Source organism: Schistocerca piceifrons, chromosome X, assembly GCF_021461385.2.
Source record: "Schistocerca piceifrons isolate TAMUIC-IGC-003096 chromosome X, iqSchPice1.1, whole genome shotgun sequence".
NCBI lineage: Eukaryota > Metazoa > Arthropoda > Insecta > Orthoptera > Acrididae > Schistocerca > Schistocerca piceifrons.
This window is the reverse complement of record NC_060149.1, coordinates 791,050,682-791,339,039: the sequence shown is the minus strand read 5'-3', so window position 1 is coordinate 791,339,039 and position 288,358 is coordinate 791,050,682. Positions and strand designations below refer to the sequence as shown.

General features: G+C 41.2%; 2 long non-coding RNA genes across 3 annotated transcripts; one reads left to right on the top strand and one right to left on the bottom strand.

Moving 5' to 3' along the window:
* Positions 1–95,931: 95,931 nt before the first annotated feature.
* On the bottom strand, positions 95,932–217,438 carry LOC124721593. 2 transcript variants are annotated; one of them, XR_007006353.1, is made up of 3 exons: positions 217,300–217,438; positions 216,880–216,996; positions 95,932–96,632 (listed from the first exon to the last, which is right to left on the bottom strand). It is a non-coding gene; the product is annotated as an uncharacterized LOC124721593 (long non-coding RNA). The 2 variants fall into 2 exon arrangements; XR_007006352.1 differs by lacking the exon at positions 95,932–96,632 and adding an exon at positions 203,947–205,465.
* Positions 217,439–267,835: 50,397 nt separating this feature from the next.
* LOC124721915 lies at positions 267,836–280,493 on the top strand. The gene is made up of 2 exons (XR_007006409.1): positions 267,836–268,034; positions 278,947–280,493. It is a non-coding gene; the product is annotated as an uncharacterized LOC124721915 (long non-coding RNA).
* The last annotated feature ends 7,865 nt before the right edge of the window (positions 280,494–288,358 follow it).

Below are 288,358 nucleotides of genomic sequence, written 5' to 3'. Positions count from 1 at the left end.
ATGACTCTCCTCCTATTGACAGCGGCAGCAGTGCTTGTTCGAAGCCAGGCCCTCAGCAGCCTTCGATGTGACCCCTTCTTGCTTCTCCTTTTTCTTCTCACGATGGTACTTCTTCATTGGAATATTTCTGGCATTCGCTCCAACTGCAAGGACTTAAAGTTGCTGGTACACTTGCACTGTCCACTTGTAGTAGCTCTCCAGGAAATGAAGCTACGCCCATGTGATTGTATTGACTTGGCACACTATACCTCTGTGTGTTTTGACCTACCCCCTGTGGCAGGTGTTCCGGCTCATGGAGGGGTTATGTTGCTGGTCCAGGATGATATCTACTATGATACCATCACATTGCACACCAAATTGCAGGCAGTTGCTGTCCGATTTACTCTCCCCACTTTCACATTTTCCATTTGTACTGTTTACACTCCAGTGTTGTCTGCTGTTACTAGGGCAGAAATGATGCAACTTATTGCTCAGCTACCTGCACGATTTTTGTTGACTGGAGACTTCAATGCCCACCATCCCCTTTGGGGCTCTCCAGCATCCTGCCCAAGAGGCTCCTTGTTAGCAGACCTTTTCAACCACCTCAATCTTGTCTGCCTCAATACTGGTGCCCCTACTTTCGGACACAAGTCACACCTATTCCCATTTTGACCTCTCTATATGTACTACCCAACTTGCATGTCGGTTTGAGTGGTACACTCTTTCTGATACGTATTCGAGTGACCACTTCCCTTGTGTTATCCATCTCCTGCATCATACCCCATCTCCATGCTCAACTAGTTGGAACATCTCCAAAGCAGACTGGGGGCTCTTCTCTTCCAGGGCGACATTTCAGGATCAAAACTTCACAAGCTGCGATAGTCAGGTCGCACACCTCACGGAAGTCATTTTCACTGCTGCTGAATATTCCATCTCATACTACTTCTTCTCCATGTCACGTACCAGTCCCCTGGTGGACCACAGCGTGTAGAGACACTATATGTGCTTGTCGACGTGCTTTACGCACCTTTAAATGCCACCCTACAATGGTGAATTGTATTAATTATAAACGATTACGTGTGCAGTGTCATCGTGTTGTTAAAGAAAGCAAGAAAGCCAGCTGGCTGCTTTCACAAGCACCTTCAACAGTGTTACTCCTTCTGTTTTCTGGGGTAGCCTGCGCTGGCTATCTGGCACTAAGGTCCACTCTTTCTGATACGTATTTGAGTGACCACTTCCCTTGTGTTATCCATCTCCTGCATCATACCCCATCTCCTTGCTCAACTAGTTGGAACATCTCCAAAGCCAGTTTATGGCTTGACTGTTGCGAATGACATCCTTGTGGCCCGTGAGGATGTCTCCAATGCCTTCGGCCAATTTTTCGCAGAGATTTCGAGCTCCGTTCAGTACCACCCTGCCTTCCTCCCCCGAAAACAGGCAGAGGAGGCAAGGCCACCCAACATCCACTCCTCAAATTACGAAAGTTATAATGCCTCATTCACCATGCGGGAACTCGAAAGTGCACTTGTCCGGTCACGGTCCTCCACTCCGGGGCCTGATTCTATTCATATTCAGATGCTAAAGAACCTATCTCCTGCGGGTAAAGGTTTTCTTCTTTGTACGTATAATCACATCTGGATTGAGGGTCAAGTTCCCACATGCTGGCGTGAATCTATTGTTGTGCCGATTCCTAAGCCAGGGAAGGACAAGCACTTTCATTCCAGTCATTGACCCATTTTCCTTACCAGCTGTTTCTGTAAGGTGATGGAACGAATGGTTAACTCTCATTTGGTTTGGCTGCTCAAATCTCGACGCCTACTTACCAATGTACAATGTGGATTTCGTAGGCGCCGCTCTGCTGTTGACCATCTGGTTACCTTGTTGACCTTTATTATGAATAACTTCTTGTGGAAGCGCCAGACAGTGGCTGTGTTCTTTGATTTGGAGAAGGCTTACGACACCTGTTGGAGGGCAGGCATTCTCCGCACCATGCATACATGGGGCCTTCGCGGTCACCTCCCTCTTTTCATTCGTGCATTTTTAATGGATTGAAAGTTCAGGGTACGTGTGGGTATTGTCCTGTCTGACGCCTTTTGCCAGGAGAATGGGGTGCCACAGGGCTCAGTTTTGAGTGTCGCTCTCTTCGCCATAGCGATCAATCCAATAATGGATTGCCTCCCAGGTGATGTATCAGGCTCACTTTTCGTGGACGATTTTACCATCTACTGCAGTGCGCAGCGTACATGTTTCCTGGAGTGCTGTCTTCAGCGTTGTCTTGAGCGCCTTTACTCCTGGAGTGTAGCCAATGGCTTCAGTTTTTTTGCCGAGAAGACGATCTGTATTAACTTCTGGCGCTACAAAGAGTTTCTCCCATCATCCTTACATCTCGGTCCCGTTGCTTTCCCATTCGTGGAGACAACAAAATTTTTAGGTCTTACATTTGACAGGAAACTTAGCTGGTATCCACATGTGTCATATTTGGCTGCCCGTTGTACCCGTTCCCTAAATGTCCTCCGTGTTCTCAGCGGTACATCGTGGGGAGCAGATCGAACTGTCCTACTTTGTCTATATCGGTCAATCATCCACTCAAAGCTGGATTATGGGAGCTTTGTATAATCCTCTGCATGGCCGTCCATCTTACGCCGCCTTAACTCTATACAACATCGAGGGTTACGTCTTGTGATCGGAGCATTCTATACTTGTCCCGTCGAGAGTCTTCATGCTGAAGCCGGTGAATTGCCACTAACCTACCGGCATGATATACTGCTTTGTCGGTTTGCCTGTCGACTATTATCAACACCTGAACACGCATCTTACAGTTCCTTTTTTGACGACTCTCTCGACCGTCAATACAGGTTGTATGTATCTGCCCTGCTACCCCCTGGAGTTCACTTTTGTCACCTCCTTCAGCAACTTGATTTTCCACTCCCTGCAACCTTTAGAGTGGGCGAGAGCCAAATGCCACCTTGGCTCCTGGCTCAGGTTCGTGTTCACTTTGACCTGAGATTGCTCCCAAAGGAGGTTACACCAGCTTCGGTATGCTGCTCACGGTTTGTCGAACTATGTTCGAAGTTCATTAATATGATCTTTATTTATACAGATGGCTCTAAGACCAATGACAGTGTCGGGTGTTCTTTTATTGTCGGGGCACACAGTTTCAAATACCGGCTCCATGGCCATTGTTCGGTCTTCATAGCTGAGCAATTTGCCCTCTATCAGGCTGTTCTTTACATCTGCCGCCACCCACATTCTGCTTATGTCATTGCTATGATTCCCTGAGCGCCATCCAGAGCCTCAGTGATCCGTATCCGGTTCACCCTTTCGTGCACCGGATCCAGCACTCTCTTCAGCAGCTGGCGGATGACGGTTCTCCGGTTACCTTTATGTGGGGTCCTGGCCAAGTCAGTATCCCTGGGAACAAAGCTGCAGATGCCGCGGCCCAGGCTGCGGTCCTCCAGTCTCGGACAGCTTCTTGTTGTGTGCCTTCATCTGATTTTAGCACGGTCATTTGTCAGCACATTTTATCGCTGTGGCATGCCGATTGGTCTACACTTACTGAAAACAAGCTTCTGGCCTTGAAACCTCTCCCCATGGCTTGGACAACCTCTTCACGCTCTTCTCGGCGGGAGGAGGTTGTTTTGGCCCGGTTTCGGATTGGATCAGCCACCATCATCTGCTGATGGCTGCGCCGACGCTATTCTGCCCATGTGGGCAAGTTCTGACGGTACGCCACATTTTAATGTCCTGTCCAAATTTTAATACACTGCACATTGATCTTGGCCTGCCATGTACTCTGGATGAAATTTTAGCAGATGACCCAGGAGCAGCTGCTCGCATTCTTCATTTTATCCACTTGACAAGCCTGTCTAAGGACATTTGATTATGCTGTTTTCTTTTAATCCCTTGCCTGTTAACGTGCCTTTTATAGTGATGTCCTTTTTAGTTGCTGTTTTAACATTGTGCCTCGCAGTGCATTCATAATTTAGTCTGGGCACCAAAGACCACTGTAGTTGTGCACCCTAAAACCACCAAAAAAAACCTGTAAATATTGCATTAAAATTATACCATTTCTCATAAAATGTGGCTAGTGTGCAAATAAAATGGACGAAAAAATGTTTTTGTAGTGCTCTGTATACGATAACCAGAAACAAGTGTCAAGTGATGAAATTGTCATCCACACTATGATCAACTCAAAAAAGCGATACAACTGTCTGTTTCGATTGCACATGCTCTGATGTGACATTGTCCCTGGTGGCACTATGGGCATGATGTTGTTCACAAGTCAGTATTTTGCTTTGAAGATGTCTGTCAGGTACTGTGAAAGCAACATGGTGCATTCAGTATATGTTCTATTGGGCCATAAAAAATGTAAAATCCTCTCTAATAATTTGTGAGTAAAGTATGAGGGATTTGTGAGCAATACTTGACATATCAGTGCCATGGTGCACTGGTCAAGCATACCAGCTGGCAGTTTGTCAGCTCACATTTGATTCTTGCTGCTCTGTGCTTCTTTTCCCCCTTCATAAAGATAAACTTTCAATTATAAAATTTTAAATACATTTAAACAGTTCAGTTTATATTTGTAAAATTAATATATTCAATTTGGTTAAGATTACTACACTTGTAAGTCAAAAAGTTGTATGTGGTGGTAATAAAGGGAATAGATGAGGAAATTTAGTATGAAAGTGTATGAAGAGCATTGGATTTGCGTGTGTGATGTGCACAATGTGTTGTTTGCTTTCCATATTTGTTATTCATGAACAGTGATGCATGGGGTAGAGGGGATGAAAGATCTAGGACATTCATGCATTAACATAAAAGAAACAATGGAAATCATAAACATACAGGGTGGGCAGCAATCTGTTGTTATTAACTGATAATGCTGTGATGTACAGAAACTTTTCACTGTTGTGTGACTGTAATGGGATACAATATGCCTTTGACAAGATTTCTACTTAAGATACAATATTGCACTGCTTGTTTTCTTAAGAGGTGTGATGCAGTGATCTGTGGACATACATACATGCCAGAGAGACCACTGCATTGTACTTCTGAACAACCCCCCAGGGGGTCCACAACTCTTTTGTAGATATGTGCGTGGTGAGCACGGGGCCCCGAGCTATTGCAGCCTTCCTTCTTTCCAGGGCTGCATTTCCCTCCCCTTCCTCTCCTTTCTCCTTCCACCTTGCCCTCTCCTCTCCCTCTCTTGGTGTCCTTGCTTATGTTGGCCCCCACTATCCTCCTGGTTATTTTGGTTTTGCAATTTAGCTTTGTTGCATAATCACCACCTCCTTTTGGCACGCCCTGGTCCCGCTCTGGGGTTTGACCTCCATTACTAAATGTCTCTTCCATAATGTGAGCCATTTGGGGAAGAGCACTTTACCTAGTGTCTCTGACGTGTCCCCTCCTAGTACATTCCACCTTTACTTTCACGTCATCGTCTGATGCTAGGGTGCATAGCCAGCACGGAAGCCAGCCCGTGTGGTGGGGTCGCTATGTACCCTTTTGTTTGAGCCCCCTGAACACACAGGGATCACACTTCTGATACCTGAGCTGTGACCTCCTCATGCAAGCCTCAGAGTGGTTGCTCGTCATCCTGGAGCATCGGAACTCCCGGCAGTGGCCGCCGTGCCAGACGGCCCTTGCTGTAGCTGGGTGCTGCCCGTGAGGAGAGCCCCTGATGGGAGTGGGTGGTATCACGGCAGACACTATGCAAATGAAACATATACGGGTCCAGAACTCTGGCCATTCTTCTGCAGCCGTCTCTCTACGTGGAACTGATTCTTCTAGTGCTGCTTCTCCTGCCCCCTCGGCCTTCCCTTCCATGGCTACACCCTGGGAAGAGGGTCAGGCTCGTCGGCTAGGGGCAAAGCCTTTCCCCCGCTATCTGGTTTGCATCAGGACTGATGGGGATACTTTCACCAATACCAAACCTTTATTCTTTGTGGAACACATTGAAGACAAGTTCGGCGAAGTGGACTCCCTGAGCAAGGTGCGGTCGGGTTTGTTGCTGATCAAAACTGCTTCGGCTGCCCAGTCTGCGGCCCTTCATGCCTGTACCCATCTTGGCACAATTCCTGTGTCCATTACCCCCAACCAGTGTCTAAATATGGTTAAAAGTGTGATTTTTCACAGGGACCTCTTCCTTCAAACTGATGAGGAATTTCTGGACAATCTCAGACGGCGGGGTGTTCACTTTGTTCGGCGTGTTCAGAAGGGTCCTAAGGACAATCGCATTGATACTGGTGCCTTTATCCTGGCCTTTGAAGAGGATACCCTCCCTGAGAAAGTAAAGATTAAGGTTTATTGATGTGATGTGAAGCCATACATCCCACCTCCTATGAGGTGTTTTAAGTGCTTGCGTTTTGGACACGTCTTCCCGCTGTTCGCAGGCCCCTCTCTGTGGTGACTGTGGACGTCCACTCCATGAGGGGAGTCCCTGTGTTCCCCCTCCTGTGTGTGTTAATTGTCATAGAAATCATTCTCCACATTAACCAGATTGACCAGTATATAAGAAGGAATAGAAGATACAGGAGTATAAGTCCCTTGATCGTTTAACCTACACAGAGGCTCGTAAGGAAAATACACATCTTCACACTGTGTCCATGACGTCTAGTTATGCTTTAGTTACATCTTCACCCCTTCCTCTTCCTTCCTTACCCCAGTCCCGGACCCCTCTTCTCCTCCCCCCCCCCCCCCCCACCTGTGGCTCCCACACCTTCTCCTCTGGGTGGTGCTCCCCCTCCCCAGCCGGAGAAGTGTCCCACTCCTTGAGCATCTGCTGGTCAAGGGTACCCCTCCCGGGATGCCCCTTCCCGGCACCTTCCAGGCCAAAGGTCTGCTGCCACGCAACAAGCGCGAGAACCGTGGTCTGTCGGCCCGCAGGTCACCCGATCTCTTTCTGTTCCCGATCTTGCTGCAGCTGGCTCCTTTATGCCACACAGCCCTCCTCGATCTCAAACAGAAAAGAAGAAGAAACATAAGTCCTGGGACAAACAGCTTCTGGTGTCACCAGAGGTCCCATCCCCGGATTCACAACCAGATTCTGACCTGTCGTTCATGGATGTCGCCCCCTCCTTGTCGGTGACGGGTGGTGACCCGGTGGTATGACTTACTTTAGCCTGTTCAACCCCCATTTAAATCATCATTCTGTGGTTATCCAATGGAATTGTAATACTACACTCACCTTCCGGAATTGAAATCCCTTATTTCGTCTTACTGTGCAGCTTGTGTGGTTCTACAGGAATCTCATTTTACTGACGATCACTCACCGATCCTCTGTGGGTTCAGTGTTTTCTGTCGAAATCAGGTCAGACCCTTGCGGGCCTGTGGTCGTGTTCGTACATTGGTCCATATGGACATTGTGGATCCCTCTTCAAACTACATTGGAAGCGGTTGCTGTTAGGGTCCACCTGGACTCTGAGGTCACGGTTTGCAATCTTTATCTCCCTCCTGACAGGACTCTTACACCTCACCTGCTGCCTTAACTGCCCTTCTTCAGCAACTTCCTCCTCCCTTCCTCCTTCTGGGGGATCTTGATGCTCATCATCCCTTGTGGGGCAGTGCATTTCCATCTAGACGAGGTCTTCTCTTAGATCAGTTTATTACAGACCACAACTTGTGCCTTCTTAATGATGGCTCCCCTACTCATTTCAGTGCTGGTCACGGTACCTTTGCTGCCGTTGATCTTTCTCTTTCTTCTCCCTCTCTCCTCCCTTCATTACACTGGTCACCACATGACGACCTTTGTGATAGTGACCATTTCCCATTGATTCTCTCTCTCCCTTCCCGCTCCTCGACGGACAGGTTACCTCGTTGGTCTTTCCAACATGCCAATTGGCCTCTATACACTGCACAGGTCATTTTTTCTCACTGTTTGTGAGATTGTATTGATGATGTCCTATGTGACGTGTCTGACAAAATTGTTCGCGCTGCTAGCCTTGCTGTACTGCGCTCATGTGGACCATTTTGCCACCAGCAAGTCCCATGGTGGAGTACGGCCATTGCCATTGCCATTGCCATCTGTGGTTGCCATAGAGCTTTGTAACACCTTAAGGGCCACCCATCTGTTGCCAACCTTATTACCTTTAAATGTCTTTGTGCTAAAGCCTATTTACTTAATCAAACAGAGCAAACGGATATGTTGGGAACAATTTGTTTCTTCCCTCAGTTCTACTGTCCCTATGTCATGGATGTGGGCTACACTTTGCTCTCTCCAAGGTTGTCATCGGCAGTCCACCCTCCCAGGCCTTCACCTCCCAGATCGCCTTTGTACGGACCCATTGATTCTTGCTTAACATCTTGGGACCCATTTTGCAATGGCATCAGCATCAGCCTCCTATCCGTCTGCTTTCCTTCACCGGAAACAGCGTTCCGAAGCTTCCATCTTATGTTTTACCCCTAGTCAGTCAGAATCTTACAACGAACCTTTTACTGAATGGGAATTTCTTTCCGCAGTTTCTTCTTCTCATGATACGGCCCCTGGCCTAAACTCCATTCATAACCAACTGCTTCAACATCTCTGTGCTCCACAACGGCAACACCTTCTCTGGGTGTTTAACTGTATCTTGCTCCAGGGTGACTTCCCTTCTCAGTGGAGGGATAGTATCGTGGTTCCTGTCCTTAAGCCTGGTAAGAACCCCATATTTGTTGACAGCTGTCAGCCAATTAGTCTGACTGATGTTGTTTGCAAGTTACTTGGACAGATGGTAGCCCATCGGCTCAATTGGGTCCTCGAATGTCGGGATGTATTGTCCCCTTACCAGTGTGGCTTCGGAGAGGGACGGTCTCCGATCGATCATTTCCTTCACGTGCTATCTGCAATTCGGCAGGCTTTTTCCCAGTGCCGCCATTTGGTTGCAGTATTTTTTGACCTTTGCACGGCCTATGACATGGCCTGGTGCTATCACATCTTACTTACACTTCATCAGTGGGGTCTTCGGGGCCCACTCCCAATTTTTATCTGTCAGCTCCAGTTCCATCGGTCATTCAGGGTTCGGTTTGGTACTGTTTTTAGTTCTCCACGGACCCAGGAGACGGGCATCCCACAGGGTTCTGTCTTGAATGCACTTCTTTTCCTCATTGCTATCGATGGACTTGTGGTCTCTGTCGGTCCTTTGGTTGCCCCTGCCCTGTATGTGGATGATTTCTGCATTTGGGTTAGTTCCTCTTCGATGGCCTCTGCAGAGCGGCAGCTCCAGGGAGCTATAGGGCATGCCTCTGCATGGACACTCTCACACGGGTTTCAATTCTCTCCTTTAAAATCGCGGGTGGTCCACTTCTGTCGCCATACTACGATCCACCCTGATCCAGAGCTCTATCTCACTGCACAACGATTGCCTGTGGTCCCACAGTTTCATTTCCTGGGTCTTCTTTTTGACAACAAGCTCACTTGGCTGCCTCATATCAGACTTCTGAAGGAGGATGTTTCTGTGAACTCAATGTCCTTTGATTCCTTGGGGTGCGGACTGCTCCATCCTTCTCTGCCTTTATCGGGCTTTAGTGCTGTCTCGCTTTGACTATGGTTGTCAAGTTTATGGTTCGGCTGCTCCTTCCACACTGCACGTGCTGGGTCCAGTCTACCATCGTGGTATCCGTTTGGCCACTGGTGCCTTCCCTACTAGCCCTGTTGATGGTTTCCTGGTTGAAGCTGGGATCCCCCCCCCCCCCTTCTGGTGTCTTATGCACTCGCTGTCCGTTCCTCTCCCACTCATCTTTCCTATTCTATACTGTTCCAAGACCATGGATGTTGCCCACCTGATTCCTGCCCTCGGGCTGGTTTACCGGTTGGGCTCTGCCTTGTGTCTCTTTGCCGTGATTTTCAGCTTCCTTCTTTGTCCTGTCTTCTTCACTCCCTCCCCTCCACTCCCAGCCCTTGACTTTGAATTCGGATGGATCTCTACCGAGGTCTGAAAGATTCCATCCATCCTCCCGATGATGTTTCGTTCCTTTTTCTGCCAAATTTTATGGGAGTTTCAGGATGTTTTTGTTTTTTACACTGATGGCTCTAAATCTGCTGATCATGTGGGATATACCTTCACATCCTCTGTTGGAACGGAAAATCATGTGCTGCTACCTACATGTGGGGTGTTTACTGCGGAATTGATGGCAATTTCCCAGGCCCTTACCTTTATTAAACAGTTCCAACAAACAGTCCCAACACAACCATGTTTTGTTATGTACGAACTCAATGTGTGGCCTTCTGGCTATTGGCCGGTGTTTTTCACACCATCCCTTGGTCTCTGCCATCCATGACCATCTCACTGATATTCACTGTGCTGCTTGTTCCATTGATTTCCTTTGGGTCCCTGGCCTTGTGGGTATCTCGGGTAATGGGCTCGCTGATAATTTGGTTGGGGAAGCAGTCACTTCCCCCTCATTTTCTGTAACCCTCCTGCAGCGGATTTACGGCTTCACATCAAATCCCACTTCGCACAATCATGGGTCAAACTCTTGGGAGGTTACTTCCCTGTCTAATAAACTTCGTGCGATTAAGGTGACACCAGGCCCATTGCGTTCTTCCTTTCACCTCTCCCGAAAGGACTCGACCACACTGTGTCGTATCCGCATTGGCCATACCAGGCTGACCCTTGGTTTTGTCTTTTGCATGATGAGCCACCTACACTTTGTGGTTGTGGAGCCTTCTAGTCAGTAGCCCACGTTTTGGTTGAATGCCCCCTTCTTTTGGCCCTGCGTGCCAAGTACAGACTCCCCCGCACTTTACCTTTGATGTTGGCTGACGATTCCCGGCTGGTCAACCTGGTTCTCGGTTTCCTCCAGTGTTGGGGTATCTCCCACTGTAAGCAGTGTTTGGAGATTCCCAACTCCCCTCCCTGGCCGAGATTATCTTTTCTTCCCCTTTTACTCTGTTTTTATCATTTTTTTTTAGGATTGGTTAGTCTTTTTTTCCCATACGAACTTCTACATTCTAGCAGTTACGCCTTTTAAGTCGCAGGTGGTCTTGCCTCTGCTGCTTCAGAGGTGGGATATTTCCTGCCTCTAGCATAGCGTTGGGTTCGCTCTCTTGCTGACTTACCTCATTTTGTTTTTACCATTGACAACATGACTGCCCTTTTACATTTTTTAGCCTTTTCCCTTTTATCGTTCTAGTCTTGCTGTGTCACAGTATCAGAATGGACCACATCTGAAACAAGGGACTGACGACCTTGCTGTTTGGTCCCTTCAACACCAACCAACCAACCAACCAACCAACCAACTTCTGAACAACTCAGGCACTGCAAGATCTTATTTAACTGCCAACATTGGGCAAGTGACTTTCAATTAAAATGTATCCCCTGTATGGGAATATACATAATGGATTTACTAGTGTTGGTTATAGACACATGGTTAACAACATATAGAAGGTCGAGTATGCCCATGAGGCATGCTTGGATAGCGTAATGGCAAGATGACTTGCAATAAGCAGGAAATCTGGGTTCAAGTCCCAGCCCAGCACAAATTTTCATTATCGTCTTTCCATTATATGGCTGCTTTTTGTCCATATTTCAACTACAAATTTATTTGAATATTCCTAGTTGTTGTCGTGAATGGCAGCTAGCTCTTCATGTACAAAAATGTAAGTTAATGTGGATGAGTAGGGAAAGAATATTATTCTGATACAGCATTAGTAGTGTGCCACTTGGCATAGTCAAACCATTTAAACATGTGAATGTAATGTTGCAAAGCTATATGAAATGCAATGTGAATGTGAGGATTGTGGTAGTGAAGGTGAATGATTACCAGTTTTGTGGTTACCTGTAAAGCAGATGTCATATAGGATACTATTGATCTATTCTGGAATATTGCTTGTGTATTTTGGATCTGCAATAGATCATATTAAAGGAAGACATTGAAGCAGTTCAGAGGTGTATTGCTAGATTTGTTACAAGTTGGTTTGAACAACACACAAGTATTATGGAGATTCTTCAGTGACTCAAATGGGAAGACGATGTTTTTGAGGAAAACTATTGAGAAAATTTAGAGAAATGGTATCTGACTCTGACTACAGAATGATTCTACTGCCACCAATATACTTTCCATATAAGTACCAAGAAGATAAGACACAAGAAATTAGGGCCCACACAAAGTTGGACAGTCATTTCTACCTTGCTATATTTTGAGTGTAGCAGGAAAGTGAATGACTACCACTGGTAAAGTCTACTCTCTGCCATGCACCATGTGGTCAACTGCCGAGTATCTATGTAGATGTAGATACAAATATCATACATGAGCTTAGTTCATTATGTAAAGCTAATATCACAACAATATTAAGTCAATCCTGTCATGACGGTACAGTGAAACAAAATCTGTTTATATTTGTAGTATCGTAGCACATCGGTAAAATTTTGCATGAGCCACCAGTGTTAGATTGACAGCAATTTTTGTCGTCGTCGTCATCACCACCACAATAGAACAATTATGAAAATATATATTCACATAAACAAAGATTTATCTTTTTGTAGTACAGTAATTTTTATGAAATTTGATTTTTTTTTAATCACAGGGGTTAATTGTGTTAGCACAACATATTATACTGTCAGATTTTAAAACATTTCAAATAAGATCAAAAAAGGATAAGATCATAAATTTGTGAATATACAAGGTCCAAATGGCTTATTGCACGTTACACAGCCCCCCCGAGAGTTTTGCTTGCATTCCACTGCGAGAGAAAGTCTCACAGGCATGCGCAATGTTAACAAATTTGAAAAGTATAACATGCAGTAACACAAGTGTTTATGAAATATCATCATAGGTTTCTGTGGCCTGAATAGTTGAAGGCTGGTAAAAGGAGGTGTCTGGTGTGCACTGAATTTGGAGGGTGGTGGCAGATGGTTCTTCATACTGCTGATGGTCTTGATTTTTTAGGTGTGGACACAGCTCCAATGATATTTCCAACAACATTTTTCAGTGTATCAGCTTCAGAATCCAATGTTCCCTAATCACATATGTGAAATATTTCATGAGAAAATTTCAAGATAAACAAGGCTTTCAGAATCTGCATTTCAAAAAGAAACCAGAGAAACATCAAAATGACTTCTTAACTGATTTGAAGTTTAAGTGAAGAGAATGCTTGGCAAACCCTTAGGCAAAAGCAACTACTAACTCATCTTGAAAAATAAATAAATAAATTTGAATGTGTTACAAGGTCAGATGTAATAATGCTGATGAATTTTGTATGACTACTGATTATTAAAATTAAAGAAAAATACTTAAACTAAGACAAAAACTGTAAAGTAAATATTAATGCATTAGGGGTAACAAGCCTGAAACTAACACTCAGCAATCTGTAAATTTTAACCTGGATGCAGAAAATACTAAGATAAATGATTTGTTTTCTTAGTCAATTGACTTCATAAAGTTGCTAAATTTTTTGAAAAGTTAATACTATTTTGAAAACAGTCTTTTCTGTTACTTTCATCATAACTGTAAAATACTATACCATTTACACTATTGTAGATTACTGTACCAATTTTGCTACCGAAAAATGCAATACCATATCTTAGAAGCAAGTCCTCTGTACCTTTTTGGCACTACCATGGCTACAGTACTATTTTACATTGTCAGTAGTTCATGAAATACTATGTGCAGCATAGACACTACTAAAACGTCAAGGCATTTGTTAAAGTTTTGTGTGCTACATAAGCACTACTCAGTTCCAGGATACTAGATTATGTGTATAGTAGTTCAAATATAAGTCCAGTGTGCTAACATGGCACAGCTTCAATTTGGGATACCATATGGTAAAATCTGTCACTCAACTAAAAGTTCTTTATGACAATTTAAGTTCAAGTCCAGTTGAGGGTACCATGTAGTGTGTTTAAACACACAGCCCAGTTCACTATCAATTTGGTTCAACTCGTGGGTAAGGATAATATACATCATCAATGAAATAACATATTTATCAACACTATGGTAAATGTCCATAGAACATGTCATGTAACTAACACTTAAAGCACAAAAATGAAAATGTCCTCTCCAGATCATGGTGTTGTCTGAAATTTACATACCATACCTGGTTGAATTCTCTCTTAAAACTGGATTGAATTGGACAATGTCCACAAAGGTAATACACAAAATTATATACTGTACACAGATGATATTATGTATCAAATTTTGGGAAGCAAGTGCCCACAGATGTCAATAACTCGCCCGATATCTTTTACGCATTTCGGTGATAATAGGATTTGCTTGTTTCAGAGTTTTGTGTCATAGACATTTACATAAAATTGAATGGTGCTTTCTGTTTACAAGTAGTTCAAAGACAAAGAATAGTATACATATATTACTAGTTATCAGACAGTATCTTCAAGGTATTTACAAAAATGATAGTGTTATGCAGTTTTTTTATGGTGTGTGGGTATAGTATTCAGTGGCAAAGTAGTCTTTGTACCTGTTAGTATCATTCAAGAATCACTCCCATACTCATAGTTGCTTGCATAAATAACAAAACAGCAAAGAAAATATGTAACAGCACTTAAATATTTAAAAGTCATTGTGTGGGATATGGTTGTGGTGAAACAGTTAAAAAAACGTAAAAACTAGAATTTCTGTGCAGATAAATGTTGATCATTACATGTGTCAGTAAGTCACTGTTAGGTTTTAACACTTGGTGCACATCAAGCACAAAACAAATTCATTATAAATCTCCCATCTGGGGTAAAATGTTTCAAAAACTTAATATATACCTCATCATGTTTTCAGAAAAGTAACTATATAACTCCCATCATTCATCAGATTTTCAGAAACAGTAACAGAACAGTTATATGTCCCAAATATATAGCCTGATACAATAAGTAGTTCAATTTATAAAGCCTTTTGAGTACTGAATACATCTACCCACAAGTGTTCAGATGTGTTTTCCTGGCTTATCTTGTATGATTCAGCATAAGTAAAAAGATTTCATAAGTTCAGAAAGAAACATTTCTGACTTCTCATTATCTTTCAACGGTGTAAAAGTATGTAGTGGTGCATAGGTATAGTTGTTAATTCACTAAAAATATTCTCCAGCTTACTTCCTATTTTAAAGTGTCACATTCTTCACATTAATTACCATTAAGACAATTAATCACTTTCCAGTGCACAGATTACTGACATGTCACCTAATTACAAAAGATGTCACACTTAACATAGAATCAACTTTTCTGCATAAATTTAACTGAGTATTTTCTTGCATCTGTTACTTCAAACCAGTCCCTACCTAACATCATTCTCCTCGTTACATAAGTAGTACATCAATACTTCATTAAATACATCAAATATCTCCTCATTGTATCAACATAATAACTTCACCTATTATCCACATAATATCACCTTATTACTCCACTAAATACTCAATAATAATAATAATAATAATAATAATAATAATAATAATAATAATAATAATAATAATAATAAACCCCGTGGAGGCCCGGGAAAAGAATAGGCCTCCACTATGTTCTGCCAGTCGTAAAAGGCGACGAAAAGAACAAACCACTAATAGGGATAACCCCCTTTTAGTGTGATTAGTTGGTTCAGGACAGAACTAAAGAAGCCTCGGACAAGCGCCGTCATGGTCAGGGACGACGTTTGAACCCTATGCCCACCCACAATGGTAACGACACTGCTAGCCAACTGGAAAATGATTTAAATCCAAATAGAGGTGTTTTGCAGGATATGCTTCCTGCAAACACCCTAGAAGGAAAACAAAGACAGAGGATGAGATGGTCTGATGAAGTTAACCGACACCTCATGTTCTGTTATTACCAAGCAACAAACCTAGGAACCAACACAACTGGATACAGATCACAAGTATACACAACATTTATTATCAGATACCCAGAATTAAAATTTTTAACAGAACAACAACTAGCTGATCAGATCCATGTAATAATCAAAAATAACAGGATACCCCAGTCAGAATTACAAAACACCAAACACCAAACAACAAGTACAACAAATACTGGAACAAAATATAGTGCAATCAGAAGAAGAAGAAAATACAGTAATGGACTCAAACATCCCAGAGCAAATAAACAAAGAACACGCATCAATTAAACAATCGGAGGAAAACGAAATCTTAAGACAGCCACCAGAACAAGCACAAATAGAACTCGAAGTAACACACATGTTAGATATAGAAGAAAAATTTCAGAATTTAGAATACAAAGACACAAATACAGACATTAGACCATTCTTGCATAGACCGCCAAATAACCCACAATTCGAAACAACAATAAAAACTATCAACACAATCATACACAACAAAATAAATGAAAACACAACTATGGAAGAGTTACAACTACTGGTTTATATAGGAGCACTCACTACACTAAATATACACACTAGGCAGAGATCAGAACCAACCAACACACAGAAGAAACCCACAAAACCAGCATGGCAACACAGGCTACAGATCAGAATAGAAAAACTGAGAAAAGACATCGGACAGCTAACACAATTTATAAGAAATGAAATGTCAGAAAAAAAACGAAAAAGGTTAGGTAAAATCTCACAAAAAGAAGCGATAGAGCAATTAGATGAAAAGAAGCAGAAATTACAAGCATTGGCCAAACGACTTAGAAGATACAAAAAAAGTGAAAATAGAAGGAAACAAAACCAGACATTCAACACAAACCAAAAGAAATCTTACCAGACAATAGATAACACACACTTTAAAATAGACAATCCACCAAACATAACAGACATGGAACACTTCTGGAGCAACATATGGTCAAACCCGGTACAACATAACAGGCATGCACGGTGGATACAAGCAGAAACAGATACATACAAGATGATACCACAAATGCCTAAAGTGATAATTTTGCAACATGAAGTCACCCAAGCAATTAATTCTACTCACAATTGGAAAGCCCCTGGAAAAGATAAAATAGCAAATTTCTGGCTAAAGAAGTTCACCTAAACACATTCACATCTAACTAAATTATTTAACAGTTACATTGCAGACCCATACACATTCCCTGATACACTTACACATGGAATAACTTATCTGAAACCTAAAGATCAAGCAGACACAGCAAACCCAGCTAAATATCGCCCCATAACATGCCTACCAACAATATACAAAATATTAACTTCAGCCATTACACAGAAATTAATGACACATACAACACAGAACAAAATTATAAATGAAGAACAAAAAGGCTGTTGCAAAGGAGCACGAGGATGTAAAGAGCAACTGATAATAGATGCAGAGGTGACATATCAAGCTAAAACTAAACAAAGGTCACTACGCTACGCATACATTGATTACCAAAAAGCTTTTGATAGTGTACCCCACTCATGGTTACTACAAATATTGGAAATATACAAAGTAGATCTTAATTGATACAGTTTCTAACCATAGTAATGAAAAATTGGAAAACCACACTTAATATCCAAACAAATTCAAATAATATCACATCACAGCCAATACAGATTAAGCGTGGAATATACCAAGGAGACTCATTAAGTCCTTTCTGGTTCTGCCTTGCTCTGAACCCACTATCCAACATACTAAATAATATAAATTATGAATACAATATTACTGGAACATACCCACACAAAATCACACATTTGCTATACATGGATGATCTAAAACTACTGGCAGCAACAAATCAACAACTCAACCAATTACTAAAGATAACAGAAGTATTCAGCAATGATATAAATATGGCTTTCGGAACAGACAAATGTAAGAAAAATAGCATAGTCAAGGGAAAACACACTAAACAGGAAGATTACATATTGGATAACCACAGCGACTGCATAGAAGCGATGGAAAAAACAGATGCCTATAAAATCTAGGTTACAGACAAAAAAATAGGAATAGATAATACAAATATTAAAGAAGAACTAAAAGAAAAATATAGACAAAGACTAACAAACATACTGAAAACAGAATTGACAACAAGAAACAAGACAAAAGCTATAAATACTTATGCTATACCAATATTGACCTACTCATTTGGAGTAGTGAAATGGAGTAACACAGACCTAGAAGCACTCAATACGCTTACACGATCACAATACCACAAATACAGAATACATCACACACATTCAGCAACTGAAAGATTCACATTAAGCAGAAAGGAAGGAGGAAGGGGATTTATCGACATACTAAACCTACATTATGGACAGGTAGACAATTTAAGAAAATTCTTTCTATAACAAGCAGAAACTAGCAAAACACACAAAGCAATCACTCATATAAATACATCGTCTACACCACTGCAATTTCATAACCACTTCTACAACCCTTTAGATCACATAACATCAACAGATACGAAGAAAGTAAATTGGAAAAAGAAAATACTACATGGCAATCACCCATATCATCTAACACAGCCACACATCGATCAAGACGCATCCAACACATGGCTAAGAAAAGGCAATATATACAGTGGGATGGAAGGATTCGTGATTGCAATACAGGATCAAACAATAAACACCAGATATTACAGTAAGCATATTATTAAAGATCCCAATACCACAACAGATAAATGCAGACTTTGCAAACAACAAATAGAAACAGTAGATCACATCACAAGCGGGTGTACAATACTAGCAAATACAGAATACCACAGAAGACGTGGTGACAATGTAGCAAAAATAATACATCAACAGCTTGCCTTACAACATAAACTTATAAAACAACACGTTCCCGTATGCACCACAAAAGTACTGAAGAATGATGAATACAAATTATACTGGAACAGAACCATTATAACAGATAAAACACCACCACATAACAAAAATTACCCGAAAGTTCCTAAATGCAATATATCATATACCGTACAGTTAAAAGGCAGTCACGCTTGATCAAGGTCCGCGTCACTTTCCATTTTTGACCAGACATAATGTCTGAGAAAAAGAAAGAATAATAATAATAATAATAATAATAATAATAATAATAATAATAATAATAATCTCCTACGAAAAATGACCTGCTTCATCTTGCACTATAGATGGCTGCTGGCAAGTTACTGAAAATGTGTGTTCCTGAATAATGCATGCCTTTTTGTACAAGACTAAGTGACTTTAAATCCTTGTGAAGATTATTCGTATTTCTAGTATTGATTCCATGAATTGAGCTGTTGGCTTGAAAAAGTGATACATTATTAATGACAAATTTCATTAATGAATAAATATATTAGGCAGCAATAGTTCGCTAAACAGACTTCTGCAGGATGTTCTTGAGTTCACACCACATATAACTCTTACTGCACGTTTTTGCGCCCAGAAAACTTTAGCTTGGCTTGATGAATTACCCCAAAAAATAATCTCATATGACATTATGGAATGAAAGTAAGCATAGTATGTCCGCTTTTACATTTTTATATCCCCTATGTCTGACACAATTCGAATTGCAAATAGAGATTTGTTAAGATGCTTCAGCAGTTCTGTGGTGTGCTCCTCCCAGTTGAATTTATTATCAAGCTGTAATCCCAAGAATTTAACACTGTCCACTTCTTCTGTCTGCTTATCATCATATGTTAGGCATATACTCGTGGGACACCCCTTACAAGTTCTAAACTACATGTAGTGTGTTTTTTTTTCAAGTTTAGTGACAAAGAATTGGTTAGGAACCAGTGATTAATGTCCAAAAATATTTTATTATCTGTTCTTTCTAAGACTACACTTAATTTGCTATTTATTGCTATGTTTGTATCATCAACAAATGAAACGAACTTGGCATCTGGTAATGTTACTGATGAAAGGTCATTGATATACACAAGAAAAAGTAAGGACCCTAAGATGGAACCTTGTGGGACCCCACATGTAATTAGTTCCCAGTTGGCTGATGCCTAATAGCTCAATAAACATCTCTTTCTTAATAACACCCTTTGTTTCCTGCCAGAGATATTAGATTTGAACCATTTTGCAGCATTTGCTGTTACACCATAATATTGTAATTTACTTAAAAAGATATTGTGATTTACACAGTCAAATGCCTCTGAGAGATCACAAAATATACCACTTACTTGCAATTTTTTGTCTAATGAATTAAGTACATTTTCACTGTAAGTGTAGATAGCCTTCTCAATATCAGAACCCTTTAGAAATCTGAACTGCGACTTTGACAGTATGTTATTTGTGATAAGATTCCACTGATGAATGACTGGTTACACAGGTAGCTTAATATGTTACTTAACTCAGAATCACATTCTTTAATTAACTGTGTTGATACTTCATCATACCCACCAGATGTTTTTGATTTTAAAGATTTTATGATGGACATTGTATTATATTGTGTTGTGTGGAACTGGGAACCTAGAAACAATGGAGAGGCTTTATCCCTGCCATAGCCCTCAGTGGTTTACAACCCAACAACAGGCTACAGCAGTCCACTCACCCCACTACCGCCCCACACTGAACCCAGAGTTATTGTGCTGTTCGGCCCCCAGTGGACCCCCTTCCCCAGGAATGCCTCACACCAGACGAGTGTAGCCCCAATGTTTTATGTTTTTGTGGTAGACTAAATATGGTGCACGCATACGTGGGGAGAGTTTATGCACAGAAATCACTGACATTGTGTAACTGAGGCAGAATAAGGGGAACCACCCCGCATTCACCGAGGCAGATGGAAAACTGCCTTAAAAACCATCCACAGACTGGCTGGCATACCGGACTTCGACACTAATCCATCGGGCAGATTTGTACCAGGGACTGGCATGCCTCCCCCCCCCCCCCTCCCCCCCTGAAAGCAGTGCATTAGACTGCATGGGTAATGTGGTGGGCCAAAATGGACATTACTTCTGTTGGGGTAGTGAGGGTCAAATTCATATTATGGAAGTTACTTGAAATGTCTGGTCTAAGGTATCCCATGGCAGCATCTACAGAACCTGGCAACCCCCTCTTTTCAGTAACAGTTATAAAATGTTTGTTAAAAAGTTCTGAAACATTATACACATCTGTCACCCATGTATTATTTACTCTTAATGCTATTTGCCCTGCTTCATACCTGGTTCTACAAGTCTCCCACTTCACTATATCCCATGTTGTCTTTATTTTGTTATCTGATATGACTATCTTTTCCTTGTAATATATTTGCTTTGATGTCCGTATTACAGTCTTTAATATTTTGCAGTATCTCTTGTAATGTGCTATAGCATCATCATCATCAGAACTGTTTTGGATTGACAGACACAGTTTTCTTTTTGTTTTACAAGATACCTCTATTCCTTGAGTCATCCATGACTTCTTTGTAGACTTTGCTCTAACCTTGGCTAGTTTTGGGGGAACAGTGTGTTCAAATAAGGTAAGCACTTTATTAGCAAAAGTATTATATTTTTCATTCATGTCATGAGCACTGCAAACATCACTCCAGTGAACGTCTCTGAGGAGTGTCCTAAAATAATCAATTTTTTCCTTATTGATTACCCTCTTGAGTTCAGATTTAACAGATTTTATATCCTGTTTAGTATTAACATTTAACAGAAGGAACTGCATGTCGTGCTCTGAGAGGCCATTGACTATTGGTTTTGTAATATAATTTTGTTCATTGGACTTTTCTATAAAGATATTATCAATGGCTGTTTGTGAGCAATTGGCTACCCTAGTTGGGAACTTTACAGTGGGTATTAAGTTGAATGATAGTCTTACTATCTCAGGTAAGTTCTTATTGGGAGAGTCTTCAAGAAAATCTACACTGAAGTCACCAGCAACCACTATTTCTTTGTTTTTGGTTGTTAACTGGGCCAGTACAGATTTGGTGTGGTTTATGAATGGATTAAAGTTTACCTGCAGGTGCTTGATATACATTTAATATTATGAAGGATTTGTTTGTGAAATTCTGCTTCTGTTGCACATGCTTCCATATGCCATTCTAAGAAAAATTTATGAATGTCTATGTTCTTAAATTTATGACAGTTCCTGATTACTGTGACAACTCCTCCTTTCTCCGTTTCTGCTCTACAAAAGTGAGATGCTAACCTAAACCCTGTAACACTTAAAAGTACTATACCAGTGGTCACATGATTTTCAGAGAGGCAGATTATGTCAGCTGGGTTTGAGGATTCTAATTCATCTATGCAGATAATTACTTCATTAATGTTATTTCTCAGTCCTTGAATATTTTGATGCAATAAAAATAGCTGACATTTCACATTGACAGAGTTCAAATTTGGTAGATTTGAGATTTCTGCTGATTGTTGAAAATTCTTAACCAACAGCTGTTTATGCTGATGTAACAAGCTAGAATTATGTTTTTTTTGGTTTCTTTCTCAACCTGAAGGTTTGTCTCAATCCTAACCCCTCTTAAAATTTGGTTTCTTTCTTTCCTCACTACCCTAAAAAAGGGTCTTTTCTGAACCCTATAACCACTGGTATTTTATCACTCATGATAGTGCCTCCCCCTTTTAACTTTCCTGCTATTTTCCCAGCCAGCTTACCCTTCCCCTTCCTGTTGAGGTGAAGGCCATGCCTAATATAATCCCACCTATTGAGAGAATCAACAGGAACCACACCAATGTGTGACCCTGCACCCGACATAAGCAACCGTTCCAACTTCAAATTAACTCTCTTGACAGAAGAGTTCAAATGAGGTTGTCCATGGCGCCCAAGAACAGATACAAACTCAACATTAGTATGCTTTGATGCTGATGCAATCTTTGCCAGGTCACACTCTGTACAGTACCCAGGAACTCTGTCAATACTATTACCTGGCCCACCCACTATAACCACAGTGTCTTCCTTAGTGAAATCTTTGCAAAGTGATCCTAAATCCTCTGTCACCTGCTCCAGACCAGCACTAGATTTAAAAAAATTGGTGACCTGGTATTCTGATCCTAGTTCATCCTGCAAAACTTGGGCAACACCTCTTCCATGGGAACTACCTAACAACAACACTTTCTTACTCTTTACTGATTTCCCTATATTCCTAATTTTCAATTTGATGCTGAAAGTTTGTTGTGCCCTGTCTACACCTACGACTGCTTAAGGCTCACCAGCTTCTAACTGAAGCAACAGGTCAAATCTATTTTCCACATTCACCACGAAGCTGTCAAAGTTCTAGGCCTGTTCTTCCTGTTGCCACTTCCCACCTCTTTTCGCCCTTCTCCCTCCTTAACGTGTCAAGATCTCCCGTGGTCTTGTCTAACTCAGCCTGAAGGGCGGCAATTTTCCCCTCCTGTTATAGTATTTTCCTATCTGTACTACATATCCTATGAAACCACTGACGAGTCTCATTTACTTCCCCTACTCCCACGCCACTACAGTCGCCCATATGGAAAAAACTACAGCACCCATCACACCAAAGCACCGATCTAACAATTCTATGGCAAGTCAAGCACTTTTCACTTATGATAAACGTAATAGTTTATTAAAAATAACTCAGTTAAATTACAGGTAAACACGAAAAGATGATTCCACAAATTTAGCCTATACGCAACTCTATGTAAACAGAAACAACACCGAGCGAGGTGGCGCAGTGGTTAGCACACTGGACTCGCATTCGGGAGGACGACGGTTCAATCCCGTCTCCAGCCATCCTGATTTATGTTTTCCGTGATTTCCCCAAATCGTTTCAGGCAAATGCCGGGATGGTTCCTTTGAAAGGGCACGGCCGATTTCCTTCCCCATCCTTCCCTAACCCCGAGCTTGCGCTCCGTCTCTAATGACCTCATTGTCGACGGGACGTTAAAAAAACACTAACCTAACCTAACCAGAAACAACAGTGCAAAGTTTCTGAAACAACAACTTAAACTTTATGCTACTCTCTGGAAATGTGAGTTAAATAATGAAGAGGTATGCTACAGTTAAAAAGCTGGAGATAGCAAATAACAATTAAATGAAATTCTATAGATTTTCTGCAGCAAGACGTAAACAGAAAATATGACTATAACCCGACTGTATCATCTTTCCACATTTTCTGCTACATTAAGTAAAGAAAAATGAAACCTAAAAAGGTACGCTTAAAAAGCACACTAATACACCTATTTACCATGTAATCAGTACTAAATTAAATGTTGTTATAATCTAAAATGACTTATCTTAATGAGAACACCAAAAACCCGTGCTAGTCACCTGGCTACTGGGCTACCAACCTCATAATTGGTATAGATTTTCCTCTAACAACAGAAACAGACATTACACTATTTACATGTTTTATTACCTTACTGTATGTAATAACTGCATTGCTTGCACAACTCATTACTTTATACAGTCATATTACTTCAACTTAACCCTTAAGCAGTTGCGCAGGGTGTTCAGAACACCCCAGTCATCCTTATCGATGGATTATTACATAATGGATATGAGTATAATGTCACGTTCTTTGGTACCTTTCTAGGACATAATATGAAAGCTTTCAGTACCAATAGAATCCACAATGGAAGGGCAAGTTCCAAGAAAACACGCAACAATGTGCCTTGGGGTGGTGTTGGTACCCCGCATGACTCTTTATGTTGCAGTGCTGCAAGAAAGCGCACAGTTGTGTTCCGTAGCAGCTGCTTGTATTTTGTCACTCTCTGCAGTTAAAACAGCTATGGGTTGTTATGAAATAGAACAAGAAAGAGTGTGCAAGCTTCTGGAAGAGGTCTTAGATAAAACTTTTGGAGGAGGAGAAGAGGAAGAGGAGTAAACAGACAGTTGCGAAGTTCTCTCTCATCTCAGTGACACAGAAATGGAGGATGAAGACAACATGGAACTGGAACAGCGAATAAGTGCAGCAGATAATGAAAGCAAGCATCATTTTTTTATTGGAAAGGATAAGGTTGCAAAATGGATGAAAAGTTGTCCTAGTTGTAACATAAGAATTAAAAGTGTAGACCTCATTAATCTCCCTGGTGTGAAAGCTATCGCAAAATCTGTGAAAACTGCTGTGGACTGTTTTTCGATATTTATAAGTGACATAATAATTAGAATGATTACATCATGCACAAATATTTACATACAACACATTGCATCAAATTTCACAAGAGACTGTAATGCCAAACCAACAAATGAGGAAGATCAAAATTTCTTCTGTTATTGGCTGGCCATTACAGGACAGGACACCAAATCCTGGCAGACTTATGGGACACAAATGGTTTTGGAATTTCAATATTTCATACAACAATGAGTTTACAGCACTTTCGTTTCTAATTGCATTGTTTGAGATTTAGGATATTCAAATCAGACCACATCATAGAGAACTTGATTACCTAGCTGCATTCAGAGAAGTATTTGAATTATTCATGTCAAACTGTGTCAATAATTATACGGTGTCTGAATATACAACAGTGGATGAACAACTGGTCACATTTAGAGACAAATGCAGTTTCTAACAGTATATACCAAGCAAGCCTGTGAAATACGGTTTGAAAATTTTCACCTTATGTGACGCAAGAACATGGTATACTTTGGGGATGGAAATCTATGTTGGGAAACAGCCAGAGGGTCCCTTTGCACTGTCAAACTCGCCTAAGGAGATAGTAAATAGACTTGTACGGCCTATCGAAGGTACAGGATGCAATGTGATACTAGATAACTGGTTTTGTTCCATACCACTGTCTGAAGAGCTCCTGAAAAAGAAACTTAAAGTAGATGAACTCTTAAAAAGAATAAGAGGGAGCTCCCTCCAGACTTTGTTTGCACAAGAGGTCATGAACTTGGAAACAGCCTTTTTGAATTCAGAAAGGATATCACCATAGTTTCATATGTGCCAAAGAAGGGCAAAAACATTATTCTTCTTTCATCTTTGTATCATGATTGTGCCATTGACACTAATACTGTGGAGGAAAATAAACCAGAAATTATAACGATGTACAATAAGACCAAAACAAGTGTGGACGCAATAGATGAAATGTGCGCTACTTATTTAACCTCAAGGGAAAACTAGACGCTGGCCACTTGCCCTATTTTTCCGAATGATCGACATTGCTTGCATTAACGCCTTCATCATATATGCAAATAACAACAATGAAAGTATTTTCCGAAGAATGTTTTTACGTGATGTCAGAAGGTCATCAGTAAATCCCATAGTGTGCAAGAGAGCAGCCACTCACTCCCTGCCTAAACAAGTTAAACAGAAAGCCGCAAAAATGGCAAGAATTGAAGACAGCAACAATGCACCACCTTCTGAACAAAGAATACTTAAGCCCAGGCACTGCACAGTTAAATTGCACTGTGCTCGATGTTTGAAAGTTATGTGTGTAAAGCACATGAGAAATGTGTGGGAAAAGTGTTACGATAATGCAGCCCTTGCAGCCAGTGATAGTGACTGATTTCATAAAATGTTTGTATGAGTTAACTTAACAAATGTTCATTTATAAATATAATGTCTTACACCTGTAATACAGTATGAAGAATAACAGAAATACATAATTAAACAAAATATTGTAAGAAAATGGGAATTATTGCATATGTTTCAAATAACCTAGTTTAATACTAAAGTAATATTAAATAAAATGATAATGTACTGGGAGATAACATTCTAAATAACCATTTGTGAAGTAAACATATTCATATCAGTGATATGCTGCACAACAATGTCATTATAGCCACTATTATTTGGGGTGTTAGCAACACCCCGCATGACTATTAACACTAGGAATAGCCGCGCGACCACATAAGGGTTAAGGGTCAGAAAGGTAACACTCCCTACAATCACTTCATTACTTTCAAATACACTTCACTAGGCAACTGTACTTTAACTTATTACATTATACAAACACTTTACAAGCTAGTGCAGGACACTAAATATCTCAGGTGTATTCTTCTTCTAATAGCTATATATACGCTATACTTTCTCAATATTCACCAAAATATACGTGTGGGGTGCACATGTGGGTTTTTTAGGTTAGAGAATTCCCTCCCTAGGCCCGACATGACGCCTCCTGAGACGGCGGCAAGGTAGGAGTAGGCAAAATGCAACAGGGAATAACAATATTAATGTGCTAATAGTAAACTGCAGGAGCGTCTACAGAAAGGTCCCAGAACTGCTCTCATTAATAAACGGTCACAACGCCCATATAGTACTAGAGACAGAAAGTTGGCTGAAACCAGACGTAAACAGTAATGAAATCCTAAACTGAGATTGGAATGTATACCACAGAGACAGGCTGGACAGTGAAGGGGGAGGCGTGTTTATAGTGATAAGAAGTGCAATAGTATTGAAGGAAATTGATGGAGATCTGAAATGTGAAATAATTTGGGTGAAGGTCATGATTAAAGCAGGCTCAGACATGGTAATTGGATGTGTCTATAGGCCCCCTGGCTCAGCAGCTGTTGTGGCTGAGCACCTGAAGGATAATTTGGAAAATATTTCGAGTAGATTTACCCACCATGTTATAGTTCTGGGTGGAGATTTTAATTTACCGGATATAGACTGGGAGACTCAAACATTCATAACGGGTGGCAGGAACAAAGAATCCAGTCAAAATTTTTTAAGTGCTTTATCTGAAAACTACCTTGAGCAGTTAAACAGAGAACCAACTCGTGGCGATAACATATTAGACCTTCTGGTGACAAACAGACCCGAACTATTTGAAACAGTTAACGCAGAACAGGGAATCAGCAATCATAAAGCGGTTACTGCATCAATGATTTCAGCCATAAATAGAAATATTAAAAAAGGTAGGAAGATTTTTCTATTTAGCAAAAGTGACAAAAAGCAGATTACAGAGTACCTGACGGCTCAACACAAAAGTTTTGTCTCAAATACAGATAGTGTTGAGGATCAGTGGACAAAGTTCAAAACCATTGTACAATATGCGTTAGATGAGTATGTGCCAAGCAAGATCGTAAGAGATGGAAAAGAGCCACCGTGGTACAACAACTGAGATAGAAAACTGCTGCGGAAGCAAAGGGAACTTCACAGCAAACTTAAACATAGCCAAACCCTTGCAGACAAACAAAAATTACGCGAAGCGAAATGTAGTGTGAGGAGGGCTATGCGAGAGTCGTTCAATGAATTCGAAAGTGAACTTCTATGTACTGACTTGGCAGAAAATCCTAAGAAATTTTGGTCTTATGTCAAAGCGGTAGGTGGATCAAAACAAAATGTCCAGACACTCTGTGACTGAAACAAAGGATGACATACTAAAGGCCGAAATACTAAATGTCTTTTTCCAAAGCTGTTTCACAGAGGAAGACTGCACTGTAGTTCCTTCTCTAGATTGTCACACAGATGACAAAATGGTATATATCAAAATAGACGACAGAGGGACAGAGAAACAATTAAAATCACTCAAAAGAGGAAAGGCCGCTGGACCTGATGGGATACCAGTTCGGTTTTACACAGAGTACGCGAAGGAACTTGCCCCCCTTCTTGCAGCAGTGTACCGTAGGTCTCTAGAAGAGCGTAGCGTTCCAAAGGATTGGAAAAGGGCACAGGTCATCCCCGTTTTCAAGAATGGATGTCGAACAGATGTGCAGAACTATAGACCTATATCTCTAACGTCGATCAGTTGTAGAATTTGGGAACACGTATTATGTTCGAGTATAATGACTTTCCTGGAGACTAGAAATCTACTCTGTAGGAATCAGCATGGGTTTCAAAAAAGACGGTCGTGTGAAACCCAGCTTGCACTATTCGTCCATGAGACTCAGAGGGCCATAGACACGGGTTCACAGGTAGATGCCTTGTTTCTTGACTTCCGCAAGGCATTTGATACAGTTCCCCACAGTCGTTTAATGAACAAAGTAAGAGAATATGGACTATCAGACCAATTGTGTGATTGGATTGAAGAGTTCCTAGATAACAGAACACAGCATGTCATTCTCAATGGAGAGAAGTCTTCTGAAGTAAGAGTGATTTCAGGTGTGCCGCAGGGGAGTGTCATAGGACCGTTGCTACTCACAATATACATAAATGACCTTGTGGATGACATCGGAAGTTTACTGAGACTTTTTGCAGATGATGCTGTGGTGTATCGAGAGGCTGTAACAATGGAAAATTGTACTGAAATGCAGGAGGATCTGCAGCGAATTGACGCATGGTGCAGGGAATGGCAATTGAATCTCAATGTAGACAAGTGTAATGTGCCGCAAATCTATAGAAAGATAGTTCCCTTATCATTTAGCTACAAAATAGCAGGTCAGCAACTGGAAGCAGTTAATTCCATAAATTATCTGGGAATACGCATTAGGAGTGATTTAAAATGGAATGATCATATAAAGATGATCGTCGGTAAAGCAAATGCCAGACTGAGATTCATTGGAAGAATCCTAAGGAAATGCAATCCGAAAACAAAAGAAGTAGGTTACAGTACACTTGTTCGCCCACTGCTTGAATACTGCTCAACAGTGTGGGATCCGTACCAGATAGGGTTGATAGAAGAGAGAGAGAAGATCCAATGGAGAGCAGCGCGCTTCGTTACAGGATCATTTAGTAATCGCGAAAGCGTTACGGAGATGATAGATAAACTCCAGTGGACGACTCTGCAGGAGAGATGCTCACTAGCTTGGTACGGGCTTTTGTTAAAGTTTTGAGAACATACCTTCACCGAAGAGTCAAGCAGTATATTGCTCCCTCCTACGTATATCTCGCGAAGAGACCATGAGGATAAAATCAGAGAGATTATAGCCCACACAGAAGCATACCGACAATCCTTCTTTCCATGAACAATACGAGACTGGAATACAAGGGAGAACCGATAGAGGTACTCAGGGTACCCTCCGCCACACACTGTCAGGTGGCTTGCGGAGTATGGATGTAGATGTAGATGTAGAAAAATTGTGTACACACTGTGTACTAATATCATTAATCTTGCAATTATACAACCTTTTATACTTTCATGTTTACTGGTTACTCAGGGTGCTCAAATTATTTTGATATACTTGTACATTTTGTAAAATTCCATTACCTTACCTTTTTGGTATAATCGAAAAACTTTTTTCACTATAAACAGAAAAACCTCCTTCTGATTACTTTTGTACTCAGAAAATAATCAAATAGCTGTTAACACTCTGAATTTTACATAATCAGTGTTGTATAGGTTTTATGTTACTGTTTACTGTCAAAAATGATTGTTCACCAATGTTTCTGCCAACCGAGAGGGTTTCAGTTTAATCTATCACCTCTACTATCATTATCTCTCACAATGGGAGGGGGCAAGAAGAGGTGGAGCCCCTCCACGCCCACACCGGCATGATGGCCAACACAAAAGGTCTACTGCCATCTCTGCATAAGGGTTAGTATTCACTAAAGTGAGGTGTCGCAGGATGTGGGTACTGCGATGTTTGCATACGTCTGGTTAGGATTAGCCATTAATACGCACTCATCTGGAGATAGATTGGTCGAAATCTGACGAAGGGTAGCGGTTTGAAGGGCAGAGGAAAAAAAAGTGCCAAGGCAAGAGCCAAGGGAAAAAAGCCTCTGCGAAAGTTAGGTCGGGCGGTAAGAGCAGTAGCAGTTGTCTTGCTGCCTGCGATAGGTTGTGCAAGGATAGGGTTAGTTAGTAGTGGGTATCATGCATGTCGATACCTTGACGTTGTGCGTTTGTGCTGCTTGGCGGCTGGCGCTGGGTGCTGGTACAGAGTCCTCGTTCAGCATCAGCTACCTGGAACAATTAGGTTTGTTATCGATCTTGTGTCCGATAGGTCATATACCAGAGGCACAGTGTGAGGGAATGTTGGTAGATTGTTTGTGCGTCTGTGGGCAAGTTCGTCGGTGTCCCTGCTGTGGCCTGTTGGTTGGCTCTAATAGCAGCTGGTAGTTGCCAGTCAGTGTTGCTGTTATGCAGGGGCTTGCCGACGTTTGTCGCTGTTTGCGTATGTTAGTTTACCATAGGTGGCTATGCCCTAGCTAGCAGTGTCTTTGGCCACTTGTGCTTCCACCTGTGGTTGTGATGCACAATGGGAGGGGGGGACTAGTTACTATTTGTACTCTGTCCACCTCTATTTTCAAAATTCCTATCACCATTTCTGTTCCCAGAATTTCTATTCTCGTGAAACTGTTGGTCCCCATGGTTTGGTGCTACATCCTGATAATTGCTAAAATTATTTGGATTCCTGTCCTTCCTCACCAGGGTGTTGTTGTTACGTCCTTGGTTAAAACTGTCTTTATTATTTGAATTTCTATTATAATTTTGGTTACTCCAGCTAAGACTCCTGGAATCTGTACTGTGTTGGCCAAACCTGTTATACGCCCTGTCCAACTTTTCTACATATTTCAGGAACTGGCCTACAGAATCATCTGTCCCATAGATAAACCCCCATTTGAATTATTTCTGGTAGCCTTCTCTTAAGTGCACCTATTTGAGTTAATTCATGAAAAAGGTTGGTGTAAGTAAGAATGTTTCATGATCTGGTCTTTTCAAAACGCTTTCATATCCCCATTCTGCTCCCTGTACATCGGACCATTTAAAAACTTGCTCTTTATCTGTGCCTGCTCAGTGTCAGACCAAAACTTTTTCAAGAAACACTTTTCGAATTCATCTATGGATAAATTGCTACAGTCAAATTGGTTGGCCCATGATAGGACTTCCCCTTCTAACGATCTTTTAATAAACTTAATTTTTAATTCATCACTCATACCAGGGAGAAAACTACAATGGCAATGTCATATAAAATCAACTGGATGAAAATGCTTGTCATCAGGGAAACATTTTAGTGGCATAGTAGGAAAGCTTGAGTGTCCTACATTGCAGAATTTTTTTTAGATAAGCCCCATCTTGTAACTGTTGTACTTGTTTCTTGATAATAGTGACATCACTATGTAAGTCTAACAGATTTGAGTCTGTTATCTCAGCTATCTTCTGAAATTTTTATCTACTTCTGAGGCAACACTGTTTATTTTTTCATTTAGCTTATTTACAAAATTTACAGCTTGTTTACTAGTGTCTCCAACAGCATCTTTACATCTAACTTCAACAGCACCTATCTCAGATCTGAGATCCTTGTCTACTTCCTATGGTTTTGTCTCTAATGATTGAATTTTTGATTCTGAAGCCTCTAACTTCCCCTCTACTTTTTTCACATGTTCATCTGTAGCTTTAACTTGAGAAAACACACCAACTAAGTCTTTTTTAATGTCTGAAAGTTTCACATTAAGCTCTGCTCTAATTACATAGCATTCTGAGACTATCAACTTTTCCAAGTTTTTCACTATTTTTCTCTATCGATGACAGGTTTTTTTTTCACTATTTTTCTCTATCGATGACAAGTTTTTTTTCACTATTTTCCTCTATCAATGATAGTTTGTCACTTTTTTCATTGATGACATTAATACAGTAAACATGTCTTGTAAATTTAACTGTTTGGGTTTTTCACTCAGCATTGTTTCACTATGTGCAACTGTACTTGTTTCTCACGGTCTGGACTCAAATCGAACATGCTACTGTCTAAGAATTTCGAGTCTGCATGGATTTCATTTAATTGTTTTGATTGACTATTGCCTAATGTGTCTCGAAACATGTCTTTATTGGCTATGTCCTGTTTAAAGTCATTAGTTGAAGCTGGTAGCTTCGGCATATTTATTTCATTGTTCTTATCATGATCCATTTGTTGTAAATTTGTTCATAAATTATCAATGCTAGAAAAAATGTCCACACAACATTGCACTGAGAAAGTACAAAAATAAATGTTTTAAGTGGTACTTAGCTTATTATTGTCCTGGATTGGGGAGGTGGTGTCAACTTTCGTAATAATGCTTCAACCTTTTAAAACCATGTATGTTTGTAGTGTTGTGTCATTCAAAACTTCTCAACATTTACTATGTCAAACAATATCTGGTTTAAAATCATTCCACTTTGCAACACAATTATATGCTTTTTGATCACCTGAAACATAAACACTGTCAAAAATCCAAACGTACAAATAGCCTGGTCACAAGGGCACCACTTTAATGACCTCCTTTGTTATGCACATTGGATGACTGTTAATTGTAATAATTGTTCATTGAGTAGGAAAGCTTGGATCTAGTGGTAGTTTTAAAGAAAAAAATACTAATCTTGTTTTTTAAGGATATCCTTCAATCCGTTGCTTCAATTTCTTCAGTGTGAAAGCCAGGTTCTCTTTTAGGTCTGGAAACCCTATAGGTTGATGTGTTCCTTGAAATAACATAGACAACCAACTGACTCATATGTAATTTTCATTTTTAATAGTCCTAGATGCCTTGCTGCCATCAACTACAATGTTCACTCAGTGAAATACATTCCATTTGTATGAAACTCCAGACACCTTTACATCTCTCCTTCCTTCCTTCCTTCCATCCTTCCTTCCTTCCCGCCAGACAATGTACAACCAACTGGCACCCACTTCACATCATTCCATACTACATCAGTAAAGATATAGTCATACTAGGAGCGAAAAATAGAACAATAAATTGAAAATAATTTACAGAAAATGAAATTCACTCAGCAGCACAATAGAACAATTATGATTTTTTTTTTATATATATATATATATATATATATATATATATATATATATATATATATATATATATATATATATATATATATATATATATATATATATATATATATATATAAAAACAAAAATTTATCTTTTTGTAGTATAGTAATTTTTATGAAATTTGATTTTTTTTTTAATCACTGGGGTTAATTGTGTTAGCACGACATATTATATAGTCAGAGATTAAAACAGTTCAAATAAGATTGAAAAAAGGATAAGATTGTAAATTTGAGAATATACATGGTCCAAATGGCTTACTGCACATTACAATGTGCACAACCTTCATTCATCACACTCAGTTCTCATACAATAATTATTTTTAATGTATGTCAGTGACACTGAGATATTTATGCCACTAAAAACCATTTTACTGAATGGCTTCCTACATCTGCCATGATTTTCAATTGCAATTCCCATTCTGAACAGTTACTACAGGCAAACAAGAACTTTGGTGTAACAATATTTTAGACTGAAATTTGGAAGGTTCACTTGTATATTAGATAAGGACTCAGTCACTCTGGAAACTTCTTCACTTTTGAGAGAAGCTAGTACTAATAACGTCTCATTTAATGTATTATTGCAAAGTTCAGTAGTGAGTAACTATTATGAGCTGTGGACATGCTTTTGCTGTGTTGCTCTGTATGAAATTGACAGCTTCTGTCATGGAGTTCAATTGGGAATTTTGTTTGAAGTGGGTCTGATAACAAGTCATTGCCTTCAGATATCAGATGTGCCATTTGAGGCCTTTTATTTCTGTGGTCCTGGTATTTCATCAGTTCAAGAAGTTAAACTTTGCCGGATATTTGACGAAGAAGTTGTAAATTTAAAAAAGAATAAGGTTTGCTGTGACATCCGTATTGTATCAAATATATTTCTTTCTTTTTTTAATCTGACTGTGGAAAAAGACATATGCAGGAATAATTTTAAAGGAGGCATGTGATGGGGAGATGGGAGATTGCCATGTGGCTTGAAAGCAGCTGCAGCTAACAAAAGAAGATACCACACTCTGAAAATGGCACATGACTAAAACACTGCTATTAACAGTCTCTTGATACTGCCTTTACTGATTTTGGCTTACAGTTAATTCCTGAAGAAGGAATTCATATATGTATGTATTATCATACTGTGATTCATCAGTTAAGCACTAAGAAATAACCCCTAACACAACAATAATTTGTTATAATTTTGAGACACTGAATGTATTATGTTGCACGTAAAGAACTATTATCATTACTTGTTGGGCAATATATGTCTGCTGGATTGAATGGGAATCAAAGGAAGGAGAAGAGATGATGATATGAGAAGAGCAGAGGAAGCGAAGAGCCGTGCTGCTATGGGATACTATATTAACACTTTGCCGTCTGCACATCTCGTACAGATTGATCTGCTTGGCACCGGCAGTGCTAATTCAGATTACTTGGCTTGTCACCAGCCATTCTTGACATTATCAGGAGATTATGAAATGTTAAGTGTTACTAATCTCATCATTAGTTCTCGTAAGTTCTCAACCCCGTTCCCCTACTTTCATGAAATTTCGAAGATATGCATATGTAAATAAATACAAAATTTGTGTCAAATATTTGTTCATTTAAACTTTTTGGAAAAATAATCAAATATGGCTGGTAAGCATTATCCAGTTTATTTTGCTGTCAGAAGAATGTAAAAATGATCATATTTGTCTGAATCGGCTGCGGGACATCGTTTCGCAAAATATCAGTGTGTCTATCAATGGATTCGTTAACCAATAATCATCAATCCTTGCTTTTTTTACAAATTTCCGTAAGGATAGCCAGCCCAAACCATTTTCTAAGTTTGGGTCCTGTAACGTCAACAATTTTGGCATTTTTTAATCCAGTTTTCTTCTATTGCAATTTTGACTGTAGTACTTGTTGGTTTCATTGCTGTTATATGCAAACAGATCATTCCCAATATATAATTTGACAACATCCTCGATGCTCTGTGTATCTTTGGGAAATATGTTTGGACCCACGGATCCTTCAGTTTTATTGTTGGTCCTCAGTAAATCAGTGTGACCCCTGTGCACTGCCTTCTTCATCTGATTCATCTGAATCAGTTGGCAACCGTAGCATTCGCCAAATTCTTCTTGGACATGTTTCACTATCTTCTGACAATTCTGCTTCAGTTTCACTTTTTCGATATCAAGTGTCTTCTTCTGAGTTGGCCAAGTTTTCCAGAACGTCAGACAAGACATCCGCGCATTCATCATAAATAATTGTATTGTCTCTTTTGTCTGCCATGATGAAAGGTCACAAGTACTTATAAAAACAAAAAAACTTGTTGACATGTGTAACTTATTGTTACTTAACACAACACCAACAGAATGCAAAAGATACCAAAATGTTGTCGCTGCCCACTGTGTGATACTAAGCTCACGATGCCACTGTGGTGTCGCCAGCCACTGAGCAATACCATGCATACGACACCACTGTGGTGTTGCTGGCCGTTGACCACTATTTCGTGCATGACACCACTGTGGTGTCGCTGGATGGCAGACTAAGTGCTAAAATTCTTGTGTCATTATAGCTTAGTCAGTAATTGTCAGAATACAAATCCAAGGGTCTCAGGTGGTGAAATACCCCTTTTGGAGAGGTGTGAAGGATTTTGGACAGAACAATCCTAATTTCTGGGCATAATGAAAGTTAGCATTTGTGGAAGATGTCATTTAAGTGATCCCAATCTCTCTTCTTAAAAGAAAACTGTTGTATTCTACACTTTGATACAAATTAATGATATCTTGCAGTCTGTCAGTGGTACCAGAATGGTCTTCACTTATAACTTTTGACTCGTTCATTTCTGTACCAGGTAATATTACCTCAAATTGATACATTTATCCTTCTACATCATCCTTGAAAGTCTGTATCATCCTCATGGAATCACACTGTATATACATACATTTACAGGTGCCAGTTCCTGCAACTTTGACACTCTGTGGTGTTGTTGTATGATGCTTCCAGATGCAGGTTCCTACGTAAAACTTGATCTGCTAAATCTGCTCTACAGTCTGTAGAGCATGAATTGCGATGCACCAAGTACATGTACTGTAAAAATAAGTCGTACTTCTGGTAGTCCATATGGGTACCTTCTAACAGTGTTGAAATATGCAATGCATGCTGCCATCAGGAGTATATTGTTTTCGGTGATCAACAGATCATATTTTGTTGTGCATAAAATACTTACAGTCCCCTGTCTATGCATACTCAAACTACTTATGCACGCCAAACACAATATCTGCTCACATGAAAGTGGATAAGATCTTAAATCAGAAACAGGACCTTGCTGAGCATTACTTGGACCCCTGTCAAAGAAATTAATCTTTTACATATCCACAAAAATCTGTTTCCCAGTGCCATGAAGCATCATCCGCCCATCCCAAGAAAAAGCTGAAATTTTGAAGCAGTTGTTAAATGAAGCTGAAACAATTCCTTGGAAACAAAATCCAACTGTCAGTGAGTGTAATAGAGCCTCTCATAAACAATATCTAGGCCAGTGCATTGCTTGATAAAGACTGATGGCAGGAGAATTAATATGATGCGCTACTTTGGCAAATGTTGGAACAATATTTTGATCACAACACTGCAGTAAAAATGACAATGCACATTTTAATCTTACTGTACTGCTGCAAAATTTATCCAACCTCCACAAGCAATGATAATTTCCTCCCAATAGAAATAAACAATGTGAGAACTTAGTTTCTTCTGGCATATACAGTGTTCAAATAACTTATGAGAATGCAGCTTGGTGGCGTCGTTGACAACTGCCGATACTTAAACAGGAGCATACCTTGCCATTTTCAATGCAAAACTGCAGAAAGTAAGCGATGTGTTGACACCCACTTACTTTTTATTCAATGACCAGTACTGCAAGCAGACAGATGGAGTTGCGATGGGAAGCCCGTTGTCACCCATCATTGCCAATTTGTTTATGGATTATTTCGAGGAACACACCTTGGAGTCTGTAGCTGAAACTTGCACATTTTGTCAGATACATAGATGATACTTCTGTTATTTGGCTTCATGGCAGTGAGAACTTGAATGACTTTCTAGAACACCTGAATTCAATCCAGGGAGTAGGGGGGAAAGGTGAGGGAGGGGGAGCATTGTTATTGAACTTCGCTATTTGAGCAAGTGCAGGTGGAAAACCATTTACTGTATTGGTACCCAACTTTACAGCATTCAGACTGTGCACTGCAGGATTTGCATTGTCAGTAGTGTTAGTATCATGACTTGCCATTAGTAGGAATACTGGTACAGAGACAAAGTGCTGAAACGTAAGTATCAATGTGCATTACAGCTGCAGACAGTCAATAAGGGTCTGGACATGTGAGCAGGGCTTTACTCATAGAACTTTTTTTGTTAAAACAGATTCAATAGTGTTGCTGCTCTACACAAGTCTCAGGCATTAAAAGAATATTGAAGAGGTCCTCTTTCTACACCAGTGTTGAAGAACATGATTCAGAAGTCTGAACTAAATGGCAATTTGGAAATTACTCCTGAAAAAGGCTGGTGGCCAATTGTGCCACATGTTGAAGAACGTACTGTTGCCGTGGCAGAAAAAGCTGGACACAGTAACAATCTTCAAGCTGTGCCACAACTGCCGAACATTCCATTGTCCTCTGTTCAAAAAGTGATACAAACAATTGAGATGGTACCCAGGCTGTCATGGATGCAGGTGGTCATAACACTGAGCAATATTTGTAACCTGGAACATAAACATGGCAATTTGTGTGTTGAAATTTCTCCCTACTCACTCACTTTGTGGAATATTATAATTTCTGCTCGGTATTTAATGCATGCCCAAGCCATAGAACAGATTTCTTTTAACTATTTCGTGTCTGTCTAAATTTTTCATGTGCAAAATCCAGATCTAACTTAACTTTCTGAGAATATTTCTCAAATACCACCTAATGTTCTCCCATTGCTTTAAGTGATGCAAGGGACCGATGACCATTGCAGTCTGGTCCCTTTAATCCCACAAACCAACCAACCAAGTGATGCAATAATTATTCATCAGCTGACTTGAGAGTATCTACATCTAAATTTATACTCTGCAAGCCACCCAACGGTGTGTGGCGGAGGGCACTTTACGTGCCACTGTCATTACCTCCCTTTCCTGTTCCAGTCGCATATGGTTCGCGGGAAGAACGACTGTCTGAAAGCCTCCGTGCGCGCTCTAATCTCTCTAATTTTACATTCGTGATCTCCTCGGGAGGTATAAGTAGGGGGAAGCAATATATTTGATACCTCATCCAGAAACGCACCCTCTCGAAACCTGGCGAGCAAGCTACACCGCGATGCAGAGCGCCTCTCTTGCAGAGTCTGCCACTTGAGTTTATTAAACATCTCCGTAACGCTATCACGGTTACCAAATAACCCTGTAACAAAATGCGCCGCTCTTCTTTGGATCTTCTCTATCTCCTCCGTCAGACCGATCTGGTACGGATCCCACACTGATGAGCAATACTCAAGTATAGGTCGAACGAGTGTTTTGTAAGCCACCTCCTTTGTTGATGGACTACATTTTCTAAGCACTCTCCCAATGAATCTCAACCTGGTACCCGCCTTACCAACAATTAATTTTATATGATCATTCCACTTCAAATCGTTCTGCACGCATACTCCCAGATATTTTACAGAAGTAACTGCTACCAGTGTTTGTTCCGCTATCATATAATCATACAATAAAGGATCCTTCTTTCTATGTATTCGCAATACATTACATTTGTCTATGTTAAGGGTCAGTTGCCACTCCCTGCACCAAGTGCCTATCCGCTGCAGATCTTCCTGCATTTCGCTACAATTTTCTAATGCTGCAACTTCTCTGTATACTACAGCATCATCCGCGAAAAGCCGCATGGAACTTCAGACACTATCTACTAGGTCATTTATATATATTGTGAAAAGCAATGGTCCCATAACACTCCCCTGTGGCACGCCAGAGGTTACTTTAACGTCTGTAGACGTCTCTCCATTGATAACAACATGCTGTGTTCTGTTTGCTAAAAACTCTTCAATCCAGCCACACAGCTGGTCTGATATTCCGTAGGCTCTTACTTTGTTTATCAGGCGACAGTGCGGAACTGTATCGAATGCCTTCCGGAAGTCAGGAAAAATAGCATCTACCTGGGAGCCTGTATCTAATATTTTCTGGGTTTCATGAACAAATAAAGCGAGTTGGGTCTCACACGATCGCTGTTTCCGGAATCCATGTTGATTCCTACATAGTAGATTCTGGGTTTCCAAAAACGACATGATACTCGAGTAAAAAATATGTTCTAAAATTCTACAACAGATCGACGTCAGAGATATAGGTCTATAGTTTTGCGCATCTGCTCGACGACCCTTCTTGATGACTGGGACTATCTGTGCTCTTTTCCAATCATTTGGAACCCTCCGTTCCTCTAGAGACTTGCGGTACACGGCTGTTAGAAGGGGGGCAAGTTCTTTCGCGTACTCTGTGTAGAATCGAATTGGTATCCCGTCAGGTCCAGTGGACTTTCCTCTATTGAGTGATTCCAGTTGCTTTTCTATTCCTTGGACACTTATTTCGTTGTCAGCCATTTTTTCGTTTGTGCGAGGATTTAGAGAAGGAACTGCAGTGCGGTCTTCCTCTGTGAAACAGCTTTGGAAAAAGGTGTTTAGTATTTCAGCTTTACGCGCGTCATCCTCTGTTTCAATGCCATATCATCCCGTAGTGTCTGGATATGCTGTTTCGAGCCACTTACTGATTTAACGTAAGACCAGAACTTCCTAGGATTTTCTGTCAAGTCGGTACATAGAATTTTACTTTTGAATTCACTGAACGCTTCACGCATAGCCCTCCTTACGCTAACTTTGACATCGTTTAGCTTCTGTTTGTCTGAGAGGTTTTGGCTGCGTAAGAATTCCCACTTAACTGATTACCTCATGAGGCTATGCTTAGAATGTTATTTCATTACATTTCAAGTGTAACCTCCATATGCTCCTTGCAAGACTCGTGAGAATTAGTCCGAACTGAAATTTAGTCTCCTCCTTAACCTCAGGTTCTTAGTGTGCCATTGTATAGGATAGCATTTGGATTGGAACACAAGCGCTTTGTGCAGATTAAATACTGAATAAGACGTAGATACTGCACTCAAAGTATGAAGAAACAAGCTAATATTATACAGTGTTAACATGGAAATGTGACTCTACTAAGAACCATGCACAGATTGCACAGTTCAGTGTCAAATTTTTGAGTAGTTGGAGCTAGAGTCATTTGGTAAAACATGAAAATTTTCATGGAGGTGATAGGCACTTGATTTTCTCATTGTATTTATGACATATTCAAAATAATACCTAAGTTCTAGCTCAAATCAGATCACACCTACTGAATAGTGTACGCTTACATAGTGAACGCATTATTGTGTCCAAGATAGACATGAAGCCCATGCCTACTAAAGTAGTAAAAGTTTATATGCCAACTAGCTCTGCAGATGATGAAGAAATTGATGAAATGTATGATCAGATAAAAGAAATTATTCAGTTAGTGAAGGGAGACGAAAATTAAATAGTCATGGGTTACTGGAATTCGAGAGTAGGAAAAGGGAGAGAAGGAAACATAGTGGGTGAATACGGATTGGGGGAGAGAAAGGAAAGAGGAAGCTGTCTGGTAGAATTTTGCACAGAGCATAACTTAATCATAGCTAACACTTGGTTCAAGAATCACAAAATAAGGTTGTATACATGGAAGAATCCTGGAGATACTAGAAGGTATCAGATTATACAATGGTAAGACATTTCCAGGGGAATATGTGGACTCTGACCACAATCTATTGGTTATGAGCTGTAGATTAAAACTGAAGAAACTGCAAAAAGGTGGGAATTTAAGGAGATGGGACCTGGATAAACTGACTAAACCAGAGGTTGTGCAGAGTTTCTGGGAGAGGATAAGGCAACAATTGACAGGAATGGGGGAAAGAAATACAGTAGAAGAAGAATGGGCAGCTTTGAGGAATGAAATAGTAAAGGCAGCAGAGGATCAAGTAGGTAAAAAGACGAGGGTTAGTAGAAATCCTTGGGTAACAGAAGAGATACTGAATTCAATTGATGAAAGGAGAAAATATAAAAATGCAGTAAATGAAGCAGGCAAAAAGGAATACAAACGTCTCAAAAATGAGATCGACAAGAAGTGCAAAATGGCTAAGCAGGGATGACTAGAGGACAAATGTAAGGATGTAGAGGCTTATCTCAATAGGGGTAAGATAGATACTGCCTACAGGAAAATTAAAGAGACCTTTGGAGAAAACAAAACCACTTGTGCGAATATCAAGAGCTCAGATGGAAATCCAGTTCTAAGCAAAGAAGGGAAAGCAGAAAGGTGGAAGGAGTATATAGAGGGTCTATACAAGGGCGACGTACTTGGGAACAATATTCTGGAAATGGAAGAGAATGTAGATGAAGACGAAATGGGAGATACAATACTGCGTGAAGAGTTTGACAGAGCACTGAAAGACCCGAGTCGAAACAAGGCCCTGGGAGTAGACAACATTCCTTTAGAACTACTGACGGCCTTGGGAGAACCAGTCCTGACAAAACTCTACCATCTGGTTAGCAAGATGTATGAGACAGGCGAAATAGCCTCAGACTTCAAGAAGAATATAATATTTCCAATCCCAAAGAAAGCAGGTGTTGACAGATGTGAAAATTACCGAACAATCAGTTTAATAAGCCACAGCTGCAAAATACTAATGCGAACTCTTTACGGACGAATGGAAAAACTAGTAGAAGCCAACCTTGGGGGAGATCAGTTTGGATTCCGTAGAAATATTGGAACACGTGAGGCAACACTGACCCTACGACTTATCTTAGAAAATAGAATAAGGAAAGGCAAACCTACATTTCTAGCATTTGTAGACTTGGAGAAAGCTTTTGACAATGTTGACTGGAATACTCTCTTTCAAATTCTGAAGGTGGCAGGGGTAAAACACAGGGAGCAAAAGGCTATTTACAATTTATACAGAAAGCAGATGGCAGTTATAAGAGTCGAGGGGCATGAAAGGGAAGCAGTGGTTGGGAAGGGAGTGAGACAGGGTTGTAGCCTATCCCCGATGTTATTCAATCTGTATATTGAGCAAGCAGTAAAGGAAACAAAAGAAAAATTCAGAGTAGGTATTAAAATCCATGGAGAAGAAATAAAAACTTTGAGGTTCGCCGATGACATTGTAATTCTGTCAGAGACAGCTAAGGACTTGGAACAGAAGTTGAACAGAATGGACAGTGTCTTGAAAGGAGGATATAAGATGAACATCAACAAAAGCAAAACGAGGATAATGGAATGTAGTCGAATTAAATCGTGTGATGCTGAGGGTATTAGATTAGGGAATGAGACACTTAAAGTAGTAAAGGAGTTTTGCTATTTGGGGAGCAAAATAACTGATGATGATCGAAGTAGAGAGGATATAAAATGTAGACTGGCAATGGCAAGGAAAGCGTTTCTGAAGAGGAAAAATTTGTTAACATAGAGTATAGATTTAAATGTCAGGAAGTCATTTCTGAAAGTATTTGTATGGAGTGTAGCCATGTATGGAAGTGAAACATGGGCGATAAATAGTTTGGACAAGAAGAGAATAGAAGCTTTCGAAATGTGGTGCTACAGAAGAATGCTGAAGACTAGATGGGTAGATCACATAACTAATGAGGAGGTATTGAATAGAATTGGGGAGAAGAGGAGTTTGTGGCACAACTTGACAAGAAGAAGGGACCGGTTGGTAGGACATGTTCTGAGGCATCAAGGGATCACAAATTTAGCATCGGAGGGCAGTGTGGAGGGTAAAAATCGTAGAGGGAGACCAAGAGATGAATACATTAAGCAGATTCAGAAGGACATAAGTTGCAGTAAGTACTGGGAGACGAAGAAGCTTGCACAGGGTAGAGTAGCATGGAGAGCTGCATCAAACCAGTCTCAGGACTGAAGACAACAACAACAACATAGTGTGTGACAACTACACGGCTACATGATAAAGTGCAGAGTGACTCTGGGGTACTGTTCAAATGATGTAGTATGTAATACTCCCTGAGATTATATGCGCACCACAGTATGAGATGCAACAGAGGTCCACAGAGGTGAAGAAACAATGTCGATCAGGTCTGTTCGTATTTTGGTGGATTTTGTAAATTGCTTCAGTTTTGAATGCACTAAAGTACAGCAAAGACATAGTTTATAGTCTTTGTATTCTCTTTGGTTTACTTATGTAAGTGCTGAGAAACATTACAGACTCAATTATATGCTTATTTTTTATTTATTTATTTCTTTCTTAAATCATTGCATGGAGGACATAAAGTGGGGGTTTGTTCTGTTGGCTATATAGTGGATTGAATATCTGCATTAAAAGATTGAAGTAAGAACATTTTTAATCTTATTTTGAGTTTTCCTTAACAGATTGTTTTGGTCTTATTTCATTTATGAAAGTAGCAGCTTTATGAATTCATCTACCAGGTATATTTAACTGTCCCCAAAATAACATCTAAGATTCACATGCCATTATTCAGAGTCTTGCTGGGCACATACAAGAAAAGATACAGCCACTGGTGGTGCCAGCTATTCTTGAACGTGAAGAAATAAGTGGCTTGACAAGCCAGATAGCTAGTGGAAAAAGAGGAAGAGCTGTGTTGTCATCAAGAGATTCTGAGCCATTTTTGGATGTACAGAAGTCATTGGATGCACTCTTGCAGGAACTAAATTATATCTATAAAATTATGGGGAACCATGGTGTTGACCCAGAACTTACTGTCCAGATGTTTCGGCAGGTGAGATTACAAATTTTCTAACAGTAAGTTACATGATCCTAGACTAGAAGGAAAGTGCTGTATTTTATAAATACTGAAGTCTCTAGTAGATTGCAAACCAGAAATAAAAGAAAATACCCATGACAATGTTACCATTTTAAGTGAAGTTGTGTGTTTTAATTTTCCAGATGTTCTACTTCATGTGTGCCATTTCACTGAACAACCTAATGCTACGAAAGGATTTGTGTCATTGGAGTAAAGGAATGCAGATAAGATATAATCTATCACATCTTGAACAGTGGTGTCGTGACATGGGACTACAGGTACACGCAGTGTTATCAATAGTCTATTTTTTTTCTTCCTCCCTGCAAAGAAAACATACATGATTAATGAAACACGGGGTATTCATAGGCTTTGGCTTATGGAATCACTTTCATATTGTCGAATTGACAACAATATGGATTTAGGGAAATCCATGCAGTTCCTTAAATCTTATTATGTTGTGGGAAAAATAATGTTGTTTTAGACTGTTATGTAACTAAAAATTAAAATTGGTCTGATTAGGTCACTTACTTGGGGTATTTACAGTGTTTTGCCCTGGGACACCCTCTTTTCCTGTTGCTCAACAGTGACTTGTCACTAAGTGTAGCAGATGACTCCAAAGTAACTTGCAGATAACATAAGGAATAGACTGTCATCTGGAACTGCATAATGTAGCCCCACAAATAACATATCAGAGGGAAATCTGTTGATGTGTCACATCTAACAGTGCAACTCTGTTACAATAAAAATGTACTATAAGTAATTTCTATTGAATAATTCCTTTTGTATTGGTGTTATCACAGCCATCAATAATGGTTTAATCATGTAGTGTGATACATCAGACTTCTAGGATTGAAGACAAATGTGGCAACTCTTGTGGAAGGCATGTACATTTCATCTGCAAATGCTGAATGTAGATAAAATCCTTTACAATAATAATACCAACATCTACACTTTGAATTGTATACAGGGTGGTCAATTGATCATTACTGGGCCAAATATCTCACGAAATAAGTGTCAAACGTAAAAACTTTTTGAACGAAACTTGTATAGCTTGAAAGGGCAAACCAGATGGTGCTATGGTTGGCCCGCTAGATGGCGCTGCCATAGTTCTAATGGATATCAACTGCATTTTTTTTAAAAAATAGGAACCCCCATTTTTATTACATATTCGTGTAGTACATAAAGAAATATAAATGTTTTAGTTGGACCACTTTTTTCACTTTGTGATAGATGGCGCTGTAATAGTCTCAAATATATGCCTCACAATTTTAGACAAACAGTTGCTAACAGGTAGGTTTTTTAAATTAAAATACAGAATGTAGGTACATTTGAACATTTCATTTCGGTTGTTCTAATGTGATACATGTACCTTTGTGAACTTATCATTTCTGAGAATGCATGCTGTTACAGCATGATTACCTGTAAAAACCACATTACTGCAATAATTGCTCAAAATGATGTTCGTCAACCTCAATGCATTTGGCAATACGTGTAACGACTTTCCTCTCGACAGCGAGTAGTTCGTCTTCCGTAATGTTCACACATGCATTGACAATGAGCTGACACATGTTGTCAGTGGATCACGATAGAAAATATCCTTCAACTTTCCCCACAGAAAGAAATCCAGGGACATCAGATCCGGCGAACGTGCGGGCCGTGGTATGGTGCTTTGACAACCAATCCACCTGTCATGAAATATGCTATTCAATACCACTTCAACTGCACCTGAGCTATGTGCCGGACTTCCATCATGTTGGAAGTACACCGCCATTCTGTCCTGCAGTGAAACATCTTGTAGTAACATCGGCAGAAAATTATGTAGGAAATCAGCATACATTGCACCATTTAGATTGTTATCGATAAAATGGGGGCCAATTATCCTTCCTCCCATAATGCCGCACCATACATTAACCCACCAAGGTCACTGATTTTCCACTTGCCACAGCCAACGTGGATTTTCCATTGCCCAATAGTGCATATTATGCCAGTTTACATTATAGCTGTTGGTGAATGACAGTTCATCGCTAAATAGAACGCATGCAAAAAATCTGTCAGCATCCAGTAATTTCTCTTGTGCCCAGTGGCAGCATTCTCAACACAGACATTTTTGAGATTCCCGATTCTCATGCAATTTGTCTGCTACTGATGTGCGGATTAGCTGTGACAGCAGCTGAAACACCTACTTGGACATCATCATTTGTTGCAGGTCGTGGCTGACGTTTCACATGTGGCTGAAAACTTCCTCTTTCCTTAAGTAACGTAGCAATCCGGTGAACTGTCCAGACACTTGGATGATGTCGTCCAAGATACCTAGCAGCATATATAGCACACACCCTTCGGGCATTTTTATCACAATAGCCATACATCAACATGCTATCGACCTTTCCACAATTGGTAAACAGTCCGTTTTAACATGGGTAATGTATCACAAAGCAAATATCGTCCACACTCGCGGAACATTACATTACAGCGCTATCTATCACAAAGCAAAAAAAGTGGTCCAACTGCAACATTCATATTACTTTACGTACTACACGAATATGTAATAAAAAATGCGGGTTCTTATTTTAAAAAACGCAGTTGATATTCGTTTGACCTATAGCAGCGCCATCTAGTGTGCCAACCGTAGTGCCATCTGGTTTCCCCCTTCAAGCTAGATGAGTTTCATTCTTTGTAGTTTTTTCGTTTGATGTTTATTTCGTGAGATATTTGGCCCAGTCACTATCAATGGACCACCCTGTATAATTCCTTGATGTCATATGCGATAATATTGCATAGGATACCTTCTACTCTAAATACATGACAGATACACTTAGATTAAACTAACTTCATGACTGATGTTTCATTGTATGGAGCACTAGATCTGTATTGAAATAATTTACAGAAAAACCTTCCATCTCCATAGTGAATTGTATTTTATTGTACAAAGTGTACAACTTTGCTTCCGCCGTTTTTTCCCCAACATTTGAGGCTTTAATTAAACAAATGGTTCCACATGTTTCATTCAAAGTATTTTCCATTGCTGGCCACCACTTTCTCCCATCTTTCGGGCAGTGTACAAATCCCGCATCGAAAAAATTGTTCATATTTTGAATCGATCCATGAATCGATCAAATTTGTGACTTCATCATGAGATTGGAAGTGTTGGTCAGCCAGGCCACATGCCATTGATCTAAACAGGTGATAGTCAGAGGGAGAAATGTCTGTAGAATACTGCAGGTGGGGTAGGACTGCCCATTTTAACGTTTCCACAAATGTTTTGACCTCTTCTACAATGTGGGGTCAAGCGTTGTTGCGCTGCAAAATCACTTTATTGTGCATCTTACTGTATTAGGGCCGTTTGTCTTCTAATGCTCTGCTCAAACGCATTAATTGCATTTGATAACAAGCACCTGTGATTGTTTCACTTGGTTTTAACACCTCATAGTACACGATGCCAAGGTGGTCCCACCAAATGAAAAACATGATCCTGGAGCCGTGAATATTCGGTTTGGCCATTGACGTGGAAGCATGACCAGGATTTTTTGCATTTAGGATTATTGGAATGAACCCATTTTTTGTCCCTGATCACAATGTGATGCAGAAATCCCTTCCGTTTTTGCCTTTGAAGCAACTGATCACAAACACACAAACGCCGTTAAATGTCTCTTGGTTTCAGCTCACACGGGACCCAAGTTTGTTCTTTCTGAATCATGCCCATAGCCTTAAAAAGTTTTGAAATTCCTTGATGTGTCACTCCCACTAATTGTGACAATTCTTCTTGAGTTTGAAGCGAGTCTTTACTCAGCAATGTCTCCAATTCTGCATCTTCAAAAACGTTCTCTCTTCCACAACTATGCCAGTCTATGACGTTAAAATCACCGTTCTCGAAGCACTGAAACCACTCAAGACACATTATTTCACTAATAGCATCCTTACCATACATACCTGAGAGCATTCAATGAGGCTCAGCCGCTGTTTTCTTCATATTGAAACAAAACAGTATCACCTCCCACAAATGATGAGAATTGGGCTCGTAAACTGACATTTGCCATCAAGTACAACTTCATGATGCAGACAAAAATCAACTAATGTTTGAATGAGGCTATGTTGACTGTGGTCCAAGCTAACTGCCTGATGTCTGCAATCTGTTTGTTTCAACCACTACTTACCATTGTCGCCACCTATCGGCAAACGGTGGAAGCAAAGTTGTACATTTTGTGTTGTGACTTTAAATCTTGTAGGAATGCATTTGTATAGTGATACTATTCCATAAACACTTCACATCACCCACATATCTGATCCAGTATTTAATTTTTCAGCTCTTGTTGCTTTCACAGGAAGAGTGCTTGTTCAATTTGTCTGTGAAAAATCATGTAGTGTAGGACTAATAAAAGAAATCCATAGTTATGTCATTAGATGGTCTGTAGTAAGTGTTCTCAAACAGAAAATAATTCTGTTTTACACATTTTTCAGTGGTAATTGTTGATGTGTAGCACTATGAAATTCAGCTTAGGTATGTATAAATGGTATCTCGATTTGTTTTTACACCCATCAGTGGGAGTATTCGTATACAACGAGTGATGTTGAACAAACCTATCCTACATGACAAAAAAGTGAAGCTCCAAGAAGGGGAAAAAGTAAACTTCACAGGTTGAGAAGTTATGTGATGTTACAGCAGTGGTTACAAAACTGAATCAAATTTACAAAGAACTTAATAGTATGAGTTGACTTACCAGTATGATGTTGCACCCCTCTGAAATGGATGTATGCACTAATTTGGTTGGAAAAGGCATCATAAGGACTTTGTGTCCTCTCCTGAGGCAAGTTGGCCCACAATTGTTGTAACTAGTCCTTAATATACTGCATGCCAGCATGGGATGTTAGTTGAGATCTGAGCTGGTTTCATACACATTCCATTAGGGGCAGTTCTGGGGATTTTGTTGGCCACCAGCAGACTTCAACATCATGCAGTTAGTTCATAGATACACATCATGTGTGAATGACCACTATCCTGTTGAAAAATGGTACCATAATCTTCTTGCATGAGAGGTAACACATAAAATGCCTGTGATGTACCATTGTCTTCCAGAGTTTTCTGAGTCAGTACCAGCCGTTACCTGAAATTACACCCAATGGCTTTCCACTCCATAACGCCAGGAGTAACTCCTTGTGCCTCTACAAAACCATGAAAGAATGGGACCTCTCCCAGACCGGCATTGTACTGACCAATGATGGTCATCCAGGGTAGTACAAAACTTCAGTTCATCAACAAAGACAATGTGACAACATTAATTAGCAGTTTATTCTTCCTGGCCATAGCATCACTCCAAAAAGAAGGCTGTATTGTGGTTTTAATGACCACCTCATGGGATGGTAATTCTCTGGTCAAACTGCTGCTGGTTTCTGACCAATGGTGTGGAATGACACAGAATGTAGCAGGAGTTCATTATTTGTTCTGGGAAGGCAGGTGTAAGTGAGGGGGGGTTACAGTGTGGTTAGTGCAAAATATGACAGTCCCTCTATGTGGTGGTCAGGTGCAGTTCACCGAAACATTCACAATAAGTATATGTGACCTTACACTCCCATACAGTCAAACATAGTCACTGTCACATACAAATGCCATCAAATCTGGATATTGCACAATCTGATGAGCCAGCCAATTGAAGACCCACAATGAGGCCCCTTTCAAACTCTGTCAGGTGCTGATAACACTATCTAAAAAAAAGAGTATGTGGCACCTCCATGTTCTTCACAGTGATCACTCAACATCTTACACTGTCCATGCTCCTTATATATCCTACCAGGCTTGGTAACAACACTTAACTCGAACAACAGTAATGGACTACCTGCAACTCTAATCATTACGTACTTGACAATCATGAATATGTATATGAAAGTAAATTGATATCTGACCATGGCTGTTAAGTGACTTTTTGTCAGGCAATGTAGTTAAAACCAATACTGTTTGAATTTTAGCTACAAGAGCTGTGGAATTTCTGATGCCAAATATTAGTTTAAGTTTTGTTTTCTTCTTGTGGTGTAATCTAGTTTCTTCCCTAGTAATCAACAAGAAGCAGAGAAACAGGGCACTTCTGGCTGTACTGGATGTCATTTGTATGTAACATAGGTAAACCAAAACATCTAGGAGCCATTGGATTCATATTTACAAGTGTCCAGCTGTTGGTTTCTGAGCCGAAATTTTCACATGATTTTGTAGTGTTTTGTTCCTCTTGGTTGTTAGAAGCTGCAGTTGGATCTTCATGCATATTGTGAAATTTAGAATTATTTAGGAATTTTTATTTTTTGACTTTCTTAGAGATAACATCACTGGACACAAGTTTCCTCTTGAACTTGATAACTGTATTAATTTCACCACACAAGATAGCATCACTACTGGCAGCAGCACTTTTTAATTGTGATATGGCAAACGTTCCATAGAAGAATCTCCCATTAACACAATTAAAGGTCTATTTATCACTTACAGAAAAACAGCTACTTCTACTATGACCTGTGCAGGATGGTAGCATCCAGTCACAAGCTTACAATTCCTTGGTGTGTGGTTCCATTATCCAAATCTGATATGCAAACAATATCCATAATGTAATCATTATTTTATGTTAAAGACACAATGAAATATTAAGAGCAGATCACTGTGTACAAAATCAACTGCTAACACAGTCAAGCAGATCTGTGGTAGTTAGGTTGTCAGAACATGAGAGAAGATGGACACTACGGAAGATGAGTTCAACCTTGCGCAACATATCTTAAGAGAAAATAATGCATTAAGATGTGTGCTGTGACATTTTACATGACTTTAAGAAAAAAGGGAAACGCATAGTTTAAATCAATAAACATATGATATAGAATACCAGCTTAGTTTTAAATGACAAAACACAGGCTGCGCGGGATTAGCCGAGTGGTCTAAGGCACTGCAGTCATGGACTGTGCAGCTGGTCCCGGCGGAGGTTCGAGTCCTCCCTCGGGCATGGGTGTGTGTGTTTGTCCTTAGGATAATTTAGGTTAAGTAGTGTGTAAGCTTAGGGACTGATGACTTTAGCAGTCAAGTCCCATAAGATTTCACACACATTTGAACATTTTTTGACCAAAACACAGTTTTCATTCTCATGTCAAATTAAGGTTCATCTATGCAGATGTTAGATTACAACCATAAAATCAATTTAACTATTATTTTTTATTAAATATAACAGTTGTAATACAATGACTCTGTCTCATCATTTTATGTATCTTCGTATGTGTATCAATAATACTGTTTAGATGGCACATCATTCTGTCTACAGTTGTGATGATTGGCTGTTACCTGTCTGTTGTGCTGCCAGACACAAATAAAAGTGTGGCCACAAAGAACAAAGTTTGTTTAACCACATACAAGTAAACAACACACACACAATTGGTACAATAAACAGTAGAACATAATCTGAGGATGAGCACCTGCTGTTGCTGTCCTTATATGGAGGAGATCTCCAGCAGATGCACCATGTGCCCAAGTTATGAGCAGCCTCCAGTGACCATCTCGCACAGATGCCACTGGCAGAGTATGACTGTAGTGCACTGGTAAGCTGGTAACATGGATCATATCCATATATGATGTACAGGATTATAGCACCCCTCCCCCCTTACCAAAAGGTTACTCCCCTGATGCCAGCATTGGGGCAAATGATGACACAACCATGACCTATGTGGTGGGCATTGGAGATGTTGGTGGATGTTGGTGGATATGGGAGCAGATTCTGGCCTGGAACTTGTGAGTGAAGGTGGAATTGACATGGCCCCTGACATGTGCAGTGGCCACCTCTTGCAAAGCATCATAAGTGAGGGCCAGTGAGACTGGTGTTGGTAGCATCTAGACATTTGCAGGCCTGGAGTGCCTGAAGAAATTTATGGTATGACCAGTAAAATTTCTGAAGTCACACACATTATTCCATTGTCAGTTGCAATACATTTCAATAGAACTGAACAAAGGGTGCACAGACTTCATATATTGCTGAAAGTACATTCATTAAGTCAAGGGGCATGCCTGGAATGATTTCTTGACTTAAAAGTCACTATTGTTGAATTTATGAAGGAAAAAGGAGAGCAGGAATGAAAATTTGAACATCCACAATGGAGTGCAGACTTTGCATTTGAAGTAGATTCGACTGCTCACTATTCACACTTCTTTCTGATTTTATGTGGATGCATTTGAAAAGAAAATCGTGTTATAGAAGGGATACATCATGGTAAAGACAGTCCAGTTCTGTAAGCTGACTGCCATGAAAGAAAATACAAAGTTTGAAGAATCCATTGTGGCCTTGCAAGAATTACAAAGATAGTTTTATAAAGATTTTGAGGACACTGTCAATTGTACATCAGTTTTTTTATACCCTTTGTTTCAATTGAAAGTGCCCCCAATCTTATACAGATGTAATTGATTGAACTGCCTTGTAATTCTAATTTTAATTACAAATCTTTCTGCATTAAAACTGTCGAGAACATCTATATTACTTTCACCAGGTAGAGTTTCAAAGTCATCATAATGAGATTACAAAAGTGCTACAATTTTTCAATCATCATATTTGTGTGAAAAACATTTTTTTTACTATGAAACTAAATAAGTCACAGTTATGTGGCAACGTGAGTGCAAAACTGTGAAATTGTCTGCATCTGTCCATATACGAACAGTTGCTACCAGATAAAAATTATGTCTTCAATGAGCCAAAAATAATTAAATAATACCAAAATTTTTTTTTTTTTTTGTTAGCTATGTTGTTGGTAAATGTGGAATATAAAACCACGTAGTATGCAGTGTGCTTGCACTGCTGTTTAAATGAGGTGTGTTCCGTTTTCCCCTCTTCTCCCACCTTGCGCTGAGACAGTGTATCATGGCAATACGGGAAACATGAAGGGAGGCTGAGCACTTTGGCCCTCGTGTCTGGGCATGGCCTGGGAGCTGAAATCTTGATCAACCCTGCATTATGTTATCCTGAGAGAACTCAAACCCCAAATACACAATTGATGGCTGCAGTATGTAAGGCCATGACCAAGTAGCATAAGTTGCATAAATGCTCTTCCTTGGATGCACCCATCATGACAATATCATCAGGATAGTTGATGCATGCCAGAACAGACAACATCAATTGTTCCAAAAATGCTGAAAAATCACAGGTATGCCAGCCACACCAAATGGGAGGCACTGATTTTGGTATATCCCAAAGGGCGTCCCTGTCACAAGGAGCCTCTTTGGATCCTCATCCAATGCAACCTGTAAATAGGTTTCAGATAATTTAGTTTTAGCAAATAACTAGCCTCCTATAAGTCTGGCCAACAAATCATCCTGATGGGGCAAAGGGTGAGTGTCAATAATAGTGTGAGTGTTATCGGAAACTTTGTCACTGCAGAGGCGCTACTCACCATTTGATTTTTTAGCAGACAGTGAGGATAGGCCACATATTTGTTGTAATAGGCTGTAAGACCCCAAAATCATCAGCCTATATAATTCTGATTTCATTTGTTTGTTCGAAGCTACAGGAATAGGGCACGCCTGTAAAAATGTGGCTGCATAGTAGGTTTCAAGGTAATGTGGGCTGTAAAATTAGTGGCACAACCTAAAACATAAAAAAATGTGAACTCGTAATCTGCGAATCTAACTGCTGCTAAAGGGACCTCATCAGAAGCAAGGTGCACTGCATCTGCAATAAAAAACCAGAAACATGGAAAGCATCCAGACCAAATAAATTGTTGGCACCAGCATCATCCACTACCAGAAGAGTTAAGGAATGAACCACAGATTTATACACAGTGCAAGCTGTAAATTGCCCCAAAACTGGAATACTTTGTTCAGTTGTAACTCGCCAGATGTTAAGTACACAGACACAATGCCAAACATACCAAATCAACATAGGTTCACAAGTTCAGCAATGTCAGAGCTGTATATGTGTGTCCACTTGTTGCCTGAACTCTTTGTCTATTACTCATACTTCAATAAACAGTGTGTTAAAAGTCGTAAGCATTGGAGATACACAATTAACACCTGCAGAAGAGGGCTGGGAATGACGCATGCAAAATATTATATATAGTGCATGCAGCTTCTGCACCCTCATGGACAGCGACAAATGACAACCAACCACCTCACCCATCTTTCCCACACTGTTTCATGTAGCATGTCAAGGCCATGTGCCCTAGGCACTGGGCAACTTGCCATCTACATCTACATGGTTACTATGCAATTCACACTTAAGTGCCTGGCAGAGGGTTCATCGAACCATTTTCATACTACTTTTCTACCATTCCACTCTCAAATGGCGCGTGGGAAAAAGGAATACCTAAATCTTTCTGTTCGAGCTCTGATTTCTCTTATTTTATTATGATGATCATTTCTCTCTACATAGGTGGTTGTCAACAAAATATTTTCGCATTCAGAAGAGAAAGTTGGTGATTCAACTTTCATAAATAGATCTTGCCATAAAGAAAACTGCCTTTGTTTCAGTGACTGCCACCCCAACTCACGTATCGTGTCAGGTGACACTCTCATCCCTATTACGCAATAACATGAAACAAGCTACCCTTTTCTGCACTTTTTCGATGTCCTCCATCAATGCCACCTGGTAAGGATCCCACACTGCACAGCAATATTCCAGCAGAGGATGGACAAGTGTAATGTAGGCTGTCTCTTTAGTTGGTTTGTCGCATCTTCTAAGTATTATGCCAACAAAGTGCAGTCTTTGTTTCGCCTTCCCCAAAATATTATCTATGTGGTCTTTCCAATTTAAGTTGCTCATAATTGTAATTCCTAGGTATTTAGTTGAATTGACAGCCTTTAGAATTGTGCGATTTATCATATAACCCAAGTTTGTCGGATTTCTTTTAGTACCCATGTGGATGACCTCACACTTTTCTTTGTTTAGTGCCAATTGCCAATTTTTCCACCATACAGAAATTCTCTCTAGATCATTTTGTAATTGGAATTGATCATCTGATGATTTTACTAGACAGTAAATTACAGCATCATCTGCAAACAATCTAAGGGGGCTGCTCAGATTATCACCTAGATAATTTATGTACATCAGGAACAGCAGAGGGCCTATGACACTACCTTGTGGAACACCAGATATAACTTCTGTTCTACTTGATGATTTACCGTCTATCAGTATGAACTGTGACCTTTTTGAGAGGAAATCACGAATCCAGTCACACCACTGAGACAATACTCCATATGCACGCAATTTGATTAATAGTCACTTGTTAGGAACGGTATTAAAAGCCTTCTGGAAATCTAGGAATATGGAATTGATCTGAGATCCCTTGTCAACAGCCCTCATTACTTCATGGGAATAAAGGGCTAGCTGCATTGCACAAGAATGATATTTTCTGAATCAGTGTTGGTTATGTATCAATAAGTCATTTGATTAAAGGTGATTCATAATGTTAGAGTACAGTATATGCTCCAAAATCCTACTGCAAATTGAGGTCAGTGATATGGGTCTGTAGTTCAATGGGTTACTCCTATTTCCTTTCTTGAATATTGGTGTGACCTGTGCTTATTTCCAGTCTTTAGGAACAGACCTTTCGTCAAGTGAGTGGTTGTATACAATTGCTAAGAAAAGCGCTATTGTGCCTGCATACTCTGAAAGGAACCTGAGTGGTATACTCCACCCTCCCCTCCTCCTTCCCCCAAGAACTAACTGATGTCAAACAACCAGGAACAGAAGTCGCTGTGGTGACATCACATCAAGCCTCAGTCTAATCACCAACAGCATGAGATGCCTCAAAAGATTGAGTAATATTCAACACTTCAACCAAAAATAGATTATCAGACTGTAGTCTGTGTTGATGCCCCTCCTTTCTGGAGCAATTCAAATGGTGGCTTCACAGACCATAGAATCAGCATGTGAATCCTGACAAGCATCAGTAACAAACTGATATTTGCAACTGAGGCCGTAGGACTGATGGGGTTATTTATGTCAACAATAGAACTCAACATGTGCTGCAATTACATGCATGCACTTTTGGTGATAACTGGAGAAATTACACACTAACATATTTCATCAAAGAAAGTGATGATGGCTCCTGGAGTGGGACAAGATGGAACAACAACTGGTAAATTTGAGGGGAAATCCAAGAAGTGAAAAAAGCCTTAAACATGATTGCACTGGTGACACCAAAAACAAAGTGGTGTTACCTAAGCCACTTCTCATAAGCCAATTGTCTTCAGACACAACACCATAATGGGGAAAGGGTAGTGGCTATGCTGACAACATAGAAGCCTACCTACACAGTGAGTGTGGCTAACAAATTTGTGGTACCAACTGAAAGGGCCTCCTTTTCCTAAACGAGAGATTTCAGCACTGCTTGCATGGACATGAGAACTGACAGAAAAACCAAATACACGGAGTGCAATGAAGTGAACACCACACTCAACGCCAATTGTATCATAATGTTAGACATAAACAATAGTGCGGCCCAAAGAACAATGTTTATTTATTCATGTACAAGTAAACAGCAAACATAGAAACGGGGAGAATGTTGGGAGAACAGAAGAGGCTCTCTCCTGGAACTGCAGAGTATGCAGTAGGAACATTTTGATTGCGGAACAGGAAAGGAAAAACTATGCCCTTCAGACACAGTCAGAGGGAGCAAGGAAGGAACTCATAAGGATCAAGGGAGATAGGGGGAGGAGGGTGGCTGGGAAGTGGCAGCTGGTAGGAGGATAGGAAGAAATAGAACGCGATCTGACAGTTTTATCGTCAACAGCAAAAACAGGCATCTACCACTACCAGAGTTACGTGGAGAAGAGCCCCAGGTAGAACGAGGAGCAGGAAATATGCAGCACACTTCAACCAAGGCCAAGAAACCTAGGAATGTACAAAGTGTTAGGAAGAAGAAAGTGCTGCTGCTAGTTAGTAGCCATGGGTGAGGTGTAGGCCCTCAGTTAAAGGAAAGTTTAGGGGCAGCGTACCAGGCCAACAGTATCTTCAAGCCAAATGCAGGGCTAGTTCATTTGATAGAGGACCTAGGGTCTTTATGTAAGGACTTTACAGAAGAGGACCATGTAGTGATAGTGGGTGGGATGGGAAACAGTTTGGACAGGGATGGGGCATATGACATAGGTGGTGACATGGACAAGATAGCTTCCCTGACTCATGTCACCAACGTATACTTTGTTGAGCAGGTCCTGCTTCATGATCAACCACACCTTGATGGAGCTGTGAGGTGAATCAATGTGGGGTTAAGAATGGCTCTGAGGACAGCCACCTTTGCTCATGTTTCTCTGCTGCCCATCGGGATTATCAACAGGTGGGGTTTCACTAGGCATGGCCTGCACCTAAACAGGACTAGGGAGGGAAGTTTAGTACAGCTGATTCATGAAAGTATAGGGAGTGGATCTTTGGCCACACATGGTCAAATAACTGTCGCCATAGGTAGAAAAAGTAGGTCTTTTTTAGGATAAATCCAGACACCAGGTTCCCCTCATAAAGGTTATATCAAGCAGTTTAAAAAATACTGAAACAATCACTCACAAGACGTATTTTAACACTTCGAATATCACACATACCAGATGTTGCAAAGAAAAATAAACCATTGGAAAGAGTAACATGGGGCATTTCATAGACTTCACAATTCTCCATCAAAACATGCAATCAATAAAAATTAAAATACAACTATTAGAAGTTGAGCTCCAATCTTTGAACTGCACAGTAGTTTGTATTACTGAGCACTGGTGTAGAGACACACAAATCGAATATGTAGTATTATCATTGTATGAAGGGGCAACTACTTCAAGGGGGTGGAGGATCATGCATTTATATTAGAAAAGGAATACAGTTCAAATGAAGACATGACCTCAGTACAGTAAGTGAAGACACACACTTTGAAATATCAGCTACTGAATTAACAGGGCTTGATATCACCAAGAAATTAATGCTTTTGTGTGAGTATAGATCTCCCAGTAGTAGTGTGGACATTTTTTTCAATAAATTAACAGGTCTAGATGAAGTCTCAAGTGCAAAGGTCAACATAATTCTGTGTGGTGACATTAATATCAACACTAATATCATAGATGAATCCAGTAGCACCTTCATAAACATCCTTCAAAGTTTTGGCATGTCCCTATTGGTCAATAGTGCAACAAGGGTTACTACAATGACTGCATCAGTAATTGACCATGTGGCCACAAATATGGACAAGGAAAAAATGTGATTTAGCTGTAAAAGATCTCAAACTATCAGACAATCTATGTCAAATAACAGTAGTAAAAATCAGGCATTGAATCATTCCCTAAACTCCAAGCCTACAAACAACATCTATCAAAAATCAAAATAAAAGATTTTTCAAAAGAACTAGAAAAACAAAGCTGGGATGCAGCGTACAAGGAAACCAATGTGAATATGAAATTCTCTAAATTCTCCACACTTCCAGAAGTATGCATGTCTGTATCAACATCTCACAAAAACAGATGGATAACAGCAGGTATTAAGAAGTCCTCCCAAACACTTAAACAACTCAGTTCCAAGAAAAATATTTGCAATGATCCAGAATTCTTAAATTTCTATCATAGATACAAAAAGATCTATAAGAATGTGCTGATTGCTGCAGAAAAGTCATTCAATGATAAAATAATATATAATGCAGGGAATAAAAGCAAAGCAGTCTTGGATGTTATAAAAAAAAGGAAATGGAAAGAGGCAAACAAATGTAGAATAACATACTGCAAAGGGAGCAGGATAAGGTAATAAATGATCCACAACACTTAGCAAACTATATAAATGAGCATTTTTCAAGTATTGCAGACAAGTTACAGCAAAAATTCCCAAAAACAAATATAACACCTGTAAATAATGTTTCACTTAATACAATGATGTTCCTTCCAACCACAGAGAATGAAGTCAGTAAAACAATTCAAAAACTAAAAAATAAAGTCAGCAGGCTTAGATGAGGCACCAGTGTGTGTACTGAAACAATGTATAGGGATTATACAAGGCCCCTTAACAAATATAATAAATGAATCCTTCACATCAGGGACATTTCCAGAGCAGTTAAAACAGGCAAGAGTTGTACCATTGCTTAAGAAATCTAATGCAGAAGACATAGAAAATTACCAGCCCATTTCCCTGCTGTCAGCATTCTCAAATATAATAGAAGCAATTATGAAAGACAGATTAATGAATTACCTGAATAAATACAATCTTTTAAGCGATTCGCAATTTGATTTACAAAGTGGCAAAAATACAAGTCAGCCATAGCAGAATTCACAAAAGTTGTACTTGATGCTCTTGATAAAGATGAGTATGTCACAGGCATATTTTTGGATCTTTCTAAGGTGTTTGATACAGTCAACCACAAGATTCTATTAAATAAATTAGAAGCATTAGGAATAAGAGGAGTAGCTAATGACTGGTTTCCATCATATGAAGCAGATAGGGCACAAAGAGTAGAGATAACACATACTTCAAATAGAACTAAACATTTAGTAAAACTCTTATCAGAACCAAAATACATTACTATAGTGTTCCACAAGGTAGCATATTGGGACAAATACTTTCCTGATATACATCAATGACTTTCCCACTAGTGTTACTCATGGTGAAAAAATTGTCTTCGCTGATGACAGCAATATTATAGTCACTGAGAAAACAAGAGAACTCCTTGCCAACAAAGCAAATGAAACTCTCAAGGAAGTTTATGATTGGTCAATAAGCAATAAAATGACATTTAACATGAAGAAAACTAATGCCATGAATTTCAGTTTGAAGAGGAAAAATGACCATGTTAAATTAAATGTAGATTTTACCTCTATAGACTGTGAAATAAATGCAAAATTTTTAGAACTGGCTATTGATTCTCAGTTGAAGTGGTGTGAACACACAAAGTTACTTGCAAACAGGATGTCATCAGCCCTTAGAATCCTATAATCAGTGTGTAACACGCAGTGTCATTTAGTTACATATTATTCATATGTACACTCAATTCTTAGCTATGGCATTATTTTTTGGGGAACAAATGCACAAAATATGAACACAATTTTCAAACTCCAGAAAAGAGCCATAAGAATAATAACCATAAATAGTATTCAAGCACATTGTAAAGATCTGTTCAGAACACTGGGGATTTTAACTGCTTCTTGTGAATTCATTTACCAGTCAATTGTACACATCGAAAATAACATTGGTAATTACTGCACAAACAGCTCTGTCCATGACCATGCAACAAGAGAGAGGCTCAACTTACATTTACCAAGAAAAAATAAACATAAAACTCAAAACAGTATTTTCTACCATGGAATAAAACTGTAAAATAAATTACCAAATGAGATTAAAGAAATTACAAAAATTCACTTATTTAAAAAGACAGCTAAAAAGTACCTGTTATACAATATATTTTAAACATTGAAGGATTACTTAGCTAAAACAGAGTAGGGGTTTGATAAAAAAAAGTTATACAAACAAATAAATAAATAAATGATGATGATGATGATGGATGATGGATGATGGATGATGATGATAAAACATACAACATTCCACATAACACCTTCACTTTTTTTTTCTTTCTCTTTTCCTTTCTAGAAAAACTTACCCCCAAGCTATGCATAGCGCAATACTAACATCTCTTCGTCTTTCTGCACTCAACATCTCACTCATTGTGGAGGAATGCTGATTCAGTTTTTCAGGATAGCAAATGGGAAGTTGCAGTACAGAAAATGGCCCATGTGCAGTGACTGATAGTGAGATATGACTGAACAGTGTAGCATTTCATTATTTAACAAGTTATTTATAAAAAAATGTATTCTATATCAGGAGTAAATCTAATGATTGTCTCTAACTTATTTTAAATTGTTCTAAACTTGTAAATACTTTGACATGTCCAATATCTTTGTAATAAGAGATCTATGGATGAATAAATCTGCTGCTGCTGCTGCTACTACTACTACTACTACTACTACTACTACTACTACCACTACCACCACCACCACTAACACAAATGGCAGTTATTATGACTTGAAACCTAAGTTGGTTAGCTCTTTGTGTGTTACTGTTATCAGTATCCATGGAAAGTGGTTGAAGGGCAGTGAAAGTATGAGTAGGTGACATTGTTGGACATTTGCACCCCACCAAAGAACATGGAGATTGAAAGTTTGTCTGCTCTGTAACACAGATTAAGAAAGATCCAACAACAGAGTGCAACACTGATGCAAGCACAAATGTTTCAGAGCACACCATACTTTGCACATTACTTATTTAAAAGGATCATTGATATTTACTGGTCATTTTATGAATGTAACAATCTCTAATCTTCTTTATTATATGTCATATCAATCTGGTATTAACAGTACTTAATGAGTCTTCATTTTACAGAGTCCCTCTAACAGGGATACCTGAAAAACAGTGATTACTTAATTCAGTATCCAGAAAAAATGTGTATCAAATATAATTATGAAAGGCCAGTATAGTGAGAAAAATATCAGTGGTACAGTAGCAATGTATGAATATCGGTATTATTTTGGCAGTTTATTGATATTTCTAACATATTGCTGGTCTATCACTGTCATCTGTAGCCATTCATTTCAGTGAGTAGGAATAACTGCCCCAGCCATCCCAGTTTCCCATTTGTGACTGAGTTAAGTGATTTAATAATGCAGTGTAGTGGATCTGTGTACTCCTGTAGGGAATACAGTTTTATAGGAGAAAAGCCATCATTAGTACGAACCCCACTCTACAATTGTGTTGTAGTGCAGGAATAGAGTTTTATAGGAGAAAAGCTATCATTTGTAGGAACCCCACTCTACATTTGTGTTGTAGAGTGCTCCCCTTTTTTGTGAATAATAATCAAAGATGTTTATGTGACACTAAAATCATTCATCTGTGTTTGTTTATGGAATTTCATACAGGACCAGTCCTGAATTTTTTACTCCTCACCACTGATTTCTTTGTTGACCCTTTCACTTTATCACATGTGTTCCTCCCATACCTGGCTGTACTATCAACAGAGCATTAAAATTTGAAAGGAAATGGGAATATACATAGTTTTTTACCAGTATTCCATATTCCATTAGTTTTTACATAAAATGGTACTTTCGATTATCACCAGCAGAGGTCCACTTATGACACATAACTTGATTATATCAGTGCCCACATTTGGTAAACTGAAGAGTTCAGATTTCTCTTGTAGATGTCTATTCAATTCTGCTGTTCAATACGGACCAAAACATAGTACTTGGTGTTCTCCTAATAATTTTAAATGCAGCAAAATTCAGTGTTTCAAATGGTTAATTATCACATTTGTTCCAGTATACTGATGTGCCAAGCACATTACAGCCCATAATTCAGGCTGCCCACTTGCTACAGGCTCGTAAGCTGGACGAGAATGTTCAGGATGTATGCAATATGTGTGATAAACTTTCAATGTTGCAGGTATGTATTCAAAATTAACTGTATCATTGTTTCAAATTGGTGTCAGTTATAACTGATTTATTAATTTTGCACATGATTAGATTGCCCATTGTGATAGTTCTTACATAGTAATGCATCCACTCATGTTCAAGACTGGTTTATATACCATATGAGTTAGGAAGAAACATATTTATAAAGACTTGTGAGCGACAGTTGTTTTTTCATTAAAGTAATTAGCATTTCTAGGTGCTTCATATGTATATTATACAGCAACTGATGATGTAATTCTCTGCAGCTAGAACAGGTTGTTCCAGCTTATGTGCTCGTAGTAATTTGTGGATTGCTGCAACCAGTGTTGGTGTCAGTGAGGAATTGAATTAGCCTGCACAGCAGCACCTTGTAACCTGACAACTATAAATGGTGCACATTATGTTATTGTCAACAACAAATTTCGAGTGTTACATTAACTAAAAATGCAAAAAACAAAGGAAATAAGTAATAAGGAAATCTATTAATAGTATGTAATATATTCATTGGGCTTCTGAAGTTGAGGTTTTTCCATATTAAGAGGAAATATTGAGAATCAAAGTGTCTGCAGTGTTACTGTGGAAGATTCATCATAAGCTCATAAAGAAAACTCCCTTCTTTGCTTTTTTACTCTTGCTATGGACAAAAAAAGTGATCACATCAGTATATATACCCAAACATGCACATGATCATGACCATATTTTTGTATAGGTTGTGAAACATTTTTGCTGTAAGGAAAAATCCCACTAGGACGAAGTCAGTGTACTGTGGTATCTTTCTTTCAGTGAAGTTAGAAATACTAGATTCACAGATTTTAACTTTGGCAATGGTGACAGACCATGGAATGAAACCAGGAAAGGATTGCTGAATAATTTAATTTCCATTTCCAAAATATTGAGCTCCTGCAGTCCCTTTTTAAGGACATGCTGAACTGGTTTATCTTGACTTGGTAATCAGTAAAACTAGTAATCTTAAAGAAGCTAGGTGACCCAAAAATGTTAAATTGCAGTTTCTCATTTGTGTCTCAAACATAGCTTTTCCAAGAACACTCAGATTTTGTTTTGCACGTCAACCATTTAATTCTCCATCCAGTGCAGTAACAATTTCAATTGTTCAGATGTATTTTTATGTCTGCCAGGAATGCTAGCTCTGATAAACATTTTAAATCTTTCAGATATTACTCTTCTTTCCCTATCTCGTTCGCAAAAGGAAAAGCTTGCTCACAAATGTGAAAGTAGTTAACAAGAAGTTACCAATCCAGCTAACTGTAGTGTGGTTAGGTATGTCCTCATACTTTGCATCCATATCTTTCTCCTACCATGGTTGCCATGTCCAAGTTCCAGCGAGTTGCAATTTGTTGGGAAAGAAAACTCCTTGAATTCTCTGCAATTCCTTTGGAAACAAATATTATGCATCTGCTACCACACTTATTGCTACAATAAACTTTTTTTCAGATGTAACCCTCTTGATATTGTGCTTTTAAGTCTGTTAGATCTCTGAGTACTTTGCCCTCTATCTGCTCCTAATGCAATGCATGGGGGCATGTACAAGGGTGTGCTGAAAAGGTATGCCTCCAAGTTTTTTATACATAAATTCTTAATGAATTTTAAATAAAGCACATGTTATTAACATTCTACATCTTTATTCTTCATTTCTATATATTTGCAGCCCTCTGCCATGAGAGGTCTCTGACCTGTAGCATGTAACATGGTGGAGAGTAATGTAACTATGTCAGTGGATGAGAAACAGCATGCTAAAATCAGATTCTGGGTTAGAAGAGAGTGTCCACACATGTAGCACCTGCTCCTTTAGTATGACAAAAGTAGATCACAAATTAGCACTGTGACATCTGCAACAATCATCCACCTTTGATTCACTGTCATCAATCACCCTCCATACAATTCCAACTTGGCACAACCAAATTTTCATTTTTCCAAAACTTAAAGAACATCTTCAAATATGTTACTTTGACAATGATAAAGTGGTACAAGCTGAGGTGAGGTTCTGGGTCCATCAACCAAGTCAAATATTCTGCAATGACTGAACCAAGAAATTGTCATCTCGGGGAGAAATGTGTTACCAGGATGACTATGCTGAGAATAGAGATACAGACCACTAAAAACATATGTTTTATTTAAGAATCTTAGAGTTTTCATGTAGAAAATTCAGAGGCATTGCTTTTCAGGATGTCTTAGTACAATCATGTTGTATGGTATACATATTGGCAAAATTAAATACTTCGTGACATACACAGCACTGCATGCATCCATCTATATTAGTAAATGGAATTGTCTCCTCCTGTGACAAAGACATGGGTCTTTCATGGCTAACGATATCTGCCATTGTCAGTGTCAGAACACAAATGTGTTGGCATTTGTTATGTCAGATATGGTGACATGATACTTGAAGACAGAATATAATCAGAATTTTATGCACTTGAAGTCTTAATGAGTATCAGCTGTTGTCTCTAAATTATGGCTTTTTGTAGGTACAATTAGTTCTTCCTTCTGAAATTCTTCTTTGAGGAACAGTTTTGTCTGTCTCCATTTTATCAGATACTGAAGTTAGGAAAAAGTTGACATCCTTACAAAACTTGCCATTTTAGTACATAACTCATACATAATCATTGCAAATGTAGTAGTAGCAGTAGTAGTACAGCCATTAATTGAAATGAATATTTCTTCTGTAGTTATTACTGCATTTTTTTTCTATGGTTCTAACTGCTACACATGTTTTTCAGATAATCAAAATACTCAATCTGTATACAACCATTGATGAATCTGAAGAATGTGTTCCTGTCAGCTTTATTCACAGAATACAAGCCAAGCTCCTGGAAACAAGTGAACTGCAGAAACAGGTATGGAGAAATGAGAGCAAATTGCTGCTCTTGCAATGTTCCATAACTACTGAACCTTTTAGATAAATTGTTGGACGTCTATAAACCATGTAATGTGTTGCATTTTCTACACTGACAAAGGTACCACAATTAGCCATCTTCATTTTAATTCCGCTCAGCAGTATGATGTTTTTGTAGTCCAATGAAACATTAATTAGTCCTGGAGAGCTCTTTGAGAGGAGTATTCCATTTCCTGACTGACCACCTCGATAGCTTTGACAGTGACATCTCCCACAGTTTCATCCCTGACCTATACTATTACTCACTATCTAGTATTTTGTGTGTGATATCACTGATCAGCAAGATGGTGGAATGATAAGACATCCAATCAATTCCCTAAGGATGACAGCTGAAAGTTTGTTAGCTACATAGGTTTAGACTGTTTTTTGTTTATTATATACTTAGTTGTAAATGCCATATAGCCATATTCAATCCCATCTAACTGTTTACCCTTTGCAGATGGTAAGTACCTAATAAATATTAAAGATTTAGAAAGAATGATATGATGTCTAACAGTCTCTGCAGTACCCTAGCTGTTAAATTGCTGTGCTAGTGTATCATTACCAAAAGACAAAAAAAGTTTTTCAGCACCTTCATACCTATAGATATGTATGGGTAAGAATTCTACAGGAGCAGGAAGTGGAAGAATAAGCCTTTGGGAAGAAAAAATATTTACCATGAAACAAAGCAATTAGCAAAATAAAAGCAGTCTGAAAATGCATATCCGTGTAACCAAAAACTGCTGCTGGGTAACACCGAAGACTGTATTCCTGAAGTCTGTCTCCTCTTCAGCGGCAGCCCTCCTGTGGTCCAGAGTGGTTTCTCCTTCCATAGTTAAAAACTTCCCTTCACAGGTGTTGCAGCAGGAATCTTTGAAGATCATAGGAAACGAGTCCTGTACTTTTGCCATTGAGTAGGAGGGGTATGCCACTACAATGGTTACATGATCTGCCCCCTCCCCTTTCTCTCGCCCTCCCCTTTCTCTCCCCCTCCCCCTACCTCCCCCCTTTCCCCCTCCCCCTATCTCCCCCCTTTCCCCCTCCCCCTATCTCCCCTCTTTCCCCCTCCCCCTCCCCTATCTCCCCCCTTTCCCCCTCCCCCTCCCCTATCTCCCCCCTTTCCCCCTCCCCTATCTCCCCCCTTTCCCCCTCCCCTATCTCCCCCCTTTCCCCCTCCCCTATCTCCCCCCTTTCCCCCTCCCCTATCTCCCCCCTTTCCCCCTCCCCCTATCTCCCCCCTTTCCCCCTCCCCCTATCCCCTCCCCCTCCCCTATCTCCCCCCTTTCCCCCTCGCCCTCCCCCATCTCCCCCCTTTCCCCCTCCCCCTCCCCTATCTCCCCCCTATCCCCTCCCCCTCCCCTATCTCCCCCCTATCCCCTCCCCCTCCCCTATCTCCCCCCTTTCCCCCTCCCCCTCCCCTATCTCCCCCCTTTCCCCCTCCCCCTCCCCTATCTCCCCCCTTTCCCCCTCCCCCTCCCCTATCTCCCCCCTTTCCCCCTCCCCCTCCCCTATCTCCCCCCTTTCCCCCTCCCCCTCCCCTATCTCCCCCCTTTCCCCCTCCCCCTCCCCTATCTCCCCCCTTTCCCCCTTCCCCTCCCCCTCCCCCTCCCCTATCTCCCCCCTTTCCCCCTTCCCCTCCCCCTCCCCCTCCCCTATCTCCCCCCTTTCCCCCTCCCCCTCCCCTATCTCCCCCTTTCCCCCTCCCCCTCCCCTATCTCCCCCCTTTCCCCCTCCCCCTCCCCTATCTCCCCCCTTTCCCCTCCCCCTCCCCTATCTCCCCCCTTTCCCCCTCCCCCTCCCCTATCTCCCCCCTTTCCCCCTCCCCCTCCCCTATCTCCCCCCTTTCCCCCTCCCCCTCCCCTATCTCCCCCCTTTCCCCCTTCCCCTCCCCCTCCCCCTCCCCTATCTCCCCCCTTTCCCCCTTCCCCTCCCCCTCCCCCTCCCCTATCTCCCCCCTTTCCCCCTTCCCCTCCCCCTCCCCCTCCCCTATCTCCCCCCTTTCCCCCTCCCCCTCCCCTATCTCCCCCCTTTCCCCCTCCCCCTCCCCTATCTCCCCCCTTTCCCCCTCCCCCTCCCCTATCTCCCCCCTTTCCCCCTCCCCCTCCCCTATCTCCCCCCTTTCCCCCTCCCCCTATCTCCCCCCTTTCCCCCTCCCCCTATCTCCCCCCTTTCCCCCTCCCCCTATCTCCCCCCTTTCCCTGCCCCTCCCCCTTTTCCTGCCCCTCCCCCTTTCCCTGCCCCTCCCCCTTTCCCTGCCCCTCCCCCTTTCCCTGCCCCTCCCCCTTTCCCTGCCCCTCCCCCTTTCCCTGCCCCTCCCCCTTTCCCTGCCCCTCCCCCTTTCCCTGCCCCTCCCCCTTTCCCTGCCCCTCCCCCTTTCCCTGCCCCTCCCCCTTTCCCTGCCCCTCCCCCTTTCCCTGCCCCTCCCCCTCCCCCTTTCCCTGCCCCTCCCCCTCCCCCTTTCCCTGCCCCTGCCCCTCCCCCTTTCCCTGCCCCTCACCCTCCCCCTTTCCCTGCCCCTTTCTCTCCCTCCCCCTTTCCCTGCCCCTTTCTCTCCCTCCCCCTTTCCCTGCCCCTTTCTCTCCCTCCCCCTTTCCCTGCCCCTTTCTCTCCCTCCCCCTTTCCCTCCCCCTCCTCCTTTCCCACCACCCAGGTTCCCAGAACTCCTAAAGATAGATGTTGACTGTGGATATTGTATCACAGACACAGTCCCTTTGACAGTTCAGAGATCCCCCAATGGGTCTGGGGGTTAGAATACGCCCGAGGTATCCCTGCCTGTCATAAAAGGTGACTAAAAGGAATCTCTCACTTTTTGGCCCTATGCGTTCAGGTCCGATTTTATGGTTTGACCTGCTACTTTCCAAATTCCACAGACGTGCAGGCCATATGGGGAAGGACACCTTACGTGGTGCAAGAGTTTTCCATAGTGCCCTTAGATTCGATCTCTTGAACCTCTTGTAATGGCTTTGCATCTCCACCTGCAACTCAACTATTTGGGCGAGGACACTTTACGGGGTATGTCATCTGCTTCCGTTGTCTCCTGTCATCCTTCGCCTTCATGAGAGTACTGTATTTCTCTGCACCCACTATCCAGCATGGTAGCCAGTCCGTAGTAGTGGGGCCATCATGTACCCATTTGGTAGTAGCCCCCTGACAACACAAGGATCGCACTGCTGATGCCTGAACTGTAAACTCCCCATGTTTGCCAAGAAGTAGATGTCTGTCTTCCTGCAGCATCAGGACTCCTGGCAATGGTCATCATGCCAGGTGGCCTTTGCTGTGGTTGGGTGTCGCCCGTGGGGGAGCCCCTGATCGGAGAGGGTGGCATCAGGGCAGATGACCTGCAATGAAGTGGACTAAGTCATCTCTCGCTGGTGACCATACACCGCCAGCAGTCTCTACGAAGGGCAAGATCGAGTACAATGCTGACAGATATGACACTAAATCATTTCCCTCCCTCGCTACACCATGCGAGGAACATAGGGCTACAAAAAGAAGAGACCCCCCCCCAGAGGGTCCACAACTCTTTTGTGGATACGTGCATATAGAGCACGGGACCCCGAGCTAATGTGGCCCCTCCTTCCTTTCCGGGCTGCATACCTTCCTTTTCCGCATCCTTCCCCATCCCCCATCTTTGCCCCCCCCCCCCTCCCTCCCTCACCACCACCTCTTTCCTTCCCTTTCTCCCCCTCTGGGAGTATTTTTTTGCCTACGTCCGGAGATGGATGCTCTAAAATGTAAAAGAGTCTCTCTTCTTCACTTTCTCTGCTGGCAAGTCTTTGTCCTTCCTTTGTCCTTCTCTTTTCCTTACCTCTTCTCTTTACCCTTTTCTGCACTGCGGCATTTGAGACCTCTCTTCTTTCCTTTCCCTTCCCTTTCTTTGTTTTTCCCTTTCTCTTTTTTCCTCCCTGTGCTTGTCTGAAGGCCGACCCACGCATTCCTATGCGTAGCCGGTGACAGGGTAACACATACGTACCCCCTGGTAACGGCCAGGCCCAGGGAGGGGCGATTACCCGAGCTGATACCTTCCAAAAGTGCCGATTGGTCCCTCCGTCCATTTCTCGGGAGATGTGACCTCAGGTGTGAACAATCACCTAAGGCGGGAGTGCCCTTAAAGAGGGCCCCCACAAGGAAGGAGCGTGCCATCGGAGACGCCGGTAATCGTGGGGGATACTTCCACAATGGTTTCCTCATCATCTATGTGTGCTCACAAGCGTAAGTTCTTCCATCTTTGCCACAGTTCCTTGTTGTTTCTCGGTCTGATGAAGGTCACGACTTCTCCATGGTCAACCCTTTCATTATTCAGAAAGGTGTCAATGCAATTGCAGGTCCTGTAAAGTCTTGTTCCAGATTACGAAATAGCAGCTTGTTGTTAGAAACAGCCAGTGCCCTACAGGCACAAAAATTGCTGCATACTTCACTGCTACACACCTTCCCTGTCCGGGTGGAAGCGCACCGCACTTTAAATTCATCACGTGGGGTCATTTATACACGGTCCCTCGACGGATTGTCCGACGAGGAAATTCAAAACTACCTGTCTGACCAGGGCATCACGGCTGTTCATCGAGACATGAAAAGGGTTGACGCGAACATCGTTCCAACCCGTACTGTCTTCTTGACATTTGACAGAGTTCAACTCCCATCGAACATAAAAGTGGGCTATGAGATAATTTCTGTTCGCCCTTACATCCCAAACCCTACGCGTTGCTATCGGTGTCAGCGGTTCAATCATACTAGCCAGTTCTGTTCCAATCTGGCCAAATGCATTATGTGTGGCTAGGATGCCCATGAGGGTGCTTGTCCACCTCCATCCCCTCGTTGTATCAACTGTATAGGTGACCACGCTGCTTCCTCTAGAGATTGCCCCATTTTTAAAGACGAACGGCTCATTCAGGAAATCAGAGTGAAGGAAAAGGTGTCAACCTTTGCTGCTCGGAAGTTATTCGCCACTCGAAAGCCCACTGCGCCTCACACAGGTAAATACAGCACTGTCCTTGCCTCTCCTTGGCCAACAAAGAAGGCAGCCACTCAGACTTGTGATCTCACCTTTAGTGCCATGGTCATCAGATCGGCCAGCGCAAAGATCGGCCATTCAACCTCCCCACTCTCACCTGCTCACTCTATGGCTCACCCTTCATCGGGTTCTGCTAAATCTCGAGCCCCAACATCAGACACCCGGACTTCCAAAAAAGAGCCTACTTGTGAAGATTTTTTACGTACCCCAACTTCTCAACCATTGGTTCCTCCTTCATCTCAATGTTCTGTTTCCAAAAAGGCTAATAAGCAACCCAGTTCCTCACCTTCTCCGCCACAGCGTGTCTCACCTACAGCACCGCCTGGCGGTAACCACCCTCGGCCGTCTTCTGTGTCGCCGAGGCGCACTGCTGGCGGCCGATCAACTGGCCGATCGCTGGTGGCAGGAGCTGCTCCCGAACAACCTGTGGATCAGGATCTTCTGCCTTCAGTTGAATGCCGTTCCACGCTGTCGGTCGCAAACTCTGCGCAGTCATTGAGTTGAGGGCAACCTTGGTCACATTCTTCCATTTTCTGTCCACCCTATGTCCATTATCCATTGGAATATCTGCGGGATTCGAGCCAATCGGGATGAATTGTCAATCCTCTTACGATCCTACTCGCCGGTCATCTTCTGTCTTCAGGAAACAAAGCTGCATCCCCACAACCGCTTTGTTCTCCCTCATTTTCAGTCCGTCCGATATGATCTCTCCTCTGTTGAAGGCACTCCAGCACATGGAGGACTCGTGATTCTTCTCCATGATACTCTCCAATATCACCCAGTCCACTTATACACTTCCTTCCAAGGTGTCGCTGTCCGTCTTTCCCTTTCTGGATACACCTTCTCGCTTTGTACTGTCTACATTCGTCTCCTTCATCTTCTTGGTCAGCTTCCACCCCCCTATTTGCTGGTTGGTGACTTAATGCCCACCACCTGCTTTGGGGGATCTCCGTATCCTTGTCCGCACAGCTCACTATTGATAGATGTCTTCCACCAAGCGGATCTTGTTTGCCTCAACACTGGGGATCCTACGTTTTTGTCTGCCTCCACGACAAATTTCTCTCATTTGGACCTATCGGTCGGTACTGTTCCGCTAGCTCGGCGCTTCGAATGGTTCGCTCTTGCTGATACACACTCGAGTGACCACTTTCCATGTGTCCTTCGATTGCAGCCACAACTGCCATACATGCGCCCGAGACGCTGGAAGTTTGCCCAAGCCGATTGGACACTTTTTTCGTCTCTAGCGACATTCGATGACCGTCACTTTCCTAGCGTCGGCGATGAGGTCTCACATATTACCGACGTTATTCTTACAGCTGCGGAATGTTCAATACCACGCACCTCCGAATTGCCTCGGCGCCCCCCAGTTCCTTGGTGGAACGAGGCATGCCGTGACGCAATACGTGAGCGGCGACGTGCTCTTTGCGTTTTCCGCCACCATCCTACTTTGGCCAACTGTATCCGCTATAAGCAGTTCCATGCGTGATGCCGTTGCGTCATCCGCGATAGCAAGAAGGCAAGCTGGAAATTCTTTATTAGCTCATTTAACACCTTCACTCCCTCCTCGGAAGTTTGGAGTCGGATTCGTCGGTTATCAGGCGCGCCTAGTTTCTCCCCGGTCTCTGGGCTCAATGTCGCGTGTGATACGTTAGTGGACCCCGTCGCAATTTCTAACTCCTTGGGTAAACACTTTGCTGAGATTTCGAGCTCTTCAAATTACCCGCCAGCGTTTCTCCTGAAGAAACATGCAGCGGAAGTGCAACCTCTTGCTTTCTTCTCTCAAAATCGCGAAAGCTATAATACTGTTTTCTCCATGCGGAAACTCCAACATGCACTCTCTTCTTCTCGCTCCTCCGCCCCAGGACCCGATGGTATCCACATCCAAATGTTGCTGCATTTATCACCCCATAGTCTGCGTTACCACCTTCGCCTTTATAATTGAATTTGGACCGGCAGTACTTTTCCCAGACGATGGCGGGAAGCTATCGTCATTCCTGTTCCGAAACCTGGAAAGGACAAACATCTCCCCTCTAGCTATCGCCCCATTTCTCTCACAAGTAGTGTATGTAAGGCTTTGGAGCGTATGGTGAATTGCCCTTTAGCTTGGTGGCTGGAGTCCCACAGTCTTTTAACACCTTCCCAATGCGGTTTCCGAAAGCATCGTTCTGCAGTTGACCATCTTGTTTCTCTCTCCACTTATATCATGAACAATTTTCTCCGGGAACGCCAAACAGTAGCAATATTTTTTGATCTGGAGAGAGCATACGACACCTGTTGGAGAACAGGCATCCTCCGCACACTGTTCTCTTGGGGCTTTCGAGGTCGGTTGCCCCTTTTTCTTCATGAATTTATGACAGAGCGCACATTTAGAGTGCGGGTGAACACTACTCTCTGCCGTACTTTCTCCCAAGAAAACGGGTTACCCCAGGGCTCCGTGCTAAGTGTTGTACTGTTTGCTATTGCCATAAATCCAATTATGGATTGTTTCCTTCCTGATGTCTCGGGCTCCCTCTTTGTGGACGATCTACTACAGCTCTCAACGGACCAGCCTTCTTGAACGACGTCTTCAAGGATGTCTCGATCGCCTCTACTCTTGGAGCACCGAAACCGGCTTCCGTTTTTCTCCCAGTAAGACCGTTTGTGTTAATTTTTGGCGACGTAAGGAGTTTCTTCCACCCTCCTTACATCTAGGACCTGTCAACCTTCCATTTTCGAACGTCGCTAAATTCTTGGGTCTTATGTTTGACAGAAAACTGTGCTGGTCCTCCCACGTTTCCTATCTTTCGGCTCGCTATCTGCGATCCCTCAACACCCTCCGTGTCATGAATCGTACCTCCTGGGGAGTGGACTGAGTGGTCCTTCTCCGCCTCTATCATGCCTTAGTGCACTCGAAATTGGACTATGGAAGCATAGTTTACTCCTCTGCTCGGCCGTCTATTCTTTGGTGTCTCGACTCTATCCACCACCATGGATTTCGTTTAGTGTCTGGAGCTTTTTACACCAGCCCTGTGGAAAGCCTATATGCTGAGACTGCTGAACCTCCGCTGTCCAGTCGGCGAGCTGTCCTTCTGAGTCGTTATGCTAGCCATCTGTCTTCCATGCCCGCAAATCCGGCCCATGACAATTTTTTTCGACACCTTCTTGGATTTAGGGTATGCTGACCGCCCTTCCTCCCTGCTACCACCGGGAGTCCACTTCCGTCAACTGCTCCATTCTCTTTCCTTCCACTTTCCTAAAACTTTCTTGACAACTTGGGGTACAGCACCACCTTGGCTCCGGCTCCGGCCCCGGACCTGCCTGCTCCGTGACCTTTGTCAGTTTCCCAAGGATGGTACCCCTTCACTTGCTTATCGTTGGGCATTTGCTGCTCTATGCGCACAAATGAAGGATACCACATTTATTTACACTGATGGCTCAAAAACATCGTTTGGTGTTGGGAGTGCCTATATTGTTGGCGACACCCCAAATCGATTTCGGCTTCCTGACCAGTGTTCGGTTTATACTGCGGAGCTTTACGCTGTTCTCCAGGCTGTCCAACACATCCGTCACCATCAGCAGAGACAGTATGTTATCTGCTCAAATTCTCTCAGCTATCTCCTCAGTCTCAAAGCTCTCTACCCTGTCCACTTTCTGGTCCACCGGATTCAGGACTGCCTCCACTTGCTCCACTTGAGGGGTGTCTCTGTGGCGTTCCTCTGGATCCCAGGACATGTTGGTATCTGTGGAAATGAAGTGGCCGATATAGCGGCCAAGGCTGCAGTCTCTCATCTTCGGCCAGCTATTCGCATGATTCCCTTCACCGATCTATGGATTGTTTTATGTCGTCGTGTTTCTCTTTTATGGCATGCACATTGGTCGACACTTCCCAATAATAAATTGTGGGACGTGAAAGCTCTTGCCTGTGCTTGTACCTCTTCCGCCCAAACTCGTCATTGGGAAGAGGTAATTTTAACTAGACTCTGGATAGGGCACTGTCTTTTTAGCCATTGACATCTTTTAAGCGTCGATCCTCCCCCACTGCTTTCAACTGCGGACGGTGAGACACCTTTTACTTGAGTGCCCCTATTTTACTTCGTTACGCGCCCATCCTACAGCTGTCGCGTGATATATCTTCCATTTTAGCAGGTGACACGCGATCAGCCGATCGCGTTCTCGAGTTCATTAGTACCAGTGAGATGACGTCAGTAATTTTAAGCTCATTTTGGGGACAAACAACCCTCCTCCTATAGTGGTTTTTTAAGCTTTCGTTCTGTTTTGGGTTTCCCCACTTTTTTTAGTTTTGCTCCCATTGCTGCTGGTTTCCAGTTTCGTTTTTTAGCTTTCCCTAAGTCACAGACCAGGTGCTACTGACCGTAGCAGTTTTGCGCCCTAAAACCATATCAAACAAAAAAAAAGTAAAAAGAGAGCCATCGCCTCAGTATTTAGTCTGTAGCAGAATAGACAGGGACTCTTCTCTACCTACGAAGCCTCAAATTTTTTTTAAACATCTTGAGGATAAGCCTGGGGAAGTGACAGCACTGTGCAAGAAGAGCAGTGGTGCAGTCTTGATTCAGACAGCATCCCCAGCCTAATCCTGGGCGTTACTCACTTCTGACCAGCTGCATGAAATTCGTGTTTCCATGACTCCCCATAAAAGCCTCAACATGGTCCAGGGGATTATTTTCCATCACAATCTCCTCTTGCAATCTGATGATGAGCTACGTGGCAATCTAGATTGGCGGGGTGTTCATTTGATCTAGTGTGTTTACAGGGGACCCAAAGACAACGGGGTTGTGCCTTCATCTTGGCCTTTGAGGGTGATTCATTGCCTGAAAGGTCAAGGTGATGGTTTACCACTGTGATGATAAACCATACATCCCTCCCCGTATGCGGTGCTTTAAGTGCTGGAAATTCAGGCATGTCTTCCCACTGCATTTTCAGTGCCACATGTCAAGACTGCGAACATCCACTGCAAGCAGATACTCCCTTTGCTACTCCTACCACATGTATCAACTGTGGAGAGCAGCCCTCCCCCTGCTCACCAGACTGCACAGTACTCCAAAAAAAGCGAAAAATCATGGAATACAAACCTTGGACTGGTTGACTTACTTAAGAGGCTACACTTAAATTTGATCGATTACACCCCATTTGGTTGATGTCCACATCCACATGTGTTGCTGCTACATTACAATCGCCATCACAAGTACCAGCCATACCACACTCTGTGCGCCACGAACAGGGGGCCATCCAGGCCTCCAGAATACATCTGCCCCATAGGTGGTAGGGGGAAAATCTCCTTTCGTTTCTCCCATAGAACCTACTTCGGGAGCAAGGCCCCCCCAAATGCAGGGGACATCAGTCCCCTCCTTCCAGCCAGAGAAGCAGCAGGCTCCTCCAGCTCCTCTCATGCAGAAGGGGTCCTTTGGTACCCTCTCTCCCAAGGTCTCTACTAATGACACAGGGGAATCTCACCAGTGGCTAAAGGAGCCAAAAGCTGCTGGTTGAAGAGCTTCTCGGTCTTCCTCTGTGCCTGAAGCTACTTCAGAGAAGTACTCCCAGCCAGCCCTAAAGAGAAGCAAGAAGGCAAGCAAACAAAGAAGTTTGCTAAGAAGAAGGACCCTCTGGTGACCAATTATGCACCTGCGGTTGAGGTGGATATCTCACCATCCCTTAAGGACCTGGATCTCACTGACACGTCATCCACAATAGGAATGGATACAAATACTCAATCGGTGGCAGTAGGTGACCCTGTGGCGTAACCTGCCTCCTTGCATGCTTCATGCCTTCCCAACCTCACGATATCGTCATCCTCCAGTGGAATTGCTGCAGTTTTTCCACCACCTGGCTGAGCTACGGCAACTGTTAAGCTTTACACCTGCTTTCTGCACTGCCCTCCAGGAACCTTGTTTCCCCGCAATGTGAGCCCCTGCCCTCCATGGCTGTAGGGATATTACAAGAACAGTAGTGCCTATAATAGTGTGTCAGGTAGAGTTTGTGTCTATGTCCTGAACTCAGTATGCAGTGAACGTGAGCCCCTTCAGACCCCTCTTGAAGCTGTGGCTGTCAGGAAAAGAACTACACAGGAAATAACTGTCTCCAACATATATCTTCCCCCAGATGGTGCAGTACCCCTGAACACATTGGCTGCACTGATTCATCAACTTCCTAAACCTTTCCTACTTTTGGGAGATTTTAATGGCCATATCTCCTAGTGGGGATGGCACTGTGCTTACTGGCCGAGGTAGAGATGTCGAAACTTTCCTGTTTCAACTCGACCACTGCCTCTTAAATACTGGGGCCCCCACACATTTCAGTGTGGCTCATGGCACTTACTCGGCCATTGATTTATCCCTCTGCAGCCTAGGACTTGTCCTACCTGTCCACTGGAGAGCCCACGACGACTTGTGTAGTAGTGACCACTTTCCCATCTTACTGGACGTCCAACAAGATGGGCTTTAAACAAGGCAGACTGGGAAGCTTTCACCTCTTCTGTCACCACTGAATCTCCCCCACAAGGTGCCATCGATGTGGTAGTTCAGGAGGTCACTATAATGATCGTTTCTGCGGCGGAAAACACAATCCCTTGTTCTTTAGGGTTCCCCCCCCCCTCCCCCCCTACCCCCCCCCCCCCCCCAGTGAAAGTCAATAACTTGGTGGACATCAGAAATCGCTGAGGCCATTAAAGAGTGTCGGTGAACTCTACAGCAACATAAGCAGCACCCTTCCCTAGAGCACCTAATAGCTTTTAAAACAGCTCCGTGCTCACATTTGCCACCTTATAAAAAGATGGAAACAGGCGCGTTGGGAGAGGTACGCCTCGACCATTGGGTGCCATACATCACCTTCCCAAGTTTGGATGAAGATCTGATGTGTTTGTGGATACCAGACCCTGACAGGTGTTACTGGCATTAACATCAATGGCATGTTACCTACCGACACAAACGCAATTTCCAAGCACTTTGCTGAGCATTATGCCCCAGCCTCCACATCGGATAATTATCCCCCAGCATTTTGCACCCTCAAACAGCAGATGGAAAGGAAAGCCCTCTCGTTCACTCAATGTCACTGTGAACCCTATAATGCTCCATTAACAAAGTCGGAGCTCCTCTGCATCCTTGCATGTTGCCCTGACACAGTTCCTGGGTGAGATTGGATCTGCAGTCACATGATCAAACATCTCTCGTCTGACTACAAGCTACATCTCCTTGTCATCTTCAACCAGATCTGGTGAGATGGCATCTTCTCGTCACAGTGGTGGGAGAGCACCATCATTCCAGTGCTCAAATCCAGTACAATACCACTTGATGTGGATAGGTATCGGCCCATCAGCCTCACCAATGTTCTTTGTAAGCTGTTAGAGCGTATGGTAAGTCAGCATTTGTGTTAGGTTCTGGAGTGATGTGGCCTACTGGCTCCATGCCAGGGCAGTATCCATCAGGGTCGCTCTTCCACTGATAATCTAGTTTCCCTCAAGTCTGTGATCTGAACAGCCTTTTCCAGACACCAACATCTGGTTGCCGAATTTTTTGATTTATGAAACGCTTACAACTCTACCTGGCGACATCATATCCTTGCTGCATTATATGAGTGAGGTCTCCAGGGCCCGCTCCAGATTTTTATCCTAAATTTCCTATCGTTAAGTACTGTCCGTGTCCAAGTTGGCACCTCCCATAGTTCCCCCATATCCAGGAGAATGGGATCCTGCAGGGCTCTGTATTGAGTGTATCTCTCTTTTTAGTGGCTATTAACAGTCTAGCAGCAGCTGTTGGGAGTTGGTCTCACCTTCTCTGTATGCAGACGACTTCCACATTTCATACTGCTCCTCCAGTAGTGGTGTTACGAGCGGCGCCAACAGAGAGCCATCCACAAGGTGCAGTCATGGGCTGTAGCCCACTGCTTCCAGTTTCCAGCCGCGAAGTCGTGCATCATTCACTTCTGTCGGTGTTGTACCATTCATCCAGATCTTTAACTTAATGATGATCCACTCACTGTAGAGGAGACATATAGATTCTTAAGACTGGCTTTTTGATGCCCGACTGACGTGGCTTTCTCATCTTAATCAGCTGAAATGGAAGTGCTGGCAGCACCTGAATGCCTTCTGCTGCCTGTGGAACACCAACTGGGATGCAGATCGATCTATGCTGCTGCAGCTCTATAGAGACCTTGTTCAATCCTGCCTTGAATATGGGAGTCTGGTTTATGGTTCACCGGTGCCTTCAGCATTGCGTTTACTCGACCCAGTACACCATCATGGCGGTCAACTAGCAACGGGAGCTTTTAGGATGAGTCCTGTGACCAGCTTCCTGGTGGAGGCCGGAGACCCTCCATTGAAGGTTAGGCGTGCACAGGGGTTCATTCCCACATTGGAAGCTCAGGTCAGGGCTTACAAGTGCAGTTTTCATCCGATCTCTTCTGTCTGAAGTGGAGTCCTTGCCTTTACCACCTATACTTGAGGTCTGTTCACGTACACCTCGGCCAAAGCTTTGCCTGGACCTTTCACATGGCCCTAATAAATACAAATGTTAGTGGGAGTTGCATTCACTAGTAATCCATAAGAAATATAAACTGTCTTTAACAGTGAGTGTACAAATGAGTAAAAAATACTGGGCAAACAAATGTGATTATAATATGTTAAGGATGGGCTGCAAAAGTTGACATGTAGCTATAGGAGGCCGGAGACAGCTGCTTGTCCTGTTCCAGAGGTTGCCCCTCAGTCTGCAAGATCCGGGCAGTCGCAGAGGGTGGGCTTATTGGTAGTTGGGAGCTCCAACGTCAGGTGTGTAATGGGGGCCCTTAGGGATATGGCAGCAAGAGAGGGGAAGAAAACCAATGTGCACTCCATGTGCATACCAGGGGGGAGTCATTCCAGATGTGGAAAGGGTCTTTCCAGATGCCATGAAGGGTACAGGGTGCACCCATCTGCAGGGTGTCGCTCATGTCGGCACCAATGATGTGTATCGCTATGGATCGGAGGAAAACCTCTCTGGCTTCCGGCGGCTATCTGATTTGGTGAAGACTGCCAGTCTCGCTAGCGGGATGAAAGCAGAGCTCACCATCTGCAGCATCGTCGACAGGACTGACTGCGGACCTTTGGTACAGAGCCGAGTGGAGGGTCTGAATCAGAGGCTGAGACGGTTCTGCGACCGTGTGGGCTGCAGATTCCTCGACTTGCGCCATAGGGTGGTCGGGTTTCGGGTTCCTCTGGATAGGTCAGGAGTCCACTACACGCAGCAAGCGGCTACATGGGTAGCAGGGGTTGTGTGGCGTGGACTGGGCGGTTTTTTAGGTTAGATGGCCTCGAGCAAGTACAGAATGGGCAACAGCCTCAAAGGGTGCGGGGCAAAGTCAGGACATGCGGGGACCAAGCAGCAATCGGTATTGTAATTGTAAACTGTCGAAGCTGCATTGGTAAAGTACCGGAACTTCAAGCGCTGATAGAAAGCACCGAAGCTGAAATCGTTATAGGTATAGAAAGCTGGCTGAAGCCAGAGATAAATTCAGCTGAAATTTTTACAAAGGCACAGACGGTGTTTAGAAAGGCTAGATTGCATGCAAACGGTGGTGGCGTGTTTGTCGCTGTTAGTAGTAGTTTATCCTGTAGTGTAGTAGAAGTGGATAGTTCCTGTGAAATATTATGGGTGGAGGTTACACTCAACAACCGAGCTAGGTTAATAATTGGCTCCTTTTACCGACCTCCCAACTCAGCAGCATTAGTTGCAGAACAACTGAGAGAAAATTTGGAATACATTGCACATAAATTTTCTCAGCATATTATAGTCTTAGGTGGAGATTTCAATTTACCAGATATAGACTGGGACACTCAGATGTGTAGGACGGGAGGTAGGGACAGAGCATCGAGTGACATTATACTGAGTGCTCTATCCGAAAATTACCTCAAGCAATTAAACAGAGAACCGACTCGTGGAGATAACATCTTGGACCTACTGATAACAAACAGACACGAACTTTTCGACTCTGTAAGTGCAGAACAGGGAATCAGTGATCATAAGGCCGTTGCAGCATCCCTGAATATGGAAGTTAATAGGAATATAAAAAAAAGGAGGAAGGTTTATCTGTTTAGCAAGAGTAATAGAAGGCAGATTTCAGACTACCTAACAGATCAAAACGAAAATTTCTGTTCCAACACTGACAATGTTGAGTGTTTATGGAAAAAGTTCAAGGCAATTGTGAAATGCGTTTTAGACAGGTACGTGGGGAGTAAAACTGTGAGGGACGGGAAAAAACCAACCGTGGTTCAACAATAAAGTTAGGAAGCTACTGCGAAAGCAGAGAGCTTCACTCCAAGTTTAAACGCAGCCAAAACCTCTCAGACAAACAGAAGCTAAACGATGTCAAAGTTAGCGTAAGGAGGGCTATGCGTGAAGCATTCAGTGAATTCGAAAGTAAAATTCTATGTAACGACTTGACAGAAAATCCTAGGAAGTTCTGGTCTTACGTTAAATCAGTAAGTGGCTCAAAACAGCATATCCAGACGCTCCGGGATGATGATGGCATTGAACCAGAGGATGACACGCGTAAAGCAGAAATACTAAACACCTTTCTCCAAAGCTGTTTCACAGAGGAAGACCGCACTGCAGTTCCTTCTCTAAATCCTCGCACAAACGATAAAATGGTTGAGATCGAAATAAGTGCCCAAGGAATAGAAAAGCAACTGGAATCACTCAACAGAGGAAAGTCCACTGGACCTGACGGGATACCAATTCGTTTCTACACAGAGTACGCGAAAAAACTTGCCCCCCCCCCCCCCCCCCTTCTGACAGCCGTGTACCGCAAATCTCTAGAGGAACGGAAGGTTCCAAATGATTGGAAAAGAGCACAGGTAGTCCCAGTCTTCAAGAAGGGTCGTCGAGCAGATGCGCAAAACTATAGACCTATATCTCTGACGTCGTTTTTGGAAACCCAGAATCTACTCTGTATGAATCAACATGGATTCCGGAAACAGCGATCGTGTGAGACTCAACTCGCTTTATTTGTTCATGAGACCCAGAAAATATTAGATACAGGCTCCCAGGTAGATGCTATTTTCCTTGACTTCAGGAAGGCGGTCGATACAGTTCCGCACTCTCGCCTGATAAACAAAGTAAGAGCCTACGGAATATCAGACCAGCTGTGTGGCTGGATTGAAGAGTTTTTAGCAAACAGAACACAGCATGTTGTTATCAATGGAGAGACGTCTACAGACGTTAAAGTAACCTCTGGCGTGCCACAGGGGAGTGTTATGGGACCATTGCTTTTCACAATATATATAAATGACCTAGTATATAGTGTCGGAAGTTCCATGCGGCTTTTCGCGGATGATGCTGTAGTATACAGAGAAGTTGCAGCATTAGAAAATTGTAGCGAAATGCAGGAAGATCTGCAGCGGATAGGCACTTGGTGCAGGGAGTGGCAACTGTCCCTTAACATAGACAAATATAATGTATTGCGAATACATAGAAAGAAGGATCCTTTATTGTATGATTATATGATAGCGGAACAAACACTGGTAGCAGTTACTTCTGTAAAATATCTGGAAGTACGCGTGTAGAACGATTTGTAGTGGAATGATCATATAAAATTAATTGTTGGTAAGGCGGGTACCAGGTTGAGATTCATTGGGAGAGTTCTTAGAAAATGTAGTCCATCAACAAAGGAGATGGCCTACAAAACACTCGTTCGACCTATACTTGAGTATTGCTCATCAGTGTGGGATCCGTACCAGATCGGGTTGACGGAGGAGATAGAGAAGACCCAAAGAAGAGCGGCGCGTTTCGTCACAGGGTTACTTGGTAACCGTGATAGCGTTACGGAGATGTTTAGCAAACTCAAGTGGCAGACTCTGCAAGAGAGGCGGTCTGCATCGCGGTGTAGCTTGCTCGCCAGGTTTCGAGAGGGTGTGTTTCTGGATGAGGTATCGAATATATTGCTTCCCCCCTACTTATACCTCCCGAGGAGATCACGAATGTAAAATTAGAGAGATTAGAGCGCGCACGGAGGCTTTCAGACAGTCGTTCTTCCCGCGAACCATACGCGACTGGAACAGAAAAGGGAGGTAATGACAGTGGCACGTAAAGTGCCCTCCGCCACACACCGTTGGGTGGCTTGCAGAGTATAAATGTAGATGTAGATGTAGGAGTACTAAAACAAGCAGTTTAACTTCAGCCAGGTATGTTCTGAGGAGATTTAACAAATACATTAAAAAAAGTGTGAAGGCTCTTCACCAATGCGAGGAATTAATGTACAGTGTTTCCTGTTAAGTACTATTTGGTGATTATGACATATTTGTGTTACAAAAAGCTGTAGATGTTTTGCGTTTATTCAGGACCCCAGGGCAATACTCTTTTTGAATATATTCATGAAATCATTAACATGCTGACTGATGAACTCGTTTCCACATTATTTCATTTGATTGGCAAGCATCAAGTATAAAAGTATAATTTCAGCATTCAACAATGATGAAATCAAAGTATGCATTGATTGCCAGACATAGTCAAACACACCAGGAGTTTCTTTGATTGCAACACCTGCAAAGAAAATTCTTGTGACGAGATCCATTTCAGACTACACAGGCTTACGATACTTGAGAGATTTCACGGCTCTCGCAGAAACAAACCAAGACTCAATAAATCCAGTGTCCATGGAGGCCAGGGAACTGGTCCGCCATGCCCAATCAAGTGATGCAGGAAAGACCTGTTCAAACACCTACGAATAGCCAATCCAAAATGAGCATGCACCCCATTATGCTGGAACCACATGCTGTGCCTCCTATTTACTGTAGCATTTTCAAGCAAACTGGGAAGAACCTGTCCCAGAAAAGTCTAATAATAAGTGGGATGGTAAAAGGTACTGCTCAATGAAGCACTCACTAGCCAAACCCACCCACATGTTAACTGTGAATTGATGATGTGCAATGTGGTGCCGCATGCCATTTCCTGGTGCCCACAACTGCTCATTATGGTAAATGAATATGCCATCTCCCCCCAGAAGTTTGTCACAACATACATATAGTGGGTACATGGGTGTTTTGCTATGGAAGTACACTGTTTCATGTTGTGTATTTTTTTTCATCACTATTTGCATAACCTTGTTGCTCTTACAGGCCACATTGCTGATGGACACAAAATTCATGTTCCCAGTAAGATTTCATTTTAATCCATCAAATATCAAGCTTGAAGATATAGAAGTACCAGAGGTGTTGAACCTACCAATGCTAAAGAAAGTTTAAACTTGTGACAGTAGTGTTCATCAGGAAAACAGAAATGTGCCCTACTACAAGGTTTACATAAATTTCCTTTTGGAGATCTGGGTTCTGAAGTAATAAATGTAAAAATTGTAATGAGTTGTGTATTTAATGTTAAACAGTCATCAGCATCCTATAAATTTAAACTTCTTTATTCCTTCACTTTAATATTCATTTCATTCTTAATATTTTGTTATAATGTTAATCTACCTGCTTACAGTTTTTTTGTTCATCAAAAATATTATATATAAAATATCTTTTATAATTATTTAAAATGTTTGCAGTTTGTGTACATATGGCTTTTGTTGAAATATGTGGTTAATGTTTGGCTTTCATGTGTGAGTGGGGGGAGTTGTGTGTGTTTGGCTCTGTATAATGTCCTAATTCATTGGCAACAACAAATATTTGTAGATGTAAAAACAGATATTATCATGACAACTTCTGTTTACTTGTAACACAACTGTCACTTTCCTCCTCTATCTGTGAAATAAAAGCTTCGTTCTACAAGTCAAAGGATGTGTATATACTATGTGGAGCAGTGTTTTAATCTCTCTTAATTCTCCACAATGATGGTTTATTTAAATGTCATGGCACTACTAGACTATTATTCCTTTCTGTTAAAATTTTTTCAAGAAAAATAGGGTTCAGGAGACAGAGAAATAAAAAGTTGTCATCTGACAGATCAGTAACCATGAAGAAACTGAAATAGATAACACAGTCATTTTTCTTTCAAGGATATTTATTGTTCCTTCATATTCCCTCTTTTGCCTAATACGAAAGAAAGAATAACTTCAACTGTATCTTCGGTATTCTGTTTATCTCACCACCTTCTTCCTCTTATACTGCTTCTTCGTCATCTGTTCCTCATTAACACTTAGGTAAATCTTGTATTATTAATTTCAGGATGGTTTTGTTTTTCATTTGCAGTCATTCCTCAGTGTCTGCCAACTGGGTATCTATTTTTATTTTTTATTTTTTTTAGTGGCAAGTTACTTTCAGCCACTGATGAGTGCCAAATTACTTTGTTGTAATCATAATGTGGTTTATCTGTAAAGGAACAGTACAAATATAATTAGGTGTCTGGAGGATATTATATGAAATTGGTTTCTGGCCAGTACTGCCATGTAAATGAATATCAGATCTGCTATGTGCAAGTGATTTAAAGATATGACTGGTTTTTAGTATCAATTTTGTACCAGTTACTGCATGCGTAATGGGCCTCCAGCAGGCCTTTGTTCTTATTATTTAGCTAGAGATTTCTATTCAGACTGTCATTTCACATATATAAATGATAGATATAAATTTCATGTTAAAAGGTAAATAAGGAGTTGTACCCCGATAAGGATATTTAAAAATGGATTGTCTGTTTCATTTCATATGGGTATGTCAGTATGGTCTCATTTTTTTTTTTTTTTTTTTTTTTTTGAACATTAGCTAAAATTTTCACAATATCCATATCAACCATACAAAAGAAATTACTGTGATGATGATAAAGAAATCAAGTTAACTTCTTTCAGTCTGTTCTGTGTATGTGTAAGTGATCTTTGTCAGAAATAATATAATTTTTTAAGTTGTTGGGATTCGCCATGATAATGTAATTTGACCATGTGTTACAGAGATATTGCAAGTTACTGGTTGACATGCACAGTTTAATATAGACACTGATCACCCAGAACATTATGGTCACCAACCTACTATCAATATAAACCTGTCCATCAATAGCAGTGTCACCTTGTGAGGAATGACTGCTGTGTGTGTAGAATGGGGAAGGTGCGCAGTCTATCTGAGTTTGACAGAGGGCAGTGAGGGCAGATGGTAATGGCCCGAGGCTCAGAATGAGCATATCGGAAACTCCACAACTTGTCGGGTATTTGAGAAGTGCTGTGGTGATTGCCTTCAACACATGGTGATACCACATCCAAACGTCATGGGGTTGAGGGACCGCCACTCATAACAGATGTCGGCCGTTGTAGGCTGAGCAGACTGGTAAAACAGAACAGGCAGTAAACTGTAGCAAAACAATCCTCAGTCTTCAATACTAGGCAGAGTACAAGTATGTCTGAACACACAGTGCACTGAACACACATAATGATGGGCCTCTGCAGCCAATGACCCAAGCATATGCCAATGTTAACACCACAACATCGACAACTACAACTGAAAAAAGCAAGTGACCATTGGCACTGTACATTGGTGCAGTGGCAGAGCATTGAATAGTCTAACGAATCCCGATGCCATCATCATCATGCCAATGGGTGGTGCAAATCTGTCATCTTCCAGTGGAACATCTCCTTCACACCTACACTTGGAATGGAGACAAGCTGGCAGTGGCTCCATTATGCTTTGGGGAACATTCAAGTAGACACTCACGGGTCCAGTGGAGCTTACGCTAGGCACCATGATGAATAAGGAGTATCGTACACTGGTTGCAGACCACATGTACCCCTTCATGACAATCATGTTTCCAGACAGCAGTGGCATTTTTCAAGATAATGTGATATATCACAGGGCCATGAGTGTGACAGAATGGTTCAAGGAACACAGTGGTGAGTTCCAATTGATGTGCCGGCCACCCCAACTAGCCAGATCTGAACCTGATTTAACACAGCTGGGATGCGATTGAATGTGGCATCAGAGCTCATCGCCCCCCTCCCAGGAATTTATGGAAATCGGGTGCCTTGGGTGTGCAGGTGTGTTGCCAGCTCACTAAAGTGACCTACCAAGACCTCACTGCTTACATGCCATTATGTGTCACCTCACCGCTGTTATCCATGTTAAAACAGTGGACATGCTCCCTATTAAGAGTGTGAGTGTGTGTGTGTGTGTGTGTGTGTGTGTGTGTGTGTGTGTGTGTGTGTGTGTGTGTGTGTTTTCCAAGGGTCTCATATAGACAATCACATTTGACATCAAAGAATGATTCATTGTCAATAAAATGAAAATTAATGAAGAAATAACACATCATATTATATGCACCCTTAGCAACTTCGGAAAGCCATGATAATCTGGAGGCTGTCAAACTGCTGTGATTCATGACTGACAGTAAACCTTTGATTTTAAAATGTAATTGCCTATTGAAAGGGGGGGAGGGAAAATGAACTTGCTTTGATAGTTTCTAATTCTTTTATTTTTTGCTCTTAAGCCATGTTTTTCTATTTATGACTCAATATAATGACATTACTTATATCTTCTTATTTGTGTGAAAGATAATTATGTATTGGTTTATAATCTGTACTGTGACTTTTGTCAACTGTGGGTATTATGTATCAGGCAGAAGTTTGGTGGTCTTCTTGCAAATTTAAGTAAATTATTGAAATATTACTTTCTCTGCAGTCTAATATTGATTGTTCATCAAAAATCACTTTTTCATTTTTAAAAATTTAATACTAATAGGCCCTCAGATGGCTAAAAGTAAAACAAATGAGGTTATTAGTAAATCCACCATAAATGTGATAGGCAGACCTACTCTTTGACAAGATCTGCATGCGGAGAGCTTTTCATCTTAATGACTGTTTTTTCTGTTATATATTTTGTGTAATACCTACTAGATATTTCTATATCAGTCATTGGCTTTAGCTGAAGTATAAAAGATTTCCTGGGCTAAAATGTTGGTAAAAAGGAATAGACACACGAAAAAAATTGATTTCCATCATAATTCAAGATTATGGTGTTAACTATACTATGGAAAGATGTATAATTTTACTTCTGTTGTCAGTAAATAGTGTGAAACTGAGAACATAAGATGTAGAAACAGATTGTATTGTTCCTCTGACTGAATAAAATTTTTAAATCCATAAAAAGCTATTTGAGTCACTTTTAACTGTAAATATTGCCGAGCTTATCAGCGAGAAATAATCTGTGCGCTGAACTTTAACTGTCTTTAGCAGTTCCGATGGTTAGTGAATATGAGTAACATGCTTGGCTAGGAACATGATGTACGTAAAATATTTCTTTCATGTGCAGATTCTCTTAAAACTGTACCATTGTTAAAAGAAGTTGTATAATACTCATTGTTCATGTACTTCCTCACAGCCACTACAGGACCTGGTGATGCTATATTTAGTTTAAAAAGTGTTTTATGAAAAATTTAATGTTGTTTTTGGGATTTCATTTACCGTATTTACTCGAATCTAAGCCGCACCTGAAAAATGAGACTCTAAATAAAGGAAAAAAAAATTTCCCGAATCTAAGCTGCACCTGAAATTTGAGACTCGAAATTCAAGGGAAAAGTTTTAGGCCGCACCTCCAAAGTTGGTCCATTGTAATATGAGACACAATTTAGGTCGAATGAATGACGATACAGTTACAGTAGTTTGGTTCGAATCGTAAGCTTAGCAGTTAAGCTTTACCACGTAGCCATTGCTATGCGTCAGGCGCTCCGTCCGTATTTATACGGATACCCTTCCTTTTTCACGTGCTTCGTCTGGTTTGAGTCGATTGCTTATTTTGCTTTGATCTAATAAGTGCCGTTTTCTTTGTTATAGGTGTTTGCGTCACTAAGCTGAAAATGCATTACTGCATTGTGTCATGCATTGTTTGCCGCATTCTGATAGTGCGTGTTTATGCCCTGTCGCGGCTCGCGGCATGGCTTGCTTTTGTGCGCACTACCACCGCGTACAATTAAAAAAAAAAAAAAGAGGAATCGTCTCATTAGCAAAACAATGGCAAGAGACTGCTATTTGTTGTTACTTACACTGCTGCTTTCTTTGATAATGATCAACAAGAATCAAATAATAGACTGCGTATGATAGAACATGTTCTGAACGAGAGTTACGCGAAAATTTTTCTCCGTTTGAAATTCTTTGCGGCCGCTTCTTTATTACATCAAATTCTGCACAGAAATTAGTCACCTTAGATTTAAAAATCTAGTCACTTGCCGTGCTTCATTTCTGACTATCACTATTAGACATAAGAATAATACGAATATAAACATGACACGATACGTATATTCTTCCGCGTTTGCTGTTGTCTCACTCTAGTTTCGTAGTTTATTAGGCAGGCAGGATTTAAATGAGATAGCAGCAAAAACGAAAGAACACATGGCAAAATGTTTATATTCGTATTAGTCTTACAGTGAAGAGAATACTGTATGTGATTCAAATTTCATCAGGTTCCTATTAGCAACCATCTCTTCTCACAGATAGGAATAAATTCAGAACGTAGAGTTGGCCATATTGACAAACATCCCAAACAGTCTTGCCAGTCAGATTTTCGTAGTACACTGAAATTGTGCTACATTCGAAGATGAACAGTACGGAATTTGTATTTACTTCGTTGGATATGTATGAAAATGCAGTGGTCGAAACTCACGGGGGGAGAAAAAAGCTCGTCTTCCACTTTTTTTAAATTTATTTACTGACGCAGAGGTTTTGGCGCCAGTATTTAACTTTGTGCCTACAAAGCATGCCTGCGTAGCAATACATATATTCGACGGCAGAAGTTAATTGTGGCGGCACGTACCAACATTCTTCATAACTTCCGCTTCCTTTGCACTTGATTCTAAGCTGCAGGCGGTTTTTTGGATTACGAAAACCGGAAAAAAAGTGCGGCTTAGAGTCGAGTAAATACGGTAAAACTATAAAATATCACATTACACTGACAGAAATATGTTCTTCATGAATGCTGTCCAGATCAAAGAATAGAATTAAATGGGAATAGTTACCTAACTACAGTGTCTTTAAATCAGAATTTATCATTCAGGCATTGCTGGTGCTACTGTAGTAATGACCCTCCATTTGAGGTGTGTGTAGTTACAGTGCTTATTGTAAATGATTCTCTTCCAAGATAATCCAAGAATCACATTTCCTTATTTTTATTAAAAAATTAGAATTACTATAAAGATACAGAGTTGTTTCAGATAAATCAGAAATATACTTTCAAACATCTAGTCACGATAACTTCATCCATTCTGTATCTGTAAATGACCACACTGAATAATACGAGGGTAGTCCACAAAGTTCTATTCCTATCTGCGGTAGCGCTACGATTGCTACTGCCGACATGTGCTTTGTAGTGCTTCTTTATAATGTCATCCGTAATTGAAAATGCCATCGCGTGTGAAATCAGATCTGCGATTCATTTTCTAAATGCAAAGAAAGTTAAACCAAAGGAAATTCATTGGCAAATCTTTGTGGTTTATGGACAAAATGCTATGAGTGATTCAATGGTTAGAAGGTGGGTCAGACTGTTCAATGAAGGACATGATCAAGTTCACGATGAAGAATGGAGTGAACGCCCGTCTGTGGTTACTGATGAACTGGTTCACACAATTGAAGAGAAGATTAAGCACAACCATAAGTTTACACTTAGTGCTCTTGCTATGAAAGTTCTGCAAATCTCACTATCGCTAATTCATGAAATTGTTACTGAAAAACGGAATTTTCGGAGACTTTGCTCATGTTTGGTACCCAAATTTCTTACTGAACAACACAAAAAACAACCGATGGGCAGTGCACTTCAGTTTTTGACACACTACAATGAAGAAATCGATGGTTTTCTTTCTCGGGTAGTCATGGGGGATGAAACTTGGGTAATGTAAGACAGCAATCAATGGAATGGAGGCACACTTCACCCCAACAAAGGTTAAGCCTAAGCAAATCTTGACACCTCTAAAAGTCATGTGCACCATTTTTTGGGACAGAAAAGGCATTTTGTTGATTGATTGGCCTCATGGTAAGAAATCAATGCACATGGTTACTGAGAGACCATCAAGAAATTGTGCCGAGCAATACAGAACAAGCGCCAAGGATTACTGTCAAAAGGTGTTTTTTCCCACAATAATGCCCAACCTCACAGCTCTTATGAGAATTTCACTGGGATGCATTTGATCATCCTCAGTACAGCCTGGACCTTGCTCCTAACTCTCTTCTTACACCTAAAATCTGTCCTTGGTGGTCAACACTTCAATGATAATGACAAGCTAAAAGAACATGTTACCACATAGTTGAATACACTGGTGGCAATCTTCTACGAAGAAGGCATACAAAAACTTGTGCCACAGTATGACAAGTGTCTACAAAATTTTAGAAGCTATGTAAAAAAGTAGTTTAACAGTTGTAGATTTTTTACAATAAATATTTTTTCTGTGTCTGTGCACATTTGTTTTATATAACCAAATGGAACTTGCTTTGTGGACATACCTTGTAAATTAATAACTGTGAAGATCTATAATCAAAAGTGTTGTCTATTTAATTATTTTAAGCACATAATTGAAATTTTTTATACTTAAATTATGAACTTCTATAACTGTGTTTCATAGTTCACTCCCACCTTCATAGTTTAGTGGTCAGTGTGGCTGAATGTCATTTAAGGGGCCTGGATTTGATTACCAGCAGAGTCAGCAATTTCCTCTGCTTGGGGACTGGGTATTGTTTTGTCCTCATCATTACCGGCATGCAAGTCATCAAAATGAAATCAACTAAAACGACTTGCAGCTCACAAACTCCCTGAAAGGGTACCCCTGGCAAAATATGCCATATGCACATTTCATTTTCATAGTTCAAAAGTCAGAGAAGAAGGAAGAGTAATGTTGTAAGTTGAGCATGGTCACTTGTGTTTATTTCATAGTAATGTAATGTCCTATGCAGACAGTAAAAATAAGTTGCAATATTGGCTGAGTATAATCCATTGGCTACAATCTTTGGAAAAAGCACTGTTTGATAACATTTAACACAAACTTTGCTAACTGCTTGGAAAATTAATTTGAGGCAGTAATTTAGCCTCTTGGAAAATAAAGTAGTAAGGAAGTAAGTAAGTTTATTTTTCAGGTATAGTAGTATCTCCATATTGTCCATTGCATTATGATCTCACAATTAAGTGTGCATCAGGAATATTAATGGAACATGAACATGAAAACTACAACTGAAACCACTGAAGATCACTTGATGCACTTACCAATGTCATATACACATGCATTGGTTCTTTAGCTTTGGATATGAAAGGTAAAATAACAAACAACAGGTGCGACAGTGAAATGAGAGATTTGGCAACACTGGAAGTAGGAATCACAAAACGGGAGTGATGCCACTGACCCTGATATTTATGTTCAGTGGAGATGCCGTCCATGGGCCAGTGAACAATGTGTTGTTGCCACGAAGGTGATTTACAAAAATGACAACTAAGCAGCTATGCAGTGTGTTTTTCATACTCCTTACAAACTCGCAAGTCATGCCCCTGTCCCATCAGCACATGCTATCAAAGTACAGGTACAGAACTTTGAGGGAATGGGTGACGAGGTGCAAAAGAGGGATGGAAGTGCAAAATGGATGTGTACACTAGAGAATGTTGCAAGAATGGAAGAAGCCTTCAGCCAAAATTCCAGGCATTCTGCACAAAAGCACATGCTGAAACTTGACGCAACAGATTGCAGTGTGTGGTGAATATAGCACAAAGAACTGCAAAACTACCTATACAAAATTCAGATAGTGCAAAAAAACTGATGCAAATGAGCTCCTGAAAATACTATTCTTTCACTAGAAATTTTTGGGGTTCAAGAACCACCACCCACGTCTGTGCAACAATCTGACCATGAATGATGAGGTGTCAGGCTTTGCTGACAAGCAAAACTTTAGCAACTGATCATGTGAAAATCCCGAAATGCTTCATGAAACACAACTTCAGTCATAAAGTGGTGGTGTGGTGCAGTATATTAATGTTTGGAATTGTTGGGTGCTATTTTTTCTAAGACAACTGTGCTAATGCCGGTACCATGAATACAAAACATTATGTTCACATAGTGAAACACACCCTAATGTGACAACTTCCTGATCTTCCTGTAACTTTAGAGACATTCTTTCAACAAGACCATACCTTGCAGCATTCCATTAACATGCAACAGAACATCTTTCCTGGTCATCTGATCTCCAACAGTGGGGACATTTCCTGGCCTCCAAGATCCCCTGACCTTCCAGTATGTAATTTGTTCCTTTGGGGTCATTTGAAATCTCAGATCTTCCAGTAGACCCACCAAACACCGCTCCAGGAAATGAAGGACCAAATTCAGGAGGAAATTAATTGAAGTTCCATGCCAGTCTTGCAAGATGTGAAGTCTAACTTCTTTAAGACATGAAATGTGTGGTCAGCTACATGACATCATTTCAAGTGATTGTCATCTTGAAGTGCAAACATTGTAAACTGTTATTTTATTTTTCTAGCACTGTGAATAAATTTTTATTGGTGGTGGAGGTTTCAAGATCATCAATTTCATTGCCATACATGTTAGTAAGAAAATAAGGATACGTGGCAAGTATGAGGAAAAATGTTAAGGAACTTCTGCTAAGAGATGTATAGTTCCTTAGAGGTAGAGAGGAGGGGAAGAAATAAAAAAAAATCTTAATAGTGTGTGTGACTAACATGTTGACTGCCACATGCATCACCACCAGGCCAAACCAGGCACACAGTGTTAGGGGTGAGGCTCTGCTATGACCTCATGGCAGTCATCATATTAATGGATATTCCAGTGTTTCAGTGCATACATTTTCTTTCTTAATAAGATAAGCTGTTAGTAGACAAGAGGAAGAAAGAATGAGGGAGGAAGATAAGAACAAAGTATTAAAGGAACTCGGTATACATTCTTGACAAATGCAGCATAGAGTTGTCAGTGCTTACAGACAAACAGCACTGCATGAAATAACTGCAGAAACTGTTGTGGGACATGATGAATGTATCCGTTAGGACAGCATGGTGAAATGTGGGGTTAATGGGCTATGGCAGGAGACAACCGACAGGAGTGCCTTTGCTAACAGCATGGTATAGACTGCAGTGCCTCTCCTAGGCTCATGACCATATTGATTGTACCCTAGATGACTGGAAAACTGTAGCCAGGTCAGATGAGTCCCTGTTTCAGTTGATAAGAGCTGAAGGTAGGATTCTAGTGTGGTGCAGACCCCATGAAGCCACGGACCCAAGTTTATCAATAAGGCACTGTGCAAGCAGTTTGTGACTCCATTATGGTGTGGACTGAGTTTACACAGACTGGACTGGATCCTCTGGTCCAGCTGAACCAATGGTTGACGAAATGGTTATGTTCAGCTACTTGCAGGCCATTTGCAACCATTTATGGACTTCATTTCTGTGGATGACAATTGACCATATCACCACACCACAATTGTTCATGATTGGTTTGAAGAATATTCTACACAATTTGAGCAAATGATTTGGCCACCTGGATCACTGGACAACATGAATCCCATCCAGCATTTATGGTACAAAATTAAAAGGTCAGTTTGTGCACAAAGACTTTTAGAATCCTGGATGGCTGTAGAGGCAGCATGGCTAATATTTCTGCAGGGAACTTCTAATGACTTTCTGAATCCATGCCACATAAAGTTGCTACACTACGTCAGGCAGAAGGTGGTCTGACAATATATTAGGGGGTAGCCCATGACTTCTGTCACTTCAGTGTATAAGGTGAACAGAAACTGGAAGCTCTGGAAGGCCATATTTTCATCTAAAATAAACAAAGAAATACGTTATCCTAACATTATCTCTGTAACGAGAATTTGAAATGTGTGAGGTACCAGGTATGAGACCCATTAGAAACATCACAGGTGTTAAAGTCTTAGTCCCATTTTTTCCCCGAGTTCTTTCTAGCAGATATAGTCTAACATTTCCATTAACTGTGGTGGTGCACTTTCTCAATTCGGTTGTTAGAAATCAAGGAATATGGTCTATGCCCTTGAGGTCCACACAGGAAGAAATGGCACGGTGAGTAGTCTGGGAAGAATGTACGTCTTGTGGCAGTTACCTTGAAAAATAAAAACAGGGTAAACATCTCATTTGAAATTGGTTATTCCATTTGTATATTAGCATGGGGTTAATTCATCATGCCTGTGGAAATTTTACTTAACTATTTGTGATGATTCCTTTCCACAAGCCCTCATCCCATTCAGTGGCACCCCTAAAAGTCTCAAGAAACATCTTATTAGATAATTATGATGTAGGGACATTCTCTGCATGTCATTGAGGTTGATGTTGCAGGAGACGAATGAAATTCAAATTGGCATCCGAATGCCCATCAAATTGGAACAACACTGCCATGCATATTTAAGAACTTACCTGTAGTTATGTCAGTAACACAATAATATTTTCCAGCAACATTAAAAATAGCATTAACAGTAAGCTATATCTGGCTCAGTTTAATATCTATGCAGTTAAATACTAATGCCGAAGGTCCAAAATGCATTCTTTGAGAGAATGTACTTATGTTCATTGCCCGTGAATTCATTGTCTTACGAAATTGGCCACAATATGTAACTGGGGCGTATCATTTCAAATTGCATAATGACAAAAAAAGTGGTTACCTTTAAAATGTGAAGTTGTTATGTTTGAGATGTACTTCTAGAAACGTGAAAAAGTGAAATCAATTTTGCAATTCTGTTATTCGTATTTAAGGAAAATGTGTCGGTCTTAATACGCCATGACTAAATTTAAATATAAAAATAAAAAAATTTAATAAGGCAAATACATAACTAAGTATTTATTTTTTTACTATTGTAGAATAATAGTGTTAATGATGTCCTTTTTGGTGCCATTTGTCTTTGAAAACATTTTTATTACACAATAAATATGGTCACATTAATCATTTCATATCAAACTCAGCATGTCTTTCTGGTAAATATTTTGATTTATAGAATCTTGAGAATGGCCATTCTTTTGGTTTCTGTTAATATTTGGTAAGGTCATCATGCTCCTTTCAAGCAACCACAAGCTGATGTACAAACCTCTTCCTCACTGCCCATTACAATAGGAACTGCACCAATGAAGTTCATACAGAAATCTAAATCTCCTATGCTCTTCCAGTAATCCCCAAAACGTTTAGATAGTAAGTAGAAGATTCACATCAGTCATCTTTGCTTTGCCTGTATGGTGAAATCACTGATGGTTCTCCCCCTGCACGTCCGGGGGTAAGAATAGGCCAGAGGTATTCCTGTCTGTCATAAGAGGCGATTAAAAGGAGTTTCCCACGTTTCGGCCTTTATGTGACGGTCCCCTGTAGGGTTTTGAACTCCATTCTTCAAAATTTTCCTGAAGATCAAGCCAATTGGGGAAGGGAGCCCTACATGGTGCATAATGTCCATCGTGCATTGAAATCTTTAGCCCACTTCCTCATTGTCGCATCTCAGTCCCGCTCATTCCCATCTCTTGGGCGAGGACACCTTCCTGGATGTGTTTTCCACCATACATTGTGCAGTGTCGCTTTGTGTCGACGATGACCATGGATTTCTTTGCACCTGATATCCAGCACGGTAGCCAGTCCGTTGTGGTGGGGCCGCCATGTACCGTGTTGGTTGTAGCCCCCCTGACCGCACAGGGAGCGCTCTGCTGATGCCTGCGCCATTAACTCCCCATGTATGCCAAGGGGTAGATACCCATCCCCCTGGGGCATCGGGATGCCCGACAATGGCCGTCCTGCCAGGTGGCCTTTGCTGTGGCTAGGTGGCGCCTGTGGGTAGTGCCCCTGGTCTGAGTGGGTGGCATCAGGGAGAATGACACTCGATGAAGCATAGTCCATCATCTCTTGCTGGTGGTGGTGAAACACTAGCAGTCTCTAAGCAATCACAAGATCAATTCAACGCACAGAAGTGCGACCCCAAATCGTTCCCCTCCTTGGCCACACCATGGAAAGAACATCAGGCTAAGGATGGCAGTGGAACTTATTCGCCACAGTACCTTCTATGTTTGAGAGCTGATGGGGAATCTTTCATGACAATGAAGCCTCAGTTTTTTGTGGAGCATTTGGAGTGGTGGAGGGATTGTCCAAAACAAGATGTGGGTCAGTCTTGATCAAAACAGCATCCTCAGCCCAGTCACCAACATTACTAGCTTGTGACAAGCTGGCGGATGTTTCTGTAACCATCACACCCCTTAAGAGCTTAAATATGGTCCAGGGTATCCTATTTCACAGAGACGTTCTTCTGCAGTCTGGCGATGAGCTGGGCCCCAATTTAGAGTGGCGAGGTGCACATTTCACTCCTGTAGTCGTTCTGTTGTGGTACTACTGAATTTGCGATGTGTTCCTGAAAATAAATCAAAGATATACTGAATGAGTGGAAAGAACAAACATAAGTAGAATAACATCACTGTATGTCAAATTAGAAAAGAATTAAGTATGTACTGATTAGTAACATGAATTTTGTGTGTAGAGTACACCATTCCATTGCCAATGAAGCACCTAGGAGTGAAAACTGCTGCATTTGAGCAAATATTAAGCTGTCAAATGGTGAAGCATATAATCAGCTAATATGATAACATGTTGCATTCACAATGCAAATGGGCAGCTGCAGACAGTGATGCTAGTGTTTACCAAGAGTCATTTTATAGGTGCATGTTCAAGGCCTTAAGCATTTGTGACGAAGCAAGCTGGGATCTCTTTACTTCGTCTCTTATTTTCCACCTGCTTCCTTAAATTACTTTTATTTTAATTTTTGCCTAGTTACCTTTACATGTATGAATATAATCTGCATTTCCATAAAAGAGAAATTATTGCCCTCCGTCTTAAGGAATATAGCACAAGTTCTAATTTTGTGCCTTCTTTTGTACATGTAATTAATTTCCTAATTTATTTTGACCATTCCTAGTTAAATTTTTGTTATAGGGTGAAATCAGTAATTATTTTGTGACAGATTCTATTGTTGACTTATAAACAAATGTAAATTCTGTAGTAAATATAAACATTTGGAAGAAAAACTACTCAGATTCTTAAAGTATCTATTTGGCTCTATTCAAAAACATATTAGCAAAGTCAGCCCTTAATTAATTCCAAAATAATTGCCAGGTTTGTCAAAAGTATTGTTTGTGTAACTATATTAATTTCATTATTTAAACAAATGATTCGGCCTAATCTTTGTGGTAGAAGGAACTACTAAAAAGAATGAGTTATGAGTTTCATTCAATGAGTTAAATTTTAATTGTAATTTCTGTAACTTAAACAGTGAAAATGTAAAGCTTCAGCGCCTATTATTGTGAGGGTATACAAAAAACTGATTTTTGGTGCTGAGACAGTCAGTCCATGGCCGACTTTCAGACAGGAAGTATGTATTCGGTAAATTAACAACAATCCATCAACTTAACAGTGGAATAAGTGTAACACAAATAAGCCGTGTGTTAGAACAATGAATGACAATGTCTGTTCAATTTATTTGAGAAATAGTGTCACACATATCGTATTATTCTGCAAGAACTGCCTAGTTAGGTTTTTACTGCTCATAGAAATTCAATGGCAAACTATTGCAGCAATATGCTGATGTTGCCTGCAACCTATTAATGTGGCTTTTCAACATTAACCAGCAGTTAATCAGCCATATAATTGTGTAATATTGGGCAGGTTGTGAACAGTGAAAGTAAAGAACTGTGAATCACAATTGTGCAACTGTTGGCTAAATCATTTACAGTAGTCAGTGTTGAGCTTCCACCTACTATTTTTCAGCTAGTATAACAATGCAGCACGCTGACACAGAGGACTATCAAGGAAGAAATAAAGCAGGCAAACGTCACACATTCTAACAGCTCCTTCACAAGATATACATTTACTAATGTGTCTTGACATAAATAAACCATCACAATTTCGAAAGAATAGTGATTCCGTCTACTCATTCACCATGTTCTGTACATCCCACCATGAAGGTGAACTTACAGGGCTATGGAACAAGTAAACAACCAAACATTGCTTAAGCCCTACATTACTGCTTAATAATAGTTCTGTCTCTGCCAGTTAAAAGTGTTCTAATGAATTAGAAAGAAAGCTGCTGTTACTTCAGTTCCATTAGGTAGCTGCAGACTGTCTTAACAGGAACTTAATATTTACTTAATTAATAAAGTATTTTTCAAAGAAAATAGTAACCTAAATCTGTTATTACACAGGACAGTTTACAACATACTACTTGCCATCCATCTAAAGGAGGAATCAAACCCTTGCACTAAGATAAACAGTGGAAGGAGTCATCACCAGGAATGTTTTGAATTGGCTGAGATAACCAATTACTTGCTGTATGTTAGATGGGAGCTTCTCAAATATCTTCACACCATAGGATATAATTCCTAAGTTAGATCTCTGACTTGTATTGATGGTGCAGATCACAGTTCAGCTTGAACTGATTTTTCACAGCCACACTACAGTTCTTTCTTGACACCTATATGCCCACTATAATGAATAATTTTTTTTTTTTTTTTTACCCACCAGACAGCATTCTCAGGTGCAGTATGATGCACAGGATGGGGAGAGCCAACTGTTGCCCTATCATCAGATGGTGCATGTTTGCAGCATTGTTGGAGTGGTCCAGCTGTGGCCAGCTGTGAACTGTACATACTTCTCACTACATTCAGTGTGTACATGTTTTGTTCTCAGGCCATAGCTACATGAGGCACAACAATGCTGGAAATATGCAATAAATATGTCCCATCTGATGATAAATCGCTTGTGAATTCAAAACCGGCCATGGTAAATATAAACTGAAGAATAAAATCAAAGGCGCCTGGCTGCTGCAAACCCTTACACAATTTTAAACCTGAACTGAAATTGCTTCTTCTGGCAACATCTGCCTGAAGAGAGAGATTTAACAAAAACCTTGTGGCATAAGACTACGATTGCTTGGGCTATTTAGAACTAGATGTCAATATTCCTTCACAGTAACATGAGCAGTGACAGATACCAATATGTTCATTATTATTACTTTTCAGCCAGTGAGCTAGCTGCTAATCTGTAAGTAGCTACTATGTAGACACAGAGTGTAAAACCAATGTAACCTACACCATTTTGGTACAAACAGACCAATGATCCTTGGAACATAGCATTATTTCTAGTTACACACAAACTATATCCGAAGAACAAAATCAGTCTATATAAAGGGATCTACTGCTCTGACTATGATAAAAGGTGGATTGGCAAAACAAAATCATGACTCCACCCACCTGTTTTGAACAGTAATGTCATCAACATGGTTTAAACTATTTCAAGCACATACAATACGGTGACCATGACATCACTTATTACAACTGCAAACAAACATAAATAACAAGTATTTAACTCCAACAACAGAATGAAACTGACAGGAGAACTGAACGACGGAGGTGGTTTCGGGCGCTGACAAATATACGACAGTAAGAATAATGACACTACAGCAAAACAAATATTTGCAAAAAAAATCAAGCACATGAAATCCTCAAAATTTAACACAAAAAAATTACAAAAACAAAATCTATTGGTGTTGTAAATTTCGATATCTCAAATGAGGACTACAATACCAGTAACCCATACACAACTAAAAAACTCAACACCACAATTTTCACCTACATAGCTCCAACAAAGCCCTCGATACCAGGAACTAACATACTACTCTAAAACATGGTGTTGCAAATTTCACTTCACCCTTAATCCTCAAGCAAAGGTCTTGATATCGTGAACTTGCACCCAACTCCAAAACCCGATGACACAAATTTTCCTATATAGCACCAAAAAACAAATCCCACTGTACAAAAAGCAACACACTTAAAACACTAAAATCTATTTTCCACACTTTCACTTACTCTAAAACAAAGACCACAGTACAACAAACCAAAACCATGCCCACATGACTAATATCAGAAACTTATTCTAATGATACATCAATAACCATGATACCAACCAATTGCAATCCAACACAATTACCACACACTGACAAGAAAAATCCCAAAATTTATGAAAAATTGCACCATCACTAATTTCAATATACACAAAGAAACTATAGTCAACAAACTCATACCATACATAGTGTGGTATCAATGTTCGATACCACACTTGTTAGGGATTGAAGTTATCGACCACGGTCCATATTAGTATCATCGGACCCGCAAGTTGCGACCAGTGCCGCTCCGTGGCTTGTATCAAGTTTCTAGCAAGCTCTCATCCACTCTTGCTCGGGACGTCAAGTAGTAAAGCCTTCAGCTGACACGAAGGAACCTCTAACAAGGCACTTAGTAACGTACGGCCCAAACGAGACCTCAATAGCTATCTGTTTATAATTATATGTATGCAGCCAAGAAGAATCCTGTACAACCAGTTAAGTACAATATATATTATATTTTACCAACAACTTTTAATTATTTTAGTCGTTGCAGATCCAGACCATTCAGCCAGCAAGTTATCGACGTTACTGACAAACCTGCTGTGATTTATATGTTTCTATTTAGCATTGGCCACCAGTCAACACTGGCGACGACTCGTTCGTCGTCGTCGTCATAACAATTGGCGACAAGGTTAAAGGTACAGATTTTTTGGAAAGCGGAACACTGAAAGCAGCGCTATTTATACATGTTTACAGACTGTATACCCGGCTGTGCCACCCATCCTCTCCACATGGTGTGATTGATGAGTGCATGACATTTTTTCCTACTCCCGTTCGTGATTATTTGCTTTCGTTGTGATGGCAAATCCAGAGGCAGAATTGTTACGATTACAGAATTAGCAGCCCAACGCACTACTGCACACATTGGGACCACTCGTCCAGGGACAACAACAAGCTGTGCTACAAGTACCGGCTGCACAGGAGCCGGCTGTACAGCGGGTCACAGCCCCGCCATTTCGTGCATTTGACTTCTGCGTGGAAAGATGGCAGGAGTGACATGAACAGTTTTCACACCACCTTGCGGCATATGACATCCAACGTAAAACACGGCTGCATGTGCTTTTATCTTGTGTTGGCATAGCATCGTAACACATTCTCCTCAAACTCTTCCCGAGAAGTTCTCCAGATCAGCACAGTTTCGAAGAACTTGTTCAGGAATTAACTGATTATTACAAGGAAAGTGTGAATGTTGTCACTCAGCAGTACAAATTTTTCTGCACAAAACATGTACCTCATCAGAATTACCATGAGTGGGTAGTCACTTTGCAAGGCTTTTCATGTTCTTGTGGCATATCATATTCTGACGTAATGGTACAGGACGCTATTGTGCAAAACGTGTCCAACACACGCATTAGAGAGCAAATTCTTAAATTATCCAACCCAACTTTAGAACAAGTGTTGGACATTTTGGACAGGCAGGACACATTGGATTTTGCTGCAAATTCTTTTGAATCGCCTCCCACTGTCTGTCAGGTTAGCAAGCTGGCTGCACGCGCATCACACATACATGATGCTGTACCGGCTCGGCGCGCGCCTGCCCAATTCACTTCCAGGAGACAGACACCTGTTATGCGCCGGCAGAAGCCGCCTGCTTTACGCTCATGCCCATCGTGCAAGGCCGTGTGCCATTTTTGCAACAAGAAGGGACATGTCCAGGCAGTGTGCCTCAAAAGACAAAACTCAAATGCTCCATATTACGTTTCCAGACAAAGTAGCTTCCACCGGAACGGTTTCCAAAATACGACTTCCTATCACAATGAGCTGTAAGCAATCGAAATAAATGTTGTACATTCGCCTCCAGTACCTGTGACATTGCCCGAGTGTGTGAATTTTCTTTGTGATGCCAGTGCAAGCCGACGTAAGGAGACACGTCACACACAATCTGCCTGTCAACACAAGCCAGTGCACACTGCTTCTCAGAATGCCATCTTTCGCTGATGGCAGAACAAACTTTTTGTAAACTTGAACATTCAGAATCATATGATCCCTTTTCAGTTGGACACTGGAGCTTCTGTTACACTCATAAATCATAAAACTTATGAATTGCTTGGTTCACATCCATTGAGTAACGCAAATGTTACGTTAGCTACCTACAGTGGTCAAAGTATCCAGGTTTTAGGACTGCAAACTCAAGTGATTTCTTTTCATGCACTGTGTTCACCCTCATCTGTAAACATTTCTGATCTTGATTTATTTGATGTATTCTCCTTAATTATGCATGATGACATACTAGCCATCACTAAACGTGTTCCCACCAACAGTGTTTCCGAACTATGTCAAGAGTTTGCTGACATTTTTTTCGCCAGGTTTAGGGCGCGAGACAAATTTTCAGACGCATATTGAATTGAAGGACAATGCACAGCCTAAATGTTTCCGCTCTCACACAGTGCCTCACGTGCTTTCTAGATGAAGTTGCTAAAACACTGCATGCACTTGAGGAACAAGGAGTGATTTAACCAGTGACAGCATCACTATGGGCTTCACTGTTGGTTATCTTAACAAAACCATCAGGCAAATTGCTGCCATCAATACTCAACTTGTTGTTTCAACATTTCCTTTGCCACGTCCAGAAGACGTGTTTGACAAATTGTGTCAAGGTAAATATTTTTCCAAGTTAGATTTGCAAGATACACATCTTCAAATTCCTGGGGATGACGAATCCCACAAGATTCTCGTCGTGAAAATGCATTTAGGTCTCTACAAATTTAAGAGGCTTCCGTTTGGATGAGCCTCTGCACCTGCATTATTTCAGCAGTACTTACAGACTCTTTGTGCATTGATTTCTTCAGTGTGTAATTACCTAGATGACATCGTAGCTTCTGGTTCTACACAGCATGAACATTTGCATAATTTGAGACAGTTATTTGAAGTGTTGCATGAGAATGGACTTAAACTCAATAAGGACAGGTGTACATTTTTTTCTGAACAGTTATCCTACTTAGGACATGTAATAAACTCTCAAGGCATCCATCCAAGTCCAGATCATGTAAGAGCAATATCAGAGCTACCAGCATGCAAGACAGTTAAATAATTACAATCCATCCTTGGAAAGCTCAACTATTATCATGAGTTTTTGCCTCACGCATCATCTCTCGCAACATCATTACATCGACTATGTTGAAAGAACGTTTCGTTCAACTGGTCGCCTGAATGTGAATGTGCCCTTCAGCAGCTTAAATCTGCGTTGTTATCCAGTACATAACCTCTTGGCCTCATAGTTGATGCTTCCGATTTTGGGATCGGAGCTGTTCTTGCTCACAAAATTGGTTTGCGCAATTGCCTGATCAAATTTGCTTCAAAGCTACTCTCCTCTGCACAGCGTAACTACTCACAGATCGAGAAGGAAGCTCTTGCTTTGATTTTTGGAGTCACAAAAACCCACACCGACACGTTATCCAGATTGCCAATAGCTGAAGACTTGCTGTTCGACTCTTCCGAACAGGCTTGTATGTTCACTGGTGTGCAAAATGATGATGTAGTAGGAAGTTTTCCTGCTGACTTTTGTCGTATGACCACAGCAACAGCTAACAACCTAGTATTAAGTGTTTTGCGTTATGTCACTAAGCAATGGCCTTTGTCTAAAATTTGGATCGAAGAACCATTGGTTCGTCTTTTTTTTGTGCAGACGACTTTTTGTCCAATGTGGCGTCATCTTGCTCTGCACGGAGAACGATCAGTCTCGTGTTATTGTTCCTTGTTCTTTGCAGTCGCTGTGTTACGACTTCTTCACCACGGTCATTAGGGTATTGTACAGACAAAACAGTTAGCTTGCCGTCACTGTACCTGGTTTGGTATTGTTGCTGACATACCCAAGATTTGTTGTTCTCGTTCCGTGTGTGCAGAAAACAATCCGCACCACCGCAGAAAATTTTCTCTTGGCTTAAGGCAACTTTGCCACAGAATAGCTTACATTTAGTTTTCGCTGGTCCTGTTTGGGATGCACAATGGTTGATTCTTGTTGATTCTTTTAGCAGTTTTCCATCTGTTGTTCACATGTCATCAACATCGTCTGCTACCATCAAATACTTGTCTTCTATATTTAGCATAGAAGGATTGCTATAAGTTGTCGTCACTGACAATGGACCTCAATTTGTGTCTGCAGGGTTCAAAACCTTTTGTGAAGCTAATGGTATTCAGCATTTAACTTCAGCACCATTCTCCCCTCAATCGAACAGAGCCGCTGAAAGATTCGTTCGGACATTTAAGTCGCAAATGTCTAAATTGATTGACTCTCATTCTCGTGAGGATGCTCTTTTGTTGTTTTTGTCTTTGTACCAATCGCAGCCATGCGACGGTGCTTCGCAGGTGAATCACTGCAAGGTCATTCTCACAGAACTCTGCATTTGTTGCATCCCCTGCACCATGTTTCTTGGCCATGGCAGACCCACAAATTCTTGCCAGATGATATTGTCTATTTTCGTCATTCCCACGGCAATCGCCGATGGTTGAAAGGGTGCATCCTTCGCGATCTTGGCCGTGATATGTTTGTCATATCAGGTTCATCTGGTGAGGCATGCAGGCATCAGAAGTAGATGGATCTCTTCAGCCGTGGGGCCTCTGCCACTTGCCCTATGTTTCCAGTGTCGGCGCCGTCGGGGCTGCCCCTGCAGGGCCCTCTTCCTTGCTCTCCTCACCCCTGGGTGCCAGCGCCCGTAGCTTCGCCTTTGCCACGCGATTATGCGCCAGCGCCGATACCATGTCTCACAGTGGAGTCGCCCGCAGTGCCAGCAACGCTGCGGTGACCAGATGACCATATGGACCAGGTGCCTTCAACTGTGATAGGGCACCGTGAAATTCCAGTTACAACGCCATCCAATGCCGCAGAACAGTCTGCACTTCCTGATTTCCTTCTCTGTTGCCAGTCGGGTGCCCCGACCCAATTGAGGTCGACCCTTTGGTTGCTCCCATAGTTGTAGAAGCGCAGATGCCTCATGTTGACGTGCACCCTGGAGTAGGTTTCCAGGCGTTTCCTGTCTCCCATTGGTCGGAACGGCAGGGTGTAGGTGGGCATGCCTCGCCTGCAGTCAGGCTCCCCACCTCCTCAACTACATCAACATGGCGTCCTCCACGTGGCGGTCATAAGCCATATTCAACACCCGTTCGCAGATTTGCGAGGGAGGAATGTGGTATCAACGTATGATACCACAATTGTCAGGGGTTGAAGTTATTGATTGCGGTCCATATTAGTATCATTGTACCCATGAATCATGACTAGCGCAGCTCTGCGACATGTATCAAGTTTCTAGCAAGCTCTCGTCCACTCTTGCTCGGAATGTCAAGTAGTAAAGTAGCATAGCCTTCAGCTGATAGGAAGCAACCTCTAACAAGGCACTTAGTAACGTATGGCCTAAGTGAGGCCTCAATAGCTATCTGTTTATAATTATATGTATGAAGCCAAGAAGAATCCTGAACAACCAGTTAAATACAGGGTGTTTCAAAAATGACCGGTATATTTGAAACGGCAATAAAAACTAAACGAGCAGCGATAGAAATACACCGTTTGTTGCAATATGCTTGGGACAACAGTACATTTTCAGGCGGACAAACTTTCGAAATTACAGTAGTTACAATTTTCAACAACAGATGGCGCTGCGGTCTGGGAAACTCTATAGTACGATATTTTCCACATATCCACCATGCGTAGCAATAATATGGCGTAGTCTCTGAATGAAATTACCCGAAACCTTTGACAACGTGTCTGGCGGAATGGCTTCACATGCAGATGAGATGTACTGCTTCAGCTGTTCAATTGTTTCTGGATTCTGGCGGTACACCTGGTCTTTCAAGTGTCCCCACAGAAAGAAGTCACAGGGGTTCATGTCTGGCGAATAGGGAGGCCAATCCACACCGCCTCCTGTTGTTTCGGATAGCCCAAAGCAATCACACGATCATCGAAATATTCATTCAGGAAATAAAAGACGTCGGCCGTGCGATGTGGCCGGGCACCATCTTGCATAAACCACGAGGTGTTCGCAGTGTTGTCTAAGGCAGTTTGTACCGCCACAAATTCACGAAGAATGTCCAGATAGAGTGATGCAATAATCGTTTCGGATCTGAAAAATGGGCCAATGATTCCTTTGGAAGAAATGGCGGCCCAGACCAGTACTTTTTGAGGATGCAGGGACGATGGGACTGCAACATGGGGCTTTTCGGTTCCCCATATGCGCCAGTTCTGTTTATTGACGAAGCCGTCCAGGTAAAAATAAGCTTCGTCAGTAAACCAAATGCTGCCCACATGCATATCGCCGTCATCAATCCTGTGCACTATATCATTAGCGAATGTCCCTCGTGCAGCAATGGTAGCAGCGCTTAGGGGTTGCCGCGTTTGAATTTTGTATGGATAGAGGTGTAAACTCTGGCGCATGAGACGATACGTGGACGTTGGCGTCATTTGGACCGCAGCTGCAACACGGCGAGCGGAAACCCGAGGCCGCTGTTGGATCACCTGCTGCACTAGCTGCGCGTTGCCCTCTGTGGTTGCCGTACGTGGTCGCCCTACCTTTCCAGCACGTTCATCCGTCACGTTCCCAGTCCGTTGAAATTTTTCAAACAGATCCTTTATTGTATCGCTTTTCGGTCCTTTGGTTACATTAAACCTCCGTTGAAAACTTTGTCTTGTTGCAAAAACACTGTGTTCTAGGCGTTGGAATTCCAACACCAGAAAAATCCTCTGTTCTAAGGAATAAACCATGTTGTCTACAGCACACTTGCACGTTGTTAACAGCACACGCTTACAGCAGAAAGATGACGTACAGAATGGCGCACCCACAGACTGCGTTGTCTTCTATATCTTTCACATCACTTGCAGCGCCATCTGTTGTTGAAAATTGTAACTACTGTAATTTCGAAAGTTTGTCCGCCTGAAAATGTACTGTTGTCCCAAGCATATTGCAACAAACGGTGTATTTCTATTGCTGCTCGTTTAGTTTTTATTGCCGTTTCAAATATACCGGTCATTTTTGAAACACCCTGTATATGTAATATTTTCCAACGACTTCTAATCATTGCAGATCCAGACCATGCAGCCAGCACCTTATTGACAAACCTGCTGTGATTTATATGTTTCTATTTAGCACTGGCCACCAGCCAACACTGGCGACGACTCGTTCATCGCCATCATAAAACATATAATAAAAGCAAAAATATCTCCCACTGCAACAAGTAATGACCTACTCATAAATATCTGTATCTTATTCACAATTTAAGAAAAAAGAAAAAAAATTAATATTAAATTTCTGACCATAAGAAACACATGCCACTAATATTTCCAAACATAAAAATGAATCCATCAGGCACAATGTGAAAATTCAAACTATCTCCGCAGAAATTCTTCCAATAGCAACCTGAAACATTCAATTCATGTCAAACAACTCACTAACATACATCTAGCACAAGAGAGCGCCCCCAAATACTACAACACCCCATCTACAAACACAGACAGACTCAGAAACATCAAACCTCACCATGACATTACCACCACATCACAGGTCTAAGCAGATGGGTGTAGCATCAGCACCTGACCTGGAGCAAATAATGTGACAGTACCCTCAGATAGTAAATGTGAGGCGCAAAGCAAAAAGGGACCTCTTGTCAAAAGAGTAAAATTTTCAGTACAAGCAAAAACATTCAATAATGTGTAAAATATCAATTTTCATTTTTTTTATACATTATAATAGTTTACTTCATTCTGTACACACTCATATTGATTTGAAACTTGTTTGAATGCAACAAAAGTCAATTATATCATTAAAAACAATCGATGTCAGTCTTCAGAAAAGGGACCTCTTGTCGTTATCGGGAAATAACATTGGTTCGACAAGAGGTCCCTTTTCTAAATATCGCAGCTATACATGCAGTACTTCACAAAATAGCATCTATTAAATTTTAGAAGCATTTTAAGGAGCTCACAGTAATTTCATATAAAAGAAAACTGTTTTGTGATTTCAATAATACCAAACAACACACATGGTCCTATTTTTGCGAATGCCTACAGATGTTGCCAATGTATAGTTGATAGACCTCAAAGAACAGCTGACGTTACAAATTCGTGTTTACAGCTTGCTCAGTTTAAAGTATGCAATATGTGAAGATAGAATTGTGAAAGCACTAAACAATATTGGTGTTGGTGGCGATTTATATGATAAAGTTTATGAAGTATTTCAAGATTATTTTTCTGAAAGAATGCCAAGTAGAGACGAATCAAGTGATGAACTGGAACCTCAAGGTGATGAGTCAGTTAACCTATCTGATATTTCTTTATTAGAAGACTTCCGAAGTTTAATGAAGCCTTAGGTAACAATGATAATGTTACTGATAATGTTGTTATTGAAATAGAACGAAAAGTTAATAGTGATCAAGTTGTAGATGAGAGCGATGGTGCTGAAGACTTTGACCTGATGACTGCATAAATTTAATTGACTCTTTTGATGCTGACAGAGACTATGCTCTCGTTTCAGAGTTTTTAAAAGCAGGTTGCGGGTGCAAAGAAGAATGTTGCAATTACTGTTCAGTTGATGACTATTTGGAAATGCATCATGAATGTGCTGAGATTGATCATTATGAGAACAATGTCAACACATTGGATCAAGTAATTTTAGGCCAATTGCGGTGTGTAACTTCAGATTCTTCTTTGACAGCTCGTAAACATAAAGTACAAACTGAGAGGAAACAACCGGAAGTAAATACTAAGTAAAAGGTCGGCATGTTTGTAAAAACACTTACATGTTTTCCAACAATATTAAAATTAAAAGACTAAAGCGCTCTAACAAAAATGTATAATGATACAGGATTGATTGTCAAAGCTCATGGTAATGCAAGAAAACTTCCTAAGAATGTGACTTCTTTTTCTGATTCGGAGTTTGTTGTAAGGTTTTTACACAATTATGCAGAACAATATGCCATAATTTTACCAGGCAGAAGTAGCACTCAGTATAATGCAAATTTCAAGCTTCTACCTTCAAGTGATAATAAAGCCAAAATTTTTGAAACTTATATGGCTTCCCTTACAAATGATATGCCGTTAAAACCAGTATCAAGTAGAGTGTTTTGTAATTTTTGGAAAGAGATATGCCCAAAAATAGTTGTCATGAAGCCCAAATCAGAGCTTTGTGCATTTTGCCAACAGCATTTCACATCAGGAACTGCAATGGCGTCAGTGCCTGAAGAAACTAAAATGGAAATGATTGAAAAAATGAGGTCCCATCTACAACTTGTTGCAAAAGAAAGAGTGTTTTATAAGGGAACTATCAAAAAGACTACGGAAAATTTTGAAGATGGTGATAGAAGTTGTGTACACTACAGTTTTGACATAGCCCAGTAGGTTCACATACCCAGTAACCCATTGCAGCCTGGACCTATTTAGTTCTTGGTTCCATTCAGAATAGGAATATTTGGGGTTAAGTGTGAGACTGTGAACAAACAAGCAAACTATCTACTCCCAGAAAGTGTAGGAACAACAAAAGGGATCCAATGTTGTTGCCAGTCTTTTCCACAACTACTTGAAAAACTACAGTCATGGAGAAGACAATGTTCATTCATGCTGACAATTGTGTAGGTCAGAACAAGAACAATATCTTATTAGGATATCTTGCTCGGAGAATCAGTAATAACAAAAATAAGAGAACTGTTTTGTCATTCATGCCAGTAGGTCACACAAAATTTGCATGTGACTGGGCATCTGGACTTTTAAAGAAAAGATTTAGGGTCACCTATACCTCTTCCATACAAGAGTTCGCCGACTGCATTGAGAAATCTACATCTACAACACACGTTAACTCAGCTGTTGGAAATGAAATAGGTGAAGTTGCTGTGAATACATATGACTGGCTAAATTTCTTGAAGGATGGTAATGCTAACAAAGTACCTCACATAACTAAATACAACCACTTTGAGTTCAACGTTAGTTACAAAGGTAGAGTATATTGCAAATTGGACACTGATGGAAATGAATTTGTGTATCGCATCTTCCCCAATGACAATGAACCCACTGGGTTTCCTGCTGCAGTAATTCCTCCAGGCATGACAAGACAACGAAAACAGTACCCTTTTAAAAACATCAGGATCTATTGCAAAGAGAACTACAAAGACATTATGTGTCTTGAAGTAGGCTCAGAATGTGAACCAGAAACTCAAGTCAGCGACAGTAAAGATCCTGATGAAGAACCTGAACAAACAAATATTCCAGTAAAAAAAAGAAGAGGTGAAAACGCTCTTGTTAAAGTGCCTTTAACCCCATTCAGACTTTTTTTTTATGAACAGAAAATCAAGTCATTTGGCAACTACAAAATATGGGATCTCAGTAATCTATTTTGTAGGATTTGTGACTTCCAATTTCTTGTGGTTCTAGTGCCATTAATTGCTCCAGGATCAAAATTTGATGCAAAAGATGCCATAACATAGTGTAAAAACATAAATATTATGCCAAAGAAATAAGCACGGGGCTTGCTATATTTTTCTCAACAAGGGGCAAATTTATTTGGTTCCAAATGTATTTACACTCTGATGTGATATAGGTCTCAGGGAGTAATCCACTTATTGTGAAGTGTTAATTTAAAAAACTCCAAACCACTTGACAAAGGACATTTTAAGTGTAATATATATGCAGAATTTGTTTCTTAAATGTGTAAAGTTAAGCAATGATAATAAGGGTCTAGTGCAGCAGGGGATACAACCCGTCGGCTTTGGACAATGACGTCACAAGTCGCCAGATAGCAGTTTACCATTTTCGCTTTTGCTGTTATGTTTGAGTTTAGTTTTTTTTACTGATTGCTTAATAAAGTGGATCTGTTTATTCTATCTCGTGAGATTTTTTTTTTAAAAAGCCAAAAAACACTTATCAGCCACTGAAGGGAGCTACAACACTAAGAAGAATCGCTTCGCGATTGGCGACTTGTGACGTCAATGTCCAAAGCCGACGGGTTGTATCCCCTGCTGCACTAGTCCCGATAATAAAGTGAAACTTAAAAAGCCCATATCTCAAAACACCTCTTTTATGTCAAATATTCAACCTGCCATAACTTCCTCAAATTTAGAGATAGAAATAAAAGTTTTTTACAGGTTGTTCAGAATTTAATGCTGAATGTAAAAACTACAAAAACCCAAATTCCTAAATTTTTGACAAGAGGTCCCTTTTCGCTTTCCGCCTCACAAATATTGATAAGGCAATGACTGCCAATGTCTGCCAATTGGCAAGGAAACAGGACTAAATTATCTAGAAAGAAGCTTATTTACAGTTGGAACATTTGTTCAGTGTGGGCATCTTCTTCGTACAACCCAAAAGGCCTGCTCTGCATTTAGAAATCTTTCTCACTGTACTGGCCCACAAACAAGACTGACAGCACAATTTTATTCAATCTGTCCTACAGCATATTCTTTTTAATCAGCGCAGCTTATGATTTAAAAATTGTCTATTCTAACACTGAAATTCATATACTCACACCCTAAACCATTTACTCCCCACTGGTACTTAAGATTAATAATAAACAGCGAATTTTGCAGACGCTGATTTTCTGAATGTAAGCAGAGACATTCGCATAAACCCTTACCTGCTACTTCAGTATCCTGTTTAGCAAATGCAAATTTCTCACAGTATCTGCTGTTTAGCTGCATGTCACCTTCTGCTTTTAGCAAGTTTCATCGTTAAACGCTTCAGTGACTGAGAATAAAGTTCAAGAATTTCACTACTTAACAACTCAAAATGTTTAAATGAGAGTTAACTTTCAAGCAGCCTTCCAACAACCATATAAACAGTACTAAGTTGCCTACAACATAGCTCTGTACTCTTTTAATATATGCTTACAACTATGAAACTAAATCTGCAGTTTATGACGTTCTCAGTCAACGCTGTACTTGCAGCGTAAGCACATACGACAAAGTATTAAATAAATCCTATACATTTATATTCTACGGGAAAATACGATATGCTAACCACAATCATTTTAACTGATCAACTAATTACCTCCCAGAATGTCAATGTATATTACGTTTCCGATTCTCTCTCCAACAATTTTGCAACCCATTTTGCGTTCTGCTTTTCGTATCTTATAAATCGGAACAGCACAAAGCCTATGGCTGAGTTACCACTACAGTTCCACGAAGCATATACTATCTTGACCAAAACAATAACAAACACAGATCTTCCCGCTGGCTAAAAATTTCGTCTTCAAAGTTTCTACCACAGTCTAACATAACACATTGTTTGAAAATTATTCAAATATTTGGTTTTTCGTGAAATGTAATGTAATCAGCTCATTATAATGTTTTCAGCATATTTCTGCCACTATTTGGCAGTTGCTTGACCCACTTAGAATAAGATAAAGATTAAGGTCGTACTCGTGGCAACAGGCGGCAATGACACACACAGTAGGCCTACAGAACGATAAACGAGCTGTCGATCGCTTTTGCATGTAGAGGTACATGTCTGTGCTTCTTACATGTGAATCTGTGTGTTTATATTCTTTTGACATCAACATGGTAAGCTGCAATTCTGTCCAGTGTCACAAGTGTTTCTTCACGAATGTGTTGTAGCTTGCCACTCTATTCATGGTTTTTGTCCATACTTGCGCTTATTTTAGAATCATTAATAGAAACATATATGCCTTCTGATGCTAAACAAACTCTTGGAGGCAAGAAAATAGCTCGAATAATTCGGAAATTACGTAGGAAATGGATGCAAACAAACATTATGCTTACGACGCGTCTGACGTTCACCTTACCTGCCGCTTGGAGCGCTAGTGTCGCTCCATCTGTCAAACGGCAACAACTTTTACAGCAGTAAGTGTCGCGACTGTTATGTTAGACTGTGGTTTCTACTCACAACTTCTGAGAACTATATCACTTCCCCTTGTTTCGCTGTCATTAAAGTCTTGTACGATTCACCGCCAAACACTGTACTTGTATCGCTTTATTACATATTTACAAATATTGCAAAACAAAGTAAATTGACTAATTCACCGAAAGCTAGGTCCATGGAAATACAAGTGTAATAAATTTCTTTGCAATGGTTCGACACTCGTTAACTATCGATAGTTGTGCGCGTCAATCCTGTAGCCTATAAATTGCGAATCTTCGGCGCTGCAGTTGATAGAGAAAATTGAAGTCCAGAAGAGTCAAAAGCAAAAGCCTTTGTCGTAAATTTGTTTGTAGTGTGAACGTAGAAATTGACATGTTGGTGTGGGAAACCACTTTAACTCCGCCTGCAGTTACTGTTGGAGTGAATTAAGTAGCTCTGCAGTTGCTGTTGCCGGTCCCAAGCCCGGAGAAAGGAGGAGGGTTGGCGAAGCGCAGAAGCCGTAAAAGAATCGACATAAAATAGTTGGAGAGATCCTGTAGAGCTTAGTACCATAGTCGTAATGACGACTACGATAATAATAATATTGATTAACCCACACAATTTCAACGAGCGTAACAAGCAGGAATGTTGGAGCTTCCCCAATCTCTTCAACCGAAATGCAAATACTTCTGGGCATAACCGTTTCTATTGAATAAAACTTTTCGTGGTTATAGCTATTCTTATAACAGCAAAATATAACATTCTACGAATGGATAACTTGCACACCCTCCGCGCTTATGCCAATTCCTGCTATTATCTGTCACTGTAACAGCGCCAAAAGTCTTGTCAGTACGTAAGGATAGCGTGTTTAGTTTCGAAGTTGAGACAAAGTTATTGTAGTAGTGGACACAAGGAATCGGATATTCTAACCGCTGCTTCAGTATATTTATTCCTTTATGAAATTTGTTGAAAATAATGTGTCTACAACCAATAGCTTAATATATAGTATCAATACTAGTGATAAGAACGATCTACATAAAAACCTAAAATCACGTACCTTGGTCGAAAAAGGCGCCCAATATTCAGGAATACATAGATTCAGTTAACTGCCAGCAACCATTAAACACTTTGTTTCAGATAAATTACAGCTTAAACAGAGTTTGAAAGGCGTTTTGGTAGGAAACTCATCTACTCGGTAGACGAATATCCTAACAGGGATAGTTAGACCAGCTTATGTAAAAATTTCCGTTTTGACAGCACTTAGTCACAACAGTTAAGATTAGGTATGATGATAAATTTATCAAATATTTATATCTAGGTTTCATTGTGATAGTGTATGGATTCTGTAAATATTAGCAGTTCCAGTTTATAGTAATATGTTCACATATTGTGACAATCTCCTGACAAATGATTGGGGAACTGAGTGTTGCATTCATATGTTCTATATTTTGTTATACTTTCTGACATGTTCCACACCCATGAGAGTCATGTCACTTTTGGGTCTATGTAACAAAAACTTAATCTAATCTAGAAAGAAAATATCATCTCATCAAAATAGTCAATAGAAATTGTAAATTAAATTTCATTATGGGGCTTTAAATTTCTGGTAATGGAATAAGAATATTTTTGTGTAAAGTTCACAGTCAAATAGGTTACCACATAATCCAGTACGAGTATGTATTTAGATTATGATTTATAACCCCTTTGTAATGTTTAGTTGTGTCTCAGCTACATTTTCTGACATGATAGAGAAAGAATTCAAAGTATGACTAGTAGTAAATCTGGCAAAAATTACAGTGATCCCTTAGACTGCCCTCATCTGATGAAAAGTTTAATTTATAATTGAGCTTACTGTTGATGTGCTAATGTAATGACCAACCTTGCCTTCCATTTGCCGAAACATTCACTGATTACCCCGAAAGTAACATTGTTAGTAACTTTACTAGTAGAGAATTAAAATTATAATAGAAATTTTCTCTCTCTCTCTCTCTCTCTCTCTCTCTCTCTCTCTCTCTCTCTCTCTCTCTCTCTCTCAACAGTAGCACTGTGAAATGGTTTGAGTGTTATTTAACTAACAGGAAACAAAGGGTGTTATTGTGAAATACCTGAGCATTAAGCAGTCAGTCTTCATCTGACTGGGAATTGATTACGTGTAGTGTTCCTGAAGGTTCCATCTTGGGTCTGTTGCTTTTTCTTGTGTGCATTAATGACTCCTTGCCCATTACATTGCCAGATGCTAAGTTTGTTTTGTTGCAGATGGTACAGACATTGCAATAAGTAGGAAGTCAAGTACAGATTTAGAAATGGCTGCTAATCAAGTTTTCACTTACGTTAATAAATGACTGAAAACTAATTCACTGTCGTTAAACTTTGCAAAGACACACCAGAACCTGTAAGAGATTTCCTTGTAGCATGTGTATAGCACATGAAGACATGCAGATCAAAGAGGTTGACAGTGTTAAATTTCTGGGATTATAACTCGATAATAAATTCAGTTGGGATGGGATTTGCAGTCAGAATGATGTCAGATGTAGTAAATATAATAAGAACTTGCATATATATATTTTTTTAATTTTCTTTCTGTAATGTCATATGGGATCATATTCTGGAGTAACTGACGAAGCCGAGCAAAAGTTTTTAGCAAGCAAAAGCATATAACAAGACTCATTTGTTGTGTAAATTTAAGAAAATCATGTAGAAACCTGTTCAAGGAACTTTGTATCCTAACCATTGCTTCTCAGTATATTTATTCTTAATGTAATTTGTTGCAAGTAATATATCTCAATTTCAAACCAATTGCTCAATACATAGTATCAGTACTAGGAATAAGAACAATCTACATAAAAACCTAAAATCACTTACCTTGGATCAGAAAGGGGTCCAATATCCAGGAACACACATTTTCAACAAATCACCAGCAACCATTAAAAACTTGGTTTCAGATAAAGCACAGTTTAAACAGAGTTTGAAAGACTTTATGGTATGTAACTCCTTCTACTCTACAAATAAATATCTTAACAGCGACTGTTAGACCATCTTAAGGAAAAATTTTAGTTTGCACTAATAGGTCACAACTGACAAGATTAGGTATTTTATGAATGATAAATTTATTAAATGTGCATAGCTGTTTCATCCTGACAGAGTATTAATTCTGTAAATATTAGGTGTTCTAGTTTACTGAAATGCATTTACCTATTTTGACAGTCTGCTGATAATTGTTCAGGGTAGTGATTATTATATTCAGATGTTTTATGTTTTTTTTATGTTACACTTTCTGACTTGTTTCACACCTGTGAGAATCACCTCATTTTTGGGTCTCTGGCACAAAAACTAAATCTAATGTAATCTAATCCCATTTCATTATAGTCACAGAACTTTGTAGGTAGTAGTCCTAGCGCTGTGTTGACATTGCCAAGTCTTGTAAACATTCTCTAGTCCATGTAGTAATTTTGCCGCAAGTGTCATATATCAGAGCAGACTTGATCACTTATTCTACATTATTTGCCCACAAAATTGAAATACTGAATGGGGATAAGGCATTTATTTATTTTTATCTACACCAAATCATTCACATGCAGTCAATGGTTCCGTGAATAATTTTGATAACTACTTTTACGTTGGGAATTGACAAAATGCGGTTGTGGGAGTGATGTGATCAACTAATTGAAATGTGACAAGTGCAGTGTCTCTCTAATTTCTCATGTTCTTTGATGCTTCCTGTTCTGGTTTGTTTGCTAATGTGTACACATGTGTCTTTTGTATCTGTGCACAATAAAGTGTGGTTTACACTGAGGTGAAAAACAGTCACAGAATAGCAATGTGCACGTGGTGGTAATATCATGTATACAGTGTATAAAAGGACAATGCATTAGCAGACCAGTCATTTGTATTTGAGTGATTCATGTGAAATGTTTCCAACCTGATTACAGCCATATGAGGGGAATTAACAGACTTTGAACACGGAGTGGTAGTTGCTGCTAGATGTGCGGGACTTTCCACTTCAAAAATCGTTAGGGAATTCAGTATTCTGAGATCCGCAGTGTCAAGAGTGTTTCGACAGTAACAAATTTCAAGCACAGTGCAAGCTATTGGTGGCTCCATAATTGTGTGGGCTATGTTTACATAGAATGGACTTGCTCCTCTGGTCCAACTGGACCAATCATTGAATGGAAATGTTTATGTTCAGCTACTTGGAGACCATTTGCAGCTATTCATGTTTGAAACAATGGTGGAATTTTTATAGATGACAGTGTACCTGGTCACCGGGCCACAATTGTTCGCACTCGGTTTAAATAACTTTCTGAACATTTCAAGTGTATGATTTAGGCACCAGGATCACCCAACGTGAATCGTTTCTTACATTTATGGGACATAATTGAGAGATCAGTTCATGCGCAAACTTGTGTACCAGGAACATTCGCACTTATAGAGACAGCATGGGATGATATTTCTGCAGGGGTCTTCCAACAATGTATTGCGTCCACGCCACGTCATGTTGCTACACTACTCCGGGTAAAAGCACGTCCAACATGATATCAGGAGGCAACCCATAACTTTTGACACCTCAGTGTATTACACTGTTAGTCCGTGAATGTATTTTATTTGTAGGAGATAGTGTTCTTCCATAATTTGTGAACCCAAAGAAGCAATTCTGCTCTCGTGGATAGGTTATCTGCTGCAGTTAGCATAGATAAGTACCATCAGGCATACCACACATAACCGTCTACATTCCATCAGTGGTACCGTCCAGGTCATTAAAAATGAGATACAGATTCTACATTGCCCGCCTCCTGTTTTTCAACCACTAGACTCTGTGCCACACACCGATCCACTTTGGAACATCACGGTTTCAAACACACTGGTCATGACATTGGACACAGTGATATAATCACATAACATTGCTTCACACATAATTACAGCACTGTCGTAAGACATCAAATTCAGAGTGAACATATTTCCAGTCATTTCGCGTTCACTGGTACCACATGTGAGATCAACAGAAATATCCACTCATCAGCTTTCGCAGTCCTCCCACACTGTATTTGCAAATTCAGGCCCCACTGTTTGCAACCAGTCAATTGAAAACTTAGTTGCATTAAATGTAGAGCATTTTCAAGTAACAGCAAATTAGTGACTCTTTTAAATAGTTCACTTTGGTGACCAGTAATCTTGATCAACGTGTTACTTCAGTAGTGTTGGACTTTATATTATGATGCTCCCTGCACCAAGCCTACAATGCCCTCATGATGGTGCTTATTTCACATTGCACAAAATCAATGGGTCAAAGGCTCACACAAGTCCTGTACCATGAGAGGCATGATGACATGATTCTGTCTGAATTCTGGAGACATCTGCATGGAATGATTATCAGTTTGGATGCTTTACTGTTACACATTTGTCAACAACAATTGCTACCAAAATGAGGTTAATTTTAATTGATCAGGAAGGGCAACCATTATATTAGTTACCAATAAAGCACACACCTTGCCCAAAACATATGTCACAGTGGCCACCGTGATAATTTCCAGTCACTCTGAAGGAAGAGTGACCAGCCCAACATGCTGCTGCCTCGCTACCCATGCCACATCTGCCTGAAAGTCACAGAGTGTTCTCGAGGACCTGTGAACTCCCCATGCCACTGTCAAGCGGCTAACTAAGCAGTCGTAAATGTTGCAACTATTGATCGTGACAGCTGAGCACAAACGAGCCCCATGCACATGCCCACAGTGGTTTCATAGCCATGAGACCACTCAGACAAATGTTTACTGTTCCACAGACATTTTGGTCAACTGGCAATGAAGTGCAAGAAATTATGTTTGCACCTCAATGCCGAGAGATGATTTGGCTCAGGTGCAACAGTTTGACACCCATTTACAGCACCTACTGTTTTAGAACAGTTAGCACCCTATGTCAAAAAGACAGTATAGGACTGCTCAGCCTAACGCTTCTATCGGCATGCCCCCAAAGCTGCCGACTACCGAATGACTACACGGCACTACATCACAAAGGCTGTTCATTACCAACCACAATTCAGGGCTAGTGTTATTAATCAAATGGGATCAGAGATCAGCACACTGCCACACTAAGGCCAATTTAATGGCAGTTAACAAGTCCGTCACATGTGCATATGGTCACAATATGTTTGTGGCTGACAATTGCCTCTTTGAGAACTGCAAGTGGACTTACAAATTAACCAACGTTGCTCAACCTATTTCAGGTACTGATTTCCTCACAAAGGCTGCACTGACCACCAATTTACTAAATGAATGACTGATACACTCTGTCAACAGTCATACTATTCTTGCAGGAAAGGCTCATTCATCAAAGTACACAATGTCCAATGTATATAATTTAAGTGCTAACACCTCAAATGACCATCAACATTACTGGGAGTCCTACTGCTGCAACTTGAAATTACATCTCCATACCATGAAACAAGATTATGTAACATTCAGGTGTGAAATAATCAAGTTGCATGAGGACAATATGGTGTTGAATGATACCCTATTGGAAACAGAAGGCAAACTCCAAGTGGCCCACAAAACATAAGAACAACATAGGACACCTCCGCATTGCATCTGTGCTTTGCACACAACTGCGTCCACGGAGTAACTGTTGCCCGTAAAATCACAGGGCATGGGCACACATACTATGGTTCACCATATCTCTACCAGACCTGGTCTGCAATATCGTCACAAGTCCATTGGATTGCTTGGAAATGACTACCACTGATTTCCAGTGGCTACACAATGTTACCAGGGGAAGGAACACCTCACACCCCTCCCCCTCTGTCTGCTACCAATGGCACTCCTACCAACCATCATTCTACGGTTCTGGCTGTGTCACTGACAGTCAGTTACATGTCCATCATGCCCAGCCACCCACACACAAGCTGGCTGTGAGTTCAAATTTGAACTCCCTCTCATCTTTTAGGAGGGGGGGGGGGGGGGAGGGAGCAAATGCTGTGTGGGAGTGACATAATCATCTAATAAATGTGTGACAAGTGCAGTGTGTCTTTAATTACTCATATTCTTTGTTGCTTCCTGTTCTTGTTTGTTCACTAATACTCTGTTTTTCCCTGTATGTATTTGATATGTAGTAGATGGTGGCCCTACATGGTGCCACATTGTACAGTAATTCATACTGTAGACCTATACTGAAATGTACATAATAAAATTAATAAATGCGTACATTTGGTAGACTTTGCAACTGAACATCTTATAGAAGCCTCTTTATGGACCTAGGGATTGTTACATGTATACACTCTCAGGTGGTATTTTTGGTTAACAGCAAGAGTGAATTTAGGATGAACTCAGCAATTCACAATCACATAACTAGATGAAGTAATAATTCCCATGTCAGCTATGTATCCCTTTCTAGGGTTCATAATGGAGTTTTATTTTTGCGTACAAAAGTCTATAAAAGTGGGCTGCATGCAGAAAACTGAACATTTGCAAATATTTAAAAACAAAACAAAATAATACCTCATTAGCCACTCTTTCAACAATTTATCAGAATATTTGAAGTGAAGAACGTAAATTCTGTTAAAAATTAAGCTCACTGTTTCATATAGATACTTGACAGTGGCAAAACATTGAGTTCTTTCAAAGGTGTCAAGTGATGGAAGAGAAAGGCACTTATTTCATTATTTCCTCTTTTGTGTAATAAATATATTTTTGAGAGATATGTCCCAAAATGTAATGCAGTGTGGGGGCAGGCACATTTGACTGTTTCTGTGTTGATGACTTTACTCAGTCTGTTTAATGACTTCTCTTTAAGTATTCCTACTGTCGAGTACTGTCTGTCAACATACTCCGAGGAATTTTGTAGTTGCATTTTTATGTTTGTATCAGCAGTCAGAGCTTTGAGTTGATGAGAACAGTATATTAGAATCACCAGAAGACTTTACCAATAGACCATTCTGAATGTTTAGGGACAGATCATTGCAAAGTATGATAAACAGAATTGCTCAAAGTGTGAAAATTGAGGAATTCCTTGTCTTACTACTTACTGCTTTAACCAACACTTTCACTACTTGTTTGGTGATTACAACTTTTTGGACTCTGTTCAAAAGATATGATCTGAACCAATAACTGCATTTTCCCGTAATTCTATACTACCATAATTTCTCAAATGTAATGTATGGTTGCCAAAGTTTGTGAGCTCAAGGAATAGTCTGTTGTGTGTTTTCTTTTACAAAATGCACTATAGAATTAATCAAAATGAATATAAAGCTCCATTTATCATTACCCTTTCTAAAAAGACAAACTTTTGGACGACCAATAAACAATAACTTCTTAGGAAGCTCTTCAGGCCAATAGTTGTTGCACTTGCAGCTAACCTACCGGCACTAGTTTATGTGGCCAGCTGGTACTGAAACATGGAATTTCATCTAAATTACTCTAGCATAGGTATAATTTGTTAACAATTAATGAAAATTTTGAGAATTGTTAACAATAGTCCTTTATTATGCATTAAACACAGATGATAACTTGAAATGAACTTCCAGTGGGCTATGTTTTAAAACAACTATTGAAACAAAACACTTACACCACAGTCTCTCCCTGTGAGTTTCCAATAGTTCTATTACAAAAGTCAGCGTGAAATTTTTTTGATCATCCACCTTTCCCTTTTCAGTGGCTTAGTAAACAATAAATGCATTATTCACTGAAGTATTTAGTAATCTTCTAATATGGATAAGTTATTTTGAGAAAGTAACTTCTTTTGTGATCACAATATCACCTTTAGAAGGGTAGGTCAATGACAGTAGCAGTACTTAGTTATAAATATAAGTCAGGGTTTTGAAGACAAAAGAGTCTAGAGCACTGGTACCTTGTGAGCTTAGTAAGGTATTCAATTGTACCTCATGTAAGGCCCTCCTCAGCAATGTAAAATCCTATGGTGCTGGGGGAGCTGTTGAGCGAATTCCTACATAAATAACAGACAGCAGATTGTATCAGTGCAAGGAGTAGACTCAATTGAAAAGAAGTTGAAATGGAGTGCACCATAGGAACCTGTAATGGGGTCTCTGTTGTTCCTGATTTTTGTTAGTGACATAAGCATCAATGGGCACACCTTGCAGTTTGCAGATAATAACATTTGTTCTCAAAAAGGGAGAGTGTCGCTCAGGCTTTTCAACCAGCAGAAGTCCTATTAAGCAAAGCCAAGGCCTAGTTTATTATGAACAAGATGAAAATTAGTGAATAAAAAACACAGAATGACATGGAGCCTTATTGAAACTGGAGCCCTGTGTGACACAGCAGCCAAGGGCTTTTTCATTGATTCTATGTGAGCATGGCAACAGCCCACAAAATGGTATATTCCAAACTTTCCTGGGTCCTGTATCTCCTGGGGAAATTACAAGGTATAATATCGGACAAGTAGCAACCAACAGTGTACCATGTAATGTTCCAAAGCTGCATGAGACATGGGCTGCTGTTGTGGAGGCACTCTGCAGGCTGCAAGAATATACTTTGTTTTAGCCAATCTTTATTCAACTGCCTTGCTCACATGGAGGTAAATCATGCACGCTACAGAAAGAGAAATAAATTTAATCACCACAGCACTGGCAATAGACAGTTTAGAAAGCCCTGGATGTTGATTAACAAAAACACAAAGCGCGTCCACAGGGTGGCTCTCGAACTGTTGAATGCACTACCTAAGGGTATCCTGTCATTACCAATGGAGCAATTTAGGACTAAAATTTTGTCTGAACTGTGCACTATGTTCTAGAACTGATTTCATAGTTGTATTGTCATTGTACATTAGATTATAATCGAGTTGTTCTCTTCATTATATATTTTATATTATCATAGTTTAAACTGCAGTCTTTCATTCATTTTATTGTTGTAATACTACTGTAATCTTGACACAGTCTGTCCAGCTATGGCTGGTTAACAACACAGAGCTGGTAATAAATGGACAAGATGTCAGACTGGTTTTTGAAGATAATAAGCAATATTATCCTAACCACAGGATTATTCATTAGGCTTTGTGTTATAATACTGCAAATTTCAGTAGGTGTGAGCGGGCAAGGAAAAAGTTATCTTGGGAGCAGCACAAAGCTTGTACAGTGACTGAGTACAGAAGGATTGATAAAAGAAGAAAGTTTGTCATCAATGTTTATAAAGCACATAAATTTTTTGATCAGAGGAAACACCATCTTCATTCTTAATGCATGTTATTGATTGACGTCTTTCCTTTTCACCACCCGTCTCACTGATGACTTTCCATATAGCTTTCGATTTATTACTTGAATTGAGTATAAACTGCCAGTTGTACATTCTCTTGGCTTCACAACAAACTTGTTCACTTTGAAATAGTTATTGAATAACTTGTTGTATGTAGTTTTACTGTAAGCATAGTGCAGTCTTTTGTTTGTACAAGAGGTTTGTGTCCCTGACACCAGTAATTTATTACTAGACATTTTCCATATAGTTTGCTTAGATCTAAGTTTGGTTGGAAATGCTACATCTTCATGGTTGTACAGAATACTCAAATTCTGCTACCTTACAGTCAACATCACTATCACAATGTACACCCTTCCAGTCAGCTTCATGGAGCACATGTGTGAAGGTGAATAGGCTATATTATTTTCTTCAAACTTTCCTAACGGTCTGTCAACATCTTGAAAGGTCAGGTACAGCCCAAGCCTTTGCAGCACCTGTGCTGAATGTCTATCTTCCAGCTGTTCTTTTTGCCCTCCCTTGGGAAATATGTCCGGGTAGTTTTGGGAATTCGTTCTGAAGCTTTAGTATCCTGACATCAGAACAGTCCCTCAACTGTTGTTCTTTCTTTCTTCATTCGCCATCTCCTGCCCTTCCTCTGCTTCAACATTTGAGGTTCCTCTTTGTTTCTTCTTCCTTCCTGTTTGCTCCTGAAGGCTGGCCTATATGTTTGACGTGTAACAGCTGACTGGTAATGTGTTATTCCTAGCCCCGGGTCAACAGGTAGTGTTCGCACGTAGCCCCTGCTACAGGCCAGGCGCAGGGAGGGATTACTGCCTGAGCTGTTACCTTCCCCAATTGCCAATATGTCACTCTATCAGGAGTTTGGGAGGTGTGACGTGAGGTGTGAAAAATTAAGTAAGGCAGGTGAGGCCCCCTTGGTAGGACCCCAGTTGGAAGGAAAGCACCATCGAAGGCACTGTCAATCGTGGGGGATTTTCTCACAATGAGCCAATCATCATTTCTGTCTACATCTACTAAATGTAAACAGAATGAGGCTAAAGATTCAAAGAATCTCCCAGTGGCACCTCAGTCCCTCATGGTATCAAATACTGAAGAAGGTCAGTCCTTTGCTACTGTTAATGTGTTTATTATTCAAAAAGGTTTTGCTGCAATTGCAGGTCCTGTGAAATATTGCTACCATTTATGTAATGGAACTTTGTATTTGGAGTATAATTGTGATTTTCAGGCCCAATCATGTTGAGGCTCTCTGAATACTGAATTCTTTGTATGGTGTTATTTACAGTAGATTGCTTGGAAGTCTGACCGAGGGAGAAATCCAAACTTACCTCTCTGATCAGGACATCACTGCAGTCCATCAGGTAATGAAAAAGGTTGATGCAACTTTAGTGCCTACACACACTCTTTTTCTCACGTTTGATGAAGCAGTGCTTCCACAGAAGATCAAAGTAGATTATGAAGTGATCACGATCCAACTGTACATTCCAAACTGGATGTGTTGCCACCAGTGGCAACATTACAACCAAATTCACATGTCCTGTTGAAACAAAATGAAATGAGTTATTTGTGGTAGGGTTGCTCGCGAGGACAATTGCCACCTCCTCCTCCATGCTGTATCAATTGCAACAGCGACCATGCAGCCTCCAGCGGAAGGTCCACAGCATTAGATCCAAATGGGAGGAATTATGGCTGCTCTTTGAATCATAGCATCCACTGTTTCTATGCCTCCAAGAAACAAAACTGCATCCTTGAGAGCGCTATGACCTCTCATATATATGGTCTGCTTTGACCTTCCTGCAGAAGACAGCATTCCATCTCATGGGGGAGCCATATTGCTAATCTGGGATGACATTCATAGCTGACCATCTTACTGAACACTTGGCTGCCAGCTGTTGCAGTTGACATTATCCTTCCTTGCTTAACCTTTGCTCTTTGCAGTGTATACGTCCCTCCATCATTTGGTGTCACCAGGGCAGGCTTCCTCCAGCTTATTGATCAACTGCCTCACCTCTGCTCGGTGACTTTAATGCACACCATCGCATTTGGGGCTCTTCCAGAACCTGTCAGAGAGGTGCTTTCTTGGCTGACGTCAATCAACTCAACCTCTCTATCTTAGTAATGGAGCACCAACATTCCTCTCAGACTCCACACACACACCTATTCCCATTTGGACCTCTTGTTCTCCAGTGCCCACTTTTCCTGTCATCCTGAATGGTCCATTCTCTCTGGTATGTACTAGAGTGACAATCTACCATGCACTATCTGTTTGCTGACTCCTATCCCACCTATGTGTAAAACCAATTGGAAGCTTTCTGAGGCTGACTGGAGCCTTCAGTCCTCCCTGGAGACCTTCAAAAACATTTCCCCAGTTGTGATGACCAGGCATAGTTCCTCACAAACATTATCCTTACCATCATAGAACATTCCATACCTTGCACTTCATCTCTACCATGCTGTGTACTGGTCCCCAGGAGAACTGAGGCATACTGTGATGTGAGTCACATGCGAAGACCTGTTCTCTGAATTTATAACCATCATCCTTTGATGGCAAACTGTATTTGCTGTAAACAGTTGCAAGTGCAGTGTCATTGCATTCTTCGCTATATCAAAACAGCTAGCTGGATTTCATTTACTAGTTCTTTTAACAGTTCCACTTCCTCTTCCGTCATGTGTGGGGCAACCTCCGTTGTCTGTTTTGGACTAAGGTCTATTACCTGATTTCCAGTATGACTGTAGCAGGTGATGTCATTGTGGACCTGGTAGCTATCTCCAACACCTTGGGCTGCTATTCTGTGGAGATTTTGAGCTCCACCCAATATCACCCCACCTTCCTCCCTCAGAAACGAGTGGAGGAGGCTTAGATGATACCCTCCTCCTCTCAGAAGAGTGAATGCGACAATTCTGTCTTTATCATGGGGGAAATAGATCATGTTCTCACTTCATCCTGATCTTCCACCCCAGGGCCAGATAATGTTCACATTCAGATGTTGCAGCACCTTTCTCTTGAGGGCAAGCACTTCCTCCTTCATACACACAATCACATTTGGGCAGATGGCACATTTCCCAGAGGCTGACGTGAAGTCATTATCATACCCATATCTAAGCCCAATAAGGACAAACACATTCCTTTTAGCTACCACTCCATTTCTCTCATCAGCTGTGTTTGCAAGATGATAGAATGTATGATTAATGGCTGGTTGGTATGGTGGCTCTAACCTCGCAATCTACTAACCCTCGCACAATGTGGATTTCGAGCGCATCATTTTGCTGTTGACCAGCTCGTCACTTTATCAACCCATGTCATTAACCATTTTCAGCCAAAATACCCAATGGTGGCTTTGTTTTTTGATTTGGATAAAGCCTATGACAACTGCTGAAGGGCTGGTATCCTCTGTACTCTATACACATGGGGCTTTCGATGCCGCCATCCCTGTTTCCTTCAGAAATTTTTAAAAGACCAAGTATTCAAGATATGTGTGGATACAACCTAGTCAGACATCTTCATCCAGGAGACTGGGGTGCCTCAAGGCTCCGTCCTGTGCATCGTACTCTTTGCTGTAGCCATTAACCCTATAATGGCCTGTCTGCCACCAGACATCACAGGCTCACTTTTCGTCGATGACTTTGCGATGTACTACAGTTCTCCACATACTTGTATCCTTGAGCAGCATCTTCAGCCATGTCTTGAGCATCTTTACTCGTGGAGTATTGACAATGGCTTTCGCTTTTCCACTGACAAAACAGTTTGTATGAATTTCTGGTAGTGCAATCTGTTTCTTCCACCATCTTTACATCTTGGGCTTGTTGCTTTTCCATTTGCTGAAATTATGAAATTCCTTGAACTCATGCTTGATAGAAAACTTTCTTGGTCCTCCCATGTGTCTTATCTGGCTGAACGCTGTACCCAGCCTCCTAATGTCTTACGTGTTCTAAGTGGTACTTCCGGGGGAGCAGATCATACCACCCTCCTACATTTGTACAAATCCCTTGTCTATTCGAAACTAGACTATTGGTGTTTTATTTATTCATCTGCACATCCATCAATTTTATGCCATCTTAATACAATCCACCGTCATGGGATCCATTTGGCCACTGGTGCCTTTTACACTAGCCCAGTTGAGAGGCTCTATGCAGAAGCTGCCAGGCAACTGCTGTTATACCGGTGTGATGTTCTCCTCAACAGATACGCTTGCCATTTGTCTGCTATGCCTAGCTCCCATTCCAGCAGCTTAACTTCACACTCCTTGCCAGTTTTCCAGTGGGTGTGAACCCTTCACTACCTTGGCATTGCGCGGTGGCCTGTGTTTATCTTGGGCTTTATTTGCTCCCTAAGTAAACTACTCCTGATTTGATCTATTGCAGTAAGTTTCTCGACCTCTGCACACAACGTAGTGACAGCACCTTTGTGCACAGTAATGGTTCTAAAACTGACTGTGATGTCTAGTGTGCCTTCGTCATTGACATGGACCATTTCCAGTACTGGCTTCCAGAACACCACCCAATATTTACAGCAGAGCTCTTCGCCCTCTATCAGGCTACATGCAGCTGGAGAGGCTTTTTAATTGAGTCATATTTTGATTCTTTCAGTGCCCTTCAGTACCTCTGTGTGCTGTACACAGTCCATCCCTTAGTTCAATGGGTCCAAGAAAGCTACCATTTGCTGTCTGTTGAGGGAGACACTGTGATGGTCATGCAGCCTCCTGGTCACATTGCTCTGATGGGAAATCAGGCTGCTGATGCTGCTCACCAGGTTTTAATCCTCCTGCCTCAGTCTGCTAGGTCTTCCATCCCTTTGGATGATCTCTATGTTGCCGTCTGTTGGCAGGTGGTGTCACTTTGGCATCACCACTGGTGCACTCTTCATGGCAACAAGCTCCAGGGAATTAAACATCTCCTAGCAGCTTGGCCAAAGTCATCTCAGCCCCTTTGCTGTGAGGAGATCATTTTAGCTAGGTTGCATATTGGGTATTGTCGTTTTAGCCATCGCCATTTGTTAAGTAGTGATCCCCCACCACTTTGAGCTCATTGTCGTCAACCTTTGATGGTTCACCATTTCATGACCGAATGTCCTTGTTTTAACTACTTATGTTCTCATATATGTTTGCCGTCTGATTTGTAGGGTGTTATAGTGAAGGACGCAGGGGTTGTCGACTGCGTTTTACTTTATATCCTTCATGGCAATGTGGCAAAAGACATTTAATCTTTGGTTCAGGACTTCCACTGCCTCCACAGCATATTTTGTGGGCCTTTCTACATGAGGAAGTCCTTGTTCTTAGCTCGCTTTCCATCAGTCGATTGGACTTAATGTATAATTTCTTTTAAGTTCTTTTACTTCTTGATATTCTAAGGTTATGACATGGGCACCTTAGTTGTCTTTGTGCCAGTGGGTTAGCGATGACTGGGTCTGCAGGATTACATGATTGAAGTATGTGTTGCAACGATAACTCCTATCTGTGATTCAGGAAATCTGGTGTTGGAGCGGAAGGATCCAGATGACAATGGTTAGGAAACGCTAGTACATTAATAATCAGGTAATGACCATTCATTCCTCTGGGCTGCTTGTAGGCGATCATGTCAAAATAAAATGCTCTGCAGAAATTGTGGTAGCACTGTGACAGTCAGAAGTAAGGTTCCACCTATTTTCTAACACCTCCACCCACAATCTGTACCATAGTGATCCCCTCCCAGAAGCACAACATAACCTTCAATTCCTACTCAAATCCATATGCCTATCCCAGAATCTGTTCCCTGAATCCATCTCCCTCCTCCCTCCATCAACCCCCCCCCCCCCTCCGCAAACACATATTTTACAAGCTTTCTAAAATCTATAAACCCAACAATGCTGGATGTCCAATTGTAGGTGGTTACTATGCTCCCATTGGAAGATCGCCACTCTTGTTGACCAGCACCTCCAACCAGTTGCCTGTAGCTTAGCCTCTCATATCAAACATACAAGCCACTCCATTTAGCAATTCTCAGCCATCCCCACTCCATAGCCACCTGGATCCTTATTTGTCACAGTTGATGACACCTCCCTACACACCAACATTCCTCAGGCCAATGGCCTGCCATCCAACACAACCACTCTCAATGTCCTTCTGACATCAACCCACTACCTCACTCCTTCTAAACCTTACTGATTACATCCTCCTTTGAGAGGAAGATACATTGCCAGGAAAAAAAATCACAACGCCAAAAAATAATTAATGTAGAGTATTGAAATTTCAGGAATACATTGCTCTAGGTAACATATTTAAATGATTGACATTATAGGATCACAGGTCAATGTAAGCACGAGATAAACCAATGCAAATGTGAAATGCTGGTACATTAATAATCAGTTTACCTGCCAGAATTCTGAATGCGAGCATGCAGACATGCATGCATTGTGTTGTACAACTGCTGAATGTCTCTCTGTGGGATGGAGCCGCTTGCAACTGATCAGTCAATACAAGGACGGTTAATGCTCTTTGTGGATGACACTGGAGATGTCATCTGATGGTGTCCCATAGTGCTCGATTGAATATGGATCTCATGACTGAGTAGGCCAATGCAACATTTCATCACTCTGTAGAGCTTGTGGGATTACAACAGCAGTACGTGTGCGAGCTTGATCCTGTTCAAAGATACTCCCTGTAATGCTTTTCGAGAATGGCAGCACAACAGGTTGAATCACTAGATTGACATACAAATTTACAGTCAGGATGCGTGGACTAATCCCGTGATTGCTCCTGGTGTCATACAAAATCATATTCCAGACCATAACTCCAGATGTAGGTCCTGTGTGTCTAGCACATGAACTGGTTGGTTGCAGACCCTCAACTGGCCTCCTTATAACCAACACACAGCAATCACTGGCACTGAGGTAGAACCAGCTTTTATTTCAAAACACAACAGTCGTCCATCCTGGCCTCCAATGAGCCACTTGACACCACTGAAGTCACAAATGACAGTGGTTTGGGGTCAGTGGAAGGCACACTACAGGGCATCTGTTTCAGAGCTGCCCTTGAAGCAACCAATTGGTAAAAATTCATTGTGTCACTGTGTGCTAATTGCTACTGCAGATGCAGCACAATTCGCCAGAACCTCACGCCAGACATGATGGTCTTCCCTCTCAGCAGTGTCATGTGACTGTCCAGACCCCCCATCTTCTTGTGACTGTACTTTCTCGTGACCACCCCTGCCAATGATCATCTACAGTGGTTACATTTCTGCCAAGTCTTACTGCAATATCACAGAAGGAACATACAGTTTCTCATAGCTCTATTACATGACTTCGCTCAAAGTCAGTGAGGTGCTGATAATGGCATTTTTGTTGCCTTAAAGTGGTTCTTGACTAATATCAAGTCGTTATGTTTAGTCCCAAATTCAACCAACACTATAGTTGTTACAGCATGTATTTAAAGCAAGCCTCATTTCCATCCTCATAGTGGCGCTACTACCAGCACTCTTATGCGACTAGCATGAAATATTAATAGACATCAGAAACACACATACCAACTTTCATTTGTTTTGCACAACTCCCTCTTGGTACTGCAACATTTTTTAGTCAGTGTATTTAAGCAAATCCACAGCACAGCCATGGGCACCTGCATGGCACCCTTCTATGCCAATCTGTTTACAGACCTTCTAGAGGAATCCTTCCTAGAACTCCAAAACTCCAAACACCTTGTCTGGTTCTGATTTGTTATCGATATTTTCATGATCTGGACCTAGCGTCAAGATATCCTATCTTCATTCATCCACAACCTTAACACCTTCTCTCTAATCTTCTTCATCTGGTCCTTCTCAGCCCAATGTGTCATCTTCTTGGCATTGTCCTCCACCTCATTGATGGCTTCATCCATATCCAGCTGTATGGCTGGATTGAAGAGTTGTTAGCAAACAGAACACAGCATGTTGTTCTCAATGGAGAGACGTCTACAGACATTAAAGTAACCTCTGGCATGCCACAGAGGAGTGTTATGGGACCATTGCTTTTCACAATATATATAAATGACATAGTAGATAGTGTCAGAAGTTCCTTGTGGCTTTTTGCGGGTGATGCTGTAGTATACAGAGAAGTTGCAGCATTAGAAAAATGCAGTAAAATGCAGGAAGATCTGCAGTGGATAGGCACTTGGTGCAGGGAGTGGCAACTGACCCTTAGCATAGACCAATGTAATGTATTGCGAATACATAGAAAGAAGGATCCTTTATTGTACGATTATGTGATAGCAGAACAAACGCTCATAGCAGTTACTTCTGTAAAATAACTGGGAGTAGGTGTACGGAACAATTTGGAGTGGAATGATCATATAAAATTAATTGTTGATAAGGCGGGTACCAAGTTGAGATTCGTTGGGAGAGTCCTTAGAAAATGTAGTCCATCAACAAAGGAGGTGGCTTACAAAACACTTGTTCGACCTATACTTGAGTATTGCTCATCAGTGTGGGATCCATACCAGGTCGGGTCGACAGAGGAGATAGAGAAGATCCAAAGAAGAGCGGCGTGTTTTGTCACAGTGTTATTTGGTAAGCGTGATAGTGTTACGGAGATCTTTAGCAAACTCAAGTGGCAGACACTGCAAGAGAGGCACATTGTATTGTGATGTAGCTTGCTGTCCAGGTTTTGAGAGAGTGTGTTTTTGAATGAGGTATCGAATATATTGCGTCCCCCTACTTATACCTCCCGAGGAGATCACAAATGTAAAATTGCCGAGATTTGAGCACGCACGGAGGCCTTCTGGCAGTCGTTCTTCCCGCGAACCATACGCGACTGGAACAGGAAAGGGAGGTAATGACAGTGGCACGTAAAGTGCCCTCCCCCACACACTGTTGGGTGGCTTGCGCAGTATAAATGTAGATGTAGATTTCTGTCCATGTCAAACTCACTAATCACCAACAATACCTACTTTTTGAGCACTGTCACCCTTTACACATCAAAAAATTGTTTCCATTTAGCATGGCCACTTGTGGACAGCATATCTGCTGTGACGATGATTTGTGACATATCCATAACCTGTTGATGCACTTGGCTCCATGTATCTCAAAGTCTCAAATTTCAGGGTTTTGAAATAATATGCTGAATACCAATTCTATAAAGCATAGTGCAAAATTATGTAGACCACACAATAGTTAAATTTCAACGTGAATTCTCCTACTTTATTTGCACTATAGCATTGTTGATTGTCAGTTCAAGTTTTACATATTACAGTTTAAACAGGTGAGGAGACATGCACCTCCTCCTTCGTAAATGTATCCAGATGAGAATTAATTCAACCACTAATCAGAGTCATAATGTTTATTGAATTTCATGGTGGTATAATATGCAGTGACAGAAATATGTAGTTAACAGTGCACATTAAATAACTTGCTACACAATCACCAACATGAATTATACTGTCCAGTATATAATAGTGATTGAACATTAACACTTTGAGTTTACATATGTGACATAGGTGTCATGCAGATGATGTCAAATCACAAATTTTCACATGAGATATTAGGCCTTTGATACTTAGTCTGGGAATTTCACACGAAATGATATAGCATGTTTCTGAGTGCTAGCGTGTCACAGAACTTTCTGATGCATTGACGTTGTTTGTTTGGTAGTGCACCCATGAGTCTAACTCAACTCGACATAGAGATGTTACCTGGTTGCTGACCATTCACAGACTTTCACTTTAATCGACACTAGTTGGACACAACCCAGTGATTTTGGAGGAGGGGTGGCTATTTAAAGACAGGCACAAGAACTTTATGTGATTTATGAAATTACTTAATTTTTTAAAATTTTGCTAGGTTAGATTTTACTATTTTGTGTGGACTCAAGGACTTTACTATTATCTAGCTTATGAAAAATATTTCAGGTTAATAAACCATAAAAGCATGTGGAACATCATTATGTTTTCGTAGTCTGAAATCCCATATCTACAAGTAGGGCATTTCTCCTGAAATCCATATTCTGTGATCCTCAGTTATCCAAAATCTTAATTAATGACTGAATTAATTAGTGAGAGTTGTTATGTGATTCAGAAAAAAATATATCAAAAAAAAAAAAAAAAAAAAAAATTAACATCACAGGCCAAAATCCCACTGACATTAAAGCAAAATAGATTATTGAAATTATGAGTGTCCAAACTTTTAATGTCACTTATCCCATATGTTAATTAATTTCAGATAGTTTAAAATATGGTCATGAAAAATTGGGAATGTCTGTTTTTGAATGAGTGGTAATAATACTTCCTATCCTGCCCATTAGCTCAATATGTTTTCGCATTAAGTGTTGTTGCAGGAACTTTAATTAACCACAACTTTTAATTTCTGAGTATTCTAGTCAAACTACATCATTTTAATCAGGAAGATAAATACAGACAATTGAACCACAAATTTAAATAAAATTTCACATAAATAACAAATTCACACATTCCTGTATATCTTACATATTATGTGTGTGATAGCATTAGATACAGGATGAAAAAGTGAAAGAATTTTAGTTATTCATATGAGCAGAAAACACAACAGTTGCAGTATTTTACAACTTCCTATATCTGTTCACCCTCCAACTGAATTAAACAGACACTTATGACAATTAGCTTACTGGATAATTCAGTGGTCTATAAGAGTCTTACATGTATCAAAATACATAAAAAAAGAAGCAATGTTATCATAATACTTTAAACTAATTTTCAAATCAGGTATCCTAACTAAATGTTACCTAACAGCCTTCCCTGGCCATCTTATGACATAAAATTTTACAAAATTTCAAAACATACAAGTGTGTAACTACAATATTTCAAAACACATTTATGTCAGAGAACTTCATGGGTCATAACTTATTTTTGAAATTTCCCAAATTTTTCACCATGTTAACACAGTTCATTACTCATCGTTTGCACCACCTTCACAAAAACCACACTCATGGTTTGCTGTAGGTTCTGTCTGGGATTTCTCCTTCAAATTTTCACTCACATCCGATGTATTGTATTGTATAGTATTGTATTGTATTGATCCAAAGTGGTGTTCGGCATTTACAAACACGAAAAGACAAACAAATTTTCTAAATTGGTGCACTAATAATTCCTATCTGTATATCTCCAATAAGAATGATTACTCATTAATTGGACATTTACGTGTTATAAAATAACACAGCTATCAGTATAATGTCACACAGAGAATTTACAACAAAGGTCTCCTCTGACTATGACTTAACGTTCTTGAAATGAAGATTTAGTTAGTGAAATTCATTGCATTTTTAATTCCTGTTAGAAAATGATATCAAATAGGTGGTGAACAGTACAGTATCATAGAAATGAACTTTGTAGCAATTTATATTCAACAAGTCATTAAATAAATTAGTTCTTCACTTAGCTTCATTAAAAAATTTTCAGTATTATTATCATTTTTTTTCCATGAAAGCATCACTCTGTTTCTGAATACAGTGCTGTAATGTCCAGCAGGTTCTCAACAAGTTATGTCATATTACTTAGGCATGCCATCACAACAAAAGAATATTATTCTCTTGTGTATCATTTCACTTTCCAGTTTATCAATGCTCATTATACCACTTATTTATTCTGTTTCAGACATGTTGACTGAAGAGGTACTTTTGCAAAAGAAGCTGTTACAAAGGCAGGGTCCCTAATCATTACTGTTTCATATATACTTCAAAGCACTTAATTCAGTTTGCCACTTCATATTCACTTTCTATTTCATCAATTCATTATAATATACTTCTCAATTACATAATACATGGTTACTTCATATACTTCATTCTGTTTGGCTTTATACACAAAAAATGACTCTACTGCATAATTCTCAACAGCAACCACCCATATTAATGACAAGACATTACTCTCTATCACATAGCAGAGAAAAATGTATTCAAATAATCACTTTATTTTCCTCATGTTTGAAGAGCAAGTCTATGACACACTTTGTTCTCACTAAAATTTTGTGTATGCAACAGTTATTATTACAGCAATATTCTTTATTTTGGCCTGAAAGACTTATAATATGGCACACATGCACTGAAAAGATGAACTTTCATACAGGCAACTGAACTTTATTAAATTTTACTTTGGGGCAATGACTTTCTGAATTTCATATACTTAGGAAAAGTTGGGTTAACTGATTCTCAAAGCTAATTCAACCATCACATTTATAAACAATTCAAGAGGGAAAATTGTTTTTTCATACCACAAATATGTTCCCTTAGGTGGGCTGTACTGTGTAAGCTAATATGGATGTTGTCTGTTGGCTACATTTGCAGATATAGATTAAAAAAACTGAAATCCACGGCTAAGAGTAATTTATTTTTGCATTTAACAATATCTCCTACAGTTTTACTTTTTTGAGTTAGAATAAGTGTTTATTGCGTTATGATACCCCATGAAATATGAACTGTGCATGGAGTCATTTTCCCTTCATGCTGAAGATTGTTGATAAAGTGAAGGTGGGGTTAACTGTACCAGTAAAATTTGTCGTTAAGTGGACTGGTTCAGTTAACCCCAGACAGTTGCAAAACATCTAATAAATTACATAAATGTAAGGTTTGCACATTCAAGTAAAAACCATTTTTCATGCAGTTTCATTTGCTTGCTGTCAGAAATTGCCTGGAAATTCAACTTTATGTTGACCTCTAAAGGCTCTGATTTCGTGAGTAATTTCAAATAAACACATTCTAGCGCCCAAGAAAAATACCATATATAACACAGCCCTTGTTGGTGTTGCATTTCCTGACATTTGGAAAGGCTTTCATGTTAGTAGTATCAAACGCATCAGTTCTCTCGTATTTTATGCCTACAATTTTTTATCGTCTTACATATTGGGCAGACCTTTCCCAGTCTGACAACAAATAACAAATGATTCACTGGGAGAACATGCAAGCATATCTGCAGATGACAATGTTCAGAATCTTGGACACCAGCCAGAAGATAAGCAAACAGAAATCACACATACATTATAAGTTTGGCCATGTACTAAAGATGGTACAAGTAAAAAAATGAGACACAGAAGGAAAGGGAAATGAACTGTCCTTAACAGTACAACAGTTAAACAATGGACAGAGGCAGCAGCAAAAGACAGAAGAACAAAGCTATTGCCAAATAAGCATAAATTAAATTAAGTATGCCAAATACTGGCAGAAAGGAGCAGTAGCTCTGAAGATTCTGATCACGTCCAATACACTGATTCATCTGATGCTAACTTGTACACAAGTGTTGAAAATGTTGAAACAGTGCAGAAAGGTGACTTTATTGTAATTAAGGTACAAGGTAAAACTGTCACGGTCCAGAGATATAACACTAGCAACAAAGATCCATATTGTGAGGGCTATGGTCTTTCCAGTTGTGATGTACGGATGTGAGACCTGGACCATTAGAAAGGCTGAACGGCGAAGAATTGACTCCTTCGAATTGTGGTGTTGGAGGAAACTTCTTAGAGTTCCATGCACTGGAAAGAGAACCAACAGATCAATATTGGAGCAAATTAAACCAGATTTCTCCCTGGAAGGTCTAATCTTAAAACAAAAGCTGACCTACTTTGGACACACAATGCGAAGGCATGCCTCGCTGGAAAAAACATTAATGCTGGGGAAGATTGAAGGAACTAGAAGAAGAGGACGTCAGAGGATGAGATGGATCGATGGCATCACAGAAGCAATGTGTTCCAACCTGGAAGGTCTACGGGAGAAAGTGCAAGATAGGAAAAAGTGGCGTGATTTGGTTCATGGGGTCACGAAGAGTCGGAACTGACTAAACGAATAGAGAGAGAGTGAGAAAACAGTCACAAGTAGTCACGATTATTTGCTAGAGTGATTAAAATGTATGTTGATGACTGAAGTAAAAATATATAAGACAGTTGTTTATACTACAAAATTTGCAGCTACAGAAGAAGAAGATACTTTTTTTGCGTTAAATGAAATAATTGCCAAACCACTCAATGAACTATGTCTCACTATGCAGGTAATTTGGTGTGACATCTCTAAAGCACTGACTTCTTAATAACAATGTCGGGTATTCACAAGAGCTACAGAAAAAGTTCGCTATTTACATTGTTCAGAGTGGTATTGAGAGTGACAGGTTCAAGTGTTCTCACATTGCACAAGTTCGCCGAGTGACTCAGTCACGGAAGCAGCAGAGCACTCGAACCGACCTCAACGTTTGAGACAACGGAGGTCTGGAGAACATGCATGAGTATGGTACTATCATGGCTCGAAAGCGGGTCCGGGAGCTGATACGGACAAGCCGGGCGGTGCGGAGCGCGATATCTGCAGCTTGACGGCGATGCGAATCGGTAAACTGGCACGGATGTCAATCCGGCATCAACACCCAATGTGGCAGAGGCACAGGGACACGAACGCGTGTCCAGGAGCTGCGACAGACACAGGAGGCATTGTCTGGTGTTACCAGCTGAAAGCGTGCTAAGCTGGAGACTAGGTCTCTGCAGCAGATGGCGGCAGGTGCACGCCAGATTCTGACGGGTTCGGCAGCTCGGGCGATTTTTTTCTGCTGTGAATGGTGTGGCGCATTGGTGATGCAGCACTGCTGTTTGAATCGGAGATGGTGGCTGGCGCGCGGGACGTAGTCCACTGGCGGCTGTGGTGGGGTTAACCGGTGCACCTGTGGTGGGCGTGGTCCAAGTGGCCGTGCCAGTTGCCTGGGCGGGGTGGTGTTAGGCGCATGTGGTGGTGCGATGACAGCAGGCTACCACTGTGCATCACCGGCGGCTATGGGTGGGGGCTCCGCCTGGCTACTGGCAGAGGGAGTGTCGTCTGTGATCAGGTCTTCAGCTGGGTCGAAGAAATGCGTGGCTGCTGGAGTGGGCAAGACGTAGGCTGGCTTGACGTGGTCAATTGACACTGTAGATGGCTTCCCGTTGCACTTGATGACGAGCGTTTTGTGACCTCAGCGATCACTTGGTGCAGTCTGCAGTAGGGCGGCCAGAGAGGTGACTGTACTGCATTGGTACGCAACATGACATGCGTGCAGCACTGTAGGTCAGTGTGCACGAATAGCTTCCTGATGCCTTACTGCATCGGTGCGTCCACTCGGAGGCTGGCCATGTGAGTGCACAGACGTTCTGCCAGAGTGGGTGCCACGGTGTCGTGTGGGAGTGGTACTTCTTCAATGAAATCGCCCAGGATCATCAGACATTGACTGTAAACGAGGTCGGCAAGTGACGCGCCGATCCCCTCCTTCGGCGTTACTCGCAGGCCGAGCAGCACCAGTGGGACTGCCTCTGGCCATGAGGTGTCGTGGCAAGTTAGGGTGGCTTTCAAAGTCCTGTGGAACCATTCAACCATGCCATTCAACGCCGGGTGGTAGCTTGTTGTCCTGTGTAGCTGGATGCCACACAGTCTGGCGACGTGCGTGAACAATGCACAGTCAAACTGACGGCCGCGGTCAGTTGTCACATGACTGGGACATCTAAAGCGTGCCACCCAGGTGTCGACGAATGTGGTGGCGATGGTCTCGGTGGTGATTTCTGCGACAGGCATTGCTTCCAGCCAGCGAGTGAAGCAGTCCACCATGTTTAAGAGATACCACTTGCCTCGAGAGACAGGAAGCGGGCCGATGAGGTCCACGTGAACATGCGCAAATCGGCGTGTCGCATCAGGGAAGGTGCTCACGGGTACGTGGGTGTGCCTCCCGACTTCGCCGCACTGACATGCCGTGCAAGTGCGCGCCCATTCACGGCAGTCCTTCCAAAGTCCGGGCCAGATGAAACACGTGGCCACAAACATCGCAGTGATGTTGGTGCTGGGGTGTGAACGTCTGTGGGCACAGTCGAAGGCACTGCTCTGGAATTCCTCCGGAAGGAACGGTCGGTGCATGCCAGTTGAGATGTCACACCAAATCTTCCGTGCAAAGCCGGGGACAGGCACCAGCTTCAGTTGCAGGCCGCTGGAAGTGTCGTGCCGGAAGCAGTGCAGTTCTTTATCACTCTCCTGTACTTGGGCGATGTCCTCAAAGTTCAAAGAGGGTGAGATAGCGGCACACGCTCGAGACAAATAATCGGCGACAATATTTTCTATCCCCGAAATGTGTCGAATGTTTGTTGTAAATTGCGACACGACCTCTAATTGCTTGAGTTGGCGCAGTGAACACTTAGTGTGGTTGTTATGGAACGCGTGCATAATCAGTTTATTGCCGGTGAAAATGACAAATTGTCGTGCTCCTAAGGACAGTTGGAAGTATTTCACCGCCACATACACCGCAAGCAACTCTCAGTCATAAGCGCTTCAAGCGTGTTGCGATTTGTATAGCTTCTTAGAGAAAAAACCGAGAGGCTGCCAGCTCCCGCCGACGCACTGCTCTAACGCCGCACCAGTGGCGTCCTGGTTGGAGTCCAAGACTACAGCTAAGTACGTGTCATCTACTGGGTGAGCGATAAGTGTTGCTTCTGTGAGATTCCGTTTTGAGTGCGTGTAGCTCTGCTCCATTGCGTCTGTCCAATTCACAGGGGTCTTTCCCTTTGAGGTAGGACCGTGTAACGCCTTAGTCAACGGCTCTTGCACGGCGGCAGCGTTGGGCAGGTGTCAGCGATAAAAGTTCAACTTGTCAAGGTAACGGCGTAGTTTTTTGTGTGTCTGCGGTCGCGGCATGATCAGTATCGCTTGCGCTTTCTCCGGTAGTGGCGTCGATCTGGTGGGGGTAATTAAATGGCCGAGGAACTCGATTTCCGTCACACCGAATTCGCATTTTGCTGCATTAATAACGATGTCGGCTTCACTCAGGCACTGAAAGACGGTCATTAGGTGGCGGCAGTGGAGCTCGGGCGTCTTGGAATACACCAAGATGTCGTTGAGGTACGCGAAACAAAATGGCAAGCCTCACAAGACGCCATCCAGGAACCGCTGCCATGTCTGGGCAGTACTCCGAAGACCAAAAGTCACAAATAGGTTATCGGAAAGCCCAAAGGGCGTTACAATAACTGATTTTTCAATGTCTTCGGGCGCCATCAGAATTTGGGTGTATGCCTTTGCGCATTCTATCTTGCTAAACACCGCGCAGCCCGCCAAAGCATAACTGAAGTCTTGAAGGTGTGGGACTGGGCATCAGTCCGACACCATTAGCAAATTAAGGGCGCGGTAGTCCCCACATGCACGCCACGAATTGTCTTTTTTGGGTACCAAATGTAACACCAATGGCCATGGGCTGCTCGATGGTCGAATGAGGCCTTGCTGCAGCATGGCTCGAACTCTGCCTTTGCTGCTGCAAGTCTATCAGGCGCGAGTCGACGTGGGCGCCACAATGTGGGTGGTCCAGGCGTGGTTATTATGTGGTGCACCGTCGAATGGTTAATGTCTCTCGGTGCGCTGGCTGGGCGGGTGAGGTCGGGGAATGTTTCAAGGATGTCAACGTAAGGACTGGGGCACTTCACAGGTTTAACACTGTAGAATGCGGCCTGCCGGAGCTGTCCCACTGTCTTTAAATTTGTTGTCACGTCGAAGAGCTGGCCATTTGTGCTATCGGCTAGCAGCCTGTAGTGGCCGAGAAAGTCCTCACCCAGGATCGGCTCATTGACACCGGCCACAGTAAAAGTCCAAGATAATGTGTGGCATAGACCCAGATCTAAATTCTGGCTGTCTGTGCTGTAACTTTTAATTGCTGTATTGTGTGCCCCTGTGAGGGAGAGTGCCTCGACCCGCCTGCAGTCTCGTATCATAGAACAGGGGAATATCGAAAGGTCCGAACCGGTGTCGACAGGGTACCTCACGCCTGCACCCCGTTCCACGACAAATAGACAATTCGATATCATACTGCAGCCGGGTGTGCCTAGGTCTGATTGTAGCTGGCATTTGGGTTCGAGCAAGGAGCCTGGCATGTGGTTGCTTAATTGCCGAAACTGGCATGGTACCAGCAGTAGCCGATTTGTGCCTGATCTGATATCTGCGGGGTACAGTTGGAGCGGCTGTTGCTGCATTGCCAGCTGCGCCGCCTGTAGCCCAGTCTGCTGCTGCTGCAATGCATGCTGCCCTCTTGCCGCGAGGGCGCCAACCGGTCGACTTGCGTGGAGAGAGGTGCCACCTGTGCGGCCAAGTTTTGCACTAGCTTGTGCAGGTCAGCATCCAATGTGGGTGTGGGAGGCACATGCCACCACTGAGGTGGGGGGGCGGTGTCTTAAGTTTCTACGCTGTTGTCAGCGCATCGTGCACGTGGTCGGCCAAGTTAGCAACAGTGTCCTGCTCCATCTCCGTCTGTGCTGCTATCACTGCCTGCACCTCAGCTGGGTGGCTGCGCACCCAGATAATGCATAACAGCGAATCTGGCACCATGTTGGACTGTGTGAGACTCCGTAAGTGACGCAGGAACTGCGAGGGCCTCTAGTCGCCGCATTCCTCTTGCCGCAGCAGTTGGTGCACTCGTTGTTCTTCAGATGATGAGATCCGCCGGATCAGCTCTTCCTTGAGCCGTCTGTAGGATGACTGCATAAGCGGGGCATCTTGCACTTCGGCCACGTAATTCTGGTCGAGCTGGCTCACTACGTGTCCAAATTTTGCCAGGTTGCAGGTTATGTGGTTGCTCATAAAGACTGCCTCCACGTGGCTGAACCACATTACAGGATCGCGCGGCCAAAAGGGAGGCAGCCTGATCAACATCCGACCAGTGCTTGTCGGCGTTCCAGTGATCATAGGAGACATCAGTGTGGCAGGGATTTGCGCGCCAAAATTGTCCTGGGCTGTCTGTGGCTGTGCAGCATCCGCACGTGTAGTCCATGCTTGTAGCTCACTCTCCAGCCCCTTGTTGCATGCGAACGGGTCTTCAACAGTCTTTTGCAACTCTTCCAATGTCGCTATCTTAGCTCAGAGTCGAATCCTCACTAAAGAGTAAAGCACACAAAATAACACGACAAAGGAAATCACACTAAAAGAATAACACTAGACAGCTCACGAACGAAACATATGCGCACAAAAACAATACAAAAAAAGAGTTCGTACACAAAAAAAGTTTATCACTAAGGAGCTCTGTTCAGCCTACTCGCGGTTCCACATTACTCATACCGACAAACGTTCGTCACCATGTGTTTTTAGCCTTGGATCACGTCGCGGTCACCAGTGAAGTGGGGACATGTGGTATCACTGTCATGATGTGCAGTTAACCAGCTTAATTGCCGTGCCAACGCACTGTGTTCAAGGGAGAGGCTTGGCGACAGAAACAACTAGGGCAGTTTCTGGTCGTGACACATTTATTCTTCACTAGTTTTACAATAAGTAACAAATACCATTCATCAGTATTGTCCATCCATACAGGTGTGTTGAGCTAGCTGTACAGCTTGATCACCAATCCTGGAGGGTGTACACTCAAGTGATGAGCCTTGGCGCGACAGTAAGGACTGACTGAGACAAAAGCCGTGTCACCAAAAGTTTAGCTCCTGTCACGACCGGAGGCGCCGTGATGTCTGTGAAGGGGCGAAAGGCACTGCCAATGGAAGAGTGTACACCGCTAAACGGGTGACTCCATTTAGGACTGCGCACATGCATTTGCGGTGGAGTCGCTTTCACTCGATGCATGTGGTCCGTGGCATGAGAAGTCAGTGACATGTGTTGCGTCGCATTGATCAGCTCGCACTGTGTGTCTGCTTTGTCCTGTATGATTTGGAGTGGGATACACCAATGCCAAAACTTGGTATAACGGTATAGCTGCACTCGTGAATGCCGAGCGTCGCTTACTTGTGTCGTCTGTGCAATAGTTCAGCCCTTCGCGGTTTTTAATGGTGTGGCAGCCACAAGCCTATCCTTAATTCATGCCAGTGGCTCGGGGAAGTGGAGTGGCCTGCTGGCCTCGCCCGTGGGATGCAACCAGAGATGGCAAATTGCAGCATTGTTTCCTCAAACATTATCTTTGGCTCTGTGATGATCTTCGGTGCATATTTCTAGGGCTACATTATTGATTGGAAGCTGTAGGAACCCTGTTGACAGGTCATGGGTGTATTACACAAAGGAAGGAGCTACTCCTGTAGCAGGGGTATTCGTGGAGTGCTCAAGGTTTTTTTTAAAGGCTATGTGATACTTTGTCTTCATCTCATAACATACATGTACAGATTATCCGATCATGCTGTACAGAATACACGTCAAATTTAGCCTTATGATATACATAATTACATAACAGTATTTTTACCATTACTGGTTGATACTGGACACAGCAATATTATTAAATTGTTTTTCTTATGATGTGACGGTACATTACCTTTATATATGTGTACAATATTATACACAATTCTCTAATATTAAACAGTCACACTGTAAAAATGATGGCCATAGTAATTATATAAAATTGTTTTTCTTATGATGTAACAGTACATTATCTTTATATGTGTATCCAAAATTATACCCAATGCTATAATATTAAACAGTCACACTATTCAAATGACAATTTCATTGTTGATAAATTCCTCAATTGAATAGTAGCATTTTTCCAAGAGGATATTATATGGATTTCTCTTCAATGAACCTATCTCCATGCTCAGTACATCTCTACCCTTGAGTTTATTGTAAATTTTCATTCCCATGGACTGAGGTGTCCGTTGGTAGAGTTTTAAGTGATGTGAAAGCATGAAATTTTATTTGTGTCTAGTGTTGTACGTATGTTTGAAATGGTTTTCTTCTGTCAGCTCAGTTTTACTATTTAAAAAGATGATAATTTAAAATCTGTACAATGCAGGCATAGGTAATATTTTTCGGTTCTTGAATAATTGGTGGCAGGATGTTCTTGGAGGGGCAGCACAGATTTTTCTAATAATTATTTTTTGAAGTAGCAGGATTCATGACATGTAGCTTGAATCCCCCTCCCCCCAAATTAAACCATATCTAATTGCAGGTTCAAAGTAACTGTGGTTCACCGCTTTTCTGCAGCTTATGTCTGGTATACCATTGCAGAGGCAAGGCTGTTTAATTTTGGAGTTAAATAGTCTATATGTGCTTGCCAGCTTAAATTTTTGTCCAAGTTTATTTCCAAGAATTTAATGGACAGAGCTTCAACCATAACTTGATTTTTGTGTACAATACTGAAGTCACTGATATTTTATTGTTTGGTTCTAAATTGTGTAAAGAAGGTCTTTGAAAAGTTAAGTTTAAGTCCATTTTCTTGAAACCATGTATCTAGGTTGTATAGTGTGTTTATAACACCATCTGGAATTTCTCTCACATTTTGTTTTTCAAGGAGTACTGAAGTATCATCAGCAAACATGACTGATTCAGCAGTGATATTAAGAGGTAAATCATTTATGTAAAAGAGAAACAATATTGGCCCTAAGATTGAGCCTTGATGGACTCATTGTGATAATGCACCCCCATGGTGTTAGTTGTTATGATTAGCATTTGCTACCTGTTTGTCAGAAAACACCTGAGCCACTGCACGGCATTTTGCCTGATGCCATATCTGTCTAGTTTATGACACAGCATGGAGTGATTCACAGAATCGAATGCCTTTGTAAGGTCACAGTAGACATGTGACATGTGACCATAATAAACTTTATGTCCTCCTTAGCTGAAGAGCATTTCGTTACCAGCGTGTGGACTGCAATATACAACTACAGAATGGATCGTGTGTTTGACGCTGTGTATAACTGTTTAAGTGTTTTAAACTCTAACAAACATAATTTACAATACGCTCCTCTGTCCTCTCTACAATCTACATCTACATCTACATCCATACTCCGCAAGCCACCTGACGCTGTGTGGCAGAGGGTACCTTGAGTACCTCTATTGGTTTCCCTTCTATTCCAGTCTCGTACTGTTCGTGGAAAGAAAGATTGTTGGTGTGCCTCTGTGTGGGCTCTAATCTCTCTGATTTTATCCTCATGGTCTCTTCGTGATATATACGTAGGAGGGAGCAATATACTGCTTGACTTCTCGGTGAAGGTATGTTCTCAAAACTTCAACAAAAGCCCGTACTGAGCTACTGAGCATCTCTCTTGCAGAGAGTATATCTATCATCTCCGTAACGCTTTCGCAATTACTAAATGATCCCGTAACGAAGTGCGATGCTCTCTGTTGGATCTTCTCTATCTCTTCTACCAACCTTATCTGGTATGGATCCCACACTAGTGAACAGTATTCAAACAGTGCACGAACAAGTGTAGTGCAACCTACTACCTTTGTTTTCGGACTGCATTTCCTTAGGATTCTTCCAATGAATCTCAGTCTGGCATCTGATTTACCAACAATTAATTTTATTTGGTCATTCCATTTTAAATCACTCCTAATACCTACTCCCAGATAATTTATGGAATTAACTGCTTCCAGTTGCTGACCTGTTATATTGTAGCTAAATGATAAAGCATCTTTCTTTCTGTGTATTTGCAGCACATTACACTTGTCTACATTGAGATTCAATTGCCATTCCCTGCACCATGCGTCAATTCGTTGATGCATTTCAGTACAATTTTCAGTTGTTACAACCTCTCGATATACTACAGCATCATCCGCAAAAAGCCTCGGTGAACTTCCGATGTTATCCACAAGGTCATTTTTATATATTGTGAATAGTAATGGTCCTACGACACTCCCCTGTGGCACACCTGAAATCACTCTTACTTCAGAAGACTTCTTTCCATTGAGAATAACATGCTGCATTCTGTTACCTAGGAACTCTTGAATCCAATCACACAATTGGTCTGATAGTCCATATTCTCTTACTTTGTTCATCAAACGCCCGTAGGGAACTGTATCAAACGCCTTGCGGAAGTCAAGAAACACCGCATCTGCCTGGGAACCCGTGTCTATGGCCCTCTGAGTCTCGTGGACAAATAGCGCGAGCTGGGTTTCACATGATCGTGTTTTTCGAAACCCATGCTGATTCCTACAGAGTAGATTTCTAGTCTCCAGAAAAGTCATTATACTCAAACATAATACGTGTTCCAGAATTCTACAACTGATCGACGTTAGAGATATAAGTCTATAGTTCTGCACATCTGTTCGACGTTCCTTCTTGAAAACAGGGATGACCTCTGCCCCTTTCCAATCTTTTGGAATGCTACGCTCTTCTAGAGACCTACGGTACACCGCTGCAAGAAGGGGGGCATGTTCCTTCGTGTACTCTGTGTAAAATCGAACTGGTATCCTATCAGGTCCAGCGGCCTTTCCTCTTTTGAGCGATTTTAATTGATTTTCTATCCCTCTGTCATCTATTTCGATATCTACCATTTTGTCATCTGTGCGACAATCTAGAGAAGGAACTGCAGTGCAGTCTTCCTCTGTGAAACAGCTTTGGAAAATGACATTTAGTATTTCGGCCTTGGGTCTGTCATCCTCTGCTTCAGTACCATTTTGTTCACAGAGTGTCTTGACATTTTGTTTTGATCCACCTACCACTTTGACATAAGACCAAAATTTCTTAGGATTTTCTGCCAAGTCAGTACATAAAACTTTACTTTCGGATTCGTTGAATGCCACACGCATAGCCCTCCTCACACTACATTTCGCTTCGTGTAATTTTTGTTTGTCTGCAAGGCTTTGGCTATGTTTATGTTTGCTGTGAAGTTCCCTTTGCTTCCGTAGCAGTTTTCTAACTCGGTTGTTGTACCACGGTGGCTCTTTTCCATCTCTTACGATCTTGCTTGGCACATACTCATCTAAAGCATATTGTACGATGGTTTTGAACGTTGTCCACTAATCCTCAGCACTATCTGTACTTGAGATAAAACTTTTGTGTTGAGCCGTCCAGTACTCTGAAATCTGCTTTTTGTCACTTTTGCTAAACAAAAGAATCTACCTACCTTTTTTAATATTTCTATTTACGGCTGAAATCACCAATGCTGTAACAGCTTTATGATTGCTGATTCCCTGTTCTGAGTTAACTGTTTCAAATAGTTCGGGACTATTTGTCACCAGAAGGTCTAATATGTTATCGCCACAAGTCGGTTCCCTGTTTAACTGCTCAAGGTAGTTTTCAGATAATGCACTTAAAAAAATTTCACTGGATTCTTTGCCCCTGCCACCCGTTATAAACGTTTGAGTCTCCCAGTCTATATCTGGTAAATTAAAATCTCCACCCAAAACAATAGCATGGTCGGGAAATCTACTAGAGATATTTTCCAGATTTACGTTCAGGTGTTCTGTCACAACAGCAACTGAGCCAGTGGACCTATAGAGACATCCAATTAAGATGTTTGAGCCTGCTTTAACCGTGACCATCACCCAAATTATTTCACATTCCAGATCTCCGTCAATTTCCTTCAATACTATTGCACTTCTTATCGCTATAAACAGGCCTCCCCCTTCACTGTCCAGCCTGTCTCTGCAGTATACATTCCAATCTGAGTTTAGAATTTCATTACTGTTTACATCTGGTTTCAGCCAACTTTCCGTTCCTCGTACCATGTGGGGCATTGTGACTATTAATGAGAGCAGTTGAGGGACCTTTCTATAGACGCTCCTGCAATTTACTATTGCCACACTAATATTGTCATTCGCTGTTGCGTTTTGCCTACTGCTACCTTGTCGCGTCCTAGGAGGCGTCTTGTTGGGCCAAGGGAGGGAATTCTCTAACCCAAAAAACCCACAAGCACACTCCACACGTACTCCGTTAACTTGTAGCCGCTTCCTGGGTGTAGTGCATGCATGACCTATTCATGGGGACCCTACATTTCTCCACCCGATTGCAGAGCTCGAGAAATTTGCACCCCAGATCTCTTCAGAATCGTCTGAGCCTCTGGTTTAAGCCTCCCACTCGGCTCCAAACCAGAGGCCCGTGATCGGTTCTGGGAATGACATTAAAAATAGTTAGCTCCGTTTCCACCCTACGATCCAGGCAGCCGCCTTCACCGACTCCGCCAGTCGTCTGTATGAACTGAGGATGACCTCTGAACCCAGACGGCAGGAGTCATTGGTGCCAACATGAGCAACAATTTGCAGTTGGGTGCACCCAGTGCTCCCTATCGCCGCCGGCAGGGCCTCCTCCACATCTCGGATGAGACCCCATGGCAAGCAGAGTGAACACTGGCCTTCTTCCCTGACCTTTCCGCTATTTCCCTAAGGGGATCCATCACCCACCTAACATTGGAGCTCCCAATCACTAATAAACCCCTCCCCCCATGTGCCTGCTCGGACCTTGCTGAAGGAGCGGCCAAATGTCCACTCACAGGCAGAGCGGGCGATGCAACACGGACAGCCTCCACATTGACCCTCTGCCTCATGCGACGCGAACATCGTTGAACCCGTCACTCTCCTTGGGAAGAGGGTGGCCCAACTGTGCCCGGTACCCGTGAAGATGTCTCGACAGCAGGGACTGTGGGTGAAGCATGTAACACCTGTGGTGTACCATGCGATGCATCAGACTCCTCACTGCCCCTACACTCCGAGGCAGCAGCCTGAAGACGGCTGACTGTGGCCATCAGCATGTTCAGCTGTTCACGGACAGTGGCCAGCTCCTCCTGCATCCGTACACAGCAGTCACACATCCTGTCCATCCCAAGGAATCAACAATTTACTGTAGAGAGTTAAGTAATCAGTTTTGAACTAGACTGCTAATTCAGTAAAGGCGGCTAATAGCTGACTAAACTGTGGTTACTAGACACTTCTTGTTGGAAACAATGAGACTAAGCACTAACTGTCTCTGGACTGTATTCGAAACAAACACAAAATCTATGGAACACTATTACTAGTGCTCGAAAATTAAAGTTTCTTAAAAGCAAAAACACACGGAAAAAGAAGTGACAAGTAAGAAAAACACAGCTAATACTTAAATTTACGTTGCTTGCTGCACAGGAGATGTGTAGCAGACGGCAGTTACCACTGACAATCATGTGGTGTCAGCTAACAGATACCTTTCAGAACATTTTCAGTATGCTTTTTAACGACATTCTGCAGTATGTCTACTGATATAATAGAGATATATGCAAGTTCACTGCACTACTAGAAAAGAAAACCCTCTGCATCTAAATTGACATCGATCTGTGTTAAGAGATGATAGAAAGTAGGTGGATTAATCAGCTGAGAGGGGCTGTAATGAGTTATGATTTAATGGTAGACTGATGATGCATTCTAGAGACAGCGAGAAGTTGTGGCAGGTCATGTATTACACTTTCAACCATTTTTTTCTGATGTTTTCTCATAGCGTATCAGTTGTGTGGTATAACTTTCATTCAACTCATATATAATTGTATGTTCTACGTGTGATTTAGAGAGCTATGTACCTGCGATCATTAACAGGAAACCCCTCCATACCACAGCCAGCGGAGCACTTCCAACGCATGTGCGATGAACCATGTCTACCAAACCGATGGAAAACCTATTTCAGCATCCTCCTCTAAACAAATGAAGATGTATGCAAAGTACTCCATTCCCCTGCCACATCTTGAACATAAATTGAGTTAGTGGTTTGTGAGGTACTGTAATCCCTGCGTATACATTTGCTTCACAGTTATTGTGTTTGGAAGAGATTGTGTTCTGTTCTCATAGTTAGTGCAGCATTGGTGTAGTCTGACATGTCAAACACGACTGCTATGCGTTTGTCTTTCTCCTCATAAGATGTGGTAGTTTCATGAATTTTCCATTGCTGACAGTCATTTTATATGACTGATGCGAGCGTAGAATAATTTTTGAACCATATTCTGACATGAACAGTGTCTGCTATACACCTCCAGAAAGCTATATAGTGCATGTTTCACAAAAAATCTATTTTTTCCTCTTGGTGTAGAAGGTAGTAGTTTTATCATCATAAAGCTTCTCACCATAGTAAGTAGGATAGAAATCTTAGAGGGTGAATATATGTCAGGTGTTGGACATATATTTACTCCATTGGAGTATTAATAAAATCGCATTCCATGTGACTAAAATATTGGAAACCACACTGCTTTTACATTATAGCATGTTTAAGTGTTGAATCGTGTAGTCTTACGAGTGTATGTTCATGTTCTGCGACAATTTCTCTTTTTCCAATACTACAGAATTGCTAGCACAAGTGATTTCTGTACAGTTTTTTAAACTCCTTCCTCCTGGAGTTCCATCATGCATAAACCATACGTTTCTTCTTCTTAATCACCTGTTATATCACCGCAACAGTCTCAAATGTATCACGCTCGTATTCGCTACACACCAGTAAAGGGTGCTAACCTCCTCAGCATGGATGCATCGAGAGAGATCGTGTGTAATTGGATTAGTGATGTAAGATTGGTATCAAACAGTCTTCACAGAACAGCAGCTACAGTAGTGGAATGTGCATACTGGTCTGTATCACTAGTATCAGTCGGTTGTGCAAGTTTGGAAGTCGTGTTATGCTCTTTCTGAAAGCATAATATCGAAATATATTGATTACATGGAACTCAGTTCATCCCGTTCTTTAGCAAGGCATCGAATGTAGTGGGTATAGTGCGCTCATTCTTCCGGTCAGTTCCAAACTAAGTCGGCGACAATGTGCGCAGGAAAGGTTGTTTAAAGGCCAAGGAACCGTTACAAGATGCATAGAGAAAGCATCTAGAGTTTATTCTCAGGGTCATTAGTCGACAGGTTCAATCAAGGGGCAGCTCATTTCGATATAGAGGGCAGAGTGCTGCTATGAATATGATTCTTTTGTTGGGATGGTAGTTATCAAAGGTGATCTTTCAATCTCAGACTTTATTCTATGAATGCAAGTATACTTTGTGACTCTCAATCACATAGGGAGACATAGGCAATTGCAATAAAATCTTACAGAATGTATGCCGTGTTTTGGCTAAGGAAAGTAGTTTTTGCACATTCTCTCTGCTAATGACTATTTCCCACATTAAAGAACAGTATTTGTCTCATGTCATGTAGGAAGTGTAACAGGGTTTGCGATATGTCCACATGTATATAGCACTCGCAAAGTAATGGAGGGTATGGTTTAGCAGTGATACAGAAAATGAGACTCATGCTGCAGTGTCATTGGCTGATAGCATAACGAGATTGACACAATGAAACTCTTTGTGGTATTGACAGGTCGTCGAGAGTGGTGGTCTGGAACTCGAGTAATTGGGAAAATTGCCTTAAGGGAAACCTGGCAAAATTACGAAAATTAATGGAAAATACGTAAAACTGAGGTAAATGCGACAGAAATGTGGAGGAATAAGGGTACTTACATGATCGCCTGGGTGTACAAAAATCATTCCATTCCTCCACCAGTGTAATTGACAACTGATTCTGCATACTATCCATGCTCTATGGGTTTAAGTCCTACAGAATACCCCCATGTTCCACATGTGGTTATGCATTGTAAGCCTTAAAAATGAAAGACGCAGTGTCCAAAGATTCAGAGATCATGATGACGACTACCTAAGCCACCAAAACAGTAACCCCACATGTGAGTGCAATAAGCGCCACCAGTATGAGGAATCAATGCTTTTGGACTCTTAAAAAATGGAACACTGAGACATCTGCTACCACATCACTGTGGAACATGAGTTTAAATGTAGATGTCATCACCTTTAGATATCTGTTTGGAAATGCTCTACAATACTGCAAAATTTACCAGTTTCCATATGTTGCAGTCTCATCCACATTTTCGTCAATAAGAAACACCACCTCTGTCTTTTATTTCAACCATCCTGTGTGTTTTGGGAGCATCTTAGTTTACGCCATGGGATGTCCAAGTTTCTGTGAGAGCTCAAGGATCGAAAAATGTTAATGTCAGTTTAACACCTGACACAGACCTCAAAGTCAAGGTAGAAAACCAAAATGTATGGTGGTGTACAAAGCTGTAGCCACACACCGTTTGGATGCATTAAAAAAAAATTAATGTATCAAACTGCTTATGAAACATCAACACAGGAACCCTGTATTGTGACTGATGGTCTGTGGGATATGGTCCTTCCTCCAGCACAGACGAAAAAACTTTGCACTGCTCTGTGCAAGCAACTTTAACCACTGGCCACCTGCTTCAGTGTGCCAATACCTACATATTTAATAGGATCGCCAGATATGTTCGATGTCAGCATGCAGAAAGTATTTGTTTTCGACATATTGGAAATGAGAGGCATGTTAAAACCTTACCACCGTTCTCTACCGGGTGGCATTAGTGAAGTTTTAATAGTTCATTGGATATTATAAAAGCAAATTGTGTGTGTGTGTGTGTGTGTGTGTGTGTGTGTGTGTGTGAGAGAGAGAGAGAGAGAGAGAGAGAGAGAGAGAGAGAGAGAGAAGAATAAGAAAAAGAAGAAGAGGAGAGATTGGTTGGTTGGTCGTTTGGGGAAGGAGACCAGGCAGCGTGGTCATCGGTCTCATCGGATTAGGGAAAGATGGGGAAGGAAGTCGGCCGCGCCCTTTCAGAGGAACCATCCCGGCATTTGCCTGGAGGGATTTAGGGAAATCACGGAAACCTAAATCAGGATGGCCGGACGCGGGAGAAGAAGAGAGACTTTGCCATTAACAAAGGATCTGACGATCTGACACTATTACACTGTTGTATTTCTAGCGTAGTAATCATAGGAATATGATAAAGATTAGGACATGTACAGGGAGATATTTATAGACAGTCATTCGGTATCGATGAATTGTAGGTGTAGTGCTTCCGAATTTCTTTGTACCGTCCATGTATGCCCTGCAGAGTTGAGAATTTCCTTCTGCATGTTAGTGTTCTATTTTTCTCGTTGCGATATCTCTCTGCCCAATCAGTGATGGGTGGAGGAATAGACTGTCTTCTAACTAATAGAATGGTGCTGTCAGGACGTAATGGGATTTCGAGAGATTGAACTGGGATGTGGGACTTGCCAGGGGACATCTCTTTCTCGTCGGAATCGGGTGGATACAAATGCTATACCGTGGAACCTCACTTAACGAGCACTGCTCATAACATGCAATTCGCATAACGAGCAAAACAAATGGTAAAAAATGACTCGATTAACGAGCAATGTTATACATAATGAGTGACGATGACTAGTGTGATGTCACAAGCCTTTTGTGCATAGCAGGAGAAACGTTCAACAACATAAACACCTTTCATTGTCTGCAGCTACCATCTTAGTGCAGCTTATGATCATACATTTTTCTAAATTTGTGTTCACATAGTGTTTTTCTGTGTGCAAACGTTAATAACTTTCGTACAAATGTCCCTTAGATAAAGCCATTAGGAGACGACAATAAGGGAGAGAAAGTGGCCTTAGAAATGAAACGTAAAATCATTGAAAAACGCAAATGTGGTGTGAGCATTGCTGATTTAGCATCCATGTACACTATGTGATCAAAAGTATTTGGACAGCTGGCTGAAAATCACCTACAAGTTTGCAGCGCCCTCCATCGGTAATTCTGGAATTCAATATGGTGTTGTCCCACCCTCGGCCTTGACGTCAGCCTCCACTCTCGCAGGCATATGTTCAGTCAGGTGCTGGAAGGTTTCTTGGGTAATGGAAGCCTATTCTTCACAGAGTGTTGCACTGAGGAGAGGTATTAACGTCGGTTGGTAAGGCCTGGCACAAAGTCGGCATTGCAAAACACCCCAAAGGTGTTTTATAGGATTCAGATCAGGACTCTGTGCAGGCCAGTCAATTTCAGGGATGTTATTGTTGTTTAACCACTCCACCACAGACCATGCATTACGAACAGGTGCTAGATCATGTTGAAAGATGCAATCGCCATCCCCGAATTGCTCTTCAACAGTAGGGAGCAAGAAGGTGCTTAAAACATCAATGTAGGCCTGTGCTGTGATAGTGCCTCGCAAAATAATAAGGGGTGGAAACCCCTCCATGAAAAACATGACCGCACCATAACACCACCACCTCCGAATTTTGCTGTTGGCACTACACACACTGGCCGATGACGTTCACCAGGCATCTGCCAAACCCACACCCTGCCATCAGATCACCACAATGTGTATCGTAATTTGTCACTCCACACAACATTTTTCCACTGTTCAGTCGTCCAATGTTTATGCTCCTTACACCAACCGAGGCGTTATTTGGCATTTACCAGCATGATGTGCGGCTTATGAGCAGCCACTCATCCATGAAATCCAAGTTTTTGCACCTCCCGCCTAACTGTCATAGTACGTGCAGTGGGTCCTGATGCAGTTTTGGAATTCCTGTGTACTGGTCTGCATAGATGTCTGCCTATTACACATTACGAGCTTCTTCAACTGTCGACGGTCTCTGTCAGTCAACAGACAAGGTCGGCCTGTATGCTTTTGTGCTGCACGTGTCCCTTCACGTTTTCATTTCACTATCACATCTGAAACAGTGGACCTAGGGATGTTTAGGAGTGTGGAAATCTCACGGACAAACTTATGACGCAAGTGACACCTAATCACCTAACCATGTTCATTGTCCGTGAGTTCCACAGAGTGCCCCATTCTGCTCTCTCACGATGTCTAATGACTACTGAGGTCGCTGACATGGAGTACCTGGCAAAAGGTGGCAGCACAATGCACCTAACATGAAAACATATCTTTTTGGGGGTGTCCGGATACTTTTGATCACATAGTGTACAATCGGTGTGCATCAATTATGAGGGTTGCCCAGAAAGTAATGAAACGTATTTTGCTCTCGCCCGAAAACAATACTACTAATGCGAAATGTTACTTATGTATTATTTGTAGTCTCCTGAGTGAGTGAGTTTCCGTCACCTTCGACAGATAAAGTGCGCGTCATTTATGACGGCGGCAGAGTTTAGGTTCGTTCTGCGGATCTGATGTCACAAAACACAGTCAGCCATTGAACAGAGAACGACGTTGCCAAAGCTGGATTGCAGTGCAGAGCACGGACGAGTGCCTTCAGTTTTAGAAACCTTCAGTTATAAATAAAGTAACTGAGCAAAAGCAGTGCCTTGATAGCAGACTTTCTTTTATAGAAAGTTTGGAAAAAGCATTCTTTATACCAATTGCTTCATATTCTATTAATTAATTAAACCAAACAAGCAATAAGCCTCTTAATTCAGGCGATAGGAAGGAAAGGTGTTTGTATCATTCTCACAAACCGCTTTTTCGCAATAAAGAACAACAGTGATTGTTTATTTCCTATTGTACTTCGACGAAACGTGAATAATTCATAGTCAGACCAACAGTGTTTGTCGGTATTTTGCGTGATGTGTTGGGAGGTATATTGAAAGACGAGCTGCGTTAGCGTTACGGTTAAAGTGTAGGGCTGCTACACCAGAGGTTCTGAGTTCAAGCCTTGTTCAGTACTAAATATTTTCTTTATTTAAAAAGAATATCGAAGTGTCTTACTTCATGAATTTTATTCGTTTGAATGTAATTTTGTGAAATTTCTAGTGACAACTAAAATCGACTATATGGAAAGTATACGCTATGGACTTTTACCTCTGCAAACTCTTCAAAATTTCGTGCAATGGTTTACTACATATAATGCTGCACAATAACTGCGTTGAACTTCGGAACAAAATTAAGTCATTTATGGGGGGGAAGGTATCAGTCAAGAAGATGTGTAAAAATCAAATTTTTGGGCCAAATAGTTTTTGTGAAGTCGAATGATAAAGTGTGTCAAAGCAGTCGAAACAGCATGTGTCTGCACAGGCGAGCAGTGAAATGATGACAAAATCGCGCACATCGCGGAATGCGAGGAGCACGACACTGTAGCAGCGAAAGGTTTAATGCGGCCGTGGTGGCTTTACTTCAAAAACTGTGCGCTCCCCCCTGAACGTAAGTTTGCGAACTATACTATGGCGCTGCTTCTCTTGGCGCGTACAACTGGCAACGCAGCAATCACCCGCGTCTGGGCGGGCATGCGCGAACCGCCAAGATAAATGAATTGAACTATAGCGTAGCTGCAGGACAGTTTCAAAATGGCGTCTGTAGGTGATGTACGCTACAAGCAACGTGCCGTCATTGAATTTATGACTGCAAAGAAAGAAATTATGGGGAATATTCACAAACGCTTGTTCAATGTCAATGGAGCATTTGCTGTCGACAGAAGTACACTTAGTCGCTGAGCACGGAGGGTGAGGTCATCAAAAGGTGGCTCGGTGGAGGTCCATGATTTACAGCAGTTGGGGAGACCATCCACGGCTGTCACACCTGATATGTTGCAGTGAGCCGATCTTGTCATGCGCCATTAAAGGATGCCATTCCTGGAAGACATTTTGAGGACTATGAGGAGGTGATTCACACATGAAGCACTAGCTCTGCCACCAGGACAAGGATTGGTACCGACAGGGCATATGAGCCCTTGTTTCGTGCTGGAGGAAGGCCACAGAATGGGATAGAGATTACGTGGAAAAATAAGGCGTGTAGATAAAACAACATTCTTTCATGTGTGGAATTCTCATTATGTTCAATAAAGATTTGTTGGAAAAAAATGCGGTGCACTACTTCCTTGGCAACCCTCATACTTGCGCTATCCTCAAGAACATTGACAAGATTACGGAGATAGATGCTTCAAATGAAGTGGCTCTGAGTTCTATGGGACTTAACAGCTATGGTCATCAGTCTCAAAGGAAGTGTCAAGAGTATCTAAACAACGGTTTCGTATTATGGACGAAGTCGGAAGATCGCTCCTTATATGGATAAATAGAAAGCAATTGCAAAGCAACACTATTAGTGAGAACATCATTTGTGAGAAGGCGAGAATGATTTTCGCTATCCTCCTTAAGAAGACGCCAGGATGATAAGCGGCCAAAGAAGTTTATAAGGTAAGCCATGAGTCTTTGAGAAGTTTAAGAGAAGACCTGGCATCGACAGCATTGTAAGGCATGGCAAAGCAGCCAGCTCCCACACAAAGGCAGCAGAGAACTTCATCAGCAACTTCAAGATGCTCGAAGGTTCTGAGGGTTATCTGCTCCAGCAGGTTTTTAATTGTGACGAGATTCGTCTGTTCTGGAAAAATATGCTGAATCATACCTTTATAGCAGCAGAGGAGATGCATTGCCCGATCACAAGCCAATGAAAGACCATCTCACATTGCTGTTCTGTGCCAATGCAAGTGGCGATTTGAAAATTAATTGTTTACCATTCAGAAGCTCCATCAGCGTTCAAAAAGTGTAATGTCCAGGAGAATTGGTTAAATGTGATTTAGAGGTCCAACGACAAGGCTTGGGTGACACATGATCTTTTTTGTGATTGGGTCAATGAAGTGTTTGGTCTTTCAGTGAAAAAAATATTTGCTTGAGTTGAATCTGCCACTCCATGTCTTAATGACTGAATTAATTAGTGAGAGTTGTTATGTCATTCAGAAAAAAATATAGCAAAAAAAAAAATTTATACAATCACAGGCCAAAATCCCACTGACATTAAAGCAAAATAGATTATTGAAATTATGAGTGTCCAAACTTTTAATGTCACTTATCCCATATGTTAATTAATTTCAGATAATTTAAAATATGGCCATGAAAAATTGGGAATGTTTGCTTTTGAATGAGTGGTAATAATACTTCCTATCCTGCCCATTAGCTCAATATGTTTTCCCATTAAGTGTTGTTGCAGGAACTTTAATTAACCACAACTTTTAATTTCTGAGTATTCTAGTAAAACTACATCATTTTAATCAGGAAGATAAATACAGACAATTGAACCACAAATTTAAATAAAATTTCACGTAAATAACAAATTTACACATTCCTGTATATCCTACATATTATGTGTGTGATAGCATTAGATACAGGATGAGAAAGTGAAAGAATTTTAGTTATTCATATGAGCAGAAAACACAATAGTTGCAGTATTTTACAACTTCCTATATCTGTTCACCCTCCAACTGAATTAAACAGACACTTATGACAATTAGCTTACTGGATAATTCAGTGGTCTATAAGAGTCTTACATGTATCAAAATACATAAAAAAGAAGCAATGTTATCATAATACTTTAAACTAATTTTCAAATCAGGTATCCTAACTGAATGTTACCTATCAGCCTTCCCTGGCCATCTTATGACATAAAATTTTACAAAATTTCAAAACATACAAGTGTGTAACTACAATATTTCAAAACACATTTATGTCAGAGAACTTCATGGGTCATAACTTATTTTTGATATTTCCCAAATTTTTCACCATGTTAACACAGTTCATTACTCATTGTTTGCACCACCTTCACAAAAACCACACTCATGGTTTGCTGTAGGTTCTTTCTGGGATTTCTCCTTCAAATTTTCACTCACATCCGATGTATTGTATTGCATAGTATTGTATTGTATTGATCCAAAGTGGTGTTCGGCATTTACAAACACGAAAAGACAAACAAATTTTCTAAATTGGTGCACTAATAATTCCTATCTGTATATCTCCAATAAGAATGATTACTCATTAATTGGACATTTACGTGTTATAAAATAACACAGCTATCAGTATAATGTCACACAGAGAATTTACAACAAAGGTCTCCTCTGACTATGACTTAACTTTCTTGAAATGAAGATTGAGTTAGTGAAATTCATTGCATTTTTAATTCCTGTTAGAAAATGATATCAAATAGGTGGTGAACAGTACAGTATCATAGAAATGAACTTTGTAGCAATTTATATTCAACAAGTCATTAAATAAATTAGTACTTCACTTAGCTTCATTAAATAATTTTCAGTATTATTATCATTTTTTTCCATGAAAGCATCACTCTGTTTCTGAATACAGTGCTGTAATGTCCAGCAGGTTCTCAACAAGTTATGTCATATTACTTAGGCATGCCATCACAACAAAAGAATATTATTCTCTTGTGTATCATTTCACTTTCCTGTTTATCAATGCTCATTATACCACTTATTTATTCTGTTTCAGACATGTTGACTGAAGAGGTACTTTTGCAAAAGAAGCTGTTACAAAGGCAGGGTCCCTAATCATTACTGTTTCATATATACTTCAAAGCACTTAATTCAGTTTGCCACTTCATATTCACTTTCTATTTCATCAATTCATTATAATATACTTCTCAATTACATAATACATGGTTACTTCATATACTTCATTCTGTTTGGCTTTATACACAAAAAATGACTCTACTGCATAATTCTCAACAGCAACCACCCATATTAATTACAAGACATTACTCTCTATCACATAGCAGAGAAAAATGTATTCAAATAATCACTTTATTTTCCTCATGTTTGAGGAGCAAGTCTATGACACACTTTGTTCTCACTAAAATTTTGTGTATGCAACAGTTATTATTACTGCAATATTCTTTATTTTGGCCTGAAAGACTTATAATATGGCACACATGCACTGAAAAGATGAACTTTCATACAGACAACTGAACTTAATTAAATTTTACTTTGGGGCAATGACTTTCTGAATTTCATATACTTAGGAAAAGTTGGGTTAACTGATTCTCAAAGCTAATTCAACCATCACATTTATAAACAATTCAAGAGGGAAAATTGTTTTTTCATACCACAAATATGTTCCCTTAGGTGGGCTGTACTGTGTGAGCTAATATGGATGTTGTCTGTTAGCTACATTTGCAGATATAGATTAAAAAAACTGAAATCCACGGGTAAGAGTAATTTATTTTTGCATTTAACAATATCTCCTACAGTTTTATTTTTTAGAGTTAGATTAAGTGTTTATTGCCTTATGATACTCCATGAAATATGAACTGTGCATGGAGTCATTTTCCCTTCATGCTGAAGGTTGTTGATAAAGTGAAGGTGGGGTTAACTGTACCAGTAAAATTTGTCGTTAAGTGGATTGGTTCAGTTTACCCCAGACAGTTGCAAAACATCTAATAAATTACATAAATGTAAGGTTTGTACGTTCAAGTAAAAACCATTTTTCATGCAGTTTCATTTGCTTGCTGTCAGAAATTGCCTGAAAATTCAACTTTATGTTGACCTCTAAAGGCTCTGATTTCGTGAGTAATTTCAAAGAAACACATTCTAGTGCCCAAGAAAAATACCATATATAACACAGCCCTTGTTGGTGTTGCATTTCCTGACATTTGGAAAGGCTTTCATGTTAGTAGTATCAAACGTATCAGTTCTCTCGTATTTTATGCCTACAATTTTTTATCGTCTTACATATTGGGCAGACCTTTCCCAGTCTGACAACAAATAACAAATGATTCACTGGGAGAACATGCAAGCATATCTGCAGATGACAATGTTCAGAATCTTGGACACCAGCCAGAAGATAAGCAAACAGAAATCACACATACATTATAAGTTTGGCCATGTACTAAAGATGGTACAAGTAAAAAAATGAGACACAGAAAGAAAGGGAAATAAACTGTCCTTAACAGTACAGCAGTTAAACAATGGACAGAGGCAGCAGCAAAAGACAGAAGAGCAAAGCTATTGCCAAATAAGCATAAATTAAATTAAGTATGCCAAATACTGGCAGAAAGGAGCAATAGCTCTGAAGATTCTGATCACGTCCAATACACTGATTCATCTGATGCTAACTTGTACACAAGTGTTGAAAATGTTGAAACAGTGCAGAAAGGTGACTTTGTTGTAGTTAAGGTACAAGGTAAACTGTCACAAGTAGTCACAATTATTTGCTAGAGTGATTAAAATGTATGTTGATGACTGAAGTAAAAATATATAAGACAGTTGTTTATACTACAAAATTTGCAGCTACAGAAGAAGAAGATACTTTTTTTGCGTTAAATGAAATAATTGCCAAACCACTCAATGAACTATGTCTCACTATGCAGGTAATTTGGTGTGACATCTCTAAAGCACTGACTTCTTAATAACAATGTCGGGTATTCACAAGAGGTACAGAAAAAGTTCGCTATTTACATTGTTCAGAGTGGTATTGAGAGTGACAGGTTCAAGTGTTCACACATTGCACAAGTTCGCCGAGTGACTCAGTCGCGGAAGGAGCAGAGCACTCGAACCGACCTCAATGTTTGAGACAACGGAGGTCTGGAGAACATGCATGAGTATGGTACTATCATGACTCGAAAGCGGGTCCGGGAGCTGATACGGACAAGCCGGGCGGTGCGGAGCGCGCTACCTGCAGCTCGACGGCGATGCAAATCGGTAAACTGGCACGGATGTCAATCCGGCCTCAACACCCAATGTGGCAGAGGCACAGGGACACGAACGCATGTCCAGGAGCTGCGACAGACACAGGAAGCATTGTCTGGGGTTACCAGCTGAAAGCGTGCTAAGCTGGAGACTAGGTCTCTACAGCAGATGGCGGCAGGTGCACGCCAGATTCTGACGGGTTCGGCAGCTCGTGTGCTTTTTTTCTGCTGTGGGTGGTGTGGCGCATTGGTGATGCAGCACTGCTGTTTGAATCGGAGACGGTGGCTGGCGCGCGGGACGTAGTCCACTGGCGGCTGTGGTGGGAGCGACCGGTGCACCTGTGGTGGGCGCGGTCCGAGTGGCCGTGCCAGCTGCCTGGGCGGGGTGGTGTTAGGCACATGTGGTGGCGCGACGACAGGAGGCTGCCGCTGTGCATCACCGGCGGCTATGGGTGCGGGCTCCGTCTGGCTACTGGCAGAGGGAGTGTCGTCTGTGATCAGGTCTTCTGCTGGGTCGAAGAAAAGCGTGGCTGCTGGAGTGGACAAGACGTAGGCTGGCTTGACGTGGTCAATTGACACTGTAGATGGCTTCCCATTGCACTTGATGACGAGCGTTTTGTCACCTCGGCGATCACTTGGTGCAGTCTGCAGTAGGGCGGCCAGAGAGATGATTGTACTGCGTTGGTACGCAACGTGACATGCAATGCAGCACTGTAGGTCAGTTTGCACGAATAGCTTCCTGATGCCTTGCTGCATCAGTGCGTCCGCTCGGAGGCTGGCCATGTGAGTGCACAGACGTTCTGCCAGAGTGGGTGTCACGGTGTCGTGTGGGAGTGGTACTTCTTCAATGATATCGCCCAGGATCATCAGACGTTGACCGTAAACGAGGTCGGCAGGTGACGCGCCAATCTCCTCCTTCGGCGTTACTCGCAGGCCGAGCAGCACCAGTGGCCGATGAAGTCCACATGAACATGCGCAAATCGGCGTGTCGCATCAGGGAAGGTGCTCACGGGTGCGTGGGTGTGCCTCCCGACTTCGCCGCACTGACATGCCGTGCAAGTGCGCGCCCGTTCATGGCAGTCCTTCCAAAGCCCGGGCCAGATGAAACGCGTGGCCACAAACATCGCAGTGGTGTTGGTGTTGGGGTGTGAACGTCTGTGGGCACAGTCGAAGGCACTGCTCCAGAATTCCTCCGGAAGGAACGGTCGGTGCATGCCCGTTGAGATGTCACACCAAATCTTCCGTGCAGAGCCGGGGACAGGCACCAGCTCCAGTTGCAGGCCGCTGGAAGTGTCATGCCGGAAACGGTGCAGTTCTTCATCACTCTCCTGTATTTGGGCAATGTCCTCAAAGTTCAAAGAGGGTGAGATAGCAGCACATGCTCGAGACAAATAATCGGCGACAGTATTTTCTATCCCCGAAATGTGTCTAATGTATGTTGTAAATTGTGACACGAACTCTAATTGCTTGAGTTGGCGCGGTGAACACTTAGTGTGGTTGTTATGGAACGCATGCATAATCAGTTTATTGCCGGTGAAAATGACAAATTGTCGTGCTCCTAAGGACAGTTGGAAGTATTTCACCGTCACATACACCGCAAGCAACTCTCGGTCATAAGCGCTCCAAGCGTGTTGCGATTTGTATAGCTTCTTAGAGAAAAAACCGAGAGGCTGCCAGCTCCCGCCGATGCACTGCTCTAACGCCGCACCAGTGGCGGCCTGGCTGGAGTCCAAGACTACAGCTAAGTATGCGTCATCTACTGGGTGAGCGATCAGTGTCGCTTCTGTGAGATTCCGTTTTGAGTCCGTGTAGCTCTGCTCCATTGCGTCTGTCCAATTCACAGGGGTCTTTCCCTTTGAGGTAGGACCGTGTAACGCCTTAGTCAACGGCTCTTGCACGGCGCCAGCGTTGGGCAGGTGTCAGCGATAAAAGTTCAACTTGCCAAGGTAACGGCATAGTTTTTTGTGTGTCTGCGGTCGCGGCATGATCAGTATCGCTTGCACTTTCTCCGGTAGTGGCGTCGATCCGGTGTGGGTAATTAAATGGCTGAGGAACTCGATTTCCGTCACACCGAATTCGCATGTTGCTGCATTAATGACGATGTCGGCTTCACTCAAGCACTGAAAGATGGTCATTAGGTGGCGGCAGTGGAGCTCGGGCGTCTTGGAATACACCAAGATGTCATCAAGGTACGCGAAACAAAATGGCAAGCCTCACAAGACGCCATCCAGGAACCGCTGCCAAGTCTGGGCAGTATTCCGAAGACCATAAGTCACAAATAGGCTTTCAGAAAGCCCAAAGGGCGTTACAATAGCTGTTTTTTCAATGTCTTCGGGCGCCATCGGAATTTGGGTGTATGCCTTTGCGCACTCTATCTTGCTAAACACCGTGCAGCCCACCAAAGCATAACTGAAGTCTTGAAGGTGTGGGACTGGGTATCAGTCCGACACCATTTGCAAATTAAGGGCGCGGTAGTCCCCAAATGCACGCCACGAATTGACTTTTTTGGGTACCAAATGTAACACCAATGGCCATGGGCTGCTCGATGGTCGAATGAGGCCTTGCTGCAGCATGGCTCGAACTCTGCCTTTGCTGCTGCAAGTCTATCAGGCGCGAGTCGACGTGGGCTACATTATTGAGTGGAAAGTCGTAGGGCCCCTGTTGACAGGTTACGGGTGTATTACACAAAGGAAGGAGCTACTAATGTAGCAAGGGTATTCGTGGAGTGCTCAATGGTTTTTTTAAAGGCTATGTGATACTTTGTATTCATCTCATAACATACATTTACAGATTATCCGATCATGCTGTACAGAATACACGTCAAATTTAGCCTTATGATATACATAATTACATAACAGTATTTTTACCATTACTGGTTGATACTGGACACAGCAATATTATTAAATTGTTTTTCTTATGATGTGATGGTACATTAGCTTTATATATGTGTACAATATTATACACAATATAATAATAAACAGTCACACTGTAAAAATGATGGCCATAGTAATTATATAAAATTGTTTTTCTTATGATGTAACAGTACATTATCTTTATATATGTATCCAATATTATACCCAATGCTATAATATTAAACAGTCACACTATTCAAATGACAATTTCATTGTTGATAAATTCCTCAATTGAATAGTAGCATTTTTCCAAGAGGATATTATATCTATCTCCATGCTCAGTACATCTATACCCTTGAGTTTATTGTAAATTTTCATTCCCATGGACTGAGGTGTCTGTTGGTAGAGTATTAAGTGATGTGAAAGCAAGAAATTTTCTTTGTGTCTAGTGTTGTACGTATGTTTAAAATGGTTTTCTTCTGTCAGCTCAGGTTTACTATTTAAAAAGATGATAATTTAAAATCGGTACAATGCAGGGATAGGTAATATTTTTAGGTTCTTGAATAATTGGTTGCAGGACGTTCTTGGAGGGGCAGCACAGATTTTTCTAATAGTTATTTTTTGAAGTAGCATAATTCATGACATGTAGCTTGAATCCTCCTCCCCCCAAATTAAACCATATCTAATTACAGGTTCAAAGTAACTGTGGTTCACCGCTTTTCTGCAGCTTATGTCTGGTATACCATTGCAAAGGCAAAGCTGTTTAATTTTGGAGTTAAATAATCTATATGTGCTTGCCAGCTTAGATTTTTGTCCAAGTTTATTTCCAAGAATTTAATGGACAGAGCTTCGACCATAACTTGATTTTTGTGTACAATACTGAAGTCACTGATATTTTATTGTTTGGTTCTAAATTGTGTAAAGAAGGTCTTGAAACCATGTATCTAGGTTGTTTAGTGTGTTTATAACACCATCTGGAATTTCTCCCACATTTTGTTTTTCAAGGAGTACTGAAGTATCATCAGCAAACATGACTGGCTCAGCAGTGATATTAAGAGGTAAATCATTTATGTAAAAGAGAAACAATATTGGCCCTAAGATTGAGCCTTGATGGACTCATTGTGATAATGTACCCCCATGGTGTTAGTTGTTATGATTAGCGTTTGCTACCTGTTTGTCAGAAAATGCCTGAGCCACTGCAGAGCATTTTGCCTGATGCCAAATGTGTCTAGTTTATGAAGCTGCATGGAGTGATTCACAAATCGAATGCCTTTGTAAGGTCACAGTAGACATGTGACATGTGACCATAATAAACTTAATGGCCTCCTTAGCTGAAGAGCATTTTGTTACCAGCTTGTGGACTGCAATATACAACTACAGAATGGATCGTGTGTTTGACGCTGTGTATGACTGTTTAAGTGTTTTAAACTCTAACAAACATAATTTACAATATGCTGCTCTGTCCTCTCTACCATCTACATCTACATCTACATCCATACCCCGCAAGCCACCTGATGCTGTGTGGCAGAGGGTACCTTGAGTACCTCTATTGGTTTCCCTTCTATTCCAGTCTCGTACTGTTCGTGGAAAGAAAGAGTGTTGGTGTGCCTCTGTGTGGGCTCTAATCTCTCTGATTTTATCCTCATGGTCTCTTCGTGATATATACGCAGGAGGGAGCAATATACTGCTTGACTTCTTGGTGAAGGTATGTTCTCAAAACTTCAACAAAAGCCCGTACTGAGCTACTGAGCGTCTCTCTTGCAGAGAGTTTATCTATCATCTCTGTAACGCTTTCGCAATTACTACATGATCCTGTAACGAAGTGCGATGCTCTCTGTTGGATCTTCTCTATCTCTTCTATCAACCCTATCTGGTATGGATCCCACACCAGTGAACAGTATTCAAACAGTGGGCGAACAAGTGTACTGCAACCTACTACCTTTCTTTTTGGACTGTATTTGCTTAGGATTCTTCCAATGAATCTCAGTCTGGCATCTGATTTACCAACAATTAAATTTATTTGGTCATTCCATTTTAAATCACTCCTAATGCCTACTCCCAGACAATTAATGGAATTAACTGCTTCCAGTTGCTGACCTGTTATATTGTAGCTAAATGATAAATCATCTTTCTTTCTGTGTATTTGCAGCACATTACACTTGTCTACATTGAGATTCAATTGCCATTCCCTGCACCATGCGTCAATTCGTTGATGTATTTCAGTACAATTTTCAGTTGTTACAACCTCTCGATATACTACAGCATCATCCGCAAAAAGCCTCGGTGAACTTCCAATGTTATCCACAAGGGCATTTTTATATATTGTGAATAGTAATGGTCCTACAACACTCCCCTGTGGCACACCTGAAATCACTCTTACTTCAGAAGACTTCTTTCCATTGAGAATAACATGCTGCATTCTGTTACCTAGGAACTCTTGAATCCAATCACACAATTGGTCTGATAGTCCATATTCTCTTACTTTGTTCATCAAACGCCCGTAGGGAACTGTATCAAACGCCTTGCGGAAGTCAAGAAACACCGCATCTGCCTGGGAACCCGTGTCTATGGCCCTCTGAGTCTCGTGGACAAATAGCGCGAGCTGGGTTTCACATGATCGTGTTTTTCGAAACCCATGCTGATTCCTACAGAGTAGATTTCTAGTCTCCAGAAAAGTCATTATACTCAAACATAATACGTGTTCCAGAATTCTACAACTGATCGACGTTAGAGATATAAGTCTATAGTTCTGCACATCTCTTCGACGTTCCTTCTTGAAAACAGGGATGACCTCTGCCACTATCCAATCTTTTGGAATGCTACGCTCTTCTAGAGACCTACGGTACACCGCTGCAAGAAGGGGGGCAAGTTCCTTCATGTACTCTGTGTAAAATCGAACTGGTATCCTACCAGGTCCAGCGGCCTTTCCTCTTTTGAGCGATTTTAATTGCTTTTCTATCCCTCTGTCATCTATTTCGATATCTACCATTTTGTCGTCTGTGCGACAATCCAGAGAAGGAACTACAGTGCAGTCTTCCTCTGTGAAACAGCTTTGGAAAATGACATTTAGTATTTCGGCCTTTAGTCTGTCATCCTCTGTTTCAGTACCATTTTGGTCAGAGTGACTGGACATTTTGTTTTCATCCACCTACCGCTTTGACATAAGACCAAAATTTCTTAGGATTTTCTGCCAAGTCAGTACATAGAACTTTACTTTCGAATTCGTTGAACGCCACACGCATAGCCCTCCTCACACTACATTTCGCTTCGAGTAATTTTTGTTGTCTGCAAGGCTTTGGCTATGTTTATGTTTGCTGTGAAGTTCCCATTGCTTCCGTAGCAGTTTTCTAACTCGGTTGTTGTACCACGGTGGCTCTTTTCCATCTCTTACGATCTTGCTTGGCACATACTCATCTAAAGCATATTGTACGATGGTTTTGAACGTTGTCCACTAATCCTCAGCACTATCTGTACTTGAGATAAAACTTTTGTGTTGAGCCGTCCAGTACTCTGAAATCTGCTTTTTGTCACTTTTGCTAAACAAAAGAATCTACCTACCTTTTTTAATATTTCTATTTACGGCTGAAATCACCAATGCTGTAACAGCTTTATGATTGCTGATTCCCTGTTCTGCTTTAACTGTTTCAAATAGTTCAGGTCTGTTTGTCACCAGAAGGTCTAATATGTTATCGCCACAAGTCGGTTCTCTGTTTAACTGCTCAAGGTAGTTTTCAGATAATGCACTTTAAAAAATTTCGCTGGATTCTTTGCCCCTGCCACCCGTTATAAATGTTTGAGTCTCCCAGTCTATATCTGGTAAATTAAAATCTCCACCCAAAACAATAGCAAGGTCGGGAAATCTACTAGAGATATTTTCCAGATTTTCCTTCAGGTATTCTGCCACAACAGCTGCTGAGCCAGTGGACCTATAGAGACATCCAATTACCATGTCTGAGCCTGCTTTAACCGTGACCATCACCCAAATTATTTCACATTCCAGATCTCCGTCAATTTCCTTCAATACTATTGCACTTTTTATCGCTATAAACACGCCTCCCCATTCACTGTCCAGCCTGTCTCTGTAGTATACATTCCAATCTGAGTTTAGAATTTCATTACTGTTTACATTTGGTTTCAGCCAACTTTCCGTTCCTCGTACCATGTGGGCATTGTGACTGTTTATTAATGAGAGCAGTTGTGGGACCTTTCTATAAACGCTCCTGCAGTTTACTATTACCACACTAATATTGTCATTCGCTGTTGCGTTTTGCCTACTGCTACCTTGTCGCGTCCTAGGAGGCGTCTTGTTGGGCCAAGGGAGGGAATTCTCTAACCCAAAAAACCCACATGTACACTCCACACGTACTCCGCTAACTTGTAGCCGCTTCCTGGGTGTAGTACATGCATGACCTATTCATGGGGACCCTACATTTCTCCACCCGATAGCAGAGCTCGAGAAATTTGCACCCCAGATCTCTGCAGAATCGTCTGAGCCTCTGGTTTAAGCCTCCCACTCGGGTCCAAACCAGAGGCCCGTGATCGGTTCTGGGAATGACATTAAAAATAGTTAGCTCCGTTTCCACCCTGCGATCCAGGCAGCTGCCTTCACCAACTCCGCCAACCGTCTGTATGAACTGAGGATGACCTCTGAACCCAGATGGCAGGAGTCATTGGTGCCAACATGAGCAACAATTTGCAGTCGGGTGCACCCAGTGCTCCCTATCGCCGCCGGCAGGACCTCCTCATGCGATGTGAACATCGTTGAACCCGCCACTCCCCTTGGGAAGAGGGTGGCCCAACTGTGCCCGGTACCCGCGAAGATGTCTCGACAGCAGGGACTGTGGGTGAAGCATGTAACACCTGGGGCGTACCATGCGATGCATCAGACTCCCCACTGCCCCTACACTTCGAGGCAGCAGCCTGAAGACGGCTGACTGTGCCCATCAGCATGTTCAGTTGTTCGCGAACAGTGGCCAGCTCCTCCTACATCCGTACACAACAGTCACACATCCTGTCCATCCCAAGGAATCAACAATTTACTGTAGAGAGGTAAGTAATCAGTTTTGAACTAGACTGCTAATTCAGTAAAGGCGGCTAATAGCTGACTAAACTGTGGTTACTAGACACTTCTTGTTGGAAACAATGAGACTAAGCACTAACTGTCTCTGGACAGTATTCGAAACAAACACAAAATCTATGGAACACCATTACTAGTGCTCGAAAATTAAAGTTTCCTAAAAGCAAAAACACACGGAAAAAGAAGTGACAAGTAAGAAAAACACAGCTAATACTTAAATTTACGTTGCTTGCTGCACAGGAGATGTGTAGCAGACGGCAATTACCACTGACAATCATGTGGTGTCAGCTAACAGATACCTTTCAGAACATTTCCAGAATGCTTTTTAACGACATTCTGCAGTATGTCTACTGATATAATAGAGATATATGCAAGTTCACTGCACTACTAGAAAAGAAAACCCTCTGCATCTAAATTGACATCGATCTGTGTTAAAAGATGATAGAAAGTAGGTGGATTAATCAGCTGAGAGGGGCTGTAATGAGTTATGATTTAATGGTAGACTGATGATGCATTCTAGAGACAGCGAGAAGTTGTGGCAGCTCATGTATTACACTTTCAACCATTTTTTTCTGATGTTTTCTCATAGCGTATCAGTTGTGTGGTATAACTTTCATTCAACTCATATATAATTGTATGTTCTACGTGTGATTTAGAGAGCTATGTACCTGCGATCATTAACAGGAAACCCCTCCATACCACAGCCAGCGGAGCACTTCCAACACATGTGCGATGAACCATGTCTACCAAACCGATGGAAAACCTATTTCAGCATCCTCCTCTAAACAAATGAAGATGTATGCAAAGTACTCCATTCCCCTGCCACATCTTGAACATAAATTGAGCTAGGGGTTTGTGAGGTACTGTAATCCCTGCGTATACATTTGCTTCACAGTTATTGTGTTTGGAAGAGATTGTGTTCTGTTCTCATAGTTAGTGCAGCATTGGTGTAGTCTGACATGTCAAACACGACTGCTATGCGTTTGTCTTTTTCCTCATAAGATGTGGTAGTTTCATGAATTTTCCATTGCTGACAGTCATTTTATATGACTGATGCGAGCGTAGAATAATTTTTAAACCATATTCGGACATGAACAGTGTGTGCTATACACCTCCAGAAAGCTATATAGTGCATATTTAACAAAGAATCTATTTTTTCCTCTTGGTGTAGAAGGTAGTAGTTTTATCATCATAAAGCTTCTCACCATAGTAAGTAGGATAGAAATCTTAGAGGGTGAATATATGTCAGGTGTTGGACATATATTTTCTCCATTGGAGTATTAATAAAATCGCATTCCATGTGACTAAAATATTGGAAACCACACTGCTTTTACATTTTAGCATGTTTAAGTGTTGAATCGTGTAGTCTTACGAGTGTATGATCATGTTCTGCGACAATTTCTCTTTTTCCAATACTACAGAATTGCTAGCACAAGTGATTTCTGTACAGTTTTTTAAACTCCTTCCTCCTGGAGTTCCACCATGCATAAACCATACGTTTCTTCTTCTTAATCACCTGTTATATCACCGCAACAGTCTCAAATGTATCAGGCTCGTATTCGCTACACACCAGTAAAGGGTGCTAACCTCCTCAGCATGGATGCATCTAGAGAGATCGTGTGTAATTGGATGAGTGATGTAAGATTGGTATCAAACAGTCTTCACAGAACAGCAGCTACAGTAGTGAAATGTGCATACTGGTCTGTATCACTAGTATCAGTCGGTTGTGCAAGTTTGGAAGTCGTGTTATGCTCTTTCTGAAAGCACAATATCGAAATATATTAATTACATGGAACTCAGTTCATCCCGTTCTTTAACAAGGTATCGAATGTAGTGGGTATAGTGTGCCCATTCTTCCGGTCAGTTCCAAATTAAGTCGGCGACAATGTGTGCAGGGAAGGTTGGTTAAAGGCCAAGGAACAGTTACAAGATGCATAGAGAGAGCATCTAGAGTTTTTTCTCAGGATCATTAGTCGACAGGTTTAATCAAGGGGCAGCTCATTTCGATATAGAGGGCAGAGTGCTGCTATGAATATGATTCTTTTGTTGGGATGGTAGTTATCAAAGGTGATCTTTCAATCTCAGACTTTATTCTACGAATGCAAGTATACTTTGTGACTCTCAATCACATAGGGAGACATAGGCAATTGCAATAAAATCTTACAGAATGTATGCAGTATTTTGGCTAAGGAAAGTAGTTTTTGCACATTCTCTCTGCTAATGACTATTTCCCACATTAAAGAACAGTATTTGTCTCATGTCATGTAGGAAGTGTAACAGGGTTTGCGATATGTCCACATGTATATAGCACTCGCAAAGTAATGGAGGGTATGGTTTAGCAGTGATACAGAAAATGAGACTCATGCTGCAGTGTCATTGGCTGATAGCATAACGAGATTGACACAATGAAACTCTTTGTGGTATTGACAGGTCGTCGAGAGTGGTGGTCTGGAACTCGAGTAATTGGGAAAATTGCCTTAAGGGAAACCTGGCAAAATTACGAAAATTAATGGAAAATACGTAAAACTGAGGTAAATGCGACAGAAATGTGGAGGAATAAGGGTACTTACATGATCGCCTGGGTGTACAAAAATCATTCCATTCCTCCACCAGTGTAATTGACAACTGATTCTGCATACTGTCCATGCTCTATGGGTTTAAGTCCTACAGAATACCCCCATGTTCCACATGTGGTTATGCATTGTAAGCCATAAAAATGAAAGACGCAGTGTCCAAAGATTCAGAGATCTTGATGACGACTACCTAGGCCACCAAAACATTAACCCAACATGTGATTGCAATAAGCACCACCAGCATGAGGAATCAATGCTTTTGGACTCTTAAAAAATGGAACACTGAGACATCTGCTACCACATCACTGTGGAACATGAGTTTAAATGTAGACGTCATCACCTTTAGATATCTGTTTGGAAATGCTCTACAATACTGCAAAATTTACCAGTTTCCATATCTTGCAGTCTCATCCACATTTTCGTCAATAAGAAACACCACCTCTGTCTTTTATTTCAACCATCCTGTGTGTTTTGGGAGCATCTTAGTTTACGCCATGGGATGTCCAAGTTTCTGTGAGAGCTCAAGGATCGAAAAGTGTTAATGTCAGTTTAGCACCTGACACAGACCTCAAAGTCAAGGTAGAAAACCAAAATGTATGGTGGTGTACAAAGCTGTAGCCACACACCGTTTGGATGCATTAAAAAAAATCAATGTATCAAACTGCTTATGAAACATCAACACAGGATCCCTGTATTGTGACTGATGGTCTGTGGGATATGGTTCTTCCTCCAGCACAGACGAAAAAACTTTGCACTGCTTTGTGGAAGCAACTTTAACCACTGGCCACCTGCTTCAGTGTGCCAATACCTACATATTTAATAGGATCGCCAGATATGTTCGATGTCAGCATGCAGAAAGTATTTGTTTTCGACATATTGGAAATGAGAGGCATGTTAAAACCTTACCACCGTTCTCTACCGGGTGGCATTAGTGAAGTTTTAATAGTTCATTGGATATTATAAAAGCAAATTGTGTGTGTGTGTGTGTGTGTGTGTGTGTGTGTGTGTGTGTGTGTGTGTGTGAGAGAGAGAGAGAGAGAGAGAGAGAGAGAGAGAGAGAAGAATAAGAAAAAGAAGAAGAGGAGAGATTGGTTGGTTGGTTGTTTGGGGAAGGAGACCAGGCAGCGTTGTCATCGGTCTCATCGGATTAGGGAAAGATGGGGAAGGAAGTCGGCCGCGCCCTCTCAGAGGAACCATCCCGGCATTTGCCTGGAGGGATTTAGGGAAATCACGGAAAACCTAAATCAGGATGGCCGGACGCGGGAGAAGAAGAGAGACTTTGCCATTAACAAAGGATCTGACACTATTACACTGTTGTATTTCTAGCGTAGTAATCATAGGAATATGATAAAGATTAGGACATGTACAGGGGGATATTTATAGACAGTCATTCGGTATCGATGAATTGTAGGTGTAGTGCTTCCGAATTTCTTTGTACTGTCCATGTATACTCTGCATAGTTGAGAATTTCCTTCTGCATGTTAGTGTTCTATTTTTCTCGTTGCGATATCTCTCTGCCCAATCAGTGATGGGTGGAGGAATAGACAGTCTTCTAACTAATAGAATAGTGCTGTCAGGACGTAATGGGATTTCGAGAGAATGAACTGGGATGTGGGACTTGCCAGGGGACATCTCTTTCTCGTCGGAATCAGGTGGATACAAATGCTATACCGTGGAACCTCACTTAACGAGCACTGCTCATAACGTGCAATTCGCATAAAGAGCAAAACAAATGGTAAAAAATAACTCGATTAACGAGCAATGTTATACATAATGAGTGACGATGACTAGTGTGATGTCACCCACCAGCATTTTGTGCATAGCAGGAGAAACGTTCAACAACATAAACACCTTTCATTGTCTGCAGCTACCATCTTAGTGCAGCTTATGATCATACATTTTTCTAAATTTGTGTTCATATAGTGTTTTTCAGTGTGCAAACGTTAATAACTTTTGTACAAATGTCCCTTAGATAAAGCCATTAGGAGACGACAATAAGGGAGAGAAAGTGGCCTTAGAAATGAAACGTAAAATCATTGAAAAACGCAAATGTGGTGTGAGCATTGCTGATTTAGCATCCATGTACACTATGTGATCAAAAGTATTTGGACAGCTGGCTGAAAATCACCTACAAGTTTGCAGCGCCCTCCATCAGTAATGCTGGAATTCAGTATGGTGTTGTCCCATCCTTGGCCTTGACGACAGCCTCCACTCTCGCAGGCATATGTTCAGTCAGGTGCTGGAAGGTTTCTTGGGGAATGGCAGCCTATTCTTCACAGAGTGTTGCACTGAGGAGAGGTATTAATGTCGGTTGGTAAGGCCTGGCACAAAGTCGGCATTGCAAAACATCCCAAAGGTGTTCTATAGGATTCAGATCAGGACTCTGTGCAGGCCAGTCAATTTCAGGGATGTTATTGTTGTTTAACCACTCCACCACAGGCCATGCATTACGAACAGGTGCTAGATCATGTTGAAAGATGCAATAGCCATCTCCGAATTGCTCTTCAACAGTAGGGAGCAAGAAGGTGCTTAAAACATCAATGTAGGCCTGTGCTGTGATAGTGCCTCGCAAAATAATAAGGGGTGGAAACCCCTCCATGAAAAACATGACCGCACCATAACACCATCACCTCCGAATTTTGCTGTTGGCACTACACACACTGGCCGATGACGTTCACCAGGCATCTGCCAAACCCACACCCTGCCATCAGATCACCACAATGTGTATCGTAATTTGTCACTCCACACAACATTTTTCCACCGTTCAGTCATCCAATGTTTATGCTCCTTACACCAACCGAGGCGTTATTTGGCATTTACCAGCGTGATGTGCGGCTTATGAGCAGCCACTCAACCATGAAATCCAAGTTTTTGCACCTCCCGCCTAACTGTCATAGTACGTGCAATGGGTCCTGATGCAGTTTTGGAATTCCTGTGTACTGGTCTGCATAGATGTCTGCCTATTACACATTACGACCTTCTTCAACTGTCGACGGTCTCTGTCAGTCAACAGACAAGGTCGGCCTGTATGCTTTTGTGCTGCAAGTATCCCTTCACGTTTTCATTTCACTATCACATCGGAAACAGTGGACCTAGGGATGTTTAGGAGTGTGGAAATCTCACGGACAAACTTATGACGCAAGTGACACCTAATCACCTAACCATGTTCATTGTCCGTGATTTCCACAGAGTGCCCCATTCTGCTCTCTCACGATGTCTAATGACTACTGAGGTCGCTGATATGGAGTACCTGGCAGTAGGTGGCAGCACAATGCACCTAACATGAAAAACGTATCTTTTTGGGGGTGTCCGGATGCTTTTGATCACATAGTGTACAATCGGTGTGCATCAATTATGAGGGTTGCCCAGAAAGTAATGAAACGTATTTTGCTCTCGCCCGAAAACAATACTACTAATGCGAAATGCTACTTATGTATTATTTGTACTCTCCTGAGTGAGTGAGTTTCCGTCACCTTCGACAGATAAAGTGCGCGTCATTTATGACGGCGGCCGAGTTTAGGTTCGTTCTGCGGATCTGACGTCACAAAACACAGTCAGCCATTGAACAGAGAACGACGTTGCCAAAGCTGGATTGCAGTGCAGAGCACGGACGAGTGCCTTCAGTTTTAGAAACCTTCAGTTATAAATAAAGTAACTGAGCAAAAGCAGTGTCTTGATAGCAGACTTTCTTTTATAGAAGGTTTGGAAAAAGCATTCTTTATACCAATTGCTTCATATTCTATTAATTAATTAAACCAAACAAGCAATAAGCCTCTTAATTCAGGCGATAGCAAGGAAAGGTGTTTGTATCATTCTCACAAACCGCTTTTTCGCAATAAAGAGCAACGGTGATTGTTTATTTCCTATTGTACTTCGACGAAACGTGAATAATTCATAGTCATACCAACAGTGTTTGTCGGTGTTTTGCATGATATGTTGGGAAATATATTGAAAGACGAGCTGTGTTAAGGTACGTTGTCCAAGACGCGACGCACACTAGCGACTGCGACGGGTCGCTACGTGACGTCAGAAGTTGTCCGCTGGCGCATGCGCAGTTCGAGTTTGGGATGCGACGCGCGACTGTTGCGGCAGCTGTCGCAGCACTGCACCAGTGAGCAGTGTTGCGACGTTAGTCGCACGACACAAAGACGTACGGCTGCGAGAAAGATGTCGAGCCAGTCAAGGAAAACTGAAATGAGCCACTCACAGGATGTGATGCTCTGTGAGCTGGTCTCGCAACAGCCTTGCCTTTACGATTTGAAGAACCCTAAATATAGAGACACTATGTTCAGAGACAGAATTTGGGAAGAAATTGGTGCACAGTTGAAACTGGCAGGTGAGTGAAATATATAATATTTTCCCATTAATGCAAATTTTTCAGGCCTGTTATGAAAATCAGTATAATCCATGCAGATGTAGAATTAGAATGATGAAAATGAACTTGAAGGTCAATTTTCGCGTTACTCTTTTTTGTGACGATAAAAATTGAAAACGGCAAATACATTATAAAATGAACAATCTAAAGTACAACGAAAAGTTACATTTTACAATACCTTCACTTTGAAAGTAAACGGTAGATTGGTGTCTTGATGATACCTTCTAGTTGTGAAAAACCACCACCAGATTGTTGTACAGCTTTCTGTAATCAATAGATGTTCGTTTTTGAGGAAGGCGTTTCTCAACAGATTGCGCAAACAGTATGCTGCAATAAGTTATTTGTCACATTCACTTCAATTCATTGGTAGAAGATGGTGCTCAAAAAACTTGTGCCAAAAGTGCACTACTGTTTTACAAGGCCCTTCTGGTCTGACACAGTTCACAATTGAAATTCGTCTTTTGTAAATCCTGGAGTCATCTTTTGAGTGCAGCTTGGCAAGATTAAATGTTGATGTCATCCATAACGATGTATGCTGTCAGAATACAAGAATATGGAAGTTCATTTCGATGGGAATAAAGATTCAGTCGGCTATGAAAGTTGCCTTAGCTTGTTCCAAAAGTTTCTGCATGGGAGAAACTGACAAGTATAATTTGGGGAAATTTTGTGAACAAGCATGGACATTATTTCTTCCACATTTCTGCCAGTGTATACTGTAGACGTTCAGAATCAAAATTCTAGAGATGATTAAGGTGTAACCCTATCTTGTTGTCAAGAACTTGAAACAATGCAATGAAGCTAGCGTGCGCTTATTGTTAATAAACTTATCTTTCATTGGAATTTTAGGTGAAATGTGCAAAAACAGATGGAGGAATATTCGGGACTCGTATCAGAGAAATAAACGAGAAAGAAAGCTTGGAACAGGTTCAGATGCCTCAGCAAAACCAAGAAAATGGGTTCTGCTTGATCACTTGGCTTTAAGAAACCTATGTTTCGTGGCATTTTAAATGAAATTGTCAAGAGCATATGGAGAAATATTAGTAACTCATACCGGAGGAATATGACATAAAATGGTTTCATTAGGTCCAAATGTGTCAGCGAAACAAAACAAATGCATTCTCTATCGTGTGATGACCACACGATTCTCGTCGTGCGTCGACAGAACTGGCGGCTAGTCGCGACGCTCCTGGAGATATATGAGCCCAAATCTCGGAAACGGAGATCGATATCAATCTGATCTCAACTTAAAAAATAATTTCGATATGTTAGCTTCTTTTCATCGGCAACGATGTATGACCTAACGTGAACCATACGTAAAGTAGCCAGCGACCACATTTTTCACTGTACACAATTCAAATTTTATGCAGTAGGTTACTTGTAAATTAAGTATCGGGATAATTGTGGCGAATATCGGAAAAATAGACACCTCATTATCAAGCTGTGATGTGAAACTGTAAGATACGCAAACATCAATTTTTTGTGCCTTTTACTTTCCTCACAATTGATTGAGAAGTAATATACAGCGAAAAAAACACGCAAAACCGGAAGAGATACTTTTCAATTTTTTAAAGTAAAAGGAGAATCTGTATCGAAAAACTAACTCTGGGAGCCGATGTAACTTTGTTGCATTAACATACAGTATTTTTTACAGCAAGAAAATCGGAATTCTTATTTTTCTTATGTATTTGAATCCGCCGCCGCCGACCGGAGCTTGGGAAACGGCGACGACTCCAGTCGTGTTGCGGCCGTGTCGCCGTCTGCCAGGGTGGGGAAAGAGGAGGGGGCAGCGTCGCAGTCGCAGCCAACTGTCGCATCTTGCACAACGTAACTTTAGCGTAATGGTTAAAATGTAGGGCTGCTAAGCCAAATGTTCTGAGTTCAAGCCTTGTTCAGTACTAAATATTTTCTTTATTTAAAAAGAATATCGAAGTGTCTTACTTCATGAATTTTATTCGTTTGAATGTAATTTTGTGAAATTTCTAGTGATAACTTAAACCGAGTATATGGAAAGTATACGCTATGGACTTTTACCTCTGCAAACTCTTCAAAATTTCGTGCAATGGTTTACTACATATAATGCTGCACAATAACTGCATTGAACTTCGGAACAAAATTAAGTCATTTATGGGGGGAAAGGTCTCAGTCAAGAAGATGTGTAAAAATCAAATTTATGGGCCAAATAGTTTTTGTGAAATCGAATGATAAAGTGTGTCAAAGCAGTCGAAACAGCATGTGTCTGCACGGGCGAGCAGTGCAATGATGACAAAATCGCGCACATCGCGGAATGCGGGGACCACGTCTCTGTAGCAGCGAAAGGTTTAATGCGGCCATGGTGGCTTTACTTCAAAAACTGCGCGCTCCCCCCTGAACGTAAGTTTGCGAACTATACTATGGCGCTGCTTCTCTTGGCACGTACAGCTGGCAACGCAGCAATCAACCGCGTCTGGGCGGGCATGCGCGAACCGCCAAGATAAATGAATTGAACTAAAGCGTAGCTGCAGGACAGTTTCAAAATGGCGTCTGTAGGTGATGTACGCTACAAGCAACGTGCCGTCATTGAATTTATGACTGCAAAGAAAGAAATTATGGGGAATATTCACAAACGCTTGTTCAATGTCAATGGAGCATTTGCTGTCGACAGAAGTACACTTAGTCGCTGAGCACGGAGGGTGAGGTCATCAAAAGGTGGCTCGGTGGAGGTCCATGATTTACAGCAGTTGGGGAGACCATCCACGGCTGTCACACCTGATATGTTGCAGTGAGCCGATCTTGTCATTCGCCATTAAAGGATGCCATTCCTGGAAGACATTTTGAGGACTATGAGGAGGTGATTCAGACATGAAGCACTAGCTCTGCCACCAGGACAAGGATTGGTACCGACAGGGCATATGAGCCCTTGTTTCGTGCTGGAGGAAGGCCACAGAATGGGATAGAGATTACATGGAAAAATAAGGCGTGTAGATAAAACAACATTCTTTCATGTGTGGAATTCTCATTATGTTCAATAAAGATTTGTTGGAAAAAATGCGGTGCACTACTTCCTTGGCAACCCTCGTACTTGCGCTATCCTCAAGAACATTGACAAGATTAAGGAGATTGATGCTTCAAATGAAGTGGCTCTGAGTTCTATGGGACTTAACAGCTATGGTCATCAGTCTCAAAGGAAGTGTCAAGAGTATCTAAACAACGGTTTCATATTATGGACGAAGTCGGAAGATCGCTCCTTATATGGATAAATAGAAAGCAATTGCAAAGCAACACTATTAGTGAGAACATCATTTGTGAGAAGGCGAGAATGATTTTCGCTATCCTCCTTAAGAAGACGCCAGGATGATAAGCGGCCAAAGAAGTTTATAAGGTAAGCCATGAGTCTTTGAGAAGTTTAAGAGAAGATCTGGCATCGACAGCATTGTAAGGCATGGCAAAGCAGCCAGCTCCCACACAAAGGCAGCAGAGAACTTCATCAGCAACTTCAAGATGCTCGAAGGTTCTGAGGGTTATCTGCTCCAGCAGGTTTTTAATTGTGACGAGATTCGTCTGTTCTGGAAAAATATGCTGAATCATACCTTTATAGCAGCAGGGGAGATGCATTGCCCGATCACAAGCCAATGAAAGACCATCTCACATTGCTGTTCTGTGCCAATGCAAGTGGCGATTTGAAAATTAATTGTTTACCATTCAGAAGCTCCATCAGCCTTCAAAAAGTGTAATGTCCAGGAGAACTGGTTAAATGTGATTTAGAGGTCCAACGACAAGGCTTGGGTGACACATGATCTTTTTTGTGATTGGGTCAATGAAGTGTTTGGTCTTTCAGTGAAAAAAATATTTGCTTGAGTTGAATCTGCCACTCCATGTCTTGCTTGTTATGGAAAACTCTCCTGCCCATTGCCGGCCGTTGTGGCCGAGCGGTTCTAGGCGCTTCAGTCTGGAAACGCGCGACCGCTACAGTTGCAGGTTCGAATCCTGCCTCGGACATGGATGTGTGTGATGTCCTTAGGTTGGTTAGGTTTAAGTAGTTCTAAGTTGTAGGGGACTGATGACCTCAGATTTTTAAGTCCCATAGTACTCAGAGCCATTTGAACCATTCTATTGCCCATTTTCCTGGTCTACAAGACCACCACCTTGAAGAGTTTCAATTCATCAAGATCCAGTTTCTGCTTCCCAATACCACTCCATTACTCCAGCCTATGGACCAGCAGATTATTTCTAACTTTAAGAAGCTCTACACTACAGCATTCTTCGAGCATTGCTTTGAGTCAGCTGAAGCTACGAATCTCACTCTCACAGAGTTTTGGAAATATCACTTCAACATCGTTGCCTGCGTCTAGATAATCGAAAAGGCGTGGAAGGAGTTACCAAAACTCTCACTTCTGCTAGTAAGAAGCTTTGATTGGAGTGCGTTGTCGAATGTGACTGTGAGGCATTTGAGTCAGTACCCTGCGGAGCCTGTAGTCAACGAGATTGTGTCTTTGGCCAAGAGTATGGGACTAGAAGTGGAAATGAAACGAAATGTCGTGTGGCTAGGGCCTCCCGTTGGGTAGACCGTTCGCCTGGTGCAGGTCTTTCGATTTGACACCACTTCGGCGACCTGCGCGTCGATGGGGATGAAATGATGATGATTAGGACGACACAACACCCAGTCCCTAAGCGGAGAAAATCTCCGACCCAGCCGGGAATCGAACCCAGGCCCTTAGGATTGACAGTGTCATGCTGACCACTCAGCTACCAGGGGCGGACACTAGAAGTGGAGAACAATGATTTCGATGAGCTTGTGGAAGATTACAGCCAACAAACGACCACCGAAGAGCTTATGGAGTTTCAGTGTATTTCACAGCCGGAAGTTGTGGAGAAGAGTCCTTCAGATGAAGGGTAGGATGAGGAGGGTGAGATAGTAACAGCAAAGTAGTAATCTTCCAGCGCGGTAAGAGAAATGCTGAAAGCATGGGAATCGGTTGCAACGTACACTGAAAATCATCACCCCAATACAGCAGTGGCTATTCCCGCTACAAATTTATTTGACATCATTGCTATGTCGCATTTTCGCCAAGTGTTGAAGCGTCGGCAGAAACGGATGACTATGGACAATTTCTTAGTAAAAAAGAATTAGTTATGTGTGATGAATAATAAAGTACACAATACTGTATGTATAATTTTCTTTTAATAAATGGGGTGAATAAGATAAAACTTTCAGCACTTTTCTGCATGGAATGCATTATCGTATTTTACATTAATTTATACGGGATAAATTGTTTCGCTTAACAAGTGTTTCAGACTACGAGTAAGATTCCAGAACGAATTTTCCTCGCTATGTGAGGTTCCACTGTACATCGAAGGCTGGAAGATTCGTGAGCATATGGCAGGTAAGCAACACTCTTGATGAATGAGGAGTAGAGAGGTGAGCTCTATACCGCTTCTTCTAAGTTTTGTGGGCAAACATATTACAAGCTCCCACATACGTTTCGAGAACTGAGTGCAACGAGAAAATTAGGGGCTAATACGAGGATTTTTAGCAAGACAAAATCAACAACAGAAGTTCCGTCTTTTGTTTCCTCTATAAATAAGAGATATATTCTTCCGCGAGTTTTGTATTCCTATAGATGGATGGAGTGATATGTTAAAAGATGTACTAAATTTACACTTATATTTACAGTGCTTACTGCGCAACCCATCATAGGACGTGTGGCGGGGGGTACCCTGTACCACTACTAGTCATTTCCTTCCCTATTTCTCTCGCAAACAGAGCGAGGGAAAAGGACTGTCTATATGCCTCCATATGAGCGTTAATTTCTCGTATCTTATATTCGCAGTCCTTACGCGAAATGTATGTTGGCGAAGGCAGAATGCTTCTGCAGTCAGTTTCAAATGTCAGTTCTCTAAATTTTCTCAGTAGTGTTCCTTGAAACGAATACTGTCTTCCCTCCAGGGATTCCCATTTGAGCTACCTGGCGAAAGTAATCCGACTGCAGGAAAAAAATTAATCGCTGTGGAAAGAGGCTCTTATAATCAATTTTATTACTTAGTCAATCAATTTGCTATCAATGGCGTCGCCGAGCAGGTGGAAAGGAGGCAATACTGCCACAGACACACACTACTGGCCATTAAAATTGCTACACCAAGAAAAAATGCAGATGATAAACGAGTATACATTGGACAAATATATTATACTACAACTGACATTTGATTGCATTTTCACGCAATTTGGGTGCACAGATTCTGAGAAATCAGTACCCAGAACAACCACCTCTGGCCGTAATAACGGCCTTGATTCGCCTGGGCATTGAGTCAGAGCTTGGATGGCGTGTACAGGTACAGTTGCCTATGCAGCTTCAACACAATACCACAGTTCATCAAGAGTAGTGACTGGCGTATTGTGACAAGCCAGTTGCTCGGCCACCATTGACCAGACGTTTTCAATTGGTGAGAGATCTGGAGATGTGCTCGCCAGGGCAGCAGTCGAACATTTTCTGTATCCAGAAAGGCCCGTACAGGACCTGCAACATGCGGTCGTGCATTATCCTGCTGAAATGTACGGTTTTGCAGGGATCGTATGAAGGGTAGAACCACGGGTTCAAAGTGCCGTCAATGCGAACAAGAGGTGACCGAGACGTGTAGCCAACGGTATCCCATACCATCACGCCGAGTGATATGCCAGTATGGCGATGACGAATACATACTTCCAATGTGCATTCAGCGCGATGTCGCCAAATACGGATGCGACCATCATGATGCTGTAAACGGAACCTGGATTCATCCGAAAAAATGAGTTTGCCATTTGTGCACCCAGGTTCGTCGTCGAGTACACCATCGCAGGCGCTCCTGTCTGTGATGCAGCGTCAAGGGTAGCCGCAGCCATGGTCTCCGAGCCGATAGTTTAAGCTGCTGCAAACGTCGTCCAACTGTTCGTGCAGATGGTTGTTGTCTTGCAAACGTCCCCATATGTTGACTCAGGGATCGAGACGTGGCTGCACGATCCGTTACAGCCATGCGGATAAGGTGCCTGTCATCTCGACTGCCAGTGATACGAGGCCGTTGGGATCCAGCACGGCGTTCCGTATTACCCTCCTGAACCCAGCGATTCCATATTCTGCTAACAGTCTACAGCAGCATAAGAGGCACCCTTCCCTGGAGCACCTCATACCTTTCAAACGGCTCCGTGCCCGTGTTCACTACCTTATCAAACAACGGAAGAAGGAGTGTTGGGAGAGATAAGTCTCCACCATTGGCTGCCACATGGCACCTTTGCAAGTCTGGGCAAAGATCAAACGTCTTTTCAGGTACCAGGCCCCAACAGCTGTCCCTGGTGTTACCGTAAATGGCGAGTTATGTACCGACGCAAACGTAATTGCCGAGCACTTTGACCTGCACTTTGCGTTGGAGAATTACCCTGCAGCCTTTCGCACACTTAAACAGCGGCTGGAAGAGAATGTCCTCTCATTCACTACATGCTGCAGTGAATCCTATAACGCCCCATTTATAGAGTGGGAGCTTCTCAGTGCCCTTGTACATTGCCCTGACATAGCTCCTGGGCCTGATCACATCCACAGCCAGATAATTAAACATCTCTGATCTGACTACAAGTGACATCTTCTCGTCATCTTCAACCAGCTCTGGTGCTATGGCATATTTCCATCGCAATGGCGGAAGAGCACCATCATTCCGGTACTCAAAACCGGTAAAAACCCGCTCAATGTGGATAGCTATCGGCCCATCACCCTCACCAACGTTCTTTGTAAGCTGCTGGAATGTCAGGTACGTCGGCGTTTGGGCTGGGTCCTCGAGTCACGTGGCTTGCTGGCTCAATGTCAGGGCAGCTTTCGCCAGGGTCGCTCTACCACTGATAATCTTGTGTCCATAGATTCTGCCATCTGAACAGCATTTTCTAGACAGCAACACCTGATTGCCGTCTTTTTTTACTTACATAAAGCATAAGACACGACTTGGCGACATCATATCCTTGCTACATTGTACGAGTGGGGTCTCCATGGACCACTCCTGATTTTTATCCAAAACTTCCTGTCGCTCCGTACTTTCCATGTCCAAGATGGTGCCTCTCAATAGTTCCATCCATATCCAGGAGAATGGAGTCCCTCAGGGCTCTGTATTGAGTGTCTCTCTATTTTTAGTGGCGATTTACGGTCTAGCAGCAGCTTTCGGGCCCTCTGTCTCACCTTCTCTGTTTGCAGACGACTTCTGCATTTCGTACTGCTGCAAAAGTACTGTTGTTGCCGAGCGGCGCATACAGGGAGCCATCCACAAGGCGCTGTCATGGGCTCTAGCCCATGGCTTCCAGTTTTCAGCCACAAAGTCATGTGTCATGCACTTCTGTCGGCGTCGTACTGTTCATCCGGAACCCGCACTTTACCTTAATGATGATCCACTCACTGTAGTAGACACATATCAATTCCTATGAATTTTTTCGACACTCGATTGACTTGGCTCCTTCATCTTTGTCAGCTTTAAGCAGAAGTGCTGGCAGCACCTCAATGCCCTCCGTTGCCTGAGCAACACCAATTTGGATGCAGATCGCTCTACACTGCTGCAGCTCTACAGAGCCCTTGTCCAATCCTGCACTGACTATGGGAGTGTGGTTTATGGTTAAGCAGCGCCTTCAACATTGCATTTACTCGACCCTGTGCACCACTGTGGTATTTTATTAGCGACAGGAGCTTTTAGTACGAGTCCAGTGACCAGTGTCCTGGTGGAGGCTGGTGCCCTCCACTGTAGATCGGATGTGCGCAACTGCTCATAGTTACCCTGAGCATCCGAATTACCATCTCCTTTTCCTGCCCACGGCAGTCCATTTCCCGCATCGGCGGCCCAGATCAGGGCTAATGATTGTGGTTTGCGTGCAGTCTCTTCTCTCCAAACTGGAGACCTTCCCTTTACCAGCTCTAGTTGCGGTCCATTCACGTATGCCTCCATGGTGTACACTTTGGCTGCAGTTTCGTTCGGACCTTTTGCATGGCCCTAAGGACTCTGTTAACCTTGCTGCTCTCCAATATCACTTTCCTCTCGATTCTTGACGTGTCCCGGGGCTCTGATGGCTCAATGGCTGATGGTCATGTAGGCTTCGCATACGTTCATGAGGACATGCTGAGCAGCACTCCTTGCCAGTTGACTGCAGTGTTTTCACTTCAGAGCTGATGGCCATATCTCGTGCTCTTGAGTACATCCACTCATGCCGTGGCGAGTCATTTCTCCTGTGAACTGACTCATTGAGCAGCCTACAAGCTATCGACCAGTGCTACCCTTGCCACCTCTGGTAGCGTCCATTCAGGAGTCTATCTACCCTCTGGAACAGTCCCGCTGTTCCGTGGTGTTTGTGTGGACGCCAGGATACGTCAGAATCCCCGGCAACGAACTTGCTGACAGGCTGGCCAAACAGGCAATGCAGAAACCGCTTCTGGAGGTAGGCATCTTCGAAGCTGACCTGCGTTCTGCCCTACACCACAGGGTTTTCCGACTTTGGGAGACGGAATGGATAATACAATGCACAACAAACTGTATGTCATTAAGGACACTACGAATGTGTGGAAGTCTTCCGTGCAGGCCTCTCGCAGGGAATCAAGTTGTCCTCTGCCGGCTCCGCATTGGCCATATGTGGCTAACACATGGTTACTCCATTGCGAGGACCCACCTCAGTGTCACTGTGTACCCCTAAATGACAGTTGTCCACCTCTTGCTGGACTGCCCACTTTTAGCCACTCTGCAGCAGACTTTTAACTTTCCCAGCACTCTGACTTTGGTGTTGGTCAACAATGCCTCCACAGCAGCTTTAGTTTTACGTTTTATCCGTGAGAGTGGGTTTTATACTTCTACCTAGGTTTCAGTACTTGTCCTATGACCCTTTGTGTCCTCCACCCTAGTGCTTTTAGGGTGGAGGTTTTGATGTGTTGCAGAGTGACTGGCTTTCCCTTTTTTTCTCGTGGTTGGCTAGCCACTGTAATCTGCTTTCATGTTTTACTCTCTTCTGTTTCTAGTGTCCCTGTTGTTTCCTTGTCTTCTTTTGTTCCTTTTAGTGTTCATTGCCTTCCCTTCATTCTTGTGGCTTTTCCTTTCTTTCCGTTTTTTGTTATATGTTTCGTCCGTTTTATTCTCACACTTGTGGCATTATTTTATTAGGAACAAGGGACCGATGACCTCATAGTTTGGTCCCTTCTCCTGCCTTTAAACAAAGTAACCAACCAAACATGATAGGTAACAAAGTGAAAATGAATAGTTATAGAGCATACAATTATTTTTTGGTGTTGCGATTCTTTTCCCCCATTAGTGTCAACAATTTTGTAGCAGTTTTACTCAGGCAGCAGTTCCACAAGGGCACAGGGCTATAGCAGACAAGGAGATGACATGGAGTCTGTGCTACAGACTTAGTACCACAGTGCAGCAGACCTTCCTGGCTCACTCCAGCAGCAGCCCAACTCCTGTCATGATGGCAACGAGGCAACAAATTGCAACCTATGCACAGCAGCTGTTTCTCACCACCGCAGTGGACATGCCTCAGTGCCACATGCAGAGGCTGCCTGGGTGCAGCAACTCATTTACAGGATTGGCTACCTCTGCAAGATTACTCTTCCCCTTCATGCATTGCTGACACCCATAGAATGGGGCAAGGCCATCTCCCAGTATAGATACAGTGATAATGTAACAGTGCAAAATAAAACATTAATTTTGACAGTCTCTTCTCTCTTGTCCTTCACCAGCCATGAACTCCCCACTGTCTCCCATCCTGACATCATAGCCAACTGTCCACCCCAAGGTCACCTATAACATGCAACTGTTATGAGCACCTACAGAAAGTGGTGGTTGAAGGATGGCGAAAGCACTGGTAGGTGACAAGATGCTGAATCTCCACGGCTGATCATAGAATGTGGAGATCAGAGACTTGCCAGCTCTGTAAAGGCAGACAGGGAGTGCTCAGTGGTAGATCTGATGACACAGTGCTGAACAGGCGGAAGTGTTAAGGGATGCATAGTTTTGTGCAAATTATTGAAAATAAGCCCCCACAACAGACAACCCTTGTGTGTTCACATGTTGACCCAATGACACTGCCAGTTGTGATTGCAGTGGCCACAGAATCAGAGAGATTAAGCCATAATTTTATTCTCTGTTGGACATTCACCTTGTTTTTCGTGGGAAGTATAGTAATAACCAAAGACACATTAAAGCTATGGAGTATATGGACACTGTTGTAGACCATTTACATTGCTTCATGCTTGATTTCTTTCTGCCAGTGATGGCATCTTCCAACATAACTTTCCATATCTCATGCCTAGAAACATCCTGTAGTGATCTAGGAGGCAATACAGTTACCTCACATTGATGTCTTTACCACCAGATTCACCTGATTTGAACCTAGACATTTAGTAGCATAACAATGCTTCAATCTGGTTCCTGACAATTCTATATGTAGCTCACAATGAGTTGCTGCACCCCACAGATGAAATGCACAGACTTGTCTTAACAACGTTTGGTCTTGGCTGGTTCTGATTATACAAACATCAAAAAACATTTTGCATCACCCCGGTTCCCAGAACTCCTAAAGATAGATGTTGACTGTGGATATTGTATCACAGACACAGTCCCTTTGACTGTTCAGAGATCCCCCTGCGGGTCCGGGGGTTAGAATAGGACTGAGGTATCCCTGCCTGTCGTAATAGGTGACTAAAAGGAATCTCGCACTTTTTGGCGCTATAAGTTCAGGTCCCATTTTATGATTTGACCTGCCACTTTCCAAATTCTACAGAAGTGCAGGCCATATGGGGAAAGACACCTTACATGGTGCAAGAGTTGTCCATAGTGCCCTTAGATTCGATCTCCTGAACCTCTTGTCATGGCTTTGCATATCCACCTGCAACTCAACTATTTGCGCGAGGACACTTTACAGGGTATCTCACTTGCTTCTGTTGTCTCCTGTCCTCATTTGCCCCCATGACAGTATTGTATTTCTCTGCACCCACTATCCAGCATGGTAGCCAGTCCATTGTAGTGGGGCTGTCATGTACCCATTTGGTAGCAGCCCCCTGACAACACAGGGATTGCACTGCTGATGCCTGAACTGTAAACTCCCCATGTATGCCAAGAAGTAGATGCCTGTCTTCCTGCAGCATCAGGACTCCTGGCAATGGTCATCATGCCAGGTGACCTTTGCTGTGGCTGGGTGTCACCTGTGGGGAGAGCCCCTGATCGGAAAGGGTGGCATCAGGGCAGATGACCTGCAATGAAGTTGACTAAGTCATCTCTCGCTGGTGACCATATGCCACCAGCAATCTCTGCGAAGGGCAAGATCGAGTAGAATGCTGACAGATATGACACTAAATTTTTTCCCTCCGTCACTACACCATGTGAGGAACAGTGGGCTACAGAAAGAAGAGAGCCATATTCGCCTCGGTATTTAGTCTGTAGCAGAATAGACAGGGACTCCTTTCTACCTATGAAGCTTCAATTTTTTGTTGAACATCTTGAGGATAAGCCTGGGGAAGTGACAGCACTGTGCAAGAAGAGCGGTGGTGCAGTCTTGATTCAGACAGCACCCCAGCCCAATCCTGGGCGTTACTCGCTTGTGACCAGCTGCATGATATTCCTGTTTCCATCACTCCCCATAAAAGCCTCAACATGGTCCAGCGGATTATTTTCCATTGCAATCTACTCTTGCTGTCTGATGATGAGCTACATGGCAATCTAGATTGGTGGGGTGTTCATTTCATCTGGTGCGTTTACAGGAGACCCAAAGACAACAGGGTTGCTACTGGTGCCTTCATCTTGGCCTTTGAGGGTGATTCATTGCCTGAAAAGGTCAAGGTGATGGTTTACCACTGTGATGATAAACCATACATCTCTCCCCCTATGCAGTGCTTTAATGCTGGAAATTCAGGCACTGCATTTCCACCGCCACATGACAAGACTGCGGACATCCACTGCATCCAGACACTCCCTACCATGTGTATCAACTGTGGAGAGCAGCACTCCCCCTGCTCACCAGACTGCACAGTACTCCAAAAGGAGTTAAAAATCATGAAATACAAGACCTTGGACCGGTTGACTTACTAAGTGGCTAAACGTAAATTTGATCGATAACACCCCATTTGGTTGATGTCCACATGTGCTGCTGCTACATTACAATTGCCATCACAAGTACCAGCCATACCACACTCTTTGCGCCACGAACAGGTGCCCTCCAGGCCACCAGAATACATCCGCCCCCTTGGTGGTAGGGGGAAAATCTCCTTTCGTTTCTCCCATAGTACCTACTTCGGGAGCAAGGCCCCCAAATGCAGGGGACATCAGTCCCCTCTCTCCAGCCAGAGAAGCAACAGCCTCCTCCAGCTCCTCTCATGCAGAAGGGGTCCTTTGGTACCCTCTCTCCCAAGGTCTCTACTAATGACACAGGGGGGACACACACCATGGCTAAAGGAGCCAGAAGCTGCTGGACGAAGAGCTTCTTGGTCTTCCTCTGTGCCTGAAACTACTTCAGAGAAGTACTCCCTGCCAGCCCATAAAGAGAAGCAAGAGGGCAAGCAATCAAAGAAGTTTGCTAAGAAAAAGGACCCTCCGGAGACCAATTATGCACCTGCAGTTGAGGTGGATATCTCACCATCCCTTAAGGACCTGGATCTCACTGACACGTCATCCACAATAGGAATGGATACAAATACTCAATCGGTGGCAGCAGGTGACCCTGTGGCGTAACCTGCCTCCTTGCATGCTTCATGCCTTCCCAACCTCACGATATCGTCATCCTCCAGTGGAATTGCTGCAGTTTTTTCCACCACCTGGCTGAGTTACGGCAACTGTTAAGCTTTACACCTGCTTTCTCCACTGCCCTCCAGGAACCTTGGTTCCCGGCAATGTGAGCCCCTGCCCTCCATGGCTATAAGGGATATTACAAGAACAGTAGTGCCTATTATAGTGTGTCAGGTAGAGTTTGTGTCTATGTCCTGAACTCAATATGCAGTGAACCTGAGCCCCTTCAAACCCCTCTTGAAGCTGCGGCTGTCAGGAAAAGAACTACACAGGAAATAACTGTCTGCAACACATATCTTCTTCCAGATGATGCAGTACCCCTGAACACATTGGCTGCACTGATTCATCAACTTCCTAAACCTTTCCTACTTTTGGGAGATTTTAATGGCCATATCCCCTAGTGGGGTGGCACTGTGCTTACTGGCCGAGGTAGAGATGTCGAAACTTTCCTGTTTCAACTCGACCTCCGCCTCTTAAATACTGGGGCCACCACACATTTCAGTGTGGCTCATGGCACTTATTCGACCATTGATTTATCCTTCTGTAGCCCAGGACTTGTCCTACCTGTCCACTGGAGAGCCCACGACGACTTGTGTGGTAGTGACCACTTTCCCATCTTCCTGGACATCCAACAAGATGGGCTTTAAACAAGGCAGACTGGGAAGCTTTCACTTCTGCTGTCACCACTGAATCTCCCCCACAAGGTGCCATCGATGGTCGTTGAGCAGGTCACTATAATGATCATTCCCGTGGCAAAAAACACAATCCCTTGTTCTTTAGGGTTCCCCCCCAGTGAAAGTCAATACCTTGGTGGTCATCAGAAATCGATGAGGCCATTAAAGAGTGTCAGCGAGCTCTACAGCGACATAAGCAGCACCCTTCCCTAGAGCACCTAATAGCTTTTAAAACAGCTCTGTGCCCACGTTTGCCACCTTATAAAAAGATGGAAACAGGCGTGTTGGGAAAGGTATGTCTCGACCAATCGGTGCCATATATCACCTTCCCAAATCTGAATTAAGATCAGATGTGTTTGTGGGTACGAGACCCTGACAGGGGTTACTGGCATTAACATCAATGGCATGTTACCTACTGACACAAACGCAATTTCCGAGCACTTTGCTGAGCATTATGCCCCAACCTCCATGTCGGAGAATTATCCCCCAACCTCCATGTCGGAGAATTATCCCCCAGCATTTTGCACCCTCAAACAGCAGATGGAATGGAAAGCCCTCTCGTTCACTCAATGTCACCATGAACCTTATAATGCTCCATTTACAAAGTCGGAGCTCCTCTGCGTCCTTGCATGTTGCCCTGACACAGTTCCTGGGCGAGATCGGATCTGCAGTCACATGATCAAACATCTCTTGTCTGACTACAAGCTACATCTCCTTGTCATCTTCAACCAGATCTGGTGCGATAGCATCTTTCCATCGCAATGGTGGGAGAGCACCATCATTCCAGTGCTCAAATCCAGTAAAATCCCACTTGATATGGATAGGTATCGGCCCATCAGCCTCACCAACGTTCTTTGTAAGCTGTTAGAATGTATGGTAAGTCAGCGTTTGTGTTAGGTTCTGGAGTGATGTGGCCTACTGGATCCATGCCAGGGCGGTTTCCACCAGGGTCGCTCTTCCACTGATAACCTGTTTCCCTCCAGTCTGTAAGCTGAACAGCCTTTTCCAGATACCAACATCTGGTTGCCGAATTTTTTGATTTATGAAAAGCTTACAACACGACCTGGTGACATCATATCCTTGCCGCATTATATGAGTGAGGTCTCCAGGGCCCGCTCCAGATTTTTATCCTAAATTTCCTATTGTTCAGTACTTTCTGTGTCCAAGTTGGCACCTCCCATAGTTCCCCCATATCCAGGAGAATGGGATCCCGCAGGGCTCTGTATTGAGTGTATCTCTATTTTTAGTGGCTATTAACTGTCTAGCAGCAGCTGCCGGGTATTGGTCTCACCTTCTCTGTATGCAGACCACCTCCTCCAGTACTGGTGTTACAAGCGGCGCCTACAGGGAGCCATCCACAAGGTGCAGTCATGGGCTGTAGCCCAGTGCTTCCAGTTTTCAGCCGCGAAGTTGTGCGTCTTGCACTTCTGTCAGTGTCGTACCATTCATCCAGATCTTTTAACTTAATGATGATCCACTCACTGTAGAGGATACATATAGATTCTTAAGACTGGTTTTTGATGCCCGACTGACGTGGCTTCCCCATCTTCGTCAGCTGAAATGGAAGTGCTGGCAGCACCTGAATGCCTTCTGCTGCCTGAGGAACACCAACTGGGATGCAGATCGATCTATGCTGCTGCAGCTCTACAGAGACCTTGCTCAATCCTGCCTTGAATATGGGAGTCTCGTTTATGGTACACCGGTGCCCTCAGCATTGCATTTACTCGACCCAGTACACCATCGTGGCATTCAACTAGCAACGGGAGCTTTTAGCATGAGTCCAGTGACCAGCCTCCAGGTGGAGGCCGGAGTCCCTCCATTGAAGGTTAGGCATGCACAGGGGTTCATTCCCACATTGGAAGCCCAGGTCAGGGCTTACAAGTGCAGTTTGCATCCGATCTCTTCTGTCTGAAGTGGAGTCCTTGCCTTTACCACCTATACTTGATGTCTATTCACGTACACCTCCATGGTGTACAACTAGGCCAAAGCTTTGCCTGGACATTCCACATGGCCCTAATAAATACAAATGTTAGTGGGAGTTGCATTCACTAGTAGTTCGTAAGAAATATAAACTGTCTTACCAAGCTACAGAAGTGATGTGTGGAGTGGTACATTACAAACAAGCACAGATATGATAATTTAACAATGAGTTTGTACTATCATAGTATTTTAACAAATGAGTAAAAAATACAGGACAAACAAATTGTGATTATGATATGTTAAGGACGAGCTGCAAAAGTTGACATGTAGCTATAGGAGTACTAAAACTCAAGCAGTTGAATTTCAGCTGGGTATGTTTTGAGAAGATTTAACAAATACATAAAAAAGTGTGAAGGCTCTTCACCAATGTGAGGAGTTAATGTACAGTGTTTCTTGTTAAGTGCTATTTAGTGATTATAACATATTTGTATTACAAAAAGCCATAGATGTTTTGTGTTTATTCAGGACCCCCAGGGCAATACTCTTTTTGAATACATTCATGAAATCATTAACATGCCGACTGATGAGTTCGTTTCCACATTATTTCATTTGATTGGCAGGTATCAAGTACAAAAGTATAATTTTAGCATTCAACAATGATGAAATCAAAGTATGCATTGATTGCCAGACATGGTCAAACACACCAGGAGTTTCTTTGATTGCAACACCTGCAAAGAAAATTCTTCTGACGAGATCCATTTCAGACTACACAAGCTTACGATACATGAGAGATTTCATGGCTCTCACAGAAAGAAACCAAGACTCAATAAATCCAGTGACCTGGTCCACCATGCCCAATCACTTAATGCAATAATGACTTATTCAAACACCTATGAATAGCCAATCCAAAATGAGCATGCACCCCATTATGCTGGAACCACATGCTGTGCGTCACATTTGCTGTAGCATTTTCAAGCAAACTGGGAAGAACCTGTTCCATAAAAGTCTGATAATAAGTGGGATGGCAAAAGGTACTGCTCAATGAAGCTCTCACTGACCAAACCCACCCACATGTTAGCTGTGAAATGATGTGGTGCAATGTGGTGCTGCATGCCGTGGGCATTTCCTGGTACCCATAACTGCTAATTGTGGTAAAGGAATACACCATCTCCCCTCCAGAAGTTTTATATATATATATATATATATATATATATATATATATATATAATGGAAGGAAACATTCCACGTGGGAAAAATTATATATAAAAACAAAGATGAGGTGACTTACCGAACAAAAGCGCTGGCAGGTCGATAGACACACAAACAAACACAAACATACACACAAAATTCAAGCTTTCGCAACAAACTGTTGCCTCATCAGGAAAGAGGGAAGGAGAGGGGAAGACGAAAGGAAGTGGGTTTTAAGGGAGAGGGTAAGGATTTTCCCCCCTAAGGTAAGTCTTTCCGCTCCCGGGATTGGAATGACTCCTTACCCTCTCCCTTAAAACCCACTTCCTTTCGTCTTCCCCTCTCCTTCCCTCTTTCCTGATGAGGCAACAGTTTGTTGCGAAAGCTTGAATTTTGTGTGTATGTTTGTGTGTCTATCGACCTGCCAGCGCTTTTGTTCGGTAAGTCACCTCATCTTTGTTTTTTATATATATATATATATATATATATATATATATATATATATATATATATATATATAGTGGGTGCATGGGTGTTTTGCTATGGAAGTACACTGGTTCATGTTGTGTATTTTATTCATCACTATTTGCATAACCTTGTTGCTCTTGCAGGCCACATTGCTGATGGACACAAAAATCATGTTCCCAGTAAGATTTCCTTTTAATCCATCAAAAATCAAGCTTGAAGATATAGAAGTACCAGAGGTGTTGAACCCAGCAATGCTAAAGAAAGTTTAAACTTGTGAGTCTAGTGTTCATCAGGAAAACAGAAATGTGCCCTACTACAAGGTTTACATAGATTTCCTTCTGGAGATCTGGGTTCTGAAGTAATAAATATAAAAATTGTAATGAGATATGTATTTAATGTTAAACAGTCATTAGCATCCTATAAATGTAAACTTCTTTATTCCTTCACTCTAATATTCATTTCATTCTTAATATTTCGTTATAATGTTAATCTATCTGCTTACAGGTTTTTGTTCATCAAAAATATTATATATAAAATATCTTTTATAATTATTTAAAATATTTGCAATTTGTGTACATATGGCTTTTGTTGAAATATGTGGTTAATGTTTGGCTTTCATGTGCGAGTGGGGGGGAAAAGAGGTGGAGGTAGTGGGGTTTTGTGTGTGTGTGTGTGTGTGTGTGTGTGTGTGTGTGTGTGTGTGTAGAATGGGGAAGGTGCACAGTCTATCTGAGTTTGACTGAGGGCAGTGAGGGCAGATGGTAATGGCCCGCGGCTCAGAATGAGCATATCGGGAACTCCACAACTTGTCGGGTATTTGAGAAGTGCTGTGGTGATTGCCTTCAACACATGGTGATACCACATCCAAACGTCATGGGGTTGAGGGACCACCACTCATAACAGATGTCGGACGTTGTAGGCTGAGCAGACTGGTAAAACAGAACAGGCAGTAAACTGTAGCAAAACAATCCTCAGTCTTCAATACTAGGCAGAGTACAAGTATGTCTGAACACACAGTGCACTGAACACTCGTAATGATGGGCCTCTGCACCCAATGACCCACGCATATGCCAATGTTAACACCACAACATCAAGAACTACAATTGAAAAGAGCAAGTGACCATTGGCACTGTACATTGGTGCAGTGGCAGAGCATTGAATCCCGATGCCATCATCATCATGCCAATGGGTGGGTGCAAATTTGTCATCTTCCAGTGGAACATCTCCTTCACACCTTCACTTGGAATGGAGACAAGCTGGCAGTGGCTCCATTATGCTTTGGGGAACATTCAAGTAGACACTCATGGGTCCAGTGGAGCTTACGCTAGGCCATGATGGATAAGGAGTATCGTACATTGGTTGCAGACCACATGTACCCCTTCACGATAATCATGTTTACCGACAGCAGTAGCATTTTTCAACAAGATAATGAGATATATGACAGTGTGACAGAATGGTTCAAGGAACACAGTGGTGAGTTCCAATTGATGTGCTGGCCACCTCAATTAGCCAGATCTGAACCTGATTGAACACAGTTGCGATGCGATTGAATGTGGCATCAGAGCTCATCGCCCCCCCCTCCCTGGAATTTATGGAAATCGGGTGCCTTGGGTGTGCAGGTGTGTTGCCAGCTCCCTACAGTGACCTACCAAGACCTCACTGCTTACATGCCATTATGTGTCACCTCACCGCTGTTATCCATGTTAAAACGGTGGACATGCTCCCTATTAAGAGCGTGTGTGTGTGTGTGTGTTCCAAGTGTCTCATATAGACAATCACATTTGACATCAAAGAATGATTCATTGTCAATAAAATGAAAATTAATGAAGAAATAACACATCATATCATATGCAGCCTTAGCAACTTTGGAAAGCCATGATAATCTGGAGGTTGTCAAACTGCTGTGATTCATGACTGACAGTAAACCTTTGATTTTAAAATGTAATTGCCTATTGAAAGGGGAAGTGGGGGGGGGGGGGGGGGGGGGGGATGAACTTGCTTTGATAGTTTCTAATTCTTTTATTTTTTGCTCTTACGCCATGTTTTTCTGATTATGACTCAACATAATGACATTACTTATATCTTCTTATTTGTGTGAAAGATTATTATGTATTGGTTTATAATCTGTACTGTGACATTTGTTAACTGTGGGTATTATGTATCAGGCAGAAGTTTGGTGCTCTTCTTGCAAATTCAAGTAAATTATTGAAATATTACTTTCTCTGCAGACTAATATTGATTGTTCATCAAAAATCACTTTTTCATTTTTAAAAATTTAATACTAATAGGCCCTCAGATGGCTAAAAGTAAAACAAATGAGGTTATTAGTAAATCCATCATACATGTGATAGGCAGACCTACTCTTTGACAAGATCTGCATGAGGAGAACTTTTCATCTTAAAGACTCTTTTTGTTTTTCCTGTTATATATTTTGTGTAACACCTACTAGATATTTCTACATCAGTCATTGGCTTTAGCTGAAGTATAAAATACAGGGTGATTCAAAAAGAATACCACAACTTTAGGAATTTAAAACTCCGCAACGACAAAAGGCAGAGCTAAGCACCATCTGTCGGCGAATTAAGGGAGCTATAAAGTTTCATTTAGTTGTACATTTATTCGCTTGAGGCGCTATTGACTAGGCGTCAGAGTCAGTTGATGCTAAGATGGCGACCGCTCAACAGAAAGCTTTTTGTGTTATTGAGTACGGCAGAAGTGAGTCGACGACAGTTGTTCAGCGTGCATTTCGAACGAAGTATGGTGTTAAACCTCCTGATAGGTGGTGTATTAAACGTTGGTATAAACAGTTTACAGAGAATAGGTGTTTGTGCAAAGGGAAACGTTCTGGACGGCCGAGAACGAGTGATGAAAATGTAGCACGCATCCAGCAAGCATTTGTTCGCAGCCCAGGAAAATCGACTCGCAGAGCTAGCAGAGAGCTGCAAATTCCACAATCAACTGTATGGAGAGTCCTACAAAAAAGGTTAGTTATGAAACCTGAACGTCAACTACCCGAGGCGATTGACCGGCCGCCAGGCAGCCCGTGACAGAGCACTTCATCACTGGCCTCCAAGAAGCCCTGATCTTACCCCCTGCGATTTTTTCTTGTGGGGGTATGTTAAGGATATGGTGTTTCGGCCACCTCTCCCAGCGACAACTGATGATTTGAAACGAGAAATAACAGCAGCTATCCAAACTGTTACGCCTGATATGCTACAGAGAGTGTGGAACGAGTTGGAGTATCGGGTTGATATTGCTCGAGTGTCTGGAGGGGGCCATATTGAACATCTCTGAACTTGTTTTTGAGTGAAAAACAACCTTCTTAAATACTTTTTGTAATGATGTATAACGGAAGGTTATATTATGTTTCTTTCATTAAATACACATTTTTAAAGTTGTGGTATTCTTTTTGAATCACCCTGTATTTCTTGGGCTAAAATGTAGGTAAAAAGGAACAGAGACTTGAAAAAAAGTTATTTCCATCATAATTCAAGATTATGGTGTTAACTATACTGTGGAAAGATGCATAGTTTTACTTCTGTTGTCAGTAAATAGTGTGAGACTTTGAGAACATAAGATGTAGAAACGAATTGTATTGTTCCTCTGACTATGACTGAATAAAAGTTTTAAATCCATAAAAAGCTATTTTAGTCACTGTTAACTGTAAATATTGCCGAGCTTATCAGCGAGGAATAATCTGTGCGCTGAACTTTAACTGTTTTTAGCAGTTCTGATGGATAGTGAATATGAGTAACATGCTTGGCTAGGAACATGATGTACATAAAATATTTCTTTCCTGTGCAGATTTTCTTAAAACTGTACCATTCTCATTGTTCATGTACTTCCTCAGAGCCGCTAAAGGAACCAGGTGATGCTATATTTAGTTTAAAAACTGAGTTTTATGAAAAATTTAAAAACTGGTATTATTTTGTATGCGCTGTATCCAAAGAAGCAATATTTTAATCTCCCCCCAGTGCTATTAACCCTGCTTTTTCCCTTCTGTATGTACACCACAATGTTATTTTAGGGATGTAACTACCATTTCATTCATTTAAAACTATAAAATATCACATTAGACTAACAGAAATATGTTCTTCATGAATACTGGCCACATCAAAGAATGGAATTAAATGGGAATAGTGACCTAACTACAGTGTCTTTAAATCAGAATTTATCATTCAGGCATTGCTGGTGCTACTGTAGTAATGACCCTCCACTTGAGATGTGTGTAGTTACAGTGCTTATTGTAAATTCTCTTCTAAGATAATCCAAGAATCACATTTCCTTATTTTTATTAAAAAAGTAGAATTACTAGAAAGAGACAGAGTTGTTTCAGATAAATCAGAAATATATTTTCAAAAGTCTAGTCATGATAATTTCATCCCTTCTGTATCTTTAAATGACCACACTGAATAATACGAGGGTAGTCCACAAAGTAAGTTCCGTTTCTATTTCTATCTGCGGCAGCGCTACGATCGCAGTTCTGAGCATGCACGGCAGTTACTCTGCCTCAATGAGAAGACATATAAGCCATTTTCAAATTGCTTCTGCCGACATGTGCTTTGTAGTGCTTCTTTATAATGTCAGCCATAATTGAAAATGCCGTTGCGTGTGAAATCAGATCTGCAATTCATTTTCTAAATGCAAAGAAAGTTAAACCAAAGGAAATTCATTGGCAAATCTGTGAGGTTTATGGACAAAATGCTATGAGTGATTCAATGGTTAGAAGATGGGTCAGACTGTTCAATGAAGGACGTGATCAAGTTCACGATGAAGAATGGAGTGAACGCCCGTCTGTGGTTACTGATGAACTGGTTCACACAACTGAAGAGAAGATTAAGCACAACCATAAGTTTACACTTAGTGCCCTTGCTATGAAAGTTCTGCAAATCTCACTATCACTAATTCATGAAATTGTTACTGAAAAACTGAAATTTCGGAAACTTTGCTCATGTTGGGTACCCAAATTTCTTACTGAACAACACAAAAAACAAAGGATGGGCAGTGCACTTCAGTTTTTGACACACTACAGTGAAGAAATCGATGGTTTTCTTTCTCGGATAGTCATGGGGGATGAAACTTGGGTAATGTAAGACACCCCTGAAACAAAACAGCAATCAATGGAATGGAGGCACACTTCATCCCCAAAAAGGTTAAGGTTAAGCCTAAGCAAATCTTGACACCTCTAAAAGTCATGTGCACCGTTTTTTTGGGACAGAAAAGGCATTTTGCTGATTGATTGATTGATTGGCCTCATGGTAAGAAATCAATGCACATGGTTACGGAGAGACCATCAAGAAATTGTGCCGTGCAATACAGAACAAGCGCCAAGGATTACTGTCAAAAGGTGGTGTTTTTTCCCCCAACTCACAGCTCTTATGGGAATTTCACTGGGATGCATTTGATCATCCTCAGTACAGCCCAGACCTTGCTCCTAGCTCTCTTCTTACACCTAAAATCTGTCCTTGATGGTAAACACTTCAATGATAATGACAAGCTAAAAGAACATGTTACCACATAGTTGAATACACAGGTGGCAACCTTCTATGAAGAAGTCATACCATGGCACAAGTTTTTGTATGCCAAGTGTCTACAAAATTTTAGAAGCTATGTAAAAAAGTAGTTTAACAGTTGTAGATTTTTTACAATAAATATTTTTTCTGTGTCTGTGCACGTTTGTTTTATATAACCAAATGGAACTTGCTTTGTGGACATACCTTGTAAATTAATAACTGTGAAGATCTATAATCAAAAGTTATGTCTAAATTATTTTAAGCATATAACTGAAATTTTTGATACTTCAATTATGACCTGTTTTTAAGCTGCATTTCATAGTTCACTCCCACCTTCATAGTTTAGTGGTCAGTGTAGCTGAATGCCATTTAAGGGGCCTGGATTTGATTACCAGCAGAGTCAGCAATTTCCTCTGCTTGGGGACTGGGTATTGTTTTGTCCTCATCAATACCGGCATGTAAGTCATCAAAATGAAATCAACTAAAACTACTTGCAGCTGACAAACTCCCTGAAAGGGTACCCAAGGCAAAATATGCCATATGCACATTTCATTTTCATAGTTCAAAAGTCAGAGAAGAAGGAAGACTAATGTTGTAAGTTGAGCATGGTCACTTGTGTTTATTTCATAGTAATGTAATGTCCTATGCAGACAGTAAAAATAACTTGCAATATTGGCTGAGAGTATAATCCACTGGCTACAATCTTTGGAAAAAACACTGTTTGATAACATTTGACACAAACTTTGCTAACTATTTGTAAAATTAATCTGAGGCAGTAATTTAGCCTCTTGGAAAATAAAGTAGTAAGGAAGTAAGTTTATTTTTCAGGTATAGTAGTATCTCCATATTGTCCATTGCATTATGATCTCACAATTAAGTGTGCATCAGGAATATTAATGAAACATGAACATGAAAACTACAACTGAAACCACTGAAGATCACTTGATGCACTTATCAAAGTCTTATACACATGCATTGGTTCTTTAGCTTTGGATATGAAAGGTAAAATAACAAACAACAGGTGCGGCAGTGAAATGAGAGATTTGGCAACACTGGAAGCAGGAATCACAAAACGGGAGTGATGCCACTGACCCTGATATTTATGTTCAGTGGAGATGCCATCATGGCCAGTGAACAATGTGTTGTTGCCACAAAGGTGATTTCCAAAAATGACAACTAAGCAGCTATGCAGTGTGTTTTTTGTACTCATTACAATCTCGCAAGTCATGCCCCTGTCCCATCAGCACATGCTATCAAAGTACAGGTACAGAACTTTGAGGAAATGGGTGATGAGGTGCAAAAGAGGGATGGAAGTGCAAAATGGGTGTGTACACTAGAGAATGTTGCAAGAATGGAAGAAGCCTTCAGCCAAAATTCCAGGCATTCTGCACAAAAGCATGTGCTGAAACTTGATGCAACAGATTGCAGTGTGTGGTGAATATAGCACAAAGAACTGCAAAACTACCTATATAAAATTCAGATAGTGCAAAAAAACTGATGCAAATGAGCTCCTGAAAATACTATTCTTTCACCAGAAATTTTTGGGGTTCAAGAACCACCACCCACGTCTGTGCAACAATCTGACCATGAATGATGAGGTGTCAGGCTTTGCTGACAAGCAAAACTTTAGCGACTGATCATGTGAAAATCCTGAAATGCTTCATGAAACACAACTTCAGTCATAAAGTGGTGGTGTGGTGCAGTATATTAATGTTTGGAATTGTTGGGTGCTATTTTTTCTAAGACAACTGTGCTAATGCTGGTACCATGAATACAAAACATTATGTTCACATAGTGAAACACACCCTAATGTGACAAATTCCTGATCTTCCTGTAACTTTAGAGACATTCTTTCAACAAGACCATACCTTGCAGCATTCCATTAACATGCTACAGAACATCTTTCCTGGTCATCTGATCTCCAACAGTGGGGACATTTCCTGGCCTCCAAGATCCCCTGACCTTCCAGTATGTAATTTGTTCCTTTGGGGTCATTTGAAATCTCAGATCTTCCAGTAGACCCACCAAACACCGCTCCAGGAAATGAAGGACCAAATTCAGGAGGAAATTAATTGAAGTTCCATGCCAGTCTTGCAAGATGTGAAGTCTAACTTCTTTAAGACATGAAATGTGTGGTCAGCTACATGACATCATTTCAAGTGATTGTCATCTTGAAGTGCAAGCATTGTAAACTGTTATTTTATTTCTTTTCTAGCACTATGAATAAATTTTTATTGGTGGTGGAGGTTTCAAGATCATCAATTTCACTGCCATAAATGTTAGTAAGAAAATTAGGATAAGTGGCAAGTATGAGGAAAAATGTTAAGGAACTTCTGCTAAAAGATGTATAGTTCCTTAGAGGTGGAGAGGGGAGAGGAGGGGAAGAAATAAAAAAAAGTCTTAATAGTGTGTGTGACTAACATGTTGACTGCCACATGCATCACCACCAGGCCAAACCAGGCACACAGTGTTAGGGGTGAGGCTCTGCTATGACCTCATGGCAGTCATCATATTAATGGAGATTCCAGTGTCTCGGTGCATACATTTTCTTTCTTAATAAGATAAGCTGTTAGTAGACAAGAGGAAGAAAGAATGAGGGAGGAAGATAAGAACAAAGTATTAAAGGAACTCGGAATACATTCTTGAGAAATGCGGCAGAGAGTTGTGAGTGCTTACAGACAAACAGCACTGCATGAAATAACTGCAGAAACTGTTGTGGGACATGATGAATGAATCCGTTAGGACAGCATGGTGAAATTTGGTGTTAATGGGCTATGGCAGGAGACAACTGACAGGAGTGCCTTTGCTAACAGCACGATATAGACTGCAGTGCCTCTCCTAGGCTCATGACCACATTGATTGGACCCTAGATGACTGGAAAACTGTAGCCAGGTCAGATGAGTCCCTGTTTCAGTTGGTAAGAGCTGAAGGTAGGATTCTAGTGTGGTGCAGACCCCATGAAGCCATGGACCCAAGTTATCAACAAGGCACTGTGCAAGCAGTTTGTGACTCCATAATGGCATGGACTGAGTTTACACAGACTGAACTGGATCCTCTGGTCCAGCTGAACCAATGGTTGACGAAATGGTTATGTTCAGCTACTTGCAGGCCATTTGCAACCATTTATGGACTTCATTTCTGTGGATGACAATTGACCATATCACCACACCACAACTGTTCATAATTAATTTGAAGAATATTCTACACAATTTGAGCAAATGATTTGGCCACCTGGATCACTTGACATGAATCCCATCAAGCACTTACGGTACAAAATTAATATGTCAGTTTGTGCACAAACTCTTGCACCAGCAACACTTTCAGAATCATGGGTGGCTGTAGAGGCAGCATGGCTAATATTTCTGCAGGAAACTTCTAATGACTTTCTGAATCCATGCCACATAAAGTTGCTGCACTACGTCAGGCAGAAGGTGGTCTGACAATATATTAGGGGATAGCCCATGACTTCTGTCACTTCAGTGTATAAGGTGAACAGAAACTGGAAGTTGTGGAAGGCCATATTTTCATCTAAAATAAACAAAGAAATACGTTATCCTAACATTATCTCTGTAACGAGAATTTGAAATGTGTGAGGTACCAGGTATGAGACCCATTAGAAACATCACAGGTGTTAAAGTCTTAGTCCCATTTTTTCCCCGAGTTCTTTCTAGCAGATATAGTCTAACATTTCCATTAACTGTGGTGGTGCACTTTCTCAATTCGGTTGTTAGAAATCAAGGAATATGGTCTATGCCCTTGAGGTCCACACAGGAAGAAATGGCACGGTGAGTAGTCTGGGAAGAATGTACGTCTTGTGGCAGTTACCTTGAAAAATAAAAACAGGGTAAACATCTCATTTGAAATTGGTTACTCCATTTGTATATTAGCATGGGGTTAATTCATAATGCCTGTGGAAATTTTACTAAACTATTCGTGATGATTACTTCCCACAAGCCCTCATCCCATTCAGTGGCACCCCTAAAAGTCTCATGAAACACCTCATTTATTAGATAATTATGATGTAGATGCATTCTCTGCATGTCATTGAGGTTGATGTTGCAGGAGATGAGTGAAATTCAAATTGGCATCCAAATGCCAATCAAATTGGAACAACACTGCCATGCATATTTAAGAACTTACCTGTAGTTATCTGTCAGTAACACTGTAATATTTTCCAGCAACATTAAAAATAATATCAACAGTAAGCTATATCTGGCTCAATTTATTATCTATGCAGTTAGATACTAATGCCGAAGTTCCAAAATGCATTCTTTGAGAGAATGTACTTATGTTCATTGCCCGTGAATTCATTGTCTTATGAAATTGTCCACTATGTGTAACTGGGGAGCATCATTTCAAATTGCATAATGACAAAAAAACTCATTACCTGTAACCTGGGAAATTTTTCACAAATTTTAAAATGTGAAGTTGTTATGTGTGAAATGTACTTCTAGAAACATGAAAGAGTGAAATCAATTTTGCAATTCTGTTCTTCATATTTAAGGAAAATGCGTCAGTCTTAATCGCCATGACTAAATACAAATATAAAAATAAAAAAAATTAATGAGGCAAATACATAACTAAGTATTTATTTTTGTTACTATTGTAGAATAATAGTGTTAATGATGTCCTTTTTGGTGCCATTTGTCTTTGAAAACATTTTTATTACACAATAAATATGGTCACATTAATCATTTCATATCAAACTCAGCATGTCTTTCTGGTAAATATTTTGATTTATAGAATCTTGAGAATGGCCATTCTTTTGGTTTCTCTTAATATTTGGTAAGGTCCTCATGTTCCTTTCAAGCAACCACAAGCTGATGTACAAACCCCTTCCTCACTGCCAGTTACAATAGGAACTGCACCAATGAAGCTTGCACAGAAATCTAAATCGCCTATGCTCTTCCAGTCATCCCCAAAATGTTTAGATAGTAAGCAGAAGATTCACATCAGTCATCTTTGCTTTGCCTGTATGGTGAAATCACTGATGGTTCTCCCCCTGCACGTCCGGGGGTAAGAATAGGCCCTAGGTATTCCTGCCTGTCATAAGAGGCGATTAAAAGGAGTTTCCCACGTTTCGGCCTTTATGTGATGGTCCCCTGTAGGGTTTCGAACTCCATTCTTCAAAATTTTCCCGAAGATCAAGCCAATTGGGGAAGGGAGCCTTACATGGTGCATAATGTCCATCGTGCATTGAAATCTTTAGCCCACTTCCTCATTGTCGCATCTCAGTCCCGCTCATTCCCCATCTCTTGGACGAGGACACCTTCCTGGATGTGTTTTCCACCATGCATTGTGCAGTGTCGCTTTCTGTGTCGACGATGACCACGGATTTCTTTGCACCTGATATCCAGCACGGTAGCCAGTCTGTTGTGGTGGGGCCGCCATGTACCGTGTTGGTTGTAGCCCCCTGACCACACAGGGATCACTCTGCTCATGCCTGCGCCATTAAATCCCCTCGTATGCCAAGGGGTAGATACCCATCCCCCGGCATCGGGATGTCTGGCAATGGCCGTCCTGCCAGGTGGCCTTTGCTGTGGCTAGGTGGCACCTGTGGGTAGTGTCCTTGGTCTGAGTGGGTGGCATCAGGGCGAATGACACGCGATCAAGCGTAGTCCATCTCTTGCTGGTGGTGGTGAAACACTAGCAGTCTCTAAGCAATCACAAGTTCAATTAAACGCACAGAAGTGCGACGCCAAATCGTTCCCCTTCTTGGCCACACCATGGAAGGAACATCAGGCGAAGGATGGCAGCAGAACTTATTCGCCACGGTACCTTGTATGTTCGAGAGCTGATGGGCAATCTTTCATGACAATGAAGCCTCAGTTTTTTGTGGAGCATTTGGAGTGGTGGAGGGACTGTCCAAAACGAGATGTGGGTCAGTCTTGATCAAAACAGCATCCTCAGCCCAGTCACCAACATTACTAGCTTGTGACAAGCTGGCGGATGTTTCTGTAACCATCACACCCCATAAGAGCTTAAATATGGTCCAGGGTATCCTATTTCACAGAGACGTTCTTCTGCAGTCTGGCGATGAGCTGGGCCCCAATTTAGAGTGGCGAGGTGTACATTTCGCTCCTGTAGTTGTTCTGTTGTGGTACTACTGAATTTGCAATATCTTTCTGAAAATAAATCAAAGATATACTGAATGAGTGAAAAGAACAAACATAAGTAGAATAACATCACTGTATGTCAAATTAGAAAAGAATTAAGTATGTACTGATTAGTAACATGAATTTTGTGTGTAGAGTACACCACTCCATTGCCAATGAAGCACCTAGGAGTGAAAACTGCTGCATTTGAGCAAATATTAAGCTGTCAAATGGTGAAGCATATAATCAGCTAATATGATAACATGTTGCATTCACAATGTAAATGGGCAGCTGCGGACAGTGATGCTAGTGTTTACCAAGAATCATTTTATAGGTGCATCTTTAAGGCCTTAAGCATTTGTGACGAAGCAAGCTGGGATCTCTTTACTTCGTCTCTTATTTTTCCACCTGCCTCCTTAAATTACTTTTATTTTAATTTTTACCTAGTTACCTTTACATCTATGAATATAATCTGCATTTCCATAAAAGAGAAATGCTGGCCCTCCGTCTTAAGGAATATAGCACGAGGTCTAATTTTGTGCCTACTTTTGTATATGTAATTAATTTCCTAATTTATTTTGACCGTTCCTAGTTAAATTTTTGTTATAGGGTGAAATCAGTAATTGTTTTGTGACAGATTCTATTGTTGACTTATAAACAAATATAAATTCTGTAGTAAATATAAACATTTGGAAGAAAAACTACTCAGATTCTTAAAGTATCTATTTGGCTCTATTCAAAAACATATTAGCAAAGTCAGCCCTTAATTAATTCCAAAATAATTACCAGGTTTGTCAAAAGTATTGTTTGTGTAACTATATTAATTTCATTATTTAAACAAATGATTCGGCCTAATCTTTGTGGTAGAAGGAACTACTAAAAGGAATGAGTTATGAGTTAAATTTTAATTGTAATTTCTGTAACTTAAACAGTGAAAATGTAAAGCTTCAGTGCCTATTATTGTGGGGATATACAAAAAACTGATTTTTGGTGCTGAGACAGTCAGTCCACAGCCGATTTTCAGACAGGAATTATGTATTCGTTAAATTAACAACAATCCATCAACTTAACAGTGGAATAAGTGTAACACAAATAAGCCGTGTGTTAGAACAATTAATGACAATGTCTGTTCAATTTATTTGAGAAATAGTGTCACACACATTGTATTATTCTGCAAGAACTGCCTAGTTAGGTTTTTACTGCTCATAGATATTCAGTGGCTAACTATTGCAGCAATATGCTGATGTTGCCTGCAACCTATTAATGAGGCTTTTCAACATTAACCCATAGTTAATCCGCCATATAATTGTGTAATATTGGGCAGGTTGTGAACAGTGAAAGTAAAGAACTGTGAATCGCAATTGTGCAACTGTTGGCTACATCATTTACAGTGGTCAGTGTTGAGCTTCCACCCACTATCTTTCAGCTAGTATAACCTTGCAGCACACCGACACAGAGGACTATCAAGGAAGAAATAAAGCAGGCAAACGTCACACATTCTAACAGCTCCTTCACAAGATATACATTTACTAACATGGCTTGACATAAATAAACCATCACAATTTCGAAAGAATAGTGATTCCTTCTACTCATTCACCATGTTCTTTACATCCCACCAAGAAGGTGAACTTACAGGGCTATGGAACAAGTAAACAACCAAACATTGCTTAAGCCCTACATTTCTGCTTAATAATAGTTCTGTCTCTGCCAGTTAAAAGTGTTCTAATGAATTAGAAAGAAAGCTGCTGTTACTTCAGTTACGTTAGGTAGCTGCAGACTGTCATAACAGGAACTTAATATTTACTTAATTAATATAAAGTATTTTTCAAAGAAAATAGTAACCTAAATCTGTTATTACACAGGATAGTTTACAACATACTACTTGCCATCCATCTAAAGGAGGAATCAAACCCTTGCACTAAAATAAGCAGTGGAAGGAGACATCACCAGGAATGTTTTTAATTGGCTGAGATAACCAATTACTTGCTGTATGTTAGATGGGAGCTTCTCAAATATCTTCACACCATAGGATATAATTCCTAAGTTAGATCTCTGACTTGTATTGATGGTGCAGATCACAGTTCAGCTTGAACTGATTTTTCACAGCCACACTACAGTTCTTTCTTGACACCTATATGCCAACTATAATGACTAATTTTTTTTTTTTTTTTTTTTTTTACCCACCAGACAGCATTCTCAGGTGCAGTATGACGCACAGGATGGGGAGAGCCAACTGTTGCCTTATCATCAGATGGTGCATGTTTGCAGCACTGCTGGAGTGGTGCAGCTGTGGCCAGGCGTGAACTGTACGTACTTCTCACTACATTCAGTGTGTACATGTTTTGTTCTCTGGCCATAGCTACATGAGCCACAACAATGCTGGAAATATGCAATAAATATGTCCCATCTGATAATAAATCAGCTTGTGAATTCAAAACCGGTCATGGTAAATAGAAACTGAAGAATAAAATCAAAGGTGCCTGGCTGCTGGAAACCTTTACACAATTTTAAACCTGAACTGAAATTGCTTCTTCTGGCAACATCTGCCTGAAGAGAGGTATTTAACAAAAACCTTGTGGCATAAGACTAAGATTGCTTGGGCTATTTAGAACTAAATGTCAATATTCCTTCACAGTAACATGAGCAGTGACAGCGACCAAAATGTTCATTATTATTACTTTTCAGCCAGTGAGCTAGCTGCTAATCTGTAAGTAGCTACTATGTAGACACAGAGTGTAAAACCAATGTAACCTACACCATTTTGGTACAAACAGACCAATGATCCTTGGAACACAGCATTATTTCTAGTTAGACACACAAACTATATCTGAAGAACAAAATCAGTCTATATAAAGGGATCTACTGCTCTAACTATTATAAAAGGTAGATTGGCAAAACAAAATCATGACTCCACCCACCTGTTTTGAACAGTAGCGTCATCAACATGGTTTAAACTATTTCAAGCACATACAATACGGTGACCATGACATCACTTATTACAACTGCAAACAAACATAAATAACATGTGAAGTATTTAACTCCAACATCAGAATGAAACTGACAGGAGAACTCAATGACGGAGGTGGTTTCGGACGCGGACAAATATATGACAGTAAGAATGACGACATTACAGCAAAACAAATAGTTGCCCAAAAATCAAGCACATGAAATCCTCAAAATTTAACACAAAAAAATTACAAAAACAAAATCTATTGGTGTTGTAAATTTCGATACCTCAAATGAGGACTACAATACCAGTAACTCATACACAACTAAAAAACTCAACACCACAATTTTCACCTACATAGCTCCAACAAAGCCCTCGACACCAGGAACCAACATACAACTCTAAAACATGGTGTTGCAAATTTCACTTCACCCATAATCCTCCAGCAAAGGTCTTGATATCGTGAACTTGCAACCAACTCCAAAACCCGATGACACAAATTGACCTATATAGCACCAAAAAACAAAGCCCACTGTACAAAAAGAAACACACTCAAATGCTAAAATCTATTTTCCACACTTTCATTTACTCTACCTAATGCAAAGACCACAGCACAACAAACCAAACCATGCCCACATGACTAATATCAGAAACATATTCTAATGGTACATCATTAACCATGATATCAACCAATCACAGTCCAACACAATTACCACACACTGACAAGAAAAAAAACTTTCTAGCGAGCTCTCATCCACTCTCGCTCGGGACATCAAGTAGTAAAGCCTTCAGCTGATAGGAAGCAACCTCTAACAAGGCACTTAGTAACATATGGCCTAAACGAGGCCTCAATAGCTATCTGTTTATAATTATATGTATGCAGCCAAGAAGAATCCTGTACAACCAGTTAAGTACAATATATATTATTTTTTTACCAACGACTTTTAATTATTTTAATCGTTGCAGATCCAGACCATTCAGCCAGCACGTTATCGACGTTACTGACAAACCTGCTGTGATTTATATGTTTCTACGAGGGCGGTTCAGAAAGTAACCTCCGATTGGTCACAGTGCGGGTTGTGGGGGGAGTAGCGACGCCATCTGTGCGTTCACGCACTCAACAGGTCAGTCGGCATCAAGCCGTGGTCGAGTGAACGTCGTACCTGCGCTAGTTTAGTTTTTGTGGCAGTTTGAAATGTGTGCTGCAATAGAAAACCCCGCCAAATGTGAAGTGCGTGCTGTCATAAGGTTTTTTACAGCCAAAGGATATTCTGCAGCAGCTATTCATCGTGAGCTTTGTGCCGTGTACGGACCAAGAGTTATGAGTGAAGGAGTTGTCCGTGAATGGGTACGTTTATTTAAAAGTGGACGAGAAAACGTTCATGATGAAGAGAGGAGTGGTAGACCATCATTGGTGACTGACGAACTCGTTCAGACAGTTGACGCAAAAGTTCGTGAAAATCGACGTTTCTCAATGTCGGAGTTGTCTACTGGTTTTCCACAGATTTCTAAGACTCTCTTGTACGAGATAGTGACAGCAAGATTGGGTTACCGTAAGTTCTGTGCACGATGGGTGCCCAAAATTCTTACCGACCACCACAAAACTCAAAGAATGGCCTCTGCATTAGACTTTCTGTCACGTTATGAGGACGAAGGAGAACCATTGTTAAACAGAATCATGACCGGTGACGAAACCTGGATTAAGTACGTGAACCCTGAGACAAAAGAACAATCAAAGATGTGGGCACATTCAAATTCGCCTACCAAACCAAGAAAAGCCTCGCAAGATTTTTCTGCCAGAAAACTGATGGCAACGGTGTTTTGGGATGCCAAAGGGGTGTTGTTGGTTGAATTAATGGAACGTGGTATGACCATTAATCAAGACGTGTACTGTGAAACAATAAAAAAGTTACGACGGGCTATACAGAACAAACGCCGTGGTATGCTGACTTCCGGTATCGTTTTTTTGCACGATAACGCCCGTCCTCACTCTGCTCGCAGAACAACGGCCCTTCTTGAGTCCTTCAAGTGGGACGTTATCAACCATCCACCTTACAGCCCAGACCTGGCGCCAAGTGATTATCACCTCTTCATGCATTTGAAGAAATGGCTCGGGTCACAGCAGTTTGATGACGATGAAGAGCTCAAAGATGCGGTCACAGGCTGGCTCCAGGCACAAGCGGGTGATTTTTATGCAGAAGGAATTTCAAAGCTTGTGAAGAGATACGATAAGTGCCTCAATCACTATGGAGACTATGTAGAAAAATAGTGCAAAAATGTAGTTGTAAGATGTATATATTAAAATATTTTTATTTAACTTGGTGTATTTTTTTAAATCAACCGGAGGTTACTTTCTGAACGGCCCTCGTATTTAGCATTGGCCACCAGTCAACACTGGCGACGACTCATTCGTCGTCGTCATAACAACTGGCGACAAGGTTAAAGGTACAGATTTTTTGGAAAGTGAAACAGTGACAGCAGCCTATTTATACATGTTTACAGACTATATACCCGGCTGTGCCACCCATCCTCTCCGCATGGTGTGATATGACATTTTTTCCTACTCCCGTTCGTGATTATTTGCTTACGTTGTGATAGCAAATCCAGAGGCAGAACTGTTACGATTACAGAATCAACAGCCCAACGCACTACTACACACATTGGGACTGCTCGTCCAGGGACAACAACAAGCTGTGCCACAAATACCGGCTGCACAGGAGCTGGCCGTACAGCAGGTCACAGCCCCGCCATTTCGCGCATTTGACTTCTGCGTGGAAAGCTGGCAGGAGTGACACATACAGTTTTCACACCACCTTGCTGAATATGACATCCAAAGTAAAACACGGCTGCATGTGCTTTTATCTTGTGTTGGCGTGGCATCATACCACATTCTCCTCAAACTCTTCCCGAGAAGTTCTCCAGATCAGCACAGTTTCGAAGAACTCGTTCAGGAATTAACTGATTATTACAAGGAAAGTGTGAATGTTGTCACTCAGCAGTACAAATTTTTCCACACAAAACGTGCACCTCAGCAGAATTACCGTGAGTGGGTAGCCACTTTGCAAGGCCTCACTCGCAACTGTGGCTTTTCATGTTCTTGTGGCATACCATATTCTAACACCATGGTACAGGACACTATTGTGCAAAACGTGTCAGACACATGCATTAGAAAGCAAATTCTTAAATTATCCAATCCCACTTTAGAACAAGTGTTGGACATTTTGGACAGGCAGGACACTTTGGATTTTGCTGCAAATTCTTTTGAATCGCCTCCCGCTGTCTGTCAGGTTAGCAAGCTGGCTGCACGCGCATCACACATACATGATGCTGTACCGGCTCGGTGCACGCCTGCCCAATTCACTTCCAGGAAAAAGAGACCTGTTATGCGCCGACAGAAGCCGCCTGCTTTGCGCTCATGTCCGCAATGTACTTAAAAAGCACTCACACCAGAACTGCCCATCGCACAACGCCGTGTGCCATTTTTGCAACAAGAAGGGACATGTCCAGGCAGTGTGCCTCAAAAGACAAAAATCTAATGCTCCATATTACATTTCCAGACAAAGTGGCTTCCACCGGAAAGGTTTCCAAAATGAGCCGTAAGCAATGGAAATAAATGTTGTACATTCGCCTCCAGTACCTGTGACATTGCCCGAGTGTGTGAATTTTCTTTGTGATGCCAGTGCAAGCCGACGTAAGGAGACACATCACACACAATCTGCCTGTCAACACAAGCCAGTGCACACTGCTTCTCAGAATCAAATCTTTCGCTGATGGCAGAACAACCTTTTTGTAAACTTGAACATTCAGAATCATATGATCCCTTTTCAGTTGGACACTGGAGCTTCTGTTACACTCATGAATCACAAAACTTAGGAATTGCTTGGTTCACCTCCATTGAGTAACGCAAATGTTACGTTAGCTACCTACAGTGGTCAAAGCATCAGGTTTTAGGACTGGGCAGTTTGCCAGCGACATACCGTGGGCAAACTCAAGTGATTTCTTTTCATGTACTGTGTTCACCCTCATCTGTAAACATTCCTGATCTTGATTTATTTGATGTATTCTCCTTAATTATGCACAATGACATTCTAGCCGTCACTAAACGTGTTCCCACCAACAGTGTTTCCGTACTATGTCAAGAGTTTGCTGATATTTTTTCGCCAGGTTTAGGGCGCGAGACAAATTTTCAGACGCATACTGAATTGAAGGACAATGCACAGCCTCATGCGCTTTCTAGATTAAGTTGCTAAAACACTGCATGCACTTAAGGAACAAGGAGTGATTGAACCAGTGACAGCATCACTATGGGCTTCACTGTCGGTTATCTTAACAAAACCATCAGGCAAATTGCGACTGTGCATGGACTTTAAAGCCGCCATCAATCCTCAACTTGTTGTTGCAACATTTCCTACGCCACGTCCAGAAGACTTGATTGACAATATGTGTGAAGGTAAATATTTTTCCAAGTTAGATTTGCAAGATGCATATCTTCAAATTCCTGTGGATGACGAATCCCACAAGATTCTCGTCGTGAAAACGCATTTAGGTCTCTACAAATTTAAGAGGTTTCTGTTTGGATGAGCCTCTGCACCTGCACTATTTCAGCAGTACTTACAGACTCTTTGTGCATCGATTTCTTCAGTGTGTAATTACCTAGATGACATCATAGCTTCTGGTTCCACACAGCATGAACATTTGCATAATTTGAGACAGTTATTTGAAGTGTTACATGAGAATGGACTTAAACTCAATAAGGACAGGTGTACATTTTTTTCTGAACAGTTATCCTACTTAGGACATGTAATAAACTCTCAAGGCATCCACCCAAGTCCGGATCATATAAGAGCAATATCAGAGCTACCAGCATGCAAGACAGTTAAATAATTACAATCCATCCTTGGAAAGCTCAATTATTATTACAAGTTTTTGCCTCACGTATCATCTCTTGCAGCAGCGTTACATCGACTATGTTGAAAGAACGTTTCGTTCAATTGGCTGCCTGAATGCGAATGTGCCTTTCAGCAGCTTAAATCTCCGTTGTTATCTAGTACATAACCTCTTGGCCTCATGGTTGACCCTTCCGATTTTGGGATTGGAGCTGTTCTTGCACACAAAATTGGTTTGTGCACTTGCCTGATTGCATTTGCACCAAAGCTACTCTCCTCTGCGCAGCGTAACTACTCGCAGATCGAGAAGGAAGCTCTTGCTTTGATTTTTGGAGTTACGAAAACCCACGCCAACACGTTACCCAGATAGCCAATAGCTGAAGACTTGCTGTTCGACTCTTCCGAACAGGCTCGTATGTTCACTGGTGTGCAAAATGATGATGTAGTAGAAAGTTTTTCTGCTGACTTTTGTTGTATAACCACAGTAACAGCTAACAACCTAGTATTAAGTGTTGTTTTGCGTTATGTTACTTTTTCTAAAATTTGGATCGAAGATCCATTGGTTCGTCTTTTTTTTTTTGTGCAGACGACTTTTTGTCCAACATGGTGTCATTTTGCTCTGCACGGAGATCGATCAGTCTCGTGTTATTGTTCCTTGTTCTTTGAAGTCACCTGTGCTACGACTTCTTCACCAAGGTCATTAGAGTATCGTACAGACAAAACAGTTAGCTCGCCGCCACCGTACCTGGTTTGGTATTGTTGCTGACATACCCAAGATTTGTTGTTCTTGTTCTGTGTGTGCAGAAAACCAATCCGCACCACCGCAGAAAATTTTCTCTTGGCCTAAGGCAACTTTGCCACAGAATAGCTTACATTTAGATTTCGCTTGTCCTGTTTGGGATGCATGATGGTTAATTCTTTTAGCAGTTTTCCATCTGTTGTCCACATGTCATCAACATCGTTTGCTACCATCAAATAGTTGTCTTCTATATTTAGCATAGAAGGACTGCCACAAGTCACCGTCACTGACAGTGGACCTCAATTTGTGTCCGCAGGGTTCAAAACCTTTTGTGAAGCTAATGGTATTCAGCATTTAACTTCAGCACCATTCTCCCCTCAATCGAACGGAGCCGTTGAAAGATTCGTTCGGACATTTAAGTCGCAAATGTCTAAATTGATTGACTCTCATTCTCGTGAGGATGCTCTTTTGTTGTTTTTGTCTTTGTACCGATCGCAGGCATGCGATGGTGCTTTGCAGATGAATCGCTGCAAGGTCATCCTCACAGAACTCTGCATTTGTTGCATCCCCCACACCGCGTTTCTTTGCCATGGCAGACCCACAAAATCTTGCCTGATGATATTGTCTATTTTCATCATTCCCACGGCAATCGCCGATGGTTGAAAGGGTGCACCCTTCGCCATCTTGGTCGTGCTATGTTTGTCATATCAGGTCCATCTGGTGAGGTGTCCAGGTATTAGAAGCAGATGCGTCTCTTTAGCCATGGTGTCTCTGCCACTTGCCCTATGTTTCCAGTGTCGGCGCCGTCGGGGGTGCCCCCGAAGGGCCCTCTTTCTTGCTCTCCTCACCCCTGGGTGCCAGCACCCGTAGCTTCGCCTTTGCCGCGCGATGACATGCCAGCGCACATACCATGTCTCACAGGGGAGTCGCCCGCAGTGCCAGCAACGCTGCGGGGACCAGATGACCATACGGACCAGGTGCCTTCAACTGTGATAGGGCACAGTGAAATTCAGGTTACAACGCCATCCAATGCCACAGAACAGTCTGCACTGACTGATTTCCAGTCTTTGATGCCAGTCAGGTACCCAGACCTGATGGTTTCTAGCGAGCTCTCATCCACTCTTGCTCGGAACATCAAGTAGTAAAGTAGCATAACCTTCAGCTGATAGGAAGCAACCTCTAACAAGGCGCTTAGTAACGTATGGCCTAAGTGAGGCCTCAATAGCTATCTGTTTATAATTATACGTATGAAGCCAAGAAGAATCCTGAACAAGCAGTTAAGTACAATATATATAATTTTTTCCAACGACTTCTAATTATTTTAGTCGTTGCAGATCCAGACCATGCAGCCAGCACCTTATTGACATTACTGACAAACCTGCTGTGATTTATATGGTTCTATTTGGCACTGGTCACCAGCCAACACTGGCTACGGCTCATTCATCGCCATCATAAAACATATAATAAAAACAAAAATATCTCCCACTGCAACAAGTAATGACCTACTCATAAATATCTGTATCTTATTCACAACTGAAGAAGAAAGAAAAAATTAATATTAAATCTCTGACCATAAGAAACACATGCCACTAATATTTCCGAACATAAAAATGAATCCATCAGGCACAATGTGAAAATTCAAACTATCTCAGCAGAAAACCAGCTTTTAGCAAGTACATTGCAAATTGGACATTGATGGAAATGAATGTGTGTATCGCATCTTCCCCAATGACAATGAACCCTGGGTTTCCTGCTGCAGTAATTCCTCCAGGCATGACAAGACAACGAAAACAGTACCATTTTAAAAACATCACGACCTATTGCATAAAGAACTACAAAGACATTATGTGTCTTGAGGTAGGCTCAGAATGTGAACCAGAAACTCAAGTCAGCGACAGTAAAGATCCTGATGAAGAACCTGAACAAACAAATATTCCAGTAAAAAAAAAGAAGAGGTGAAAACGCTCTTGTTAAAGTGCCTTTAACCTCATTCAGACTTTTTTTTATGAACAGAAAATCAAGTCGTTTGGCAACTACAAAATATGGTATCTCAGTAATCTATTTTGTAGGATTTGTGACTTCCAATTTCTTGTGGTACTAGTGCCATTAATTGCTCCAGGATCAAAATTTGATCCAAAAGATGCCATAACATAGTGTAAAAATATAAATATTATGCCAAAAAAATAAGCACGGGGCTTGCTACATATTTCTCAACAAGAGGCCAGTTTATTTGGTTTCAAATGTATTTACACTCTGATGTGATATAGGTCTCAGGGAGTAATCCACTTATTGTGAAGTGTTAATTTAAAAAACTCCAAACCACTTGACAAAGGACATTTTAAGTGTAATATATATGCAGAATTTGTTTCTTAAATATGTAAAGTCAAGCAATGATAATAAAGTGAAACTTTAAAAGCCCATTTTTTTACAAGTTGTACAGAATTTAATGCTGAATGTAAAAACTACAAAAACCCAAATTCCTAAATTTTCGACAAGAGGTCCCTTTTCGCTTTCCGCCTCACAAATATTGATACGGTGATGACTGACAATGACTGCCAATTGGCAAGGAAACAGGACTAAATTATCTAGAAAGAAGCTTCATTACAGTTGGAACATTTGTTCAGTGTGTGCATCTTTTTGGTACAACCCAAAAAACGTCAGCACTGCCTGCTTTGCACAATTTTATTCAATCTGTACTACAGCATATTCTTTTTAATCGGCGCAGCTAAGATTTAAAAATTGTCTATTCTAACACTGAAATTCATATACTTACACCCTAAACCATTTACTCCCCACTGGTACTTAAGATTAATAATAAACAGCGAATTTTGAAGACGCTGATTTTCTGAATGTAAGCCGCATAAACCCTTACCTGCTACTTTACTTCAGTATCTTGTTTTGCAAATGAAAAAATTCCTCACACTATCTACTGTTTAGCTGCATGTCACATTCTGCTTTTAGCAAGTTTCATCGTTAAACACTTCAGTGACTGAAAATAAAGTTCAAGAACTTCACTACTTAACAACTCAAAATGTTTAAATGAGAGTTAACTTTCAAGAAGCCTTCCATCTACCATATAAACAGTACTAAGTTGCATACAACATACCTTTGTACTCTTTAATATACACTTACAACTATGAAACTAAATCTGCAGTTTATAACGTTCTCATCAGTACAACGCTGTACTTGCAGCTTGAGCACATATGACACAGTATTAGATAAATCCTCTACATTTATATTCTACGGGAAAATACGATATGCTAACCACAATCATTTTAACTGATCAACTCACTTGCCTCCCAGAATGTCAATGTACATTACGTTTCCTATTCTCTCTCCAACAATTTTGCAACCCATTTTGCGTTCTGCTTTTCGTTTCTTATAAATCGGAACAGCACGAAGCCTATGGCTGAGTTACCACTACAGTTCCACAAAGCATCCTACTATATTGACCAAAACAATAACAAACACAGATCTTCCCGCTCGCCAAAAATTTCGTCTTCAAAGTTAATACTCACAACGCCTTCAAATGGGATGTGGTAACTTCTGAGAACTATATCACGTCCCCTTGTTTCGCTGTCATTAAAGTCTTGTGCGATTCACCGCCAAACACTGTACTTGTATCGCTTTATTACATATTTACAAATATTGCAAAACAAAGTAAATTGACTAATTCAACGAAAGCTAGGTCCATGGAAATACAAGTGTAATAAATTTCTTTGCAGTGGTTCGACACTCGTTAACTATCGATAGTTGTGAGCGGCAATCTTGTAGCCTATAAATAGCGAGTCTTCGGCGCTGCAATTGATAGTGAAAATCAAAGTACAGCAGAGTCAAAAGCAGTAGCACTTGTCGTAAATTTGTTTGTAGTGTGAACGTAGAAATTGAAATGTTGGTGTGGGAAACCACTTTAACTCCGCCTGCAGTTACTGTTGGAGTGAATTAAGTAGCTCTGCAGTTGCTGTTGCCGGTCCCAAGCCCGGAGAAAGGAGGAGGGTTGGCGAAGCGCAGAAGCCGTAAAAGAATCGACATAAAATAGTTCGAGAGATCCTGTAGAGCTTAATACCTTAGTCGTAATGACGACGACGACGATAATAATATTGATTAACCCACACAATTTCAACGAGCGTAACAAGCAGGAATGTTGGAGCTTCCCAAATGTCTTCAACCGAAATGCAAATACTTCTGGGCTTAACCTTTTCTATTGAATAAAATTTTTCTTGGTTATCGCTATTCTTATAACAGCAAAATATCACAGTTTAAATGGATAACTTGCACACCCTCCGCGCTTGTGCCAATTCCTGCTATTATCTGTCAGTGTAATAGCGCCAAAAGGCTTGTCAGTACGAAAGGATAGCGTGTTCATCTTCGAAGTTTAGACAAAGTTATTGTAGTAGTGGACACAAGGAATAGGATGTTCTAACCACTGCTTCTCAGTATATTTAGTCCTTAATGAAATTTGTTGAAAATAATGTGCCTATTTACAACCAATAGCTCAATATATAGTATCGATACTAGTGATAAGAACAATCTATATAAAAATCTAACATCACGTACCTTGATCCAAAAAGGCGCCCAATATTCAGGAACACACAGACTCAGTTAACTGCCAGCAACCATTAAAAACTTGGCTTCAGATAAATTACAGCTTAAACAGAGTTTGAAAGACTTTTTGGTAGGAAACTCATCTACTCTTCAGACGAATATCCTAACAGGGACAGTTAGACCAGCTTATGTAAAAATTTCTGTTTTGACAGCACTTGGTCACAACAGTTAAGATTAGGTATGATGATAAATTTATCAAATACTTATAACTAGGTTTCATTCTGATAGTGTATTAATTCTGTAAATATTAGCAGTTCCAATTTATTGTAATATGTTCACATATTGTGACAATCTCCTGCCAAATGATTGGGGAAGTGAGTGTTGTATTCATGTGTTCTATATTTTTTGTGTTATACTTTCTGACATGTTCCATGCCCATGAGAGTCATGTCACTTTTGGGTCTGTGGAACAAAAACTTAATCTAATCTAGAAAGAAAATTTCATCTCATCAAAACAGTCAATTGAAATTCTGAATTAAATTTCATTATGGGGCTTTAAATTTCTAGTAATGGAATAATAATATTTTTGGGTAAAGTTCACAGTCATATAGATTACCACATAGTCCAGTACGAGTATGAATTTAGAATATGATTTATAACATCTTTGTAATGTTTAGTTGTCTCAGCTACATTTTCTGACATGATAGAGAAAGAATTCAAAGTATGACTAGTAGTAAATCTGGAAAAAATTACAGTGATCCCTTAGACTGCCCTCATCTGAAGAAAAGTTGAATTTCTAATTTATAATTGAGCTTACTGTTGATCTGCTAATGTTATGACCAACCTTGCCTTCCACTTGCTGAAACATGCACTGATTACCCCGAAAGTAACATTGTTATTAACTTTACTAGTAGAGAATTAAAATTCTCTCTCTCTCTCTCTCTCTCTCTCTCTCTCTCTCTCTCTCTCTCTCTCTCTATCATCTGGGGGAGTACATCCTATGGGTTTAGATTGTAGACAATGTCTAGCATACACGCAGTTTAAAAGTGCTGTATATTAAACCATAGGTGTTCAAACTGAGTATTTGAATTCAAGTCTTCATGTGACCTGAAAGAAATGATAAATAATTGTACAACATGTTTTGAGTCACTTGTTCAGGATAATGACAATTCTGTATGCCTCTTGCTTGTAATGACTTGTTTATGTGTAGATGTCGATGCATTAAGGTTGATTACATGCATGTGTCGGCCACCAGTAGCTGAGTGGTCAGCGCGACGGACTGTCAATCCTAAGGGCCCGGGTTCAATTCCCGGCTGGGTCGAAGATTTTCTCCGCTCAGGGATTGGGTGTTGTGTAGTCCTAGTCATCATCATTTCATCCCCATCGACGCGCAAGTCGCCAAAGTGGTGTCAAATCAAAAGACTTGCACCAGGTGAGCGGTCTCCTCGACAGGAGGCCCTCGTCAAGCGCCATATATACGAGGTGTAAGGCATTCAGGCTGATACATGCAAGTGAAGAGAGTGGGAAGTGGGCCTACAGTTAAAGATATGTTTAGTTGTGTACATATTTGTTGTCTCGAAGAAAATATCTTACTTGTGAATTCACTATGATACTGCAAAACATTTAACTGCAGCTGCCAGGTAAATAAACAAACTTAAAACTTTTTGCAGAGCAAATCATCCTGTGGAGCAGATACAGAGTAGAGCAAGTTATACATGCGAAACAATAATCTTGTGTTTTTTGCCTTGTTTGTGCAGACAGGGACAGGTAGGGCCAAAAAGGAAGAGGAACAGATAGCTCTAAAAATATATGAGACTTTGGTGACAAATGCATGTAATGTTGCAAACCTCTTAAACAAGTACTTTGTTTCTATTACTGACTGCTTGGGCTTTTCAGGTTCAGTAAACAGTGCAGTGGAGTATCTGAGACCAGTCTTTACAAATAACTGCAGTAAAATGGAATGACACATCTCCCAAAGAAGTAGCATTCATTATAAAATCCTTAACATCTAAGTATTCTAGTGGTTATGGTAAATTATATCAACAAAGTTAATCAAAGAGTGCTCATGCAAGGTGAATTCTGTCTGAAGCTATTTGTGTAATCAATCTCTTATCAGCAGAACAATTGCAGACTGGCTAAAATATGCCGAAGTTAAGCCTCTTTACAAGAAGGGGGATAAAGAGATTCCATCAAACTATCACCTAATTTCACTTTCGCCAACTTTTCCAAAAATATTTGAAAAGGTTGTATTCAAGTGTCTCCTTAAGTATATGACTGCAAATAATATATTGTCGTAGTCATAGTTTGGGTTTCTAAAAACTTTCTGTTAGAGAGAAAGCTATTTACATGTATAGTGAGAATGTACTTAATGAACTAGATAACAAATTAGAGGTTAGTGGCATTTTCTGTGACCTCTCAAAAGCCTTTTACTGTGTGAATCACAGCATTCTCTTAAGTAAATTAGAATATTATGGTGTCAACAGTAGTGCTGCGAAATGGTTTGAGTCTTATTTAACTAACAGGAAACAAAGGGTGTCATTGTGAAATACCCGAGCATTAAGCAGTCAGTCTTCATCTGACTGGGAATTAATTACGTGTTGTGTTCCTGGAGGTTCCATCTTGGGTCTGTTGCTTTTTCTTGTGTGCATTAATGACTTCTTGCCCATTACATTGCCAGATGCTAAGTTTGTTTTGTTGCAGATGGTACAGACATTGCAATAAGTAGGAAGTCAAGTACAGATTTAGAAATGGCTGCTAATCAAGTTTTCACTGACATTAATAAATGATTTAAAACTAATTCACTGACATTAAACTTTGTAAAGACACACCAGAACCTGTAAGAGATTTCCTTCTAGCATGTGTATAGCACGTGAAGACATGCAGATCAAAGAGGTTGACAGTGTTAAATTTCTGGGATTATAACTCAATAATAAATTCAGTTGGGATGGGATTTGCAGTCAGAATGGTGTCAGGTGTAGTAAATATAATAAGAACTTGCATACTTTTCTTATTTTCTTTCTGTAATGTCATATGGGCTCATATTCTGGAGTAACTGACGAAGCCGAGCAAAAGTTTTTAGCAAGCAAAAGCATTTAACAAGACTCATTTGTTGTGTAAATTCAAGAAAATCATGTAGAAATCTGTTCAAGGAACTTTGATCCTAACCATTGCTTCTCAGTATATTTATTTTTAATGTAATTTGTTGCAAGTAATATATCTCCATTTCCAACCAATTGCTCAATACATAGTATCAGTACTAGGAGTAAGAACAGTCCACATAAAAACCTAAAATCACTTACCTTGGATCAGAAAGGGGTCCAATATCCAGGAACACACATTTTCAATAAATCACCAGCAACCATTAAAAACTTGGTTTCAGATAAAGCACAGTTTAAACAGAGTTTGAAAGACTTTCTGGTAGGCAACTCCTTCTACTCTACAAATAAATATCTTAACAGCGACTGTTAGACCATCTTAAGGAAAAATTTTAGTTTGCACTAATAGGTCACAACTGACAAGATTAGGTATTTTATGAATGATAAATTTATTAAAAGTGCATAGCTGTGTTTCATCCTGACAGAGTATTAATTCTGTAAATATTAGGTGTTCTAGTTTGCTGAAATGCATTTACCTATTTTGACAGTCTGCTGATAATTGATCAGGGTAGTGATTATTATATTCAGATGTTTTATGTTTTTTTTTTTTTATGTTACACTTTCTGACTTGTTTCACACCCGTGAGAATCATCTCATTTTTGGGTCTCTAGCACAAAAACTAAATCTAATGTAATCTAATTCCATTTCATTATAGTCACAGAACTTTGTAGGTAGTAGTCCTAGTGCTGTGTTGACATTGCCAAGTCTTGTAAACATTCTCTAGTCCATGTAGTAATTTTGCCGCAAGTGTCATATCAGAGCAGACTTGATCACTTATTCTACATTATTTGCCCACAAAATTGAAATACTGAATGGGGATGAGGTATTCATTTATTTGCAGTAAATGGAGAGCATTTTCAAGTAACAGCAAATTAGTGACTCTTTTAAATAGTTCACTTTGGTGACCAGTAATCTTGATCAACGTGTTACTTCAGTAGTGTTGGACATAATACAGGGTGATTCCAAAAGAATACCACAACTTTAGGAATTTAAAACTCTGCAACGACAAAAGGCAGAGCTAAGCACTATCTGTCGGCGAATTAAGGGAGCTATAAAGTTTCATTTAGTTGTACATTTGTTCGCTTGAGGCGCTGTTGACTAGGCGTCAGCGTCAGTTGATGCTAAGATGGCGACCGCTCAACAGAAAGCTTTTTGTGTCATTGAGTACGGCAGAAGTGAATCGACGACAGTTGTTCAGCGTGCATTTCGAACGAAGTATGGTGTTAAACCTCCTGATAGGTGGTGTATTAAACGTTGGTATAAACAGTTTACAGAGAATGGGTGTTTGTGTAAAGGGAAAAGTTCTGGACGGCCGAAAACGAGTGATGAAAATGTAGCACGCATCCAGCAAGCATTTGTTCGCAGCCCTGGAAAATCGACTCGCCGAGCTAGCTCGAACAAGAAGCACAACAATTCATATTTCAGCAGGATGGAGCGCCACCACATTGGCACTTATCTGTCCGTAACTACCTGAACGTCAACTACCCGAGGCGATGGATCGGCCGCCAGGCAGCCCGTGACAGAGCACTTCATCACTGGCCTCCAAGAAGCCCTGATCTTACCCCCTGCAATTTTTTCTTATGGGGGTATGTTAAGGATATGGTGTTTCGGCCACCTCTCCCAGCGACAACTGATGATTTGAAACGAGAAATAACAGCAGCTATCCAAACTGTTACACCTTATATGCTACAGAGAGTGTGGAACGAGTTGGAGTATCGGGTTGATATTGCTCGAGTGTCTGGAGGGGGCCATATTGAACATCTCTGAACTTGTTTTTGAGTGAAAAAAAACCTTTTTAAATACTCTTTGTAATGATGTATAACAGAAGGTTATATTATGTTTCTTTCATTAAATACACATTTTTAAAGTTGTGGTATTCTTTTTGAATCACCCTGTATTATGATGCTCCCTGCACCAAGCCTGCAATGCCCTCATGATGGTGCTTATTTCACATTACACAAAATCAATGGGTTAAAGGCTCACACAAGTCCTGTACCATGAGAGGCATGATGACATGATTCTGTCTGAATTCTGGAGACATCTGCATGGAATGATTATCAGTTTGGATGCTTTACTGTTACACATTTGTCAACAACAATTGCTACCAAAATGAGGTTAATTTTAATTTCTCAGGAAGGGCAACCATTATATTAGTTACCAATAAAGCACACACCTTGCCCAAAACATATGTCACAGTGGCCACCGTGATAATTTCCATTCACTCTGAAGGAAGAGTGACCAGCCCAACATGCTGCTGCCTCGCTACCATGCCACATCTGCCTGAAAGTCACAGAGTGTTCTCGAGGACCTGTGAACTCCCCATGCCACTGTCAAGCGGCTAACTAAGCAGTTGTAAATGTTGCAACTATTGATCATGACAGCTGAGCACAAACGAGCCCCTTGCACATGCCCACAGTGGTTTCATAGCCATGAGATCACTCAGACAAATGTTTACTGTTCCACAGACATTTTGGTCAACTGGCAATGAAGTGCAAGAAATTATGTTTGCACCTCAATGCCGAGAGATGATTTGGCTCAGGTGCAACAGTTTGACACCCATTTACAGCACCTACTGTTTTAGAACAGTTAGCACCCTATGTCAAAAAGACAGTATAGGACTGCTCAGCCTAACGCTTTTATCGGCATGTCTCCAAAGCCGCTGACTACCGAATGACTACACGGCACTACATCACAAAGGCTGTTCATTACCAACCCATATTCAGGGCTAGTGTTATTAATCAAATGGGATCAGAGATCAGCACACTGCCACACTAAGGCCAATTTAATGGCAGTTAACAAGTCCGTCATATGTGCATATGGTCACAATACGTTTGAGGCTGACAATTGCCTCTTTGAGAACTGCAAGTGGACTTACAAATTAACCAACATTGCTCAACCTATTTCAGGTGCTGATTTCCTCACACAGGCTGCACTGACCACCAATTTACTAAATGAATGACTGATACACTCTGTCAACAGTCATACTATTCTTGCAGGAAAGGCTCATTCATCAAAGTACACAATGTGCAATGTGTATAATTTAAGTGCTAACACCTCAAATGACCATCATCATTACTGGGAGTCCTACTGCTGCAACTTGAAATTACATCTCCATACCATGAAACAAGATCATATAACAATCAGGTGTGAAATAATCAAGTTGCATGAGGACAATGTGGTGTTGAATGATACCCTATTGGAAACAGAAGGCAAACTCCTAGTGGCCCACAAAACATAAGAACAACATAGGACACCTCCACATTGCATCTGTGCTTTGCACACAACTGCGTCCACGGAGTAACTGTGGCCCGTAAAATCACTGGGCATGGGCACACATACTACGGTTCACCATATCTCTACCAGACCTGGTCTGCAATACACTGTTTTTCCCTGTATGTATTTGATATGTAGTAGATGGTGGCCCTACATGGTCCCACATTGTACAGTAATTCATACTGTAGACCTATACTGAAATGTACATAATAAAATTAATAAATGCGTACATTTGGTAGACTTTGCAACTGAACATCTTATAGAAGCCTCTTTATGGACCTAGGGATTGTTACATGTATACACTCCCAGGTGGTATTTTTGGTTAACAGCAAGAGTGAATTTAGGATGAACTCAGCAATTCACAATCACATAACTAGATGAAGTAATAATTCCCATGTCAGCTATGTATCCCTTTCTAGGGTTCATAATGGAGTTTTATTTTTGCGTACAAAAGTCTATAAAAGTGGGCTGCAAGCAGAAAACTGAACATTTGCAAATATTTAAAAACAAAACAAAATAATACCTCATTAGCCACTCTTTCAACAATTTATCAGAATATTTGAAGTGAAGAACATAAATTCTGTTAAAAATTAAGCTCACTGTTTCATATAGATACATGAAAGTGGCAAAACATTGAGTTCTTTCAAAGGTGTCAAGTGATGGAAGAGAAAGGCACTTATTTCATTATTTCCTCTTTTGTGTAATAAATATATTTTTGAGAGATATGTCCTAAAATGTAATGCAGTGTGGCATTACGAAATGTACAACTGCAAAGCAGGCACATTTGACTGTTTCTGTGTTGATGACTTTACTCAGTCTGTTTAATGACTTCTCTTTTAAGTATTCCTACTGTCGAGTACTGTCTGTCAACATACTCTGAGGAATTTTGTAGTTGCATTTTTATGTTTGTATCAGCAGTCAGAGCTTTGAGTTGATGAGAACAGTATATTAGGATCACCAGAAGACATTACCAATAGACCCTTCTGAATGCTTAGGGACAGATCATTGCAAAGTATGATAAACAGAATTGCTCAAAGTGTGAAAATTGAGGAATTCCTTGTCTTACTACTTACTGCTTTAACCAACACTTTCACTACTTGTTTGGTGATTACAACTTTTTGGACTCTGTTCAAAAGATATGATCTGAACTGATAACTGCATTTTCCCCTAATTCGATACTACCATAATTTCTCAAATGTAATGTATGGTTGCCAAAGTTTGTGAGCTCAAGGAATAGCCTGTTGTGTGCTTTTTTTAAATGCACTATAGAATTAATCAAAATGAATATAAAGCTCCATTTATCATTACCCTTTCTAAAAAGACAAACTTTTGGAGAACCAATAAGCAATAACTTCTAAGGAAGCTCTTCAGGCCAATAGTTGTTGCACTTGCAGCTAACCCACCGGCACTAGTTTATGTGGCCAGCTGGTACTGAAACATGGAATTTCATCTAAATTACTCTAGCATAGGAATGATTTGTTAACAATTAATGAAAATTTTGAGAATTGTTAACAATAGTCCTTTATTATGCATTAAATACAGATGATAACTTGAAATGAACTTCCAGTGTGCTATATTTTAAAACAACTATTGAAACAAAACACATACACCACAGTCTCTCCCAGTGAGTTTCCAATAGTTCTATTACAAAAGTCAGCATGAAATTTTTATGATCGTCCACCTTTCCCTTTTCAGTGGCTTAGTAAACAATAAATGCATTATTCACTGAAGTATTTAGTAATCTTCTAATATGGATAAGTTATTTGGAGGAAGTAACTTATTTTGTGATCACAATATCGCCTTTAGAAGGGTAGGTCAATGACAGCAGCAGTACTTGACTTAGTTACAAATATAAGTCGGGGTTTTGAAGACAAAAGAGTCTAGAGCACTGGTACCTTGTGAGCTTAGTAAGGTATTCAATTGTACCTCATGTAAGGCCCTCCTCAGCAATATAAAATCATGTGGTGCTGGGGGAGCTGTTGAGCGAATTCCTACCTAAATAACAGACAGCAGATTGTATCAGTGCAAGGAGTAGACTCAATTGAAAAGAAGTTGAAATGGAGTGCACCATAGGAACCTGTAATGGGGTCTCTGTTGTTCCTGATTTTTGTTAGTGACATAAGCATCAATGGGCACACCTTGCAGTTTGCAGATAATAACATTTGTTCTCAAAAAGGGGGAGTGTCACTCAGGCTTTTCAACCAGCAGAAGTCCTATTAAGCAAAGCCAAGGCCTAGTTTATTATGAACAGGATGAAATTTAGTGAATACAAAACACAGAATGACATGGAGCCTTATTGAAACTGGAGCCCTGTGTGACACAGCAGCCATGGGCTTTTTCATTGATTCTATGTTAACATGGCAACAGCCCACAATATGGTATATTCCAAACTTTCCTGGGTCCAGTATCTCCTGGGGAAATTACAAGGTGTAATATCGGACAAGTAGCAACCAACAGTGTAACATGTAATTTTCCAAAGCTGCATGAGACATGGGCTGCTGCTGTGGAGGCACTCTGCAGGCTGCAAGAATATACTTTGTTTTAGCCAATCTTTATTCAACTGCCTTGCTCATATGGAGGTAAATCATGCACGCTACAGAAAGAGAAATAAATTTCATCACCACAGCACTGACAATAGACAGTATAGAAAGCCCTGGATGTTGATTAACAAAAACACAAAGGGCGTCCACAGGGCGGCTCTCGAACTGTTGAATGCACTACCTAAGGGTATCCTGTCATTACCAATGGAGCAATTTAGGACTAAAATTTTGTCTGAACTGTGCACTATGTTCTAGAACTGATTTCATAGTTGTATTGTCATTGTACATTAGATTATAATCCAGTTGTTCTCTTCATTATATATTTTATAGCATCATAGTTTAAACTGCAGTCTTTCATTCATTTTATTGTTGTAATACTACTGTAATCTTGATGCAGTCTGTCCAGCTATGTCTGGTTAACAACACAGAGCTGGTAATAAATGGACAAGATGTCAGACTGGTTTTTGAAGATAATAAGCAATATTATCCTAACCACAGGATTATTCATTAGGCTTTGTGTTATAATACTGCAAATTTCAGTAGGTGTGAGCGGGCAAGGAAAAAGTTATCTTGGGAGCAGCACAAAGCTTGTACAGTGACTGAGTACAGAAGGATTGATAAAAGAAGAAAGTTTGTCACCAATGTTTATAAAGTGATTGTTGAATATTTCACATACATTTTTTGATCAGAGGAAACACCATCTTCATCCTTAATGCATGTTATTGATTGATGTCTTTCCTTTTCACCACCCGTCTCACTGATGACTTTCCATATAGCTTTCGATTTATTACTTGAATTGAGTATAAACTGCCAGTTGTACATTCTCTTGGCTTCACAACAAACTTGTTCACTTTGAAATAGTTATTGAATAACTTGTTGTATGTAGTTTTACTGTAAGCATAGAGTAGTCTTTTGTTTGTACAAGAGGTTTGTGTTCCTGACACCAGCAGTTTATTACTAGACATTTTCCATATAGTTTGCTTAGCTCTAAGTTTGGTTGGAAATGCTGCATCTTCATGGTTGTACAGAATACTCAAATTCTGGTACCTTACAGTTAACATCATTATCACAATGTACACCCTTCCAGTCAGCTTCATGGAGCACATGTGTGAAGGTGAATAGGCTATATTATTTTCTTCAAACTTTCCTAACGGTCTGTCAACATCTTGAAAGGTCAGGTACAGCCCAAGCCTTTGCAGCACCTGTGCTGAATGTCTATCTTCCAGCTGTTCTTTTTGCCCTCCCTTGGGAAATATGTCCGGGTAGTTTTGGGAATTCGTTCTGAAGCTTTAGTATCCTGACATCAGAACAGTCCCTCAACTGTTTTTCTTTCTTTCTTCATTCGCCATCTCCTGCCCTTCCTCTGCTTCAACATTTGAGGTTCCTCTTTGTTTCTTCTTCCTTCCTGTTTGCTCCTGAAGGCTGGCCTATATGTTTGACGTGTAACAGCTGACTGGTAATGTGTTATTCCTAGCCCCGGGTCAACAGGTAGTGTTTGCACGCATCCCCTGGTACAGGCCAGGCACAGGGAGGGATGACTGCCTGAGCTGTTACCTTCCCCAATTGCCAATATGTCACTCTATCAGGAGTTTGGGAGGTGTGACGTGAGGTGTGAACAATCACGTAAGGCAGGTGAGGCCCCCTTGGTAAAACCCCAGTTGGAAGGAAAGCACCATCGAAGGCACTGTCAATCATGGAGGAATTTTCTCACATTGAGCCAATCATCATTTCTGTCTACATCTACTAAATGTAAACAGAATGAGGCTAAAGATTCAAAGAATCTCCCAGTGGCACCTCAGTCCCTCATGGTATCAAATACTGAAGAAGGTGAGTCCTTTGCTACTGTTAATGTGTTTATTATTCAAAAAGGTTTTGCTGCAATTGCAGGTCCTGTGAAATATTGCTACCATTTATGTAATGGAACTTTGTATTTGGAGTATAATTGTGATTTTCAGGCCCAATCATGTTGAGGCCCACTGAATACTGAATTCTTTGTATGGTGTTATTTACACTAGACTGCTTGGAGGTCTGACCGAGGGAGAAATCCAAACTTACCTCTCAGATCAGGACATCACTGCAGTCCATCAGGTAATGAAAAAGGTTGATGCAACTTTAGTGCCTACACACACTCTTTATCTCACGTTTGATCAAGCAGTGCTTCCACCGAAGATCAAAGTAGATTATGAAGTGATCACGATCCAACTGTACATTCCAAACAGGATGTGTTGCCACCAGTGGCAACATTACAACCAAATTCACATGTCCTGTTGAAACAAAACCAAATGATTTATTTGTGGTAGGGTTGCTCGCAAGGACAATTGCCACCTCCTCCTCCATGCTGTATCAATTGCAACAGCGACCATGCAGCCTGCAGCAGAAGGTCCACAGCATTAGATCCAAATAGGAGGAATTATGGCTGCTCTTCGAATCATAGCATCCACTCTTTCTCTGCCTCCAAGAAACAAAACTGCATCCTTGAGATCGCTATGACCTCTCATATTTCCTTCTGGTCTGCTTTGACCTTCCTGCAGAAGACAGCATTCCATCTCATGGGGGAGTCATATTGCTCATCTTGGATGACATTCATAGCCAGACCATCTTACTGAACACTTGGCTGCCAGCTGTTGCAGTTGACACTATCCTTCCTTGCTTAACCTTTGTTCTTTGCAGTGTATACGTCCCTCCATCATTTGGTGTCGCCAGGGCAGGCTTCCTCCAGCTTATTGATCAACTGCCTCACCTCTGCTCGGTGACTTTAATGCACACCATCGCATTTGGGGCTCTTCCAGAACCTGTCAGAGAGGTGCTCTCTTGGCTGACCTCAATCAACTCAACCTCTCTATCTTAATAATGGAGCACCGACATTCCTCTCAGACTCCACACACACCTATTCCCATTTGGACCTCTTGTTCTCCAGTGCCCACTTTTCCTGTCATCCTGAATGGTCCATTCTCTGTGATATGTACTAGAGTGACACTCTCCCATGTGCTATCTGTTTGCTGACTCCTATCCCACCTATGTGTAAAGCCAATTGGAAGCTTTCTGAGGCTGACTGGAGCCTTCAGTCCTCCCTGGAGACCTTCAAAAAACATTTCCCCAGTTGTGATGACCAGTCATAGTTCCTCACAAACATTATCCTTACCATCATAGAACATTCCATACCTCGCACTTCATCTCTACCATGCTGTGTACTGGTCCCCAGGAGAACTGAGGCATACTGTGATGTGAGTCACATGCGAAGACCTGTTCTCTGCATTTATAACCATCATCCTTTGATGGCAAACTGTATTTGCTGTAAACAGTTGCAAGTGCAGTGTCATTGCATTCTTCACTATATCAAAACAGCTAGCTGGATTTCATTTACTAGTTCTTTTAACAGTTCCACTTCCTCTTCCGTCATGTGTGGGGCAACCTCCATCGTCTGTTTGGGACTAAGGTCTATTACCTGATTTCCAGTATGACTGTAGCAGGTGATGTCATTGTGGACCTGGTAGCTATCTCCAACACCTTGGGCTGCTATTCTGTGGAGATTTTGAGCTCCACCCAATATCACCCCACCTTCCTCCCTCGGAAACGAGTGGAGGCGGCTTAGATGATACCCTCCTCCTCTCAGAAGAGTGACTGCTACAATTCTGTCTTTACCATGGGGGAAATAGATCATGTTCTCACTTCATCCTGGTCTTCCACCCCAGGGCCAGATAATGTTCACATTCAGATGTTGCAGCACCTTTCTCTTGAGGGCAAGCACTTCCTCCTTCATACACACAATCACATTTGGGCAGATGGCACATTTCCCAGATGCTGATGTGAAGTCATTATCATACCCGTATCTAAGCCCAATAAGGACAAACACATTCCTTTTAGCTACCACTCCATTTCTCTCATCAGCTGTGTTTGCAAGATGATAGAATGTATGATTAATGGCTGGTTGGTATGGTGGCTCTAACCTTGCAATCTACTAACCCTTGCACAATGTGGATTTCGAGCTCATCATTTTGCTGTTGACCAGCTCATCACTTTATCAACTCATGTCATTAACCATTTTCAGCCAAAATACCCAATGGTGGCTTTGTTTTTTGATTTGGAGAAAGCCTATGACACCTGCTAAAGGGCTGGTATCCTCTGTACTCTATACACATGGGGCTTTCGATGCCGCCAGCCCTGTTTCCTTCAGAAATTTTTAAAAGACCAAGTATTCAAGATATGTGTGGATACAACCTAGTCAGACATCTTCATCCAGGAGACTGGGGTGCCTCAAGGCTCCGTCCTGTGCATCGTACTCTTTGCTGTAGCCATTAACCCTATAATGGCCTGTCTCCCACCAGACATCACAGGCTCACTTTTCATCGATGACTTTGCGATGTACTGCAGTTCTCCACATACTTGTATCCTTGAGCAGCATCTTCAGCCATGTCTTGAGCATCTTTACTCGTGGAGTATCGACAATGGCTTTCGCTTTTCCACTGACAAAATAGTCTGTATGAATTTCTGGTAGTGCAATCTGTTTCTTCCACCATCTTTACATCTTGGGCTTGTTGCTTTTCCATTTGCTGAAATTATGAAATTCCTTGAACTCATGCTTGATAGAAAACTTTCTTGGTCCTCCCATGTGTCTTATCTGGCTGAACGCTGTACCCAGCCTCCTAATGTCTTACGTGTTCTATGTGGTACTTCCGGGGGAGCAGATCATACCACCCTCTTCCATTTGTACAAATCCCTTGTCTGTTCGAAGCTAGACTCTTGGTGTTTTATTTATTCATCTGCACATCCATCAATTTTATGCCATCTTAATACAATCCACCGTCTTGGGATCCGTTTGGCCACTGGTGCCTTTTACACTAGCCCAGTTGAGAGGCTCTATGCAGAAGCTGCTGGGCAACTGCTGTTATACTGGTGTGATGTTCTCCTCAACAGATACGCTTGCCATTTATCTGCTATGCCTAGCCACCCATCCTACACCTCCTTTTTCGATGACTCCCTTGACTGCCAGTATGGGGTGCGTCCCTCTTCTCTGTTACCTCCCAGAGTTTGCTTTCAGTTCCTACTCCAGCAGCTTAACTTCACACTCCTTGCCAGTTTTCCAGTGGGTGTGAACCCATCACTACCTTGGCATTGCGCGGTGGCCTGTGTTTATCTTGGACTTTATTTACTCCCTAAGTAAACTACTCCCAATTTTATCTATTGCAGTAAGTTTCTACCTCCGCACACAACATAGTGACAGCACCTTTGTGCACAGTAATGGTTCTAAAACTGACTGCGGTGTCTAGTGTGCCTTCGTCATTGACATGGACCATTTCCGGTACTGGCTTCCAGAACACCACCCAATATTTACAGCAGAGCTCTTCGCCCTCTATTAGGCTACCTAATACATGCAGCTGGAGAGGCTTTTTAATTGAGTCATATTTTGATTCTCTCAGTGCCCTTCAGAACCTCTGTGTGCTGTACACAGTCCATCCCTTAGTGCAATGGGTCCAAGAAAGCTACCATTTGCTGTCTGTTGAGGGAGACACTGTGATGGTCATGCAGTCTCCTGTTCACATTGCTCTGATGGGAAATCAGGCTGCTGATGCTGCTCACAAGGTTGGAATCCTCCTACCTCAGTCTGCTAGCTCTTCCATCCCTTTGGATGATCTCTATGTTGCCGTCTGTTGGCAGGTGGTGTCACTTTGGCATCACCACTGGTGCACTCTTCATGGCAACAAGCTCCAGGGAATTAAACCTCCCCTAGCAGCTTGGCCAACATCATCTCGGCCCCTTTGCTGTGAGGAAATCATTTTAGCTAGGTTGCATATTGGGTATTATCGTTTTAGCCATCGCCATTTGTTAAGTGGTGATCCCCCACCACTTTGAGCTCATTGTCGTCAACCTTTGATGGTTCACCATTTCATGACCGAATGTCCTTGTTTTAACTACTTATGTTGTCATATATGTTTGCCGTCTGATTTGTAGGGTGTTATAGTGAAGGATGCAGGGGTTGTCGACTGCGTTTTACTTTTTATCCTTCATAGCAATGTGGCAAAAGACATTTAATCTTTGGTTCAGGACTTCCACTGTCTCCACAGCATATTTTGTGGGCCTTTCTACATGAGGAAGTCCTTGTTCTTAGCTCGCTTTCCATCAGTCGATTGGACTTAATGTATAATTTCTTTTAAGTTCTTTTACTTCTTGATATTCTAAGGTTACGACATGGGCACCTTAGTTGTCTTTGTGCCAGTGGGTTGGCGATGACTGGGTCTGCAGGATTACATGATTGAAGTATGTGTTGCAACGATAACTCCTATCTGTATTTCAGGAAATCTGGCGTTGGAGGGGAAGGATCCAGATGACAATGGTTAGGAAATGCTAGTACATTAATAATCAGGTAATGACCATTCATTCGTCTGGGCTGCTTGTAGGCGACAATGTCAAAATAAAATGTTCTGCAGAAATTGTGGCAGTACTGTGACTGCCAGAAGTAAGGTTCCACCTATTTTCTAACTCCTCCACCCACAATCTGTACCATAGTGATCCCCTCACAGAAGCACAACATAACCTTCAATTCCTACTCAAATCCATATGCCTATCCCAGAATCTGTTCCCTGAATCCATCTCCCTCCCCCCTCCAACAACCACCCCCCCCCTCCCCCCCCCCTCCCCGCACACACATATTTTACAAGCTTTCTAAAATCTATAAACCCAACAATGCTGGATGTCCAATTGTAGGTGGTTACTATGTTCCCATTGGAAGATCGCCACTCTTGTTGACCAGCACCTCCAACCAGTTGCCTGTAGCTTAGCCTCTCATATCAAACATACAAGCCACTCCACTTAGCAATTCTCAGCCATCCCTACTCCATAGCCACCTGGATCCTTATTTGTCACAGTTGATGACACCTCCCTACACTTCAACATTCCTCAGGCCAATGGCCTGCCATCCAACACAACCACTCTCAATGTCCTTCTGACATCAACCCACTACCTCACTCCTTCTAAACCTTACTGATTACATCCTCCTTTGAGAGGAAGATACATTGCCAGGAAAAAAAATCACAACGCCAAAAAATAATTAATGTAGAGTATTGAAATTTCAGGAATACATTGGTCTAGGTAACATATTTAAATGATTGGCATTGCAGGATCACAGGTCAATGTAAGCACAAGATAAACCAATGCAAATGTGAAATGCTGGTACATTAATAATCAGTTTACCTGCCAGAATTCTGAATGCGAGCATGCAGACATGCATGCATTGTGTTGTACAACTGCTGAATGTCTCTTTGTGGGATGGAGCCTCTTGCAACTGATCAGTCAATACAAGGATGGTTAATGCTCTTTGTGGATGACACTGGTGATGTCATCTAATGGTGTCCCATAGTGCTCGATTGAATATGGATCTCATGATTGAGTAGGCCAATGCAACATTTCATCACTCTGTAGAGCTTGTGGGATTACAACAGCAGTACGTGGGTGAGCTTGATCCTGTTCAAAAATACTCCCTGTAATGCTTTTCCAGAATGGCAGCACAACAGGTTGAATCACTAGATTGACATACAAATTTACAGTCAGGATGCGTGGACTAATCCCGTGATTGCTCCTAGTGTCATACAAAATCATATTCCAGACCATAACTCCAGATGTAGGTCCTGTGTGTCTAGCACATGAACTGGTTGGTTGCAGGCCCTCATCTGGCCTCCTTATAACCAACACACAGCCATCACTAGCACTGAGGTAGAACCAGCTTTCATTTCAAAACACAACAGTCGTCCACCCTGGCCTCCAATGAGCCACTTGACACCACTGAAGTCACAAATGGCAGTGGTTTGGGGTCAGTGGAAGGCACACTACAGGGCATCTGTTTCAGAGCTGCCCTTGAAGCAACCAATTGGTAAAAATTCATTGTGTCACTGTGTGCTAATTGCTACTGCAGATGCAGCACAATTCGCCAGAGCCTCACGCCAGACATGATGGTCTTCCCTCTCAGTAGTGTCATGTGACTGTCCAGAACCCCCCATCTTCTTGTGACTGTACTTTCTCGTGACCACCCCTGCCAATGATCATCTATAGTGGTTACATTTCTGCCAAGTCTTACTGCAATATCACAGAAGAAACATACAGTTTCTCATAGCTCTATTACATGACTTCGCTCAAACTCAGTGAGGTGCTGATAATGGCATTTTTGTTGCCTTAAAGTGGTTCTTGACTAATATCAAGTCGTTATGTTTAGTCCCAAATTCAACCAACACTATAGTCGTTACAGCATGTATTTAAAGCAAGCCTCATTTGCATCCTCATAGTGGCGCTACTACCAGCACTCTTATGCGACTAGCATGAAATTTTAATAGACATCAGAAACACACATACCAACTTTCATTTGTTTTGCACAACTCCCTCTTGGTACTGCAATATTTTTTAGTCAGTGTATTTAAGCAAATCCACAGCACAGCCATGGGCACCTGCATGGCACCCTTCTATGCCAATCTGTTTACAGGCCTTCTAGAGGAATCCTTCCTACTACCCCAAAACTCCAAACACCAAGTCTGGTTCTGATTTGTTATTGATATTTTCATGATCTGGACCTAGGGTCAAGATATCCTATCTTCATTCATCCACAACCTTAACACCTTCTCTCCCATCTTCTTCATCTGGTACTTCTTAGCCCTATGTGTCATCTTCTTGGCATTGTCCTCCATCTCATTGATGGCTTCATCCATATCCAGCTGTGTGGCTGGATTGAAGAGTTGTTAGCAAACAGAACACAGGATGTTGTTGTCAATGGAGAGACATCTACAGACATTAAAGTAACCTCTGGCGTGCCACAGAGGAGTGTTATGGGAGCATTGCTTTTCACAATATATATAAATGACACAGTAGATAGTGTCAGAAGTTCCTTGCGGCTTTTTGCGGGTGATGCTGTAGTATACAGAGAAGTTGCAGCATTAGAAAAATGCACTCAAATGCAGGATGATCTGCAGTGGATAGGCACTTGGTGCAGGGAGTGGCAACTGACCCTTAGCATAGACAATTGTAATGTATTGCAAATACATAGAAAGAAGGATCCTTTATTGTATGATTATGTGATAGCAGAACAAACGCTGGTAGCAGTTACTTCTGTAAAATAACTGGGAGTAGGCGTACAGAACAATTTCAAGTGGAATGATCATATAAAATTAATTGTTGATAAGGCGGGTGCCAAGTTGAGATTCATTGGGAGAGTCCTTAGAAAATGTAGTCCATCAACAAAGGAGGTGTCTTACAAAACACTTGTTCAACCTATACTTGAGTATTGCTCATCAGTGTGGGATCCATACCAGGTCGGGTTGACAGAGGAGATAGAGAAGATCCAAAGAAGAGCGGCGTGTTTTGTCACAGTGTTATTTGGTAAGCGTGATAGTGTTACGGAGATGTTTAGCAAACTCAAGTGGCAGACACTGCAAGAGAGGCACATTGTATTGTGATGTAGCTTGCTGTCCAGGTTTTGAGAGGGTATGTTTTTGAATGAGGTATCGAATATATTGCATCCCCCTGCTTATACCTCCCGAGGAGATTACAAATGTAAAATTGCCGAGATTCGAGCGCGAACGGATGCTTTCTGGCAGTCGTTATTCCCGCGAACCATACGCGACTGGAACAGGAAAGGGAGGTAATGACAGTGGCACGTAAAGTGCCCTCCGCCACACACTGTTGGGTGGCTTGCGCAGTATAAATGTAGATGTAGATCTCTGTCCATGTCAAACTCACTAATCACCAACAATACCTACTTTTTGAGCACTGTCACCCTTTACACATCAAAAAATTGTTTCCATTTGGCATGGCCACTTGTGCACAGCATATCTGCTGTGACGATGATTTGTGACATACCCATAACCTGTTGATGCACTTGGCTCCATGTATCTCAAAGTCTCAAATTTCAGGGTTTTGAAATAATATGCTGAATACCAATTCTATAAAGCATAGTGCAAAATTATGTAGACCACACAATAGTTAAATTTCAAAGTGAATATTCCTACTTTATTTGCTCTACAGCATTGTTGATTGTCAGTTCAAGTTTTACATATTACAGTTTAAACAGGTGAGGCGACATGCACCTCCTCCTTCGTAAATGTATCCAGATGAGAATTAATTCAACCACTAATCAGAGTCACAATGTTTATTGAATTTCATGGTGGTATAATATGCAGTGACAGAAATATGTAGTTAACAGTGCACATTATATAACTTGCTACACAATCACCAACATGAATTATACTGTCTAGTAAGTAATAGTGATTGAGTTTACATATGTGACATAGGTGTCATGCAGATGATGTCAAATCACAAATTTTCACATGAGATATTAGGCCTTTGATACTTAGTCTGGGACTTTCACGCGGAATGATATAGCATGTTTCTGAGTGCTAGCCTGTCACAGAACTTTCTGTTGCTTTGACGTTGTTCGTTTGGTAGTGCACCCATGAGTCTAACTCAACTCGACATAGAGATGTTACCTGGTTGCTGACCATTCACAGACTTTCACTTTAATTGACACTAGTTGGACACATCCCAGTGATTTTGGGGGAGGGGTGGCTATTTTAAGACAGGCACAAGAACTTTATGTGATTTATGAAATTACTTAACTTTTAAAATTTTGCTAGGTTAGATTTTACTATTTTGTGTGGACTCAAGGACTTTACTATTATCTAGCTTATGAAAAATGTTTCAGGTTAATAAACCATAAAAGCATGTGGAACATCATTATGTTTTCGTAGTCTGAAATCCCATATCTACAAGTAGGGCATCTCTCCTGAAATCCATATTCTGTGATCCTCAGTTATCCAAAATCTTAATTAATGACTGAATTATTTAGTGAGAGTTGTTATGTGATTCAGAAAAAAATATAGCAAAAAAAAAATTGTACCATCACAGGCCAAAATCCCACTGACATTAAAGCAAAATAGATTATTGAAATTATGAGTGTCCAAACTTTTAATGTCACTTATCCCATATGTTAATTAATTTCAGATAATTTAAAATATGGTCATGAAAAATTGGGAATGTCTGTTTTTGAATGAGTGGTAATAATACTTCCTATCCTGCCCATTAGCTCAATATGTTTTCCCATTAAGTGTTGTTGCAGGAACTTTAATTAACCACAACTTTTAATTTCTGAGTATTCTAGTAAAACTACATCATTTTAATCAGGAAGATAAATACAGACAATTGAACCACAAATTTAAATAAAATTTCACATAAATAACAAATTTACACATTCCTGTATATCTTATATTATGTGTGTGATAGCATTAGATACAGGATGAAAAAGTGAAAGAATTTTAGTTATTCATATGAGCAGAAAACACAACAGTTGCAGTATTTTACAACTTCCTATATCTGTTCACCCTCCACCTGAATTAAACAGACACTTATGACAATTAGCTTACTGGATAATTCAGTGGTCTATAAGAGTCTTACATGTATCAAAATACATAAAAAAGAAGCAATGTTATCATAATACCTTAAACTAATTTTCAAATCAGGTATCCTAACTAAATGTTACCTAACAGCCTTCCCTGGCCATCTTATGACATAAAATTTTACAAAATTTCAAAACATACAAGTGTGTAACTACAATATTTCAAAACACATTTATGTCAGAGAACTTCATGGGTCATAACTTATTTTTGATATTTCGCAAATTTTTCACCATGTTAACACAGTTCATTACTCATCGTTTGCACCACCTTCACAAAAACCACACTCATGGTTTGCTGTAGGTTCTTTCAGGGATTTCTCCTTCAAATTTTCACTCACATCCGATGTATTGTATTGTATTGTATAGTATTGTATTGTATTGATCCAAAGTGGTGTTCGGCATTTACAAACACGAAAAGACAAACTAATTTTCTAAATTGGTGCACTAATAATTCCTATCTGTATATCTCCAATAAGAATGATTACTCATTAATTGGACATTTACGTGTTATAAAATAACACAGCTATCAGTATAATGTCACACAGAGAATTTACAACAAAGGTCTCCTCTGACTATGACTTAACTTTCTTGAAATGAAGATTGAGTTAGTGAAATTCATTGCATTTTTAATTCCTGTTAGAAAATGATATCAAATAGGTGGTGAACAGTACAGTATCATAGAAAATAACTTTGTAGCAATTTATATTCAACAAGTCATTAAATAAATTAGTACTTCACTTAGCTTCATTAAATAATTTTCAGTATTATTATCATTTTCTTTTCCATGAAAGCATCACTCTGTTTCTGAATACATTGCTGTAATGTCCAGCAGGTTCTCAACAAGTTATGTCATATTACTTAGGCATGCCATCACAACAAAAGAATATTATTCTCTTGTGTATCATTTCACTTTCCAGTTTATCAATGCTCATTATACCACTTATTTATTCTGTTTCAGACATGTTGACTGAAGAGGTACTTTTGCAAAAGAAGCTGTTACAAAGGCAGGGTCCCTAATCATTACTGTTTCATATATACTTCAAAGCACTTAATTCAGTTTGCCACTTCATATTCACTTTCTATTTCATCAATTCATTATAATATACGTCTCAATTACATAATACATTGCTACTTCATATACTTCATTCTGTTTGGCTTTATACACAAAAAATGAATCTACTGCATAATTATCAACAGCAACCACCCATATTAATGACAAAACATTACTCTCTATCACATAGCAGAGAAAAATGTATTCAAATAATCACTTTATTTTCCTCTTGTTTGAAGAGCAAGTCTATGACACACTTTGTTCTCACTAAAATTTTGTGTATTCAACAGTTATAATTACTGCAATATTCTTTATTTTGGCCTGAAAGACTTATAATATGGCACATATGCACTGAAAAGATGAACTTTCATACAGACAACTGAACTTAATTAAATTTTACTTTGGGGCAATGACTTTCTGAATTTCATATACTTAGGAAAAGTTGGTTTAACTGATTCTCAAAGCTAATTCAACCATCACATTTATAAACAATTCAAGAGGGAAAATCGTTTTTTCATACCACAAATATGTTCCCTTAGGTGGGCTGTACTGTGTGAGCTAATATGGATGTTGTCTGTTAGCTACATTTGCAGATATAGATTAAAAAAACTGAAATCCATGGGTAAGAGTAATTTATTTTTGCATTTAACAATATCTCCTACAGTTTTACTTTTTTGAGTTAGATTAAGTGTTTATTGCTTTATGATACTCCATGAAATATGAACTGTGCATGGAGTCATTTTCCCTTCATGCTGAAGGTTGTTGATAAAGTGAAGGTGGGGTTAACTGTACCAGTAAAATTTGTCGTTAAGTGGATTGGTTCAGTTTATCCCAGACAGTTGCAAAACATCTAATAAATTACATAAATGTAACGTTTGCACGTTCAAGTAAAAACCATTTTTCATGCAGTTTCATTTGCTTGCTGTCAGAAATTGCCTGGAAATTCAACTTTATGTTGACCTCTAAAGGCTCTGATTTCGTGAGTAATTTCAAAGAAACACATTCTAGTGGCCAAGAAAAATACCATATATAACACAGCCCTTGTTGGTGTTGCATTTCCTGACATTTGGAAAGGCTTTCATGTTAGTAGTATCAAATGTATCAGTTCTCTCGTATTTTATGCCTACAATTTTGTATCGTCTTACATATTGGGCAGACCTTTCCCAGTCTGACAACAAATAACAAATGATTCACTGGGAGAACATGCAAGCATATCTGCAGATGACAATGTTCAGAATCTTGGACACCAGCCAGAAGATAAGCAAACAGAAATTACACATACATTATAAGTTTGGCCATGTACTAAAGCTGGTACAAGTAAAAAAAATGAGACACAGAAGGAAAGGAAAATAAACTGTCCTTAACAGTACAGCAGTTAAACAATGGACAGAGGCAGCAGCAAAAGACAGAAGAGCAAAGCTATTGCCAAATAAGCATAAATTAAATTAAGTATGCCAAATACTAGCAGAAAGGAGCAATAGCTCTGAAGATTCTGATCACATCCAATACACTGATTCATCTGATGCTAACTTGTACACAAGTGTTGAAAATGTTGAAACAGTGCAGAAAGGTGACTTTGTTGTAGTTAAGCTACAAGGTAAAACTGTCACAAGTAGTCACAATTATTTGCTAGAGTGATTAAAATGTATGTTGATGACTGAAGTAAAAATATATAAGACAGTTGTTTATACTACAAAATTTGCAGCTACAGAAGAAGAAGATACTTTTTTTGCGTTAAATGAAATAATTGCCAAACCACTCAATGAACTATGTCTCACTATGCAGGTAATTTGGTGTGACATCTCTAAAGCACTGACTTCTTAATAACAATGTCGGGTATTCACAAGAGGTACAGAAAAAGTTCGCTATTTACATTGTTCAGAGTGGTATTGAGAGTGACAGGTTCAAGTGTTCACACATTGCACAAGTTCGCCGAGTGACTCAGTCGCGGAAGGAGCAGAGCACTCGAACCGACCTCAATGTTTGAGACAACGGAGGTCTGGAGAACATGCATGAGTATGGTACTATCATGACTCGAAAGCGGGTCCGGGAGCTGATACGGACAAGCCGGGCGGTGCGGAGCGCGCTACCTGCAGCTCGACGGCGATGCAAATCGGTAAACTGGCACGGATGTCAATCCGGCCTCAACACCCAATGTGGCAGAGGCACAGGGACACGAACGCGTGTCCAGGAGCTGCGACAGACACAGGAAGCATTGTCTGGGGTTACCAGCTGAAAGCGTGCGTACTGCGTTGGTACGCAACATGACATGCAGTGCAGCACTGTAGGTCAGTTTGCACGAATAGCTTCCTGATGCCTTGCTGCATCAGTGTGACCGCTCGGAGGCTGGCCATGTGAGTGCACAGACGTTCTGCCAGAGTGGGTGTCACGGTGTCATGTGGGAGTGGTACTTCTTCAATGAAATCGCCCAGGATCGTCAGACGTTGACCGTAAACGAGGTCGGCAGGTGACGCGCCGATCTCTTCCTTCGGCATTACTCGCAGGCCGAGCAGCACCAGTGGGAGTACCTCTGGCCATGAGGTGTCGTGGCAAGTTAGGGTGGCTTTCAAAGTCCTGTGGAACCATTCGACCATGCCATTCAACACCAGGTGGTAGCTTGTTGTCCTGTGTAGCCGGATGCCACACAGTCTGGCGACGTGCGTGAACAATGCGCAGTCAAACTGGCGGCCGTGGTCAGTAATCACATGGCTGAGACATCTAAAGCGTGCCACCCAGGCGTCGACGAATGCGGTGGCGATGGTCTCGGTGGCGATGTCCGCAACAGGCATTGCTTCCGGCCATCGAGTGAAGCGGTCCACCACGTTTAAGAGATACCGCTTGCCTCGAGAGACAGGAAGCGGGCCGATGAGGTCCACGTGAACATGCGCAAATCGGCGTGTCGCATCAGGGAAGGTGCTCACGGGTACGTGGGTGTGCCTCCCGACTTCGCCGCACTGACATGCCGTGCAAGTGCGCGCCCGTTCACGGCAGTCCTTCTAAAGCCCGGGCCAGATGAAACGCATGGCCACAATCATCGCAGTGCTGTTAGTGTTGGGGTGTGAACGTCTGTGGGCACAGTCGAAGGCACTGCTCCGGAATTCCTCCGGAAGGAACGGTCGGTGCATGCCAGTTGAGATGTCACACCAAATCTTCCGTGCAGAGCTGGGGACAGGCACCAGCTCCAGTTGCAGGCCGCTGGAAGTACCATGCCGGAAACGGTGCAGTTCTTCATCACTCTCCTGTATTTGGGCGATGTCCTCAAAGTTAAAAGAGGGTGAGATAGCGGCACACGCTCGAGACAAATAACCGGTGACAGTATTTTCTATCCCGGAAACGTGTCGAATGTATGTTGTAAATTGCGACACGAACTCTAATTGCTTGAGTTGGCGCGGTGAACACTTAGTGTGGTTGTTATGGAACGCATGCATAATCAGTTTATTGCCGGTGAAAATGACAAATTGTCGTGCTCCTAAGGACAGTTGGAAGTATTTCACCGCCACATACACCGCAAGCAACTCTCGGTCATAAGCGCTCCAAGCGTGTTGCGATTTGTATAGCTTCTTAGAGAAAAAACCGAGAGGCTGCCAGCTCCCGCCGACGCACTGCTCTAACGCCGCACCAGTGGCGGCCTGGCTGGAGTCCAAGACTACAGCTAAGTATGCGTCATCTACTGGGTGAGCGATCAGTGTCGCTTCTGTGAGATTCCGTTTTGAGTCCGTGTAGCTCTGCTCCATTGCGTCTGTCCAATTCACAGGGGTCTTTCCCTTTGAGGTAGGACCGTGTAACGCCTTAGTCAACGGCTCTTGCACGGCGGCAGCGTTGGGCAGGTGTCAGCGATAAAAGTTCAACTTGCCAAGGTAACGGCGTAGTTTTTTGTGTGTCTGTGGTCGCGGCATGATCAGTATCGCTTGCACTTTCACCAGTAGTGGCGTCGATCCGGTGGGGGTAATTAAATGGCCGAGCAACTCGATTTCCATCACACTGAATTTGCATTTTGCTGCATTAATAACGATGTCGGCTTCACTCAAGCACTGAAAGACGGTCATTAGGTGGCGGCAGTGGAGCTCGGGCATCATGGAATACACCAAGATGTCGTCGAGGTACGCGAAACAAAATGGCCAGCCTCACAAGACGCCATCCAGGAACCGCTGCCAAGTCTGGGCAGTATTCCAAAGACCATAAGTCACAAATAGGCTTTCAGAAAGCCCAAAGGGCGTTACAATAGCTGTTTTTTCAATGTCTTCGGGCGCCATCGGAATTTGGGTGTATGCCTTTGCGCACTCTATCTTGCTAAACACCGCGCAGCCCACCAAAGCATAACTGAAGTCTTGAAGGTGTGGGACTGGGTATCAGTCCAACACCATTTGCAAATTAAGGGCGCGCTAGTCCCCCAATGCACGCCACGAATTGTCTTTTTTGGGTACCAAATGTAACACCAATGGCCATGGGCTGCTCGATGGTCAAATGAGGCCTTGCTGCAGCATGGCTCGAACTCTGCTTTTGCTGCTGCAAGTCCATCAGGCGCGAGTCGACGTGGGCTACATTATTGAGTGGAAAGTCGTAGGACCCCTGTTGACAGGTCACGGGTGTATTACACAAAGGAAGGAGCTACTCATGTAGCAGGGGTATTCGTGGAGTGCTCAGTGGTTTTTTTAAAGGCTATGTGATACTTTGTATTCTTCTCATAACATACATTTACAGATTATCCGATCATGCTGTACAGAATACACGTCAAATTTAGCCTTATGATATACATAATTACATAACAGTATTTTTACCATTACTGGTTGATACTGGACACAGCAATATTATTAAATTGTTTTTCTTATGATGTGATGGTACATTAGCTTTATATATGTGTACAATATTATACACAATATAATAATAAACAGTCACACTGTAAAAATGATGGCCATAGTAATTATATAAAATTGTTTTTCTTATGATGTAACAGTACATTATCTTTATATATGTATCCAATATTATACCCAATGCTATAATATTAAACAGTCACACTATTCAAATGACAATTTCATTGTTGATAAATTCCTCAATTGAATAGTAGCATTTTTCCAAGAGGATATTATATCTATCTCCATGCTCAGTACATCTCTACCCTTGAGTTTATTGTAAATTTTCATTCCCATGGACTGAGGTGTCTGTTGGTAGAGTATTAAGTGATGTGAAAGCATGAAATTTTCTTTGTGTCTAGTGTTGTACGTATGTTTAAAATGGTTTTCTTCTGTCAGCTCAGGTTTACTATTTAAAAAGATGATAATTTAAAATCGGTACAATGCAGGGATAAGTAATATTTTTAGGTTCTTGAATAATTGGTGGCAGGATGTTCTTGGAGGGGCAGCACAGATTTTTCTAATAGTTATTTTTTGAAGTAGCAGGATTCATGACATGTAGCTTGAATCCTCCTCCCCCCAAATTAAACCATATCTAATTACAGGTTCAAAGTAACTGTGGTTCACCGCTATTCTGCAGCTTATGTCTGGTATACCATTGCAAAGGCAAAGCTGTTTAATTTTGGAGTTAAATAATCTATATGTGCTTGCCAGCTTAGATTTTTGTCCAAGTTTATTTCCAAGAATTTAATGGACAGAGCTTCGACCATAACTTGATTTTTGTGTACAATACTGAAGTCACTGATATTTTATTGTTTGGTTCTAAATTGTGTAAAGAAGGTCTTGAAACCATGTATCTAGGTTGTTTAGTGTGTTTATAACACCATCTGGAATTTCTCCCACATTTTGTTTTTCAAGGAGTACTGAAGTATCATCAGCAAACATGACTGGCTCAGCAGTGATATTAAGAGGTAAATCATTTATGTAAAAGAGAAACAATATTGGCCCTAAGATTGAGCCTTGATGGACTCATTGTGATAATGTACCCCCATGGTGTTAGTTGTTATGATTAGCGTTTGCTACCTGTTTGTCAGAAAACACCTGAGCCACTGCAGAGCATTTTGCCTGATGCCAAATGTGTCTAGTTTATGAAGCAGCATGGAGTGATTCACAAATCGAATGCCTTTGTAAGGTCACAGTAGACATGTGACATGTGACCATAATAAACTTAATGGCCTCCTTAGCTAAAGAGCATTTTGTTACCAGCTTGTGGACTGCAATATACAACTACAGAATGGATCGTGTGTTTGACGCTGTGTATGACTGTTTAAGTGTTTTAAACTCTAACAAACATAATTTACAATATGCTCCTCTGTCCTCTCTACCATCTACATCTACATCCATACCCCGCAAGCCACCTGACGCTGTGTGGCAGAGGGTACCTTGAGTACCTCTATTGGTTTCCCTTCTATTCCAGTCTCGTACTGTTCGTGGAAGGAAAGAGTGTTGGTGTGCCTCTGTGTGGGCTCTAATCTCTCTGATTTTATCCTCATGGTCTCTTTGTGATATATACGTAGGAGGGAGCAATATACTGCTTGACTTCTCGGTGAAGGTATGTTCTCAAAACTTCAACAAAAGCCCATACTGAGCTACTGAGCGTCTCTCTTGCAGAGAGTTTATCTATCATCTCCGTAACGCTTTCGCAATTACTACATGATCCTGTAACGAAGTGCGATGCTCTCTGTTGGATCTTCTCTATCTCTTTTATCAACCCTATCTGGTATGGATCCCACACCAGTGAACAGTATTCAAACAGTGGGCGAACAAGTGCACTGCAACCTACTACCTTTGTTTTTGGACTGCATTTCCTTCGGATTCTTCCAATGAATCTCAGTCTGGCATCTGATTTACCAACAAATAATTTTATTTGGTCATTCCATTTTAAATCACTCCTAATGCCTACTCCCAGACAATTTATGGAATTAACTGCTTCCAGTTGCTGACCTGTTATATTGTAGCTAAATGATAAAGCATCTTTCTTTCTGTGTATTTGCAGCACATTACACTTGTCTACATTGAGATTCAATTGCCATTCCCTGCACCATGCGTCAATTCGTTGATGCATTTCAGTACAATTTTCAGTTGTTACAACCTCTCGATATACTACAGCATCATCCGCAAAAAGCCTCGGTGAACTTCCAATGTTATCCACAAGGTCATTTTTATATATTGTGAATTGTAATGGTCCTACGACACTCCCCTGCGGCACACCTGAAATCACTCTTACTTCAGAAGACTTCTTTCCATTGAGAATAACATGCTGCTTTCTGTTACCTAGGAACTCTTGAATCCAATCACACAATTGGTCTGATAGTCCATATTCTCTTACTTTGTTCATCAAACGCCCGTAGGGAACTGTATCAAATGCCTTGCGGAAGTCAAGAAACACGGCATCTGCCTGGGAACCCGTGTCTATGGCCCTCTGAGTCTCGTGGACAAATAGCGAGAGCTGGGTTTGATTGATTGATTGATTTCTTTATTAATCCATGTAACAATTTACATTGTGTGGATTTCGTCAGAAAAATCATATACAATACAATATACCTACAATTATACACATAAAATTAGTATTTACACACATTTTTGAGGTATCTTAAATTAGTTTTATATCCTTGTGTAATTTGTAATTTTCTTATAGTACTGTACAATTTTTGATTACATATCATAATTATTTCCTCATGTATTACAATGCAGGCTACTTTAATTACACTACATGTTTTAATTCAGATAGTCCGTTACTGCGTAATAACTTTTATTTAATAAAAAAAATTTTAGTTTTGTTTTGAACTGTCCGATTGTGTCAATATCTCTTATTTTTTGGGGTAATTTATTATATAATTTAACAGCATTGTACAACAAGCTCTGCTGAGTTTTAACTTTATTTTTCCTCTCTAGATGCAGATTGAATTGGTTTCTAGTTTCATAGCTGTGTACTAATGAATTTTTCATATAGCAGTCAATATTTTTTTTTACATACATAACACTTTGAAAAATGTATTCACAGGGGACAGTTAGGATTTCCAGCTTTTGGAAATGTTCAAGGCAGTGAGCCCTACTGCCACTCTTGGTTATTATACGAATTGCTCTTTTTTGTAATTTGAAAACTATTTGAATATTTTTACTGTTGACTCCCCAAAATATTATTCCATAGGTAATAACAGAGTGGATATAAGAAAAATATACAGATCTGACACATGTAGTATCACAAACTGCAGTCAGAATTCTCAGAGCATAGCATGCTGTAGCGATTCTGTTACTAAGTATTTTAATATGTTCTTCCCACTTTAACTGACTGTCAACATGCATACCAAGAAATTTTGTGTAGTCTACACATTCTATAGTTTCATTGTTTAACTTAACAAGTTGTTAAAGTGTGGTTTTTTGCAGACATAGAAGTTAACAGCATTTGTTTTTTTGAGATTTAGTGTTAGTTTATTATTGGATGCCCACTCACGTACACTGTTTAGTGTTTGTTCGGCTTTTTCTTTTAGTGCATCTGGTGATTTGTCACTGATTAGAACATTTGAGTCATCTGCAAACAATATTGTTTGTCCATGCTTGATGCTCTGTGGGAAGTCGTTTATGTAAATGAGGAATAGTACTGGGCCAAGGACACTACCCTGTGGGACGCCTATATTTACATAATTTGGGTCTGAAGTATACTTTACAATATAGTTTGAGCAACTTGAAATATGTGAGATTTCAGTTATCTGTCTTCTATTTTTTAGATATGACTGGAACCACTTTTTCACAAGTCCCCTAATTCCAAGTTCATCTAACTTATTTAACAATATGTTGTGGTCTACTGTATCAAACGCTTTAGTTAGATCAAGAAATATACCTGTTGTGTGGTTCCCTTTATCTAATGCTTCTAGAATGTGTTTTGTGAGGTGCGCTGTTGCTGATTCTGTGCTTTTCCCTGATCGAAATCCAAACTGGTCAACAGACAGTAAGTTGTATTTATTTAAATAATTGATTAGCCTATCTTTCATAATAGTTTCTAATATTTTTGCAAAGCATGATAGTAGAGAAATTGGCCTATAATTTTCAATTATTCCTGCATCACCTTTTTTGAAGAGAGGTAGTAATTTCGCATATTTTAAATAGTCTGGAAAGTAGCCCTGCTTGAAAGATTGATTTATAATATCAACTAAAAGTGGAAGTAGGCTCTTGATACAGTCCTTAATTATAAAAATGGGGACTTCATCCAGACCAGCTGAGTTTTTGTTTTTCAGTTTGCTGACTGCTTGATAGACTTCTTCCTGTGTTGTAGGGAATAACACCATTGAGTGTGATACACCATTATTTGACTTTTTGACCTGAGGGGCTGTTAGAAAATTTTCCTGTAATTTTATTCCTATGCTACTAAAATAATCATTTATATAGTTTGCCAAATATATTGGGTCTTTTATTAAAGTCCCTTCCTCTTTGATTTTCAAGTTTGACAGATTCATTTTCCTGGTACCAGTTTCCTGCTTCACAATCTTCCATACTGCCTTATTTTTGTTTTCAGCAGAGTGCACTATTTTGGAGTTATGAGCTCTCTTTGCTGCAAACAATATTTTCCTATATGTTTTCCTATATCTTTTATAAAAGAGTGAGAAAGCAGGATTAGTTTGGCTGTGTTTAATGGAGCTCAGGTACTTTAGTGTTTCAGATGATTTTTTGATTCCTTTTGTGACCCACTTGCTTTTTCCTGCTGTTGGTAATGGACATAATACTTTAGGAAATGTTTCTTCAAAATTTAATTTAAACAATGTCATGAAATTTTTGAATTTTTCATTTGCATCTACCTCTGAGTATACTGAGTCCCATGTTTGTCCTGCTATCTGTTTGGCAAACTCATGTCTATTTTTTTTAGAAAAAATTCGTCTGTAAATATGCATTTTCTTTGTTTCTTTTGGAGCCACTTTTATATTAATGATTTGAGCTGAGTGATCAGATAATCCTAGCTCTGCTACCACCACCTCACAGTTTTCTTTGCCTAAATCTGTTAATACCTGATCAACAGCTGTCTTTGAGTATTTAGTTATTCTGGTTGCACTGTTAACCATTGGAACTAAATTGAAACTTTGAGCAAGACTTTGTAATGAGTCCCATGTAGAATCAGGATTCAGTTTATCCACATTTAGGTCTCCACATATAAGAATGTGGTTCTTTGGAGTGGATATCTTGTCAAGAACATGATTAAGTTTGGAGAAGAAGATATTGAAGTCTCCACTAGGAGATCTGTATATACATAAGATAATCAAATTCCTACACCTGTATTGGTCCCTGATTTCAACTGCTGCCAGTTCAAAATGTTGCTCTTCACTGATTACACATAAATCGCTTCTGGTCTTATACTGATAATTTTGTTTTACATAAATACAACACCCTCCACACTTCATAGAAGTCCTACAGTATGCACACGCTAACTTATAAGACTGCAAGACTAACTGATTAATTTCAGCCTCATTGCACCAATGCTCAGTGAGACAAACAACTGAGCACTCTGTAGACTCCAGCTCCACTTCTAGCTGTTTGGTCTTATTTGCTAGGGAACATATATTTTGGTGAACAACTGTTAAGTAATTTTTTCCACCGCTATTTGCATTCCCACTTTTTTTCGTTTTAATGTCGTTCTGTTTTGGTTCAACTGCTTCCTTATTACGATTACACTCACGTTTTTTGTTTGCATATGTTATTCTTGGATAGTCACCCCCTGCAGACCGTATTAGTTTCCCTTATTTTTTATAATTCTACATAAATCCAGGAGCATTTTACTGAAAGTCATTGCACCTAGTCTGTTTAGGTGCAGGCCATCCCTACCCAGACATTTGTCGTCGAGAAATTTATTTGGGTCAACAAACACAACACCAAGTTCGTCGCACTGTTCCCTAATGCCGGTGTTTATTTTGTTTGTATACGCGTTACTCACCGATCTTCTTTGTAGAATTCCGTTGATAACAATTCTGGAGCTTGTAAACAAACTTTTGGCTGACCGAATTACATTACGAATATCATTTATGATTTCTTCTTGTCTGCTGTTTCTAATAGAGTTTGTCCCTACGTGAATTATCACGCCTTTAAAATTTGTGTTGGAATCATTGTTGTTTTGGTTGGATTTTTCCGTGTTCCTAATGTTGTTGAAATGTTTCACAATCTGCTGTGGTCGGATTCCAGGGCGAACATCGACTTTACAGTTCGGAACCACTACATTTTTTAACATGGAATCGCCGATAACAAAGAAATCACTTTTGTCGATCTGTTTTGCTGGATTTCTTTCACATTTATCTTTTTTCTTATACGTCACAGTTTTCCACTTATATTTGCTTACAGATTTACCGCACGAATCGTTTTCCGCCACTGTTTTCACTGGGATTTGCATATGCGAGTTTACACAGGTTTGTTTACTTCCCAATAACGGAGTTTGCACGCGCGAGTTTATTGAATTTCCACATGTTTCGCTTTCTGCCATTGTTTTTGCGGGAATATGCACATGTAAGTTTTCAAGGTTTTGTTTTTTGCTCGCGAACGGAGTTTGCACAAAAGAGTCCTCACATTTGTTTGTTTTGTTCTGTAATGGGTTTCCACATACGCAGCTTGCCGATTCACTTTTTAGCTTTACGTTTTCTTCTTTCAGAGACTGAATCTCTTTTTTGAGAGTTCCGATATCACTTTGTAACACTTTAATTATTTCTTCTTTTGACTTTATGGTACTTACAAGTTCTGATGTTTCCCACTGCAAACAGTCGGTGCATGTCCACGGAACTTCGTCACTAATGAATTTCAGGTTCACTTTTGCGCACTTCTCATGAAGCCAAAAATTGCACTTTACGCATAAGATTCCTTTTATCACACGTTTTCTGCATTGCTTACATGTAGAACTGCTGATTTTTTCCTTTTTTGTAGAGACATGATCGTGTTTTTCGAACCCCATGCTGATTCCTACAGAGTAGATTTCTAGTCCCCAGAAAAGTCATTATACTCAAACATAATACATGTTCCAGAATTCTACAACTGATCGACGTTAGAGATATAAGTCTATAGTTCTGCACATCTCTTCGACGTTCCTTCTTGAAAACGGGGATGACCTCTGCCACTTTCCAATCTTTTGGAATGCTACGCTCTTCTAGAGACCTACGGTACACCGCTGCAAGAAGGGGGGCAAGTTCCTTCGTGTACTCTGTGTAAAATCGAACTGGTATCCTACCAGGTCCAGCGGCCTTTCCTCTTTTGAGCGATTTTAATTGCTTTTCTATCCCTCTGTCATCTATTTCGATATCTACCATTTTGTTGTCTGTGCGACAATCTAGAGAAGGAACTACAGTGCAGTCTTCCTCTGTGAAACAGCTTTGGAAAATGACATTTAGTATTTTGGCCTTTAGTCTGTCATCCTCTGTTTCAGTACCATTTTGGTCACAGAGTGACTGGACATTTTGTTTTGATCCACCTACCGCTTTGACATAGGACCAAAATTTCTTAGGATTTTCTGCCAAGTCAGTACATAGAACTTTACTTTCGAATTCATTGAACGCCACATGCATAGCCCTCCTCACACTACATTTCGCTTCGAGTAATTTTTGTTGTCTGCAAGGCTTTGGATATGTTTATGTTTGCTGTGAAGTTCCCATTGCTTCCGTAGCAGTTTTCTAACTCGGTTGTTGTACCACGGTGGCTCTTTTCCGTCTCTTACGATCTTGCTTGGCACATACTCATCTAAAGCATATTGTACGATGGTTTTGAACGTTGTCCACTAATCCTCAGCACTATCTGTACTTGAGATAAAACTTTTTTGTTGAGCCGTCCAGTACCTTTTTTAATATTTCTATTTACGGCTGAAATCACCAATGCTGTAACAGCTTTATGATCGCTGATTCCCTGTTCTGCGTTAACTGTTTCAAATAGTTCAGGTCTGTTTGTCACCAAAAGGTCTAATATGTTATCACCACAAGTCGGTTCTCTGTTTAACTGCTCAAGGTAGTTTTCAGATAATGCACTTTAAAAAATATCACTGGATTCTTTGCCCCTGCCACCCGTTATAAACGTTTGAGTCTCCCAGTCTATATCTGGTAAATTAAAATCTCCACCCAAAACAATAGCAAGGTCGGGAAATCTACTAGAGATATTTTCCAGATTTTCCTTCAGGTATTCTGCCACAACAGCTGCTGAGCCAGTGGACCTATAGAGACATCCAATTACCATGTCTGAGCCTGCTTTAACCGTGACCATCACCCAAATTATTTCACATTCCAGATCTCCGTCAATTTCCTTCAATACTATTGCACTTTTTATCGCTATAAACACGCCTCCCCATTCACTGTCCAGCCTGTCTCTGCAGTATACATTCCAATCTGAGTTTAGAATTTCATTACTGTTTACATTTGGTTTCAGCCAACTTTCTGTTCCTCTTACCATGTGGGCATTGTGACTGTTTATTAATGAGAGCAGTTGTGGGACCTTTCTATAGACGCTCCTGCAGTTTACTATTACCACACTAATATTGTCATTCGCTGTTGCGTTTTGCCTACTGCTACCTTGTCGCGTCCTAGGAGGCGTCTTGTTGGGCCAAGGGAGGGAATTCTCTAACCCAAAAAACCCACATGCACACTCCACACGTACTCCGCTAACTTGTAGCCGCTTCCTGGGTGTAGTGCATGCATGACCTATTCATGGGGACCCTACATTTCTCCACCCGATAGCAGAGCTCGAGAAATTTGCACCCCAGATCTCTGCAGAATCGTCTGAGCCTCTGGTTTAAGCCTCCCACTCGGGTCCAAACCAGAGGCCCGTGATCGGTTCTGGGAATGACATTAAAAATAGTTAGCTCCGTTTCCACCCTGCGATCCAGGCAGCCGCCTTCACCAACTCCGCCAACCGTCTGTATGAACTGAGGATGACCTCTGAACCCAGACGGCAGGAGTCATTGGTGCCAACATGAGCAACAATTTGCAGTCGGGTGCACCCAGTGCTCCCTATCGCCGCCAGCAGGACCTCCTCATGCGACGTGAACATCGTTGAACCTGCCACTCCCCTTGGGAAGAGGGTGGCCCAACTGTGCCCGGTACCCACGAAGATGTCTCGACAGCAGGGACTGTGGGTGAAGCATGTAACACCTAGGGTGTACCATGCGATGCATCAGACTCCCCACTGCCCCTACTCTCCGAGGCAGCAGCCTGAAGACGGCTGACTGTGGCCATCAGCATGTTCAGCTGTTCGCGAACAGTGGCCAGCTCCTCCTGCATCCGTACACAGCAGTCACACATCCTGTCCATCCCAAGGAATCAACAATTTACTGTAGAGAGGTAAGTAATCAGTTTTGAACTAGACTGCTAATTCAGTAAAGGCGGCTAATAGCTGACTAAACTGTGGTTACTAGACACTTCTTGTTGGAAACAATGAGACTAAGCACTAACTGTCTCTGGACAGTATTCGAAACAAACACAAAATCTATGGAACACTATTACTAGTGGTCGAAAATTAAAGTTTCCTAAAAGCAAAAACACACGGAAAAAGAAGTGACAAGTAAGAAAAACACAGTTAATACTTAAATTTACGTTGCTTGCTGCACAGGAGATGTGTAGCAGACGGCAGTTACCACTGACAATCATGTGGTGTCAGCTAACAGATACCTTTCAGAACATTTCCAGAATGCTTTTTAACGACATTCTGCAGTATGTCTACTGATATAATAGAGATAAATGCAAGTTCACTGTACTACTAGAAAAGAAAACCCTCTGCATCTAAATTGACATCGATCTGTGTTAAAAGATGATAGAAAGTAGGTGGATTAATCAGCTGAGAGGGGCTGTAATGAGTTATGATTTAATGGTAGACTGATGATGCATTCTAGAGACAGCGAGATGTTGTGGCAGGTCATGTATTACACTTTCAACCATTTTTTTCTGATGTTTTCTCATAGCGTATCAGTTGTGTGGTATAACTTTCATTCAACTCATATATAATTGTATGTTCTACGTGTGATTTAGAGAGCTATGTACCTGCGATCATTAACAGGAAACCCCTCCATACCACAGCCAGTGGAGCACTTCCAACACATGTGCGATGAACCATGTCTACCAAACCGATGGAAAACCTATTTCAGCATCCTCCTCTAAACAAATGAAGATGTATGCAAAGTACTCCATTCCCCTGCCACATCTTGAACATAAATTGAGTTAGGGGTTTGTGAGGTACTGTAATCCCTGCGTATACATTTACTTCACAGTTATTGTGTTTGGAAGAGATTGTGTTCTGTTCTCATAGTTAGTGCAGCATTGGTGTAGTCTGACATGTCAAACACGACTGCTATGCGTTTGTCTTTTTCCTCATAAGATGTGGTAGTTTCATGAATTTTCCATTGCTGATAGTCATTTTATATGACTGATGCGAGCGTAGAATAATTTTTGAACCATATTCGGACATGAACAGTGTGTGCTATACACCTCCAGAAAGCTATATAGTGCATGTTTCACAAAGAATCTATTTTTTCCTCTTGGTGTAGAAGGTAGTAGTTTTATCATCATAAAGCTTCTCACCATAGTAAGTAGGATAGAAATCTTAGAGGGTGAATATATGTCAGGTGTTGGACATATATTTTCTCCATTGGAGTATTAATAAAATCGCATTCCATGTGACTAAAATATTGGAAACCACACTGCTTTTACATTTTAGCATGTTTAAGTGTTGCATCGTGTAGTCTTATGAGTGTATGTTCATGTTCTGCGACAATTTCTCTTTTTCCAATACTACAGAATTGCTAGCACAAGTGATTTCTGTACAGTTTTTTAAACTCCTTCCTCCTGGAGTTCCACCATGCATAAACCATACGTTTCTTCTTCTTAATCACCTGTTATATCACCGCAACAGTCTCAAATGTATCAGGCTCGTATTCGCTACACACCAGTAAAGGGTGCTAACCTCCTCAGCATGGATGCATCTAGAGAGATCGTGTGTAATTGGATGAGTGATGTAAGATTGGTATCAAACAGTCTTCACAGAACAGCAGCTACAGTAGTGGAATGTGCATACTGGTCTGTATGACTAGTATCAGTCGGTTGTGCAAGTTTGGAAGCCGTGTTATGCTCTTTCTGAAAGCACAATATCGAAATATATTAATTACATGGAACTCAGTTCATCCCGTTCTTTAACAAGGTATCGAATGTAGTGGGTATAGTGCGCCCATTCTTCCGGTCAGTTCCAAATTTAGTCGGCGACAATGTGCGCAGGGAATGTTGGTTAAAGGCCAAGGAACAGTTACAAGATGCATAGAGAGAGCATCTAGAGTTTTTTCTCAGGATCATTAGTCGACAGGTTTAATCAAGGGGCAGCTCATTTCGATATAGAGGGCAGAGTGCTGCTATGAATATGATTCTTTTGTTGGGATGGTAGTTATCAAAGGTGATCTTTCAATCTCAGACTTTATTCTACGAATGCAAGTATACTTTGTGACTCTCAATCACATAGGGAGACATAGGCAATTGCAATAAAATCTTACAGAATGTATGCAGTGTTTTGGCTAAGGAAAGTAGTTTTTGCACATTCTCTCTGCTAATGACTATTTCCCACATTAAAGAACAGTATTTGTCTCATGTCATGTAGGAAGTGTCACAGGGTTTGCGATATGTCCACATGTATATAGCTCTCACAAAGTAATGGAGGGTATGGTTTAGCAGTGATACAGAAAATGAGACTCATGCTGCAGTGTCATTGGCTGATAGCATAACGAGATTGACACAATGAAACTCTTTGTTGTATTGACAGGTCGTCGAGAGTGGTGGTCGGGAACTCGAGTAATTGGAAAAATTGCCTTATGGTAAACCTGGCAAAATTACGAAAATTAATGGAAAATACGTAAAACTGAGGTAAATGTGACAGAAATGTGGAGGAATAAGGGTACTTACATGATCGCCTGGGTGTACAAAAATCATTCCATTCCTCCACCAGTGTAATTGACAACTGATTCTGCATACTATCCATGCTCTATGGGTTTAAGTCCTACAGAATACCCCCATGTTCCACATGTGGTTATGCATTGTAAGCCATAAAAATGAAAGACGCAGTGTCCAAAGATTCAGAGATCATGATGACGACTACCTAGGCCACCAAAACAGTAACCCCACATGTGATTGCAATAAGCACCACCAGTATGAGGAATCAATGCTTTTGGACTCTTAAAAAATGGAACACTGAGACATCTGCTACCACATCACTGTGGAACATGAGTTTAAATGTAGACGTCATCACCTTTAGATATCTGTTTGGAAATGCTCTACAATACTGCAAAATTTACCAGTTTCTATATGTTGCAGTCTCATCCACATTTTCGTCAATAAGAAACACCACCTCTGTCTTTTATTTCAACCATCCTGTGTGTTTTGGGAGCAGCTTAGTTTACGCCATGGAATGTCCAAGTTTCTGTAAGAGCTCAAGGATTGAAAAGTGTTAATGTCAGTTTAGCACCTGACACAGACCTCAAAGTCAAGGTAGAATACCAAAATGTATGGTGGTGTACAGAGCTGTAGCCACACACTGTTTGGATGCATTAAAAAAAATCAGTGTATCAAACTGCTTATGAAACATCAACACAGGAACCCTCTATTGTGACTGATGGTCTGTGGGATATGGTCCTTCCCCCAGCACAGACGAAAAAACTTTGCACTGCTTTGTGGAAGCAACTTTAACCACTGGCCACCTGCTTCAGTGTGCCGATACCTACATATTTAATAGGATCGCCAGATATGTTCGATGTCAGCATGCAGAAAGTATTTGTTTTCGACATATTGGAAATGAGAGGCATGTTAAAACATTACCACTGTTCTCTACCGGGTGGCATTAGTGAAGTTTTAATAGATCATTGGATATTATAAAAGCAAATTGTGTGTGTGTGTGTGTGAGAGAGAGAGAGAGAGAGAGAGAAGAATAAGAAAAAGAAGAAGAGGAGAGATTGGTTGGTTGGTTGTTTGGGGAAGGAGACCAGGCAGCGTTGTCATCGGTCTCATCGGATTAGGGAAAGATGGGGAAGGAAGTCGGCCGCGCCCTTTCAGAGGAACCATCCCGGCATTTGCCTGGAGGGATTTAGGGAAATCACGGAAAACCTAAATCAGGATGGCCGGACGCGGGAGAAGAAGAGAGACTTTGCCATTAACAAAGGATCTGACGATCTGACACTATTACACTGTTGTATTTCTAGCGTAGTAATCATAGGAATATGATAAAGATTAGGACATGTACAGGGGGATATTTATAGACAGTCATTCGGTATCGATGAATTGTAGGTGTAGTGCTTCCGAATTTCTTTGTACCGTCCATGTATACCCTGCATAGTTGAGAATTTCCTTCTGCATAATAGTGTTCTATTTTTCTCGTTGCAATATCTCTCTGTCCAATCAGTGATGGGTGGAGGAATAGACAGTCTTCTAACTAATAGAATGGTGCTGTCAGGACGTAATGGGATTTCGAGAGAATGAACTGGGATGTGGAACTTGCCAGGGGACATCTCTTTCTCGTCGGAATCAGGTGGATACAAATGCTATACCGTGGAACCTCACTTAACGAGCACTGCTCATAACGTGCAATTCGCATAACGAGCAAAACAAAAGGTAAAAAATGACTCGATTAACGGGCAATGTTATACATAATGAGTGACGATGACTAGTGTGATGTCACCCACCAGCCTTTTGTGCATAGCAGGAGAAACGTTCAACAACATAAACGCCTTTCATTGTCTGCAGCTACCATCTTAGTGCAGCTTATGATCATACATTTTTCTAATTTTGTGTTCATATAGTGTTTTTCTGTGTGCAAACGTTAATAACTTTTGTACAAATGTCCCTTAGATAAAGCCATTGGGAGACGACAATAAGGGAGAGAAAGTGGCCTTAGAAATGAAACGTAAAATAATTGAAAAACGCAAATGTGGTGTGAGCATTGCTGATTTAGCATCCATGTACACTATGTGATCAAAAGTGTTTGGACAGCTGGCTGAAAATCACCTACAAGTTTACAGCGCCCTCCATCGGTAATGCTGGAATTCAATATGGTGTTGTCCCACCCTTGGCCTTGACGAGAGCCTCCACTCTCGCAGGCATATGTTCAGTCAGGTGCTGGAAGGTTTCTTGGGGAATGGCAGCCTATTCTTCACAGAGTGTTGCACTGAGGAGAGATATTAATGTCGGTTGGTAAGGCCTGGCACAAAGTCGGCATTGCAAAACATCCCAAAGGTGTTCTATGGGATTCAGATCAGGACTCTGTGCAGGCCAGTCAATTTCAGGGATGTTATTGTTGTTTGACCACTCCACCACAGGCCATGCACATCGAACAGGTGCTAGATCATGTTGAAAGATGCAATCGCCATCCCCGAATTGCTCTTCAACAGTAGGGAGCAAGAAGGTGCTTAAAACATCAGTGTAGGCCTGTGCTGTGATAGTGCCTCGCAAAATAATAAGGGGTGGAAACCCCTCCATGAAAAACATGACTGCACCATAATACCACCATCTCTGAATTTTGCTGTTGGCACTACACACACTGGCCGATGACGTTCACCAGGCATCTGCCAAACCCACACCCTGCCATCAGATCACCACAATGTGTATCGTAATTTGTCACTCCACATAACATTTTTCCACTGTTCAGTCGTCCAATGTTTATGCTCCTTACACCAACCGAGGCGTTATTTGGCATTTACCAGCGTGATGTGCGGCTTGTGAGCAGCCACTCATCCATGAAATCCCAGTTTTTGCACCTCCCGCCTAACTGTCATAGTACGTGCAGTGGGTCCTGATGCAGTTTTGGAATTCCTGTGTACTGGTCTGCATAGATGTCTGCCTATTACCTATTACACATTACGACCTTCTTCAACTGTCGACGGTCTCTGTCAGTCAACAGACAAGCTCGGCCTGTATGCTTTTGTGCTGCACGTGTCCCTTCACGTTTTCATTTCACTATCACATTGGAAACAGTGGACCTAGGGATGTTTAGGAGTGTGGAAATCTCACGGACAAACTTATGACGCAAGTGACACCTAATCACCTAACCATGTTCATTGTCCGTGAGTTCCACAGAGTGCCCCATTCCGCTCTCTCACGATGTCTAATGACTACTGAGGTCGCTGATATGGAGTACCTGGCAAAAGGTGGCAGCACAATGCACCTAACATGAAAAACATATCTTTTTGGGGGTGTCCGGATACTTTTGATCACATAGTGTACAATCGGTGTGCATCAATTATGAGGGTTGCCCAGAAAGTAATGAAACGTATTTTGCTCTCGCCCGAAAACAATGCTACTAATGCGAAATGTTACTTATGTATTATTTGAAGCCTCCTGAGTGAGTGAGTTTCCGTCACCTTCGACAGATAAAGTGCGCGTCATTTATGACGGCGGCCGAGTTTAGGTTCGTTCTGCGCATCTGACGTCACAAAACACAGTCAGCCATTGAACAGAGAACGACGTTGCCAAAGCTGGATTGCAGTGCAGAGCACGGACGAGTGCCTTCAGTTTTAGAAACCTTCAGTTATAAATAAAGTAACTGAGCAAAAGCAGTGTCTTGATAGCAGACTTTCTTTTATAGAAAGTTTGGAAAAAGCATTCTTTATACCAATTGCTTCATATTCTATTAATTAATTAAACCAAACAAGCAATAAGCCTCTTAATTCAGGTGATAGCAAGGAAAGGTGTTTGTATCATTCTCACAAACCGCTTTTTCGCAATAAAGAACAACGGTGATTGTTTATTTCCTATTGTACTTCGACGAAACGTGAATAATTCATAGTCATACCAACAGTGTTTGTCGGTATTTTGCGTGATGTGTTGGGAGATATATTGAAAGACGAGCTGCGTTAGCGTTATGGTTAAAGTGTAGGGCTGCTAAGCCAAAGGTTCTGAATTCAAGCCTTGTTCAGTAGTAAATATTTTCTTTATTTAAAAAGAATATCGAAGTGTCTTACTTCATGAATTTTATTCGTTTGAATGTAATTTTGTGAAATTTCTAGTGACAACTAAAATCGACTATATGGAAAGTATACGCTATGGACTTTTACCTCTGCAAACTCTTCAAAATTTCGTGCAATGGTTTACTACATATAATGCTGCACAATAACTGCGTTGAACTTCGGAACAAAATTAAGTCATTTATGGGGGGGAAGGTATCAGTCAAGAAGATGTGTAAAAATCAAATTTTTGGGCCAAATAGTTTTTGTGAAATCGAATGATAAAGTGTGTCAAAGCAGTCGAAACAGCATGTGTCTGCACGGGCGAGCAGTGCAATGATGACAAAATCGCGCACATCGCGGAATGCGGGGAGCACGTCACTGTAGCAGCAAAAGGTTTAATGCGGCCGTGGTGGCTTTACTTCAAAAACTGCGCGCTCCCCCCTGAACGTAAGTTTGCGAACTATACTATGGCACTGCTTCTCTTGGCGCGTACAACTGGCAACGCAGCACTCACCCGCGTCTGGGCGGGCATGCACGAACCGCCAAGATAAATGAATTGAACTATAGCGTAGCTGCAGGACAGTTTCAAAATGGCGTCTGTAGGTGATGTACGCTACAAGCAACGTGCGATCATTGAATTTATGACTGCAAAGAAAGAAATTATGGGGAATATTCACAAACGCTTGTTCAAAGTCAATGGAGCATTTGCTGTCGACAGAAGTACACTTAGTCGCTGAGCACGGAGGGTGAGGTCATCAAAAGGTGGCTCGGTGGAGGTCCATGATTTACAGCACTTGGGGAGACCATCCACGGCTGTCACACCTGATATGTTGCAGCGAGCTGATCTTATCATGCGCCATTAAAGGATGCCATTCCTGGAAGACATTTTGAGGACTATGAGGAGGTGATTCACACATGAAGCACTAGCTCTGCCACCAGGACAAGGATTGGTACCGACAGGGCATATGAGCCCTTGTTTCGTGCTGGAGGAAGGCCACAGAATGGGATAGAGGTTACGTGGAAAAATAAGGCGTGTAGATAAAACAACATTCTTTCATGTGTGGAATTCTCATTAAGTTCAATAAAGATTTGTTGGAAAAAAATGCGGTGCACTACTTCCTTGGCAACCCTCGTACTTGCGCTATCCTCAAGAACATTGACAAGATTAAGGAGATAGATGCTTCAAATGAAGTGGCTCTGAGTTCTATGGGACTTAACAGCTATGGTCATCAGTCTCAAAGGAAGTGTCAAGAGTATCTAAACAACGGTTTCGTATTATGGACGAAGTCGGAAGATCGCTCCTTATATGGATAAATAGAAAGCAATTGCAAAGCAACAATATTAGTGAGAACATCATTTGTGAGAAGGCGAGAATGATTTTCGCTATCCTCCTTAAGAAAACGCCAGGATGATAAGCGGCCAAAGAAGTTTATAAGGTAAGCCATGAGTCTTTGAGAAGTTTAAGAGAAGACCTGGCATCGACAGCATTGTAAGGCATGGCAAAGCAGCCAGCTCCCACACAAAGGCAGCAGAGAACTTCATCAGCAACTTCAAGATGCTCGAAGGTTCTGAGGGTTATCTGCTCCAGCAGGTTTTTAATTGTAACGAGATTCGTCTGTTCTGGAAAAATATGCTGAATCATACCTTTATAGCAGCAGGGGAGATGCATTGTCCGATCACAAGCCAATGAAAGACCATCTCACATTGCTGTTCTGTGCCAATGCAAGTGGCGATTTGAAAATTAAACCGCTGCTTGTTTACCATTCAGCAGCTCCATCAGCCTTCAAAAAGTGTAATGTCCAGGAGAACTGGTTAAATGTGATTTAGAGGTCCCACGACAAGGCATGGGTGACACATGATCTTTTTTGTGATTGGGTCAATGAAGTGTTTGGTCCTTCAGTGAAAAAAATATTTGCTTGAGTTGAATCTGCCACTCCATGTCTTGCTTGTTATGGAAAACTCTCCTGCCCATTGCCGGCCGGTGTGGCCGAGCAGTTCTAGGCGCTTCAGTCTGGAAACGCGTGACCGCTACAGTCGCAGGTTCGAATCCTGCCTCGGACATGGATGTGTGTGATGTCCTTAGGTAGGTTAGGTTTAAGTAGTTCTAAGTTCTAGGGGACTGATGGCCTCAGCTTTTTAAGTCCCATAGTGCTCAGAGCCATTTGAACCATTCTATTGCCCATTTTCCTGGTCTACAAGACCACCACCTTGAAGAGTTTCAATTCATCAAGATCCAGTTTCTGCCTCCCAATACCACTCCATTACTCCAGCCTATGGACCAGCAGATTATTTCTAACTTTAAGAAGCTCTACACTACAGCATTCTTCGAGCATTGCTCTGAGTCGGCTGAAGCTACCAATCTCACTCTCTCGGAGTTTTGGAAATATCACTTCAACATCGTTGCCTGCGTCAAGATAATCGAAAAGGCGTGGGAAGGAGTTACCAAAACTCTCACTTCTGCTAGTAAGAAGCTTAAGCTTAGATTGGAGTGCGTTGTCGAATGTGACTGAGGCATTTGAGTCAGTACCCTGCGGAGCCTGTAGTCAACGAGATGGGACTAGAAGTGGAAATGAAAGGAAATGTCGTGTGGCTAGGGCCTCCCGTCGGGTAGACCGTTCGCCTCGTGCACGTCTTCCGATTTGACGCCACTTCGGCGACCTGCGCGTCGATGGGGATGAAATGATGATGATTAGGGCGACACAACACCCAGTCCCTAAGCGGAGAAAATCTTCGACCCAGCCGGGAATCGAACCCGGGCCCTTAGGATTGACAGTCTGTCACGCTGACCACTCAGCTACCGGGGGCGGACACTAGAAGTGGAGAACAATGATTTCGATGAGCTTGTGGAAGATCACAGCCAACAAACGACCACCGAAGAGCTTATGGAGTTTCAGTGTATTTCACAGCCGGAAGTTGTGGAGAAGAGTCCTTCAGATGAAGAGGAGGATGAGGAGGTGGAGATAGTAACAGCAAAGCAGTAATCTTCTGGCGCAGTAAGAGAAATGCTGAAAGCATGGTAATCGGTTGCAACGTACACTGAAAATCATCACCCCAATACAGCAGTGGCTATTCCCGCTACAAATTTATTTGACATCATTGCTATGTCGCATTTTCGCCAAGTGTTGAAGCGTCGGCAGAAACAGATGACTATGGACAATTTCTTAGTAAAAAAGAATTAGTTATGTGTGATGAATAATAAAGTACACAATACTGTATGTATAATTTTCTTTTAACAAATGGGGTGAATAAGATAAAACTTTCAGCACTTTTCTGCATGGAATGCATTATCGTATTTTACATTAATTTATACGGGCTAAATTGTTTTGCTTAACAAGAGTTTCAGACTACGAGTAAGATTCCAGAACGAATTTTCCCAGTCAGATGAAGACTGACTGCTTAATGCTCGGGTATTTCACAATGACACCCTTTGTTTCCTGTTAGTTAAATAAGACTCAAACCATTTCGCAGCACTACTGTTGACACCATAATATTCTAATTTACTTAAGAGAATGCTGTGATTCACACAGTAAAAGGCTTTTGAGAGGTCACAGAAAATGCCACTAACCTCTAATTTGTTATCTAGTTCATTAAGTACATTCTCACTATACATGTAAATAGCTTTCTCTCTAACAGAAAGTTTTTAGAAACCCAAACTATGACTAGGACAATATATTATTTGCAGTCATATACTTAAGGAGACACTTGAATACAACCTTTTCAAATATTTTTGGAAAAGTTGGCGAAAGTGAAATTAGGTGATAGTTTGATGGAATCTCTTTATCCCCCTTCTTGTAAAGAGGCTTAACTTCGGCATATTTTAGCCAGTCTGCAATTGTTCTGCTGATAAGAGATTGATTACACAAATAGCTTCAGACAGAATTCACCTTGCATGAGCACTCTTTGATTAACTTTGTTGATATAATTTACCATAACCACTAGAATACTTAGATGTTAAGGATTTTATAATGAATGCTACTTCTTTGGGAGATGTGTCATTCCATTTTACTGCAGTTATTTGTAAAGACTGGTCTCAGATACTCCACTGCACTGTTTACTGAACCTGAAAAGCCCAAGCAGTCAGTAATAGAAACAAAGTACTTGTTTAAGAGGTTTGCAACATTACATGCATTTGTCACCAAAGTCTCATATATTTTTAGAGCTATCTGTTCCTCTTCCTTTTTGGCCCTACCTGTCCCTGTCTGCACAAACAAGGCAAAAAACACAAGATTATTGTTTCGCATGTATAACTTGCTCTACTCTGTATCTGCTCCACAGGATGATTTGCTCTGCAAAAAGTTTTAAGTTTGTTTATTTACCTGGCAGCTGCAGTTAAATGTTTTGCAGTACCATAGTGAATTCACAAGTAAGATATTTTCTTCGATACAACAAATATGTACACAACTAAACATATCTTTAACTGTAGGCCCACTTCCCACTCTCTTCACTTGCATGTATCAGCCTGAATGCCTTACACCTCGTATATATGGCGCGTGACGAGGGCCTCCTGTCGAGGAGACCGCTCACCTGGTGCAAGTCTTTTGATTTGACACCACTTTGGCGACTTGCGCGTCGATGGGGATGAAATGATGATGACTAGGACTACACAACACCCAATCCCTGAGCGGAGAAAATCTTCGACCCAGCCGGGAATTGAACCCGGGCCCTTAGGATTGACAGTCCGTCGCGCTGACCACTCAGCTACTGGTGGCCGACACATGCATGTAATCAACCTTAATGCATCGACATCTACACATAAACAAGTCATTACAAGCAAGAGGCATACAGAATTGTCATTATCCTGAACAAGTGACTCAAAACATGTTGTACAATTATTTATCATTTCTTTCAGGTCACATGAAGACTTGAATTCAAATACTCAGTTTGAACACCTATGGTTTAATATACAGCACTTTTAAACTGCGTGTATGCTAGACATTGTCTACAATCTAAACCCATAGGATGTACTCCCCCAGATGATAGAGAGAGAGAGAGAGAGAGAGAGAGAGAGAGAGAGAGAGAGAGAGAGAGAGAGAGAGAATTTTAATTCTCTACTAGTAAAGTTAATAACAATGTTACTTTCAGGGTAATCAGTGCATGTTTCAGCAAGTGGAAGGCAAGGTTGGTCATAACATTAGCAGATCAACAGTAAGCTCAATTATAAATTAGAAATTCAACTTTTCTTCAGATGAGGGCAGTCTAAGGGATCACTGTAATTTTTTCCAGATTTACTACTAGTCATACTTTGAATTCTTTCTCTATCATGTCAGAAAATGTAGCTGAGACAACTAAACATTACAAAGATGTTATAAATCATATTCTAAATTCATACTCGTACTGGACTATGTGGTAATCTATATGACTGTGAACTTTACCCAAAAATGTTATTATTCCATTACTAGAAATTTAAAGCCCCATAATGAAATTTAATTCACAATTTCAATTGACTGTTTTGATGAGATGAAATTTTCTTTCTAGATTAGATTAAGTTTTTGTTCCACAGACCCAAAAGTGACATGACTCTCATGGGCATGGAACATGTCAGAAAGTATAACACAAAAAATATAGAACACATGAATACAACACTCACTTCCCCAATCATTTGGCAGGAGATTGTCACAATATGTGAACATATTACAATAAATTGGAACTGCTAATATTTACAGAATTAATACACTATCAGAATGAAACCTAGTTATAAGTATTTGATAAATTTATCATCATACCTAATCTTAACTGTTGTGACCAAGTGCTGTCAAAACAGAAATTTTTACATAAGCTGGTCTAACTGTCCCTGTTAGGATATTCGTCTGAAGAGTAGATGAGTTTCCTACCAAAAAGTCTTTCAAACTCTGTTTAAGCTGTAATTTATCTGAAGCCAAGTTTTTAATGGTTGCTGGCAGTTAACTGAGTCTGTGTGTTCCTGAATATTGGGCGCCTTTTTGGATCAAGGTACGTGATGTTAGATTTTTATATAGATTGTTCTTATCACTAGTATCGATACTATATATTGAGCTATTGGTTGTAAATAGGCACATTATTTTCAACAAATTTCATTAAGGACTAAATATACTGAGAAGCAGTGGTTAGAACATCCTATTCCTTGTGTCCACTACTACAATAACTTTGTCTAAACTTCGAAGATGAACACGCTATCCTTTCGTACTGACAAGCCTTTTGGCGCTATTACACTGACAGATAATAGCAGGAATTAGCACAAGCGCGGAGGGTGTGCAAGTTATCCATTTAAACTGTGATATTTTGCTGTTATAAGAATAGCGATAACCAAGAAAAATTTTATTCAATAGAAAAGGTTAAGCCCAGAAGTATTTGCATTTCGGTTGAAGACATTTGGGAAGCTCCAACATTCCTGCTTGTTACGCTCGTTGAAATTGTGTGGGTTAATCAATATTATTATCGTCGTCGTCGTCATTACGACTAAGGTATTAAGCTCTACAGGATCTCTCGAACTATTTTATGTCGATTCTTTTACGGCTTCTGCGCTTCGCCAACCCTCCTCCTTTCTCCGGGCTTGGGACCGGCAACAGCAACTGCAGAGCTACTTAATTCACTCCAACAGTAACTGCAGGCGGAGTTAAAGTGGTTTCCCACACCAACATTTCAATTTCTACGTTCACACTACAAACAAATTTACGACAAGTGCTACTGCTTTTGACTCTGCTGTACTTTGATTTTCTCTATCAATTGCAGCGCCGAAGACTTGCTATTTATAGGCTACAAGATTGCCGCTCACAACTATCGATAGTTAACGAGTGTCGAACCACTGCAAAGAAATTTATTACACTTGTGTTTCCATGGACCTAGCTTTCGTTGAATTAGTCAATTTACTTTGTTTTGCAATATTTGTAAATATGTAATAAAGCGATACAAGTACAGTGTTTGGCGGTGAATCGCACAAGACTTTAATGACAGCGAAACAAGGGGACGTGATATAGTTCTCAGAAGTTACCACATCCCATTTGAAGGCGTTGTGAGTATTAACTTTGAAGACGAAATTTTTGGCGAGCGGGAAGATCTGTGTTTGTTATTGTTTTGGTCAATATAGTAGGTGCTTTGTGGAACTGTAGTGGTAACTCAGCCATAGGCTTCGTGCTGTTCCGATTTATAAGAAACGAAAAGCAGAACGCAAAATGGGTTGCAAAATTGTTGGAGAGAGAATAGGAAACGTAATGTACATTGACATTCTGGGAGGCAAGTGAGTTGATAAGTTAAAATGATTGTGGTTAGCATATCGTATTTTCCCGTAGAATATAAATGTAGAGGATTTATCTAATACTGTGTCGTATGTGCTCAAGCTGCAAGTACAGCGTTGTACTGAGAACGTTATAAACTGCAGATTTAGTTTCATAGTTGTAAGTGTATATTAAAGAATACAAAGGTATGTTGTATGCAACTTAGTACTGTTTATATGGTTGATGGAAGGCTTCTTGAAAGTTAACTCTCATTTAAACATTTTGAGTTGTTAAGTAGTGAAGTTCTTGAACTTTATTTTCAGTCACTGAAGTGTTTAACGATGAAACTTGCTAAAAGCAGAAGGTGACATGCAGCTAAACAGTAGATAGTGTGAGAAATTTTTTCATTTGCAAAACAAGATACTGAAGTAGCAGGTAAGGGTTTATGCGGCTTACATTCAGAAAATCAGCGTCTTCAAGACACATAATGTCTTTGTAGTTCTCTATGCAATAGGTCCTGATGTTTTTAAAAGGGTACTGTTTTCGTTGTCTTGTCATGCCTGGAGGAATTACTGCAGCAGGAAACCCAGGGTTCGTTGTCATTGGGGAAGATGCGATACACAAATTCATTTCCATCAATGTCCAGTTTGCAATGTACTCTACCTTTATAGCTAACGTTGAACTCAAAGTGGTTGTATTTAGTTATGTGAGGTACTTTGTTAGCATTACTATCCTTCAAGAAATTTAGCCAGTCATATGTATTCACAGCAACTTCGCCTATTTCATTTCCAACAGCAACAGTTGAGTTAACGTGTGTTGTAGATGTAGATTTCTCAATGCAGTCGGCGAACTCTTGTATGGAAGAGGTATAGGTGACCCAAAATCTTTTCTTTAAAAGTCCAGATGCCCAGTCACATGCAAATTTTGTGTGACCTACTGGCATGAATGACAAAACAGTTCTCTTATTTTTGTTATTACTGATTCTCCGAGCAAGATATCCTAATAAGGTATTGTTTTTGTTCTGACCTACACAGTTGTCAGCATGAATGAACATTGTCTTCTCCATGACTGTAGTTTTTCAAGTAGTTGTGGAAAAGACTGGCAACAACATTGGATCCCTTTGTTGTTCCTACACTTTCTGGGAGCAGATAGTTCGCTTGTTTGTTCACAGTCTCACACTTAACCCCCAAATATTCCTATTCTGAATGGAACCAAGAACTAAATAGGTCCAGGCTGCAACGGGTTACTGGGTATGTAAACCTGCTGGGCCATGTCAAAACCGTAGTGTACACAACTTCTATCACCATCTTCAAAATTTTCCTTAGTCTTTGGTTTTTGTTTGTACTGAAAATTTTACTCTTCCGACAAGAGGTCCCTTTTTGCTTTCCGCTTCACATTTACTATCTGAGGCTAATGTCATGTTATTTGCTCAAGGTCAGGTGCTGACGCTACACCCATCTGCTTAGACCTGTGACGTACCTGTGATGAGGATGTTTCAGGTTGCTATTGGAAGAATTTCTGCTGGTTTTCTGCTGAGATAGTTTGAATTTTCACATTGTGCCTGATGGATTCATTTTTATGTTCGGAAATATTAGTGGCATGTGTTTCTTATGGTCAGAGATTTAATATTAATTTTTTCTTTCTTCTTCAGTTGTGAATAAGATACAGATATTTATGCGTAGGTCATTACTTGTTGCAGTGGGAGATATTTTTGTTTTTATTATATGTTTTATGATGGCGCTGAATGAGCCGTCGCCAGTGTTGGCTGGTGACCAGTGCCAAATAGAAACATATAAATCACAGCAGGTTTGTCAGTAATGTCAATAAGGTGCTGGCTGCATGGTCTGGATCTGCAACAACTAAAATAATTAGAAGTCGTTGGAAAAAATTATATATATTGTACTTAACTGGTTGTTCAGGATTCTTCTTGGCTTCATACGTATAATTATAAACAGATAGCTATTGAGGCCTCACTTAGCCCATACGTTACTAAGCGCCTTGTTAGAGGTTGCTTCCTATCAGCTGAAGGTTATGCTACTTTACTACTTGATGTTCCGAGCAAGAGTGGATGAGAGCTCGCTAGAAACTTGATACAAGCCGCAGAGCAGTGCTGGTTATGACTCATGGGTACAATGATACTAATACGGACAGCAATCGATAACTTCAACCCCTGACAATTGTGGTATCATACGTTGATACCACATTCCTCCCTCGCAAATCTGCGAACGGCCATTGAATGTGGCTTATGACCGCCACGTGGGGGACGCCATGCTGATGTAGTCGAGGAGGTGGGGAGCCTGACTGCAGGCGAGGCATGCCCACCTACACCCTGCCATTCCGACCAACGGGAGACAGGAAACGCCTGGAAATCTACTCCAGGGTGCACGTCAACATGAGGCATCTGCGCTTCTACAACTATGGGAGCAACCGAAGGGTCGACCTCCATCAGGTCAGGGTACCTGACCGGCATCAAAGACTGGAAATCAGGAAGTGCAGACTGTTCTGTGGCGTTGGATGGCGTTGTAACCTGAATTTCACTGTGCCCTATCACAGTTGAAGGCACCTGGTCTGTATGGTCATCTGGTCCCCGCAGCGTTGCTGGCACTGCGGGCGACTCCCCTATGAGACATGGTATGCGCGCTGGCGCGGCAAAGGCAAAGCTACGGGTGCTGGCACCCAGGGGTGAGGAGAGCAAGAAAGAGGGCCCTTCGGGGGCACCCCCGACGGCGCCGACACTGGAAACATAGGGCAAGTGGCAGAGACACCATGGCTAAAGAGACGCATCTGCTTCTAATACCTGGACACCTCACCAGATGGACCTGATATGACAAACATAGCACGACCAAGATGGCGAAGGGTGCACCCTTTCAACCATCGGCGATTGCCGTGGGAATGATGAAAATAGACAATATCATCAGGCAAGTTTTGTGGGTCTGCCATGGCAAAGAAACGCGGTGTGGGGGATGCAACAAATGCAGAGTTCTGTGAGGATGACCTTGCAGCGATTCACCTGCAAAGCACCGTCGCATGGCTGCGATCGGTACAAAGACAAAAACAACAAAAGAGCATCCTCACGAGGTTGAGAGTCAATCAATTTAGACATTTGCGACTTAAATGTCCGAACGAATCTTTCAACGGCTCCGTTCGATTGAGGGGAGAATGGTGCTGAAGTTAAATGCTGAATACCATTAGCTTCACAAAAGGTTTTGAACCCTGCGGACACAAATTGAGGTCCACTGTCAGTGACAATGACTTGTGGCAGTCCTTCTATGCTAAATATAGAAGACAAGTATTTGATGGTAGCAAGCGATGTTGATGACATGTGGACAACAGATGGAAAACTGCTAAAAGAATTAACCATCATGCATCCCAAACAGGACAAGCGAAATCTAAATGTAAGCTATTCTGTGGCAAAGTTGCCTTAGGCCAAGAGAAAATTTTCTGCGGTGGTGCGGATTGGTTTTCTGCACACACAGAACAAGAACAACAAATCTTGGGTATGTCAGCAACAATACCAAACCAGGTACGGTGACGGCGAGCTAACTGTTTTGTCTGTACGATACTCTAATGACCTTGGTGAAGAAGTCGTAGCACAGGTGACTGCAAAGAACAAGGAACAATAACACGAGACTGATCGATCTCCGTGCAGAGAAAAATGACACCACGTTGGACAAAAAGTCGTCTGCACAAAAAAAAAGACGAACCAATGGATCTTCGATCCAAATTTTAGGAAAAGTAACATAACGCAAAACAACACTTAATACTAGGTTGTTAGCTGTTACTGTGGTTATACAACAAAAGTCAGCAGAAAAACTTTCTACTACATCATCATTTTGCACACCAGTGAACATACAAGCCTGTTCGGAAAGGTCGAACAGCAAGTCTTCAGCTATTGGCTATCTGGGTAACGTGTTGGCGTGGGTTTTCGTAACTCCAAAAATCAAAGCAAGAGCTTCCTTCTCGATCTGCGAGTAGTTACGCTGCGCAGAGGAGAGTAGCTTTGATTTAAATGCAATCAGGCAATTGCGCAAATAAATTTTGTGTGCAAGAACAGCTCCGATCCCAAAATCGGACGGGTCAACCATGAGGCCAAGAGGTTATGTACTAGATAACAACGGAGATTTAAGCTGCTGAAAGGCACATTCGCATTCAGGCAGCCAATTGAACAAAACGTTCTTTCAACATAGTCGATGTAACGCTGCTGCAAGAGATGATACGTGAGGCAAAAACTTGTAATAATAACTGAGCTTTCCAAGGATGGATTGTAATTATTTAACTGTCTTGCATGCTGGTAGCTCTGATATTGCTCTTATATGATCCGGACTTGGGTGGATGCCTTGAGAGTTTATTACATGTCCTAAGTAGGATAACTGTTCAGAAAAAAATGTACATCTGTCCTTATTGAGTTTAAGTCCATTCTCATGTAACACTTCAAATAACTGTCTCAAATTATGCAAATGTTCGTGCTGTGTGGAACCAGAAGCTATGATGTCATCTAGGTAATTACACACTGAAGAATTCGATGCACAAAGAGTCTGTAACTACTGCTGAAATAGTGCAGGTGCAGAGGCTCATCCAAACAGAAGCCTCTTAAATTTGTAGAGACCTAAATGCGTTTTCACGACGAGAGTCTTGTGGGATTCGTCATCCACAGGAATTTGAAGATATGCATCTTGCAAATCTAACTTGGAAAAATATTTACCTTCACACACATTGTCAAACAAGTCTTCTGAACGTGGCATAGGAAATGTTGCAACAACAAGTTGAGGATTGATGGCGGCTTTAAAATCCATGCACAGTCACAATTTGCCTGATGGTTTTGTTAAGATAACCGACAGTGAAGCCCATAGTGATGCTGTCACTGGTTCAATCACTCCTTGTTCCTTAAGTGCATGCAGTGTTTTAGCAACTTAATCTAGAAAGCGCATGAGGCTGTGCATTGTCCTTCAATTCAGTATGCGTCTGAAAATTTGTCTCGCGCCCTAAACCTGGCGAAAAAATATCAGCAAACTCTTGACATAGTTCGGAAACACTGTTGGTGGGAACACGTTTAGTGACGGGTAGAATGTCATTGTGCATAATTAAGGAGAATACATCAAATAAATCAAGATCAAGAATGTTTACAGATGAGGGTGAACACAGTACATGAAAAGAAATCACTTGAGTTTGCCCACGGTATGTCGCTGGCAAACTGCCCAGTCCTAAAACCTGATACTTTGACCACTATAGGTAGCTAACGTAACATTTGCGTTACTCAGTGGAGGTGAACCAAGCAATTCGTAAGTTTTATGATTCATGAGTGTAACAGAAGCCCCAATGTCCAACTGAAAAGGGATCATATGATTCTGAATGTTCAAGTCTACAAAAAGTTTGTTCTGCCATCAGCGAAAAATGACATTGAGAAGCAGTGTGCACTGGCTTATGTTGACAGGCAGATCGTGTGTGACGGGTCTCCTTACGTCGGCTTGCACTGGCATCACAAAGAAAATTCACACACTCGGGCAATGTCACAGGTACTGGAGGCGAATGTACAACATTTATTTCCATTGCTTACGGCTCATTTTGTAAACCGTTCCGGTGGAAGCCACTTTGTCTGGAAATGTAATATGGATCATTAGATTTTTGTCTTTTGAGGCACACTGCCTGGACATGTCCCTTCTTGTTGCAAAAATGGCACACGGCCTTGTGCGATGGGCAGTTCTGGTGTGAGTGCTTTTTAAGTACATTGCGGACATGAGCACAAAGCAGGCGGCTTCTGTCGGCACATAACAGGTGTCTTTTTCCTGGAAGTGAATTGGGCAGGCGTGCACCGAGCCGGTACAGCATCATGTATGTGTGATGCGCGTGCAGCCAGCTTGCTAACCTGACAGACAGCTCGAGGCGATTCAAAAGAATTTGCAGCAAAATCCAAAGTGTCCTGCCTGTCCAAAATGTCCAACACTTGTTCTAAAGTGGGGTTGGATAATTTAAGAATTTGCTTTCTAATGCGTGTGTCTGACACGTTTTGCACAATGGTGTCCTGTACCATGATGTCAGAATATGATTTGCCACAAGAACATGAAAAGCCACAGTTGCGAGTGAGGCCTTGCAAAGTGGCTACCCACTCACGGTAATTCTGCTGAGGTGCACGTTTTGTGTGGAAAAATTTGTACTGCTGAGTGACAACATTCACACTTTCCTTGTAATAATCAGTTAATTCCTGAACAAGTTCTTCGAAACTGTGCTGATCTAGAGAACTTCTCGGGAAGAGTTTGAGGAGAATGTGGTACGATGCCACGCCAACACAAGATAAAAGCACATGCAGCCGTGTTTTTCTTTGGATGTCATATGCAGCAAGGTGGTGTGAAAACTGTATGTGTCACTCCTGCCAGCTTTCCACGCAGAAGTCAAATGCGCGAAACGGCGGGGCTGTGACCTGCTGTACGGCCAGCTCCTGTGCAGTCGGTACTTGTGGCACAGCTTGTTGTTGTCCCTGGACTAGCAGTCCCAGTGTGTGTAGTAGTGCGTTGGACTGCTGATTCTGTAATCGTAACAGTTCTGCCTCTGGATTTGCCATCACAACGAAAGCAAATAATCACGAACGGGAGTAGGAAAAAATGTCATGCACTCACAATCACATCATGCAGAGAGGATGGGTGGCACAGCCGGGTATATAGTCTGTAAACATGTATAAATAGGCTGCTGTCACTGTTCCACTTTCCAAAAAATCTGTACCTTTAACCTTGTCGCCATTTGTTATGACGACGATGAACGAGTCGTCGCCAGTGTTGACTGGTGGCCAATGCTAAGTAGAAACATATAAATCACAGCAGGTTTGTCAATAACATGCTGGCTGAATGGTCTGGATCTGCAACGACTAAAATAATTAAAAGTCGTTGGTAAAAAAATAGTATATATTGTACTTAACTGGTTGTACAGGATTCTTCTTGGCTGCATACATATAATTATAAACAGATAGCTATTGAGGCCTCGTTTGGGCCATATGTTACTAAGTGCCTTGTTAGAGGTTCCTTCGTGTCAGCTGAAGGCTTTACTACTTGACGTCCCGAGCAAGAGTGGATGAGAGCTTGCTAGAAAGTTGATACAAGCCACGGAGCGGCGCTGGTTGCAACTCGCGGGTCCAACGATACTAATATGGACTGTGGTCGATAACTACAACCCCTAACAAGTGTGGTATCGAACATTGATACCACACTATGTATGGTATGAGTTTGTTGACTATAGTTTCTTTGTGTATATTGAAATTGGTGGTGACCAATTTTTCATAAATTTTGGGATTTTTCTTGTCAGTGTGTGGCAATTGTGTTGGACTGTGATTGGTTGATATCATGGTTAATGATGTACCATTAGAATATGTTTCTGATATTAGTCATGTGGGCATGGTTTGGTTTGTTGTACTGTGGTCTTTGCATTAGGTAGAGTAAGTGAAAGTGTGGAAAATAGATTTTAGCATTTGAGTATGTTTCTTTTTGTACAGTGGGCTTTGTTTTTTGGTGCTATATAGGTCAATTTGTGTCATCGGGTTTTGGAGTTGGGTGCAAGTTCACAATATCAAGACCTTTGCTTGAGGATTATGGGTGAAGTGAAATTTGCAACACCATGTTTTAGGGTTGTATGTTGGTTCCTGGTGTCGAGGGCTTTGTTGGAGCTATGTAGGTGAAAATTGTGGTGTTGAGTTTTTTAGTTGTGTATGGGTTACTGGTATTGTAGTCCTCATTTGAGGTATCGAAATTTACAACCCCAATAGATTTTGTTTTTGTAATTTTTTGTGTTAAATTTTGAGGATTTCATGTGCTTGATTTTTGGGCAACTATCTGTTTTGCTGTAATGTCATTATTCTTACTGTCATATATTTGTCCGTGCCCGAAACCACCTCCGTCATTGAGTTCTCCTGTCAATTTCATTCTGATGTTGGAGTTAAATACTTCACATGTAATTTATGTTTGTTTGCAGTTGTAATAAGTGATGTCATGGTCACCGTATTGTATGTGCTTGAAATAGTTTAAACCATGTTGATGACATTACTGTTCAAAACAGGTGGGTGGAGTCATGATTTTGTTTTGCCAATCTACCTTTTATAATAGTTAGAGCAGTAGATCCCTTTATATAGACTGATTTTGTTCTTCAGATATAGTTTGTGTGTCTAACTAGAAATAATGCTGTGTTCCAAGGATCATTGGTCTGTTTGTACCAAAATGGTGTAGGTTACATTGGTTTTACACTCTGTGTCTTCTGTGTCTACATTCTAGCTACTTACAGATTAGCAGCTAGCTCACTGGCTGAAAAGTAATAATAATGAACATTTTGGTCTCTGTCACTGCTCATGTTACTGTGAAGGAATATTGACATTTAGTTCTAAATAGCCCAAGCAATCTTAGTCTTATGCCACAAGGTTTTTGTTAAATACCTCTCTTCAGACAGATGTTGCCAGAAAAAGCAATTTCAGTTCAGGTTTAAAATTGTGTAAAGGTTTCCAGCAGCCAGGCACATTTGATTTTATTCTTCAGTTTCTATTTACCATGACCTGTTTTGAATTCACAAGCGATTTATCATCAGATGGGACATATTTATTGCATATTTCCAGCATTGTTGTGGCTCATGTAGCTATGGCCAGAGAACAAAACATGTACACAATGAATGTAGTGAGAAGTATGTACAGTTCACGCCTGGCCACAGCTGCACCACTCCAGCAGTGCTGCAAACATGCACCATCTGATGATAAGGCAACAGTTGGCTCTCCCCATCCTGTGCATCATACTGCACCTGAGAATGCTGTCTGGTGGGTAAAAAAAAAAAAAAAAATAAAAAAATAAATTAGTCATTATAGTGGGCATATAGGTGTCAAGAAAGAACTGTAGTGTGGCTGTGAAAAATCAGTTCAAGCTGAACTGTGATCTGCACCATCAATACAAGTCAGAGATCTAACTTAGGAATTATATGCTATGGTGTGAAGATATTTGAGAAGCTCCCATCTAACATACAGCAAGTAATTGGTTATCTCAGCCAATTAAAAACATTCCTGGTGATGTCTCCTTCCACTGCTTATCTTAGTGCAAGGGTTTGATTCCTCCTTTAGATGGATGGCAAGTAGTATGTTGTAAACTATCCTGTGTAATAACATTTAGGTTACCATTTTCTTTGAAAAATACTTTATTAATTGCGTAAATATTAAGTTCCTGTTAAGACAGTCTGCAGCTACCTAACGTAACTGAAGTAACAGCAGCTTTCTTTCTAATTCATTAGAACACTTTTAACTGGCAGAGACAGAACTATTATTAAGCAGTAATGTAGGGCTTAAGCAATGTTTGGTTGTTTACTTGTTCCATAGCCCTGTAAGTTCACCTTCTTGGTGGGATGTAAAGAACATGGTGAATGAGTAGAAGGAATCACTATTCTTTCGAAATTGTGATGGTTTATTTATGTCAAGCCATGTTAGTAAATGTATATCTTGTGAAGGAGCTGTTAGAATGTGTGACGTTTGCCTGCTTTATTTCTTCCTTGATAGTCCTCTGTGTCGGTGTGCTGCAAGGTTATACTAGCTGAAAGATAGTGGGTGGAAGCTCAACACTGACTACTGTAAATGATGTTGCCAACAGTTGCACAATTGCGATTCACAGTTCTTTACTTTCACTGTTCACAACCTGCCCAATATTACACAATTATATGGCGGATTAACTATGGATTAATGTTGAAAAGCCTCATTAATAGGTTGCAGGCAACGTCAGCATATTGCTGCAATAGGTTGCCATTGAATATCTATGAGCAGTAAAAACCTAACTAGGCAGTTCTTGCAGAATAATACAATGTGTGTGACACTATTTCTCAAATAAATTGAACAGACATTGTCATTAATTGTTCTAACACACGGCTTATTTGTGTTACACTTATTCCACTGTTAAGTTGATTGATTGTTGTTAATTTAACGAATACATAATTCCAGTCTGAAAATCGGCTGTGGACTGACTGTCTCAGCACCAAAAATCAGTTTTTTGTATATCCCCACAATAATAGGCACTGAAGCTTTACAGTTTCACTGTTTAAGTTACAGAAATTACAATTAAAATTTAACTCATAACTCATTCTTTTTAGTAGTTCCTTCTACCACAAAGATTAGGCTGAATCATTTGTTTAAATAATGAAATTAATATAGTTACACAAACAATACATTTGACAAACCTGGTAATTATTTTGGAATTAATTAAGGGCTGACTTTGCTAATATGTTTTTGAATACAGCCAAATAGATACTTTAAGAATCTGAGTAGTTTTTCTTCCAAATGTTTATATTTACTACAGAATTTATATTTGTTTATAAGTCAACAATAGAATCTGTCACAAAACAATTACTGATTTCACCCTATAACAAAAATTTAACTAGGAATGGTCAAAATAAATTAGGAAATTAATTACATATACAAAAGTAGGCACAAAATTAGACCTCGTGCTATATTCCTTAAGACGAAGGGCCAGCATTTCTCTTTTATGGAAATGCAGATTATATTCATACATGTAAAGGTAACTAGGCAAAAATTAAAATTAAAAAAAATTTAAGGAGGCAGGTGCAAAATAAGAGACGAAGTAAAGTGATCCCAGCTTGCTTCGTAACAAATGCTTAAGGCCTTGAACATGCACCTATAAAATGACTCTTGGTAAACACTAGCATCACTGTCTGCAGCTGCCCATTTGCATTGTGAATGCAACATGTTATCATATTAGCTGATTATATGCTTCACCATTTGACAGCTTAATATTTGCTCAAATGCAGCAGTTTTCACTCCTAGGTGCTTCATTGGCAATGGAATGGTGTACTCTACACACAAAATTCATGTTACTAATCAGTACATACTTAATTCTTTTCTAATTTGACATACAGTGATGTTATTCTACTTATGTTTGTTCTTTCCACTCATTCAGTATATCTTTGATTTATTTTCAGGAACACATCGCAAATTCAGTAGTACCACAACAGAACGACTACAGGAGCGAAATGTACACCTCGCCACTCTAAATTGGGGCCCAGCTCATCGCCAGACTGCAGAAGAATGTCTCTGTGAAATAGGATACCCTGGACCATATTTAAGCTCTTATGGGGCGTGATGGTTACAGAAACATCCGCCAGCTTGTCACAAGCTAGTAATATTGGTGACTGGGCTGAGGATGCTGTTTTGATCAAGACTGACCCACATCTCGTTTTGGAAAATCCCTCCACCACTCCAAATGCTCCACAAAAAACTGAGGCTTCATTGTCATGAAAGATTGCCCATCAGCTCTCGAACATACAAGGTACCATGGCGAATAAGTTCTGCTGCCATCCTTAGCCTGATGTTCCTTCCATGGTGTGGCCAAGAAGGGGAACGATTTGGCGTCGCACTTCTGTGTGTTGAATTGAACTTGTGATCGCTTAGAGACTGCTAGTATTTTACCACCAGCAGCAAGAGATGATGGAATACGCTTCATCGTGTGTCATTCGCCCTGATGCCACCCACTCAGACCAAGGGCACTACCGACAGGTGCCACCTGGCAGGACGGCCATTGCCGGACGTCCCGATGCCCCAGGGGGATGGGTATCTACCCCTTGGCATATGTGGGGATTTAATGGCGCAGGCATGAGCAGAGCGATCTCTGTGTGGTCAGGGGGCTACAACCAACACGGTACATGGCAGCCCCACCACAACAGACTGGCTACCGTGCTGGATATCAGGTGCAAAGAAATCCATGGTCATCGTTGACACAGAAAGCGACACTGCATAATGCATGGTGGAAAACACATCCAGGAAGGTGTCCTCACCCAAGAGATGGGGAATGAGCGGGACTGAGATGCGACAATGAGGAAGTGGGCTAAAGATTTCAATGCACGATGGACATTATGCACCATGTAAGGCTCCCTTCCCCAATTGGCTTGATATTTGGGAAAATTTTGAAGAATGGAGTTCAAAACCCTACAGGGGACCGTCACATAAAGACTGAAACATGGGAAACTCCTTTTAATCGCCTCTTATGACAGGCAGGAATACCTAGGGCCTATTCTTACCCCCGGACATGCAGGGGGAGAACCATCAGTGATTTCACCATACAGGCAAAGCAAAGATGACTGATGTGAATCTTCTACTTACTATCTAAACGTTTTGGGGATGACTGGAAGAGCATAGGAGATTTAGATTTCTGTGCAAACTTCATTGGTGCAGTTCCTATTGTAACTGGTAGTGAGGAAGGGGTTTGTACATCAGCTTGTGGTTGCTTGAAAGGAGCATGAGGACCTTACCAAATATTAAGAGAAACCAAAAGAATGGCCATTCTCAAGATTCTATAAATCAAAATATTTTCCAGAAAGACATGCTGAGTTTGATATGAAATGATTAATGTGACCATATTTATTGTGTAATAAAAATGTTTTCAAAGACAAATGGCACCAAAAAGGACATCATTAACACTATTATTGTACAATAGTAACAAAAATAAATACTTAGTTATGTATTTGCCTCATTAATTTTTTTTATTTTTATATTTGTATTTAGTCATGGCGTATTAAGACTGACGCATTTTCCTTAAATATGAAGAACAGAATTGCAAAATTGATTTCACTCTTTCATGTTTCTAGAAGTACATTTCAAACATAACAACTTCACATTTTAAAATTTGTGAAAAATTTCCCAGGTTACAGGTAATGAGTTTTCTTATCATTATGCAATTTGAAATGATGCTCCCCAGTTACACATAGTGGACAATTTCATAAGACAATGAATTCACGGGCAATGAACATAAGTACATTCTCTCAAAGAATGCATTTTGGACCTTCGGCATTAGTATCTAACTGCATAGATAGTAAATTGAGCCAGATATAGCTTACTGTTGATGTTATTTTTAATGTTGCTGGAAAATATTACAGTGTTACTGACAGATAACTACAGGTAAGTTCTTAAATATGCATGGCAGTGTTGTTCCAATTTGATGGGCATTTGGATACCAATTTGAATTTCATTCGTCTCCTGCAACATCAACCTCAATGACATGCAGAGAATGCATATACATCATAATTATCTAATAAATAAGATGTTTCATGAGACTTTTATGGGTGCCACTGAATGGGATGAGGGCTTGTGGGAAGTAATCATCACGAATAGTTTAGTAAAATTTCCACAGGCATGATGAATTAACCCCATGCTAATATACAAATGGAGTAACCAATTTCAAATGAGATGTTTACCCTGTTTTTATTTTTCAAGGTAACTGCCACAAGACGTACATTCTTCCCAGACTACTCACTGTGCCATTTCTTCCTGTGCGGACCTTAAGGGCAAAGACCATATTCCTTGATTTCTAACAACCGAATTGAGAAATTGCACCACCACAGTTAATGAAAATGGTAGACTATATCTGCTAGAAAAAACTCGGGGAAAAAAATGGGACTAAGACTTTAACACCTGTGATGTTTCTAATGGCTCTCATCCCTGGTACATCACACATTTCAAATTCTTTACAGAGATAATGTTAGGATAACGTATTTCTTTGTTTATTTTAGATGAAAATATGGCCTTCCAGAACTTCCAGTTTCTGTTCACCTTAATCACTGAAGTGACAGAAGTCATGGGCTACCCCCTAATATATTGTCAGACCACCTTCTGCATGACGTAGTGCAGCAACTTTATGTGGCATGGATTCAGAAAGTCATTAGAAGTTCCCTGCAGAAATATTGAGCCATGCTGCCTCTACAGCCACCCATGATTCTGAAAGTGTTGCTGGTGCAAGATTTTGTGCACAAACTGACGTCCTAATTTTGTACCATAAATGCTTGATGGGATTCATGTCAAGTGATCCAGGTGGCCAAATCATTTGCTCAAATTGTGTAGAATATTCTTCAAACTAATCATGAACAGTTGTGGTGTGGTGATATGGTCAATTGTCATCCACAGAAATGAAGTCCATAAATGGTTGCAAATGGCCTGCAAGTAGCTGAACATAACCATTTCGTCAACCATTGGTTCAGCTGGACCAGAGGATCCAGTCCAGTCTGTGTAAACTCAGTCCACACCATTATGGAGTCACAAACTGCTTGCACAGTGCCTTGTTGATAACTTGGGTCCATGGCTTCATGGGGTCTGCACCACACTAGAATCCTACCTTCAGCTCTTACCAACTGAAACAGGGACTCATCTGACCTGGCTACAGTTTTCCAGTCATCTAAGGTCCAATCAATGTGGTCATGAGCCTAGGAGAGGCACTGCAGTCTATATCGTGCTGTTAGCAAAGGCACTCCTGTCGGTTGTCTCCTGCCATAGCCCATTAACACCAAATTTCACCATGCTGTCCTAACGGATACATTCATCATGTCCCACAACAGTTTCTGCAGTTATTTCATGCAGTGCTGTTTGTCTGTAAGCACTGACAACTCTGTGCTGCATTTGTCAAGAATGTATACCGAGTTCCTTTAATACTTTGTTCTTATCTTCCTCCCTCATTCTTTCTTCCTCTTGTCTACTAACAGCTTGTCTTATTAAGAAAGAAAATGTATGCACTGAGACACTGGAATCTCCATTAATATGACTGCCATGAGGTCATAGCAGAGCCTCACACCTAACACTGTGTGCCTGGTTTGGCCTGGTGGTGAAACATCCGTCACTATGCATGTGGCAGTCAACATGTTAAAGTCACACACACTATTAAGACTTTTTTTCATTTCTTCCCCTCCTCTCCCCTCTCCACCTCTAAGGTACTATACATCTAAAAATTTATTCACAGTGCTAGAAAAGAAATAAAATAACAGTTTACAATGCTTGCACTTCAAGATGACAATCACTTGAAATGATGACATGTAGCTGACCACACATTTCATGTCTTAAAGAAGTTAGACTTCACATCTTGCAAGACTGGCATGGAACTTCAATTAATTTCCTCCTGAATTTGGTCCTTCATTTCCTGGAGCGGTGTTTGGTGGGTCTACTGGAAGATCTGAGATTTCAAATGACCCCAAAGGAACAAATTACATACTGGAAGGTCAGGGGATCTTGGAGGCCAGGAAATGTCCCCACTGTTGGAGATCAGATGACCAGGAAAGATGTTCTGTAGCATGTTAATGGAATGCTGCAAGGTATGGTCTTGTTGAAAGAATGTCTCTAAAGTTACAGGAAGATCAGGAAGTTGTCACATTAGGGTGTGTTTCACTATGTGAACATAATGTTTTGTATTCATGGTACCGGCATTAGCACAGTTGTCTTAGAAAAAATAGCACCCAACAATTCCAAACATTAATATACTGCACCACACCACCACTTTATGACTGAAGTTGTGTTTCATGAAGCATTTCAGGATTTTCACATGATCAGTCGCTAAAGTTTTGCTTGTCAGCAAAGCCTGACACCTCATCATTCATGGTCAGATTGTTGCACAGACGTGGGTGGTGGTTCTTGAACCCCAAAAATTTCTGGTGAAAGAATAGTATTTTCAGGAGCTCATTTGCATCAGTTTTTTTGCACTATCTGAATTTTATATAGGTAGTTTTGCAGTTCTTTGTGCTATATTCACCACACACTGCAATCTGTTGCATCAAGTTTCAGCACATGCTTTTGTGCAGAATGCCTGGAATTTTGGCTGAAGGCTTCTTCCATTCTTGCAACATTCTCTAGTGTACACACCCATTTTGCACTTCCATCCTTCTTTTGCACCTCATCACCCATTTCCTCAAAGTTCTGTACCTGTACTTTGATAGCATGTGCTGATGGGACAGGGGCATGACTTGCGAGATTGTAATGAGTACAAAAAACACACTGCATAGCTGCTTAGTTGTCATTTTTGGAAATCACCTTTGTGGCAACAACACATTGTTCACTGGCCATGATGGCATCTCCACTGAACATAAATATCAGGGTCAGTGGCATCACTCCCGTTTTGTGATTCCTACTTCCAGTGTTGCCAAATCTCTCATTTCACCGCCGCGCCTGTTGTTTGTTATTTTACCTTTCATATCCAAAGCTAAAGAACCAATGCATGTGTATATGACATTGGTAAGTGCATCAAGTGATCTTCAGTGGTTTCAGTTGTAGTTTTCATGTTCATGTTTCATTAATATTCCTGATGCACACTTCAATTGTGAGATCATAATGCAATGGACAATACGGAGATACTACTATACCTGAAAAATAAACTTACTTCCTTACTACTTTATTTTCCAAGAGGCTAAATTACTGCCTCAGATTAATTTTACAAGTAGTTAGCAAAGTTTGTGTCAAATGTTATCAAACAGTGTTTTTTCCAAAGATTGTAGCCAATGGATTATACTCTCAGCCAACATTGCAACTTATTTTTACTCTCTGCATAGGACATTACATTACTGTGAAATAAACACAAGTGACCTCAACTTACAACATTAGTATTCCTTCTTCTCTGACTTTTGAACTATGTAAATGAAATGTGCATATGGCATATTTTGCCTGGGGTACCCTTTCAGGGAGTTTGTCAGCTGCAAGTCATTTTAGTTGATTTCATTTTGATGACTTACATGCCGGTATTGATGAGGACAAAACAGTACCCAGTCCCCAAGCAGAGGAAACTGCTGACTCTGCTGGTAATCAAATCCAGGCCCCTTAAATGGCATTCAGCCACACTGACCACTAAACTATGAAGGTGGGAGTGAACTATGAAATGCAGTTAAAAAGAGTTCATAATTGAAGTATCAAAAATTTCAGTTATATGCTTAAAATAATTAGACATCACTTTTGATTATAGATCTTCACAGTTATTAATTTACAAGGTATGTCCACAAAGCAAGTTCCATTTGGTTATATAAAACAAACGTGCACAGACAGAGACAGAAAAAATATTTATTGTAAAAAATCTGCAACTGTTAAACTACTTTTTTACATAGCTTCTAAAATTTTGTAGACACTTGTCATACCGTGGCACAAGTTTTTGTATGCCTTCTTCATAGAAGGTTGCCACCTGTGTATTCAACTATGTGGTAACATGTTCTTTTAGCTTGTCATTATCATTGAAGTGTTGACTACCAAGGACAGATTTTAAATGTAAGAAGAGAGCTAGGAGCAAGGTCTGGGCTGTACTGAGGATGATCAAATGCATCCCAGTGAAATTCTCATAAGAGCTGTGAGGTTGGGCATTATTGTGGGAAAAAACACCTTTTGACAGTAATCCTTGGCGCTTGTTCTGTATTGTACGGCACAATTTCTTGATGATCTCTCAGTAACCATGTGCATTGATTTCTTACCATGAGGCCAATCAATCAGCAAAATGCCTTTTCTGTCCCAAAAAATGGTGCACATGACTTTTAGAGGTGTCAAGATTTGCTTAGGCTTAACCTTTGTTGGGGATGAAGTGTGCCTCCATTCCATTGATTGCTGTTTTGTTTCAGGGGTGTCTTACATTACCCAAGTTTCATCCCACCATGACTATCCGAGAAAGAAAACCATCGATTTCTTCACTGTACTGTGTCAAAAACTGAAGTGCACTGCCCATCCGTTGTTTTTTTTGTGTTTTTCAGCAAGAAATTTGGGTACCCAACATGAGCAAAGTTTCCAAAATTTCAGTTTTTCAGTAACAATTTCAAGAATTAGTGATTGTGAGATTTGCAGAACTTTCATAGCAAGGGCACTAAGTGTAAACTTGTGGTTGTGCTTAATCTTCTCTTCAATTGTGTGAACCAGTTCATCAGTAACCACAGACGGGCGTTCACTCCATTCTTCATCGTGAACTTGATCACGTCCTTCATTGAACAGTCTGACCCATCTTCTAACCATTGAATCACTCATAGCATTTTGTCCATAAACCTCACAGATTTGCCAATGAATTTCCTTTGGTTTAACTTTCTTTGCATTTAGAAAATGAATCGCAGATCTGATTTCACACGCGACGGCATTTTCAATTATGGCTGACATTATAAAGAAGCACTACAAAGCACATGTCGGCAGTAGCAATTTGAAAATGGCTTACATGTCTTCTCATTGAGGCAGAGTAACTGTGGTGCATGCTCGGAACTGCGATCGTAGCGCTGCCGCAGATAGAAATAGAAACGGAACTTACTTTGTGGACTACCCTCGTATTATTCAGTGTGGTCATTTAAAGATACAGAAGGGATGAAATTATCATGACTAGACTTTTGAAAATATATTTCTGATTTATCTGAAACAACTCTGTATCTTTCTAGTAATTCTACTTTTTTAATAAAAATAAGGAAATGCGATTCTTGGATTATCTTAGAAGAGAATAATTTACAATAAGCACTGTAACTACACACACCTCAAGTGGAGGGTCATTACTACAGTAGCACCAGCAATGCCTGAATGATAAATTCTAATTTAAAGGCACTGTAGTTAGGTCACTATTCCCATTTAATTCCAATCTTTGATGTGGCCAGTATTCATGAAGAACATATTTCTGTCAGTCTAATGTGATATTTTATAGTTTTAAATGAATGAAATGGTAGTTACATCCCAAAAACAACATTGTGGTGTACATACAGAAGGGAAAAAGCAGGGTTAATAGCACTGGGGGGAGTTTAAAATATTGCTTCTTTGGAAACAGCTCATACAAAATAATACCAGTTTTTAAATTTTTCATAAAACACAGTTTTTAAACTAAATGTAGCATCACCTGGTTCCTTTAGCGGCTGTGAGGAAGTACATGAACAATGAGTATTATACAACTTTTTTTTTAACACTGGTACAGTTTTAAGAAAATCTGCACATGAAAGAAATATTTTATGTACATCATGTTCCTAGCCAAGCATGTTACTCATATTCACTATCCATCAGAACTGCTAAAAACAGTTAAAGTTCAGCGCACAGATTATTCCTCGCTGATAAGCTCGGCAAAATTTACAGTTAACAGTGACTAAAATAGCTTTTTATGGATTTAAAATTTTTATTCAGTCATAGTCAGAGGAACAATACAATTCGTTTCTACATCTTATGTTCTCAAAGTCTCACACTATTTACTGACAACAGAAGTAAAATTATGCATCTTTCCATAGTATAGTTAACACCATAATCTTGAATTATGATGGAAATAAATTTTTTTCAAGTCTCTGTTCCTTTTTACCTACATTTTAACCCAAGAAATATTTTATACTTCAGCTAAAGCCAATGACTGATGTAGAAATATCTAGTAGGTGTTACACAAAATATATAACAGGAAAAACAAAAAGAGTCATTAAGATGAAAAGTTCTCCTCATGCAGATCTTCTCAAAGAGTGGGTCTGCCTATCACATTTATGATGGATTTACTAATAACCTCATTTGTTTTACTTTTAGCCATCTGAGGGCCTATTAGTATTAAATTTTTAAAAATGAAAAAGTGATTTTTGATGAACAATCAATATTAGTCTGCAGAGAAAGTAATATTTCAATAATTTACTTGAATTTGCAAGAAGAGCACCAAACTTCTGCCTGATACATAATACCCACAGTTAACAAATGTTACAATAGAGATTATAAACCAATACATAATAATCTTTCACACAAATAAGAAGATATAAGTAATGTCATTATGTTGAGTCATAATTAGAAAAACATGGCGTAAGAGCAAAAAATAAAAGAATTAGAAACTATCAAAGCAAGTTCATCCCCCCCCCCCCACCCTTTCAATAGGCAATTACATTTTAAAATCAAAGGTTTACTGTCAGTCATGAATCACAGCAGTTTGACAGCCTCCAGATTATCATGGCTTTCCAAAGTTGCTAAGGCTTCAAATGTGATTGTCTGTATGAGACACTTGGAACACACACACACACACACACACACACACACACACACACACACACACACACACACTTAATAGGGAACATGTCCACCGTTTTCACATGAATAACAGCGGTGAGGTGACACACAATGGCATGTAAGCAGTGAGGTCTTGGTAGGTCACTGTAGGGAGGTGGCAACACACCGCACACCCAAGGCACCCAATTTCCATAAATTCCAGGGAGGGGGGCGATGAGCTCTGATGCCACATTCAATCGCATCGCAACTGTGTTCAATCAGGTTCAGATCTGGCTAATTGAGGTGGCCAGCACATCAATTGGAACTCACCACTGTGTTCCTTGAACCATTCTGTCACACTGTCATATATCTCATTATCTTGTTGAAAAATGCTACTGCTGTCGGTAAACATGATTATCGTGAAGGGGTACATGTGGTCTGCAACCAATGTACGATACTCCTTATCCATCATGGCCTAGCGTAAGCTCCACTGGACCCATGAGTGTCTACTTGAATGTTCCCCAAAGCATAATGGAGCCACTGCCAGCTTGTCTCCATTCCAAGTGAAAGTGTGAAGGAGATGTTCCACTGGAAGGTGACAGATTTGCACCCACCCATTGGCATGATGATGATGGCATCGGGATTCAG